The sequence below is a fragment of the Diadema setosum genome, chromosome 17, assembly GCF_964275005.1.
Source record: "Diadema setosum chromosome 17, eeDiaSeto1, whole genome shotgun sequence".
NCBI lineage: Eukaryota > Metazoa > Echinodermata > Echinoidea > Diadematoida > Diadematidae > Diadema > Diadema setosum.
Window position 1 is genome coordinate 35,944,408 of NC_092701.1, and position 288,358 is coordinate 36,232,765.

General features: G+C 37.6%; 6 protein-coding genes across 6 annotated transcripts; 1 reads left to right on the plus strand and 5 right to left on the minus strand.

Moving 5' to 3' along the window:
* Window positions 1–18,744: 18,744 nt before the first annotated feature.
* LOC140240952 (neural proliferation differentiation and control protein 1-like) lies at window positions 18,745–136,760 on the minus strand. The gene is made up of 10 exons (XM_072320724.1): window positions 136,565–136,760; window positions 110,227–110,367; window positions 62,576–62,638; window positions 58,623–58,808; window positions 53,754–53,882; window positions 50,827–50,893; window positions 23,830–23,920; window positions 23,012–23,091; window positions 21,442–21,544; window positions 18,745–20,082 (listed from the first exon to the last, which is right to left on the minus strand). Exons 1-10 carry the CDS (start codon window positions 136,719–136,721, stop codon window positions 19,993–19,995), a joined length of 1,107 nt encoding a protein of 368 aa, XP_072176825.1. The 5' UTR covers window positions 136,722–136,760; the 3' UTR covers window positions 18,745–19,992.
* A 13,590-nt stretch (window positions 136,761–150,350) lies between these two features.
* On the minus strand, window positions 150,351–151,661 carry LOC140240654 (uncharacterized). Its single transcript, XM_072320408.1, has one exon. It carries the CDS (start codon window positions 151,659–151,661, stop codon window positions 150,351–150,353), a length of 1,311 nt encoding a protein of 436 aa, XP_072176509.1.
* An 11,000-nt stretch (window positions 151,662–162,661) lies between these two features.
* Window positions 162,662–205,397, minus strand: LOC140240375 (serine/threonine kinase-like domain-containing protein STKLD1). The gene is made up of 22 exons (XM_072320145.1): window positions 205,358–205,397; window positions 205,114–205,203; window positions 195,816–195,860; window positions 189,513–189,587; window positions 186,845–186,949; window positions 185,228–185,298; window positions 184,860–184,972; window positions 184,039–184,151; window positions 183,070–183,150; window positions 182,391–182,464; window positions 181,920–182,011; window positions 181,146–181,184; window positions 180,306–180,377; window positions 177,909–178,028; window positions 177,266–177,339; window positions 176,497–176,563; window positions 174,658–174,786; window positions 173,861–173,989; window positions 173,247–173,320; window positions 171,968–172,154; window positions 170,613–170,695; window positions 162,662–166,821 (listed from the first exon to the last, which is right to left on the minus strand). The coding sequence occupies exons 1-22, from the start codon at window positions 205,370–205,372 to the stop codon at window positions 166,726–166,728; spliced, it is 1,944 nt and encodes a 647-aa protein (XP_072176246.1). The 5' UTR covers window positions 205,373–205,397; the 3' UTR covers window positions 162,662–166,725.
* A 4,025-nt stretch (window positions 205,398–209,422) lies between these two features.
* LOC140240420 (protein C10-like) lies at window positions 209,423–216,363 on the plus strand. The gene is made up of 3 exons (XM_072320186.1): window positions 209,423–209,622; window positions 214,306–214,482; window positions 215,477–216,363. The coding sequence occupies exons 1-3, from the start codon at window positions 209,577–209,579 to the stop codon at window positions 215,623–215,625; spliced, it is 372 nt and encodes a 123-aa protein (XP_072176287.1). The 5' UTR covers window positions 209,423–209,576; the 3' UTR covers window positions 215,626–216,363.
* A 10,431-nt stretch (window positions 216,364–226,794) lies between these two features.
* LOC140240655 (NXPE family member 3-like) lies at window positions 226,795–233,155 on the minus strand. Its single transcript, XM_072320409.1, has 5 exons — window positions 233,021–233,155; window positions 231,485–232,078; window positions 230,713–230,882; window positions 228,429–228,475; window positions 226,795–227,618 (listed from the first exon to the last, which is right to left on the minus strand). The coding sequence occupies exons 1-5, from the start codon at window positions 233,153–233,155 to the stop codon at window positions 226,795–226,797; spliced, it is 1,770 nt and encodes a 589-aa protein (XP_072176510.1).
* Window positions 233,156–252,984: 19,829 nt separating this feature from the next.
* On the minus strand, window positions 252,985–257,927 carry LOC140240656 (NXPE family member 3-like). Its single transcript, XM_072320410.1, has 5 exons — window positions 257,922–257,927; window positions 255,772–256,353; window positions 254,774–254,940; window positions 254,186–254,241; window positions 252,985–253,796 (listed from the first exon to the last, which is right to left on the minus strand). Exons 1-5 carry the CDS (start codon window positions 257,925–257,927, stop codon window positions 252,985–252,987), a joined length of 1,623 nt encoding a protein of 540 aa, XP_072176511.1.
* Window positions 257,928–288,358: the final 30,431 nt, after the last annotated feature.

Sequence of the window (288,358 nt, forward strand, 5' to 3'; positions counted from 1 at the left end):
TCCCATTATGGATTTCAAACAAATATTTACTTCACTTCCAGTGGTTCCTTTTTTCCCCCGACATGTTTATTAAATTACAGATCAACAGTTGCGATCTTACAAATTTCACCTGTTACAGGGAGACAAATTGAAGAAAATTCCAACCTCAACCTTCACCCCTCTACTTAAAGGACCAGTCCACCTTCATATACATGTGGATTGAATGAATGCAACAATATTAGTAGAACACATCAGTGAAAGTTTGGGGAAAATCCGACAATCCGTTCAAAAGTTATAAATTTTTAAAGTATCTGTGCAATCACTACTGGATGAGAAGACCACTACAGTGTATTATGTCACATGCGTAAAATGATATAAGAAAAATATAAAGAGAATTTCACAAAACTTTACTTTTTGAATAACGTGCACATTTCTTCGACTTGTCACTGACGTACTGTATGTTAAAGGTAATATTCCCCCTACATTCTGAAAGGGAGAAGTCGAGCGTTCTTTAGTTATGCGAGAAAAGGGAAAATATGTTGAATTTTCTTTATACTTTCTTTATATCGTCGTACATATGTGACATCACACGTTATAGTAGTCTTCTCATCCAGCCGTGACTGAGTAGAAACTTTAAGAGTTCATAACTTTTGAACGGATTTTCCGATTTTCCTCAAACTCTCATCGAATAGTTCTACTAATATTGCTGCATTCACTCAACCACATGTCTATGAAGGTGAACTTGTCCTTTCGCTTGCATTTATTAACGCCTTGTCCGATTTTATGAAAAGTGTATTTTTTAGCGAAAAGATCGTGGAAACTGGACGATCCAGCTCATAGACAGAAGACTACAAAAGCGTGACAGGCTGTCATTCAGCGACAAAGACTGTCAGGTTATTATGAATGAAGCAAAACATAAGCGATACACCACGAGGAGTTTTGTTTCCCGAGGCTTCAATTAATTAGGCAGAATGCAAGGTATCTTTTCCATCTACCTCCTTGCACTTATTAGATTCTAGTTGTTGATTAGCCAAATGTTGCAGACATCTAATACTGCGCTTTGTCGTCAATGGCTGATTGGTCGTCGTTACCCCGCACCTAATGATATCATGTCACTTTTCCCTTTTTCGGTATTGATGAAGTTTGTTGGAAATGAAAGATTATTTCCAACAATGTAGACGCTGTATTCCATGAATACAATGGCGAATCACGTGACCTACAGCAGCTACATGTTGATTGGTCTACTCCACTTTTATGCGCATCGGTAGGAACAAGAGTTTCTTTAACGAGAGCAGGGTGAGGGTTTTCCTTGGAGTGGGTTTGTTTCACTTCAGCCGCATCACTTCGGGGACTTGGATGCGAGCTGCTGGTTGTCATCACATGGAGCTAGAGATTACGCATCTCTCACGTATCCACATTCTTGCGAGATGTTCCGCAATCATCATCATCAGCATCATCATCAGCAGCAGCAGCAGCAGCATCGGCAGCATCGGCATCCTCTCGGGAAGATGCGGCCTTCGTTGCTGCGGATTATTGGGTTGTATGGGCTCCTCTGCTCATCGTTACCCTCCGGACTGTCAGACACTACTGGTAAATCCAAATCATTGCATCAATTCGGGAAATCGAAGAAAAAAATGTCAGCTCTTACAGGAGTTTTAAGTCTACCCCTACTTAGGTTTACTGTTCCAGGAACTTGCAAAACTTTTAGTATCACTACAATAAAGATATATTACCGATATGCATACACTCACACTATCGTAAGTTAAGGGTGATATTCATTATTTCGAAGGTTTGTTTAATCGGAATAACGAACTGAAGCCATTAGTTAATCGCACTTTTTGAGCCGTCATAAGCATAATACTTTTCAAAATCTGCATCATCAAGAGCACTGAGAAGAATAGTTCAATATAAGTAGATGCCTCTAAACTTCACGTTGGCTTTGAAATTAAGAAAAAGTTAAAAAATATGTAGATACTTAATATATACTTTATTATAATTAACTACTTTTGGGGTTATTCAACGAACTCAACAAACACTAGTCATGCAACTTGGAAAAGGTCCACGATTCATATACAACTCCTGAGGTAGACATCAATAAAGACAGGCCTGCTAGCCAGATACGATTATAAATTCAAACAGGCCCACGAGCTCTATACTGTGTACCCTGTGATGTCAAGCTCGTGACCATTTTCACTTAGTGTCTAGCTCGTGGGCTGTATGACTCGTGGGCTATATGACTCGTGGGCTATGACTCGTGGGCTATACAAATCGTGGGTATTGGGCTCGTGATGTGCCCCCCCCCCAAAAAAAAAAAAAAAAAAAAAAAATTCAAGTGGGGGCGCTGTGGCATAGTGGATAAGACTCCCGACTCACGATCGGAAGACCCGAGTTCGAATCCCGCCCAGTGCTTACGTCCTTGGACAAGATGTTTTTACTCACTATGTCCCTCTCGACCCAGGAGTATAAATGGGTACCTGGCAATGCTAGGGTAATAATGATAATAGCAGGGCCCTCTGGTAGAGCAGTGGCAACACTGAAGAGGCTACCCTGGGTAAATAAGACCTTATTATTATTATATCATTATTATATCATTTTACTTTCATAAGCTCGGTTTTAAGGGTGCAGCATGGACAGATACCTAGACTGGGAATAGTATTTCTGTTCAAATTATGTGAGCTGTTCACTTTCTCCTGATTTCTTTCTAAAGGCCTCGTCACACTAGAGCGTATCGAGCCAAAAGATACTCAACGAATTCGAATATAATAAACGTTAACTTCGCATCCATTTCTCATACTAGAATAGTTCGTAAAATGTTTAACGTTCGTTGTACGCTGGAGATGATTTTTATTTTCCATTATGAACATTTCAGAACCTCTGCGAAGCCCTGCGAATAGCCGACGAATACAGAGAATGTCAAACATGTTACGAACTATTCTAGCATGTACAGTATAATGTTCCCCCCCCCAAAAAAAAAGAAAATACAATCGGATTTTCGCATTGATAACTTTTAACATGATTTAACCGTCTAAACGATACTTCAGGGTCATATAATATATAACATCTTAACTATATTATGCAGTAAACCTCATTCAATTTGGTTGAGTGGTTACAGAGATATGTGGATCATTGTAACGTATGCCATGCGTCTGATTATTCCAAGTTGGGCACTTGGGTGTTCTTTGAACCGCAGAACGTGTACACAATAGACAGAACTTGGAGGGAAGGGATACCTGACAATGACATGCTCTACAAAACTCCTCATTTCTCTTTGACCACTGAATCAAATCGGATGGGGTTTTCTGTATTATAAGATGTTGGTAATAAGTTATAATTTTATACCCTGAAATTGTATTTGGATTGATTCACTATTTTTAGAGTTATCATTGTGGAGAGTCCCGTTGGACTGTTTTTTTTTTTTTGGGGGGGGGGGGGGGTAGACATAAGATATAGGAAGAGATGCCACGTTTTGTCAATGTTTTTAATTCGTTGGGCGTTCGTTGGCTGGATACGCTCTGGGCATGCTAGGAGTGTGACGCGGCCTTTAAATCAGTTCATTCAGCTTTCATTGTAGGCTCACCATCTCTTTTTAAAATGAAAAACAATGTTTCGGATAAAAAAAATTGTCCAATTACAGATCTTATGAAAACTAAGAGTGGGGATGATGCAATACATAAAAGATGACAGTGATAATGATGTACATAAAACAGCATCGTGACTACATTACCACAACTATTTAATGGAATTCCCTTCGAGTTTAACTGTAAAAGAAAACGTACAATCGACATCAGTCACAAGAGGCTCGTGATTTTGAGAAATAGTTATTTGAAACTTACGCTACAACCTTTAAAGGAAAGATGTGTGATATTCCGGAGGTTAAAAGTGTAATTTACTACATCATGGCTTTCATCCAAAGGTTTCTTGTCTTACCTTCGTACAAGACTCTCTCTTGTTATGTTTACTTCATCTGAAATGTTTTGTCACACTTTCCGTGCAATTTGTCTTTTTACCCATTCTTATTTCGAATTAAACTTTAAAGTCCTGTACTTCGTTGACTTGTTTGTCAGTTCTGCTTAGCAAGACTTTAATCTTTATCCGATCGTGAAAAAAAGACCCAACAACCAGAAATCATCGGTAAATATTCAAACATATCCCCCTCCACGAGCATGCATATTGTATCATAGGATGAGAATATTTCATAACTGTAGGCTGGATGTAGGATCGGGCTTGGCCATTTTCGTAATTGAGTTGTTTAGAAATTATCTTGTCTACAGGGAACATCACTGTCGGTTCTTTTCTACTTTTCAAGCACAATTTCACCGGGTTTTTTTGTTTTTGTTTTTGTTTTGTTTTGTTTTTAGATTGCGTTGACAGCAAAACTAAGTGATAAACGTCCCCCTTAAAAGAAGATTAGCAGAGATCAAACACATAAAGGGATAGCTTGCCTCGAGAGAACTTCATAAATGCCTTTAAATCCACATCGAAACTATGTTCCTATAACAGAGTATGCGGTATATAATTGATAATTTATTGGGTTGATGCTGTTGTTTACACTGTCTAATATCCCATTCTCTTAGTCTTCCGAACTGTGCCCTTGACACTAGAATGAGGTGATGTTTATTATTCCGAAGGTTCGTTAATGCAAAAATGAAAAAAAAAAAATAAAAGGCGAGTACTAACGAACCTTCGCAATGACGAACCATATCCCGTTTTCGCATTAACTAATCGCTGAAATAACGAACCTCGGCATAACAAACTGTAAATGGCAAAACTGGCTGAACGCATGTCTAACAACTCCTATGGCTAAATCATGTAAATAGCCGAGTGAAAACTTTGCATGTCCCACATGATCACCAACAGACGTGCTTCTAAGCTGATACTCATCGATTAAACTGTAATCCTATAGTTTGTGATTGTTTTCTTTTTTATGTGTTTAAATGTTTTTAAAGTCACTTAGGGTATTATGTTGACATCATGTAAAAGGACGGATTTTCGATGTCCGTACATGGTAATTACCTCCCAGTTCTGGATCCTGCAGCAAGAAAAAAATATTAATATTAATTTTTACGTAGGTTCCTTTTAAGTAGGTTCCAGTGCGGTTCTCTCAATTTCGCTTGTTCTTCTCGGGTATTGTCCAACACCCCATTACAGGGGCCGAACGGGCAAGGAGTGCGCTAATGTTGGTGGCTATATAGGAAAGAGAAGTTGAAAGTAAATTAATTTGCTTTGAATGCTGTGAAGATATCCTGTTTTGAAAGTATTTTGTTTTTTATGTCTATGACTGCCGATGGCAATTATTTGTACTCAGTGATGGTCCTTGGTATAAATAAATATTTGTAACACTTTTTTTTTTGGTTAAATTTGCAGCTGTTTTGGATGAAGCTTGGAGAAGATAATTTTTGCGTAGAACTCGGGCAGCGCTTTTCGTACTGGGATGGAAAGGCGATCCGCAAGCGCCCAGCGAAATGCTGATGGATTGACCTGCGTCGCAGTTGCAATGGTTCCAATCCGAGCTCCCGTTTGGTGCTTCTGTGAATAACTTGTCCGTTGTTGTTGAAATATATGGATATAATATATATATATTATATATGTATGATTTATTCATGCGTTCTATTGTTTAAATAATATGATTGTATATTTCTTTCCTATTTAACATAATGTCAAGTTTGATTTTTGTCGTTGATTTCATTTTGAGGATATCATTGAATTTAAAAAAAAAAAAAATCTTAAATTTGATCAACATATTCACCATCTCAATTGCTCTTCGCCATGTTTTTACTATATATTAAATTATCAGAAAATGCAGAAAAAAAAGTCGAAGTCAAAGAAGTCTTTCCTTTTCTTCCAAGATTCGAGAATATTGAACCTAAAGAGAAGTATAACGTGAAAATCTTTGATTTAAAATGGATTGGATTTCTTACTTTTTATCATGTCTTTCATTCAAAGACGGCATATGCCTACCCTCAAAATACTGCATTAATTATTACTATTGCCTTCCGAAGTTAGGTCGTAGACATAAAAAATATCCACCTGGTTGGCTACCTTAAAATAACAGAGGGTTTTAAGCTTTAAAATCTCTAGTAAACTAAGAAATCCCTAACATTGCTATATGTAGGACTACCTTATGCCTCAATACAATATCAAGACAATGGATTTAGTGTTTATACAATAAGTGTGCTGTGAAAAGACAACGATTTTCCCTTCTCGTTTCCTATGGCAGATTTCACTCTCTCCATTGAAGAACTCTTTGATGTCTGCTTTAACGCCTCCACCACGGTCCATTCCTGCCGAGATCGCTGCGGACAGAGCGAGCCTTTCCCCATCATCTGTCAATGTGACAACGTGTGCCTGATCTACGGAGATTGCTGCCTTGACTACGAGTTCATCTGTCTCGACACCTTGTTTCCCGGTCAGTCAGAGTTTGGTGATCCTCTACGCGGAATTGGACCACCTGACGTTATCGAATCAATGCAGGCTCCTCCTCGACCAACGTCGCCCCCGTTGACATCTTCAGCCCGCCCCTCAATTTTATATAATTTTGACGTTAGCAAACGCGAGAGTCTCATCGAATTCACAAAGTGCATTAGGACGTCAGAGGAAGATCATTTTATTCTGATCTCACAGTGCGTTGACCGTTCGTACGTCGGTACCTACGTAGAGCAGCGATGTTCCGACACCAATCCAGCAGATGTTATTTCCGTCTTGCCAGTGGTAGTCCGGAACGGCGCTCACTATCGTAACGTATACTGTGCGTTTTGCAGCGGAGAGACGTACGAGAGCCTTCAGTTTTGGAGTCTGCACCTGTTTTGCGACATCGAGGTTCTACCACATTCTAGAATTAACGTCCAGGGCGACATGTTCTCCCATCTGCGTCATCTCTTATCTATTTGCCAGTATGATTCGAAGCCTCACGATCGTAACAGCACCTACCCTAGGCCGTGCGTCAGCCACGGTCACTATGTCTGCAACTCCTCGGAGAGTGGCAAGGAGGCGTCGCGTCTATGTGGTGCCTACAGCTCCCCGACCAATGTGAGAGGCCGATGGTACAAGAACGCCCACTGCGCTCTCTGCACGGATGGCTTTGTGAACTATTCCAGTGTATCATGCGACGGATACTTCTTGAATTTCGAGAGCAGTTCCCATAAAGGGACCCCTCTCACCATGCTCTTCAATTTCTCCGCTGCCGACGGCGGCAGGATGATCTTCTTTGACCAAAGCCAAGCCATGCAGGCAACACCTAACTGCTCTACAACCCAGTGGTTCGATCCCTTCGCAGGATATTGTCGATCGCTTATCTGTCCAAAGTACTACATAGCAAAGGATGGCGCATGCGTCAGGATGCACAACGACAGCGCAGATGTGATCGATGAATGCACACGTGATCAGATTTGGGACGATTCGAACGCAGGAAGCAGTGGAAACAACGCGTTTGATGTTAGTTTGAAGTCATGGGTGACGGTCAAGGTAGAATCAGCTCTTGAGACGGCCCACGAGGTGATCAAGGGAGCGTTCAGACAGGCATTCTTGGAATTCGATGTTCATATCGTAGATGTGCGTGGGGAACCTATTAAATCTCTGGAAAACATCACGACTTCCAACCCTACAGTTGTCAATATGCGGATAGAGAGTAACATATCAACTCGCTTCAGTTCTATCTTTGTACGTAGAGCTGTTCGCTTGATCCAATATAGGGGAGGTGCCAGCATCAGACTGCAGACGGTAGAATTTAAGAACTACCCTGCTCTGTCATCGCTCAGAGAAGACTGCTCGAGAACCCGAGGGATGCTGTTCTCAAGAGAAGTCTGGTCAGACGATGTGACACGCTACACCGATAAGCAGTTTGAAGATATGGTGCATTTTGACAGAACGTTTGACAGCATTCCGGTAACTTTCGTTCTCTCGTACGACTTGCAGGAATACGGCGAACAAGTTAAGATGTACCTTCAGTGCTGCAGCAAAGTCCTTACGTGCCAGTTTGTGACCCTGAACGTATCAGAATTTGACAGATTAGGTGATGACAATGACTCTCTTGTGCACATAAAAAGTGGCACAGTCGTCCCACCAAAATGGTACACTTTGATTGGTGATGGGATGATTGGCGTTTGCGAATTCCTCTTGCGCGAACACATCTCACATCGAAGGGACTCAAAAGGAGAACTTGACTCACAATCTTTCATCACTCTACTTGGAAGCGTATGCTCTCTCGTGCTCCTGTCTTTTGCAATCATTACCTACCTGATCTACAGAGATCTGTGGACTCTCCCCGGAAAAATATTTATCTGTCTCAACATCTCCATGTTTGTGGCTCACCTGACGCTAATCCTTGACCAAGGACACATTTCCGAGCAGCTCTGCCTCGTTGTTGGCGTATCCCTCCACTTTAGTTGGCTTTCTGTGTTCCTCTGGTCAAACGCTCTCGCCGTTGACCTCACGCGCACGTTCCATGCTAAGTCAGTTCGCATGGTGTATCGCATCAAGGGCAATGTTCAGTTCGTACGTTATTGCGTCTACAGCTGGGGAGTGGCGGCAACCATTGTGGTTGCAAGTATTGCCGCTCATTTCAAACTCGTCGTTGGGGGCGTGTACAGCGTTCAGCGCCCCTGTTGGCTCCACCAAGGTCAAATCGTGATTCTGCTCTTCGCTGTTCCCGTTGGACTCCTCCTGGTCGTCAACACCCTTCTTTTAATCGTCATCATCTGCGGTATCACCAAGACGAAAGAGACGGTGTCTTCGGCTTCAGGCCAGCAAAAATCTGCCTTTCTTTCCATCATCCTTTTCTTTAAGGTCAGTTGAATTGTTTCATTGTGTTACATACAATGCTCTTAAAAGATATGAATTTTATTCAAACTTTTATAACAAAAGACTGTTCCTGATAATAAGAAAGTTTGTGCGAGCATTTGAAAATCAAGTCTTTTACTCTAGTATACTATATGAGTCTATGCAATCATCACGATAAGCATTGTCCCTATCATCATGTTGTTGATTGTTTTCTAACTGTTTACCGCATGTCTTTCCTATGTCATTCTTGTAGCTTTTCTTCGGCCTGGGAATCACTTGGTTCCTTGGGTTCGTAGCGTCCGTGTTGCAGAGCGAACTGGTCTGGTATATCTTTAACGTCGTCAACTCATTTTCCGGCGTAGGGGTGGCATCCTGTCTCCTTGGTAGCAAACAGGTGGGTCAATTAATTAACTCTTCGAGTGCCGATTAGCACAAAAACCTCATAGAACTGTACATACCGTCCAAAGTCCCTGGCAAGGAAGATGAACGGCACTGCATGTTCACGTCGAATATAAACAGTGGATGAAAATCTGACATATGTTTGTTTGTTTGTTTGTTTGTTTGTTTGTTTGTTTGTTCATTTTCCATCTGAGCAGATGGCTGGATAGCCCATATTCACCTACGTTAAGCTGGTCTTCCATGAGGTCCAGTTGGATTTGATTTGAGGTGGGACCACTTCACCGGGTTAAACACCCTGCTCTTTGCGATGAATGAATGAAGCGGGATCTTTTACGTGCATGAGTTGTTACCCTCTCATACACGGGACCTCCATTTTATGTCCTATCCGAGGGACAGAGTGTTTTGCCTCTTGCTAGAGGGGACGGTATGCTTACACACAGCATTGCTCAGTCCAGACTCGGGTTCGAACCCGGGCCGCGTGATCGTGAGGCAGACGCGCTACCGACTGAGCCAACTCACCGCCCTATATGTCACGGAATGGAAGAAGTTTAACCAAAATCAAACGTAAAATTAGAAAAGTAAGAAACCCTCAAGTCACATACTCTCTTCCTAAACGGGGATATTGGCCTCAACCTTATGCAAAATTCGTTTTTATTCCTTTTTCTATTGGCGCTTAATCCGTTTTGTGATTAAACTCTTCATAATCCAGATAGATGTAAGAAATAAATTCATGAGGAGAAAAAAAAATTCGTCACACCTATTACATCTTTCTGCCAATATTTCAGTTGCAACGAACTTGATTGACAATATGCATGGGTTGTATTGATCTGCTGTAATAAATGTCTTCTGGTATTCTGGACTTTCACGAATTTCTTTATCTAATCTAGGAATACCACATTGATAGTCTTCAAAGGATAAGTCGCACAACTTCAAAGTAAATGGCTATCACTGACATGAAATACTATTTGTATCAAAACCAGATCAATGTGAAGCTTTTAAGCATTTCTAACATCTCTATCACCCCTTATTGTCAAATTTTCATCCAGTTACTTTTCTGAACTGACAATTGAGATTAACATTACCTGGTGTGATTAACAAACGGTATTTAAGATATTATTTTGTTTTTCTCACACCCGCTTGAAAAAAAAAATACAGGTTTACCGGTTTTGGATGTCGAAGTTTTCATCCAAGTTGAACAGTGCGCCCGCCGAGGTGGACACACACCGTGCAAGCGAAGAGCAGCGGTAGAGGGCGCTATTGAGGAACTCTCTCTTTTACACTTCGGGTGCATAACAAAAGCCAGTTTACAGTTCCACTTTGCGCATGAGCAGAAAAAGGGTAATTTGACCGTACAACAAATCAGGCACGTTTGTTTTTTGAATTCACTGAGATAAGAATCCCTGATGTAATGATTATTCATGTAACCTTTGTAATTGGTGCTTACTAGCACATCGACCTGACATCAAGCCTGGTATTTAGCAATTTTGGTAGAAAGACTTTGTTTATGCATTCAACACAAAACAATGAAATGAACACTTGCAGAAGTGTCAATTGACAGACCAATCTTGTCATCTGCTCTCGGCAAGTTCATTCTTTGTTTGAAGGGGATTTCCTTAAATTGTGGGCATGCTTATGCATCATGCTGCTTTGAAAACTAGTGAAGTGCCTAACCAACTGAAAAAAAGAAAGGTCATTATTTTGTACCAATGTGTCCACGAGCTAACGGTGAACTGGCTTAATGCAGGAGCATTAGCTCTCTGTATGCGGTCAAAGGATGGCGCGCTGTCGTCAAATTCAGTCAGCCAGTCAGCTACAAAGCTCGAAGCTTCGAAGATGGTAACAGTGTAAAGGTAACGCTGAATACACAAGGACTATCCATACAGACGCAAAGAAAGAGGGTTATCTTATTCTTTGTAGGCATTGAAACTTTATCGCACAATAAGTAGAATTGACAATTCATCCGATGGCAAGCCTATACTGCATAACCACGGACTAATCTCGAACTTTCCTCTGGTAAGTTATAGGTCAAATGTGGATTCTGTCAACACCGTACTACGTCATATAATCAAAAGTGTACTCAGCACTGTAAAAAAGAAACATCGTTTGCCGCCTTTGTTTCGTGACGTGATATTAGATAAAGAATAATTTATTCAGGAGTTTGTCGAAGTTTCATTAACATCTTTCCGATTAAATAAGATGTGTTCGTTCTTTTCAGACTTTCTTTTCCTTATAGACGTTATGAGAAATCATTAAACTGTACGTTATTCAGTTAGTTTAAAAAATCAGACTTGTTCGTAAAGGTTTGTTTGAAGTCTATTAGTCCGAATACTACAATTGTCTTTCCTGACTACACTATCGATATCAAATTATCTTTTATAACCATCGCGGTTTTTCTTTTTTCTTTTACTTTCTATGCTTTTCTCTTTAGAATAACAATGATTTGATCTGCCGTACATCTGTCATTCACATGACTTCCTCTGGTACTCTGTTTAAAAAAAAAAAAAAAAAAAAAAAAAAAAATATATATATATATATATATATATATATATATATATATATATGTATTCATATCCATTTCCACCACTGATCTTGTTCTTCCATAGATATCAGTGAATTCCATCCATATATATGCATGCTGAAAATCGCCCAATTTCCCAACATAGAAGCCTTTTGTTACGCCATCAACTTCCAGCTGCGTTATGGTTTCATCGGCGTTTGTTTGTTTATCCATGTGCCAAAGCAAAAAAAAAAAACTTACAGGAAAGGTTGAGAATGACACAAGAAAAAGATGAATAAATGTTGGGAGTGATGTGGGAACTTTAATGGATTTTTTGAAGGATTTCCGATTTTGGCAAGTAGCGTCTATGACCTTGGAGTTCAATCTGCGCATTTTTGAGGTTTGCATACACGTACTAAAGTGCGTGCTTTGCTCGGGCGAGGCGCCGCGGAACAGGAAGCTGATAACGTAACAAAAGGCTTCTATTTCCGGAAATCGGGCGATTTTCAGCATGTATATCTCGTAAAAGTGGAAATCACTGATCTCATTTGGAGAACAAGATTAATGGTGAAAATGAGCTGCTTATCAGAGGTCTGAGCTCTCAGTGTTTCTCTAGATTATGTTAAAGTATACTTTTTGACTATCATGGATCATTTTATTTCTTGAAAATGTAATTGTATCGTAGTAATCACTTTAATTTGGTTATATTTGTTTCTTATTTTTTTTTTTTAGAATACAAAGTGGAAATGAATTAATACAATCAATCAATCAATCAATCAATCAATCAATCAATCAATCAATCAATCAATCAATATTTTAGAAAATCAATAACTCAGCAACTACAACCTCCATCTCTTAAACATTCACCATTGCTCAGATAGACAACTTGATACTGATTGATGTGAAGCTTACAATATATTATTATCATTTTTATACCTAGACAACGAGTAAGTCTAATGAAGATTTGTGAATGAATTGGCATCGTCTGATGAGCAAAAGCACGTGACCATCATTACAGCGTCACGAATCATTTGTGAAACTATATAACCACTGTTTTTCATAATTATGTTTATCTGGTATTCAGGAGTGTTCCAGTCTCCTGTTTTCATGATTTAACACTTGTTTCATCTCGACAACTTGAACACGGAGTGGAATTTGACTGGAAATAGTGCGAATGGCAGGACATCATTCTTTCACATCATTGCAGGTTGATGGTGTCAGTTGGTATGGGATTCCGCTACTGCCACTACTTTCTAGTACATCCTTTAAAGGTGATATCGAGTTTGATGAAGATGACTTTACAATTTTGTACCACGCTATAGCCACAAGTAATGCTTTTCGTATTATAAGACACCCTATAACTATAAATGTTCGATTAGGCATCTATTCATTAAAAGAATATGTTGTGTTTTTTTTTCAATCCAGCAATTGATTTCAATGAATACTGTTTTTAATGATAATGATGGCAGAATACATTGCAAAATAATGTAACGCAATATAATGATATTTTGATAATAATGATATGTACAACTTTTGTGCTGGTAACTTTTCACGCATCTCTGATTCAAAGTTTATAAGTAACTGTGCTATTAATTCTTACAATACTATAGACAACAAACTCTCTTACCCAAGCACTTTGGGGAATTCTGCCCATGCTCTTTTGCAAAGTGCAATAATTAAAAAATTGAAAAATTTCAGCAATGATATAAAGTGAAGTGGAACATTATCTAAGTAAAAAATGCGAAAGGGACTTTTAAGTAGTTTACTTTAAACTTATGGGAATCTTATATGAGGCATTCCAGGTAAAATTAGTGAAGATTGCCAAGAGAAACGATCTAGCATCTATATTGAGTAATCAGCGTTTGTGTTGTGAGTCTTTTTCAATCTGTGTGAGATTAACTGTATGATAATTTGTATATTGAATTTTGATGGCTCCAATTATAAGCTGTGTTTCTTGGGGTCCATGACCATCATTCATTATTATGTAAAGATGCATGTATTAGAATCTAAATACAAATTATCACATCAAATTCAAAACTGTTTGTAATTGTACTCTGTATGAATCGACAACTGTTTTTTGTCCAGAATTATGTGTAAGTTAAATCTACTGGACATCAAAGTCAAGCTTTTCATAGCTTATGACAATTCACACATGTTTATGACGTATTCCATGTACAAACTATATGTGCACATTTGTGTATAATGTATGTATTTGCATTTTGTGAATAAATTAAGTCAAATCAAATCAAATGATTGGGTGATCATATTGAAATTGAAGAATTGATAGACATAAGATAAAAGAATCAACGAGGTCCAAAATATTCAGCTATTTGCAGTTTTGATAAAGACACACACACAAACACACACAAACTGAAGTTTACTACTATCTAAATGACTTTCACAAAAGACATGCTTGTATAGTTATTGTGTACTACATGTACTGTATGTGCTTCCTCTGCAAATTGTGATCAGCAACATTGATTAATTTATTTATTCATATCAATGTTATAAACATCATCAGCTTACTCCTAACCAGTTTGGTCCAAAAACTGTAATATTTTGCACAAAACACTAATCTGTCGGATACTATTTGTTATGAAGAGGAGATTTTCCATGTTTATATCCTCTAGAAAAAAAAAAAAAACCCAAGCAAACAACTATGACCTAACTCTTTTTTGGCTGAGTGCATGTTTACCTCGATTTGAAACACACATATAACTTGCATTTGTGTCTAAAAATCTGTATAATTGCAGCAACACCACTATCAATGTATGTGTGTGAAAATGTGTATATATATGTGCATATATATATATATATATATATATATATATATATATAAATATATATATATATATATATATATATATATATATATATATATATATATATATATATATATATATATATATATATATATATATATATATATATATATATATGTATATATATGATATATATATATATATATATATATATAATTACATGCATATAAAAATAAATGAACATCTGCACAAATTTGTGCACTCACATACACACAGAAAGCATACAGAAAATGAATATGCACGCACACTTCAATGTAAACAAAAAACAATGGTTAAGTTGACTCTACAATTAGGATCTTTTATTTGGACAAAAATATTCGGACAGTCTACAGTGTGGATGTGTCTCTTGAACAGAAATAGGGGTGTAATAAACACTGGTCTTCAATCGAATTACAATAACTGCAAACATTTTGTGTTGTTCTTTAAATCAGTCACTATGAGTTAATTTTGTCACAGATTAAAGAGAATGGCAAACTGTCCATTTAACTCTTGATATAATGGAATGAAATTACAGATAATCATGATTAGCTTGTCATAGTGTTGGACCAGATGACAAGAGCAGAAAAAACACACCAAAAACCAAAATCAGATAATGAATGGTATGTGTGACTTTCATTGCGATTTCTTCAAGAAACTGCTTGATTTATGTACAGCATCCATCTTCAAAAGATCATTGATTGAATATGTGGACCCGGTTCATCTTTGGATACACCTAAAATCTATTCAAATGCAATTGTTTTTGACATTTCACACAATTGGAGCGGATATTGATAATCAAATTAGGACATGTCAATGACATAGCATACCATTTCCACAGTGTATGACTACAATTTCAATATGACACGTTAATTGGTTTAGTAATGACCCGTATGTATCACTTGTGGCAACACTTTCAAAATCGACACATTTCGTGCGATTTTTTCCAGCTTTACAGCAAACTAATGAAAAAAAGCCACCGAGCACAAGAGAGTGGTTGCCAAGGGAAGCTACTGCGTCCTTGTTTTGGGAGAAAGTTTCGGACGTGTCAGGTGGTATCCGCGACAACAAGACATGATCTTTCTGATGAGGAAATGCATACAATCAGATTGATAGAATGTTGTGAACTCAGCCGTTCACAAGACAATGGCTGTAGATGTTTTGAAATTTAGATTTGACAAAGAGTTTCTTTTTTTAGACAGCAGTGGAATCATATCAACATTCTCTTTTTTATACGGCTCATGACAAAATTAACTGCGGGTAGTCATGATTTATTTCGAGCAATCATCTTTGAACACGAAACACTTCTCTAAACTCAGTGTTCATATATATATATATATATATATATATCTGTACATTTTCTTTTTGACATGTCATAGTACTACGTAGATAAATCACTGCATAATTTAGTGATAAAAGACGACAGAGTTTATTTACAGAAATGATTTGATGACACTTTAAGAGCATTGTCAGAAAACAAGGAAAATGAGTAGACAGCTTAAGGATGGACTAGAATCAGCTATGTTAAAGCAATCGTTTGGAATACAAAATGTACATTATTGTCCCGACAATTTTTATATATGTATATGTCAAAATCAATATGTAATAAGTTTGTAATCATTGTATGGCAATAAAAACCACCTTCATTTCTGTAATGTTTGATAAACACTGCTCATAAATACATAAACATCATGTAACATGCACACTTTCCATTTGTTGTGCAACTGGGAAAAACAGTTTTTCTTCTAGAAAAGTGGAAAATGTTGCCAACCAAGTTGTCTTTTCTTCCCCTTTATAAAAAGCCTGGAAGAATATTAAATCAAAAGAATGTTATTTGCATGCACAAATCACTTGCCATTTTAGTTTTGTAACTTTCCATTTTTTTTTTTTGAGGGGGGGGGGTTAATGAGGAGATAGCACCCTCAGTGTTGACTGCTTCGTGCATTCAAATTGCAATTTTTACTACAAGACAAACATGATTGCAATAAAGATGCACATCACAGTGGGAAACGACACACTTTGTAAGTATAGCTCTAGTTTTCACAAATCCACTTTTTTCACTCACTGCCCAATATATCCTGACTGCCAGCTTCCCAAGCAATACACACTGACAGACACACATCAGGTTTGGACAACAACATACGCCATCTGTTGTCAATAATACACTGTACCAGCAGACAAACTACAATGTAGTCATGTGTAGCATGGTGCACAGCCCCAAGATGCTTAACATGGAAAATTGCCCTCATTGGATTACTGAAAGTAGTGCCAAACTCATACCAGTTTTACCCAAAAAAATTGCATGGGTTGGACATATTGTGAGGTATCCCTGAACAATTTTTTTTAATTGGTTTAAATTTTCCTATTGTAAAATGCATGGTCAGCTTATCCCTTGCAAGGTAAGCATCAATTTTTTTTTGGCTACAAAATGGTCCTCCCAGCAAATTTGCAGCAACACTTTGTTCACAAAGAAATGCTCATCATAAATAAAATTACAATATAACACCACAGGAATGTGTTTGTTCAGTGCACATGACATCAACTGCGTGGACACAAAGTAAAAGTAGCCCCATGTTTAATGTCTTCTTTAGCCATCTATACATACGAGAGTGTGTGTCTGTGTGTGTGTGTGTGTTTTGAGTGTGTGTGTTAATGTCTGTGTTTGAGTATTTTGTGTGCTTGTTTGTGTATCAGAATGACAGAAAAAGAATGTGAAAAAGATATAAAGTTCTAGAAATCAGTGAAGATAATTCTTTGATATTGAATTCAAAATATTCTTATATACATGGCATCTCTCTCTTTTTTTTTTCTTTATTTACTACAATTTTTTCCACTCCAACCCACAGTAATACTACACATAATACATGCATACAAGAACTTCCTGTATCGGCACAATTTTGAATAAATTAAGTACATCATAAGTGAACACAGTAACAAGAGCATGCAGTGGAATTAATGTTACATCTTCCAAAGCCTGAAGGATGAAATATATAATTGTATGCAGACAGCATGTTTGCGACACAAATACCAAAGAATTAAATTTCTTTCTTTTTTTGTAAACTTTCAAACTGCCATAATGATCTCTCTCTATTCAATTTCTTTCTTTTCTTTTTTGTTGTTGAAACTTTGACACTACAATGATGACAATTCAATTCCGTACCTACGTACAGATTTTATCCAACTGATGACTATGCGATTGGTCAGAGAGATTTATCACCGGAAATCACTTTCCGTAGGAGCTTTTACTTGTGACACAACATTTGCTCCTGCGACAATTGCTTTGGTCTTATTTTCTCCAAGGACTTAGGGTTAGGGTTGGGATTATGATAGGGTTTTAGGTTTGGTTTGATGTGAGGATTAGGATTTGGGTTGGGCTTGTGTTTGTGAGTAGAATTTATGCCTGCATGGCTTAGCATGCAGATACTTTATGGGAGTAATTGTTGCAGGAGCAAATGCCATGGAAGCCTATTATCAGCTTGATTATTACTGATTCTGAAAAAAAAAAATCACTTTCTTTGATTTAAACATATATTACACTTTCCCACTCCCTACTTCTGTCTCTCTTTCTACACACACACACAAAAAAAAAACAACAACAGAAAATATAACTTACAAAGTACATTGCACAATGACAGGCAAAATGTGAGAGATACGCAGTGAATGGCAGCTACGGCACCGGGCTACGGAGCCCATGGCATTCTGGATGAAATACTAGTGAGTGACGGTAATATAGTAGTCACAATTACAATACTCCTTACTTTTCATCTCATTATGTGCTATCATAGTGAACAAGAATGTGGAGAAGAGAAGAAGAGGTATTAATAGAAGTAAACATACAGGGGGTGGGAGAGAGAGATAGAGATTGACACAGATACATATAGGTACACAATAAAGGTACATACAATTATTCTCTTTTTTTTTGGATCAATATTCAAACTTTGGAATGCCATTGATGACGATATTGCATTCATCAAAATATGCCTTTAGTCATTTTTTTTTTTTGAACATCCATCTACTACGCACTGATCACTGGAGTGATTTTAAGTTTCCTATTTCATGCCTGTACCAAATCAATACATGCACCTGGTATTGTGGCTCAATCGTCATATTTTCAGAACAGAATAAAAAGCAAGTCCTTGAATGAAGTTCTGTCATAAACAGCAATACTCAGTTGCAGTACAGTAGACTTCTGAACAGTTTATATATTTTATCTGGTCTGTATATGAAAAATAAAAGTTTCCTCAAGATCTTTTTAAAAGCCACAATAGATTCTGTTTTTTTTTTTTTTGCCTCGTCTGTTGGTGATTAATATTTGTCGAATGAGTTTAAACATGGAAGTGATGCCTATCACATATAGATTACTCTCATTTCTATTTTTCCCCCAAAGAAAATCAACTTATGACTTCACAGGATTCATGGGGAACCCCCTTATGAACATAGTGGGGGAAGGGTCAGAGACATGTTGGTCCATTACCCTTCAGTTCAATGACTACTGGATCAGCCACCTGCTTAATCAGACCCAGTTGAATTTAACTTTGCAGCAAAGAACCACACTCACTTCATTGCACTGAGAACAACTAGAAAATGGCAGCATTTCCTACCAAGAAAGAATGTGTCCAGCCAGTTACACAGTTAAACTTGTGACATGGATCACTGGCCAATATAATGCCATATATTGTATGATCAACTATCGTGTACATGGTTTTCTAAAAAAATCATTTAATCATGTTTGGCATTTTCAACAAAATCTACTCCTTGTCATACTTATGTTGTCATTCACTGAAGATTTGTACAAATCATGCTTGTATACGGTAAGTTTTCCTTTTCTAAATCTCAGTAACACATATAATGTGTAAATAAAAATAAACATGCATATAGCAGCATATGATAATGCTTGATCCATAGTTTTGTAATAAACATTGTGCCATAAAACAACTGAAATAAAAATTTTTGCTCCTAATTTCCAAACTAACTTTGATAGGATTAATTGCACCTGTGCTCCCACCAATACAACAGAACCAGTAAATGCTCATACACCAATATATACCCCTGCAAGATTAAGTGTTGGTTAATATATAGCAAACACTTTATATGAATATAGATATACATAAACTGAAATAAATAAAATGAGAATCTGAAAATGCATGGCAAAAAGATATTTCTCATGTGCTTGTTTAATCTAAAACTTTAAATCATATTTGCAGATTAATTAAAAAGATAACTCTTGGAAACATTTCTTTCCATGCTTTCAAAGTTGATGAGCAAGCCAAAAGGAAATTCAATAATAGTAATCCCAAGAGGGAAATTCCACAGATCATTGAATATCTATCTACTTTTGTTGGAATACCCAAATTGCACATGGCCCAAACAGAATATCTTGATCCTGTAACCTGGTTTACTGGTATTTTTGGCATCTTGTGTTTTTCTCCTTGTTATGCAGCAGATGCGGTGAGGAGGGACAGGGGGAGGGCAGGGGGAGGGGCAGTATCCAGAATGGGGGTGGGGCAGGAGGTAGAGGGCACCTCCCAACTATCCTGCCCTGTGTTACTGCTTCTGTTCTCCCTCCTCCTGTCCACCGGGCTTGGGGTAGGATTCCTCGGCAAACAGCGGATTCTTCACTTGCATCTCGCCAGTCTGTGACAATGAAAAACAAAAATAGACAGAACAATGTGTTAATCCTCAAAGTGCTTCCATCGCTAATCTGCTTGAGTGCCTTCTTGAGTGCCGAATGGCTGATGTCTGGAGACTAACTGAGATTGAGGTCAATTAATCCCCCTAATTCTCATTGTGTCACCAGCGCCTTCTGGATGGATTCATTTGTTTGTTTGTTTGTTTGTTTGTTCATTTTCCATCTGAGAAGATGGCTGGATATCCCATATTCAGCTACGTTAAGCTGGTCTTCCATGGAGTCCAGTTGGATGTGAGGTGAGACCACTTCACCGGGTTAAACACCCTGCTCTTTGCGATGAATGAATGAAGCGGGATCTTTTACGTGCATGAGTTGTTACTCTCTCATACACGGGACCTCCATTTTATGTCCTATCCGAGGGACAGAGTGTTTTGCCTCTTGCTAGAGGGGACGGTATGCTTACACACAACATTGCTCAGTCCAGACTCAGGTTCGAACCCGGGCCGCGTGATCGTGAGGCAGACGCGCTACCGACTGAGCCAACTCACCGCCCTGTTATGCTGAAGTGAGCTGTCTAATTATAGCAATATGTTTTATAGCAGAAGGTTAATTAAAATGTCAACATTTGAACAATTCAAATGATATATCATCATACTGAGAAGACAAATGGTAGGTATTTATGTTGGCAGAATCAGAATACAGTTAAAATCAATTTTCCTATTCATGGAAAGATTTATCAAATATTTTTGCTCATCATCTCCACTGGTACAAATTAATGAAAGTAGTTTCTCCTCACCTGTATTCAAAGACCTGTTTATTACATTCTTTCTTTCTAAATGGGAAGGCACGAGTGCTTGATCACAAAGCAGTATCAAATCCTTTTTAGTTTGTTTTTCTCTCTCAAACTCTGTTGTCTATTCCAACAAATATGGACTAGACCTGAAACACCTTTGCCAGAGAGGGCACCATTCTATGAGAACACTCAAAATTATAAACCAATGGGCATCAGGTTTTTTACAGAGATTCTTTCTAAATCATTATAAAGGAACTCTCCATTTCCAAGCTCAATGCTTTTTGCATGATTTCCTCCTTTAACTTACATGTCTCTGTGAATATAATGAATATGATTTTATGAGACAGATAAATTGAACTGATTAGAACCGAATGGAATGGAATGGAATGGAATGGAATGGAATGGAATGGAATGGAATGGAATGGAATGGAATGGAATGGAATGGCACTGAATTGAACTGAACTGAATTGAATTAAATTGAATTGAATTAAATTGAACTGAACTGAACTGAATTGAATTGAATTGAATTGAATTGTATTGAATTGAATGATATAATATCTTGATTCCATACCGGAGCAAGACCAGGGCACTCGTAGACTGTCAAGTCGCCTTCCTCATTCTCCTCCTCAGAGTCGTACTCCGAAGCATCATTTGCTACATCTCCTTTCTCACGTCTGCATCAGATGAAAGGAATATAAGGAAGATAATTGGTCAGATGAAAACCTCTTTCTTCTTGTTCTTTCTACCCATTTCATAGCTATTTCTTTCTTCACCGATTGTCTTCTACCATCCTACAAATTGTCAGGTGCTTTTGCAGGGGCGGATCCAGGGAGGACAGCAACCGGCGCACGCCCTCCCCTTTATTTTTTGTTGAAACAAAAGAAATAAAAAGAAAAAAATGGGGGGAGGGGTGCGTGCGCCCCCCCCTTTATTTTTGTAAACACGCCCCCTCTTTACGGAATTCCTGGATCCGCCCCTGTTTTGGTTTGGCTGCACTTCTCAATGAACTTTTTCAATTGCACTGGTCATTTATTAGTACAATAAAATGGAGGTTTGAATATCAACTAAAATGATATGTATTTTTGGATGTTTTAAATCTGAAAGTAACATAGCATGCACAATACTGAAAATATGCATGAAACCCAAGCAGAATATTGTGGGAATAGGCTAAAGTAGGAAAGGAAACAATAGGAAATGTTTTATGGACAAATTGGTAAGTACTGTAGAATTGTCTTTTCCTATAAAGTTGATACTCAGCCCTTGGAATGTTCATATGCTACAACTTGTAGCTCTATGATTTTTTTTTTTTTTTAAGAACGTGACACACTTAAGTCTATGGTTCAAAATCATGTTTCTTCTATATTCAAGGATCATATTAGGGCAAGGCTTTTATATGAAAATATTTTATGCTATACAAAATATACATCACTACATGTAACTGAACACAGTTAAATATATGTACAGTGCACTCCCGTTATAACGAACACGGTTATAACGAAATTTCGTTATAACGAAGTAAATCTTCTGGTCCCAAAATTATCACCATTAAAGTCTATGGTAAAAAATTCGCTTATAACGAACACGGTTATAGCGAAATTTCCGTTACAACGAAGTCTTTTCCGAGCGCCATAGACAAAGAAAAACAAAAGAAATGTGCTCCGTTATAACGAAATGCGAATTGCTTTCGAAAATTCGTAGCGGAACAAGCATTCAAGCTTCTCTGCATGGGTGAACGCTTCACACCACTGTGTGTTCGCTCTTTGTGTCACGCACAGTTTCTGAGGGGAACTTGCGTTTATTATTGTGATACAATTATCCCATCACATTTCACATAGCTTTCCAGTGTATGATAAATATTCAGCAAACAGAATACAATGTGGTTTTCTTGTTTTCGTTATATATTGTATTTGTTCGGTTATAACGAAATTTCGTTATAACGAAAGAAAACTGCCGGTCCCGAGCATTTCGTTATAACGGGAGTGCACTGTATATATATCTTTTACTCCTCTTTCTATTCATATATTTACTTAGTGTACAAAGATATGCTCAACATAAACATAAATGAGAGAAGAGAAAGAGACAAGATGTGGTATATTGTAAGGTCTGAATAGACTTTATTTGCACTATGATGTTACACTAACTTTTCCATGGCAATCATCTGCTGTTTCTGATGTTGGTAGTGGTACATCTGGGCACTCTGGGCTAACTTCCTGTCTCCATTCTAAAAGTTGAATACAAGGTTGACAAGGTGACAAGATGTGAGAAGGACTACAAACAAAAAATCAAAATCATGTGAACTTCACAGAAAAGAAGAAAAAACTACACCCTGGCACAATTTTGTAAGAAGCTGCATGATATCAACTCTTGCTGGAATGGCACTGTCATAGTAACAACAAGAATACAGCTTCCTAATTGGTTGTTGCTATGGGAATTTGTCATTCCAGTGAGAGTTGCTATCCTAACATCTTTTATAAAATGGGGTCCTGGACATTCAACCCACTTTCAACATGTGTTTACTTTACTGAAATATTACTAAATGAGTTGATTTATTTCACTACCACTGAGCACTACTTTTGTGAGCTTCCATACATGCAAATCTTAAACGGTAGTGAGGAAGAGGTGCTATTCAAAAACTTAAATTACATACACTTCACAGAACTCAGGAAGTATGCACCAGTACACATTAATCCAGCTTCAACATGTGTTTAATATATTAAAATACTTATATATGAAATCATTCTATTTCAGTACCCCTGAGGACTTGTTTTATGGCATGCCATATACAACTTTTAAACTGCAGTGAGGAAAAGGTGCTGCATACCTAAGCCATAATTTTGTAATTCCATTTTTCTTTTAAACCTCCTAGCAGTGGCAAAGAGTGTATCCATTTGATTTGTGATGGTGCAGATTCTGAAAGAACCTATGTCAAATTGAAAAGGAAGCTGCTGGATCTACTTACATTCATGGAAGAGGCAAGTTGGGTTCCTGGGCCGGTCACTCCATACGATGGGTAATCAGCCTCATTCTGGGCCTTGGACGTGGTCTGAATTCTGGACAGACGGAGACACAAAAGAAATAAAACTGGACATGAGGAATTGATCGTAGATATCAGGGTTGTTTAACCCGTTGAGGATGAGTCCCAAACATACTCGGGCAGGGGTCTATGGGAAATGCATGTTGTAGCAAAATCAGCCCGTCCTCATCGGGTTAAATACACATGCAATGTTAGAGTGTGCATTGTGGTTATGCTAATTAACGTATTGCCTCACCATCAACATACTGTATGATAGTACATCATGTTGAAATGCACTATACTGGATTATATGCACAACAGATAAATTCACCAAAGAGCAATATTGTTTCACTGAGGCCAGAGGACATGGGAAAAACAAAATTGCGCAAAGGCTGTATATATAGCCAGAGTGGATAAACTCTAGAATGGTGCATGACACAGCACGCACCATTTGTCAGAATCAATAAAGTATCAGAGACTCCGACCCCAGGCACCTCTTAAATGGGAGATTCACCCCCTCGAGCCCCTCACATTGGAGACTCTGATCACACGATGTGCACAATATCATCTAGCATGAAGCAAGACGTTCCTTGAGGTCCATCACAGAGCCCACTCAATAACCCTGGAACCTCTAGGATTATCGAATATATGCCCTCTGTTGCTATCTCAGCCCAATTTTCAAAATAAATGGCAAAACAAGAATTGGAAGGAAGAACGGTAAATTCTAAGTAAGATAAGATAAATCTTGAGCCGGAAAAAAATTAAACTCAAGCGGGAGAGCAGGAGATTTTGAGAAAAATGGCCACAACGTGGAGAAATATCTCTTGAATTGGCAAAGTGGGAGAGTTCGAATCTCTGAAGTATTCATTTGTAACATTGCTTCCCCGGACGGAAATCCAGTTACACCACGCTATCCTTCACTCTGACCTGAACGCATTGATGGACACAAATGAAAACATCCAACATGGTATACACACACAAATATATCATATATCATATATGAATATATTATAGGGGAATGGGAATAAAGTTTTTATTTGTGACTGATATTTATATCAAGACTGTCATTGGATTGTGAGGAAGGCAATTATAAACCTATCATCAAAAAGAAGAAGATAATTTGTTGCCCTGTGTGAAGTGTCAAGCATCAGATAAAAAGAAATTGCATGAGGTTAGGCAGCTGTATCTGAAGTACTCAATCACTTTGTTAGCGAGGAAATCACAGATATGGCATATTCTGGTTGACATTGACGTGAATAGTAATAATGAAACAAACATCAACTCAGAAGATTGGCAGGATGTTAGTGAAAGTTTCACATGCTCCTCACTGATCTCACCACTCCATCATGTTGAGTGGAAAGAAAATAATCCACTGGAAATATTTCCAGTTGTTGTTGTCCATAAACATCTAAGAATATATACAAATATATGTGTTATCAAGTGAATATGCATACACACATAGTCATATAACACATTTGTATATGTACATATACACATATATGTAAATAAACATATACAAGTTAACACAAGCATATGCATAATATGCATAGCAACTACAATGAAAGAGGCAAAACCATCAGTCTGCGGTAACATTTCGAAATCGAAAATAATGATAATAAGAACAAATTTAATCATGAAAATCGTGACAATCAAAATGATAGTAATGGTACTGCAATAAGGATAAAGCACTTTTCACCATGGGTGTATTAACCTGCTGTATAAAGAAATTGTACTGCCAGGATTTTCAGGACACATGTCTTTCAAGAATATCTGTCACTGTAATATATCAACATAAAATATGCCAATTCATGTCTACTGTGAACATATGTATATAGGGAAAGTTGGGTGGTCGGGGAGAGAAGGAATGTAATATTGACAGTGGAGAGAAGCCAACTATCGGTGGCATATAGATTAAATTTCAAGCTTGATGAGTTTCATGGCCGGCCGGGCAGCCTTGAGAGGGGCTCACGAGTACCCTCGTTACAGCGCGCTGGCATATATACTCTGTTTGAGACATTTCATGCATGGCTGCACCGCGGTCCACTGTGCATCTTCCTCGGCACACACTTCCACCCTGCGCACCGACTTGATACGTGCCAAAAATTTATGCACACCAACCATTACTACGACTCCTATACCTCCCCAACATATTCTCTATCTCTCTCTTTCTCCCTATCTCTCACACTCTATTTCTCTATCTCTTTCCATATCTACTCCATGTATCTCTCTCTTTATATATGATCCATGCATCTCTCTATCTACTCCATATATACTTTCTCTCTATCTCTGACTTATATTTATCACTTTCACCAATTCAAGTGCTGCTGACAAACACACACACACACACACACACATATATATATATATATATATATATATATATATATATATATGATCCATGCATCTCTCTCTACCTACTCCATATATACTTTCTCTCTATCTCTCACACTCTATTTCTCTATCTCTTTCCATATCTACCTCATGTATCTCTCTCTATATATATGATCCATGCATGTCTCTCTACCTACTCCATACATACTTTCTCTCTATCTCTTTCCTGACTTATATCTATCACTTTCATCAGTTCCAGTGCTGCTGACATCCACACATCATAATTAGGCAGGTTCCAATGAGCTATCAAGCTGGTAATTGTCTGTTCATGTGATGATGATGTTTATATAGGCAAACTTTGGTCCAAAAGTGGGGCAGATTTTGTATTCTTTTGTCAGCATGAGACAGAATTGTTCCATTTCCCAAAGAGCCTCCTGCAATAACAGAGTGACTTGGAAGCTCTGAAGATTCCACCAAACAATGATATTATCACATTCATCTGCTTTTAAAGGCTTCTTCCTTAAGGACAGGATGTGAAATGGCAATGATTGGGACATCAAAGATGTTCTGTTTTGGCTGTTTCAATTTCTCTTTAATGAAGAAGGTATGTCATTTACTTCAGCTGTATCCCTTGATATAAATATTAATGATAATAATCATGATGATGATAATAATGATGATGATGATAATAAGAATGATGATGATGATGATAATAATAACAATGATAATTATAACAATATCAGAAAGCAATACTATAAGCAATAACAACAATGATGAAAACAATGATACTGCTTACCTCAAAAGCAACTGCAGGATACATGACGTAAGAAATAATTCCAAATGAAGACTGAACAATACCTTTAACTCTCTCTCTTCCTACATTTCTGTCTTTCTTTCTGTCTCTCTCTCTCTCTCCAGACTGAGTTTCTAAACTGCCATAATTTCTTTGATTTCTATGGTTTCTTCTGCTCTTGGGCATTTCTCGGGAGGTATGCCGTTTTCATGAGATATAAAAGGGATATCTTCTCTTCTTTCTCAGAACAGGCACTTAACTCTCATATTGATCTTCCATTAATGAATTATGTGTGTGGGAGAGGGAGTAGCTCTCCCTGGTACTCAAGAGATAATAACTCCTTGCCCCCCCCCCCCCCCCTTACAGACACATTGTATGAAATGATGCAACATCTGAATAATGACTGAAAGCACAATCACTTGAGGAGAAGCAGAGGAGTGCATTTTGTACATGACAATAGCGGGTGGGTACATGCTAAATGTCAGATTTTTAATGACAACCCAACGTGTGCCTCCTTCATCTTCCTGATTGATCTTCAGACTAGTGACATCAATCCAGGGCATTTACGGGAAAAAGCTCTTACTTGTAGAACAAGTGTTTGACGGCAGAAAGTCTCGACTGAAAAAGAAGAAGATGATGATGATGAGTATTTATAAAGGGAATTAACAACCTTCTGATGCTCACAAATATGACCGCTGACTAAGGACAACTAAAGAACTAAGCTTCCCGGCAAGTTGTCAAATAGCAATTTAATTTGCGGAAGATCCACATGGTATTCAAAGCAACCAGAGACACGACTTCACTTCTCCTCACATGAGGTCAAACCACCTGGTGAAGTGCTCGGTGGAAGGTTTGAAACAGGTGAAAGGTATTGTCCTCTCCCCCCGTCCCCCCCCCCCCACCCTATCTTCCATTCTGGTTGGCTCATTACTCCCATGAAAATGGGAGCAACCAGATGGCACTATAAGAAATATACTAGACAAGAAGACAGAAGACTCTTCAACATGCCCACATCATTATCCTTGTTCCTACAGAACTTCCAGGAATGTTACAGTATCACGCACATGGAAAGAAAGAAATAACAGAAGAAACGGTGAATACTGGAGCAAACATTTACCGCCTACACAGGTACCTTGTGGAAACTTCTTATTTAGGGGATTTCTACAAATAAGTTCTACGTATAAAATATACATTTTATAGAGTGCACAGCTTCTTCATCAGATAAAGAGACATTTACAAATGTGAGAGAGAATATAATACGTTAATAACGTATACACAAGAAGTCGGCTGTAGCACAGTGCCTTATTGCTATTCCGAGTTTCACGTTCCAATTAGGATGCGATCATCAGGCAAGTCATGTGTTTGATTTATAATTATATATGTGTATGTATATATAAACATACGTGTATACATACATATATAAATATATATTTATATATATATATATATATATATATATATATATATATATATATATATATATATATATATATATATATATATATATATACATATATATATATATATACACATATGCATACATACTTACGAATTTCTATCTGTCACTAGTGAGGTAGTGTAATAACAAGATTCACTTGGTCTTTTGAGCAAGCCACATGCGGCTAATATCTGCAGCAGCTAACCTCTTCTTATTTTGAAGAGCATGAACATTCTGTAGTCAGATTGGATTTACATTTCACCCTGCACAACAGTAAAAAAAAAAAGAAGACATTACTGAAATAAAACTGAGCTAGAGATTGCTATCTCATTCTGAAAACTGTTACTTGGGACTCCACACACAGAGCATGTCTTCAATATCCTGTGAAATATGCCATGAAAGGCGAACCGCCGAGGTAAAATGACATCAAACCTCACTGTACCTCCTTCATGTGAAAAGAATGACATCTCTCATGAGAGATATGCATGCTTGCATTGTAGACTTTGCAAAGCAGCTGCATGCTGTCTGCATACATCGCCCTCACAGAGGGGCAAGAAGCATCATTCAGGTTCCAGCGCACACTCATTATCAATGACGAATTACCCATCATGCACTGTACAAAGCAACGATCTAAGCAGATACCCATAACTATTGCTGGCACTAAGACTCTCTGTGTGACAAATGGACTTAAAGAACAGGGAGACTGAGACAAGAGCCTGATTTGTTGGAAAAATCTCTCTGAAGTCTTTCAACCCGTTGAAGACTAGTCCCGAGTATACTCAGGCAGGTGTCTATGGGAATTGCATGTTATAGAAAAATTAGCTCGTCCTCAATGGGTTAAAGGGATGGTACAGTATTGGTGGAGATGAGAATTGGGCTTTTAACTTTTTGCGAGATACCAAGAAAACACTTATGATATAGTAAAGGGCATACCATTTTAAGAGGAATCCAAAGTTTATTTGATGAAAATCGGGTTTGGAATGACTGAAACATCCAAAAACAAAGTAAAACAAAGCGATCGTAACAAAGTGTGGGACCCATACTTTATTAGAATCACTCTGTTTTGGATATCTCAGCCATTTCAAAACCAATTTTCATCAAATAAACATTGAATTCCTCATGGAATTACATGCTCTTTCATATTTCATGTGAGGTTTCTCATTATCTCACCAAAAAATGTTAAAATCCTGAAATTAGGTCTCAACCAAAACTATACAATCCCTTTAAGGTGCAAAGACTTTGCTTATATCCTGTTCATGTTAACAACAGGCCCTATCAATGAAGCCTGTAAAGATTTGAATGTGGTTTCATAAACATGCTTCACTACTCACTTCTGTCACAAATATTCATGAAACTTCTGGAACAGCATAAACTTCCTTTTCCTTTGTCAAATACTTCCTTGACTCAAAGTGATAAATCAAGAGGAAATCCAGTAAGCAGCAACCGCACATTCATTCTAATACTGCATTAGATAGCCTTGGCAAAATGTTCATATCTACTTTTGATATGCTTTACATATGCATATATTTATGCATTTACTGAGGAAGGAGTGGTAATAAGGTGGGGTCTTTTTGTCAAAATCAAGGCAACACACTGGAAAGAGATAAATAAATAGATAGATAAATAGATAGAAAGATAGATAGATAGATAGAAAGATAGATAGATAGATAGATAGATAGATAGATAGATAGATAGATAGATAGATAGATGTATAGATAGAGAAAGAGAAAGAGGGTATGTATTGGATAATGGGGAGGGAGATTTGGAAAGATCTGAGGGCCAAAGGCAGAGACAGAAGGAGGTAAGTTCTGGGTCAGAAAAAGAAAGATTACAAGAAAAAAACAAAAAAACAAAAAACAAAACAAAAAGAAAGACATAAAGATCAACAGAGACACCCATGGATTTGATGAAAAAGGTATCAGGATTGCAAATGGAGCAGCATTAAGAAACCATAACAAAATGTTTTTGGAATTATTTTTGGAATGAGAGAGAAAATTGGATTGAACAGTATTCTTCTTATCTATACTCCCATTTACCTTGTATTTTATTCACTTACATATTATGACTGAAAATATTTGTGATTACGTATGTATTCATCAACCATCTACAAACATATGTCTAAAGTTCAATTTATATTAGCTGATCAAAAATGAAATTAACTTGGCATTTTCATGAGAGGATTACAAAAGTAAATATTTATGTATGACGGTACTGGGAAATATAGTCTGGTGCCCAGGGGAAGGTTAAAACAGATGGCTAAAAAACAGAAACAAACACCCTCACAGCAATTTTCATTCCACAGAAATGTCAACGACACTGGCTCATCATGTATGTATGACACATACTGTGAGAGCTGGGAGCAGCGTGCCCTTTGTGAGGCATGCAGCGCCACGTAACCGGCACCCCACCCCAGAGGCAAGCGGCAAAGATTCAATTACAACGGCAAAAATCAAATCAAGGGATGAATTTCAAGCCTGGTCAAGTGCATGTTCCTCAAAATATGTGTCACAATTTCCAATATGTGCACTGGACATGCCCAACGCCGCATGAATTGGTTTGCAAAAAATGGCCAGCACGCCTAGGCATTACTGAAACGGGATCGAGGCCACAAGGCAGCTACATGTACATGTATGTGGGTGTATTCTGTACACTCTTCTAGCATGCAGAGAAACATTGCACCACTCATATCATACATTAACATGTGAAGTGGTCTTGGAGATGATGCAGGCATCATTCATGCAATAAAAGAGAAGAGACTCCATGGTGACACTGCTTCAGAGCCGAGCCTTGTAATTTTTTTTTTTTCTTCCTAGGAAAGGAAGCAGGGTGGAGGGGTACAATTTCAGGATTCTCAGCAGGCGTTAATGTGACAAATGGCCTTAAGGTTGCCAGCATATATCTCGCTACACTTCATCACTTCATAACTCTATGGCCACATGCACAAATTTATACAGGGAGAAAAATGCCCTTACAAGAAGGAATAGAAGAAGAACAAAGAGATGAAAGAAGAGGGGAGAGGGAAGAAAGACAGGAGTGCAGGACAACAATCACAATAAGACAATGAAGAATAATGGTAATAAATAATAATAATAAATAACACTTACATAGCCCTTAATACTGACATTTTTAAGTGCATTAATACAGAAAAATATCAAAGTAAAATGCACAATTATGTATATATATATATAACAACAATAACAAAAATTAGGACTACGTAAATAGATAAGTTTTCAGCAATGATTTAAACTTATCAACACTTTCAGGATTTCGTATATAAAGAGGGAGTTTGTTCCAAAGAGATGGAGATATAACAGAAAAAGCTGTCACCATAACAGGTATAGGTGACGGACCATGTATGTGATAGTTGCAGAGTGGAGGAAGAACGGAGAGAACGGGTTGAAGTGGAAGAGCGTGAGAAATCAAGTCTTTGAGATAAGATGGTGCAAGATTATCACATATCTTATAGACAATGAGAAGAAGGAAGAGGAAATGAAGAGGAAATGAAGAGGCTTCCACAATGTAGACGAAACTTTAATGCAGTTTCTGGCAGCATTCTACAGTACTAGAATTCTTGTCGGTTTGTTTCTCTTGTTTTGTTTTGAGTCATTAGGCTTTTCAAAATTACGATGAGTTCTAGTCGAATACATAAGAATGTTAGAGCCATTGCCTTTGAGTTGTTGCCAAGATCTGGCGAAGGAATTTTCCTGACCTGGGACAGACTTCTTGGTTAATGAGTGTAACAAATGACTCCGGAGGCAAGCATAATTACAATGTAAACTATGTGTTGATAATCTTTTACCTTTTTGCGCCATGCCATGTCAAAATATACCATGAAATAATACCTACCCAAAGAGTAGATGCTGGTCATATCAGATATCATATTGACGAGTGGTTTGATCATAAACTCTGAGTCCACCACAAGGTTAGCAACACAACAACAATGGCAAGCCTAACCTTTGAGCGAAGTTTTGGGAATTACAGGTTGCTAGCTGTTTTCTAACAGTGCCTTATATATGGTTACTTAATTGGGACTCAATTCTAAGGTAGACAAGCCAACATCCTTTAATAGTAAAGGTATTAACTGTATCTTCAAGAGAGATAGGAAAAGTGATTAATAAACTAATCACAATATATCTAGGCATATCACATCCTATATGAAGCATACACATCCACATCTTAAACTGATAGTGCCAGCATTGAAAAAAAAAACAGATACAAAAATGATAAGAAAACTATAAAAACATGGAGTAAAGTAGCTAAATTGAAGGAGTGATAGCTTTGCCTTGCCTTCTTGTTGACTTCATATTTCCATAAATCACAGGCCTAGCACAAAAAAAAAAGAAAAAAATCTTCCTGCAGAGATATCAAACAATTTTGAATTACATGGAGTTAATCTTCAGATATACACTACTGCTTTATCAACCACAACAACCACACAAACTTCTTTCTTCCTCCTTTTTTTCTGCTTTCTAGATTTGGTTTTTCTTGCCATGAACGCGGACCCATTAATGGTGGGGATTTTAATTTCCTGTGCCTTGAAAGGCTCCCGTGGGTCACATAAAAACTGAGCCCACAAAACACCTAGCTGTGGAGACACCAAGGAGTTGAAAGCACAGATGGCTAGCAACGAGGATGGGAGACGGCCCCTCGATTGATGAACCTTTATGGGAGCCGGTATATGGGCTTCTTGCGTCAAGCGGTCTGCTCGTTTCACACGTTTAATGACTACTGCACACCAGGCGGGGGCAAATAACAATCTATTTCCTGGGTGTTGGCTAATGACCCTGTGGCTTAAACAACAGGCATTTCCTACTTTGATTCTATTTCAATCCCTTTTCACCTTTGTGAAAAATGAAAACATCTAGAAATATCAAACTATTTACATCTTGTGAGAGAGGGAGTTTTGCAGATCTCAAGAAGCAAAAAGGCAAATTGAAGCTCTGAATATTCTCTGCTACATATTGCCACACAGCTCTATGCAGTTATCACATATTCAAGCCTTGTGTTTGAGTAAAGAGAAAAATTTTCTGCAGTACACATTCATTTCTCACTGCCCAGAGCAAGAAAATGGTGTGATATTTACATTTCCCCAGAAACAAGATGGCTCTGCTGTGAGAGGAAGGGCTTGGGGAAAACGCACTTTAGAGGACACTTTGTATAACTGATCCTCTTCCCCTTGAGGCCTGACACCTTGCACAGGGTTGACACACTTTGCCAACAACAAAAGGGGCATACAGAATTTAAGGTGCTTGGGGTGAATATCAGGGGGGGGGGGGGTGAATATGGGGGGGGGGAGGGGGGTGTCGCCAGCACTGTATCCTGTGACTATGCTTGCTTATGTCTGTTTTTCATCCCAGCCAATTGACATAAGATGACATAGGATCCATTACCTGTAAATACACTGTAGCTCCAGCACCTCTTGTACAGAGAGGGAGGTATAGTTATATGTTGCTATATGCTATGATAAATTGCCATGTCAGGCAAGCCTCATACAACTTTGGGCTTGCAAACCTGGATATGATTTAGATTAAGTCTATGACATGCCATACAGGATAATACACACCATGAGGTGATACCATACTGTCTTCCATCCACTGTATAAACATCAATTTCAATCAGTAATGCAATCTACAGTAGATAGAATACAATTACTATGTGACATTGTAGGATGGGTAAACAAGGGCTATGTATACCTTATTTAAACTCAAAAATTAGGGCGTATCAGGTAAGAGTACAAGATTCTAACGGGGCATATGAATTTCTTCCAAAGTTACTGAAGTGGCTTTTTTTTTTCTGCTTTGGTTTTCACAGTTTTCACTGCACTACACTACCAAACTTTCTGAAATGAAAGTCTTAATGTGCTTTCTTCGCCAACTGGTACAGAACTCTGGAAAGTACTTGTCAGCGTATACAGGCATTGAAGGGTTAATAGTCGGGGGGGGGGGGTTGATGTAAAATCCTTCTTTGACTTTTTTTTTTGACGGTTGATAAACTCTCCAAACTGATTAATGTTCTGCCTAAATATGTATTAAACTTGTGGGTTGATAACTGAAATGGAAATTATCTGGTTATCTTGGGTGACCACTGTGGTTCTTTCATGTAAATTGGTAATGCACAGTGTATTTTCAGCGCAGGCACTAGCAGAATGGACACAAAGTGATTCAGAATTGCCATTTCATTCAGATTGCATGAGGAAGTCACAAATTAAGAATACAAAGAAATAGAGAGAAAGTTTCTCATCTGATTGATATTTCCAGCAAGCCGGAATTTATCATTTACATTGTGGTAAGACAAACAAAGCTGTGGAATTCTCTCTCTCTCTCTCATCCCAGTTCCACTCAACCATTAAACCTATACTGCATGGAATACACGAACAGCCCTCATGCAATCTTGTGGCAAACTACTACAAATTGGCCCACACATAATTCATTGAACAGTGAGGATGCAGGTCGTGCACAGCCTTGAATTTCAATTGCTGGAGAACGCCAGACACAGCCAAGACATCGCGTTTCAGTGTGCTTGCACCAACTTACAGTTCATGACATACTGCATTCTAATCTCTCAAGGGATTAGCATAACAGAAAGGCCAAGGGCATGAACTATGGGGGAAATGGAATATCAGAAGTTAGACATGGATTGTTACATGCACCTCTGAAGAAATTTGCAATGATTTCATATTCCAAATTGCAATAAGATAGTGGAAAAATACAAACAAATGTGCAAACACTACTGTCTGATAACACATCACAATCTCAATTAGATCGTTTCCGAAAGCTTATATAGTTTCTTTGTCATCTAAGAGGACGTACATAACACCTGTACTTAACCCTCTACACTGGCTGCCTGTTCATCATTGAATCATATTTAAGTTACTGTTATTGTTTTCCATTCATTACACATGAAATGTTCCTCACTACAACTGTAGCGTGATAATCCCTTATAATACTTCTAGCAGCCTTAGGGTTCTCAAAACTCATCTCTACTCACTGTGCCACAAACTCATAAATCTTTGGGTGATTGATCATTTCTTCATGCTGGTCCATTCCTGAGGAATAGACTCTCACAAGATATTCATAATAATACAATGTATGTCCTCTCTTGTTAACATTAGATTTCCCTCAAAACCTGGTTATTCAGGGACGCATTTTTGTAAATATTTCCCTCACCCCTTTTCTCATATCTCTTTTCACGATTATCTTTTATCTGTCTTTCTCTGCACCAAGAGCATCTGATCATGATGAAAACAGGTGCATTAAAAGCTTCACATTAGCATCATATTTCGGTAAAAAACAAAAACAAAAAGCCCTTAGTTTGTAGAGAAACGTTTATAAACCTTGCAAAATAAAGCTGTCAAAAAGATTGCAATGATTATTTTCCCCCAGCAACACACTCTAGCGAGTACTCTCACCAATATCTGATGAACTTGTGTGCTCATATAATTCAAATTAATGATTGACCTCAAAGCCATTAACTTCCAAGATAACTCTTCCTGAAGCCAATAACAGCCTTCCTTCGTAGCTCAGGGTTTTTAATGTGGCTGACATTTTGATTGTCACAAACAACAATCATCATAAAATCAAAAGTGGGATAAAGAACAGACACACACACACACAGACACACACACACACACAAATGCTGCACATTAACAGCAGTATAGAGATATAAAACCACAGTCTACATTGTCAACTATCTGTAACAATGTGTGAATGACATAACACACATTCTGCCAAAATTGCAATAACAATTTATATTTATCCTTGTCTTGATTGATATCAACATACATTTTTTTTGTTTCTTTTTAAAAATCTGTAGCTAGTGTTATCTTCAGAGTAAATAGAAAGGGAGTTTCTCCAGCACTGTTCAGTTTGTCCTGGTGTTAAATGGTTCCATCAGCACAGGTAGGACAGTGCAGCCAGCATCCCTTACTGAACAGGTTTGTTACATCATGATTACCAGTCTGCACCATTCATCATCCTTTCCCACCCCTTTCACAGTCACCCTCAACATCTAATTGGTCCAGTACAGCAGAGCACACAATGTTGAGAGTATGCTCTCTGCTGACTCAGATTGTTGAAAACCTAACATTGGTTTAATTACACCGGTTCAGAGAGAGTCCTCCGGTGTGTGTGCTTTGCGAGTTTAGAGAAAAATCAATGACCCACCAGCAAAGTGAAAGCGGATATTAGAAATATATGACTGGTCCACATAATGGAGTCATGGCCGGACGCCGCATAGTTAGTCATTCTACTTTAGAATGTACACAAACGACTGCACATTATTGATATACTCTCAGCAGACTACCTGTGAGTGCATTGCCAATTTGAGGATAACTATGCTCTATCAAAAGCACAAAAAATAATTTTGAAGGGAGGGAGAGAGGGGGTAGATTTCTTTTTTGTTATCATAAATGTCATGTCTAGACTAATATGCACACAAATTTGAATTTGCAAATGAGGCTACGATAAGATGAATAGATTTTATGTCGTTAGTAATCTAGACTGATCATACATAATGTCTCAAACTGGCAACATCTTTGCCTATTCTGTATGTGGGGCTGCAGGCTGCATTACATGGAAGATGGCACACTATAACAAGATTTGTTATGTGCTCCCAGGCATGTCTGCTGACTCATACAAAGGTCATGGCCATTCTAACATGATAGCTAATATACCTCAAACCACACTTAACCTTGAGAAATATGTGACTGCACAACCAGGAAGGCAGATTTAACATCTAAATGCTAATAACTGCATTTAGTTGACTATCATGGGATCAGAAGAAATTGTATTCTAAGTTTATTCCTTGACAGCATTGAGAGCAGGGTCAAGAATCATCTCAATGGATGGAAACAGAAATAAATAAATACAAACTTGACAGACTTCCAGAGAGGTCAAAGATACTACCAGCAAGATGGAGTTGATAAATTCTTTCCTCAAAAGAGAGAAGATTTAGAACTTGAGTAAAACAAAGGAAGGCTTGCTCTACTCAACAGAGTATATGTACTCTTCAACAGAGACTAGCTCTGAGGTGAGTGAGCTGTTAACCCATTGAGGATGGACCTGCCTTGACACCTGCCCGAGTATTCACGGAACTCGTCCTCAATGGGTTAATGAGAGTTGCGGGGGGGGGGGGGGGGGAGGGTAGGGGTAGGGGGATTTTCTAAGCAGTGAATAATGTAGATTTGTACTCTGGGTGAGAAAATAAACCTTTCTCAACAGAGAGAGAGGAAAAAAAAACACTCAGTGTTCTGTGCTCTGCTGGAAAGATGTGAGAACTTTGCTAACCAAACATGAGTTGCCTCATTTGAGCTGGACTCTAGGCAGGTGACTACATAAATAGATGTGTAGAAATCTGCTCCATAGGTAAAGAACAGATATACAGACTCTGCTCTAGGGAGGCAAGTCCTCTAGTTTATCAATATGATTACTCTGCTAAACAGAAATGAGTAAACTCATTATACCATTGCTCAAAGAAAGTGAGTGCAGAAATATTGTATTCGACACAGTAAGCCAAAGTATAGAGAAAACCACTCTGCTATCTTGGCATTAGTAGGCCTACTGTGCTCAACAAAATATGAACATAGGGATGGGAGTTACGCTCAAGAGAGGTAAGTGCAGAAACAGGAACTCCACTCAGCTCAACTCAACTCAACTCAACTCAACTCAGTTTGGCTAAGAGATGAGCACATTACTCAAGATTACACTAAACATGTGAAAATGGAAAAACTAACCTTAAATACAGTCCCCTAGAGCTTCTCTCATTCTGAAAATTAGGAATTCTTCCAACTGCACAAAAAACTTTTCTCTCGAGCTGAATTTCCTCATTTCACTTTTAATGGAAACTTTTATAATGCAATACTATTTTGTTTACATACATTCCATGCATTCAGGAAGATCATATGACATAATTGTTAACTGTATTTTTGTACGCCCTTCATTTTTTTTTCTTCCCGTTATGGGTAATGCAGAAAACAGCTCGTCAAATTCAAATATCATAGTTAGAGAGCCTTGTCCTATTCAAACATCATTCGGGTGTCAAAGGTCAAAGGGGTTACCTCATATGACTCACATTGAATCAGTCTGCATGTTTGCATAGAAGTATTCTTTGGCATTGCATATATATTCCTTGGCAGACTCTTTGGCAGTCGTGACGTAATCTTTCGCCCTGCCGAACATATCCGTGATTTCATCCATGCTTTTGCGGCGGTGAGCTGAGCGCGGTTCCGTGCCGAATCTAGGCGGCGGTGGGCGAGCGGGTGACATGCGGGCGATGCTGTGAGCTCAAGGTGGGTGCTGGGCTTGTTGCAGTGCCGAAGCGTTCGGCCATTTCATGGACTGACACAGATTCTGTGCAAACACCATGCAACACTACTGCACGCAATCTGTTTGATATTGCAAAGTCTCAATTAATCTAAAGATTAAAGGCCTCTAGGTGACATATAGTGATGTTTCACAAATCCTAGGTGTGAACTGTTGACTGAAAGAGCTGAATATAGTCTCAGATGTCCTGGTTGCTCACAAACATACAACTAAGGACACATTGGAGTAAGGAGATGGAGCATCGGTAGGTAAAAAAAGACTGTCAAGACTTGAGAGATATTACTGCTTTCTTGTATTGCTTTCAAATTCGACAAGGATGGAATCGATCGGTGTAGAGCAGAGAGCTTTCATGCCTCTGTCCAGGTATCTGCTGTGTCTACATCAGGCTTAGATAGCAGGGATACGGTGGGTGGTCAGGGATGCGAGGTGCGAAGATGCACTTCCTTTCTAGCACAGCGCACTACCAAAGACACTTCCGCTGTGATAGCTTCTCACTATTCACTTCATCAATGGCAAAATCGATGGGTCGACGAGACAACCTTGGTGGTGAATTCCAACCACCTGCCGTTCTGTAGCCTTGCACAAACCGGAAGGAAGACAGCATGAGATGTACTCCATCCAGTAGATGCACTACTCATAACAGGAGTCGATGCAGATGCCCTATTTATTCACCCTTGGATGTTGCATACAGGGTGCTAACATAGCGAGATGTCTGTTCACATGCAACTTTGCGTACGGTCACATTCACACCAGCAGTGGAAGAGATCGAAGCACAAAGTTCTCATGAAGTGCTAGTCCAAAGCACACAAAATCAGCTCCAGGTACTGCACAATTCGTTCTTCCAGTAAATACTTCTCCCTGGCTTTCAAGGCTGCAATTCCACCACCGCCCCAAAAATTTTTGGAGCTGTTTTTGGGTGGAAAAAGCACTCCTTGTGGTGATGGGGAGCAGAGCCGGTGATATCTGGGTGTGCTTCGACGGAAGTAAACGACACACTGCTCTACATTGCCGGTGCAGCCCAATCAATGCACGGTCCAGTGCAGCGAGCTTCGCGATTCCATCAGTGCACTTCGCCCCGGATTCGATCGATGTCATTAAAAATGATCACACGCAGAGACAAAAATAAAAATCCTGGTGTGTGGAGATGGGGGGAGAGAGAGAAAGATAGAGAAAGAGAGAGAGGAGAAGAGAAACCTGCTCCTAATATTGGCCCCAGTGTGTACTCCCGGCATTAATAATGCAAGGCGAGGACACTGTACAATCAATATAGAAGCCAAGTACCAAGCAAAGATGGTTTGCCATCATCATTCTTTGTATGTGCACCTGTGTGTGTGTGTGTGTGTGTGTGTGTGTTTGTGTGTGTGTTTGCTTGTCAGCGCATGTGTGTTTATGCGAGTATGTAGTGTAGGTGCTTCGTCTGTGTTTATGCAGAAGAGTGTGTGTGTGTGTGTCTGTGTGTGCAGGGATGGGAGCGAATTTAGATCAGGGTTCATTCCATTCGGAGACCGGGTTTTGCTCCGATCAGGGTCAAAAAGAGAGGTCAGTCTAAAGACAATCATTGACAAGCACAAACCATTCAATTTCATCTCACAGCATGCCTCTACATTTGTCTGCAAATGTTTGAAAATTTCTGCCACGGGTCAATTAGCCCTCTAAATGTTGCTGCTGGCCGCTAATGGTCTGAATTTAGTAAATGCTCTTCGTTACCCTGCACCCTCGTGATGTATCAGAACCACGCGAGTCTTACGGCGTACAGATAGTTGTCAAAACCCACCTGTCCAGAGTAATCCTACGCTAATGCGGTGATCCGGTTTTCACATCAATTATAAACCACTTAAATCTGACAATCAGAATGGGATATGGGAATAAGGCAGGAGGAGTGAAGAAGAGAGACAGACAGAGAGAGGGAGAGAGACAGAGAGAGGGAGGGATGGAGAAAATAGAAAAGGGTAAAACATGAAGGAAAAGGGGTGGCAGCGGGGAGAGATAGAGAGAGAGAGAGATGAGAGAGAGGGAGAGATGGGGGAGAGGGAGAGAAGAAATATGGGGAAATGCCATCTGCATATATATATCTACTTGTGTGTGTATGTGTGTGTGTGTGTGTGAGAGAGAGAGAGAGAAAGAGAAAGGGAAAGAGAGAGGGAGGGGGAGTAGGCAAGGGGTGGGTATGATTAGAGAGATAGGAAAAAAAAGGATTACAGGATGATAAGAGAAATAGAATGAAAGATACAGGAAATGGAAAAGGGAAAAAACAATGTAGGGGAAAGGCCATGTGAATATGTGGATCTCTTTTTTTTTTTGCATATAGACAGCATACAATTACAACTCTGTGTATGTGTATAAATACACACACACACACACACATATGATATTCATTATATACAGTATATACTGTGTGTAAATATAAATATACAGTACATACTTGTGTATGTGAGTGTGTGTGAGAGAGGGAGGGAGGGGGAGAAAAGGCATGTACATCGACTTGTGTGCGATATAGTATGTGTATGTGTGTGTGTGCGTGTGTGTGTGTATGTGTGTCTGAGAGAGATAACAAAAGAAACTACAGACAGACAGACAGACAGAAAGAAGTCAAGATAAACAAATTGGCATTTCAGAGTAAGAGGGAAGACAAATTGAATGCAAACATCCTCAGAGACCTTTTCAGAGTCACTAATGAGGGAACAGACTAGGATATTTGCAGTTTTGACATGTCATGACGTGTTATATGGCAGATGTGATGGTGCTAATTAGTGCTGTTATGCAGAATCTCCACAGACTTGGTGCTGGTCAAAAAAACATCATAAATTACTTGTTTGTCATTTCCAGAATATATGTGTGGAATTGTTCTCAGAAAGGAATGTTATTGTTATGAGCACGATAAAAATAGTATGCATACTTATAAAAAGTGATACCATCTGTGTATGAGGCTGTAATTAATGAGGTTTGAATTCTTATTTAATGTGATATCATGCACTGAACTGTGAAAACTGGAGATGCTATTTACAAGAGTACCTCTCAGAGAAGTATGAACTTTCCATTAAAGCTGCGACATTTTAAATCTTCCTGTCAGATCAATCTTGGCCAAACATTTTTGGTTTAGAATCCATCTCTGATGATGGCAACATATTGTAGTGTTGATGAATTTTTCTGTATTCCAGTTCTCAAATGGCCATCAGCTATATTTTGCTCAGCCTAATTATAACTAATGCCTTGAAAATTATTTTGGTCGCTATTTGACAAACATGCTATACTTTTACACACACACACAACATAAAAACCATGCGTTTGATCCGGAAACAGTTGTTATAGACTCTCTGGAAACAACAAGCTCTGAATAACCACCTCAGCCTACGCTGTCTTTGCACAGGAGTGCTAATACAAAATGTCCTTGCCTCATCGTTTAATGTTGGTAGGGTCGGGGCACAGCACTTTTTAACCAAATTACGAATCACACACCTGATTTGTCCGAAGATTACACCTGCTTTGCAGAAGTCACTTCCACACTTGCCACACAACACACAGACAGCATGTATGCACTGTACAACATGCATGCCATCTTGTACCTTGGGCACATTTGGTTCAACACACATTTATCCATGGCAACAGAATGAAAACTGATACACACATTATTCAGATTTATGATAAAGTAATGATGATGATTATGATAATGACCACAAGATGCTGATGATGATAATGATAATGATAATGGTGATGATGGTGATGATGATGATGATGATGATGATAATGATGGTGATAATGATGGTGACCATGATGGCCATGATGATGATAATGATGTGGCGATGATGACGACGATGATGATGGTGATGATGATAATGATGATGATAATGATGGTGATGATGACGATTTAATGATGACTTCCAAATATGATACTGCCTTTACATTTTCTAAGGGTAACCTCATAAGTGTTAGCAGGTTTACCAAGAGGACCCTGCCAATATTATCACCAGAGCATTGAAAAAAAAAAGAAAAAAAAAGAGAGAACAAAACAAAAGCAATCCTATTGGAACTACTTGTTTTTGGATATCTCTGCAATTTCAAAACCGATTTTCATCAAGTAACATTTTAATCGCTCTCACAATTGTATGCTCTTAAATGTTGCATATAATTGGTTTCTAATTATCTTGCAAGAAGTTAAAACCTGAACCCCCATCTCAACCAAAACTATACCACTCCTTTAAGGTGAGGATCCCAGTAATGCAAAATATATAAAAGCTGGTGCACTCAAATACAGCACCCAAAATCCTTAGAGTGGAATGCCTCTTTGAGAATATAAGTCATCTTGTCACATCATGGAAGATTGCTTTTCTATCAAAACTTACTTTTTCATGTGTGCTTCATCTTAGGTATTGCTACGTTTTCACAGTGAGCAATACCGGATGTCCTCCGGCTCATGAACTTTACACAATGCAATCACATCAAGCCATAATATTTTCTGCCAGGTGATAAATGAGTTTATAACAATATTCTATGTTATGTCATATTTTCTCACTCTTCTCACAGCCGTGCCAGCATGAACCACATAATGTCCCCGCTTCATCCAAGAAAACCGATCGAAAATTTTAATCAAGGCAAATGACAATGGGGGTGGAGGATGACATAGAAGTTAACAATAGAAGCTAACATGAGAGTTATCTCTTTCTAAATTCCCCTATTCAAGGATGAAAAGCCAATTATTGCTCTTATCACAGCTGCAAATGATGCCAATCTCACAGAGAGAAGAGGCAGAAACACATAAAATTAAAAATCAGAAAGCTGGTCTTTTTACTCCCAGCACAGACCGCGGCTGATGGAGGTCTCATCAGATTATCAAAACGAAAACAATGTTTGCTACTCAAAAGCTGCAATGTGAACCCCTGGAGATGTGGTTTGGTAATATCTGGGTGTTGGTGCATCCCAAACAAAAACCATTGATACATAACATTTCTTTGAGTGCACCATGTTCTGATTAAAAAAACAAACAAACAACAAAACAAACAAACCTAGATATCACACTATTTACAGGGAATTTCACAACATCATAGAATCATGAGTTAACCCTTCAGCAGCTGAAGATTCCATAAATAATGGCCTGTGGTTCCCTAGAAGGTACAGCAATACTACTCTCCTATCGACAACTTTCTAAATTATGGAAAGTAGCTCACTGCACATTTATTTTTGTCTCTTATAAGTTATGTTTATTTGAAAGCCTATCAAGTCTTTGCCAAGAAAATTGTGCATCACAGAAATAATTCTAACATAGTTCTAACTTGGCACAGGTTATGTCTCGAATTATGAAGAGTGCTTACTGTATTCCCCTATTCACTGTAATGTCACCATGGCCATCCTATTGGACTAAGGCATATTGTTACACCTGAAAGGAGAGCTGACTTTATAGCTAGGTCAAAGTTTCGATGGATTTTTTTGTTGGTACTGAATGCTGAAGAAAGACCCTGGCTACGCACATAACGGGTGAACAGCAATAATGCACATTAAATGACAATGCACTCACATAAACCCAGACTTACTGCCCCCCAAAATACAAAAGCAGGCTTTTAAATTACAGAATCTTAGAGGGTAGTGTTTGCATCAGTTAGATCTAAACTGAAGATAGGTCTAGTGTATACAAGAATAGATGACCGAGGGAAGAGCTGCTTCCTAATCAAATCAACATCAACTCACTTTTTAAAATTGATAATAGGTTTTATATTGCTCACTTTTCTTCTTATTGTAATGATGCTTACCACCATTCAAATCAAATCAACCTGTCCTTATTTTTTTTTTTTTAATAATTTCTGATTTGCCCTGTCTGTCCATGCTAAGTTTATCTTCAAATTGTTAAAAAAAAATGTTACCTTACCATATCTTTGTACAGTACTCCTCGCTCTTTCTTCAAAAAGAAAAAGAGAAAGAAAAGGAGTTTGTGGTGTGAGACATTAAGACTCCCGAGCCAGAAGCATCTACTTGTGGCTAAACTCAAAAGGTTAAAGTCATTTACATGAATTACAATCATGATGAAGAAGATTATACTATACGGACATTCACTTTGATACAGAATTTCATTGCATTACAATTCATATTATAATCATGGTATACACTTCAACCCTTGATGTATAGTTTGCACGCATTAATTGCTGCAGTGTACAAAAAGTCCTGAAAAGTCTTGAAATAATCCTGACTTTGAAACTGTGGATAAGATTTGCACGAGTCAAAAGAAACATCTACAAACAAATGCAGTTTATGAATATTGTATTGACATGAAATGACTTCTGTAATATGATGAATAAATCATACTCGGATGGTATTACTCAGGAAGCAAGATCAAGTGAGAATTTGATATACCAATCTTAGTTAGAAGCTCACTACATTCATATGGCAATGACAATCTTAACTTACAGCTCACTCGTTTCATCAACGGCTAAAACTGGAGAAGGCTGAGGTTTGTCGCCCTCTATGGGCGGCTGACAGATACAACAGCATGAGCCCATGTTTGTTGCATCGATCTGTCATCAACAGTATGAGGGGTAAGGTCGACCTGTTCATCTCATTCCATATTTTTCCTCCGGCTATTAATGACAGGAAGAAAAAAAGATATCCTCCAACGGATGATGGCAATCAAAGAGACGAGATGATGATAATCTAGGCCTCTCTGCCACGTCTCATTGGCTGCCAAGAATTGCTTTCCGCGTCATTTCTGTCGAGCCACATGAAAGACGAAGATGATTACTTCTGGAGTCCAACATTCAAGAGCTATTTTTAAGGAGGCCAGCTTGACTTTATCTCTCCGGACAATCTCTCTTCACCCTCAGAGAAATAAAACACAGATACACACTTTCTGTCTATGATTCAGGGACAGACTCCGCTGTGGTGATGGTATACAAAGTAATCACATAGCTCTTGAAAATAAAATAGTTCAAAGCAGCCAAAACAGCTTTCTCTCCAGTTATCATGCAAGAGCATGGTAATAACCACCTCTGCACGATGGACCAAACAACCCAAAAATGCTTTGCTCTATGAACAGAATTTGCCTGCATGAATAAGACCACGATAAGCGCTTTGCACAATCTCTATTTATACCACCACAAAGACACAAAAGTCTTTAAAAAAGACGTTCACTGTATACACACGACTTGAAAAGATGGCCAGATAAACAGATAAAGGAAGAATATAAGTCAGCAAATAAAACCTTTCTCTTTTTTGTTTGGTAGGCAATGAGGCACAGCAAACATGCACTCTTCTCTCCTATCCAGGGACCTAAGTCCCATTTGTTGAAAGGTTTCTCCTTTTACTGCCTTATAACTCACATGCAGTAAAAAGTTTTGCAGGAAGCCACGCACATCATAGTCATAGAAACAGACAGAAAAAAAGACAGAAAGAGAGACAGAGAGAGAGAGACAGACAGACAGACAGAGATCAAAAAGCAAAGGAAAGAAAGAGATAAATCATAATCACACACCATGTATATCTATCTCTCTCCCTTTATCTTTCTGCATACATGTGTATAATACATACACACACCTACATACATTGTACATGCATACATACGTATACAAAGAGAAAGACAGCAGACAGACAGACAGACAGACAGACATAGAAATAAAGAGAGGAAATAGTGACAGAGGGAGAGAATAAAAGAACAGAATGACTGAAAAAAAAATAGGCATAGCAAAGAAAATGCATTAGATTCCTAACCTCGTACCACAGAGGTTATGCAATCACAGTGCTTTCACTTTCGGAAAAAAAAAAAAAAAGGAATGTTCATTGTATCTGATAGAAGGCTACTAATATGACATTTGAAGGAATTTTTTGACACAGAAAAACAACAAAAAAAAAGGACATTCCATGCTAAAATTCTTCAAGGAATTAAGTATCACTCGAGCAAAAACCTTTTATTAAATTAAGTGGTGTTTACGGACCAGGTCAGTCATATCGCTGATATGGTGGAATGAATCAATTTTAGACTCTCTGCCTCCCAAAATCATCTCCCTCAAAAAGCCCAGGAGTAAGAAAACAGCAACACACTTGCTTCAAGAGGATACTGTAAAAGTTTGTAAATTTGTGTGCATTTCGTGCGACAAGAAAATAGTGTGAAAATAAGAGCAAGCAAAAATCTTTGCTTGCTATGTGCACCACTGATTAAATGTCTTGATTCTGTGGAATTAAAAACATGCAAAATTCATTCCTTAATTGATCCCTTAATTCTAATTAAAGAATTAAAAAAAAAGAATCACTTTTACAGTATTTCACAGATATACTTTGCTGTAGAAATCTTCAATGTATTAAAGTAAAGCTGAAAATTATGGTTTATCTATCATACAAGGAACAGTTTATGATGTTTGTTCTTTTAAATAAGAGGAGGGAAGAATGTTGTTACAACTACCACAAAGTTGACAGTGGTTGGGCAAATGAACAAAATATATAAACTTGCAAAAGGCCTAACATAATGATATGCACACACCCTTTGCGACCCAAATACAAAACATAAATAAATGATACAATGGTAGCTACAAGCATGTTTAGTTAACCAACCTTTAATCAGTTAGCAGTGCAATACTACCATCTTTAACATCATTCCACGATGTATGAATTTCTGCTCATTGCAAGACCCGCTCTCACAAAATATTCTGCAACAATACAACAGGCATTTCAGGTCTTTTACCTTGAAGAAACTTCAGAGCCCATATCGCATGAGAATCACTGATTCATAGAAACCGCAAAGTGTCCAAATTCCTTCATTTCAAATATCTGTTCCACATGGATTCTGGATCACAAAAAGTTAAGCTTGCTGTAAAACTCTTTCCGGTTGTTTCATACTGAAAGAAACATGAAGAGAAATCTGCTGACAGCCGGACCAATGCCAGTCAAAGTGACATGAGAGTTGATGGAGCGAAAACACTTGCTTTTTTCAATACACATGAACTATGCAGAGCTGGAATTAACCTCAACAGTTAAATAAAATTTAAGTACCTCTGCTCACATGATTAGACAGGTAACCAAATAGCATAACACCAGGGCATGCACACATGCCTGGTAAGCATCCATTCTGCCCACTTTTTGGTCTATAGGCCCTACAAGAAAACAACAACTATTGAAAGGTGCATAAGGTTTGCAAGTATACGTGTGTATAGTTACGTGTAGCCCCTACAAAGGGATCATATTCCATTCTTTGAGCAATTACAGTTTATGTGCCTTGGCATTGTTTTTGTCACTAAAATGGCATGCAAGCTAACAGAAGGACTAATGCACTAACAGCTTCCGGCAAGCATACACCCAAATGGCATGAAATTTCACATTTTTCTTGGTCTTGGATCATATGTATAATTTTCTGACAAGGAACCATTCTACTAGGAAGGACTGTATGACAATATGATACAGTGAGTCTGTGAGGTTTTACAATGTAAAAAGATAAGTACTACAGGTATGAATAATACTACTACCTTGACTAATAATATAAAGGCTGATGTACAGGAACTACATATGCACCTATAGATATAGTACAGTTATTTTGAAACAGCCCCTGCATCTACTTCTACCACTGCCACTCCTTCTACTAACACAAGTATCATAATGCTGTTGCTAACACCATGATTTCATGTATGGTCACTTGCACAGGCATGTGTCCTTGAGCTTTAGTGTGGGACTGTTACAGAGAAAATCGGGTACAAAGGCAAAAGACAGAGATGTTTACATGAAAAGATACAAGAGAGCTTTACACTGACACTGATCGGGGAAAGGGAGGAGAGGATTATGATTAATGAGGCAGTTTGCGTCATAGCCCACAAAACAGAATGTCAAACAAATTAAATTGGCCCACGGCATGAGACAATACGGGACACAAATTGATAATCACGTGTGCCCTGTAGTCACGCAGGCACAGCCCCCGAGAAACTAATCAGTATTCATTATGGAAACGGACTCCTCTTCGCTGAAATGCAGCGCTGCACATCTGCAAGGCCTTTGCCCGGCAGGACAGGGTAATGAATGAGATCGTTTGCGGAGGACAATGCTTCAATTTCGATCTGATATCAGACGATGAGAACAAGAAGAATGAAACCAGAACAACACCTTAATGAGGGACGGGAAAACAAACTCCTTTATCGCCTTCCCCACACTCCTTACCCCATCCTACCACCAATACCAATACCCCCTACCCTAACCCTCCCATACACCTGCTTCTATATGTGACTTGCTACAACAAAAGAATCCGAAAGTCGGGGAGGTCAATTTTCTGAGAATGTCATCACATTATTCCCTTAGTCTTCCACTTCAATTGCACATATAAGTCTAACACCACTTGTAAAAGTATTCGGTTGCGGATATATCAAATTTATGGGAGTATGTATATAGGTAGAGGAAATCAGCATTTTGAGAAAATCGCCTTCAAAGTTTTCCTAAGCTACAAAATCATTGTGAAATATATGCCAGAAACAGTACTAAATATGTTATATAACATTTTTACAAAGAGGCTTCAGAAATTGGTTAAGTCCACAAAACTTTACTTGTTTGTTTGTTTCCCTGTTTTGGGGATGGGGGGGGGGGGTTGGGGGTAGGTATTTCTCTCAAAAGGAAAAAGGTTCATGGCAAACTTAATTCAAAGATATATCTTCTGGCCACAATGCCAGTAATAATTGATAGAAAGCTTGAATCAAAATGTGGATATATATGTATAAAATGTGTTCTAACTCATTACATGTACAGTATGTATGTATGTTCCATACATTACACCAAACTTTTAACTGAGTGTTATTGAACAGAAATATTACTCTTCATCAATAAGGTCACAGATTTATGTTACTAGGTTACTGCAAGAGTTTGCCAAAAAGTCTGACCCCTCACCTACAATAGCACAAACTGACACCTTCTCACTTGAACACATGACACAAAATAACCGAGATCGATGCTACTAACAGGAAGAATATGACTTACTTTACACACAAACACACTCCACCCCCTCCCCCCCCCAAAAAAAAACAAACAAAAAAAAATGCATTTGCCATCCAAGCCCTCTACAAGAAAATATCAAGTGTGTATGCCACTGAGCCAATCATTTTTTGTAATTATCACTTTCAAGGATTTAAAATCACTGCCCCAAGGTTTGCCTCACACATTTCACGGAGAGTGATTATTATTCTGACACTATGTCTCACAGACAAAAAGGTGTGGCCTCATTCTGCCATCTTTTGTTCTGTACCAGAATCTACTCCAGCCCCATTCAATCTGACCAGAATCCACTGGTCATTCTCTTATTATTCTTTTCTCCCCAGTGATCATCAATTCTGTCAAATCTCCCTCCAAGGCCCTAATCATATCACTTTCTTGTCTGATGTGAAGCACAAGTGACCTTCAGTATGCCCCCAGAGTGAAAAACAGAGAGAGAGATAACAAAGCTTTAATTCACACATTGTATGAAAAACTTGGCATATAAATTATGATGGAATACAGTACATGACAGGTTAAGAGAACACATGACACATAGTCAGCCATGCAGACAGGTTTACACTGTTTAAGTACCAGAGAAAATACAACTGTAGATACAAAGATAGACAGAGATAGATAGATAGATAGGTAAATAGATAGATAGATAGATAGATAGACAGACAGATAGATAGATAGATAGATATATAGATATATAGGTAGGTAGCTATATAGATGAATAGATAGATTGATAGATAAATGGGTAAATAGATAAAACAGATAGACAGATATATTGATAGATAGATAGATAGATAGATAGATAGATAGATAGATAGATAGATAGATAGATAGATAAACTAACAGATAGATATATTGATAGATAGATAGATAAATAAATAAATAAATAGATAAGTAGAGAGATAGATGAATAGATAGATAGATAGATAGATAGATAGATAGATGGATAGATAGATAGATAGACAGATAGATAGATAGGTAGGTAGATGAATAGAGAGAGGGAGATGGAGAGGGAGAAAGAGTGAAATTGATACAAAGGAAAACTGCAAAGAAACAAAATTTTCTCCTGTAGGAACAAATAAAAAAAAAATGTCCTAAACATCATCACAGACCAAATTATAGAATGTACTTACTTATACCAGCAGAAGAAGGCCACTGCCACACAAATGATAGCCACTACGACACAGCCAACCACAATCACTGCAAAGAATAGCAAAAGAAAATCAAAAAGTAGAAAAACATAGTCATAACTTGTATTGTCATCATCATCATCATTGTCATCACTTTGGTAATTTATTTCTTTGTTTTCTCATTCATTCAAGTTTTTCTCCAGCAAAACCCAATTTTGCAATTATTCATGTGAAACAGGGCATCACAGTCAACATATGTTATTTCCAAGCCTTAGAAGCTTGATCACATCCATTTTGAAATTGGACTACTGCCCTCTATGGCTGAATGTATGTAAGGCACACTTCTTGATTTTTATGTAGGTCTACAGTGTACCTGCGCCATTATCTTCTTGCCATATTTTTTTTTTCTTGCTAAGTATAGGAAATGAAATGATATTATGCAAGAGCGGGATGCCTATCTGCTTAATAATAACAGCATGGATACATAAACAGTTTTATAGAGACATACTACTCAAACACAAGAGCAACTTTACAATTAAAGCAGGAGTATTTTCGGTTGCTTTGGTTGTATGCCATCTAGTTGTAGAGATCAGTTAGGTTATATTTTAACAAAGACTGTGGAGTTCTTATTGATTGAAACTCAAATTTCTATGCCTATCAAACAGATTCCATACATCCTAAAGATTTTATCACTCTAATGCTAACTTAATAAAGAGATTTAATGACTTTGACCAATTGTTGGATCATATTTCACAACAAAAAAGATAGATATTAACTGCAAATTCACACTTGCCCACTAAGTTTGTTTTGCTCTGTTTTTCAAAACATTCTTTATTCTATTTCTCCTTCACATACCAGTTCTCACCAATATCTTCAATGTCTATTTGAGTTCAGTTTACTTAGGAATTTTGTTTCTATGCTCATTCCAGCATCATAATGCTTGACATGTCTTTGGGTGGAATTTTCTTCCGAAGTGTAAACAGCCAGTACCAAAAAACAAAAAACAAAAAATAAATAGATAAATAAAAAACAAAACAAAATCATACCTCTTTATCATCATCATATTCTTATTGCAAGCAAATAAGAAAGTGCTGTGTAACATATTTGATGGAGCTAAACAGTCTGGACCAGAGATATGAGATAGACAGACCTCCAATGATAGCATACTTGAAGTGACAGCTATGGTACAAACTGAATGCTGCCCTCTTGTGACCAACGTTGGAAGAGGCAGCTATCTTGCCCATGACACAGCATGTATTCCATTGTACCATTTACCCTGAATTTCATCTGTTGCAAATTTGTCTGCTGATGTTGAAATATCACTTAGAGGTATACATACCCACTATAGTGGAATTCACAAGCTTTATCAAATCCATTTCTGAAATTTGAAATTTACACACTGACTTAAATCTCCAAAAGAATATGTAGATATCACAGGAGAAACAGTATTTTTTGTGCATGCAAAAAAAAAATGAATTTAGATAAGTAAAAATGCACAAATCATCAGAATGAGGAAATGTGGTAATACATAGGGAACTGAATGTCCCTAGCATGACACTTTTGACAATATAAAAAAATTTCTTTCCCATCAACTACAACTACAACTTTTGTTACTGTAAAGTACGCAAGAAGTTTGAAGTTAGAGTCAAAACTTAAAGGACAAGTCCACCTTCATAGACATGTGGATTGAGTGAATGCAACAATATTAGTAGAACACATCAGTGAAAGTTTGGGGAAAATCGGACAATCCGTTCAAAAGTTATGCATTTTTAAAATATCTGCGCATTCACTGCTGGATGAGAAGACTACTACAGTGCATGATGTCATATGCGTACAACGATATAAAGAAAATAAAAAGAGAATTTCACAAATCTTCACTTTTTGAAGAAAGTGCACATTTCTTCGACTTGTTACTGACATATGTTAAGGGTAATATTATTCCCCCTGCCTTCTGAAAGAGAGAAGTCAAGTGTTCTTTTGTTATGCGAGAAAAGTGAAAATATGTTGAATTTTCTTTATTTTTTCTTTATATCGTTGTACACATGTGACATCACAAGCTATAGTAGTCTTCTCATCCAGCCTTGAGTGAGCACAAACTTCAAAAATTCATAACTTTTGAACGGATTGTCCATTTTTCCTTAGACTCTCACTGATGAGTTCTACTAATATTGCTGCATTCACTCAACCCACATGTCTATGAAGGTGAACTTGTCCTTTAACTTAAAACTTAAAAAAAAAAATCCTACCCCACCCAGGTGACATTGCCTGGTGTTGATAACTGCAACGCTGGGAAATTTCCTTCACTACAGCATAAGAAACATGAGCCTCTCTAGCTAGAGAATAGCTGGGTGTGCATGTCACATTTAAAAGAATGGTTCTCTGGATAAAAGGCAATAATGATACATCTTACTCATATTGTCAGCATTTGTTTGTGATATGGTTTTCTGTCAAAGCTGATGATAATCTTGTTCGCAATTCTTTTTTATCAGATTTTTCAAATTCTATGACTTTAAGCCTACATCTAATATTCTATCTCTTGTTTCTAGTGTTGTAATTATGAGTAATAAATCTCTCTGTCATTGCTGATGATAATCTTGTCCCCGATCCTAATCTCTCTCTCTTATTTTTTTTCTCATTTTCTCTCTTATTATACCACCTTATGAGTGTGCATTGCAGCTTGCAATCATATTTTGCAATATATATTGTGTCATCTCAGTTGATTGCTTTCAACATATGTAAAATTAAATCTTCATCAAAATTAAACTGATTATCAAGAGGCCTCTGATTTGATAGTGCTAGACACAATCACTACGAAAAAAAAAACAACACCCAACTATCTATCTTCCCATCTATTACCCCCCCCCCCCCCACACACACACAAGCCTACCGACTGTTTTTTTTTCTTCATATTTGTTACCATTGATACTTACAAATAAACTGCCACTCTTCTAGTAAAATGACGCTTCCGTTGTTGTTCTCCGTCTGTTCCACTTCTACCTGAGCGTTGGAGTCTTGGATGTCACTGGCTAGAGCCTCCTTCTCCGCAAAGTTGGTCAAATCTACGAGGGAAGGATGAAAAAAAAAAATATGAAAGAAGCTTGCATGTCAAAAAGCAAAGAAAAAAATCATCAAGTTTGCAGACAGACCTCAAGTGACATTTTTTTTACATTATTGGTAACAGTGTGTTTCCTTCTATTACACTGTTGTGGGTGATGATTTGGCTCAGTCTGTAGCGCATCTACCTTTAGATCCAAAGTACCCGGGCTTGATTCAAGAGTCTCACTGAGCAATGTTGTGTGTTTCATATTGTCCCCTCTATCAAGAGGCAAAACACTCTGTCGGATAGGACATAAACTGGAGATTCCTTGTGTAAGAGAATCACATCTTAGGCGAGTAAAAGATCCTGTTCCATCCATTCATTGCAAAGATGGTGCATAACCTGGTGAAGTAGTCCCACATCACATCTAAACTGGACCACATGGAAGACCAGCTAGTGCAGCTGAATATGGGCTATCCAGCCATCTTTTCAGATGGAAAAATAAAAGAAACACTCAACACAAATGCAAATTGTCATGAGATAGTTTGCAAAAGCTGGTTATGATTTACAAGACGACATGTCATACCATTGTTGGAAGCGGAATGAACTCTTACTATGCACTCCATGCTCACACACCCAGGACTCACTATTATTAGCGCAGTAACTTCCATCAATTCATTCATATCAAATTTTTGTGCCCAAGCATGAGTGCAATCTGACTGATCACAAGTAAAACGATATGAAAGCAGTGCATGAGCTGAAAGTGTGGTATTTAGTCACATACTTCATAAGCTTGCAGGCTTTTGGTGTATACAGGATTTTTCTTTTCATTTGCAGCAAAATATGCTACAAATCTAATAAAAAAAAAAAAAAAATCAATGCTAGATAATCTTGAAGTGTATTTTTCTTGAAGTTTATGTGACACACAGGTACAAATGTAGTTCTCTTTAACAGCAAAACCGAAAGTTAACATCAATCTTTGCAATCCCACCATTAATATAGATATTCTATTAATGGTATTACACAATGTAGGTCATGAGTGGCAATGGAAGAGTTTACATGTAAGTCACTGCCAGACCACATACAGGGCTGTGAAGTATGTGTTGCACAGTAGTCACCTCCCTCGTGCTGTTAAAGGCATAATTTACCATTTGCAGATGAAAGCATTAGTGCTTTAAAATAGTTCTAAAATGTGAGTTAGGGATAGAAACAACCACTGTCGAAATTTGAATCCGTATAACCGATGTTAAGTGTTGTTAAATACACAAAATGTGAACAATAGTTATAATAAAAATGTTTCCAGACTAAACCGTGTACAGTTATGGTTTATTGAGAAAAACCATGATATCTCCTTATATTTTAGGTTTTATTGCAAATATTTCATATGGTAGGATGTTTTATGATACAACAGACCTACACATATGCATCAAATGTGATAGCTTGAACATTTTTGAAATCACTGCTCCCAAAGGTAAACTGGACCTTTAAAACTGGTGCAGCTTTACTTTGATGTGATCTAGTTTTCATCTCCTGAAAATATGCGCTGCTAAAGCTCATGGTATCAAGATGCTTTCCAAAGGTTTCAGTGTGTTGAGTGATGTCACATAATCCAAACATAAAACATTAGCAGAGACTTTACCCCTGGAAACATCCTGCCTTGGGCCCCCAGCAAATTGAGAACTTTGATTGCACTAACAATATAGTGCATGCATGGTGCATATCGAGAGAGTTTAGTGTGAAGTCCCTTGCGGCCCCGGGTCCACGGTCCGCCAAAGGGCCCTTGAAGCTCTAGGGTTATAAATGCTCTCTGGTACTACTATGCTAGCCTTATTTTTGAAGATATATGCCACATCTGAAGTTTGGCAGATGATTTTTTTTTTCTGTCTCTCTCTCTCTCTTTCGATACTGAAAGCCTTGCTTTGGTGTCTAATTTGCACATTAAGACATCTGCCCTATATGTCTGGTTTACATTCTCTTCCATATCTTTAATCAATCAGCAGTTTCTTGAAATTGATTTAGATATTTTTGTATTATTGCATTCACTTTTAATTGTAAGTATTTTGAAGCAATGCATATTTATTAATTTGAAATTGTTTAAAGAGTTTTCATGTGTGAATTATGTATATCTAATTATAATACATGTATGTGATGGTATGTACAATTTCCCTTCTGTTAATGTAGTTTCTCTGTTGTTAGAATTGGTGTTATTAATTTCTATTATAATTTAATATAGTGTTGCTGTTCTTTTTTGGTTTTTGGGGGTGTTTTTTTTTTTTGGGGGGGGGGGTGGAGGTTAATATGAATCATTTATTGTGTAAAGTGTTAGCTTGATGTATTTCCTTTTCTATGTCTCCCTGCTGTAAAGTTGAATAATTTTGTCATCAAATTTGATGTAAACCAAATACGGTTAGTCTCCAGATTTTATTTGGTGTTTTAACGATAACACCAAAATTGAACTGAATTGAGTTGCAGGAGAAAATACATCAAAAGCAGGAGAAACCAGCTGGAGTGGGAGATAAACAGTAAGTAGGAGAAAAAGCAGCAAGTTCTTTAATAAGAAATAAAGACAGAGGTCGCAACCTACGTCATTATTTTATACAAACATGTATGCAAAATTTCTTTAACTTTGTCATTTCATATTGGATTTCCAAACATGTACACAATCTGCTTGTCTGATTCTTTATGGACATCAAAACCAAATCAACAAAGGAATACCAATTCAGTTCAAATCTTTTCAGGTGAATCCACCTGCCTGCAAATGTGCACATATTGATTATGATAACTTTAATGAAACATGAAGGTTTTGTGCTCTGTGATCTTTTAAAAGTCTGAAAAGGATTACGAGAATTTGATATTTTGTGTTTCCCTCTTATAAATTTTGCTGTGCATCTATATTTCAAAAAATTTGATACTCTTTAAATGCTTTTGTTATTGACTAGAAATTACTTCTCCCGTGAGGTGCACGACTGGATTCACGTCTCACAAACACAGTGAGTCGAATGAAACGTTGGATGAGAAGCAACTCTTGGGATGCGGTTGCCATGGATACAAGCCAAATGTCAAGAGCATTCCCACAATTTGATACTAAGCACACACAGATTGCATTGTTGGCCTGAGGTAGCCAACACCGATCCACGCTGTCACTGCACTATCTCCACGATACCATGATTGGTGAGGACAGACCAACACAGAACACGTCCAATTGGTATACTTTAAAAAAAAAGCTCCCGAGCAGCATGTCTTGCGGGCTGGTGTTGTTTTTTTTTTTTTTTTCTCAATCTGTCTTACATTTTTAAAGCAGGCGGAGCTCCGTTCAAAAGTCATTAATCAATCTCAGCGTGGCAAAAAAAAAAAAATGCAAAAAATACCTTTTCAATCTATTGAAAAGAGAACCTTATTAAAGCTTTGCGATCGCCGTCACGTTTTCCCTAATTTTCCTTCAGTTCAGCAGCCTGTAAATTTCAAAATATAACGAGCAGCTCAAGTACCAGCCAAGGTGGACCATCTGTTCCCCTGAGCAGTAACCGTGGTGACACATCATCTTGGCCGACTGGATCTAGGTCAAATAGCGAGGTAGTCCAATTGCGGGGGGGGGGGGGGGGGGGGGGGGGGAGACACACATGATCTAAATTTCTGCTCATCACTCAAATGTCATACGCACACTGCACTCTGAAAGCTAAATCACAGACAATTGGCCTTAAAAAAAAAAGATAAGAACAATCAAATAGCTCCTATATGCGATGACTGTCGATTCTGATGTATTCATATTTGGCATTTTGCAATGAATCTATTTTGTTTTGGTATTTTTATTTCCTTGTAACACTTAAACTGCAGATTTCACAACAGATCAGGCAGTTATAGTGGTTTTAAAGATCAGTTGTTTAAACAATTATCATCAATGAAGCAAATCAGTTCTCCTAAACATTGCCACACTATCTGAAAGGTGTCAATCATTGAGTTACAACAATATATGCAATTTGTGATAAAATCTTGCAAAATCTAGTAAAATGTGGGTGTGCATTTGATGTCTGTGAAATGAGAAGAAAATGTCACAACTAACAAAAGGTAATGGAAAAATATATGCCAGTTGAATGAATAGAGCATTTTCTTCCTAGAAAACTCAGGAATCAGCCTAACAACTGATGTGTTTCACACTGTGTTACTGGCATACGTATAGCATCAAAGGGGACACCTGATTTGCTGCAATTCTGCTTAACTGGAGCATTTAGCACACCAATTAAGCTCCAAGGATCCATACAGCAGAGCAATTTAGGGGAGCTTGTTCTACTCCCACTTTGTATAATAGCCATTTAGTCTCAACCCACATGGACTAATCCTGTTTCGTCTAAAACCAGTTCGTCTAAAAACCATTCAGTCCAATTGCCACTTTGCCTCATTACCAGCTGGTCTACTCCCAGATGGGCTATGCCTACTTTGTCTAATACTCACAATTTATTAGACAAAATGGGAAAAAGTCCAAGGAGACAAGACTGCAATTAGACCATTTGGTCATTAGACGAAGCGATAAGTAGCCAAACTGGGCATTAGACCAAGTGAGTAGACCAAATGGGCTCACCAAGTGAGTTTAACTGTAGTGGTGTTAGATGAACTGGGAAGTAGACCACCTGATAGTAGACCAAGTGGCAATAAACCATTGAGAGTTGACCACTTTCACTGCTCTTGTATCTTGAATATCTATTCATAGATAGCAGGTGGCGGAAGGCTCAGGGAATGGAAGGAAGACAAGGAAAATGTTACTTACCGCCCTCTATGTTTGGTTGTTCATCAACTCCCTGGTCTGGACCACCACCACCAACCTCTCCTCCAGCGGGATCTGCATCAGCCAGGAGCTCACCGGTATCAGCGTCAGGAGCTGGCTGGACCGGGTCGAGGGAAGGTGGTTTCTCAACCTCTATTGGTGGGTTGGGGGCTTGAGGAAGCCTTAAACCTAACAGAAATTATATAAAAAGCAAACTAATCAACATACAGCATGATGACAAATTTCTCAAACAAACCAAAAAAAAAAAAAAAGATTGTACATGTATGTAAGTAATTCCACTCTTCAAAATAAGGGGTCTAGGACAATTACCCCCTGGGCAATTTATACCCCGGACCCTTCGATTCTCTAACCCTAACCCTAACGTACCCTTATCCTGAACCTAATCCTAAACCTAACCCAAGCTCTAACCCTAACCCTCTAACCCTAACCTTACCAGTAACCAGTACTTGGGGGGGGGGGGGGGGTAATTGCCCTGATATGCAAAATAAGATTATTTACAGCTGAAAACATGAAAATGACAAGAGTTGGGACACTGCAGTTACTTAACTTCAAATAATCTTGCTAGAAAAAAAAAAACTCTTGGGTTGAGCTACGTCCTTCAATGCATGAATTTCATTCAAAATAACTTTCACATTTTGTGTGCATATTCATTTTAGTTCAATGAAAGTTCATATACATCATACAAAGCAAATACGTTTGATGAAGAGAATCATGACTTACAATGTATCTTTCAGAAGTCGATTTCACTTACACTGAGTGTCTCAAAGCAAGTTACTTAGTGAGCAGCTATATATCTTTTGACAATGCATGTAATCACAATCTACATACTCACTATTACAAACACACACAAACAAACAAACAAGGTCGTTTGGAGACAACCCAAATCTAAGGAATCACAGGCAGACATAAACAAAACACAGCAAAGGGATGTGTAAGAATCCTCTGGCCCCAATCTTGGCCGCTTTGCCTCGAAAGCAGAGTGACTGATAAACATCAGAAGAGATCAATTTGGCAATGACAGACCAGCGAAGATATGAGATAATCACATCATCCTCTGCACTGAGTCATACACAGCTCTCCTCACTTTTCCAACCAACACGTACTGCTGCTTGATTCTCTTCTGCTTGGGCAAACTGATAACCTTTCCCATATTGTCTCGGAGCAGGAATAAATTCTCATTATGAGTTTGATTTACTTCTAGCAAGGATAAGCACTCAAACATATGATTCTACTGCGGCAGTCTCACTGACACATTGTCACAAGGTCCAAAATTTAATTACAGCTAAAAAATATATCCTCTACCGACTCATAATTATTTACCTTTCATCCTTCTACAGCTTGTTAACATTTGAAAAGCTTACATGCAAAAACTGATATATCCATTTTTACCAACTTGAAATACGTTAGATTGAAGCTGCTAAAAAGCAAAGAAAATCCTTAAAATTTGCATGATGACTGAATATCTTCAAAAATATATCTTGTTACATAACAAGAGCAGTATCATTGAAAAGATTTATTTTTTAAGACCTTAGTAAAAAAAATATGAAAATGGTGTATTTCTGTCTTTGCATTCAAACTATTCATAAAATATGTATAATGGGGAAGGGGGACTTGTTTAGTTCGATGAATTTATTGATAAAGAAACAAAGATATGATTATTACTGAGACCTTTTAGCCATAACTGTGTCTGAATGTGTTTATCAGTAAACTTTGCCATCCTTGCCATTTGCAATACTCCTATGCTATAAAGTATCCAGTAATTTAAGCAAGAACAAAAACTTTCAATGCACACATAATACATATAATGATATTCATTGATTACGTAAAGATAGATATATAGATAGATAGATAGATAGATCAATAGATAAGATAGATAAGATAGATAGATAGATAGATAGATAGATAGATAGATCAATAGATATATAGATAAGATAGATAGATATACAGATAGATAGATAGATAAGATAGATAGATAGAAGATAGATAGATGATAGATAGATTGATAGATAGATAGATGGAATAAGAGAGAGAAAGAGACAATGTAAGATTAGAAAAGAGCTAACTATGTATAGCATAATATGTGAAGGATATTTGAGGACAACATACGCATGCATTCATGATCCACTCCAAAACATACCTAACCCACAACACATACAAACTACAAACTCACACACAGACAAACACACACACACACACACACACACACACACACACACACACACACACACACACACACACACACACACATGCACTACATCCCCATAACCCTTTTCTCCTTGATTTTGAAAAACCTACTGAATACTTATTCAGTGAGTCTATTTTTTTGTAAATCGATACTTCCGAACAATGTTACGACTGGTTAAATTCTCAACTGTGGAGTACAGATAAATGAATGGAGAAGCGTCTTTATGTACATCAAATTCATAGAGTGATCAGAGTTATTGTGTGTTGGTTAATGTGCGAGAGGCGCCTGTGTCGCAAAATTTGCGAAAACAAAAACCTAGTGAAATATATGCCATACATAGAACACGAAATACAAGTCAACGAAAAATTGCAGTCTCAAATATACATCTGTTTTGAAATAATAAACAGCTAGAAGGTAAATGCATTCTTGGTATATACCGGACTACCATTAGTGTGATTAGCTGGCCTCCAAACGAGGTTTGTCCTTGGCAGATTTCAGAGCAGAGTAGATTAACATGCTACCTTAATAGCATTAACTCCATCATGAATTGATATGGGAAGGATTAATGCTTACACGTTCCCCTCCAAATATGAGCTCATTTCACGTTCAGTTACCGCTAGGGAAAACGTGAGGACAACGATAGTTCATGGTTAAATCAGGAAGAAACCTCCACTGGGACATTGGAATCAGCAAACCAGCTGCAGTGAAGTAGGCTACGTTGTAGCACTGATTCACGCTGGAAGTCATACTCGCGTGTGCACAGTTTGATTGTTGGGGAGTTAAAACACAATGCATACCAGATTCTAAAATCTACACAGACCCCACATAGACCCTATCTGGTTACAGTGGGCTGTAGCTCAGCTCAACCTTTCACGTGTACTGCACATGCATTTGGTGCTCAAAATTGCTTTAATAGAAAGCTGCAGTTTTGCAAGTAGAATGTTTTTTTAGTCTAAAACTACAATATGCAAAAATGTGAAAAGCATAATCCTATAATATCTTTTTTGAATTTTCACTGGGGAACAGTGATAAGTTTGATAAAATTTCAAGAAGTAATCATTATACAAACTGTAGCTCCAATGTTTGACTATTTTGATTTTGCTCTGAATGTGATAAACCCTCAATCGGATTCTTTATGCACTAAACCGTATGTCCCCCAAAAAAATTACAACGGGGACTTCCGCAATGATAACTTTAAAAATACTGAATCAATCCAAATACAATTTCAGGGTATGAAATTATAAATCATTGCCCACGTCTTACAGAAAACCCCACTCGATTTGCTTCAGTGGTCAAAGAGAAATGAGGAATTTTGTAGAGCATGTCAGGAATCTCTTTCCTCCAAGTTCTGTCTATTGTGTCCACATACAAGAGCATCCAAGTGCTAAACTTGGAAGAATCAGAGTCATGACATGCTTTACAACAATCCACATTTCTCTGTGACCGCTTACCCAAATTGAATGGGGTTTTCTGCAAAATAGAGCTAAGATGTTATATTTTAAGACCCTGAAGTAGCATTTAGACAATTTAATCATATTGGGTATTATCAATCTGAAAATCTGATTGTAAATTTTTTGGGGGGACATACTGTAAAGCATTGTTTATCATAATGCTACATGGCATAATTTTCATATCCTCAATATGTTTGATAGATAAATCAAAAAAATCTTGAGGAACTGGCATGGTATTGTAGCATTTAAAGAAACTAGTGATAGAGTGTAGACTGAAGGACTAGGAAAACTGCACTTACCTCCATCTCGTTTGCTGATAAAGTCCAGAATTTTCTCCTGAATCTCATCATTATGTGGAATTTCTGTGATGCACAAAAGTCAAGAAATAAACAAAGGTGATTAGACATGATAAAAGAATACTCACAGATATGTACATATGTTCAAAATCTGAACAACAGTACAATGACAAGCAAGGAAGAAGTATGCCATTAGAGGTTGATGGAGAAAATGATGGCTAAAATTCTTTGAGATAGGGAGCAGTGTAGCCAGGAGACATATTGCAGGATGGCATCAGGAGGAGGACTAGTCTTACATTTCATACCTGCTTAAAGTACAAATTTTGGAAAATCACCTGCACACTGAAATGTCTCAAACTTTTGCTTGTTCTTTCATGCTCATATATATAAAAAGACATAATCCTAGTATGAGTAATTTTTGGCAAAAAGCTAACTATTAGACCAAAATTTTGACCAAGAATCATGAACCATGTCCGCTACCCCTGGTCTTCCAGCTTGCCCTGATCATCCATTTCTCATTTTTTTTTTTTTCAGGATGACGGAAATGTGGTTGGCATCTTCAACAAAGTGCTGATTCTGTAAAATGACACTAAATGGCATGTACATCATTACAATATGAGGGCCTTTCATTGCAATGAAGAAAATCACAATCTGTAGTGTCGACATACATATGGAAACTCCAGCAGAAAAATGCAATACAATAATAACTAGACTCGGAATTTGTCAACATTGACAAATTAGGTGATCCGATCTATTGCGAAATCAATGATTTGAGTCCTGATCCCAATAGGCATGACCATACAGGTTTCATTTGTGTTGAGGGGTCATTGGCCATGTGATGTTTGGAGTCTCATTTAGAAAAGGGAGTCAGACCTGCCATCTTTGGTACCGAATTCCGTATGCACTAACGAAGATACAGAATGAAGTATATTTGACCTTTGACCCCATTTTGCACACCAAAGATGGCATCTGAGCAAAAAGTAGTTATTTTTTTTAAATGATTCTTGTAAAATGGTCTTTGCGTGTGCAAAATATGGGAAAGATAGGACAAGTATTCACCAAGATACAGGATGAAACATTTATGACCTTTGACCCTAATTTACATACCCAAGATGGTGTCCGATCAAGCAGTTGTCATTTTATGAAATAATGTACGTGACATGAACTAAACATGTGCAAAATAATATGGGGGTGATAGAGGCTGTTTTTCTTGAGCTATTACAAAGAAAGTTGCAGAATGAAAGAAATATCTCAACACATCGAAGATAAGCTTTAATTTTAACCAAGTTTTTTTTAGCATGATCCAGACATCGTATGAAAAAGCAAAAGGCACATTTCTGATAGCGCAAAGTCTCAGCTACAACATATTAAAATCTGGGAGAAATTCACCGAAGGGTAAGTGAGCTAGTGCTCGATAAAGACAATCATGTCAACTTTCACGTCTAGAAAAATTCCCTCCCATAGAGATAACACGTCATAAAGAAGGAACAGAAAAAAGTACATATGACCTTTGACCCCACTTTGCACAGAGAAGATGGCATCTGAGCAAAAAGTGGTTATTTTGTGAAATGATTCTTGTAACATGATCTTTACGTGTACAAAATATGGGAAAGATAGGACATGTATTTACCAAGATACAGGATGAAACATTTATGACCTTTGACTCTAATTTACATACCCAAGATGGTGTCTGATCAAATAGTTGTTATTTTATGAAATAATGTACGTGACATGAACTAAATATGTGCAAAATATGGTGGTGATAGGGGCTGTTTTTCTTGAGTTATTGCAAAGAAAGTTGCAGAACGGAAGAAATATTTCAATACATCGAAGATAAGCTTTAATTTCAACCAAATTTTTGGACGTGATGCCGACTCCGTATGAAAAAACGAATGGCACACTTACGATAGCCCAAAGTCTCAGCTACAACATACTAAAATTTGGGAGAAATTCACTGAAGCATAAGTGAGCTAGTGCTCGAGAAAGATAGTCATGTCAATTTTCATTTCCAGAAAAACTGCACTCCCATAGAGATAACACGTAAACTGGTCAAATTTGACAAGATTACTTTCAATCCATTTTTACGAGGTGATGCCGTCATCCAATCAAAATGTTGTTATTATATCAATGAAAGAACATTTAATAAGCTACAACATACTGAAATTTGTGTGAAAATTGGCAAAGGATAAGTGAAATACGCTCGAGTGAACTTGAATTTTGATGACGTCATTTTGAAAATTTACTTTTATTATTTTATTAAGAAATTTGATATCTTTTAATCATTTTTTCAGCATCACCAACCCATGAAATGACATGTACAACTCATCAGCTTTCAGAATATGTAAAGAAAATGGGGGGTCACCGTCCGTCCTGACGAGTAAAATCGGATTTAAAATTGGCGGTTTTTTGGCATAGTTGCACTGTATATCGCCATTGACGCGCGCGCGGAATTTCAACTTTGACGGGCCCGTATGACGTCATATTGAGTCGGATTGACTTGAAACTTGGTAGAAATATTCCTTGACATTTCAGTCATCCGATAAGTGTGAAAAAATTGGAAATTTCTATTGCATATGAGCTGTGCGTGCGTATATCTGCGCGCGCGTACGCGCCCGTCCTATTTTTTCAATTTTTCAAAAAATGCTGCAAATGGTCTGAAACGTGTGCAAAATAAATTTGAGCTCGATTGGAGCATACAAATATTTCAACGCGCGCGTACGCGCGCTTCTTAATAATAAATATGAATTTTGATAATATGAGTAGAATGCACTTGACTTGAAATATATGTGATGTAAATTTCATTGAAAAATTCCATTCCATTAATGAGATATGAATGAAAATGTGTTTTCATATAATGACGTCATAGTGACGTCACGGTTGACTGATCACTATGATTTTATAAAATTTGTCGACTTTGGGACACGATACATATATGGTATAATTTTGAAATTGATACTATGAGAACTTTCTGAGTTAATAGATGCACAAATTTTGTCCAGAAATAAAGAAGAAGAAGAAGAAGAAGAAGAAGAAGAACAAAGAATCAGTACAGATACAGAAGGTGATCCGAGAGGATACTCGGATCACCTAATTACATTTGTATGATTGCGTTTTTACAAATTTTTTAGGTGTTTCCCAGCACTTTACATCACATCATCATCGACAGTGCAACTGCTATACATACTGAACATACAATCAACCAATCTACTTAATTTCTCAGTTGTATATAACAAAAAAAAAACACAAAAAAACTACAAAAGTAGGTTAATGGGCCTGATGTTATGTATTGTGTACACTCTCTTTGGTGTAGAGTCTGCACAATTAGACTATCACCCAGTGGCAACTTGTGTTTTGTACTTGATAGCCTTGTGTTGAGTCCTACTATCTTGTGCAGAGGATAATGGGTAGTTAAGTGTTGCCTGTAGCATGCACTGTCTTTGCATTTGCAATATGCAAGAAATTTTCTATTTGAAAGTTAGGCTTTCCAAACAACCCCCACCCCTCCACCATCCCCCCCCCCCCCCAAAAAAAAAAAAAAAAAAAAAAAATGGGTGCGGGAGAAGGGATAAACAACGCTTCACACAGCATCTTTGGAATACTGAGATCATTTCTCAAAGAGTCTGGGCGTAATCATTATAAATAACTACTGCTGCCCACTAACTGTTTATTAGGCATGTGGGGGTGTGTGGTTTACACAGAAACTTGAATTTCCAGTAGGATTATTCAGGACACTAAATGCCGCCAACCTAAGGAAATTTCAGATTTGAATTTCATCTCTGATCACGTGTGGATGACAAAGACAAGAAACAGCAAGCAAAATTTGCTAAGCATGATTAATATGCTCACACTTGTCTCTATACCTGTGTGGAATTTCAATGAACTGGCTGACAGCTAGTGCCGTATGGAGTTTGGTATGTGGGATGATATGTGTGCATGTGTTTGTGTACAGGAGTATAAGCATGTATTTTAATACGGTCATGAAAATGTCGTATCTTAGCCACTGGATTACCTGAATACTTATTTTGATCTTCATGCATTTCAACAGCCCAAACAGCATGACGAGGGATTTGTAGTATCTATTACATGTAAAATGTGAAGAAATTGTGCAATTTGTTCGTTTGCTTTTTTTCCCCACCCCCCCCCCCCCCATCCCCGTAATAGGTTTCCATATACTGCATGTATACACCTAATTACAATCTTTCACACACACACACACACACACACACACACACACATAGACAGACACAGACAGACACAGACACACACACACACACACACACACACACACACACACACACACACACACACACACACAAACAACTACATCTCAAGGAAGAAAAAAAAAACATATCCCCATACCTTGAGCCTAATCCATCTTTTGAAAACAGTATCACCAATATCAGATGGGACCACCTAAATAACTTCCATCTGTGAAAATAACGCTTTCCCAAAAATATAGTTGTATCTATGGATTTCTACGGTTAATTGTCCTGTGGAAAAACAAACAAACAAACGAACAAACAAGAAGTTCTGCACAGCTGATATGGAATCTATCCAGTATGTCATACTTCTGTAATTACTGCAGATCCCAATCACTACTGGGACAAATATAGATTAATATCTCTATGCTAGATGCCCTACTTTTAGTTGAACACAAGATTTTTAGCATCAACGAAGGCATTACTCCATGGGTAGTTAGCACGGCCCATAAATGACTAACAACGCACAGTGCAATCATCAACAAACTGTTGCCCCATTAATTCTCTTCCTAATAACTAGTCTAAAACTTCCAGACAGCCAAAGTGTTACAGAGAAGAGATTTTATATCGCACAACTGTACGGCCCACAGTTTCAATCAAATGCCATTATTACTGGCTTTTACTTCAAGTATCATTTTTTTTCCTCATTGTCAAAATCCATAATATGACAAGAAAAACCTTAAATATGCAAGGTGTTATGTTGATTGCGGAGAAGATTATCTCAATCACAAGAAAGACAGAAAAAAAAAAGAAAGTTCATATTAAAAGCAAATGGAGAGGAAGTCAAAACATGCAAAATATTTGACTAAACAGCAATCTAGACATACACTGTAGTGAAGATTAAAAAAAAAAATCATACTCCTTGCCCTATTTTGTTGACAAATGTCACTAATTTATTTTGATGTTTCTGAACATCTTGTCATATCATAATGTTAACTGAAACTTTTTTGTTTGTACTTTTTAATTTCTTTTTCATAACTGCTGGAAAGTATCACTGTGGAGACAGAAAAGGTAGTATAGTACATTGAACTTTCTGTAATTCTATGGGTGTTGATCCTCTATTAAAGACATGTCTGCAAAAAGAGACTACACCTTTACATTGTTCCATATGTTCTCATGGACACTTCACCCAGATTCAGACAACATATTTTCAGCACCAGTAAAATGACACTAATGGCTTTGCTAATGAGCCGGTTTTGGTGCTGACGGATAAGTCATGTAGTCTACAGAAACAGACCCACTCTCCTACACGTAACTCTGCTATTTGGGAAGTCTCTCATTTCAACAAAATAGATTCTGTTTTCCAGTCTCATTCCATTTCTTTTTTCATTCCATTCCATCTATGAATAAATCCTGGAGGAAACCTACCCATCAGTGAATGCCACTTGTGTTGCCATGGAAACGAGGCAAGTCTTGTGTATGATAAAGCAGATGAAAAAGAGTGGAAAGTGGAAACTATTTTGATAAGGGGTATCCATTTCTACCTCTCCATTGCAGGTTATATCCACTCTGTGTTTTGTACACTCCAAACAGGCTCTTCAAAAGCCCCTCCCCCTACTAGACTTTCAAGGATTGTGGGTATTAATCATTCAACTTATAATACAGGGATGAGTAAATGATAATATCAGCGACTGAGGAAAGAAAAAGAAATATCAGGATACACTCTGATACTCTGCACATTAAATATAAATGCTTTTGTTATGATTACTCCACAGTTACTTAATCCTTGGAATAGTTTGCTATAAAGTCATTTGGGAAAAAAAAACAGCTACAAAACTTTGCTTTTAATTCCTCATTCATGTTAATGGAAAAGGTTTTATGACAATTAGGCTTTGTCAGGATTTGGATTAGAAAGCAACACAACCAAACTTTTGACAATTGCTGGCCCATATGATAGCAATACCCAAAGATAAGTCCACTGAAGAGAAGGTACATGTAATTGTAATCAGACATTGACCCATGCAATAACATTCATGTTGGCAGGTTTAAAGCATGCAAGGTCTGTTTGTTTGTTTGTTGTTTGATTGCTTTGTCTGTTTCCCTTTGAGATATTTGTGTTTGTTTGTGGATGAATTCTTTCTTATTCTTTTTTCATTTCATTCCACAATGGACTTTGCAAAACCCTTAAACAATATGCACCTAGAAATTTCTTTCAACCTGTCAACATCTACTAATGATATAAGGAAAGTGGTCACTTTAATAAATCATGCTATAATACTTTAGACTGAACAGCAGGGTTTGGTGATGAAATCATGATGAAACAAACAAATACACAGACAGACAGACACACAGACACATCCACACTCATATCTACAATGATACTGTACATGTTTGTTGACTCAATCTGTATAATCCACTGCCACTGGAGATTATACATAAAGGTCAACAATGTCTCCCTAAGGTGCAACTCAAGCCGGCTTTCTCACCTTCTACTGGCACTCTGTCCTATAAATACTATCTTGTAGGGTAGTTTCTGGAACTGATATTTTCTCTTGCCTCCACCTAAGGGAGCTCACCTAGTTCGCTGTGCAGTTTCGGCTAGTTACAATTGGGCTGTGAGGGGTTATAAAGTGATTACAGTCAACTAGCCTACATCGGTGGTGATGTAGCAGTAGGTGCATTCACATCGGACGCAAACACAACGTGAAATACACTGCAAAATAAATTGTGAAAAACCATGGGATTTGAGGTGGTACATTTTATCATGTGTAATTTAAACTTTGCACAAAATACGCAGGCAAGATTATGTATGAATCATGTCACAAAATATGATAGATCATACCGTGGTGTGTTAATTTTCATATGGCCTACCACACTTTCTGTCTTTTTCCTGCTGGAGATACACCCATGCACAATGTTTACCAGAAATACGATGGTATTTTCGTGAAGGAGACCACTACTAAGTAAATTATCGTGGTATCTTATTACCATGGAGTTTGCCCAATGAAAATGGTTCCATCATATTACTGTGGTAATTCAAATATGAACCTAATTTATGATGACTCTGTGTGGTGCACTTGATAAAACATCTGGAAAATGACGGAAAATATTTTTCCATGCTTCAACCAGAAGCTCACCTCACAGCTTCAATTTTACATATTAACCCAAAGTACCCTACAACCCCCCCCCCCCCCCCACTTCCAACCCCCATGCAGTTGGGGCAATAAAAACAAGTTAAGTTCATCAGAATTGTGAATTGTTTATTGATTAGTCTTTGCTGACGTCAACCGATAAACTACTCATTCAATATTAAGGTTGTTAGGCTTCTCAAATCAATATTGCTGATAGCGATATAATGGGACAGATGACTGAAGAACTATGATTACCTGCTAAATACCACTGAATAGCACCATTTGCATAATAATGAGGACAAAATTATTGCCATAGAAAATCAAGGCTGATTGGTTCTTTATCTTGACTCTACTGTCTTTACATTACTGTAAAAGTGGAAATTTTTGCAGTGTTGAAAGTTTTGCGCATTTTGTGCAACCATGAACTAGCGCAAAATAAAAGCACATGCGTAATTTCGCATGCCATGTGCTGCAGTTGATGTCTTGATTCTGTGGAATTAAAACAAGCCAAACTCGTCTTACCCAGCCGAGCATGAAAAATTAATCACGTGAAAATAACCACTTTTACAGTAAACACATTCTAACAGAATATTACCCAAAGAGCAGATATTGGTAACAACCCCCCCCCCAAAAAAAAAAAAAAAAAAAATAATAATAATGAATAAAAAATCAGATATTAATCCATCAAGACATTCATATCACCTAGGGAATTCCACTTGCTTGATGTTAAAAAAGAAGAAGAAAGTGTTGACTGTCACTATTGAGTCCTTACATTTACCATATTTATATAACATTCCTGCACTTTTGTGTTCATATAATCTCATAATCACATCTTTTCCACCTGTAACCTACAGTACTTTTAAAGATAAGATTTGTGCATACAGTATAAAATGGTGGAGTGGGTTAAGGAGAGGAGGAGGAAACCTCTAAATGTGTGCTCATAATTAAAACATCATTTTAAGCTGCAAATAACTGCAGTGTTACTCCTGTGTACAGCTAACAGTGCTACCAAAGAAAACAAATGAGAAGAAAAAAAAATAGAAGGGGAAGGGGAGAGAAGGGGGAGGGGAAGGGGGAGGGGAGGGGGACAGGGTGGGGAAGGGGGGGGGGGGGTGGAGGAGGCAGAAGATGAGGATGAGGAGAAATGACCAAGACTGACCGGTGGTGACATGGACATGAGGAGAGAGAAAGAGGAAAAAAGTGGCGCGGTCAACAAGGATGGATAGCTCCTGAAGCAGCAATCAATCAGGGAACCGTCAGACACTCTTACTCTACGTGAGTGTTTGCCATGTACTAGAGGATCGTGCCGTGCCATCTATCGAGAACCAAAAGGCCATTAATGCAGTGGCAAATCTGACAAGTTAGTGCCCTTCTTACACTGAATAATATTAAAAAGGTGGAGACCTTTAAACTGTGGAGACACGCCTTTTGCGGGGGCGAGTATTTCAATTTCACAGTGCGAGGACTGATGTTTTAGATTTTCTATCATGAATTAAAAGTCAATCTACTTGGTGTTTTTGGCTTTGACTGTGTTTCTCATCAACTCCTACTGTGCCAGGGACTTCAGACAGTGTGTACATTGCTATGGGGTTTTCTGTGCCAATCAGTACTCAAAGCACATAAAGGGCTAACTAGGAAGGTACCCAATGTTAGCAGTTACAAGCTAGAACAATCTCTAATACAAATAGTAAGCTCAACTTCTTTCACAGCCATTAGTTTCCATATACGATGGAAAAGAGCAATAGAGTACAAGTACATAGATGCACACAAGTGAGAATATTTCAAGAATTCACTCGAGAAGGACAGAGTTCAAATCAAAGCAATAAGCTCATTGGGGAATCTAACTCAAAATCACACAAATAAGACAGTAAGATTAGAACTTTGACATTATCTAGCATCAAATCTTATATTAAGGATATTCAGAACAGCTATGATTTTTTGTTGTCAAATTCATTTATGTCAGAAATATGTAATATTCATTATATGCAATGCATCAGTCACAAGCCTGTAGCTTGGGATGTGGCTGTAATGCACACTACATTGTGGAATACCACAATACCGTAAATATCACCAATACATAATGGTGTTGGGAAGAAGACGGAGAAAGAGAAGGGGGGGGGGGGTGGAGAGAGAGAGAGAGAGATGAAGTGGGAGAGATGAAGAGCCTGCATGCATAGTCAATATAATTCTGTCCAAGTATATTTCATGCAGTGTTTACCTACAGGCAAAGCAGGTGTATTCACAAGGTTTTAAAGCACAAGTGACCATTCCATCCTCAATTTCAACACCAATTCTTTGTCCGTGGGGCAAAATTTCAACAATCATCACGAACTCAAACAGACTTGCAGCCAGGGGAGAGAGCTCTCTAAGCATCGTCTCCACATGATGGGCTCCGGCACACAAACATCCATCCTAGTCGCTCGTATTTCGTATGATGGATGATCCACCTGAAGAATTTTGTTGTCTGTTAGATAAAATTCCTCTGAGATGAAAAATGGTGCGTGCGTAGCAAATCGGAGTCTATTTGCAGGATGCTAATCAATAATTAAGAAAATGACAACCGCATCAACAACAACAAACCCCCCCGGTAATTGATGGTGCTTATTTGTAGATATATCAGATATACTCAAGGGGGAGTAGTGTGATTTCTCAAACATCAGCAGAATGTAGTTTTCTTATCAGGGATACTGACAAAGTGCTCTCATTGGCATTTCATTTTCTTGTTTATACTGTTGGTTCAAAATAAGTCCTACAGAAATCAGTGTAGTGCAACTTTCATTTAGCTATTTTCTCTGGATTGTGGATTAATGCACATTCTAACTGAATGCCCTTTCAACAGAGTGTTGTTATTGTTGTTGTTTTGTTTTGTTTTGTTTTGTTTTATGTTGTATATAGCACATGTTACAGGAAAGTGCAGTTACCAGTGTACAAATTCATGATATAATGAGGCAACAAAGTGAGGCACACATGTTACATAATCACATGCATATTCTGTACACAATTTTTTAATTGAATTTTTGGTCTGCTTTCCTATGTCTTCATGACTTTGATCACATGGCTTCCATTCTTATTCATTGTCTTGATTGATGGCTTGAAAGATGTAATGTATTCTTTCATATGGTAGACATGCTAATGTGATTTTAACTGTATGGGGCTGGGCAGGGTTTGGCCTACTTCTCTGTGGCAAGTCTACTTTAAAAAGTCTGTCAGAAACTCTCTTTGCCAAATGATTTCAGTAAAAGAAATCGAAGCCAATAAAGGGGCTTTCAGTTTATAGTATTACATGCGCAAGAAAGCGTTAGCTCCTGAAGACGAGAGAACCAGCAGCACATGACTGGTACTCGACTATTGTCTTCCACAAAATGAATAGACAGGTAATGTATGTATTAAAATGAGCTTGGGTATATGCACATTCACAAACAAACATATACAAATGTATCACCACAGTCCATGTGTACTTAGATGCAAGGCATTTTCCAAATGTCACTTCTCCGCTGAACTTTACCATGCATCTTTGGCCCACTTTTCCACCCTTCATCCAGATCCGATCTGGATATAAAGAGGCCTAAATGTCATAGAATGTCAGCATTATCGTAAGTCACAGCCCTAACCAGTACGCTGGCTCTTTGTCACACGACGACGTACAATAGCGACATATAATGTCGGCATGATGATACACTGTATGAATGGGATTCTACGAAGTTCTTGAGAGTTCATGCCATTTCAGCTGTATACTTTTATGGCTGTATTCTCTGAAAGGGGCATTTGTCATGAACAGCATACAGTGTATCTTCCTATTTTATTTTTCAAAGAAGAGTGGGTGGTGAGCAGTTATTCAGAGAATAATGTGGTGGGTCAGTGTTCTACCTCGCTTCTAACTTTGTACTCCAATTGATGTCTGGTGTATATAGATGTCAAGGACCATTCCTTGGACTCTGTTCATTGTATCATAACATGAAATGTAACTAAACACACTGGGAAACAAAAACAAAATTAAACAAATAATCACCAAAAGAAATGGCATTGTATAGTAGAATAGAAACTTATTATAATGAATGCAGGAATTGATTTATAATATGTATTAATGTTATAGACTGTTTTTGTTTTAGTTGCTGACTTTTGATTGAAACAAGAGATGAACATTACATTTACCGTACAGTGTGATGATAAGTTTACAATTTGAATGTAACATTTTCAATATTAATAGATATCAATTTTATGTTTCAATAATGTTATATTTTTCTAAATTTTGATAACACCAACAATTTCATGACAGTTGTTGATATATCAACCAACATACAAATGCTACTAGCAGGAATTCATATTTTCATCATGGAAATATTTGTTTCAGATATTTTCTTTGGATCAGTAGTTCTCATCATGGTTGGTATACATACCTTCTTTATCTGAGGTACAAATGTATATGCACCTTGGTCATATTTACCAAAAAAAAAAAAGAAAACTGCTCACAAAATAATCTATTCTCCCCCACATAACCACTGCTACATCTTGCATATTAACATTATTTCAAATATAACCACAGCAAGACACACAGTTCAACTTCAAACCTATTTTTAATAATCTGAAGAGAAAAAAAAAAGAATCACGGGATCGTCAGAGTTCATATAATTCATCTTAAATACACAGATAGATCCACGATTTCATATTCCTTTTCAGTTTTAATTTCCCCTGGAGTCTATAGAACCCAATACCACAAGTGTCTGGTATGAGTCATAGCAAAAGGCAGACCTTTTTGGGTCTGACTTGTTCTCTTTCTTATCTCTTTTTCATGTCTGGCGTATGAAAATGTCAATTTCCATGGGGGATCCATGCGTCTTGAGATCCGTTTTGACAGGTGCAATCCTAGTGAATGAGAATGTACCGGCAGACAATGTCAGTTAATTAATCCCTAGATGCCCCTAACTGTGCTCTGCATGTCAAGCGTATGGGTAAACATATCATACTTTGTGTATACTGGCTACTAGCTAGTCTCCGATCAAGTATGCTCATCTCTGCTTCCGGCCTGTTTTTCGTGTTTTTAGTTCGGGGGAAATTTCAACAATATTTGACATTTCTCGCAAACATTTTTAGCATCCATGGTTGTGATTTGCTTGTGATTTCTTCTAAAAAGTATATACTATGAAGGGGTGTGAGATGTTCATAAAGTCTCTATGAAACCCCAAACATATTTTGACAGATATTGGAGAATGTCTCACATGTGTCTCGCAAAAATCAACAAAGTTGGTTCCACTCATTTCTCGACCCATCGACCTGCAAAGTGTTTGCCTACTTTGTGTATATTGTCTGAGACATTCTCACAAACATTTAGGGTATGTTTTGTGGGTAAATCCAAATGTGACGTCTGACCTAATAAAACCCATGGCCAAGATATCTGGACGGTTTAAGGCTCCATTGTTGGACACGTTCAGAGAAAACCCGCCGTGAATGTTGAATTTTGCTATCTTTTATATTTTCATCTTTTGCAAATGATTTGCATGCTGCTGCAAACAGGTCTTCAATCATTCCATGGGGAAAAAAAAAATCGTACCATTTTGTCCTCATTTTCTGATGGGATGAGGAATATTTAGGTTTTAATTTCTGCAGCTTACTGGCATTTGCAACTGGCTAATATTCTCATTCAAAATCTGGCTGTTGACAACCTTTGTTAAGCCAGAAACATTCATCTTTAATCATCAATTTGAATTGCATGCTTCTGATAGTCACTTACACTGTAACTAGACTGATATTGAAAAAGAATTTAGCAAACGTGACCGGTAGTATCAGATCAAAATGAACATAATCAAAAGCAAAATTACACACAAACATTACGGAGGGGCCATAAACTAATTGGTGAAATGGTGGCTGAATTTTTAAAAGTTTTTAAAAGTAAGGAGATTTGAATCCCATTTGTTTCAACAACAACCAAAATAAAAAACTGTTATATGAGAATTGCTCTTATCTTCATATGTACTCCTAGTAATCATTGTCATCACTTATCAACATTTAAGCATCATTAGAAATGAAGGTCAATTCCAGTACTTTAAGAGATTTGAAACCACTTTAATCAATTAGTGTCAGAAAACTCTAGCATCTGTTACTTCTCAAGGCATGACTTTCATTTTGTAACACTTAAATGGGAATTTACCCAAAATAAGTACATGTACTGTAAAAGATATTATTGCAGTGTGGAAATTATTCACGCATGTCACAAGAATACAAACCAGCACTAGATAAAGGCACAGAAATATTTTTGTCAGACATATGTTCCACTATATGCTGTCTTGATTCCATATAATTCAAAATACAGGAATTCATCTTACCAGGCAGAGCATGAAAAATATCCTACATGTATATTACAGTATGTCCTATGTGGATTCAAGGACTGCAGAAAAATTAAACACATCACATAATTTTGAAGAAAATGAAACAATATGTTCAAAAGCTGTAAATTTTCAAAATTTCAGTTAAATCCATGTATTGTCATGGCAGTGTAAGAAAGCTACAACAATTCATGATGTTATAGAAGTTGAGCAAACATAAAGAAAACATGGAGAGAGAGAGAGAATTCCATATTTCACTTTAACAAAAATTACATGTTTTCTCTACCTTTATAGCTACTTCTGAAGAAGAAGAAGAAAAAAACTGGGGTGAGTTTGAAATTCAGACAGATGGGTGGATGATTACACATTTATGCTGGTCAGAATTGTAATGATGCAATGCATTCTGTTTTTCGAAATATTAATTTATATGTATGCTACATGGGTGACCATCCTAAGATAAAACACTGAACTTGACCCGTTGAGGACGAGTCCCGAGTATACTCATGCAAGTGTCTATGGGAAATGCGTGTTGTAGCAAAATTAGCCCGTCCTCAATGGGTTAAGCATAGATAAAGCTAAGGTCTGATAACCTACCATCAAAAGTTTACCCCTTCACAGTCCAATAACAGTTTAATGATACTAATAAGGTAACTTCTGGTGAACACTAATCATGGACTTTTAGTATGCTTCAGGTTTGTATTTTTCTGGCCTTGTAATGCTGAAAGATTCTTGCAGCCAGAGGCGGAATTCCTTGAGAATTTTCCTTTTCCCCACAGCAACCACAAATGACAGATTGCGGAGACACTACGACAGCCGTAATTGAAAAATCCTTAACCAAAATCAAATCGGTCCATCCCATCAAAGACTCCCAACTCCAACCCTGTCCTGCCTGGGCCTTCATCTACATTAGGGGGCAGAGATGGAGTTGGACAGATTGCAACCCTCTTGATTAAATTTCGGGCCAAACTAACAGGTGCACCGGGGGAAAATGATTGGGCACTGAGAGCGGGGAAAGAAAAGTCGAGGACCCGACAAAACACCGAGCGTCAAATTGTGCCTGCTGCGAACTCCATAGCTACAGCAGTGGCGTACACAGAAGGCTTTACAATACGCTCGTATATGGCCGCATTGTGTGTGCACAAAAAGAGTGAGAGAATGGAAAAAAAAAAAATCAATAGTGCAGTTAGGCAATGACAGATGACGTGCTGAAAATACTTTCTGTGGTCTGGGTAAGTTGTCAGAGGACATGTTTACACGTGGCCAGAAGGTCTGCTACATGTAGAGGAATGACCACATGAGTATGGTATGGTACATCCGGTGTGGTTACTGTCACAAGTAGATCATCAATGAGGTGATACATTTATCCTATCTCCTGAAAATACATCTCATTGCTTTTTTTTTAGTCATTCTGCAGCCATTTCGAAGTGGGGTGGCTGCATTAGCAGGGCTACCAACTTTCTGCATATATAAAAAAAAAAAAAAAACACTGAGGAAAAAAAAAAACACCTTAAGAAATGTTTGAAAATAGATTCTACACATGATATAGGCCTACTGAGTATGCTGAGTCAAGTCTAAGACACAGCCATGTATTTTCATTTAGAAAACACATTTTCTCATCTTCTATGAAGAGAAAAATGTCAAATATATAAACAATGGCAAATGTCAGCTCTGCATCAGGCATGATTTATTGTGTAGAGGTCCAATGTAAGACGTTTACAATGAATTACTGCACAACTAAATCCATTACTGTCATGATATATTTAAATATCATATCATACTACTGTTCATATCTTTATTAGATAACTGAACAATGGAAAAATCTACCTGTATGCATCAAAACTTAATGTCATTGAGGCAGCTGTCTTACATTCCTACAGGTATGCATAAATTTGCATGTCTCTTAATAAAATGGAATGGATTTCTCCTTTGGATAATGTGCCATTATAACAATAAAAATATACTTTTGTAAGTATTTAGAATTTGTCATTTAAGAACACATTGACAAACAACATATATTTGACAGAAAATTGATAAGTGAATGAAAAATATATCGATGAATATACAAATAGATACACAAGTAAAATATTTGGGCATAAATATGTCTAATTTTAAAGTGAATGTTACTGGCATTATGAGTAGCTGCCCAAATATAAAAAAAAAAATCTATTAAAAATTCTCTATAAAAGAAGCAATGATCACACACACACACACACACACACACACACACACACACACACACAAGAGGAATGAAGAATAAAGATATATTTCATTGAAGAGTGGAGAGGAGAGGGTAGACAGCACATTTTTATGACAGAATTTATGCCAAAATCAGCAAGGCAGTTAACTCCCTAGAGGTGGCTGAAAATAGAAATGTCTGCTTTGTTGAAAATTAAACACCTCTGCATGAGCATGAATGAGGAGAAATGTGTAAATGTCATGTGGATACAATCAATAAAGCCTTGTGTCTGGACATGTATTCTTTGTCCATTAGAACACAGGTTATGTTGATGAAATCTAATAGATGAAAAAACCCTTTACTTTGTGAAATGTGAATCCCAAAGTAGTAGTAAGTTCATTCCAGTTTATTGTTAGACTCGATAGTATTTATTTGCCATGAAACATTGAGAATTCTAAGGGTCCTATAAGCATTTTTAGTTTGAACAGAAAACACTATATTTTGATCTTGTTGATAATGTTTGTTTGTTTGTTTATTTCCATCTGAGAAGATATGGATGGATAGCCCATATTCAGCTACACTAAGCTGGTCTTCCATGGGGTCCAGTTGGATGTGAGGTGGGACCACTTCATCGGGTTAAACACCCTGCTCTTTGCGATGAATGAATGAAGCGGGATCTTTTACATGCATGAGATGCGACTCTCTCACACACGGGACCTCCATTTTATGTCCTATCTGAGGGACAGAGTGTTTTGCCTCTTGCTAGAGGAGACGGTATGGTTACACACAACATTGCTTAGTCCAGACTCGGGTTCGAACCCGGGCCCTTAGGATCGAGAGGCAGACGCGCTACGGACTGAGCCAACTCACCGCCCTAATGTTGAAATAATACCCATGATGCATCTTATGGTTTTTGAATACATTTGTGTATTATGTGTGTGTGTGTTTGTGTCTGCATGTGTTGTTTTTTAGTAGAAGTAAATCATTTTCAATAATTTCAAGAAATGGAAGGTGACATATTGTAGATATGTATGGAACTCCCTTTGTCAGTGTGCAAAGGTATCCGCTTGTTTGAAAGAACACTTGACTATTGGTCATCCAAAAATAAGACCAAAACGGAGGGGAAAAAAATGATGCGGGGATTCCAAATGAAAGATAAACAGTGGGAAATGGCACAGATGGTGGGCGCTGTTTGCACAACTTGACAATCGGAGGAAGAAGCAGGCGGGTATCTATGATTACATTGTAATCTGTTAGGTAAACCCTCACAGGAATCGAAACAAAACAAGAAAAGAAATTGTCACCTCGGATAACCAGAACTAATCATCACCCCATACCGCCTTGAGAACAAAGTCATTTTGGCCGAAGGATTCGGCTGGCTACGATTTATTTCCTGATGCTTGTTCGTTAAAGGGCCAAGCTTTGGTGCGGGGCCTCACGGTTCGCTGTGTAGAGGTAATTACGTGGCGATAGCAAGAATGCGTATTACTTCACACCCACCTGTCTGGTGGGAAAATGGAAGGGGGGGGGGTAATGATGAAGTGGGCGATTCATTTCAGAGTCAGACCAACTCGGTGAATTATTTAGTGCTGTAGTCACCTCTGAAATCATGTAGCATAGCTGCTGGACCCATTGCGTGCCGTATTGGGGGGGGGGGAGGGGGAGAGGGATTCAAAAAACTTTTAAAAATTCTCTTGTCACAGCACAAAGGCAGAATGATTATCTCATACCACAGAGTGAACATCTGTTTAACACACTATTGATTTTCTGCAGAGAAACTGGTCGTTTACACATGGTAACTTTCAGATCAAAATACCCATAAAAATCAATAAAGAACTTTCAACTCGATGTAACAGGCATTCAAAATTGTGCCAGCCATGTCTGTTTTTGCTATTAAACCTAGAGATGTGTATTTGCATTAATGTGTTCAGACAATGTATGAACAGCAAACACAAGTTACAACCTGTTAACGTTAAACCTTTAATCACAAGCCTTCACTCATAGAGCATAAATTTTTCTATGGCAGGTATCCACAATGTTAAGTTGCATGTATGTAAAGTTCAAAAAGTACCTGGCAGAATATCCATCAGGCTAAACACACCCCATCTCCGTCAAGCAGAGGATAGCCGATTCTGGGTTGATGTGCAAGTACGCACTCTCGAGTATAACATTCTATCTACATCATTGGTCTCTTTAAGCTGCAAGATTGAACTGAAAGCTTTCAGGATCCCAAAGGCTTTTAGACAATCTACCACACATAATACCCTGCTTATACGAACTGGATTCTTGTAGTGGATACTTAAGCTTAATTTGGCATACTGTAATTTACTCCACAAATTCTCTAACATGATTAACTGTCACACCATAATCTATTTTTGGTATACTTTGGCTACGGAGAAATATGCAAAACTACATTAATTAGGTGACACACACATTTGTATGTGTATCGGTATTCGTAAAAGGAACACACACACAAAATAAAAGTGCTGGATAACCCTTAGGATTAGAAATGCTCTTGTATGAACAACTTTTACGAGCACTGCGGTCATTGGCATGGTGAGCAGCTTTCTACAGACAAAATTGAACTTGTCATGCCCTTTTTGTTCAGTCACTTTCCTCTGTTATCTTGGTGACTTTTTCTGCCTTGCAAAAATGGAATGCATTTTATTTCATTACTTTGAACCCCTCCCTAATTTTGTTGCTTATTGAGAAATTGGTATACAGTAGATACAGAGTGGTAAAGGTATATCAGTCTTATACCTAGGGAAATTAACTTGAAATGGTATGAAGATCAAATCCATTGTACAAATTCATAATTACATTAAATTCTATACACATTGTGCATACATTATATACTTACCCATATATTCATAGATTTATTTCTCTTTTATACTTTTTGAATGAGAAAAAAAAGTGTAACAGGGTCCCATTTCATTTTTGAAAGAGCTGTGAATTCAAATGAAAACTGGCATATGATAATAGCAACCTGATCAGAAAAGGACACCAGATGATGAAAAATTCAAAACAAGAATTCAGAAAAGGATTCCTAACCAGAGAAACTAATTTCCTGGCAACTTGACAAGTCATTAAATCTGGGAACGAGTCCAACACAACCGAGCAGAGATAAAGACATCGGACTCAAAAAGTACGAGGATGACAGTAGGCCATATTCTGTCTATGAATAGCTTTAATACTGTAAGCCGAATATTTCGCTAGGTTTTTATTTTTGCGAATTTCGCGAGTCGGGTGCTATTCGCAAAATTAAAGACACAAAAAAATATCAACTCTGATCCCGATGTGAATGTGACGTACGCATATATACATTTGTCCATTCAGTACAGGACATCACGATCACAGATTTAACAACTAACAAAATCATTGGAAGTTCCCGATTCGCGAAAATTTAGACTCGCGAAATATATGGCATATACAGTATGAGAGGCAATCATAAATCTACTGCTTACCTTTTTCTGCTACTGCTATGGCTGCTGCAAAACACAGGCAGAGTGTGGTGACTGATAGTGCACTCTTTATGATACTGCTTGCCATGACTGCTTAAAAAAAAAAAAAGACTCAAAACCAGCTTCCAAATTCGCTGTAAGCTAACTCTCAATAATCCCAGGTATTCCAAGAGATAATCCAATCAGTGTTGAGGCATAGCGGAAAAATGAAAATGAAACAAACTATTCCACAACTCTTGAGAGTGATGATAGCAGAAAGCTGAGAAGTTGCATTTGGAGAATCTTTTGGGGTATTGGAAGAAGCTGTGACTCCGTGGGGATTGAATTAAAGAAGCAGCATATCCCGGCACTGCTAATGTATTTATGCTGATCCGTCAATTACCATACTGATGTATATGCAGATCTCCTGCGTGCCAACTCGCCTTACACTGTCAAAATCGACCCAGTTGAACAATGCAACAGGTTTCTGTGTGTGTGTGTGTGTGTGTGTGTGTGTGTGTGTGTGTGTGTGTATCAGAGGTCATTTATGAACAAACAACTCTGGCTCAATCCCATCTGTGCTGGGACTCTGAATCTAGATCCAGCGCCAATCAATTGCTTGGGTGTGTGTGGGTGTGTGTGTGTGTGTGTGTGTGTGAGAGAGCTACACTCATCTCTCGCCCTCTTGGCAATCAATAATGAGCTGTTAGTGGGTATTGTTTGTTTCATCGACCTTCTTTCCCTTGTTCTCAACTCTCTCTTTCAATACCTCCCATCTCTCTCTCTATTTTCTTCTTTTCTTCTCTATCTCTCCATCTCATTTTCTCTTCTTTCTTATCCCTCCATCTCATACATTCTCTCTCTCTTTCTATCTCTCCTTAATTTACTCCTTGGAATATGTAACAAGTTTCCCTGGAAAAATAGGCAACATTTTTAACTGTGTTTATCACTATAGGCATCTGAGCTAATGGCTTGCATAGTGACCAACCATAAGCTATCTCTCACACATACACACAGTCATGAATGCACACTCACACACTCACACACACTAATGTTGATCCCTTCTCTGATAATGCTAACATATCTATCAGTCAACATACAATCTACATTGTTTACAGCCAAACTATTCAAAAATATGCATCACACATTGCACATCACCGTTTACGTTCATCAGCAGCTAAAAGCATAATTATATCACTTGTTATGAGCTTCTGATACTAGAACCAACAGGGTTTACCTGTTTCTTACTTTACCTTCTGCTTAATTCAATGGAAGCTACTTTACGTTGAAAAAAAACCCACAATATCAACATTAAACAACCCTAGTTACAGTACCCAAATGCTCTTCCTGAAAATACAACAGAGAATGAGGAAAAATGGTCGAAAACTCAAATAAGGCACGAAAATATCAGTCAATATCTATTAAAGTTGCTCATGTTTGTTATCAGAGTTCATAGCAAAAGTGCTTGATTAAAGGGAAAGTGCACCCTGAAAGTCAATTTGTAGAGAAAGATGCAAAAAAATTAGAGGAAAAGGGTAGTAAATGTTTGGGCAAAGTCTAATCAGATAAGAGAAAAATTATGATTTTTTTTTTCTTCTAAATGCAAGAATAATCAAGCACATTTAGCAATTTTGTAATGTCACATGCAAGCTTACCATTTTCTATTTGCTGTACTATAAAATCCAAAATTTTCATTTTCCCTTTAAGTAAATGTCACTTTCAATAGAATTATAGTAAACATTTTATCTATACAACCCCTTCATGCAATGAGATATATATTCCGTCACCAATAACATTAGAAAGAGAGATTTTATGGACTTTTCTTGCACAGGGCAGATGTGAGGTGAGCTCACATGCTACATAACAGAGTTGCCAATTTGTGTTTAATCGATCACATCTTCAAAAAAATCGTAACTTGCCTAGTTTTGAAGAGAATTTGCTCAAACTTTCACTGCCCTGTTCCTCTATTTTGTTCTGCTTCTATTCACACAAGTTTATCAACTATTTTCAGGATAGACTTCCCTATTAACCATCTTCACTTTCATTACTTGAAATAATTTGAGCCACTGGCAACATTACAGCTTAGAAAAGACCTTCATATAATTTGCCATAGTACATTATCATGATTGCTATTCCTTAGATAGAATAAATTCCATAAATTCCTTGTTGTGTGTATATGTGTGTACAATGTAAATGTGTATATACAGGGGATGTGGGAATGAAGGGGTGTTTGTAACAGTTTGAGAATACATTGCACCTGTCAACGTAGTCCTTTTTTTCCTACTTTTCTGATCCCTCGCTAAGCCCTTTAAATATGATTGCCGCAAACAGGATTAATCTGATATGAGATCTCGGTGCTGCTTGTCAAAACCAAACTTCTTGTCGTTCATGATTTCTGTTTTTTTTCTTTCCCATGGCGACAGACATGTGACACTGAAGCACAGCTGCTCATGGTAGCATCGCCATCCCTTTACACTCCGAGACAGTCACATGACCTTTGGATCTTGGCCAATGATTATTCATTAACACACTCCTGAGGTCTACTATTACCATGTTACATACGTATATTGTATGTCAGTAGGATTGTGCTTGGTCAATGTGATTGGGCTAATGTGTGTGGGTTTGTGTGTACGTATGAATGTGTGCATGTGTAGGTATGTGCATATGAATATAGTGTAGGTGTATAACGTCGATGTGTCTAGACATATGGCTTGCTGTATGTTTTTTTTTTTCTTCTTTCAAGTTCATGATCTATACACTGCTACTTGGCAATGTTTCAAATATCAGCACATGGACTAATGCAAAAAGAACAATGTCTTCATTCACACTTATCAGTTAATGGTCTGGCAGTGCAGTGGTAAAAAAAGGTATAAGAATGTTCATACAGCTCAAATATTTCAGAACATTATATTTTTTTTATTTGTCACTTTTCTATGAATTCTATGAATATATGTCTGATAAATAAAAACAAATAAAAGTAAAACTGAATGCATGAATGAATTACATGAACAATAATCATTGAAAATTAGGAAAAAGATGACACACCTTGGAAACTTAGTTTTATGAATTATTTGAAGAGTTTGTTTGCAAAAACCGATGTCCATATTTGCCAAATGGAGATATTTGCGATTAAAGGTCAAGAAAAATAAAGAGAATAATAAGAAAATTTTTGCTTCTTTTGACCATAACTTCAAAAATGTACCTTTATATGTAGTGACCAATATATCATTTAAAAGGTATTATTTTGTACTTTATGACAGAGACCGTGCTTCAAAATCTTCAAAAATGGACTTATCGGTTTTTGCAAACAAACTCTTCATTTGCTAGTTAATGTCCATTCAAAAACAAAAGTTTAGGCTAGGCATATATAAATAATAAATGATACTCAATAAAAGAAGGAAAATAATTTCAGCAGCAATGCAAAAATTTTAGACAATATGCATTACCTGTATGAAAGAAATAAATGGAATATGATGCAGTGTACAAGGGACATTCTTCCCTTTAATGTTAGGTGCAATGAGGCAAGGTACTGGTAAACACATTTAGCAGGTGGCCCCTATGAGGTGCCATGTCATACAGCTTCTTGATAATACAAGTCTCATTATTCATTTCTTTCTCCTGACTCATTAGGGTCCAGGTAAGAAAAATTTACTGTATGAGAGCAACGGCTGAATGTCTCGTCTTCGACACCTCTGGAAAGTATATTAATGTAATACAGTTAGAGAGTAAAGTTTGTGCCACTTATTAACACCAAAGAACAAACAAACAAACAAACAAACAAACTAAACAAGAAAAACAACGCAAAAATCAGGATTGTGGTATGGGGATGACTAAAAGTTGAAAGCAGCTTCCGATGTTAAAGGAAATTTTCCCCCCGAATGAAGTACTGGTATGCACTGTGCTGCTATTAAATGTACTGCTTACATTGTTTGTCAGCAAAAGGCAACACTTACCTACAAGTCTTGTCATTTATGCATTTAAAGCTCTTAAAATGACTCCACATACCTCAGAGTTTGATATTAAGTTAAATCAGTTATTTACATTCATGGGGAAAAAAACTCAACCTATCTCAGATATTGATATGTCAGTTTTAATACCGGTACTTCATTGCATAGCCTTGTTGCCCTAGTAATTTTGCCCTAGTAATTTTGTCCTAGTAATTTTACACATACACAAAAGTCTCTGAAAATAAATGATGATTTTAATCTACAATTTTGTATCATATGTGACATGAAATTGCTTCATCATTTTACCTTTATTTGTTTTGAGGAATCAGAATGGAATGTGGAATGCTGTCACAAAACTGAAGTGTGTATGGACTGCCTAACTACCCACGGTATGCTGCTATCATAAAGTTGTTATTCAAAATTCATTTCATTTGCCACCTCACACTATTTGACATTGTATGAACTTTTTTTTTTTGAGGTTTAATTCTAGGAGTTGTTCTAGGAATAATTCATTTCCCTCTTTTTTAACCTTCGAATTGTATATTCTAAGCACTACTTTAAAAATTGATCTTTGCAGGTTTAGCAGCAGAAATGACAGGCATCTTTAATTCCCAGGATTACACAAAGATGTTGATTATTGATTTGTGGCGACACCATACTTTTACAAGCATCTGATTGCAGCAGTAAATCTTTCTTCAAGTTTATTAAGGAAGAACTACTCAGAAAGGCACATATTTGCAATATTGTCACGTCTGATTTATGAGTCAAAAGGTGAGAATCTCCAAATAAGTTTTTTTTTTTCTGCAGTTTGAAAGTCTGTTGTGACGAGTAGTTACTGACTAACAGAAAAAATTGTTTTTAACCATGTTTCTCACATGCCTTTCTATAAGACATGTGTTATACGAATCATATAAGAATCATAGACTATTCAAATATTGAACTGAGTCTTCTTGCTGACCTTGACCTCTGAACTTGACCTTTGAACTTGAATTTTCATCTGACTAATTTTTTTTGACATTTTTGGAGCTTGAGAAATTTTACAATTTTTTTTAAAAAGTGAAAAACATCATATATGAGCACTAACTCCAAATGACAATCCATGCAATAGTTGCACTAATCTACTTCATGATGTGTCAATCAAACATACACAATGGCAGAAGAGATAACATGGTCAGACCAAACCAAGTTCTAAATTGTGTTGTGCAGGTGAGAGAGAGGAAAGACTCCAAATGAACACCCCATAATCAGGCTACATTCCACAGGAAAATATTTCTGATGTACAACTCGCAAAATATGACTTACAGCAGCAATGGGAAATGTTATTGGGAGCATTGTGATTCTAAGTTGTAGCTTACAGATTTGGAAAGGCAGAAGACTTGTTTGTAAACACGTTGCCAAACAAGTTTGTTTGTCAGTGTGAAAAAGTGCTCTACACGCTTCCATGTGGCTTGGCATGAAGACGTGACAATTCAGGTGTAGCAGGCCTGGAGATGTAAATATCCTGCCCTGTCGAAAGACATCAACACAGTAGAACTAAACTACTCTTCTTGCAGCTGCAGAGTGGTACTCAAAGGGATCGTATAGTTTTGGTTGAGACCAAATTTCAGGTTTCTAACATTTTTTGGTGAGATAATGAGAAACCTCTTATGAAATATGAAAGAGCATGTAATTCCATGAGGAATTCAATGTTTATTTGATGAAAATTGGTGTTGAAATGGCCGAGATATCCAAAACAGAGCGATTCAATGAGGTGTGGGACCCACATTTTATTACGATCGCTTTGTTTTACTTTGTTTTTTGATGTTTCAGTCATTCCAAACCCGATTTTAATCAAATAAAATTTGAATTCCTCTTAAAATGGTATGCTCTGTACTATTATCATAAGTGTTTTCTTGGTATCTCACACAAAGTTAAAAGCCCAATTCTCATCTCCACCAATACTGTACCATCCCTTTAAACAGGTAAACATAGAACACAAGACATGAGAGGCAACACATCACCATAAAGGGGGGGGGGGGGAGATCCATATAGGGTAATGTCAACAATGTAACACATGATCTCTTAGACTGACATGTTAAATGGCTCTCCTGATAGTGTGTGAATTGTGATGATACCACAGAGTCTTTCTGGGGAGATACTGAAGTGTATGATGTCAGACACTCATCTCTCAACGAGTACATCCCATGGTAAATTACCTCTGCAGACAATACTTCAAACAAGTTCCTGTTCTTCTGTCTATCTAGCCAGAGGTACATATCCTACATATCCTGGATGATGTTGTCCAAAGATAAAATATTTGCTTCCCCTCATGGGGGGGGGGGGGGGACAATTCATCAAAAATCTCAAACAATCTAACTGTGGAGAAAAGCATTCACCTTTACCTGAGGGCATTTATTCAAACAAAAGCAATCTGTCACTGTGGGCGAGTAACATGAAACAAAGTATTATGAATACAATGTTTCTTACATTTTGGAAAGAATTTCAGGAAATACTTGATAAACTGCTTTTAATACAATTCTTTCATATTTGACAGATATCTTGGCAAACATCATGAACAGTTTTATAGTTTATATCCCATTTGTCCTCGATCTTGGGTTACTATGATGGTGGCATTTTTCTTTCCTGATCGTTCATCTGTAGTCTTTCCTAAGTTGATAAATAAGTGCTAATCTGAGTCCGCCTTTTTGCAGACCAACAAACAAGCATCTCTAAGCAGATCCCCATGTAACATACATGTAGAATGTGCTGCATGTTGTGTTTTTATTTTTTCAGTAGGTACAAATTCATAGAAAATGTTACAATTCAAAATGAAATGAAATCACTATTTCCGTACATGTAGTCAACACTGTTAGGAATTTTTTTTTTTCATGGAGTGCATTGATATTACTGTAGGCTTATAGTCCCATAAGATAAACACAGCATACATGGAGCTTTCAAGACATGATAAATCTCAATACCCAACCAGAAGGTAGTTTCCCCAACCAGAAGGTAGTTTGGATTGAAACTTGACAAATTATGTCCCCAGTGCCCAGCATACAGTCATTCATCAGTTTAATTTGGTAGAAAATGGGGTTACATGCAAAGAGAGATTCTCTCTTTAAGTGAGCTGGGGAAGAAGAGGGGAAAACTCTCACCTCCGAGGGCGAGAAATTTCACTTCATCGGTGATCACAGAGGATGGTACGTGCTGGTCATGTTCTCGGGAGATTGGTTTTGCTAACCCCTCCATCTTCACCGCGATAAAGAATGATAAACAATGAACCAACCAACGAGGCTCCCTTTCCTCAATAAAAGTCTCTCTCACTCTACACAATTTCCTCTTCCTTCCAACCCCTTCCCCCCATAGAGAGAGAGACATTCAAACTGACAAATGGATATACAGATGGACTCACAGACACACACACCTACAGTACAGATACCCCATAGAAACAGACAAACAAAATAAAAGACTGATATATGCCTACAGATGCATTCACAAACACACACACACATATATGCCCCCATACGAACAAACAAACAAACTGACACAATGTAGGCCTACAGATGCACTCACAAACACACACATACACATACATACATTTTATACATACCGGTACACATTGTACACCCCTCCCACATTGTACAAACTTACATACTTACATACAATGCTGGTACATACAGAGAGAGAGAGAGAGAGAGGCCCACTGATATATATCATCTGTGCAATGGGGCATAGAGTGTTCCCTTGAATGGAGACGGATAGCTTTCATTTTCCGCCTCCTCTCACCCGTCCCCTCCCAGGGGAACCCCCCTCCAATCACCCCCCTGCCATGGCTCTCGGGTATGGGTGACATTCAGGACTACCTGCCTGGGATGGCCGAGTGAGGCGAGCGTTGAATATGAAAACTCGAAGCCTGAACAAATCTCGCCGCCGTCCCTAGCCTCACACGGATGAAGAGTCTGCATCGGACGAGGTCTGTTCATGGAGAGCGGTCTCGGCCTCAGAGGACCGCTACTTAAAAATGCCATCAGTGGTGGCATACCGAACAATGCACATATGTTTCTCAGATGTGAGAGTGTGACCACAAGGATAAGGGTTATAGCGAAAGATATCCACACATCATTTGATCATGAGGCTGCAATAGGTCTATCTACATTTTGTACATATCAACCAAATCTAGTCATTATATCATATTTACAGGGGTGCCATGATAATTCAACACAGATATGCTAATTTGAAATAAATTCTTATTTTGTGTCATATGAAGATATGCAGGTACTTACATAACAGTTAGTCTGCTGACATCTGTATCTGCTGTAAAATTAGAAACATGTGCGGTATGAAACTTTCACGAATTGCCACTGGCATTCAATGTACTGTGTATCATAGACAAAAAACTTTTGCGTCCATTTTACAGTCGCAAAGCTTGCCAGCTCCTTGCAACATTCACAAAAGTTTAATGCACACAAAGATTTATGGTATTACAGTACACACGTATATCATATGAACAAGCCTTTATTTCAATAAGAATTAACCTTTTCACTACCAAATTCTCAAAATGTTATTGAGTTTGCATGCAAGAAGGTTACTAATCATCATTACAGAGTTAACCCAGAAGCTACAACTGTAATTTGACATGGTGTGTTTATAATGCACACCTTTCATGCAGCACAGTTAGAGTGTACTTCTGACTTTCTGAATTTGAGATAGATAGGACTGACACTAAAACACCTGTACCCAATGAATTCTTTTATTGTACCAGCACAAATGCATATGTAGGAGTAAGATTCTTAAATGAAATATGATCTGCTGGTCTCTTCAAAACAGATGAAGGTAAGAAAGAGAAAATGGAAAGAGGGTCCAGTAATTATGCTTCTAATGACTTTAGCTTTTAAATGCACATTTAGGAACATTTCAGACAGGAACAGAATTATCATTCCCAAAGATGCTTGATGAAAAGAAAAAATGTCACTGGTGCAGTAATTCAATGTTTTACTAGCAACAGTGAACAACTGATCTTGTCCGCATCATAATTGCTATCCTTAATAGTGCTGTTGTTATTCTGTTTACTATCATTACAATGATCATCGTAATGATGATTATCAAAAAATAACAATGATAAGAATGATTATTTCATTTTTATCTTTAATTCCTATTGCCATTATCATTATTATCACCAACATCATCATCCATATTCTCTCTTATTTCATATTCCACACACTGGGATGGGGGAATGAGATATGTTTAATGCTTATCATTCTGGATCAGTGCGATTTTACATCCAGGCATGTAAACAATTCTTACACAAGCTTGGCCAAGGCCAGTGAAAACCTATGACTACATCACATCTCTCTGTCCTGGAGCACAGTATTGCTACAACACATACCTATTACTGGAAGGATACCATGGTCCCTGCGTTCACATTGGTTCCCGCAACACGGGGACAGCCACAAGAGATCTTATCTTTTTTACGACTGACCGTTCACATTGGTATCTCATCTGTCCCCGAGCTGTGGGGGCATTTTAGGGCTTGGAGCGAGCTCTGCCACTTGAATCCAGGCATAGCGCATGCGCACATTTGATGACCACAGCTGGACGCTATCAATTGCGCCCCAAGGTCACTCTCCCCTCCAAATCTTGTCCCCGTACCCGACTTGCTTCGCGGGGACGAGGGGACAAGTCCCAGCGAGCGTTCACATTATGGTTTTTGAGGAGAAAGTCCCACAGCTCGGGACTTTCCCCGCGTCGCGGGGACCAATGTGAACGCGGGGACTGTATGGCCATTCTTATTGGGTTTGAAAATCCAGAAAATTAGGAAAATTGCAAAGATCAGGTTGAAAGTTGTCTGGCAGTTGCATCAAATTACACCAGAGGGTAAAAAATTCAGAGTGGATTTTTCTAACTTCCCATGAAACTTCACAAGGTGTTTTGTATTGAGAATGGAGGAAAGCAATGATTTGGATCACTTGAATTCCATATTCACTCTTCTTTCAGCATGAAATAATCGCGGTCATCCCACAAGACCGACACCCATCAGTCATACAGCCCACGAGTCCTACAGCCCACAAGTTTGACACCAGGCAAATAAAGCCCATGAGACCAACACTAGGTAAAAACAGCCCACAAGTTTGACAGATACAACACAGGGTTTAATGTGTTGGTCTCGTGAATCTTGTTTGCTTAGTTTTGAACTCATGGGCTGTATGACTCGTGGGCTGTATAGCTCGAAGGCTATATGACTTGTGGGTGTCAGTCTCGTGATGTGCACCCTAATAATCAAACATGAAGGCAGTCATATCAGAGTTTTCTACCCACATTTGTGCTGGGGGTTTTTTTTATCTCCTTTTGCGCAAACTGAATAGCATGCTAGTACATTGTAACGACTGAAAGAGTTAGCTGGGCATGCACAGTTTTCCCAGAAATCTTCAGATCTTTTTGAATTTTTTATTTTTTATTTTTTTTTTTGCATCAGAGCTAATGTATCAAGTTTTCAGAGTAATGAGGACTCTTAGTATAAAACTTAATGAGTTTTCATGCTGAGAATGACCATTTTTTGGAGGTTTTGTCGAAGAATTTTCAGCTCCTTTAGACTCTGGAGAACACAGGAAGAAAACAGTGGTGATGAAAAGGTCATCAGAAGCAGCACATACTCCAGTACTGTACCAGAGTCATGGTAGAACTTGGTAAAAAAAGCATCACAGTACAACAACAACAACAACACATCTCTCAACATCTTTTGAAAAGGTGAAGTCTTCAATACTTGGAAGAAGATACTCTCAAATGAGGCATTTTGTTATTTAGAAAAGGCAAACACAATGTTAGCAAGAATGTACATGTTTACTGCCAGAACTCCCTCACCGTACCGAACACAGTCATCTCTTTTTACTGAAACATGTTTTGAATCCGTCTTCATTTCTTTATGTGCCTACGGGGACTTGAATGGTGAACTTGGATTCCGGCATTAATTGTTGTCCCCATCAAGTCTTTGTAATAGAATGGGGACACAACTTGGAAGGGGTAAAAATTTTTCAGCACAACACTTTGTACTAACAAATATCATTGCCAGGTAAAATCAAGCATTTTATACACTGCTTATACAACATAAAATACAAAATCCTAACATGAATTGAGTCAACCCACAGATATCATCACCAAATTAAAATCAGTCATTTACACTGTTCATACAATATCAGATATAAAATCCTAACATATGAACTAAGTCAATCCACATATCTGATTTAAGTGATAAAAAGTTTTTGTCATGAGGAGCCCCACAGGTGTGTGTACAGAATGTGTCTGTGTGTGTGTGTGTGTCCCCTGTTTTGATGTATATACACTGTATGTCATTTGTTAAAGATCTACTGGTGCGCGAGTAAAAAAAAAAAAAAAAAAAAAAAAAAAAAAAACTAAAAAAAACACATACACACAACCCAACGGTAACTTTTAACATGCAATTTTCTAGAAAGCTTGTGGATGCTCAATTGTGCATGCCTATTAAAAAACCAGGCAACATTCCACGTTGAAGCATAGCTATGAATCTATGAAATTAGCATGAGAACACAAATCAGTATTTTGAATTCAGCCTCTACAGTGATCATGTGGTAAGACCAAGAATTACAATACTTGAGATCAATACTTGCACTATTTTATTTGCCTAAATCTCAAGTTTCGTCCATTTTTCATCCATGTCTTGAACTGTTATTCAAATGATTCTTTTTACAAGTGGTAGGACCTACCGTTTTGCCAGCCCCCCCCCAAAAAAAAAAAAACAATAACTCTTAAGATGATCACCATCATAACATGCCATTAGTACATTGTCACACTTTGACATTAATTATACAATATTTACTTGCCTTTTTTTGTACTGATCGATATTGCTTGCGTCAGGGCGGGATACGTGAGGATGGCTTGTTTTCAGTGATCTATAGAGTCATTAGGTTGTCCTTCTCTAAGCCCAGGGCAGCCTGGCCTGGCCCACTGCAGATTGAGTCTAATGCTCCTCTCTTTCAATGACATGATTGTAACTTCATCTACTCATGACTATGGATTTTTTTTTCTATTTAATGAATCTGGTGAATAAACTGATACAGATGATGATGATGTTCATGAAGAATATTGTATTCTCAGCTCAAACATACTGCAATTTTGCTGTGTCACATTTTTATACAATCCCAAAAGTACCATCTTGGGTTACAAACATCTATTTCTCCACCCCCCCCCCCCAGTTCAACACTCAGCATGAAACATTCAAACATACATTAAACCAACCATCAACCCTTAAGCTTCAACCAACCAAGCAAACACATGCAATGTCCATGTACATCTATCCACATTACAATCTATCAATGAAAACGTTTCATGTTACAAAACAAAACCCCTGGTGGTCCAGCCTCAAGGAACCCATACATATTGATGCCAAACTGAATCATAGTGAAGCCACACAAAATAATAAGAAGAAAAATTGGAAGTAGTTATTTTCTCATTGTAACTCAAGGTTTTGCCTCCGAGCATTTGATGGAGTTGTCACATCCATCTTGACTGATACTGACATATTCCCACAGCCCAGAACTCATATTCCAAATCAGGAGTTATTGCAGATCCTGCGTCACTCCACATTTGTAAATCTCAATTCAAACCATGGGAAGATTACCCATTACTTGCATGAGCTGTTTTTTTTTTACCTTTATATTCCTTCACAAAAAATTATTGCCTACAGTATGTGCTGTGTGGCCCAGCTGCTCTTTCTTTCCCCTTATAATTTTTCATGTGGAAGGAGAAGGGGATAAGATTGTAGATTCTGTCAACAAGCAAGGGACTGGCATAGGATCTTTACGCAGTCCATTAAGAGAGATCGATACGACATGGTCTAAAAACATCACCAGAGATGACTCCTTGACATTTGGAGGGAGGCCAGCCCAACGTCCACTCCTGCCCTATTTACATGATGGACAATTAGATATGCCAAGGTGGTCCTAATGATTGCCTGCCATACACCAGATAGATGAGAAAATGGGCATAAACCAGCTCTAAGTGTAAGCAGCTAAAAATAGGAATACAGGAATACATAATTGTCAAAGCAAACAATTTACTCCTCTCTATTTTTTTTTTTTTTTAGCTTTTGGTGCTGCTGTGGATGTGGTGTACCTTAGTATATAGTGTTAGTTGGTATAACAACAATCCACTATATATTCCATTATCAACATTCCTCACCCTCACACAATATTGGATTATTCATCATGTTGTGATTATTTTTCTTTGCACTAACATGTTCTTTTGGTACTGCTTAGCATTTGAGAAGATAAAGCCCTACTTTCAACGTTTACTTCTCAAATTCTCTTTGTCAAACAGAAACCAGAACAAAAGTATTGCCTTCTGAAATGAATGTGCGAAAGTTATTAAAGTATTTACAACATTGAATGCTTGTTCCAAATTTACATGTACTTAGTTGTATATTGTGTATTGCTCATTATACATGTATGATCTCCTGTGTATATCCCATTAGCATAAAACCTTTTTCAAAAGCTGTATACTGTGCTATAACAAAACAAACAAGCATATCACAAATATATCACAAGAATATCTTTTTCCATCAATTATTTGGCAATCATCACTGACTGGACATACTGACAAATGTCATATGTAGTTAACATCACCCTACCAAAAGCAATACACAGGCATAGGTTGTGATGAAGTTGTTCTCATGAAACACAATACCCAAGAAAAAAAAAAAGACAAGTAGCTTTACAGCCTCAAGGATGTTCTCAACAAGACGTTACAGCTGGTTAAGGTGACATGGAACTAATTACATGAAGGTCAAAGTTCCACGCAAGCTATCACACATTCTGCAGATGTTGGCTTTCTTTATTTATAAGCAGTTCCCGTCTACTGATTTTGTGTTGTTGACGAACACATACTATGTTTACATCTACATTAGATAGCATCTGCATTTATACCAGAAGACCATTTTATTTACAGCACAATTGCAGTGACAAAATATGATGATCCTGAACCTGCTGATTTTTTTTCCCTGTGGAGAGGGAGAGTAGTTGAAAAGTCCTGCTAATGATGTTTTTTCTTTGCACATTGAATGTTAGTGCAATTCAGGAGTTCTTGAGAAAACAGTCTTTCACATTCTTCAATAACTGTTAAATAATTGCTCCTGTTAACAAATTTTTTAAACCATAAAACAGTCCCTTTTCTTTCCATAAAGCACCTATTTTGGGAGTAGATTGATAGTGTAGAAAGATGTCTCATCATACAAACTGTAATTATCTTTCACAACTTATGATTAAACATCGACTCTCTGGCTGAAATATATGTAGACCCACCTGATAGCGTTGTAAAGGTTAAAATCACTATGATCATTTATAAATCAAAAACAGAAGAAGAAGTGACGAGCTAGCATATTGCAGGTGTATATTAGTCCAGAAGCTTCTTCAAGTGGTTCTTTCTTCTTCCTGTCTTTTCTATTCACATATGAAGTCATCCTGAGTTCTTTCACTGACAGGTGAACTTGGTCATTAGATTTCAAATTGGACTTTCTACATGGATGATTAAAAAAAGCACCACTCCAAGCTTCAGTAGGAAGCCAGCTAGGCCACTACCACTCAAACATACACATCTCGCGCGTGAGAGTTTTGATTGTCGGTGACTACAAATTGACCAGGAATTATTATCAGCTCGTTGAGTGGTGCTGACAGGCACAGATAAAGGGCCCGTGCATACAGCCATCCCAGGCAATTTATTGTTCAGATCCATCCGGATTCAGATAGCAGGAATTTGCACACAGATGGTGACATAATACTTGGCATAACTAGTTATGAGCTCGAAAATAGGGCAGTGGGTTGAGTGTTTGAATTCCAGAATGTGCTCTGGGTTTCTGCACTCAACAGTGTGTAATCTTTCTTGAGAGACAAACACTGAATTGGATTTGAAAGTTTTTTCTCCTTAATAACAACAACAACAATAAAAACATTAGCAGAAAAAAAAATAAAAATGTTAATTCTTATTGCATCATACATAAACCTTGCATTTTATTTTTTGCATTTGTGCACTGATTCATGGTGGTTATTTTCATGCTTGGGAGTCTACATCAGCATTTCATCCAAGGTATTTCTGGAACTTTCTTCTCCTTCTTCTTCTTCTTCTTCTTCTCCTCCCCCTCCTTCTTCTCCTTCTTATTTCTCTTCATCTAATCTGGGCCGTTAGGAGGTTCTGTACACTTTACTGATCATGAACAGTCTGATATTTCACATTTTCACACAACAAAAATATCCCTTTGTCCATTTACATGTTTCTATTACAGTTGGCTGGAGGGTTTTGTCCCCCTGGACAAACACCATGCACGAATGATATTCATACTTTGTAGTTGAATTTTATTAGGTGCAGTTGTCCAAACAATCTATGATCATATCTACTGGAGATATTGAAAAACAAATTGCTTTGAGACATTGTATGTCTCAAGTGTCAGTGCAAACAAGAATATACTCAGCATATGCCAGCATTCAGCAATTATTCACTATGGATAATACAGAGCTGCAATTCAACCTACAGCTGTACATGTACCTCATCTTCAGCATATTTCTATTTCAAAAGCATTCGTCATAAATTTTCTTGCTGTTGAGTAACTTAAGAATATTGCACTGGTGTTTTATTATTTTATATTCGCGAGCACATGAGTTTGTTTGTTGTTTTAATTTTGTGCAAACATCAATCATACCATCTAACCTGCTGCACTGTACTACAGCATGATAGTTCCCCTTAGTCAAGATTCAGCAATTAATAGTTATCGGACAAAAAAAAAAAACTGACAGGATTAAGAGTTGGTGACTGAAAGAAAAATCTGATGTGTTTAGCATGTTTGAAGGTTGTACAAATCCAGAAATTTTTCATGGTTGAAGAATGAAGTCTCTTGGTATTGTGTATGGCATCTTAGGGTAACACATCTCAGAGCATTCAAAAAAGAAATGAAAAAATGACCTTCATGTCACTCAAGAATGTATACTCTTCTTTTTCTACTGAGAATAACAGTGGACTTCCTTTGGGGTCAGAATAAATTCACAGGAAATGTAAATGTTTTCCCTTCCATCATACAGAAAGTTCCAGTTTCATTACTCTGAGGAAAGGTCTGAATTAAGTACCATTTCTTTTTCTTTCTTTCTTTTTGTGGGGAAGGGGGGTTGGTAATGTTTCTCCATTTCATACTAGCCATCAGAATGCAGAAGTATTCAGTTTGGAACTCAATTAGATGTCAGTGATTATGGCCTTAATAAAAAATGAAGTACTGTCAAGAATTACGAGAGCGCTCATACGATGGATGCAATTAAAGTGCATGCTATATTCTAAGTACATCAATGTTTCATATAATCAGAGTCAGAGCACAGGTACAGTATGGATATCGGTACAGCTCTTTTATTTGACACCCAAGGATTCTAGCATATCATACAACAGGTTAGTCACAAATGAGATTTAATCTCAATGTAACTCGAACTATTGATAGAAAATATGACATTCCTGGACACAAAAATGCAGCAAATAGCTCGATACTCTCTGATCAACACTTTGTATATACTACATATTCCACATCTACTGGATGGAGGTAGCACAATTTCTGCAAAGGTCTGCACTACAAAGGGGGAAATGTTGGTGGCGAGCGTACCATATGGTTGTTACATCATCATTCAAGCGCGGGAGAAAATCAAATCATGGCACTCCGAAACCTGGAACGTCACAAAAAAAAACAACCAAAACAACAACCCACAAACACAAACATACCAGTCTGCACGCACTCACAGCACACACAAAAACCAACCAGCGGCCGACAATTTTTGTACTACACTCTTACCAATGCTCTGGCGCACACACACACACACACACACACACACACACATCTAAAGACCCACTTGTCCCCTTGCCATCCCATTATTCTTTGGATGCGGTAAATCTTTTTCAATATCACAATCTCGCTCGTCCTCCGCTCCACACGTCTATTCTTAGCCAGCTCTCGTGATGACGAAGGAGAGAGAGATGGGGAAAAAAAAAAGAAGCTCTCCCATAAGGCAGGGCTATCATTTGGTGTGTGGAGGTGAAAGCATGCTAGTCACAGCAAAAACTGACAGAAAGGTCAAAAGTGTCCTGCCCTGTAGGATGTCATACCATGCTGTATTGTTTTCCTTAGACATGAGTCATTTGGAAAGATGGCAAAGATTGAATTATTGCTTCCCTTATAAGTAGGATGAGTCTTCAACATCCACTACCAAGGTGGACCTTCTCATGAATGTAATGTTTTATTCAAGAACCTTTATGGGGAAAGACAGAAAGGGGCTCATTATGTTATGTGTCACCACCAGAATTCTACATTAATATCAAGCAGATAATTCCAAGAATCAACCACTGACAAAAAAAAAAAAATGGCATTCCTTCTGATTAAAAAACACAGTGATGGTATTCCTCCGAATGTAGGTTCAGTGTATTCCATAATCTTCTACTACTCTGGTTGCAGAATAACGATTTCAAAAAAATGAATCAGGTTACAACTCTACATTTCTCCATTGCTGCTTTCAGCATAAGATATGAACATATGTTTGAAAATATATAAAGTCACAGAATTTGTAGAGTCCATCCCTAACTGGCAGTACTGGTGGTTACTTAGATCACATGATGCATTTATGATTATTATGCACGCATACCTCAGTTCCTTAGTGTGAGTGTTTGTCAGTCAAGTTGGGTGTCTTACATTGTATTCCACACCATCAGTTATTGATTCAGAAATATGCGATGCACAATTTATTTCATGTGACAGCGCACAGGGCTGAACGCAAGGGTGGTAGAGTGGTAATGGGGTGGTGGGGTGGGGTGGGGTGGGGACGGCTGTCGGGGCCCAGAGGGAGGGGGTAGGGTGAAGAGACTTAGGTGGACGATGCTCTCTAGCGTACAGTATGCTGTTTTGAGAGTGACGCAAGTCCGCCCGGCAGAATGCCTGCGTCAGCAAACCCTTGCCTAGAGCGGCGGGGGAAAAAAAAAACATTTCTGTGCGTATGGCCAGTTCTTCCCGTCTCTTGACTTATAAAACAACCTGTACCAAAACCCACCATATGGCACCAACTTGTGAGGGGGAAAAGAGATATGTTCCTCAATTCAGGAAGGAAATGGAAATTTTATTTTCATAGAGAAGAGAGTAATGCAATTCCAGTGTTCAAATTAAACTGAAATGAGAATACTGTGCATATATTGCTTTCTTTTTTATGAAACTGCAGCCACACCAAAATTGAATTCATCAACGTCAGCTGCCAATGGTAAGATACACTGTATATTTGTTTTTTGAAATGCTTTCAACTCACAACTTTTAACAAAATTTGAGTAAACAAAACTCCTTTGTTTCTTTTCATTCCCTAAAAAAGTACCTCATGAGTGTGATTAAAATGGACTGAAGTCAAGCTGCAGTATTGTTGAAAAATGACTTGCAATAACAGAAAGCTTTCTGCTACTGTATCATAATCAAACAATTTCCTTTTCATCTAACTTCGTTTATGATACTTGGGGTGTCACAACGAAATTCTAATAACATGTACATACACAAACACAAACACCATATTATCAACTTCCTTCTCATTTCAATTCCTTCAGAACTACTTGGAGATATCACAACAAAATTCTGCTGACATACACAAACACAAACACCATATCATCTACACATAAACTCTGAGCAATTTACTTTTACCTATAAACATTACCTATCATTTTACCTCTAAACATTACCTATAATTTTGACATGACATGTATTAGTGCTTAGATTCCCAGTTAGGTTGACTTTGTCACTTTCATATTCACAATAAAACATAACATATCCTATGAGAAGAATTAAAACCACCTTGCTACTAACGTCATATATAATCTACACTGAATCTGGTATTTGCAGGTTTTTCCTGGGTTTGCGGGGTGAAGGCAATTTAGAAATTACATCATTAAGGATATTGCTCTGCTTGTACAAAAACCCTGGTGCAGTCATAGCCCCATTCCCACTCCCTCCCCCCTTTTTTTAAAGGCTTCTTGAGAAGTTAGTGTGTGCTTCATAGTGCATATTTCTTTTTATTATGAGGTCTGGGACAATTAACAAAGAATAACCACCATTTCCTATGGATGAATGAAATAGAAATTATTACAACATATTCTTATTAACATCCAAGGGTGCTTTTTTTTTATTGAAATAAAGCATTTTTTTTCTAATCAAAGGGATATTTTTTTGTGTGAGTTACAGCTAGAAAAAAAAAAAAAACAGCAGTAAGCATTTTTCATGACCAAGTCTACACTGCTCACAAGTCACATGACATCTTCTGTCACAGACAATAACAGGACAGTGAAGTACTGACTTTATTTCTATTTCATGATTTTCCATCATCAAGTTCAAGCTTCAAAGGTTTGAGAATGCTAAATTTAGGTATGAGGACACATTATGCTCCCTGAGAGCTACTTGTGATCTTCTAATTGAGTTCGGCAGCCAATTATGGCCGCACAATTAGATCATGGATCGCACTTGTTTCAAGCAGTAAGTGCTCCCGCGCACGTACCGTACGAACCGTGAGGCAGAAGCCAGCCCTACAAAATTCCTGGCAAAGATCACTTTACCCTTACAGATAAATTACATACGTACAATGTACACCTGCGGCCTTCATTTTATATGGTTTGCTTTTGACATCCACATAGTTGGCCCGAGGCTTGCCTGGAATAGCAAAACATATGCAATCATATTCTACGCACTGATATGCATACAATAGGAGTGTGATAACTGGAAAGCTCATCATTTAGTGTAGGTACACGAGTAAAAAGATAAACTATTTCATGTGAATGCATTATAAACTGGTCCATTTAAAAAAAAAAAAACAACCAATCAAACATAACATTGTAATACATCCATTATGAACACCAATATACATATCCATTAAGCTGAGCGGAACTCCAATTCCCTCTCATACACAAATTCTACGACAAATTTTCTTCGCTACCTTAGTCCCAGACATAGATTTTGTACATCTTCTTTACAAAGAGGTACATCATCAATACCTCCCAATCCGCGCTGATCTATGCAAATGGAATTCCCACCTCTGCCATCCTACACCTCACAAAATGATCGCCATGGAGAGGATGCCCTCTTTTTTCCCTCGTCTTGCCCTTTTGTTTCTTTAAATCCTGTGATGCGTGCCACTCTTCTAATCTGGTTACACGCAAGCCATACACCTGTCAGAACTGGTCAAGCAGATGCCATTTTCTCCTCCACAGTGGAAATTGAGGTGAACGTCTTTTTCCTCTTTAATTTCTTTCTTACTCTGTTTTTTCTCTCCTTCTTCCTCCTCCCTTGTTGGGGCTTGGTATATTTACTTGAGGTATCCCACTCAGGTATAGTGAGAACCTCCCATCACCCTCGCCCGCAACGACCCCGCAGTAGCTTGTGTACACTGGCCCTCGACACCTAGGGGGGAGGCTAGATTTGATTACCGCCACCGACTCTCCAAGATGGAGATCTGGTTATGCGTGACATGAATGTGAAAATCCGGTGGAAGGCCGGGGGTGCCATCTTTCAACCTCCAGCCACCGGAGGAGAGGCGCTCCGCCCTCCCAAGCAATGCGCAAATTTTGTTTTAATTCTCTTCTTATTTCTAACAGGGATCAATCTTCAGCACATGCCAGACTACTAGTGAACACTTTTTAAATCAAATATATTATATTTATGTATAGGTTTGTTGCAGTATCTCCTACTAAATTAAAAATGTAGATATGGAAAGGGATTTTATGCCATGTCTTCTGAACCTGATATAAAGATAAGTCACCACAATTTATAGTTATTCCTATCAGAACATTCACCTATGTATAGTACACATGTACATTGTACATGACATGCTACACATGCCCTAATAGGTTAGATACCTAACAATTCCTACTTTAAACAATTCACACATTAAAAAAAAAAGATAATAATTTCTATGGCATTTCATAGTCCCCAGTTGCTCCTTTCCAAAAGAAAAAAAAAAAAAACACAACACTGTAAACTAAGTGACTGTTATGTGCAATGGACAATATGGCCTAAAATTTCAGGAAACAAAGTTCTTTTTTTTAAATATTAAGTTGCTTTTCCCTTGCAGACATTTCTTGATATTCAGGTTCCACATGGCTCTATACTGAATACATGTCATTCGTACATAAAATGTCAGATAAAGGGCAAAACGCCTTGGTAGAATTCTTTGCTCGCTCCGCAGGGAGAAGGAGGGAAAGGGATGGATTTGACGGCTCATAAAAACTTCTTGATGATTTGCATGTTGACATAAATGGTGAGGATGCACTCTCCCACAAATCAGACCAACACTATCTCCAGTCACGCACTGAACAGTGTTGAAAGGCTGGTTACGGAAATGTCAGACGAGGGGAAAAAATGATCAGCTGGGAATGACATCATCATGGCAACATAGGAGGATGCATGGAAATAAAAGACGGAAGGGATGATAATAAAGAGTACATGTACATTGTAGCAAAGATGGGGACCCTTGTGAATATCCTCGAAGTTGTCTCATATATTAATTTAACACTTCATGTGTTGTAATGGTAAACAACTTTAATGATGTGATTTTGTATGTGTGTGTGTGTGTGTTGGGGGGGGGGGGTGGGGGCAGCATTAGTCAACGGTGAGCAAGCGTGTCCGGGTTAAACATTTATGGGTTTCAAGATGTACAATCATGAATGCCTTGGTGAGGCTGCATATATGTGGAAATAGCTACCCGAATTTGGTGATCATCGATGAAAAATAGTGTTAATTAATTTGCACTTGCTATACCATGTAGCTTTGTCTAGTGATTTGTATTTATTAGATTTTAGTGAGAATGGCTTACTGTTGCTCATTCCAAAGGGTCAGTTTGACAGTGTGTAAGTCTAGCTGTAAGAGATTCATATTTTAATTCTCAACATTGCACAGTCTATCTTTCACTTTAATAACTAAGATCTACATGATTGTACTGTATGTCCCAAAAGAAATTGCATCGGGACCCTTTGCAATGGTAACTTTAGAAATAGTGAATCAATGCACATGCAATTTTAGGGTGTGAAACTATAATTTATTACTCACATCTCACTGAAAACCCCTTCTGATATGCTTCAGTGGTCAAAGAGAAATTAGGTGTTTTGTAGAACATGTCCGGAATCCCTTCCCTCCAAGTTCTGTCCATTATGTTCACATTAATGCCATTCCAAGAGCATCCAAGTAATTTGGAAGAATCAGACTCATGACATGCTTTACAAAGATCCACATTTCTCTGTGACCACTTAGCCAAATTGAATGGGGTTTTCTGCGAAATATAGCTATGATGTGGTATTTTAACCCGTATCGGGCCAACGCAAGTGTGTAAACAAACACCCAAGTGGCCCAGCACCATACGCGCAAACACGCCGACAAACAGACAACTCTCCAAACAATCGCTCTTCATTGGCAAGCAATGAAAAAAACATAAACAAGTTACATATCATTTGAAAGAAGAAGAAAAACTCTTTAATATGATAATACATGCTGCCGTTCAATGCATAGTATAGTCCTAGTGCTTAGCGGAAATGAATGACGTCATTCATATGTCATTTTATTCACTACGGGATATTCCGTATGTGGCCCCTGCAGCGTTCGGAAGAACTATGGAATATCCCGTAGATGGCCCGATACGGGTTAAGACTCTGAAGTGGCATTCAGACAGTTTAATCATACTGGAAGTTTTCAGTGCAAAAATCTGGTTGTATCTTCTTCTTTTTTTTTCTTTTTTTTTTTTTGGGGGGGGGGGGGACATACTGTATAGTCACACATACTGTACTTCTGTGTATTGCTGATTGTTTTGTGTGTGACACACTTTCATATAGCATACAGTGGTAAACTGCATGCTGAACTGACATCGTCTGTTACTGTTAAGAAAAAAGAAGAAATGCTGGCATTTGCAGGTTAAAAATGACTGTCAAGCAGTCACAATGACCACTGAAACAAGTGCTGTCGATAAAACATCAGAGATTTCTTGCAAGGTTGACAGGACTCTTGTGTGGGACTAATGGAAGCCATAGAAACAAAACAAAAAGAATCTTTCTCTCTTGTCCACTGAGGGAGTGCTGCACAGCAACTCTTTTTTCTATGCACCTTGTGCGTCCTCAGCAGCTCATTTGAGCTCATTTTTGGCGACTCCCGTTGCCTCGTATGTGCGACTCCTCCAAGATCACTCTTGAGATTGGTAAGGAGCTTGTACTGCCGCTGGCACTGAGTAGAGGAGTTTTGTACAAGCGTTGCACACATGCACATTGTCTGAAACCCCTGCGGAAGTGCATACACATTGTAGTGTGTGCTGATTCTGAGGTGACAGCTTTCTATGTTATGATGGCAGTCTCTCAAGTTACTTCAGGAAATGTCTTTCTTTCCCCAAAAATTATATATGAAGACGGAAATTTTGCACAAAGCAATTCTTCATCATATTTACACTCGGATATCATGTGCAATTCTTTAATGCAATAATAACCAAATTAAGATAAAACCAATTCACATATTCTCATGTGCACTGTCATACATGTAAAATTGCCAATTTAAGGAGCATTCTCTTTACACAAATCATTCCATCATTCCCACCAAAAAAAAAAAAAAAAAAAAAATCACCAGCAACTTCACATCTGAGGCTGTACACTTGCACACAAAGACATTTTTATATGAAGCCAATGATGGTACATGTACGTCTTTCTTTAAACAAGCATGCAACATATATTCTTTAGGAATATGTGTACTTTAAAACAGTTAATTTAAATGCATGTAGGCTTATTGGTGTTTTAATGTAAATAATAGGGCCTCATCCATATCAAGCTCTGCTTTTGATGATGGTCCTATGTATTGACAGTATGCATTACCAGGTTGCTTTAAATCTATATGTATAAGGGAAGATGTTGTTATGAAATTGACAATTCCTGTATTGACCTGCATGTTTTACTTTTTGTTTTGTTTTTTGGCATACCAGGTACTCTGTATCAATTTGTATTGATTTGTCATTGTACTTGGAGAAAGATAATGCAGGAAATACAATTACATGTAAATCAAACCAAACCAACCCAAACGGTGGCTAAATTCTTTACAATCTGACAACTGCACTCAAAAACAAAAATGTGATCTGGCAGGAATTGGCCAACAAGTTACTATCCCCCCTCTACTCCTCATGAATTGATTATGTCCAACCTACAATAGGTGCATTTATTATGTCTAAACTAGTATTCAAAAGGCTACAGGGCGTTCACACAAGTGGCTTCTGTCGGCAATCTGAAAGGTTTCTCATCATCCAACGGGGAGTTTATTAGATGCAGTGACCTCTCCTACTGGCGAGGTATTTATTATTAGCCATGCAAACAGGAAATGCAGCCATTTTGCGGTGGACACGGTGCGACACGAGGTCGGTCGGACGCCTCTCAGCCAGGAGAGTCACGTTCGGGGGAAGAACGGCGTTCTTTTGATGTGAGCGTGAGCCATGCAGAAGGCCATTCATGAATGAAGTAAGACATCATAGGAGGAAAACAGAGGACAGTCTGACACACATTGTTTCCTTCTCTCATCATCAACTGATTTCCTTGACTTGTTTTCTAAAATTTACCTTGTACATCACCATCTACAAGGCTTGGAATTAAGTATGTTCAGGCAATAGATGAATTTCCTTTGCAGCCTATAGGATGTTGTAGGGTTTTTTGTCATACATTGTGACAGATGTTATTGATGATTGATCTAAATGCATGGATATCACATAGATGGGTATAAAAAGACATCAAGAAGTGGAGCTACAGTCTGTAATTGAAAAGGCTCAACACTACATACATATATATATATATATATATATATATATATTTTTTTTTTTTTTTTTTTTTTTGGGGGGGGGACACCATATTCACCTGCATCTTTAATAGAGTACAGCACCTAGACATTAGGAGAGGACTGACTTTGTACCCATAAGGAATACCCTATGCTACATCAGATGAAAACTTTTCAGATGCATCTTCCGGCATGAAGAGGAATGGAGGTTAATGTTTCTGCTTGAACTGAGCAGATTTAACCTCTGTGCATTCATGCATCCACAGCAGATTAGAGGTCAACTTCATTATTCTAGACTCACTTTGTTCGTCCCAAGTGACGGCAATGATCTTCTGATCAGGCCTTCCAAAAATGGTGCGCTACTTTCAGTGTCAAAATATGTGTCACTTAATGGGATCTTTTTAATGAAATGTAACTAAAGTGATGTGGAAGGTAGACACACATTTTTCCCAGTCACTGTCAAGGAGATGTTTTCAAGAGGAAGAAAATCATCAGATGTTTACTACTGTCCCACATTGTGTGTGATTGTACTCTCATTCAAGAACATATTCTGAATCTGCACATTGCTTTCAGCTGCAGACAAAGGCTAGAACTGTGAAATTATCCTCAAAATTGATATTGCAGCAATGGCTTTACGAGTTCCATCATGCTCTCAAGTTCTGTAGTCATACAATCTGCTGCAGCTATATCTAATCATTCTAATATCTATAGTAAATCAGGCAGCTGGCAAATACATTGACAGATTAATAGGTAGATATCAAAGGACTCTATTAAGCATCTGCACTATTTTGCGCAATATTTTTCCATTTGCGCACATCTGTATTCTGACCAACTGTGAAATGAAATTCCGTCTTCAGACATAGATACGCACTTACGTACGTAGTAAAAGTATAACTTTAAGCTCAAGGTTCCTGACTTCCTTTACTCTTACTGAGGTTTATTTGCCTGTTGACAAATCCAACAGCGTGCTTTTTTCAGCGACTAGTACAGGCATCTAGAAACTATATGTAGTTCCCACAAAATAGAGATAACCTAGATCATCTCTTAACCCTAGTGTGTAACCATGACCTTCTTGTTGGAGTGAGGCACAGTTTCACACCTGAATGGGCTGGCTAACTTACAGTGTATCACTGGAGGAATTATTTGTCCCTTTTTCAACAAAGAGATATTATTGTATTCACCAAGTAGCTTGACCGCCAGTGGACCATGTGCATTACATATGGCCAAACTATACAATTCAACTAATGCTTGTCATTTGAAAAAACTAGCCAAATTTGTCAGAATTATTATGTTTCAGTTTTCTTCAATACCAAAGAAGAAAGACAGTATTTTTGTAGAAAGTAAAGTAGATGTGAATGTTTGTACACGTAGTGGTAGAGTAGTTAAACGTCCTTTACATCTTGTTTTGTAAACATATTTATTTATATCTGTTATTTTCACACGTACATGTACATTATCACTTATATTTTTGTATTCATATATTGTAAATATGTTTGTACTCTCATACCCCGAGAGAGGGTCGATAGAGTCAATAAAATCTTACAAATCTTACAAATCTGACCAAAAAATGGCAGTGACAAACTACAGTTTAACAGAAGTGCCTGAGCATAATATAAAGAGTTTTGTAATCACACTTTGATGCACAATCAGAAAAGAATACACTTTACCTCAAAGATTCATTTCTCTGGTTCAGCAGATACAGACTGTATGCTCTGCACTGGCTACAATGTAATACATTCATATCTTCACCAGATAAAATGTTAAGAGAAAAAAAAATTGTGTTTCATTATGTAGTATCCATCAATGCATTATTCACAAGAAGCTGATTTAATAAAAAGCTTCCCTTGTAAATATCAAGCAAGGAATAGTTCATACACATTGCAACAATATTTGGGGGGGGGGGGGGTTTGTGTGTGTGTTATGGATTTGTGGTGTATACACTGAAGTGCGTGATTTCATATAGCTGATGATTGTATGAAAGCAAGTTATTGGAAGCCCAACAAATATTATTCATAGATATTACAATATTCTTAAGACTATGAAATACCAATGACTGTGGCAAACTGACGTCATTGAATGAGCATCTACCTGTACATGTTAAGTCTTGTTTGCTTCTACACTGTTTCCCTTTCAAAGATACAATTTGTAAACATCTTTTCTTCATCGCAGAGAATATTGGTTGTGTCTCCTAGTCCCATCTTGTCTCTCCACTCTCTATTTTGTTTGTCTGTTTGTCTGTCTCTGGATTTCTTTGTCTCTCTAGTGAGAGATGCATCCCAGTGGGTATGTTATCCAAAAAAAAAAGTTATAATATACCAGTGGGAATGTGTCTCAAATACTCACTTAAATCACCTCCATCCAACAAAGATGCATACACATGCCAACACATACACATAAACACACACAAAATGTAGATCAACACAGAAAAGTGAAAACAAAGAGACATTGCCTTGAATAAGTGAATATCAATCCCTACAGTATTTGCTCTTGAGCAAAGGGCAATAAAACACATCTTCAAGAGGTTGACAGTGAGTTGGGCTGTGATGGCCGCTGAATGAAAGCTGATCATTGAAAGTTGTCACATGGTGCGTTGTAATGAAGGTTAATCAAGTTTGATAAAGAAACCACACACCAATCATTTTGAAATATGGATGAAGATGGCAATGATGTCATCGATGACATCATCCTTACCTCACCCACTCTCATCATTTTAAAGCACTGATCCCATCACCTTGCACAATGTTTGCTTCTGGAAAGTCTTTTTTCACAAAGAAAAAAAAAATGTCTTCATTTAACAATTCTGTTTTGGTCTGCACACAGTCAGACGTTCCCTGTGTTCAGCAATATGTGCATATGTATTGCATTGCACGGCTCTCCTGGTTAATTCAATATCTTTTTGTTTGTATGCAATACACATATATATGAATATATCTATAAAATATGTGCCCCTGGCCTAAACCAATACAGATTTGTGTGCCATCGAGATTTGTCTGCCCTAGTCTTGTAAAAAGAGATGTTTGGTGTATGCAATGTCAGGAAACATGACTCGTAACTTTCTCATTTTGTGAAGGTCAGGATTTTCGGTGATGCAGCATCAAATCCAATAAATGGTTCACATTGCAGACAGCAAACTCTACAAACTTTCTACCGGTAGACAACCTTGAGAGCTTTTCCAAACATTTTGCTACATCAACTTCTGGCAAATATAACATGTTCCATTGATGAAGAAAATATCTGGCAGCTTTTAGATTCTAAGCAGATGACTACTGTAAAACAAGAATTTTTTTGCAGCATGAAATTTGTGCAAATTGGAGCAGACAGCCTTTTCGTGCCATAAAATTTTTGTGAATTGCCACTGACATTCATTTCAACTTTGCAAATCTTGGCTCTAGCAAAATTTGTGAAATTAAAACGCACACAAAAATTTCTGGTCTTACAAAGTGCTGGTAATGTTTGGTGTTATGAAACTGTAAGGGTGGATAAATTCTCAAGCTTCTGGATCGGAGAAGGAGAAATGAAATCCTTAGAAATGGTCATATGTGGTAACAATTAATTAAAACATTTCTGATTTGTTATTTGAATTTGTTATGTGCTTGCATGCTGTGTCTCCTTACCTTTGCATTTGCCATCTTGTAAAGTCGTCAAGGGGTATAAACACTCGCCGCATTTAAAAGAATCCTTTTCGCACGGGAATCTTCCCTGCTCCCTTATGCAGCCTTTGTAGCACTGCTCAAACCAGTACTCGTCAACTGCATCTGGATGGAGAAAAATGGGAAAATGAAAGCAAAATCAAAATGTGAATAATATGCCAATCCCATCAGTTACTGATGTCATATTAAAAATATGTAGAAAAGATTTTCTCTCAATTTTTTTTTTTTTTTATATTGAAAGATCGGTTCATTCAAAGGTATGAAAAATTGCACAATGTACATTTAAATGACCTACCCTTTAGATATTACAAAAAATGGATTGGGTTTCTTTTTTTCTCTTTTTTTTTTTGTAATTGTGGAAAATGGAGAGAATTGTATAAATAAAAACAAAAATGATGTGGTTTTAATGTTTATAAAATTTCAGACAAAAGAGGAAATTCAGTCAATATGAAATGGAAAGGGCCCTATTCTGACAGAGAAATCATTATCCTTGAAATGGATACCCATGAAATTGGCTGAATTATTTGCCAATATATCATATTAAGTGATATGAGCATATATCTAGACTGGTTGGTTGTAAGCAGAGGGGGACAACAGTTAACCAGAGTACTGATCACCCAGGAAAAATAACAAGCATCCATCATATCACATCACTATCACTCGAAACAGGATTTCTGCTGTGAGGGGGCAGATATTATTGGTCATCGTAACATGCAAATGGCTTGTGCCCGCTAATTACAGTACGGTCTGCGCGGACATACATGGTTGATAATGCCAGTGGACACTGCAGACCAATTATGACCGGTAGCAGCTCACGAGTCCTTTGGGGATACAATAACGCCCCGGGGCTCATGCAAGCATGCTATGGCTACTAGACAGAACCACTCACAATGTACCATATACTGCCAATACAGTTAACCTAACCATATAGATTACCTGTAAGGTATCTAGGATTTCTTCACGCAGTGCTACAATCTAAGTGTGGAGAGTAATTCAAACTGCTAATTTATGGTTCTAGGTGAGTGAAGGAATTTTTGTGGTTAAATTTCCTCTATATCTGGAATGCATGCATATCATGGGCATACTCATGAACCAAAAGCCTGTCAAGCATACATTGTATATTGTATATTGTATATTTGTTGGGTTGATATCACCTTAACTGCTCTGTGCACAGGACAGAGTATCCTAATAACCACAGTACTGAGTGACATAATTACTCTTCAAAACAACAACAAAACCACACACACATACACACACACACACACACACACAAAAATGAATCTAGACCACATAAAGATTTACATGGATGATTGATATGGCCTGCTACTTTTAAGTCATCAAAACAAAAAACAAAAAAAATTGATGAAACTGGTAGAGCAGACACAGCCATGTCCCACTGGTCTGCCTTGCTGATGGTTTGAGCTCACGTCTTGATATTACTATGTAAATTCTCACTTTCTACAAACTAATAGGAATACAAGATTGTATGTGGCAAGAAGTGGTTATTGTAGCAGGGTTGACACATGGACACCACCTCAGCCATATATACATGACATGTATATCTTGACAACAAACTGTGTGTTTAAAGGCATTATTTACACTTACATACTTTTATGTACCATTTGCTGATAAAACAAAACCCCCAGATTTAGAGCTTTAAAATAGTTCTAAAATGTGAGTTGGGGATAGAAGGCATTACCAGTGTAAAAATGTCGATCAGTATAATCAATGTTAAGTACTAAAGATAGGAACAATAGTTTCAATGAAATTGTTTCTAGATTAAACCGTCTGCAGCTACAGTTTATTGAGAAAAATATTGAAATCACCTTATATTTTAGGCTTTATAGCAAAATGTTTATATAGCAGGATGTTTTGTGATATAGCTGACCTCACACTTCAATGTGTTAATTCAAACATTTTTCAAATCACTGCTCCCAATGGTAAATATACCATTAAAACGTCTGATATATGTTTTATAATTTTTTTCCTCCTGACTAATAGTACATCAGGTGTCCTTCATGTTTGTCAGTCATCCAGGGACCAGGCAGGCATTACCAAAGAGTTCTAAACTGAGACTGGAAACCTTCAAAAAGGTTTCTTTAAACTCTTTGGTCTTTCCCCTTATAAACATAATCTCTCGACAGGAAAAAACTAGAAATGTCGCTACGGCGACTGGTGTATGCCTCCGCCATAATACATGGTTCTCCTAATAGGTCTATAGTACAATGTCTTGACAATGTGTGATGACAGTTTCACACAATTGGCAAAATATTAAAATGACAGGTTTGCAACAAATGTGCTGAATGTTCACTTTCCTAGAACTAGGTTCAATTGGATGAATGATTAAAACGTCAGAGTGCAGGTATTTGGGGGAACTGATGATTTTCACTTGACTTTTGACCCTTTTACAAGTTTATGCATTGAGTAATTTTCAAGGTATTGAGAAAAAGTATATAATTTCAGTATCAAATGGTAAAATAGCATTATCGAAACCTGGCCTTTGACCTTTGAGCCCACAGTTCCAAAGAGAATCACTGTTAGGTAGAACATGCATAAATATGTAAGTTTCATGACAATACCTTGAGTTATTTTTGAGATATGGAGGAAAAAGTACAATTTAGCACTTTCACTTGACCTTTGACCTTTTGGCAAGAAACTTCCCACAGAATATATATTGGGTTATACATGCATATATCAAGTTTTAAAAAAATCCTTCAGGCATTGCATAAATATAAGGAAAGTAGTTATATTTTGAGGAGTTGACCTTGACCTTTGACCCCTGACCTTTGACCCATGACCCCCAACTTCCCTAGATAATCACTGCCCATCGGTACAAGCATATATACTAAGTTCCATGAAGATACCTTGAACCATTTGCGAGATATGGAGAAAAACATGAAATTTCAATTTTTTTTCACAAAATAACCTGTGACCTTTGACCTTTGACCCTGTGACCCTAAAATCCACACAAAGTATCATCCCCCAAGGATATACCCTCATACCAAGTTTGATGCAAAACCACCACACGGTTCTTGAGATATCGACAAAAACAAAACGGGACGGACGGACGTACGTACGGACGTACAGACGTACGGATGGACGGACGGACGTACGGACGGACGGACGGACGTACGGACGGACGGACGGACGGACGACCCGAAAACATAATGCCTCCGGCCACTTCGTTGGCGGAGGCATAAAAAAGAGCTTAGTATTGCAACACAACACAAAAGAAAAGAAAGGACATTCATTGTGATGTACTCAAGGAACATACCCCATGCTTAAATTTGCATCACAGGAAGGGTTGCCTGGAAATTCTTTGAAAGGAATTCCTTTGACCAATTAAGAGTAAACAAATTCATGAAGGGCTGCAACTTCCAGTAGTATTGAAGGGTTTGATAGTTTGGGTTGAGACCTACAAAGCGTAACTTCAAGTTTCTACCATTTTTTTGTGAGATAATGACAAACTTCTTACGAAATGTGAAAGAGCATACAAGTAATTCCAAGAGGAATTCAACATTTCTTTGATGAAAATTGGTTTTGAAATGGCTGAGATATCCAAAACAGAGCAATCCCACTAAAAGGTGGGACCCACCTTTTATCACCATCACTTCATTTTACCTTGTTTTTGGATGTCTCAGCCATTCCAAAACCAATTTTTATCAAATAAACTTTGAATCCCTCTTAGAATGGTATGCTCTGTACTATTTTATAGGTGGTTTCTTGATATCTCACAAAAAGTTAAAAGCAGAGTCTTCATCTCCACCAATACTATACCATCCCTTTAAAGGTAGGGGATACCTTTTACAGAACTCCCAAATTGCAGCAAAACATTAAATATGAACCTAAGGGGACTTGTTTAGGCCACAGCTTAGAAATTTGGAAGTCAACAGTTATCTACAATTTGAATAATGCACAAAACTCAACTACTCAGTAGTTCTGTGTGTCAGCCACACTTAAGCCTTTTTGTCGCAGTCTTCTGCATTTTTTATCTATAAACACAAATCTAAAAGTATAAGAGCTGATGTAATAACATATAGAGTGTGTGGCAAGAATGTATATAGAAATGTTTGTAAGTCTTGATGAACTTTATTCACAAAATATACATGATGGACACACATGCAGTGCATGGGTCTGCAAAGGTAGCCTAGTAATGTACTGGAATTTACGGTGAGCCCCGAAAAGAATTCAATTCAAAATCTAACGGTCAATAAAAATGTACTAAATATTACCTTCCACTTTCAATACTTTATGGGTGTTTCTAAAATGATATTCTCTTCAACATACCACTGTGTTTATACAACTCTTCATTTAAGGCTTATCCCTAGGGCACTTGCCATTGTTATCACCTTGCTATTGTGTGGCACCATTTCTTTCTCTCCCCCCCCCCTTTTTTTTGTGCTTCAGGGTCAAGATGGACACAGTGGGTAAAGACATCTCTGCAGCCAGATTTCATCAAACAGGATTGGAAACCACAGCAGGACCTCTTGTTTAGGATGTCTAGTATAGTGTAATATCCACTGTACCACAACACTCCCACTGTGGCATGCAATGAATAACCTTCAAGAAACCCACACACGTTCAACTTCAATGAATGTACATGTACATGTATGTCAACAAAGAAGAGCCATAATATGTAACTGTTGAAGCATAATCTTTTGTTAAGATACAGACAATACAAATTATACATCATCACATCCTAAACTACACAGTTGTAGTGCATGACCTAAGAGTACACAAAGTTATCACACATATAGCTAGGATACACAGAGAGTATCAACGTGTGAAATATATTCACCACAAGTTCTCCAGGATGCAGTGTAAACTGCCTCTACGGCACAAAAATATGCATAGCTGTGACAAATTTTAAGGAGATATATCCTGGGCCATGTTCGAGTGCTTAAAAGTAAACCAAAACCAAACCAAACCAAACCATACCATATGATACCTGTACCATGCCAGTATGGGAGCGTTTGAGTGCTATGTGGAGAAAGGTACATTTGTATGTACATTTTGTACCTCATCTGAATATCTTCATACTTCAGTCAGAGCCGTCGCATGTTTTGTAGTAACAGGGTCACGCATCTGGCACGTTTACGCTACATACATGTACTGTACAGGTGTCGCTAACAAAGAAATCAAGTCATTGTATTAACCCGTTGAGGACGTGTCCCGAGTATACTCGGGCAGGTGTCTATGGGAACTGCATGTTGTAGCAAAATCAAACCGTCCTCAACGGGTTAAGACATACTGTAGTGCGTGTTACATGCATTTCTCTCATGCCCGTGCGCTTTTGAAGTGCAGCAGGGAGTGGTCCACTTTTGGCTCAGTATGGTATGGGAGCTTTGGAGCACTCCTCTGGTGTGAGTACGGTATCCAGTACACTGTACACTTTAGGATGCTTGAACGCACCCTAATTTTTTTGACCTAAGACAACCTTGACACCCCTTCACTTGATTGTCATTACTGTTGTTTGTTTACTTAAAAGTTTGTTGGTGAAATATCGGTGACAAATATACACATGGCATACATTGTATATTTCATCAAGCTTATGTATGAAAGAGGGTGATCTTTACAGAATTCCAACAAAAATGAAATATAAAGTCATGAAAAACCAGTAACAAAACTTTTCAGCTTGAAGGATTGTACAGTTTGTGACCTGCCAAAACTGAATGGAACTCCTATAAAAAGGAGGGTGAAAACGTCAATTTATGTCAGACTCTGCCAGTCTGATGGAAGCCAGGATGAACATTACAGAGGAATCATTAAATTACTCAATGATTTTTTGAGACAAGCAAACAATACAAAATTATGACAAACAGAAAAACAGACAGAGAGGAAAACAGTCAGACAGACAGAGCTAGATAATGAAGGAGATTACATGTACTGCAAAAATTCTAAGACTACTGTAAAACGAGGAATGTTCACGTGCATTTTAATTTCGCGAATTTCGTGAGTGCCAACATTTGCAAAATTAAAATCCACGTAAAAGTTCTTGTCTACACTATATGCATTGGATGGCAGTGGCAATTCGCGAAAATTTCATGCTGCGAGAAAGGCTGTCAGCTCCAATTCGCGAAATTTTCATGCCGCAAATATATCGTGTTTTACAGTATTATATACAGCAATGCCATCACGTAATATCTTCCCCTCAACTTTTCATTGACATCATAAATTGTATACTTGAACAGGCATCTTCCTTCTCAAAGAAAATCCATACATGTACATATTTTGTTTCTTTATTTCTACAGTATCATTTTTTGAAATCAATCCCACTATTGTTCTTCAGTTTTGTCTAATGAGATGTCTTTCTGTGCAGTAAACAATGGATCTTGCATGCAAAAAAGGGCATGACTGAAATATAGCATCTCGGCAAATTAGAAATAGTGCAATTTCATTCGAGCGTGAAATAGGTCTATAAAAAAGATCGACACAATGCATTTTTTTTCATCTGTTTGTTGTTGTTTTTTTCTCATTCCAGAGCAGCGTCATAGAATATGGGACACTGAGCTGGGGAAACTCAGCGAGGCGACAGTGATGAGGGTTTCAGCCCCATTCGGGCAGTCATGAATTTCACCGCCACCTTACGCTAGAATGGAAGCAGAATGCACTTCAGAGGAATGGAGCTGACATAAGAGAAGGGAAGTGGTATGAGAGAGAGAGAGAGAGAGAGAGAAAAAAAAAAACTTTGCACTAACCCCTTCAAAGAAATATACACCAATACATGGAATGAGGATAGGGAGTATGAGAATAGAAAGAAATGCCTAGGAAAGTTGTATTTCAAACATGGATCTAGCAAGGAATGCCAGCGAAGACAGAAAAAAAAAAAACAAATAAGAGGGAGATAGATAGAGAGAGAGAGCAGGGGAGAGACTGGTTATTTCCCTGGTAATCTAACGCTCGTTTGCGCAAAGACGGGAGGAAACACGAGAAATTTATAACATGAGAACAGGAAGGGAGGAGGGATGGGACTATACAAAAGGCATTCACCTGGCGAGGAATGTGACCCACGAGAGAGGGAGAGAAATAGAGGGAGAGAGAGAGAGATATTCAGCAAATGCAGTGAATACCAATGTGTGTTCGAGAGGAATGTGATTGGCTTTGAGCTAGTAAATAGGCCCGTTCACACACAAGGGAAAAAGTGCGATTTAAAAATCGATTTTCTTATCGCGATCAAAATTTCGAAATTTTTTCCAGTGTGGACAGAAAAATCTCACTAATTACCGCGATCCTTATCGCGATCCAACTCGCACTATTAGTGCGATTTTTCAGAATAATCGCGATTATTTTGCCAAGCGTCGTGTGTGTGAGCGCGATCGAGATTCGGAAATCGGTATTTTTAGTCCCATCGTTCGTAGCGCGTGCGAAACTCTATTGGGACTGCGGGGTCAGTCTTCGGTCATGCAAGATTCGCGCATGCGCAGTTTGGCCACTGATCGTTCTTTCCTTGCTGCGAAGTGCGATTTTTCCCTGTGTATGAACGGTCGAAAAAAAAAATCGAAATTTGGATCGCGATTGAAATTTCGATTTTCGTTATTTGTGAACGGGCCTAATGTGTTGGGAGAACAGAGATATATACAAGTTGTATGAGATGAGAGAAAAAGTGGGAGAGCAAAGGGAATAGAAGTAGGGGGGAGGTGAAAGGAAGGGAAAAAGTCTTTATCATGATATATCCTAGTCACTCCAATTCACACACAGGGAAAAGAGAGAGTGGGAAGCTGTATGGCTGGTTTCACACCGGTCAAGAAACGTATTGCAATGCTGAAAAAAAGAAGAAGTTATGATTACAATTACAATTAAAATTATCTCTGTATGAACGACCAAGGAAGGCTTCGCGAACTCTGCAATGTTGAATTTCAGAGTGAGGAGAGGAGGTGTGGCCTATTTTCAAATTCCCATCAATCACTCTTGAGCGGTAAGCAATGCACACTTTGACTGCATTGCAAACATTTTAAGAGAGCAGTTTTCCTGCGAACATGGTTGAAAGGTCATTGCAGGCTCTGCCCAAAAAACACAATATTTATGGAAGTCAATCTGTTCACAAGACTGCTTCGTTCTGTAATCCTGGAGAATCATAATTGCAAAACACCCCGAGATCGTCATTTTAATCAAAATTGGAATTACGATTCAAATCACCCATCGTGATTCCAGTTTGCATCATACACGGACAAAATGCCTCATTTGAATCAAGATTCTGGTGATTTGTCATTAGAATCGCTATTCAAATTACGCACTCTCGGTACGTGTGAAAACAGCCTAAAAGTGAACACAGGAAGGAAGGCAGAGGAGAGAGTGGACTTCATACAAAAGGCATGAACCAAGCAAGGATAAAATATGTGAATAGAAGAGGTGAGAATGAGAAACAGGGTAGAGAGAGGGTAAGCAAATCCAGCCACTCTAAAATGGAAGTAAATATCAAAAGGGAGAAAGACAAAAATACTGACAGTCACCTGTAGCATATGCAGCAGAAATAAAGGGTGAGTTCAAGAGCAATATTAAAAAGATGTAGAGCATGTGCAAGATAGAGAAAGGTGTTTAAAGAGAGAGAAAAATAAGATAGGAGAAGAAAAAGCAAGAAGAAGTTGACATACATAGCAACAGTTTCAGGGAAATACACACAAGATAGTCATGAAAAGCAAGCAAGCTAAGAATTCATCACTGTGATGCCAGTGGAAATTCCATTGTAATAAGCAATAAAAAAAATTAAACAAGAGAAAATCTCATAAAGGTGCAAGAAGATATACATCAAGACAGAGGAGCAAATGAAAATTTTCAGGGCAGAATATATTGACTGTGACATCAGAAAAAAGAAAGAGAAGAGACACTGAACTGATCGACAAGACAAGAAAGATGCAGAAAAAAATATGAGACAACAGCTTGGAGAAAATTACCTTCACATTAAAGGTCACCTCTTTGCAACTGCCATGAAATTTTGCATGGTTGAAGAATATCTTATAGAAAAAGAACCTTGCTACAGCTGTATCTCAACATCTTAAAGAAAACTAATGCCACTGAGAATATGCTCCCCTTTTGTCCTCAAAATAATGGTTGATTTTTTTTTTCTGGGGGTCAAAATAAATTTACTGGAATTAATACCTATAATACCTATTTTGCTCAATCTAAAGAAGTTTTCAGTTTTAATGCAAAAACAGTATTCTGCTTCACATCCTGGAACATTTGTCGGATTTTTTGTTTTTGTTTTGCTTTTCTGTTTCATGTACATGTAGTACCACTTTATTTCTCTTCTTTCTACTTTGTGGGTGGGGGGGGGGGCAGGCTTTTAACTCTATTTTTCTCATAATATCCACAGTACTTCATTTATCAGTAATTGGCATTTCAGGTCTCATTGTATGGCACCGGCCAACATACACCTGCCTTTCTGATTTGAAATAAAATGGGCAGCTGCTCATATACTATTCCAATGTATGCTGAGAAAAAGTGGAAACAGCAGCAATAACAAACCAAGCAACTTTTGCCCTGTCTACCCTAATCAAACCCTGTGACGTCAAGTTCTGACATATATTCTCCATCATAAATTGCCACAAACCTCTCTAAAGTTAGGCATACTGTATACTGCCAGTTATTACAATGTTCTGAAGTCAGCAAACAGTGTACAGTTGAATGTGTACAATGCCACTGCACATTGTATAATGTATGATTTACCTAGAAACATCACCTCGGAAAAGAGACATTTGGGATCTCTAAAAGATTCACCAAGACAACATAAAGTTATGTTCATATTATTGTATCACAATTTACTCCCTAAAAGGTGCATTTCAGTTTATAAGTGTACCTCTTATGATATATGTTGTACATGTATAGTGCAGGTTTTTCTAGTACACAAATGCTTGCTTTTTAAAATCCTACAGTATTTGCCTCTTAAACTGAAATGCCTTCATGGGCACAAAGCTGTAATCCATAAAGGCCTTCACAGTTTAATAGACTGAGGGCAGTGCGATGATTCTTAAAAAACTGTTTTGAATGCTACACAACAATTGGAAATATTACGATGGCATGGTTTCAGACACACTGTATTTAACAGTACAATATTGTACATTGTAGCAACATTTAAACTTAAAGCATAAGGTGTAAATGAATGTGCGGAATGTACATGTACAAATTTGTATTTGTGAGAAGGTACAGAATAACTCCAAATACTACTCTCTAGAAGTCATACAGCTACATATGTACATGTCATCGGTTGAGAATGATAAGGGCATTAAGTTGTCACGAAACCCATAGTGTTCGAGACAACTGAACGCCCTTCTTATTCTCAACAGACGATGTAATTATGACACACATTAATCAATCATTCCTGAATACTGAATCTGTATTCAACACTCTTTCCCTATACAAGTGTCTGACAGATACAAGTACATAGTGTACAGTTGTAGCACGCAGGTTGGGATTAGAGGTGCCTACATATACCTGAGAGGACCTGAGGGTACCCAGAGAATGTGTTATCAATACGAGAAAGAGATGAACAATACAACCATAGAACAAATAATATAACCAAGTTGCAGGATTATCCAAACATTTACATTGCACATCCTTCACATGTGTACCCCTAATTCATGTCCGTGTGAAAAATACATGCATGTACATGCTGGTAGCTCAGAGGTACAGTATGTACAATGTATGCCATACGAACAGCCCCTAACAAAAAAGTCCTGTGGTACTCCCTGTGGTACTTGTCGGTACCACACAATGTACCACACACTTGTAATGTTACCACAGGAACTGTGTGGTACTGTACCACAGGCTTGTAGGGTACTCCCTGTAGTACTTGTCAGTACCACACAATGTACCACATAAATAAATGTTACCACAGGAACTGTGTGGTACTGTTTTACAGGCTCATGTGGTACTCCCTATGGTACTGGTTGGTACCACACAATGTACCACACAAATATATGTTAACACAGGAACTGTGTGGTACTGTGTCACAGGCTCGTGTGGTACTCTGGGATGTATACCACAGGGCAGTACCACAGGACATTACCACAGGAAAGTACCACAGGACAGTACAACAAGACAGTATACACACAAATTGTCCTGTGGTATTTTGGGACGTATACCACACAACAGTACCACATGAATTGTCCTGTGGTATTTTGGGACATACCACAGGAGAGTTGTGTACAACAGGAAAGTACCACAGGATAGTACCACAGGACAGTACCACACGACTTGTTCTGTGGTATTTTAGGACGTACCACAGGACAGTACAACAGGGCAGTTCCACAGGACAGTACCACAGGAAAGTACCACAGGATAGTACCACAGGAATTGTCCTGTGGTATTTTGGGACATACCACAGGACAGTACCACAGGATAGTACCACAGGACAGTACCTCATGACTTGTCCTGTGGTATTTTGGGACGTACCACAGGACAGTACCACAGGGCAGTACCACAGGACAGTACCACAGGAAAGTACCACAGGATAGTACCACAGGACAGTACCACACGACTTGTCCTGTGGTATTTTGGGACATACCACGGGACAGTACCACAGGATAGTACCACAGGACAGTACCTCACGACTTGTCCTGTGGTATTTTGGGACGTACCACATGACAGTACCACAGGGCAGTACCACAGGACAGTACCACAGGAAAGTACCACAGGATAGTACCACAGGACGGTACCACACGACTTGTCAGTGGTATTTTGGGACGTACCACAGGGCAGTACCACAGGACAGTACCACAGGAAAGTACCACAGGATAGTACCACAGGACAGTACCATAGGACAATACCACAGGGCAGTACCACAGGACAGTACCACAGGACAGTACCACACGACTTGTCCTGTGGTATTTTGGGACGTACAACAGGGCAGTACCACAGGATAGTACCACAGGATAGTACCACAGGACAGTACCACACGACTTGTCCTGTGGTATTTTGGGACATACCACAGGACAGTACCACAGGAATTGTCCTGTGGTATTTTGGGACGTACCACAGGACAGTACCACACGACTTGTCCTGTGGTATTTTGGGACGTACCACAGGACAGTACCACAGGGCAGTACCACAGGGCAGTACCACAGGACAGTACCACAGGAAAGTACCACAGGATAGTACCACAGGACAGTACCACAGGACAGTACCACAGGACTTGTCCTGTGGTATTTTGGGACGTACCACAGGACAGTACCACACAAATTGTCCTGTGGAATTTTGGGATGTACCACAGGACAGTACGACAGGAATTCCTGTGGTAATTTTCGATGTATACCACAGGAGAGTACCACAGGAACTGTCCAAAATCCCACAGGAAAATCATAATATGGTGCTATTCCACACAGAAGTACCACACAGCAAATTAAATTTGTAAGTACCACAGAAAAATGCTACAGGATATTCTTTTTTTTTTCTTAACATTTTATACCAGAGGACTATCACATCAGGAGAAAACAGCAGTACCACACAGGAGTACCACACAGGAAAATTGTAAGGCAGAATCAACTGAAATCTATAACAAAAATACAAACAAAAAAGCACATATTAATATTCCTCAATTAATTGATAGATGACTTATGTTGTGAATTATAACAATTGATTTGCCATTACTTATCCTGTCCTATACTCCTACAGTATTACCTATTTAGTGAAAGTGCTGATGTAAAGCATGAGAAATTTCATAAGGACTTCTGTGGTACTCCTGTGGTACTCCTGTGGTACTCCTGTGGTACAAATTTTTACATAGCTCATGAATATTCATAAAAAGCACTCTAGATTTTAGAAAATACATATATGACTTAAAAAGTCAAAGTATTAATGATGGAACTTACTTTAAACTTTATGAAAGATTGTCTAATTATGTTATGTTATTCCCAATATCATAGATATTGTTATAAAAGTGTAATTTCATATCTTGATAATAAAGTATAATCGAGTTAGTAACCATGCCTTAATGCTTTACGGATAGACGGCCATATATATGTGTACTGATAAGGTCGATGGCTACCTAGGAATATAATATGACTATATAGATCTATTATAGGACTAGATTGGCACTTGGCCATTAGACTCTCGTTTGAGGTTATACGTTAGGAGTAGGACAGGTTATTAAGTAGGGCCATGTATGTCCTGAAATCCATCACTCACCTATCACGAATATTCCTTGATATGTGGCTAAAATTCTCCCAGATTTTTTTTTTTTCGATCTGTCCTGTGTGGTACTCTCCTGTGGTACCATGGAAATACTGTGTGGTACTGCCCTGTGGTAATGCTGTGTGGTAATGATCGACCTGTGGTACTGTCCTGTGGTACTGTCCCAAAATACCACAGGACAGTTCCTGTGGTACTGTTCTGTGGTACTAGTCCTGTGGTACTGCCCTGTGGTACGTCCCAAAATACCACAGGAATTCCTGTGGTACTGCCCTGTGGTACGTCCCAAAATACCACAGGAATTCCTGTGGTACTGTCCTGTGGTACTGTTCTGTGGTACCGGTCCTGTGGTACTTTCCTGTGGTACTGCCCTGTGGTACGTCCCAAAATACCACAGGAATTCCTGTGGTACTGTCCTGTGGTATGTCCCAAAATACCACAGGACAATTCCTGTGGTACTGTCCTGTGGTACTTTCCTGTGGTACTGTCCTGTGGTACCGTCCTGTGGTAATTACCACAGGAGTACCACAGGACTTTTTCGTAAGGGGCACTGGGTGAATTTTTCACGTGACTAAACCTTAAATACAAATTGCCGGGAAAAGTGGGGGGGGGGGGAGGGGGGGATGGAGGGTGAGACACTGTACCAGACACATTAATTTTTTCTGAAGCATTCAAGTTCCATGTTAATGATAACACCTGACACCATGCAAAAACAACACGATTAATTGATGAGGTAACCCTTCTTCTTGGGTCTCAAAATCGACATTTCTCCTCTCTTGACACTGTTTAGTCTTGCTTGCTGTGGCATGCTGTCTGTACCAAGCCACAATAGTATCCATCAACTTCAAGTTGAACAATGTTGGGGCAAGTAGTAGTCTATATTTTGCAATGTACATGCAAATCATTATTGTATCCACCCGAGATGGTCCAAGCATTCAACAAAAACTGCCATGAGTTTTCAACTCTTCATATTCTTGTGAAATAACAAACTGTAATACTCTGTAATCAAGATTCATGGAATCAGCTTGTCAACATCCCTGGCAAGTTGAAGTTTTTGTTGTCATCATTTGTTGTTGTTGTTGATATTTTGTCTTGTCTGTGAGACAATAAAGTTGCCTACACTGTATAAGTTACATTGCTATAGCATCAAAATGCCTCTTTTGTTCAATTCTAGCTTCCTCCCTAATCTTACACCAGACAGCAACCGCTTTATATATTCTTGTGAAGACCTTTTATTTGAAATTGTTTAAAGATTAAAACAGCAGGCAGTGTATGAATACTACTCTTCTCTCTTTGTACTTGTTCAGAGGCATACATAATCCATTGCATGCAATTACTGGCAAAGAATACAGCTAAGCAAGGGACAAATGAATGCCAGTACAAGTATTTCATTCACTATTCAAGCATAGAATGTATTTTTTTTTTGTATCAAAGTGCAGTGTACACTATCTAATGTACAATGTATTTTCATCTATATTCTTTGTTTTCTTTCCTCACTAACTCACTATGTCATCAAATGAATAATTTAAATGATAATGTGGTACATGAAACTTCAAACATGAATTTAAATCATAATATGAAACAATATTGTGCTTCTTCATGAAAATAATAAGAGGGTTGTGAATAATGTTTACTTTACAGTGTATTCTGTCTGTTATGGCAGGTACCAATTATCCAAACTATGCCAGCATGCAACTTATTATTTTTTTATTCAGTTATTTTTTTTTTTTTTTTGGGGGGGGGGGGGAGGAGGGAATAATTCATCATAGGAGTAATACTGTATATAAACTCTAGGTCTACTCAGTATTAAAGTAATGTTTGCAAAAAATATATCATCAACATCAAATTTTGAAGGGTCGCGTATTGAAGATGTAAATGTACGTACATACACTGGTATATACAATGTCAACCACATCTTTGATACCCCCCAAAAGACACACACACATTACACCGGGATGTACACAAATTTGCCACTTGTAAATTTCTAATTGGTACAGTGTACTTCATCCTAAATCTTTGCTGACATTAGGTGTAACACTAACCAGGAAAAATCAGATCTGCATAAAAGTAACTGGTACCATTATACTGGTTAACCACCAACAGTTAAAGTTTATGTTAATACCTTCTTTCTTTCTATTCACATTGCCCCCCCCCCCCCGACAAACTGAAAGCCTGCTTGCCAATTACTAACTTTACACAGTGCCGTCGTGAAGTTGACAAAGCACGGTGTCTGGTTGGGCTATGGAATTACCAGATACAGCCGATGCTAATCCATGAGGTTTTTTGTTTAGTTTAGTTTTGTTTTTGTTTTTTGATAATGCATGGACAAAAGACTTCAAGTATTGAAAAGATTAGGCCTACAGTGGTGGCAGGTTGGTGAAAAACTCATGATCCTGTCTATTCACGTGAAAAAAATATAATGTACTGAATTAAGTACATGGTAAGGTAGGCTATTGTAGTATACGCCCAGCATTTTTACGCATGGTGTGTTATAATGTCACACGCACATACATGTAGACTTGTGATTTTTAATAATCTTAGATTAACAAGAGTAGTTACCATACAAAGAAAGATAAAGGAGTGTATTCAACCATACTTTTTGTGTGTATGTGTGTGTATATAGCTTTTTTTTCGGGGGGGGGGGGTTGAAAGGGATTTACAGTACCATCTTTGAGCTATATACACACCTGTACACTGTGTATGAGAATAGTATGTGTAGAAAAAAAAAAAACAGTAAGAGGATTTTAGCTGAGAAATGTGATCTGATCCAATACATGTATGTCCTGTCACACATATTAGGCATACAACTGTACATGTACAAGTGTATGTAGGTCCTATGCACATGTACATCTCCACATGTATCGTGGAATAAATATCATTAATGTCTTCAAGTAATGTACATGTTGTATTTATTGTACAATTGTACATTGTTGTCCATGTACATATATACATACAGAATCACATACAAGTGTACTATTACACTGAACACATACTGTATATTTTGTAGTGCTCAACATATTTCAGTTGATCACTTTGCTGTATGATGTGTTTACACACATGGAGCTGCATCCTCATAATCCAAACATACTTTCACAAAAATTGTACAATATTGTACATGTACATACTGTACCTTTAATATTAAACCCCTTAAATGTTATGCCCCCCTTTTTTTTTTTTGCAACACTGCATGAATGCAAACCAAGCACTAAATAACTCATACATTGCTACCTGTAGCACTGTATTTGGCCAGAGCAAACATGTGGAATACTGTACAACTAGTATGATACAATAATGTCCAGTTCAACAACTTGGGATGGAGAAATCACTGGTAGCTTCTTGCATATTTGGCATTTGCCAAACAAACTTGTGGGATATTTACACATACACTATCCATACATTTCTAAGTACTGTAGGCCCTACCTACAATTGCATGACATTTAACAAGGCTGGCTAAGCTGCTTACAGCAAGTGATTTCAATTTTTTTTTTTCTTTTTGGTAAACACATAGCAAACTTCACATTATAATCTCATCTTTATATACATGTACACTGTATGTGTAATATGGTGTTGTACTTGAGAATGCAAATGTAATACAACGTACATGTATAATACACACGTGTACATTGTACGTTAACGTGTATAGTGTATATCATGATAATCCCAGCTGCAAGAGCACACAAATGGTACTCAGAAAAGAAAATCGACCTTGTAATAAAAAAAAAAAATATTGTTAAAGATCTAAAGACAGGCCTGAGCACTTTATTATGCATTAAGATGTTAAAAAAAAAAAAAAGCATGAAAATGAGTACAAGGTCCATCTGAATGTTAGTGGCCTCATGAGGGAAAGATTTTGTATTATACTTTTAGACTCAATCACAAAATAGTAGAGAATAGAATGAAAATAACCCAAAATACAAAATGTTACTATCTAAACTAAATTATCAGGAGTGCCTGTCTGTGAGCAACCTCTAATCACCTTTACCTTGGAAAAAAAAAACACACCAATGATAATTGCTGCATGAAATTTGATATACTTTTGTAAGTAAATATTTCTTGTTTGAGATAGAATTGTACAGGCAAATTTCTGTTAGAACTGATTCTGTACATCACAGAATTTGTAGAATTGTAATATTGAGGGCAGCCATGAGGAGAAAAATTACTTTATTACACAGAATTTACAGGATTGTACAGTGTTGTACCAGAAGAGAAATTCTGTGCTTTATGCAATAATTATGCTATTAGGGTTTGCAATCAGAACATTAACCTGTTAAAGACAAGTCCCAAGTTTACTCAGGCAGGGGTCTATGGGAAATGCGTATTGTAGCAAAATCAGCCTGTCCTTAATGGGTTGAGAATTATCATGTACATGTATGTTGTAGGTGATGGTTTTAAAGAGTTATCCATTATTGCCTTGGTATACAAATTGTACATTACTGTACACTGTACTTGTCTGCAAAAGTGAGATACAAATGTGTGACTAATGTACATCTTAGAACAAAAGACTGTACCCAAGTGTATATCGGATATGCTCAAGCAAGACATGTCAATGATCACTCTGTATTGTGAAAGTATTGGAGTAAGACTACAGTACAGACAAGAGAAGAAAAGGCATCTAGAGAACTTTGTGGCAAGTAAAGAAGCTTGAGAAGGGAGCTCAAATGGACTGCACTAGATACGCACGAAGCATCAGACCCTGAATGCATGCAGCCACGGACTCTCCATTACCGATATTGAACTTCTCCAACACATGGGGGAAGAATCTATACTTGGTACATAAAGGAGGAGCTCTGTGGGGAATTGGTTCTTTAGCGAGAAAACACCTGATAGCCCATATCATCGTGGGAGGACGGCATGATGCCTTAAGTTGCCAACTACGTCGCCCGGCTAGCAACAGCCTCGTCACTGTCTTGTGGTTTCATCGCCAGTATCACGCTAGAACCCCGGGAGATTAGGTGTAAAAAGGTACAGCCTTGTTTGAACTGCATTATGGGCCGTAGCACATGCTTGTAGAGTATACCATGTATACGCTAAAGAAGTTGAACATGCTCAAACTCAATCAAGTTTCATCCGTACCTCTACTCACTATTATACACCGTAACACACATACACACATGAAGAGATGTCTAATCTTCTAGTTTGTTTTTTCCCGAGACAATTGTATATAAAAATGAAATATTTCCAACAATTGTGACACTGACATGGAATTCAGCTTCCTTTCTTCTGTGTTTCTAATGTGAGATACATGTAATCTGCTAATAAGCAGTCTTGATGCTGTTTTTTTTTTTCATCTATATGGTCTGCTGTAGACAAATAAACAGTCATTAAAAACAAAGAAGACTTGATAAAAGGGGCTACTGGTGCTACATAAAAGCTAAAGTGATTTAATTATGTACACTATACACTTATGTCAAGTATGCTACTGTATATCAGTGTACAGCACATTACAGTTCCCCCAAAGCAATCACGTTACATTGTAAGCTAATCACGTGATATTCCTCAGTTGTTGGTACACTGTGTAGTATTCTCTATTTGTATTTGTCTCTGACATTTTGTCTGCCTTTCAGTACTCTCTCACTTTGTGCAAGATCTATGTACAGATAGTAGAGTGAATTGTCATTTTCCGTTAGCAAACAAAATACCCCATAATTTGTAATGTATGATCAGTTGAAATATGCAGCGTTTTGTTATTCTCTTTCGGTCACCGTTCTGAGTGAGTGCTCTCTACTGCTACAGATTGTATGAAAATCCATACAGAAATTGCAGTCATGCAATACAGCATAGAGAAAGAGAGGGAAAATACACAATTGTATACATATGTATCTTCAGAAATGGTGGAAATCATCACTGCAGTTTACCAAAAGATGACTGGAAAGCAGTGTCCTGCATTTTATTTCTGTAAAATGCCCCTTGTGCAGGCTACATGCATAAATAAACCTCCCCTGAAACACACAAGTTCATAGTATAAAATATTACATATCTTGTGTACACCGACTTATTGATTGTATACTGTAGTTGTACACTAGCAGTACAGGGTCTATTTGTCAGCACTGCCACAGTTGCCGAGTCAAATTAATATCAACAATTTACATTGTCTGCCAATATGGCACACTTGTCTTGACTCATACGAATACATATGGACAGATGAAAGTCTGAGACAGGACAAAAAAGGCCTAAATATTTTTTTTTCCCAAGTTTCACTTCCATCATCAGTGCAAAAAGCGCTCAGAGATTTATAATATAGTAAGCTATACTGTATGAGCTCTGCCTCTAACTCTTCATTCTGTAGCGCTTCCACCCTGAAGCAAAAAATACCTTAAACAGTATTGATTCTGGGGACACAATAATCAAGAAGCAATAAGCATCGAGTGTTACAGCTGTACATGCATTTGTACACCGTACATGTACAATATACATTGTACACTGTATCATTAAAATAAATAAACAGACAAAAGTGACACAAACTTATATTCTTGCTAGACTCTGTATTAAAAACATCATACAATAATCATTTCTTCTCTGTTTTTTCACAGAAATCAAAGTCATGCTATAGATACTGTAGTTTGCAATATTGGCAAGTGTTTTTAGAGCAAAGCCTGACAAACAAACATCTTCATTCGCCTGGAGGTCTCCTTTTAACTCGGGCCTATTGAATCTTGGATAAAATCACTGACTTCAAAACAAGTCCATGGTTCCTAGGGTTTAAATCACTGAATTCAAATGCAATGGACCAGAAGGCCCCTTGGAATACAATGCGTACTTCAAGGGATGGTTCCGAGTCCATGAGCACTGAGAAGCTTTGTGAAGGGAATAGGAGAAGATTATTGCAGCATTAAATCTAGGAACTCTGGCAACGGCTACAATTGTACATGTACAACTGTACACATGATGAAAAAAAAAAAAAAGGAAATACGGTTAGTATCTGAAAGATGCAAATTCCAAGGTATACTATTGTGTTAACTTTAAAGCTTTGGGGGCTGTTTCACTGAGAGCTAAATACAATCCTACTTGTAAGTTCAAGTCAGTTGATCTTAGGGACAATGGTGAGATCAATCAATCCTCAGGAGTTGGGAACCGTTTCACCAAGCCATTTGGAAACAACATCTTGCACCCACCTTGCCGCATTTTAGAACACATCTTGAATGCCTAGATGTATCTTTTCCAAGAGTAGATCTGATCTGAATCTGTCCAAACATTGGGTTCATTGATTAACTCGATATACAATTTGTAGTTCCCATGATAGTGAAGTACAAGTGTACAAAACTGTAGGGCCCTGATCTCAGTGCAAGTACAGTATACATAGGAGTGTAGATGTACAATGTAGTTGTAATCTATTAGGCTACATGTTTTCACAAACTTTGCATTAATGTTCGTTTCTGTTATCTCAGTTGTATCAGTGTTCTGTGTCGCAAAAGAGAAATATACATGTATTACAACTTGCATTATATACAATGTATCTTGAATGTACACTGTATCTCAAGCTTACAGAGCTGGTATGTTATCACCATTATTATTGCTATCACAACTGCTACAACTATAACTATAATAATTCTTGTTGTTACTATCATTATCATTTTTATCACTAACAGTAATTGCTTTGCTTTGTTTTCTGCTTAAAATAAGAAAAGGGAATAGATTTGTAATGGAGAAATATATACATGTATGACTTAATTCATGTGTATATTTAACAGGCAGTTATAACAAGATGCCTACAACTGTATGTTATGTTCTAATATTCCAGTTCCTTTACTAAATAATTTTCATGTAGATACAAATTTGACTAAATTGGAATGACAGAATTGCCTACTGGAAAACTTAAAAGAGAAAGTGTGATGACAGAGCTGACCTGGTCAACTATTATTGATCAATGCTAAAAGGCACAGCTGGAGTTGAGGAGATTATACAGTGCATTTGGAACGGATAATAGCATGGCTATCACTGCTGTAAAGAAGAAAAACAAAAAAACAATTGAACAATTTCTTGAAATCTAAGAGGCAAACAGCCTGTCACAATCCATGAGGAAGTCTTGGATCAAGAGAGTGCACAAAATGCTGAAAAGAAGGCAATTTTCCATCAGTACAAATGTAGAGGCATGCTGGCTTATAGGATTGCCTTCGTAAATGGTTGGTTGCGGCTCCAAATGGGTCAGAAGGCAGGATCTCTCTGCCTGGGTGCAAGTAACCCCGTAGGGAGCAGTCAAGCCATCACAAGCCATCATCTCCACTGAGCAGGAGACAGATGCCTAATTACTAAATAACTAGGGAGCCTTGGAATGCATTCCATGATGACCATAGACATTTAACCCATGAAATCCTGCAGGGTAATTTTGCTCCAGAATTTTATCATCTACATGTACACATGTAATCATCAAATTGGCAAAGTTCTAAGTACAGGGTACATGTATGTCACAGTATATACAACTGTATTAAAAAGCAAAGATTAGTTGAACTGGTGAGATTTCACTAAAGGCATAATTTACCATTTGCACATGAAAAAAAAAAAAACTGGCAGCATTAGTGCTTTAAAATAGTTCTAAAATATGAGTTAGGGATAGAAACAACCACTGTAAAAATTTGAATCAGTAAATTCAATGTAATTCATATACAAAATGTGAACAATATAATAATAAGAATGTTTCCAGACTAAACCGTCTACAGTTACGTTTTATAAAATTGAGAAAAATACTGATATCTCCTTATACAGTATTTTAGGTTTTACTGTGAAAATGTCAAATGGTGGTACAGTAGGATGTTTTGTGGTACAACCAATACATTGTATGCATATACAATGTATGCATCAAATACATGATATCTTGAACATTTTTAAAATCACTGCTCCCAAATGTAAACAGGACCTTTATATATGTAATACAATAATAACATAATATAATATCAAAAAGATATTTAGAGAAGTTTGCCAGTGTGAGAGACAAATTAATATTTAGAGTGATGCTACTTCAAAAGACAGAACTAATACTACGTAGCTACATCGTAATTCATGGACTGTGATTCTGTGAAAATTCTGCAACTAGGACAAATGAAAGGAATTTTAACCCATTGAGGACGAGTCCAGAGTATACTCGGGCAGGTGTCTATGGGAAATGTGTGTTGAGGCAAAATCAAACCGTCCTCAACGGGTTAACAACAAAAGTGAAAGAGATTTATCAAACTACCTTGTAAAATGCAGGAGATTGATAGAGTACACTAAAAATATGGGGTGCTGTTCGTTATTCCGAAGGTTCGCTATTCCGAAGGTTCGTTGTTCGGAAGGGTCGTTAATCCGAAACACGCAAATTCCCTATACCTAGAGGTTCATTAATCCGAAAATGAAAAGGGGTTCGTTAATCCGAAAATTTGTGGCGTTATTCCGAAGGTTCGTTATTCCGAAGATCGGTTAATCCGAAAATGAAATTCGGAACAATGAACCTTCGGAATAACGAATCTTAGGAATAAAGAGCCTTCGGAATAACGAACCTTCGGAATAATGAGCTGTAACCAAAATATGAGTAGCATATGATTTCCTTAGTTTTATTAGAAAAACAAAACCATTAAAAAATACAATCACATTCAGACATTATTTGTTTGCTGATTTTAACTGCCTTCTTTCTTCATGTCTCAGAATTCGTTACATTAACTTTCTCCTACATATATGATTTAACAGGCAGTTGGACATTAGGCAAAGTGGCTTCCTCAACAATTTTGCATTGCCTGAACTTGTTCTGTTCTTGTATCTCAAGGAAACAATAAAGGCCAATTACAAATGTACCTACTGAACAATAGAAAAAAAAATGTTGACCTTAAAAATAAAATTTAAAAAAAAGTTAAAGCTTACCATGAACTTCATAGACTATATGTACCAGAAACAAAGGTTTGGGTAGCAAGGCTTAATAACAAAGATAAGCAAATAGCTACATATGTAGTTGCTTAAATTCTCTTTTAGTTATTTTTTTTTTTTGAGGGGGGGGGGTCTATTTTGTCAGCTTACTGTAGGTGCACACTAGCAAAGCAAAAAAAAAAAATGATAATATTGGAGAGTTCTATTCTTATCAATCTCTAATTTAAAAAAAAAATAATATCTTCACCACAGGCTTATGTACATACTGTATACTGCAGAATTCAAGGAATCAACAACTTTCTTGTGAGTCACTAATATTAGTAATAACAATATACTGTACAGTACATGTACACTGTACTAGGAAACAACAACTTTATTGCTTATCAAACATGATGAAGCATACATACATGTACATGTATGTATGGTAAACTGGAATCACAGAAAACAAAGAGTGATAAAGAAGAAAGAGCAGAATAAGAGATGTAGGCAGTGAGTACCTCATCCAATACAACAGGTCTTGCATAGAATGTTGCATTCTTTCTGCTTATTAATTCATTCAATTCAAGTTTTAGTTCACATTTTTTGTTTGAAAATGTATACAGTTGGATGTTAATTGTCATGACAAAAAAAAAGCCAACAGTCAAGAGACAGGGAGAGGGAAAAGGAAGGGAGAGATTACTATTGCTTTCTGGGGAAGATAAGGAGCAAAATAATTACATGAATAATTACATAAATTGTAAATAAAGTTATAAACATAAAGCAGCAATTGTGGCAATACAATTTGTACGTATTGGGCTCCGATTTTTAATCCCCCACAGAAGAGCAATGATGTCGATATCAGTACGAATTATACATTATACATTATACATTATATTATGTACATGTATGTACAGTTGTACTTGTCAGACTTTTACAGCTACAGTGTAGTTGTTACACATTCATTCATTATGAACTTTTCTCTGTAGTCCATTTTTTTTTTTTACATTGGCAAGATATTTCATCTTCAATTCTTGCTCCTCCAGAATAATAATATCAGCTTAAGGAGGTACACAATGTAAGACAATCTACACATATGTGGCAAAATGTATCATGTACACATAATATACAGCTGTACATTTGTACATTAGTAACAGACTAATTTGTAAATGAATGTGTATAATGCTATATGAACAGCATGGAAATTCTAAATAAATCATCCTGATGCATTAGGAAAGGGAGACACAAATGGCTCCAACAAAACTTTGAAAAATCAACATCACCTGATACCTGTACATTGTACAGTAACTTGAATGTCGTGAATGCTATATTATTTCCTACATTCCCCTTTATGGTATGGCTTGGCAACATTTGACCTTTTTTAAACACTTTGCTTCAATTGTAGAACCAAAAGACAGCAAACAGAATATCTCAAACTAATACCATCACTGCTGCATTTGAATAGACAGCATCATCTGGATCATTCACCAGATTTTAAACATATATGTTGTATCTATTATTGATTTATGCATTCAATCTTGATTATTCATACATTGAGTGTATTCTACTTTTGTATATACACTGTACATTGTACATTTATCTTTCATGTGTGTGTACATGTATATGTGTGTATACAGCAAGTGTACATCACATACAGTATACACTTTGTATGATGTATTGCAGTTGTGTACTTTGTGATACATTTTACTGTTCTATCACAAAATATAACTGGTAATCAAGAGAAAGACATACATTGTACATATTGTACCCTAGTCTGAAACACTGAGTAGGCTGTAGATTCCATTTCCATAATTTCCATAGCAATTTCCCTTGGCTTTGCTTGTATAATCATGAAATCTGTCATTAGTTTCTTTTTTGTGTCTTTCCACCATGCATACTTGTACACTGTACATCATACAGGACGTAAAGTGTATGCCTACATTTCTACACTCTATGTATGTGGCCGTGGATGTCACCATTAATCATACACACTGCATTCACTGCTGAAATGAATGGCAGTGAGTGGAATGGTAACATACATCTAAACCAAGTATGCAATATATGACATACTGTATTTATTCAGTGAAAATGATCTGAAATGCCCACTTACAAGTGTAAGGTTATCTTGCCTGTTTGCCTTGCCTTGCCTTTTTTGAACTGGACAAGAAACCACCCACCAATAAGTGGGCTGATGATAGAGATTAATTAGAAGAGGAAAGACCTGAAAGCCCTATTGCTGCTACACAGCAATCTTCCAGTATGTTCAGTAAAGATAAACAATAAATTACTATTGCTATTATATTACAACAGTAGGGGCCTACTGGTACATGGATCATGGAATGTTTTACACTTGTGACTCTCATGAAAAATAGTAGGCCTAAATTTAATGTAAAGTTTACTATTTCTATGTAGTACTAGTAATGTACATGTACAATGTAAACTACCATCACTATCATCACAACATAACATTATTTATAACATAACATTATAACATTATCATTTATAACTGAAAGTGGTTACCGAATTGAAAAGTTGAATTGTTTTGAAATTTTGTTTATATGAAAATGTTTAAGAATGTCCAGTTATATCTATTTGTTCTTGATTTTTTTCTAATGAAGCTCAAAAAGTAAAGTATATGTATATTATGTACGTACGTGTAATAATTGGTGTGAATTGTTTGTTTTTATATGATGCTGTATATTTGTTATGTTAATATAATTGATATTTGGGTATAATCGTGATATAGTCCCCACCGTAGGCCCCACCGCAGTGCGCGTGCACCCGCGGACTAGGGTTAGGGTATAGGGTTAGGTAGGGTTGTATTTAGTACGGACACGCAGCGGTGGGGACTATATCACGATTATGCCAATATTTGTTATTGTTAAATGTCATACAATGTACATGTATGCTGTTTGATGTAATTGATATGTTTTTCAATGTGATGCATTATAATTTAGCCTTCCGCCCCCGGCTACTACTTTGCATGTTTATAAACCATATTATCAATCAATCAATATCAGAACTATACAGTGTCTATCTCATCTTTGGAGAAATGAAAGCATGCATACATTGAAGGGGAATGAGACATACAACCTCACCCAGCAATTCAATATATTAATCCAAATAACTATAATTATGTGAACATCAATGCACACATCACATTCATAGCGAGTGAATACAACGAAAAGTACACACGGGACTAACTGTCCACACCCAGCTGTTATTATTGCAGAGTGCCATACGTGCTGTGTTCATAGGAGGCGATTTCCACCAGACATACTGCACGGCGGCGTACTGGCGTACTCTGTATACCAGCTGACGGTAGAAAACCACCTGTGAATGCAATGTATGACAAATCGACTTCCTCACTCACCTTTCAGTTTTTCGGATTTAATAGCGATAAGAGGGCAAGGTAGGTAAAGCACAATCAGCGCCGAGAGCAAGGTTATGTAGACAGTGTAAGTAGCCATATTTCGTCCAATTATAAACTCAAAATTGACAGTCGACAGGCGAAATTCCAGGTTAAGCATCCATGACCGAGTCGAAATGTTCACGAGCGTAAGCGGTGATTGAACCAGCTGCTTGCACTCGCTGTGTATGCCCAGCTCAGTATGGTCCCGTATGCATTCGGATGTAAGCGCCGCTACGACTCCAGCGGTAGCAGAAGGGAGGAGCACAGGGGTACGGGTACTAGTAAATGCCGTGCGTTTTGCTCTCGTAGCATACGCCACTCCACAGTATGATATGCACAAGTTAACACAGCTACACACACGCACACACACTCAGTACGCCACGCTCTTTCCCACATACAGTGCAGGGTATTGAGTCATACAACGTATTGGAGGCGCCGCAAAATATTGCTGGTAATAAAGCGCCAGTGGCGCCAGAATGGAATAAGCTCGTACGAATTCAAGATCGTAGCCAGAGCGTACCACAGACAAAGCTTTACAAATTCTTGTCTTTCGCGCTCATGGGACGAAAACAATATCGCAAAAGCATGAAATTGATTTGACATTGAAATTAGATACCGCCACGAATGGGATCATCAATGTGAGATCGATCTGACAACATGAGGTCAAATTCATGTTACTGACATCAATTTATGAACTCAATTTCTGGGCTAAGGCAAGAAATGAAACAAAATGAATCGCGCAGGCCCAGGTACAGTACTTCTTGTGTTGCAAGAGAGTATAGGTAACCCTGTAATGACGTCAATATATCATCTACTAGTATATCAATTTCAGATAAACTCACGCACATTCGCAAATAGGACTACATATAGATTCCATGTTACATTGTTTAATATGGTAAAGAATGTTGGACAAAAAGTAATTGTCTTTTTTTCCTTTGCATTTTCCCTTTTCTGGAGCGAAAAGGTTGCAAAGACTGCCGGGTGTTAGTATATCATTGGGTTAATTTTGTGTAAGGCTGTACTTTTCAATAGGTTCAACATGAAATATTCACAAAATCTAGGTTAAGGACTGTACTATTCAGATTAAATCTATCCAAAATTGTATCTAGCTTTCTGTTTATTTATCTGGTCAATCCCCCCCCCCCCCATCTTAAGTGTTTCCGTATTTAAACGTTATTTGTATATTCTATCATCTAGTAATAGAGAGAGCAATTGATACGGATAACAACAACCTTGTAGGGCATAAGGGGATTATACCGTTACGATTTCGAAGATAGCTTGATGATTTTTTTTTTATCACTGCAGAGTTCGTTTCACTCGTCATTGATTCTGAGATGCAGAGAAATAGACTAATCTTTCGTTTTTAATTCTAATTTTTCATTTCAAAATTGCAGTCTTAACTGCACTTTGTAACAGCAGCCAAACTCCTGATAGAGAAATGTTAGAGATTGCTGAACGTGTGTGAATGAGTGTGTGTATGTTGTATGTGTGTGTGTGTATGTGTGTGTGTGTGTGCAAGTTGTGTATGTGTGTGACATATGTAGAGTGTTGCCCCATTATATCACTACGATGTGTGAACGAAATGTGAACAATGTGCTATACTAGCTTGTTATACTTTCTGCATGCTTTATATGTCTGCCTTACTATCTATTTGATCTAACTATCTACCTTATTGATCAGTTTAATGCGATAATTTCCATTGACTACAGAGTGGTTCTTCACGTCAGAACCGACCCTGGTCTAAACACTAATAGCACTAAACGCTACATTGCGCCCCTGTGATGCATCACTTTATCTCTCTTTGAGTTTGACGATAACGATGCAGCTAGGCCCCTAACCTCAATTACACCATGATTTTTTCTCTGACTTTCGTGCTAATATTGCTCAAAACGCGCAAAACGCTCTCCTTCCAATCTTGTGCCAGATAACAAATTACTCGCTGCGGTGAACTTTTGAAATATATATATTGCTGGACTTTTTGTCCATTATTTTTCTTTGTTCCCTGTTCCAGGACGTATTGCCATAGAAACCCTCCAGCAAACACACAATTAATACACCCACACAAACACACAATAGACAGCATACCCTTTGAGTTCAACCTCGACAAAACAAACATCGTCTTGAAAAGGCTCACATCTCGTTAGCCATTATGTTTACGTTTAGATATACAACGACATTTCAGTATTCATACACTATAGTTGTAATATAACCTTGACATGCCGAGCAACAACTACAAACGTAGGACCCTATATCCGAAACCCAGTCTCGGTGTCACATTAAACACCGATTACGTTCATTTCCCATTTCGTGATCATGGTAAGATTCAATGTAAAATTTCTGGGAACATCAAATTCATATCTATTCCGGCTGTCATAAACGTTTTCTATGCTCATCTGAGTTTAATACGAGGCCATACTTCCGGGAAGTCGACCAATAATTAAAGCCAAGTGAATTTGTACATTGGGGGGGGGGGGGGGTGGATAAAGACAAACGTCACGGCTTTGAACTTTTCCTTTTAAACCTGTGCCTTCTATAGTTTTATTTAATTGTTATAGTTGTTTGTATGTGATTCATGCAGTGATTTTTATTTCACTTCCCTTCAAATCATGCAATAACACAACAATGAAATTAAATGATTTGAATAACACAACAAATTCTGTAGCTTACACAATTATTGATTAAAGCCTTACACTTTATTTTCTTGTGTTTTGTTTGTTTATTCTGTTTCTTTGTTATCATTTGTATTGTTTTGCAAATGTCGAATAAATAATAATAACAATAATAATAATAATAATAATAAACAAATAGTTAATGTGGAATCCGTCTAGAGTATTTTTAAGGGAAAATATTCATTCAAATCATCTTTCTTACCAACTAATTGCCAAAATGAGTACATTGCTGTAGTTACATTCTTTGACTGACGTAATGTTAATGAAACTCTCATTCAAAGCGCCGCATTTTTCTTTTGTGTAACACTCAGCGTTTAATCTCCCAAATCTTAATCAGTCCCCCCACAGTAACTTGCTTCCTTCTCCCACTACCCTCTTTCATATCAAACAAGTTCACTCAGACTAACTCGTCATTTCTATACCTTATACACAAATTTTAATATGAAAGCATACATACAGAGACGTACAAACAATAACCCCGCAATTTCATGTAAACTCACGCATAGCAACTCACAAACATAATGTCTAGCATAATGTAAAATGTATATGCAATATGTGTCTATGAATCATAATATAATGATATGATTATGTATGATAGATAGATGAATATGTATACATATGTATAGAAAGATAGATAGATGGAGAGAGATTGAGATAGATATATATTTATAGATAGATACATATATAAAGGCCCATATATAGATAGATAGATAGATAGATAGATAGATAGATAGATAGATTGATTGATTGATTGATTGATTGATTGATGTAGACAGATATCTTTTTTAAGACAGAGGGAAGGATATCCTGAAAGTATACAAATCTAAAGTTGCACAGATGAGATGCATTCAGTCATATTTGATACATGTTGATACATGAGCAGACGTGTCTTCAATTAAGGTCACACATATAAATACCATAAATGAACGTGAAATTCCCATGCAGTCGGTATATCATTTGACAGTGATTCATACAGTGTACATGTATATCAATGATTTATTACGACTGTATGCAGCAAAGTTACTGCACGGATGAGACAATAAGTGCAGCTTTGAAACACCAAAAATCCATTCAATTTTCTCTTTTTTCGCTGTCATTCTAGAAAAGTCACGGCTATTCTCTCTGCAGCCCATTATGCGTCATTAGCCCACGTCATATCCCATTGAAGAATGTCAAACATAATGCGTGCCGTTAGAGTGTGAGGGTAGTCAGGGTGCACCTGTCTGAAAGAACTTCCTAATGAGTCGTCCACCCACTTGCATGTAGCCCACTATTCATAAAGAATTCATGATGTATTGCTAAATAGCGGAGTGGGGGAACTTTAACACAAATCTACCAGATTCTGCTTAAAGTCATGCATCTTACTCAACAACAATCCTTTTGATGTAGACGTAAATTATTTTTGCATGGCAGTAACTTTAACGTATTTTCCACACCACGCTTAAATCGATACAACTACATTCATACCACATGATACTTTTTTTTCTATTGTTACTGATACTTGTGACGTACAGAAATGCTTCTTTGTAATCGGCATCCAAGACGAAACCGTGTAATTTGTGATAGATGCGTATCTAGGCAACAAAAGGCTTAATGTTGTTTCAGAGTGTGGGTTTTAGTAGATGGTGGTGCGCAGAGCTCGTTTGCCGGGGGAGTAAATACGCAAATGACGTTTATCGTGCTTGTTGGAGATACAGAATCGCGTTTCTTGCTTCGCGCGATGTTTGCACTGACTATCTCGAGTTGCATCGTATTATCTACTTCTTTTATTTACCATCCTGTCAGCGATGTTCAACAGAACTGCAAGGCTAGCATAGCTGTGTCGTCGTTTACAGACGAACGATGAAATTCATCAAAGAATGAATGCACTTTGTTAAAATAAAAATAAGAACGAATAAAGCAAAGGTACAAATTTATCATCAAATTATGTGATATCCCCTTGGTCATCGAGAGCTCAACAAGTTGAAACGTGTTCCCTCAATATTGAGAATATGGATTTTTATTTCCTATACCTTTCATAAGCCTAGTCAACATAGTCCTAAACACCTCTAACGTATCTCTTTCTCACTACTCCCCCCCCCCCCCCACATCTTATTGTCCTTATTACCCTTTTCACCCATCGGTATATAAGAATGTTTGTCAATCGACTATAGCAAGAAAGTTTTGAAACGTGCATCATCTGTATTCACTGTCCACCGTCATAATTCTCATTTGAAAAATCATGATATCATCTTAAAGGTAGGGAATCCCATTTGCATGCCTTAACTCCCATAAAGTATTGAAAGTGGAAGGTAACATTTAGTACATTTTTATTGACCGTTAGATTTTGAATTGAATTTTTTTCGGGGCTCACCGTAAATTCCAGTACATTACTAGGCTACCTTTGCAGACCCATGCACTGCATGTGTGTCCATCATGTATATTTTGTGAAGAAAGTTCATCAAAACTTACAAACATTTCTATATACATTCTTGCCACACACTCTATATGTTATTACATCAGCTCTTATACTTTTAGATTTGTGTTTATAGATAAAAAAAAGATACAGAAGACTGCAACAAAAAGGCTTAAGTGTGGCTGACCCACAGAACTATTGAGTAGTTGAGTTTTGTGCATTATTCAAATTGTAGATAACTGTTGACTTCCAAATTTCTCAGCAGTGGCCTAAACAAGTCCCCTGATTTGATGAGATTCATATTTAATGTTTTGCTGCATTTTGGGAGGTCTGTAAAAGGTATCCCCTACCTTTAATGTAGAACTTTGTTATTACATACGAATGTCTCTTCCACAAGCAAGTGATAAACAGTATTCCTTGGTAAAATAAGGTTTTCATGAGTATATTCAACACAGAATAAGTGTGTGTGTTTTCAATCTTACATCTCAGTAACAGGATCAATATAAGACAGAAAGTATATAGAAATGTCATTGTTTAATATCATAATGAGCAAGGGCTTGTTAGGTTTTAAAAAAAGTTATGAAATGTAGGTCGTATCTTTAGTCTAGTCTAGTTACAAGAGTTTGTTCGATGCATATAGAATTACGATCTGTATGTAGGCAGTAAACCCTCTGCCCTCGCCATAGCACACACACACACACACACACACACACACACACACACACACACACACACACACACACTTTAAAATCCACGTTGAATGCATGTTGTTATAAATTCTCAACATATTTTTTAAAGATGACTACGATATATATAGTAACATTTTGACTATACATTTTACAGAATATTTAGAAAAGAATAGCGTTTTGCGAGGGGTGGAGAGAGCCCTGGTTTTTAATTTTCATATTGGTCCCTATCCCCATGATAATGTAATCCATTACATGAAAACATCACAAATTGATGATCACGAAAAATAGTATTAATACTCCGCAGCGTATGTGACTTGTTTAATCACTGCACGGACATTGCCATGCGGAGTTGGATATCCCTTCGCCGAATAGGGACAAGCATTTTGGAAAATAAAAACAGTACCGAGAGAAAGAGAGAGAGAGAGGGATAGAGAGAGAGGGGAGGTGCAGAAAAAGAGAGAGGTGAGACAAGAGACAGATCACTGTCATCACGGCAACGGGAAACGAAAACGAAACTTCTCTGCGCCGACTCTCAAAAACAAGGGTAACATGCGCGTATGCGAGTGTATCCTCAAATATGCCCTAAATGTCAATATAGTAACAATGCCTTTAGACGTAAAAGTACTAACTGCTTGTAAAAAAAAAAAACAAACAAACAGCTGAGATGTTCCATAAATTCTTTGAAAGCGCCATAAAGGCTTACCAACTACTTCAGAAGGTGGTGAATCTTATGAAGTATGTAAGCATGAATTGATATAAAGGACATTGTCCCTATTCCCGGAAACACTACGCTTCCGTTTATGTTTTCGCAGCACGTAAGATATCTGAAACTCATTTTCAGATTATGAGGTAAAAGCCAAAGTGAAAATAAATTTATGACACTATGTAAGATTCTTATCTTACTTTGGATGATATTTTGCTATCATGCTCTTCTTGAAATTTCTCTGTTTCAAAGGTCTTTAACGATATAGGTTGAAATTGCTTTGATAATTACCGTAGAAACGCCAATACTAATATATTTTTCCCCTTATATAAAGTGGTCGTGAAGCAAGCAACATCCAACTTAAAGATTTTCCTATTACATAACGTCAAAACATTTTGAATTGCAAGTGTAGGTGCAAAGATAATTGTTTAGAAAAGAACAAGATCTCATGCAAACATTTTGTAATGTCGCTTTCGTAGTTTATCAGTGAGGTATTATAGGTTGTATCAAAATGAGCCTTAATCAGAGCTTTATTTGGTGGACATCCTGTCAGTCAGAATCATTTCCATACAACACATACAGGCTGTCTCGAATTATGTGCGTGTTAGCCATGTCACAACATGACCTTATCTGAGTCACAGTTCGCATCACTCCATCCATTTGCATTAGATCATTGTCAAGTGGGTTCGCTTTCTAACCATGACGGTGTCGTATGGTGATGTGTAGAATGTCTGGCTCTGCCAAAGAGAAAATAGACCCCGTGCGTTCATTAGTAAGTAAGTGTTGAAGACAGAGGGAACAGAATATGACGATAAAGTTAAGTCTTCATCAGCCGAGCACGCCAAGCGTGATAAAAACAATAGAAACAAATCAAGGGCGCCACAACCAACCAGTCCCCTCCCGCTTCGCAATCACTATCACCTTCTCCCCGCGTAAACGCTGTTGACAGCTGATAAGGTTATCGGGCGCTGTCGCTGACTGCAGCTTTTCATTCGATGTTGTCCGGGTGGATAATGAAATCAGACTACCCAGACTACCTCGAGAATGTCGAAACAAACACAAACAATCAGCGTTCGAAATTGATCGTCTCTTGATACGACCTTAAATACATTCCTTACTTCACATGGGTCCAGAGAAAGATGTTGACTAAAGAGCATGACATAATTGTGCTACCCAAGCCTGCTTCTGTTTTTGTAAGGAATGCCTGACCTTGGTCGTTTCTGACGGTTGAAGGCGCAGTTGGTTCATAAAAATGATATGTCGCTTCAAAGTGATTTCCACAGGCTGTTCTACTTTCCTCGTTTTCAAACTGATTAACAATCATTGTCTTCTTTTGTGCGTGTCCTAGATTTCAAAATGGAGCCACGGTCATGGACCAATTAGCTTCCAGACTCACACGTTTAATTTTCCAGAAGATACAGTAAAAAGTACTATCCATATTGCAATCATATAAAATCATATCATGTCATCATAATACTATTCACCAGGCCTTTTACAATACAGGTATAAACCCAAAAATTGCGGCTTCAGTAAATCAAATGTGTGCAAAAGTAGAACACAGAAAAGAGGAAGCAAGGCGAAGACGATAGAAATGACTGAATTTAACTAAACATAAGACGTCTGTTTCTGAAAGGTATGTTCATTTCATTCAAAATTGTTTTTCGTCAAGTTGACATATTTCATTTATCAAGTTTTCCAAACAAATTACATTTGTAACACATACATCTACAGATCAACAAACAGTAAAACATTTTTCTGAAAACTCATAGTGTACAGACTTAACTTTAGAAGATACGGAAGGGATTCAAATCATCATTCTACAGTGTGTCACATTCAAATGGGAAAATTAAAAAATGTGCAGGGCAATCTACAGAAAAAGGAGAGAAAACCCGTATATAAAGCATATGCATAGATGCATACATACATTTATCATGTTTATATAGATACAACTAGTTACACATGTTTGTACTCATTCTCCTATACTCATTATTTTACTTTTAAAAGTGATTTTATTTCATTCGCTGTTATACATGTCATGAAAGCATAATTTTGTGAAATATTTTGGTACATCTTCACGAAAGCTGATACTGTTCGTTTCTGTGCCTCCTAATTTTGTCAAATACGAATAACCCTAATAGATTTGCATGTGAATGTAGAATATATATATATATATATATATATATAGTTGAAAGAAATTGGACTGAGGCGGGACGTTGCTCTCGATCTTAGTCTCCCTTTTATTTGTCGAGAGCAACGTCCCGCCTCAGTCCAATTTCTTTCAACTATATGCATCCAACAATGCGGCACCGCGTACGTTCGGGACCCAGGGAACTATTTCTCACATTATATATATATATATATATATATATATATATATATATATATATATATATATATATATAATGCATTTAATACATATATGCACATAATTATATTCATATGATTGTATGCAATAGCTACAAGGAACAGAGTGTTCGCCACTTCGTTTTTATCACTCAGATCTTTTGACAAAGGTCAAGTGGACCAACATCTAAAGAAAAATATCATAAGACCTACATTGTATATAACTTAAATGGTATTACATATTTATAAAAAAAAAAAATATATATATATATACATATATATATATATACATGATATATGTATGTATATGTATATATATATACATGATATATGTATGTATATATATGTATATATATATATATATATAGAGAGAGAGAGAGAGAGAGAGAGAAGAAATAATGTGAGACAGAAAAAATTCAGTTCAGTTTAGTTCAATTGATGTTTATTTTCATTCGTCCACAAAACCGTAAAAAAAATATAAAGTATATACATTACACAATTTATTATCATTCGATCATTTTGTAGAAAATACATAATGAAAGTATCATCATAAACTATAACATGAAGTGTAATAAAAGAAACAGAGGGAAAGAGAGAGGACGTCATTTACCCAAATGATTATCCACATAATATGCATAGAATGTCTGTTTGGTCACGTTATGTGTTTCCAATCTCCCTCAATGTCTACATGGTTATGAGGTTTATTCTCTCTCTTTTTCAAAATCAATTTGGATGATTTTCCATTAATTTCTTATTCATTCTGGCGTGCGTACGCGATGAGACACACAAACACACACTGCAATGAAGAGTGTGTTTAAAGATGTTGATGAAGTGACGATCTGTCACGCCGCTTCTCTGGAGACGAATACTTATTCGGTCACATGTCATTCTCGATTTAGAGCATCGAATCTTTTGTGATTGCAATTTCCCTCAGATATCTTGTGCTTCGGAAGCATCAAAGAGTTACCTTATAGCAGCTGCAGATTTATTTCCCTTCTATCATCAACGGGTCGACGGAGAAAACACTCAACTTGATATGCGGCCACAGAACAATTCGATTTCTTTGTTTAAAAAGATAAAACTTGTATCGCGATACTGATGACTAGAACAAGATATGTTTAAGAATACGAGCACCTACTCAAAACAGGATATTAGGGCTTAAATTATGTTGCATAGTTTGCCTGTGTTGCATTTGTTGATCCACCTACTCGTCTCGTACCACGAGAGATATTGTGCAAACGTTTTCTCGAGATTGGTCTGGTACAATGGTTACAGTTTTACATGCTTTTTGTCCATAATGATTGTCATGGCAATGAAATCTTCGTTCTTGATCATTAGTCATAAATATGAAATGACCAAAATGATTCGCTTGACTATTTGTCACCGTGTGACAAGGAGAAAAACAATGAAAAAATGTTAATCTATTATTTATTTTGAAAAAAAAAGGTCTTCTGAGCAGACGGTTACTTGCAATTCAGAACGCTTCTGCAACCACTATTCGAGAAGAGAGAGAGGTACTTCAAAACTTATCTCCCGTGGTTTGTAGCGGGGTAGGCCACTGATGTCGTTGCCGCTGTCAGGTGTTAGCACCTACCGTGGGAGAGATTGATGGCTCACCTTTAATCAGGCGCAGATTAAAAGAGAAGAAAGGACATCTGTCAATCCCACACGCTGATTAGGTGGAGCATAAAACATAACAAAATGAAACCAAAAAGGACATTAAAAACCCCGACACTACTCCAAGGCGAGAAAAACTCGACACGTAAAGTTTCTAGATTCAAGATTCAAATTTATTTTCATTTCCATCAAATAACCAAAGAAGTAATATACAATGTACACATGCACAGGATATCTATAATAATTGCAGAATGTGATTTACGAAAATGCATATGAAAATGAGTAACAGATGAAAAAGAACAAACAAATACATCTTTTTTAATGTATACATAAAGCATGTAATACAAGTTAACCAAGGATGGGGATGAAAATGGAGGGTCCCACATAGAAGCAAAGCTTATACGATATGGGACCCTCAGAAAATGCACATGAGTCGTCCACAGACTTAACAATGAAGTGAGAGATTGGACAGTAAGTCTTAACCCGATCCATGAAAATATCCAGAAAGCTGAAAAGTTGATGCTGCGTTGAAAGTTTCATTTTGTTAGCTTTTTACTATAGGCTAAATTGAGATCAATATGAATGCGTACGGCATCTTATAGCTCATTCCAGGTGGAACACAATATTTCCTTCAGAGGGTACTCTTAAACGATATCTTAGAACAAATTCCAGGATAAATGAACCTAAGTTCATCGTAATCTGGTTTAAATTGATAAAGATATAACCGTTTTTCACATGGCCTTTAATCATTATTTTGTTGCCAAGAAATGGCCAACAGTTGGTATATTTGTGGTTCGTTGATTTATTCGTCGAGGAAAAACGCCTCGTGGGGAGAGTCGGCGAGCTAACTAATTAAGTCCTTGATCATCCGCCTCTAAGATGCTGAGATTTTAGCATCTCATTCAATGCAATATAGTGTTGTAAGCTCTTATTGCGTGTGTGTGTGTGTGGGGGGAGGAGGGGAGGGGGTGTTTGAGAAATAATATGAGATAACCAATGTGAGTTTTACCAGAACTGACAGTTTCAGCGGTGGATCTAGATATTAGAAGTGATCTATGCAGCGGCATTTGGCGGGATTACATTCCACTGCTTTCTGGGCTCTTTCTAATCTGTGTCTCTTGATTTCTTTATGAACAGTGAGTTGATGAAAATGTTGCTTGATTCACAATGACCAATGTTATATACACATTCACACTTAAACCAAGTGCACAGCACACACACACACACACACACACACACGCACATACACATACACACACATACGCACACGCACACACACACTCACCTACACGCACGCACACACACACACACTCACACACACAGCTGAAACACAGGAGCAATGGCAAAATTGTTCAGATCATTAAAGTTCATCTTTATATACACAGGAAAGATTCCATAACACCCACTTTGTTCAGCATTATCATTATCTTTCCACTTAACTGCTTCTCGGTATGATAAATATGCATATTTTATAGATTTATATAGGGCATGATGGGTATATATGATTAAATCTTGCATAATATTACGCATTATCATTGCATGGTTAATTTTTAAGACAGCGCACACTCTTCTCCGACACACAGAAATACACTACGTCTTGGGATTAGTCTGTTGAAATAATACACGCACGTACACACACAGACAGACAGACGCACACACACACACACACACACAGTCAGCTCTTCCACGGGCAATACCCACTGTGTCGCTGTCTTCACTCGCCCCAGAAGTAGGGCCTACGAATAGAATTATGGAAAATTGATTATGTTTGACGAGTGGGTATTTAGGGATCTTGTTATGAGTATTCAAGGACTTTCGAAATGATTTCGACTTTTTTATATAACAACTCAACTATATGATGTATACAACTTTCAAACACAGCACGCACACACACAGACACTGCGTGACAAAACAACAGGACTAAATATTTGTCCTCTATATCGTTATTATTACATGTAATACTAATGTAATGATTATTATATGTGTGATAATTCTATTAGTAGTAACAATGATGATAATGGTAATAATCATTATAACAGTCATAAGTGATGATGATGACGATAATGGTGATTGTTATTACTATTACTATTGTTATCATCATCATTGTCGTTGTCTTCTTCTTCGTCGTCGTCATCATTACTATTACTGTTAATTCTACTGTTATTATTATCATGTTATCAATAGCATTACATTAAAGTTTGTAATTATTACACAAACGGCAACACAATAGTTCTCATTGAATAAGACGCCAACTTTTGATAACCCACAACAACCGATATCGCTTGATTTCTGGGCTGCGTCATCAGGAAGAGTTATGATTTGTATGATAAAAATCACTTTGGAGAAATCTTTGAGATTTGAGCAAATTTCTATAATGACGGGGTCTTCTTTGAGACATTGCGATGCACTATTAAGAAAAAATGTGACATCAGTCAATACCAATTTCAAAAAGGTAGAGTAATAACCACTCAATAATGACTGCATATTCTTCTCTTTGTGTAAAAATATCGTTTAATCTCTTTTACAACAAAAAGAAAAACCAGAACAAACGAAATACAGGTTAAGTATACAATATAGAATATGGCGCTGACCGAAGACTTTTCAAAGATTGAACGATCAAGAAAAGATTATTGTCATTCAACTCTCTTTTCCTGAAGCATTGTCCAACATTGTGTTTACAAAACAAACTCATCGTAAGCTTGAATATTTCTTAGGCTATCCAGGGCAGTATACGCCCACTTCGTATTTTCTGATCAGCATATTCGACGACCTATAGCAAACTACAAGTGTCGGATGGATTCGTGGAAAAATCAGTTTTGTTTCATTAAATTGCCGAACAAAACGTAGATTCCTCGTCTATACCTCAGGGTGAAGCAGGACACGCAAGTTTCCTGACTAACTTATTGCGACCTACCATCGATTTTACTGAATAATGGACTATAAGACAGAGTATGCCTCATGGGCCAAATGACTTTAAAATCCATCATTGGACTCCATGTACTAAAATTATTCATGCCGTTTAAAGTGAACATAATTATCTAGATATGGATAGGATCGGTTGATGTTATTTCTCGTTCAGACATCATGACTTATCAAACATAATATTTAAAGGATATTTAGAAGTTATCGGATTCTGAAATACGATTCGAATAATGACCGCTCATAATTCTAGAACTGCACATTAATGATACGTCATTCCAACAATAAGGTGCATATCAATTTCAACTATTAAAAACAGTAGAAGAATGATTATAGAATTCGATAGCCGATCCCTCGTTCAGCATATCGAAGAAAGACGTACATTGGGTCCACATCCATCTCAGCGTGAATTCTACCTGGGCTCGTTACTGCCCCTGAGGTCATCAAAAGCTTGTTCTAGTTTCTGGCGATCGGTCTTGCGATAGAAGATCGTCTCCAGCTCGTGAATCTTCTCGTTAATGATGGAGATCTCTTTGGACAGCTCCGATCGCTCAAAAGCCAGCTGGTTTGATCGGCTGATCGATTGTCGCATGTCCTCATAATCCCGCTCCAGCTCAGCCTTTTCCTTTTCGCGGGCAATCAAGTCGTGCTCGTTCAACTTGAGACTTTTGTTTAATGACTTCAGCTTCTTGTGGAGAATTTCAACGTCCTTGCGCACCCCTAGAATGTTATCAAGGTCCTTAGAGAGGTCTGTCACGTTTTTGTTGGCAAAGAGAACACGTTTTCGCTCGAGAACCTCCTGCTCGCTGTGGACTTTCTCTTGACTGATACCGCGGTGGAGGCTTGTGAGTTTATGTATTTCTTGATCAAGCTGTTTCATGCGTTCGCGGATCTCTCGCGTGCGCACTCGTAGTCGCTTCTCAACAATAGTACTCAGAATGTTCCCGTGCTCAAGCTCGATTGTATTGTACTCTTCCTGTTTGAGTCTCTGCAAACGTTTTGTTTTGATCAGTCTAAATTGAATATCCTCCAGATAGATCTGGTCATTGGCACGCCATCGTCCTAGAAGATGGAAGACGAAGTAGAACTTTTGGAAAAGATCTGGGAATAATCTTAGCACCGGGAATCGCTTAGAGTCCAGCGTCTCTGCCACTTCCAGAGAAAATTTGTCCGTGCTGAACAACTTGATGTTGACACCAGGGTGAGCGTCCGCCAGCAATTGGTCGATAGCGTCGAGAGTCGACTTCAGTTCAATATTGGTGGTGCGGGCCCACTTGAGGTCGAACTCGCCCTCCAATGACTGGTAGTTCCTGCAAAACGTTTGGACCACGCTATACAAGTCACGTACTTCATCTAGGAGTTCTCCAAGTGACTTGACGCTCCTGGTGAAGGCAGTGGCAAATGTTTGGATGTCTTTGGTGAAACCTGCGTCGCGGACGCCCCCGGGTCGTCGCACCTCCATGCAGGTCCTGATGAAGAGATCCAGTTCCTGCATGCCGGCGATCCTGGGGATCATACTCTTGATCCGTTTTACTCTCTGCTTGCTCTTAAAGATCTCCTCGAGGTGAATGAGGAATTGGATCGGGTCGATGCCACCGTAGAAGAACTTCTCGATCTTCGTGGCCAGCTTTGTCTTCACCATCTTCAGCTCGCGGTCGACGTAATCGTAGACGTCCTGGATAGTCAGCGGGGGATCGTCCCCCGTCCAACCGTGGGCCGGCATGGTGGTCAGCTAGGGAAATGCTTGGTCTCCTCTCGTTAATAATCTCATTGGATCCTCCACGTAAACAGGGAAGTCTGCCAGGCGCGGTAAAGTCACTTCAAAAGCCTACTGCTGCAATGAAATAAAGAAGGAAAATGTTTAATAAAAGTACGGTTTCTTGAATTGTTTTTCTAATAAATAAAGTTTACATAGGCCTACTACATACGGGCGTTTCAAGTACATATATAATACAGAACTAAGATGTTCAATTAAGATAGAGAATATAATGAATAATAACATCCTGATATTCATATAGCAAAGAAAACAAAATGTTGTGTTCTAATAACATCTAGCTTGACTAATTTCACTAATGCAAGTATAACGTACGTTTATTTCTTTCAGTTGTAGTATATGAGAGGGTTATGATGTCAGCTATGTCCCTACTACTGAATACAACTAATATTACCATATACTCTCCCTCTCTCCACACTTCATATAATATTCTATTAAATTCTATGAGGAATCATATTTCATTTAATGAAGATCGGTTTTGAAATAACTGAGATATCTAAAAACAAAGTAAATCAAGGCGATCCTATTAAAAGATAACGGGACCCACCTTTTATTAGGATCGTTCTGTTTAGGGTATCTCAGCCTTTTCAAAACCAATTTTCGTCAGAAAAGCATTGAATCTCCCTGAGAATCAAAATATTCTTTCGTATTTCATAAGTGATTTCTCATTATCTCAACAGAAAAACAAAAAAAGTCGTCAAAAAAGTAGAAACCTAAAGTCCCATCACATCCAAAAGTATACCAGCCCTTATTTTTTTTTTCTAGTTGGCATTTTTTCCTGATATCAAATTTGTTTTTATTTTTTGTTATCCAAAGCGTGTATGTGTGTATGTGTGTGTGTATATACACTGCTTGTGTGTTTGTGGAATTAGGGGGGAGGGGGATAATACAAACAGAATACATGAAGGGACAAATAAAGAGAGGTGACATGTTTTGGTATTCCTAGGTGATGGTGGTTCTCTGAGTTTCATCCATCCCCTACAAAACTGCACTACTCTTGCCTTTATTCTACCATTACGTATTCTCATCGCTGTCACTGTCTTTACCATTGACAGCTTCTTCTTTGATCATCAAGAGTTATACCAGATGATGTGATAAGTGGTACTGTTACTATATCAATGTAATGTCAAGTAAAGTTCAATACTAACAGGAATAATCTACATAATGATTCAACCCTAAATCGTTACTCAGCTCTTTTCATACATCTGTTTCTACTGATATTTTTGTTTTGTTTAGCACGTCAAGGAAATACTCAATCTATGTCTATATCGATGTATGGATTTTATTTGAATATCAAATACTGGGTCATTTCCATCAATGTTGATTCGTTATGATCACAAAAGTCGCAGAATTTATACTTCAGTTCACGATACTTTCCTTTGTTACAATATTGTGCTGATTTTTTTGTTTTTATGGCCCTTGAAAATAGTAAATGCAGCAAATATATTCCCTGGCTATATGCTGTTATGGATTATTACTTCTTAATCCCTAACAAGAATATCATTCGGTAACTATAGTCGACTTAACGCTATGCTCATCATTCTATTGCAATGATATATCCAAACTCTGCAGCAAGAGCAATAAATATTCAGATGCTATATGATTTCTTTTTTATCATTCTAGTTGTATTGTTGATTGAATGTATCTGAAAGACAAGTGACACAGTTCGGTTTGTTTGTTTGTTTGTTTGTTTGTTTGTTTGTTTGTTTGTTTGTTTTAATTAGAATGAGGTTTGTAGCTTTGACCATCCCTCTAACATTTGCTTTAGCTTGCATGTAAGTAACTTTGTCGTAAATCCACTTCAGTAGAAGAGAGAAAGAATACACGGTTACAAAATATATTTCTAATTTACTATCACTTACACTACTCACCTCATATAGTAGGCTGCCTTCTCATCAGCTCCTTCTTCAGCGTTGCAAGTTCCAGTGAAGTCAAGAAAACACGAGTTTTATCCTTCCTGTGAGGTTGCACTTAATTCATCTCTACCATAAAAGGGAAAACCATGGCATCAGTGTAGAATTTATGGCTTAGTATATCAAGTTTAATTTCTTATCACGCAGTCATGACATTACACAAATGATAAGCGGGATCTGGCTGTACCACAACCTTGTGGTAAATTGCCATTCAAAACTGAAACGTCTATTGTTGGTTTTTTGTTGTGGATACGCAATACACATTTGGGACCCTTGCGCTCATGCTATACCGCTATAATAAAATTAGGTCCAGGTCCATACTCAATGACTATTTCTTCCGCCATATCTGGAGAGTTTGGGTCAATCCATTATCAAAAAAGGGGTCTCAATAATTATGATATCAATGATAATCAATCACAAGATGATGATAACGACGTCACAAAAACTTAACTTGTGCTCTTATGGCAAAGTTATAGAAACATCATCTTTTCTTTTTTTTTCTTTTTTTTTTTTAGCTAATCCAATGAAATCTTAGCCTTTTTTCAGGTAGAAACCCCAATGCTTCTCAACCAGTGACCCCCGTTTTAAATGAATTTGTCCACAGTTCTTACCAATCGATCACCTCGAGAAAGGGGGCCGGTGAAGATCGATATTTGGGAAGTCTTGCCCCCTAAAGTATTTTACAGCACGCATTACATCTCTGTAAGCCCCCGGTCCGTGACTGGGACATATTGATCCATCCACTCCGGGTGAGAAAATAGCCACAAAGCGATGTTAAAGCCTGGGTTTGTAGGCCCACTTGGAGATGACACTTCATGTTGATGCAGCTTTCACCGCACCAGGATCTGTGTTTTCGTATCAGCGTACACTTTTAAACATAACATTGTTGGCCTTTATGATTAGTGGAGCTGATTTAGTTTATAGGCGGGATTTACGGCAAGACATTGAACAGGCAAATTCTCTTTCTAATAGAGCAAGGAATTTCTTGATATCACATTTTTCTTCATATCACATTTTCTTGATAGTGACGTGAAATGAATAAATCGAGCATTGAATTAAATTGAACTGAATTGAACTGAATTGAATTGAATTAAACTGAAATGAATCGAATTGAATTGAATTGAATTAGATTTAATTGAATTGCATTGAACTGAGCTGTACTGGATTATATATGATTGAATTTAACTAAATTGAATTGAATTGTTTACATCGAAAACATATCGCATCACCCGCGAATGAAATCTGTATAATTAGAAGCACAGAAAGAATTTATTTTGAATTCATACCATCTATAGAATTAAACATTTAAAGACCAAAGAGCAACCAGGTTTAACACTCTGCTAAGTACTTGAAATGTTTTTGAGCAGACATTAATTTTGTTCAATTATGGCTTGCTTTCCTCTGTCAGAATTTGTGATGCTTCACGACAAAAACTTTGAAGAAGTGAGTACAGCTTTTCAGACTGTTCGGCAATATGGACATCTATTCTTTCATCTAATATACTATTTCATTTGTTTGTTTGTACGTTCATCTACATAGTGTTTTTCATATCATGGTTTTTTTCTGTTCTTCATTATTAATCTATTTATCCATATTCTTTTGTTCTTAATTGACTAATTATTCACCGCATCTATAATCTAAATCTGATTAAATTTAAATCTAAATCATTTAAATTTGATAACTTTCTGTAGAACCGTCTTTATGGTGCTAACTTTGAACATCTCTTTACGACATGTACGAAAAGTGAACACAAATACATTCGAAGACACGGACATGAACACACTGAAAATACGCATGTCATAATAAAAAGTGACCCACTTAGTTTTGAGAACCGCAAATATATCGAACTCTTTGTCTCATGACTTGTCATAGGCATCACAATAAATCAAGACATATCGTTAACATCACCATGTGTATAATATATTTCTATAATGTGTTTCCTTCTAATCCAAATGTAAAGAAAGAGAACAAAATAGAAACAACGAGCAAACGTACTCTGTTCGCAATCAACCTGATTGTTGTTCAAAAACTTGTCTCGATGGCACCACAATGTCAATTAAGGAAGCGGCGAGAAGAGACTTTAAATATGACATGAAAATTATATGAAAACATCAGTGAAACGCAGTTTGCATGGTTTGAGGAGAAAGAAGACAAAAAGAAGAAGAAGAAGAAGAAGAAGAAGAAGAAGAAGAAGAAGAAGAAGAGAAAGATATAATTTATCTTCGTTATCCTCGTATAACCTCTGGAAGATAATTGGTGACACAGATTATACGATCCAATGGTGTGTATACCATGTATACGGTATCCAATTCGTGAATTCTCGGAAAATAACCGTTACAAACAGATTCAATGAAACAATATTGTATGACTCCATATCATAATATATATATATATATATATATATATATATATATATATATATATATATATATATAAAACGAAGAATCAAGAAATAAACTAGTAATGCATTTCCCCGTCGAGACTCCTGAAGAAGGTGGAGGCCACCGAAAATTTGAGTTGTTCAATAAACTCATTCTTATTGGCGAAATAATGCATTACTAGTTTATTTCTTGATTCTTCATTATATTGGAGCCAATACGTGAATTCGCAACATGTCTATACACACATATATATATATATATATATATATATATATATATATCTTTTCATTTTGCTAGAGCTGCATGTGCCGTTTCTGTTGAGCTCTAAATGTGATTGAATAACTATGTGTTATATATCACACCATAGGTGTTGTGTGGGTGTGTTTAATGTGTGCTTGCGCGTCTGTGTGTCTGTATGTGTGTAGACCTACGCACGTAATGCTTATGTAGTTACCCTTGTCTGAGTAGGTCATTCGATTTCAGAAACATCTCGTCCTTTCTAGAGTCATTGGAATTGCCGTAGTCTGTTTCCAACGTTCATCACTGAAGATTACAAAGAATCGCCGTTACATTGTCTCGTTGTTGCCATGACAACTGATATGAAATGTACGTGAGTGGCTGTGGAGGAGGCACTTCGCGGGAAGTAGCTAGTCTCATTTCAGATCGACTCCTCCAGAATGAATACAAAAAGAGAGGTAAATGTCTCAAGAAAGCTATGTCATTGATTCTCAAGAGTGTAAAAATGATTCCCTGACGCCAGTTCTGCAAAAGGAGAACTGTCTCCAGTCTGCGAGCGAGTGCAATGAGATGCGATTAGCTGGTATCTCACTGAGTGGCGAACGTTTGCGAACGGAGCGAATTTGAGATTCGTCAACTTTTCTGACGACTGTTAGCGAAAAATCAAGGTTCGCTTCTGCCATTAGCGACAGTTAGCGACTCTAAGCGGTGTTTAGCGACAGTTAGCAACACTTGAGCGAATGTTTGCGAAAGTGTTTGCGAAACACAGGTGGCGACTATTAGCGACTGTTAGCAAATGTTAGCGACAGTTTTGCAACTATATATTAGCAACTGTTTGCAAATCCCTTTCGACAATTTGCGAATGTTTTGGGACTTGGAAAAGTATCAGGCGAGTATGTATGGTCAGACCCATAAAACGAACGTACAACCTTCCACTGCATTCAGATCTCTCACGTGACCACCGTTCAAGATGGATTTCCAGAATATGGAAAGGAATTTCTGCCAAGAAGAGGCTCAACGTGCTGCTAGCCTTGAAGAGCTGCTTTTTCTGGCTGCTATACAGCTATCTTGCAGCTTAACAGAAAGAAGATGAAGAAAAACAAGAGGGGAAGAAGAAAAGAAAGACTGTTTGGGTCAGAGAGTGGTTGTTGCAGAGGACAGACTTTGGTCAATATGAAAAGCTTTTGCAGCAATTACATTATGGAGATGTCAAGAGCTTCATGAACTTTCTTAGAGTGGAACCTTGCCTGTTTCAGGAGCTTTTATATAGGATTATTATGGTTACTTGTTCGCTAGCAGTGGCGAATCAAATAAAAATGTTAGCGACACCGTATTACGACCGTTTGCGAATTCTTACGAGTGTTTTGCGAATGTTTGCAACTGTTAGTGAAAATACAAATTCGCGAAGAAATTTTGAACATGTTCAAAATTTCTTTGCGACAAGAAAAACTGTTTGCGACAATAAAAACCGTTTGCGAGCTTTCTTGCAACTGTTAACGAACCTTCTGCAACCCTTTACGAACCCTGGCGAAATCCCAAATTCGCTACGTTCGCAAACGTTCGCGGCTCAGTGAAATACCCCCTAACCATCGAAGTGTTGAATGCGATCTTATAAAGATGTATCCCTCACCATTTTTCTTTCTCTCTCTCCCTCTTTTTATCTGTATTTCTCTTCCATGTCCCTCAATTCTCTTTATATCTCCATCTCTCTCTGTGCGTCTTTTCATCTTGATGTTTCATTGCCTCTCCTTCTTATGAAATGACACATTAGAACTGAATCGAAGGTGCAATATTGCTTTCATAATCACCGGCATTCGTTCAACGTCGTGCAGTTCAGTTCGTGTGTCGGCATGGCAGCTGACAGCCCTCACCTGCGAAACAACGTCCACACCCATCATATAAGGGTAAAATATAATATACATATATTATGCGTATGCATACATATAAATAGATAAATAGATAGATTGATAGATGGATAGATAGATAGATAGATAGATAGATAGATAGATAGATAGATAGATAGATAAATGGATAGATAGATAAATAGATAAATAGACAGATAGATAGGTAGGTAGGTAGATAGATACTTAGATACGGTAATAGATACACATACATACGTGTATACATATATATATACATACTGTACATACTGTACATACTGTACATACATACATACATACATACATACATACATACATTATACATGATTATAAATCATCATCATTACTCAGCAGCATAGGCCTATTCGTGTGGTTGATGATAATCATGGAGTGATATTGCCGTGCCACACCCTCATTTTCAAAGACCTCCTAATAGCAGCTGAAATTCGCCTCCAGCAATCAGAAAAAAGTAAAAACAGAAATCAATTAATCTTCGTCATGGGCACTGGACATTTTCATGAACATGCCGGTCTACGGGCGAAATCAGACCTAATTACGAAACCGTGTTAAAAATAAAAACAACAAATAATGGGAGGGGGTGCTCCCATGAAACAGAGGGTTAATTTTCCATCTGCTATTGTTTTTCCGAAAGGCTAAGATTCTTGACTGTAGAACATGGCTGGGTTCCAACTTTAGGCATGGGTATCTTTTTCTTCTACTTTTTTTTTTTTGAAAATCTATATTCTGAAGAAAAAGGATTCACGAAACTTAAAACAGAGCAAAAAACTATCAGATTTTATTAACCGGTAGTTACCCTATAATGTTCTCACTCAAGATTCCTTCAGTCAACAGTGATGAGGTGTTTGTCGATTTAAAGAAAAAAATAAAGAAATCAAGAAATCAAGAATGGAAAAAAAGCTGTACATTCATTTACAGTTTAAATTACTTCCTACTCATTGGCAAGATTATCAGTATAAGGACTAAATGAGAGAAAGAGAAATATAAGGGAGAAAGGAAATTAAAAGTATTTCATAATCTTCCATTTTCGCAGTGGTGTCAATAATATTTGCTTGACATAATCTCACGCATCAATCACACAACGGAAACGGGTAACAGGCATTTTTTGGGGATAAACGTAAATGACTCAAATTTCACTGGCAAATTAACGCCGTGGAATACGAATATGGCATGCAAGGACGTTCACCGCAATTCGCAGCCGCTTATTTCCTTACTAAGTTACTGGTTATCGAAATACATGGATTAGGCTACTTTGGACAGTGCAACAGTATATCCTGAGGTCAAACCCTGTCCGGGTGCGTACTTCGCTCGGACGAAATCTCTGTCCAGAAGATACTGGAGACCTCACAGCTTTTACCCACAACGTTCCTCATTTTGACCTAGGTGTGAAAATGGTTATAATGATATAAAACCCACTTGGCAATGCTGCGGTTGGCATAATTATAATGGTAGTAAAGTCAACGTCAACACAGAGAAAATTTCAAAAGGGAAATTACAATATGCCGTCAGTATATGGTTATGATTATGTTTAAAAACTTATTATGTTTCTGATTATTACCATTCTCGTCATTACTACTAGTATAATAATAATCATCATCATCGCCATTATCATAGATTTAATCAAAACAACAACAACAACAAACCTTTAATGCTATAAGCTACTTCTACTGTCATTTTTAGTCTACAAGATTGTGTAGATCTGTCTTGGGGGAAAGAATAAGGACAAAATGTAGTTCTTTCTGAGAGAAGCATCTGTAGACTGAATCTAAATCTATAATGTCGACACCATCTTCCCTACTCTTCGTCTTTCATCGTTAAAGATATGAATCCCGTCCCCACGAGGGACAGGGTTGATATTCCATATCGCGTGAAAAATGAGCCCCTTGGAGTTTTTTCCTTTGTCTTCCCCTGTTAGTCTATGTTGGTTTACTAAACGCCGCTGTCCTCTCTTCTTGAGGTCACGCAAGTCGTGACGTAATGAGATGACGTCGCTCACGCGTTGCCCTGGAAACTGAGCACGGCTTCATTATATTCACTGTCCATCGGCGAGTAGTCTGCGTTTCGGGGCAATTCATCGAAAACGAATGTCGAACGATAAATGACCATATACTCAATTGAGCAAACGTTTTGCATCGACTGGAACGCCTTTGGCAAGTTAATAGAGGCAAGGGATTTGAAAGAAAGAAAATAAAGGTAAACAACAACAAAACCCTTGAAAACAATTTTCCAAGGGCCCTCAAGACATGTAAGGTTATACCCCACTTAAATTTGTAAACAGGTCCACTTCGCCATACTTCACTTAGATTGATAATATTTTGCTCTTGAGGGATAAGCACCACGTTCTGCAATGTGTTATCTTTGTTCATTTGTTTTGTTTTGTTTTTTGTTCCTTGAGCGAGCTCTTTCTATGAAACTATTAGCGTAATGAAATAAGAGATCGGCTTAACTCTGGGAGGAAACAAGATAAAGGATTCTGAATGTATGGCTGTTGCAGCGTTGGGACTGTCAGAATTCTCGACTGTCTACTGGCGTCTGTTCCAAGAACACATTCGAGATCAGACCCCGGGTCATATAACTCCACATCGTCTGACTGTCCTCTTTTCATTTGAACAGAAGTAGGAAACCTTAGAAATTGATGATACCGAGTAAGTTAGTTTAAGTAAGAGTGTAGATATATAATAAGGTTAAAATCTCATAGACTACATTTCGTGGGTCATTAAACACATTGAGCAAAGAAAGAGTTGAAAACACATAGCTTCTCAACTGCTTTTAGATTTCATTTCGTTTCGTTTCGTTTCATTTCATTTCATTTCATTTCATTTCATTTCATTTCATTTCATTTCATTTCATTTCATTTCATTTCATTTCATTTCATTTCATTTCATTTCATTTCATTTCATTTCATTTCATTTCATTTCATTTCATTTCATTTCATTTCATTTCATTTCATTTCATTTCATTTCATTTCATTTGTCTATTAGCAGCTTCGGCCAAGTGCATTTTAAAGCTTATAAACGTTGGTTTTTGTTTCAGTTCAAATGGTACATGTAACTTATTCCAATGTATTGATCCAGAATATGTAAAACTTTTATGTTTAAAACAAGTTTTAATCGGAGGTAACACAAAATTCAACGATGAATTCCTTACATTATATCTGAAAATCTTGAATTGAAACATATTTATTTTTCGGACAAAGTTTGTGTGCAATTCTATATATAATATGTAAAGTATGTTTATTTCGTCTCTCATCCAGTTTATCAATGGGTATAAGTGCTGTATATGAAAGTTTAGTAGGGAACCTAGCTTTAAGCAGGTAATTTCCTCTCACCTCCTTGCTTTAACAATAAAGATTACGTGGAAGCACACAGAATTCAAATGAAACTACAGATACGAGCTTCCTTTTGCAATCGAAAACTATGGTCGTTTACTTGATGTACAATATGGCCGGATAGTCTGAAAATTAGGTAATGATTGTATATCGTATATTGTGTGGAAATAAGTATTTCTTGGTACGCGATGGATTGCAACTGAAATCACAGTGATCATCAGGGGAAAAAAGAATCCTGAAAGTCACGTGACAAGTGGTAAATGATGCTCCCATTGATAAATGCACTCCTTCTTGGCTGTTTATATGCAGAAGTTTAATAAGTCTTACGTCATTCATCGTGATCTTCAAGATTAATATCACTTGAACTAATACGCCATTACTAATCGTTACGTGTGGCTAAACTTCAGTTCCAACAGGTGTCAATAGGGAGCTTTAGATTTGCGGAGCGGACGTTTGAGACGACGCTTGAGCTGGACGTTCTCCTCTTCCTTGCGTCGTGTTGAGAAGTAGCTTTAGATTACGCTGGGACGCAACCTATAAAAAATAAAATGGCGCCCCCATTATGATCGGTGCATGATGTAACTGCTCCCTACGTCGTGAATTGAGGGGACGTAAAAATAGCACGGACGTAAAAATAGCACATAATTAACGCGTAGTGAAACGCAAGCTATAAATAAATCGACCTTGATACGCGATTTTGAGCATGCTCAAAATAGTTTTTTTTTTTTTTTTTTCCCCTGTGAACGTCCCCGTCGCGAAAATCTAAGGCTCCCTATAAACAGGCAAACACGTTCGACATTGTACAGAGTGTATTCAGAAAATGATCCAAGTTTTGATTCATTTGTATGGATGGGTAAGCACCCTCGTGTGTTAACGCTAGCAACTCTGTAATGAGAAACGGAATTTATCTTTTGATAAATGCAATGAATCTATATCGAGTCTGATATACCGTCATGACATGGCGGATCCAGGTGGGGGTGCACTGTGCGTCCCCCTTATTTTTAGGTAAAACAAAAGAAATAAAAAGAGAAATGGAGGGGGCGTGTGTGCTCCCCTTTAATTTTGTAAAGGTGCACCCCCCCCCCCCCCCTTTACGGAATTCCTGGACTCATCCCTGTACTGCTCACTTTGCTCATAGTGAACATTACATTGACAACAACAACAACAATAAGCACAAAGAACCACAGCTGTGTTGGTATACAGGTGGAATGATGCTGTTTATTGTTGGGTATCGCCCCAAGAATGATACTGACATGCACAAGAGTCAAGATTTATTCACCATATTTTGCTCGAAATGCTACTCCAAAGAAAACAACCAAACACACAAACAAGATATCTGCCTTTTAAACAGTACACGTCTTTGCAAAATCCACGTGCCTGACACATATGATACATTACACTTCATTGTTCTGTACTAAACTATTCATTACAGCATTAAAATGTGGTCATTATTTGTTTGCTGGCTCCTGTAATGTTTCTTGCAATATCACCATTTTGTTTGTAGGCTATACTTTGATGAACATTTAACACCAAAACAATGAATATACTGCTTCACTTGACATTCAAAAAATGTAATGAATACAAAATCTGGGAATTTCAAAAGGCACAGATGATTATTTCAATAGTTCTCATCATTTCTGAGTGTTGCAATGCATGAAGTAATTTGAAGGTAAGATTTACAATTGACATAGACTAAATCAAAGAGGTACAGCAGACGAATTCACCTACATGTATATCTACAAAATCATGATGCATCATTTCATGGCAGACTGGTACTGAGGCGAAAGACACTTGGCTGCACTTTAAAGACAAATAATGCCAGAAAAAAGACAGAAGATTAGGTACGATACAAACCAAAGGATATGTCTGAAAATGTGATTTGTTTTGTACAGTACTGCTCAAATCTGTAATTTGCTCCTGGACAGTTGATTTGAAGGCACCTTGGAAGAGACATCACTGCCCATGGGTCAAAAGGGTCATAAAATCTGGCCCGCAAAATTCCATGGCAAAATGCTTCCCCTCTTATAAAATGCTCTTATGCTGTCAACATGCTTACATTATGGAAATACATTTCTTGAAATGACATAGCATCAGCTGTGAGATGCAAACAGCTCTGAACAAAATTACATTAAATCTCACATTTCTCATCACAGTTTATTTTCCTTTTCACATATCTATATTAAGACATCAAAATTCATGTTGAGAAAAATACATAAGCTATAATTCTTCCCATCAAATGGACATTTGTAATACTTGTGATGCGTCAGTTGTTACTTATTCAATATTACTACAAAATTTGGTTACAACAGTATCATACAAATGAATACATCATATTATGGTAGTACACAATTTTGCATTCTGCACAGTTGGACGGCAAAGTGGACGGTTAATAGCAGACTAGATCACATCAAGGTGACCGCTGTAAATTTTTTGCATAAAATCAAGGTGTGGTACAATGGACGGTCGTCACATCAAGGGAACCATAAATCCCAAGAGAATTGGCCTATATACTTCAAGTGCATACTGCATGCATTTTACACTTTTCATCTTAAGGCACTCCACTAATATTTGTTTCATTGATGCTCTTAGCAATTTTTGGAAGTGGAAGCAGAAGGGGGAAAAGGCTCATAGTGGTTTTATCACATTCTCTATCTTACATCTGGTAATGGTAATAGGCATCCACTGAATTGATCAAATGCTTGTATGCCCAATAGTGTGGGCATCCCTTTGTGCATGCAGAACAGTGAATATCAAAAATTACTATATGCCAGGATGTATGGGTATACAAGACAGCGCCCAAATGCACATTTGTTAAACAAAGATAACATAGAAGATCGATGACAGATTTGCAGCAATACATGCATATATATGTGTACATCATAACTACAAACGAATATAGATATGAAATAGAATAGACATAATCGCCAAGATATACATATTTCTCCAATTATAATAGACTCTGGTATCTGAGTAAAAATCAAAAAGTGCAATATATCTACATGCAATTTCCACAAGAACCCATTGAGACAACAATAAAGAACAAAGGAATCATGTGCCAATAGATTAATCAGAATGGATGGAAATTAGATGAAGCACACATACCAGTAATATCCATCAAAATAATCACATACACACACATACACACACAAAACAGAGCAATGATAATCAGTCAGAATCAACAGAATGAAAATACTTTGCGGCATCTTCTGAAAACTGTGTGTAACCTTCACAACTACTACAGACATCACTGAAACCAATATATCTATTTGAGCTTCAAAAAAAAAAAAAGACATAGACTCGCATCAAGACTCAGGTATGTACGACAGCTTCAGGTGAGAATGAGATAAAAAGATAATAGATATCATTTTGGCATATCGTCATTGGGAACGACAAGACCTTGTATCTAAAATTTTGGTGAGAATGACTTTTTGGGATTTATGGCCAGATAATCAGTTAAGTGATATTCTGTCCAAATCCTAGCTGTCTTACCCCAGAAATGCCACTACGGCATGCCAAAAGAAAGGCTATCCAATTTTATATACAGCTTCAGCTGCCATAATCTTTTTTTTTTTTCTTGCTCTCCTGAACACTTGACATTTCGTAGATATGAGGTCTTGTTGCCCAAGTGACAATATTTGAGGAGATCAGAAATCAAAGTATGACCCCAAACTTTACCCATCAAATTTATATAAATGCATACAGAATACCCTAAGGCTCCTGCATTTTGTAACTTCATTTGAAACCTCCACCTGATTGCAGTCAGTGACATACACAGGAACTGCCCTTGCACCCATACAAATTTCCTACAGTAGTATTATACCCTGCAGGTATGAAGGATACCAATTTTGTACCAAAAGTGAGTCACCTAGGTTGTAGACAAGAGATCAGTGATGGTGGAGCCTTGTGGAATACAGCCTTCTCCGTGTCCCAGTCCCCCCACCCCTCAAATCTCTTTCAACTGCTTCCAGGATCCTAAATCATGGATTGATGTGCTAATTGAGCAAATTTCACATCCTGTAGACAAGCGGTTCATGTGCCTACACATTTCCTACTCATGATTGTAAATGTGCAGAAAAATTAGGTAAATACTATTTCTGTGAATAATGACTGCACTTTTCTCCAATAAAACTGACAGAAAATTTGAATGTTAATCACTGGGAAGTACTGGGAATAAGGAGTGAAGGGATTAATTGAATGCTCTTCAAATTACAATTTAAAAGCCACAAAAGCAATGAATCTTATCACAACTTGAAAGCTGAACAGGCCTATTGCTCCAATTGAACAATTGTAAGTATCAGTGTAAGGAAATTGGACATTCACTGACCATTATCTTGTTTGAGAGTGAAAAAAATGTGATGATCACAGGTATGTGCACAGTCTAATCATGCACACACACACTGCATCCCCGCCCTTTACATACATGTTTGGATGCAAAAAGAAAAATTAGTTCTGATACAAGCTTTGTCTAGTCAGTCCTATATCTACATTACACAGACAGTCATTGTGTAGGTCAAGAATCAGGTGCATCTATATCCTCTTTTAGAACTTGTATATATTCTACTTCTTTACTCTCTAGACTTCATATATCTCTCACACAGAGAGAACATGTAATTCAATTTCAATTTTTGTTCTTGTAAGGAACATTAATACCTCGTATTTAGGCTAACTTAAAAATATTACAGTGATTTTGTTCCAGTGCTAAGCAAATTGCACCAGGTCAACACATACACAATAAAGAAAACAGGATGAGCAAAGTACCAACATGTAGATCCAGGTGAGTTCAAATATATAGAATTCGAATTTGTCATCCAACACCAGTTAGATTGAGAATCATGCTTAAACATGGCTCTAGTAGACATGTTATGCCAGGAGAAATATATTACGTTAATACCACTTCTTTAAGACATAGCAGCAAAATGCACATATGGCTTGCAGACATTGTATTGCCAACTAATGAAAAGACAGGACAAGCAGACAGCACAAATCTGATGAAAATTGGTCTCGATTTTTTTGTTCTCACTCGCCGATCTCCTCCTCATCCAAGGCTCTTCAATCCAGGAGTAGACTCTCTCTGTCTCCAATCGCCATGACAACAGAAAGGGCAGGTTAGCACACTGCTGGTATCAGGTCACTACTCAAGCTGTCTTCTCCTAGCATGGAGCTCTTGTGGCAGCCTGACGTCTGAAATGCACCACCTGTCGATGATTGGGGTGAAGTAGTGATGGCTCGGAGACGGTGCTAGCTGATCTCCTCCTCCTACTTGCCCTTGGGCCTGGCTGAGCTGGGTCTGTTCGGGGGAGGTTTACCGCCCGTTATCTTGGCCTCCACCACCTCTATGGGGCCCATGATGTCCTGTAAAAAGGGAAGGCAACATTGTCAAAGAGTTGGAAATAAGCACAGAAACTCACTTCCCGCACAGGGAATAATTTTCCTGGCATCGCATCGCAATTTGATATGCATTTTTACACCACTGCTACACAAGCTAACTTTAGTGTAGCTGTTTATTTCCATAGATATATACAGCATACCATTTGAAATATTTTTCATCAGCTGAAATTGCAAATCAAATTTGAGTTGGAAAATTATTCCCTGCGTGGTGCACCATATACAGTTAAACTCGCCTAAGTCGACATCGCATATGTCGAATAATCGCGCAAGTCGATAATTTTAAAAAGTCCCGATTTTTCCCCATTGACTTACGTGTATTAATTCATTCATAAGTCGAATTTTTTAAGTCGAATACTCGCTTAAGTCGATGAAATTCCAAGAACACTTTCACGGAAAAACCATTGAATTCACTGTGCCTAAGTCGAATAAGATTTTATTGTGTAATAAATCACTGTCAAAATCACGAGATGCCAGTTTTTGTTTACATACAGTATATACCAAAAGAAACTGCGTAAATAAACATTAACGTTTCATTAACGCAAGCGGTTTCACCTGAATCGTTAGTAACGCAAACTAACGATCGGGAAAATTAACGTTTGTAGCAACGATGAGTAACGATCCCTAGCGCAAATTAACGATAGGTAACGCAAGAACTCACGCGAGATTTTGGTTTTGTAACGATACCTGGTGAAAGGATGACGTAGCCCCTGCCGAGTGTAGCGATCTATGCCTTATATTTAGCGGAGTCTTTTCGCGAATCGAATCACGATTTCGCGAATGGTTAATTTGCGACCGGGGTCACCAAAAACGCACGCCGGGTCACCAAAAAAGCCGAATGTTTGCCTTCAGTTTTGGAAATGAAGCGGTAACAATCGGTTCCATAAGATGCTGAATAAATGTCAGATGTTTGCTCTTTTAATTTTGGAAATGAATAGCGGTAATATTCGATTCCGTATAATACTAAAATAAATGTCGGATGTTTGCTTATACTTTTGGAATGTCAGAGATTTGACTTTGCGTTCGGAAATGAATAAGGATAAAAAAAGTATCCAGAAGACGCTGAAATAAATGTCAAATGTTTGCCTTGACGTTCGGATATGAAAAATAATGATATTCAACTCCATACGATGATAAAATAAATGCCGGATGTTTACTTTTACGTTCGAAAGTAAATAACAATTACATTCAGCTCCGGAAGATGCTAAAGTAAATGTCGAATTATCCCTTTGACGTTCGGAAATGAATAACAATAATAATCAACTTCGTACGATGATGAAATAAATGTCGGATGTTTACTTTTACGTTCGAAAGTAAATAACATTAACATTCAGCTCCGGAAGATGCTAAAGTAAATGTCGAATTATCCCTTTGACGTTCGGAAATGAATAACAATAATAATCAACTTCGTACGACGATGAGATAAATGTCGGGTGTTTGCTTTTACTTTCGAAAGTAAATAGCAATAACATTCGGCTCCAGAAGATGCTCAAATAAATGTCAGATGATTGTTTTTTACGTTCGGAAGTGAATAGCAGTAATATTCTTCTCCATACGATGCTAAATAACTGTCGGATGTTTGCTTTTAAATTTCGAAATGAATAACAGTAACATTTAGCTGCGTTTGATGGTAACGTTAATGTTTGATATTTGCTTTAACGTTCGGAAATGAATAACAATAGTATTCAACTCCGTCCGATGATAAAATGAATGTCTTATGTTTGCTTTTATGTTCGAAAGTAAATAGCAATAACATTCAGCTCCGGAAGATGCTAAAATAAATGTTGAATGTTTGCTTTGGCGTTCGGAAATTAATAACTATGGTATTCAACTCAGTACGATGATGAAATAATTGCCGAAAGTTCGCTTTTACGTTCGAAAGTAAATAGCATGTAACATTCGACTCCTGAAGATGCCAAAATAAATGTCAGATGATTCATTTCACTTTCGGAAGTGGACAGCAGTAACATTCGGCTCCTTACGATCATAAAATAAATGTCGGGTGTTTGCTTTTGAATTTGGAGATCGAATAATGGTAATATTCTGCTCCGTACGATGCTAAAATAAGTAACAGATTGTTTTTTTACATTTGGAAATGATTAACAGTATCAATCGGCTCATTTAGATGATGAAATAAAAAGCGGATGTTTGCTTTCACGTTCGGAAATGAATAAGGATGATATTCAGCTCCGTAAGATCCTAGAATGAATGTCGGTTGCTTGTTTTTACATTTGAAAATGATTAACGGCAACATTCGGCTCCGGAAGGTGTTAAAATACTTGTAAATGGTGGATGATTGCTTTTACAATCAGAAATAAATAACGGTAACTTTCGCACCGAACGTAGGACCGATTTAGTTTTGCTTGTTTTTTTTTTGTTTTTTTTTTGTTCGGGCCACCAAAAAATAAAAATCAATCATTTTGGGGCCACCAAAATAAAAGTTAGTGTGGAGCCCTAGCCTGCATCAATGTGGATAAAGTGTCTTGCTGAAGGGCAAATATCGGGCACACCGCCCCAGCTCTCGGCTCCAGAGTAGACAACATACATGTACACTGTACGTGTGGTGTAACTTTAAGTCGATTTTTTTCGACTTACGTACAAGTCGAAACTCGCCTAAGTCGATGTGTTTTGCTCAGTCCCGAGAAGATCGACTTATGCGAGTTTAACTGTACAATGATCTATGACCAGAATTCAGACTTGTCTGATACACAATAATTGAATGTGGGTTTATGGTTAACGTGATGAACTAGGACATTGTGGATGTTACTGTCCAATGATCACATGTGTGTTCTGGGTCAGTTTCTCTAGTATTCCCATTGAAAACTACACTGCATAACACTGTAACAGTATTCTGAAGTTGTGGTCCAAAGCAAGCTGAAAATCACATATATGAGAACTAAAATTTCCAACACAGAAAATGTACAGCATTGGTAATTTATTCTCCAGGTACTATTATTTCGTTCAAGTCCTAAGTCCCTTAGTAGCATTTTCCAAAAAGTCTACCGAGGTATGCTGTACAATGTATTCAGTTTCTGATAGCATAGCAGTCCCATCATTCTGTTGAAGCAGCACACTGACATGTAATTGAACACAAAGATTCTATGCACTGGAGACATTTCTTTTAAAAATGTTTGTTGTTGTTGTTGTTGTTGTTTTTTTAATATAAATATTCTATAAAAATGATATAAGAACAGTGGGGCACTTGATTCAAAAGCACAGCAATGTTGTGGTCTGCATCCAATGCAAACTGTTTTTCAACTCCACAGGGGCAAAGGTGCATCCAGTTGTAATAGAGAGAAGGAAGTGAAAATAATGTGAGATCAAAGAAATAAGCAACAAAAGAAAGAGAATGAAGAGGATAGAGTAAGATCGACAGAAGGATGAGAAAAATGTGTATTGCAGAAAATGGAATAATACCTACTGAATACGCCAGGACACCAGAGACACAATGTGTTCTGTTTGCCGCCATTATGAATTCATGTTTCCCATGATAATCTCATAGCTTCTAAACTAAATGCATCCAGTAGACTTGCCTATTGCAGCAACAAGTGATAAATACACTCAGCATTCTAGCCATGAAAATGCAATTATCGCAAGTCAATGCTGATTGGAATGCTGTGATGCTATGTGGTCGGATTAACAAAAAAAAGAAGAAGAAGAAAAAAAGAAGAAGATCTAAATACATCACAATATTCATGCTCTCAGTGTCCTACATCATTACCAACTACAATTGATAACTGTATGCACCCTCCTCCTACCTCATTAGATGCATATTTGACCTTGACCTCCTTGATAATGTCCTTGATCTTAGCACTGGCCTTCATGTCCTCCAAGATTTCCTCTGTATCAGACAGACAAAAGAGAAATTAGATGAACACCAGTGTCAATGACATTGCTGTCACATGTATGATGCAAGTTGTATAAATGCATGAAATGTGCACATGCATTCATGCATGTACTTATGCTTGTTTTCCTGCACCATAAGAATTTTTCGTTTCCAAGAGTACACAGTAATTGTATGGGCTGTATTGTGTTACAATGAATATGTGAAGTTGCTCGCAGAGAGGAACTGGGGAAGTTTCCGCCTTGGGCTCTTAATCATTAGTAACAAAAAGGAAAAATCAAAAAAAAAAAAAAAATCAAAAAAATCCCAAAGTTTGACATTGCCACACCAAAACATCAGTTTTTGCCTTTGTCTGATCTCTTCATTACTGCACTTTGCCATTATAAACCTCATCCATCATTTAACAATTTTAAGGACAATGAAAGAAGAAATAGCATCAGGATGCAAAACCTCTGCAGATCTAAAGATATACTGATGCATAGTGAAGACAAGTTTTGAAGTCAAAAACTGTAATTCTGTTTTAAAAAAATAAATAATGCCTCCGGCACCACTTTGTGGCACAGGCATAAAAAAATTGTTCACAACATATACCATACATCACATGAGAGAAAAATCTGTTTTTCATGAAAAAAAAAAAAAAATCTTAGTTTTGACAAAGGAAAAACTTCTACATTCTCTAAGAACATACAAGTTAGCAGCTCTTTAGCATAAATCAAACATCATCTATTCAATAGCTTCAGTTTCACACAATCATCCTGAAACCAAGGCTAACTTGGGGTCCACCCTTGGCAAGGAGACGATACAATCTCGCTGAAAAGATTCATCTGACTGGAATATCAACTGGGTGAAAGTTCATTTTGTCACAATCAGTGGCAAATTACCTGTTCTTTGATGAGACTTTCGTCTACTGGATCTGTAGGCTTTTTCAGATCGACTGGAGGAAGTGTTCCATCCTAGCCAGAGACTCTGTAAAGACCTCACGTTGGATAAGGGAAGCCATCCACATTTGAAAACAACAAGGGAAAACCTTCAACTGAGATCTGGCACAATACTCACTTTCCTCAATATATGATCCCATTCTCTCAAATCGGCGTGCACCAGCTACGTCGGCTGGTGGGAAGACTCTCTCACAGCTTTCGATCTGAAGAAGCCTACAGATCTAGTAGGTGAAAGTCTCATCACGAATAGGTACTTTGTAACTGATTGTGACAAAATGAACTTTCACCCAACGATACAATCTGTGTTTGTCCCAAACTAGTCTATGCTCACCAGTCTCTGAAAGGTCCATGAAGAAGGAGCACACATACTCCACCACGTCAGGATTGCCCTTGTGGACCTCGTAGCCACTGGCCACGATGTTGATGCCATCCGAGTTGTGTGCCAGGTACGCACTCTCCTCAGACTCGGCCACCAGACTGGACAGTGCCATGCAGGCATTCTTGACCACGTCAGCATGCTGGGTGGGGAGCAAAGGGTGATGTGGCAATGGGTGTAATAATGCTTGTTTGTACCTTACTCTTCAATTCCATGGAAGTCTAATGCTTCTTTTTTTCTATGAAAACACAAAACACAATATCAAAACTGATCATCTTTTCATGACTGGTTGCAGAGAACTCTAATACAACAGTCATACCTGTACATGTAAAGAGAGCATGAATATACTAAAAACAAAATACATATTGGTATACAGTGGGCAATGAATAGCAAAAGTTTAAAAATTAGTAACTGCAACATATGATGCCTCAGGATCTTCTTGAAAAGACTTAATTTATTTGCATGAAATAGCTTTGAAGGAGACAATTTCTCGTCACCAGAGTTTGGGGTGTGCAGGAGAGGCCAGTCTCCTATTTCAATGGCAGAGTAGAAGAAAATGCCTTCATTCTTGGGTGTGTGTCTCATCATGTTCATGACCATGGTGATGATTTGGCCCATTCTGTAGCGCGTCTGCCTCCCAATCCGTATGACCCGGGTTTGATGCCCGAGTCTCACTGAGCAATGTTGTGTGTAATCATACTGTCCCCTCTAGTAATAGAGGCAAAACACTCTGTCCCTCGGATAGGTCATAAAATGGAGGTCTCACATGTGAGAGAGTCAAATCTCATGCATGTAAAAGATCCCGCTTCATTCACTCATCGCAAATAGCAGGGTGCATAATGGAGTTAAATTGGTCCTCTCACACCCAACTGGACCCCATGGAAGACCAGCTAGCACTGCTGAATATGGGCTACTGCAAATGCAGATATTTTTGCAGTACATTACTTTTTTTGCATATTACGCACTACTTTTGGTTGGCCCAAATTCTGAAACCCACAAAAACATCTTCATAATTTTTTTCTGCACTTTGTGAAGTGGTTGACAATTGCCCAGTGGAAATTCAAGAACCCATAAGTGTGTTTTTTTTTTTGAGCCACTCAGCATGAAATATCAATTGTATGAAAATATTGATGTTTACAGTTTCTAGCCATCTTCTTAAATGGGAAATTAAACAAACCATGGTAAGTTCTCTTACAGTAAGCTCCCTGTCACTGAGGTCCATAGCTCAACTCACCTTTTTGTGATCTGTGATTGCCTTGAGGAGAAGCTTGGCCAGACTCCTGGCTGCCATCATCTCTACATTCTCATCTACAGGGAGTTTAAAAATATCAAAAGAGAGCTCAGTACAGTGCATCGTCTGTTGCATCCTTTCATACACTCACTACATCATCATTTACACCACCTTACTTCTACATGCAACATATACCCCATCAATAAATGGTAATTCCGAATAAGGCAAAAGCGCATGCATATATTATATGATTTAATTTTCGACGTTATTTCATATCGACAGCTGGGGTTATCTATGAGGCACGGTATGCCATTTTTCTTACTGTGCAAACCACGATCTATGAAACCCAAGGGAGTGATGATCACTTGCATCTATTTAAGGCACTACAGACTAAAGTTGTAGACTAAACAACCATGGAGCATGAATAACCATGCTATGATCCAATAAACTTTTATACCCATTTTATGTTTCATAACTCATACTATTAGATGAATTCCAATATGTCTACTAGTAGTTCTAACATGTCATGGAGCACTTCATGGGGGATTTTTCTTTTATTTTTTCTTTGTAGAAATCTGACCGTAGACCTCTTATATGTTGCCCAGCATAGGTCTTACCTTCCAATGATAGGCCCCAGAGTGCTGAACAGGTGAAGTCCATGACAGAAGGATTCGTCTCGTGCGTTTCCATGGCATTGATGAGGTCTACCACGCCTTTCTCCTCTCGCATGATGTCAAGGTTCTTATCTGTGGGAAAAAAATAGATGTCTGTCAATGAAACTGACTCAAGAATGGACTCAAAACTGTATATGCCAAATATTTTGTGAGGTTTTTATTTTCACAAATCTCACAAGTCGGGTGCTATTCGCGAATTTAAAACACATGAAAAATATACACTCTGATCCAGACATTAATGTACATGAATGCATACATTTCTCCGTCTAGTAATGTACTTGACAATAGCGAATTTAACTAATAGTGAAATTATCTGGAAGTCCTGATTTGCGAAAAATTAGACTCGCTAAATATATGGCTTATACAGTAGTCTTCTACCCAGTATATGCATGACACAGATACAAAGCTCAGTTCAGTTCTTTAGGAATGTATGCAGATTTAACATCCCATTCTTGTGACAGTCAAAGGATAAAGGGCAAATCACCTCCTGTTCTTTTTGCAGGAACATGCTAATGGCTGTTTGTATGCACTTGTAGGTGGACAACAGGCCCGAGCCTAAATCTGTGACTGTCTCCACAGCTCTGGACAGTAGTGTGGACAAACAATTGTACACAGATACACTTTCTTCTGACTGTTCTCGAGACACAGGACCTAGTGTAAATACAGGGACAGTTGCAGATTCCAAGTTTGGTCCAACCTCTGCCTTAGTAAGATGCATCTGAATGGCAGTCGCTGCTTACCGTTGATGGTGAGGTAGGAGAGAGCGCTGCAACAGTTGGCACAGACTTCAGCGTCGGATGGATGGGTTCGAAGAGCGGAGAGGATATCCTGTATTCCACCCAGCTTGCCAATCAGTCCTGCAGCATGCTCTGAGAATGATGCAGGAGGGAAAGTTATCTTTAGACCCTGGGTACATGGTACTGTAAAAGTGGATATTTTCGTGCGACTAATTTTTCGCGCCTGGCCGGGCAAAAGGAGTTTGGCGTGATTTTAATTCCAAGCAATCAAGACATCAACTACTGGAACATATGGCAAGCAAAAATATTTGTGCTTTTATTTTTGTGCTAGTTTCTGGTGGCGTGAAATGCACGAAAATTTCAACACTGCGAAAATATCCACTTTTACAGCATACTATCAATCTTACCTCGATATACGCCCCCAGATAGTAATGTGTACTTGAATCAAGTATCAAACTCATTCTATGACACTGATACTGTACAAAATATCTTAAATGGGACCTTGCATTCAGTGACATAACAAAGATGGTTTCCAGCCAATACACAAGTTCTAAAAACAAATGTTTACACTCAAACAGCAAAAATTTGTACCATTCTTTAGTACTTGAGTTTTGATTGAAAATGTTGATACAGTAGTTCTTCTATTGAGTCCATTGCTAAGAAGCCAATGGATGCATCACACAGATGAGTAATGAAGACACTAAGGCATAAATCTCTAGTACTAGTACAGTATTCATCGCATAATCGGGACAGGTTGGGAGTAGCAAACACGGCCCCTTTAAGCGGGGTGCCCGATTTCGCGATGAGCACTCACCATACACTAACGGCATACGACATGTACATTATGTAGTGCACACACACACACACACACACACACACATGCATACTGACGTACTGTACTTGTACATGAATACACAACCACGCTACCCCTCGGCGCGACCCTCTAGCTGTCCCTGCATTCTCGCAATGATGTAGAGTAATCGCAACCGGGTTCTTCTTCTGTCGCCTCTCTTCGAACACAAAATATGTGGATTAAAAGCTAGCACTTTCTTAAACATTCATAGAATTCTTGGACACATAGGGTGTTCTGTATAAATACATATCCACAACCATGGGAAATGATTACCCAGAACTGATGTGGGAACGTCAATGAAAAGTCCTTCAATCATTCAATCATCACGGCTTGATTGTTTACTTGCCGCGATCACTGCACTGTACATGTGTTGTAGCGATCTGGCTCGCCATAATACACATGTACAGAAAAGCGAAGGCGGGCAGCGAGCTGAAATGTACGTGTACTGGATGGACGGAGGTCAAAACACACCAGTCCGAAGCTTGCTTTGTAAGTTTGATGTAAACGACAACTGATAGGGAATCTTTGAAATATTGTTGTGGTATTTTGGTAGATTTTTTGTGTAAAATATCAACAAAATCAAAGATCGCTTGAAGAAAAATTGTCCCGTTTATCAGAGGTCCCCGCCCGATTATCCAGTGAAAATAACGTGCACTGGAAATGTTTCTGGGAAGCGTATGTCATTTAAGCGAGGTTCCCGATTATCAGATGCCCGATTATGCGATGAATACTGTATAGTATAGCACCAAGAACAGCGTGAAAAAAAGGTAAATCATACAATAAATTCTTTGCATGTGATTTTCCACATTCTTTCATTCCACATTTCACATTCTTTGATCGTACATAAATGACTGCAGGATATGGAAATTGCACATAGGTGACAACAGTTGACCTAAAACACCTTTTTTTAGAGTCCCACAAGGCTTGCTTGAACTACAATGTATGATTCTGGCTTATTTAGTGCCACTATGAGTGCTTCATCATCTTACCACTTAGAGCAATGGTCTTGAGCAGAGAGCAGGCTATATTCTGGAAATCCCTCGAAGATGGATGTGCCTGTAACAAAGGACAAATCATGTTTCACCCATTGAAGCCCATTTGCCTTCAAGACCAGACATCAAATGTTAGCTAAATGCATACTTGACTAATTTGATCATTATGATTACAAAAAAAGGAAAAACATAAATCATACAATTCACTGCAGAGTGTTGCAAAAAAAAAAAAAAAAAAAAGATTGAGGCTTTGATAATAATACAAAGATACTTGTACCTCTTCACTTTGATATGGAAGGAGGAATTACAAAAATGATTGCTATCTCAAGTAAAATGATAACCCACATTTACTCAGAGTTATTTCAAAATAGCTCAATGCAGAATTATGATTATCCAAGTGTTTGGGACTTAAGTTAGTTTTCCATATACAGTTATATCGCCAAATCATTAGCAGGGCTGCACACTAACCCATTTTTTTCTACTGGTCCAACCTGTCCCTGTCGGGCTAGTAGGTACCAAGTTTTTTTTTTTTCCACTTTTTACTGGTCCATTCCTGAAAAAGTTACTGGTCCGACAGTGATCTTTACTAGTCTAGACTGTTGGCTCAGTGCCAGTGTGCAGCATTGTCATCAGGCATAACAGATTGACTTGCAGCATTGCTCTTTGAAATTGGTTGATCTACAATAACAGAAGTCTCTGAGACTTTGGCAGCAATAGTGCCTGTTAGTGGTACCATTTTCTCCTCACTGTTTCAGTCCCAACTTACCTTCATAGCAAGTGTGACAGCACGAATCACCTCTTCTGAGAAGAGGTAGTCATCGGCATCCGATTCAGCATCAGCTGTGCCAAAAGAGGGAAAAAAGATACAATAATACAATAATAAGGGGGATATTTTGCAAATCTACCAATATTTTCAAAATGTAACAATTTGCAAAGATATTGTCTCCCGTAACACAAACATATCGCATATTGAACCTAGGGTTGGAAATCACTGTCTTTTTCTCTCGAAATGGTATAATACTAATGATAAAGTGGTTCTCGATCATGATTTCAATTTCTTGTAAAATTGTCTCATAAGTCCCAATTTACAAAATATTACATTCACAAATTATGTGGCATGTACAGTAACTTCTGTCAACAAAAAAAGGGAAAAATAAAAATTAATCATTCACATCTTTATAATGTGTTCATGAGTGGACAAGTGAAGAGATAATCTAACATCCGATTCCAGAAGGTTGAAGCATTATCCTGTATCTTGGTATCACTACAGGAGATGATAATGCATTCAAATCAACTTGTGGACTGGAAGAGGAAGACGAAAGAGCATAAAGAGGATAGAAGGGCTACATGAGGAAAGATGAGAAAGAATAGAAGATGGTACAGTAAAATAACCAGGAGAATGTTCTCACCCGCAGCTGTAAGGGTAAGCAGTAGTCGACAAGCCTCCATTTGTAAGGCGAGCTCAGAAACATTTGTCTTCATGCAGCCAATGACAATGACCTTCTTACCAGCCTCATCAATCTGTGGAGCTACACGAAATAAAATGAAGTGATATAAGATAAAAACAGTATGATATATCGTCGCCGGTGACACGAACCGACGAATCACTCGATTTTGGGTCAAATTTTCGATTTTGAGATTTTCAATCATTCGATAGTAGACATTCCATACTACATATTCTGAAATTCTCAGTGTGTAATTCGGTGTAATTTTTACGTAGTTATCACTTTTGTAGAAGTATGTAATTCCATTTGTGAAAATTATTTGTTTTCCCCATAGACTCGTGTGTTAAACAATCAGGTGATTCGACGGTTCGGTGACCGCGCGAATCAGTGCGCATTGACTTGCGTGTAGTTTTTGAGATTCAACAGTTCATTGACCACGCGCACAGTGCGCGTACTATGTAATACATGCGTTGACAATGACAACGCTCAATGTACATGTACATATGGACACACATGGAAAATTACAACGTTCTTTGCAGACCGAAAATACATGCATGCAGCTCTTTGACGATTTCCCGCTTATTTGTTAACAATACAATTCGATAAAAACTTCACAAGTTAGAGCAAGAATTGAAGTCTGATGTACTACAAAAATAATTGGAAATTATAGACATGAAAGTTAAAAATGGGTTAACTTCAAACGCGATTTTCTCGAATTGTCATTCTTATGCAAACCTGAGGGATTCGTCGGTTCGTGTGACCGGCGACGATATAATAAATGGATATGAAACAAGTACATAAAAATTTGGCATGGTGTAAGATCACCAACTGTATGTAACAACCACAATTACTTATTTGGTAGCTGATGATGAAAATAAAGAGAGTTGTCACTTGATTGCAGAATGTAGCATTGTCTGAAAGATTAATTGACTGGATGTTATAAAGTTGCTCGATTTTGAAGTCCCATACGTTTCATGGTTATGTATGTTTGTTAAGCAGATAGTTCACTGGATTGGACAGATCATGAATTGGTTGTGGTTGCATATCGCCTGTACCCCCAATTTGGGACTTGTTTGCTGTTAGAAATGTGTAACCTTGTCACATACAAATATGGTAATAGGAAGGAATGTAACTGAATTAAATAAAACTTAAAGGGACTGTACAGTACTGGTTGAGGTGGGGATTCACGTTTTGAACATTCCTAAGTAAGATAATGAAAAGCCTCTTATGAAATATGAAAGAGCATGTAATTTTAAGAAGGATTCAACCTTTATTTGATGAAAATTGGTTTTCAAATGGCTGAGATATCCAAAAAAGTGCTAATAATAAAAGGCGACATGCCACAACTTTATTAGGATCTCTTTGTTTCACCTTGTTTTTGAATATCTCAGCCATTTCAAAACCGATTTTCATCGAATAAACTTTTGATACCCCTTAGAACTGCATGCTCTTTGACATCTCATAGAGTGGTTTCTGAATATCTCGCAAAACGTTAAAAGCTAAATCCTCACCTCGACCAGAACTGTACACACCCTTTAATACTGATTGGGGGCATAATTCTACATGGACAGAGAGTGAAAAACAGAAACTGCATCTTTTTTTTTTCTACAGATCATGTCTAAATTGTAACTTAAACGGACTGCCTTCTGAGATGAGAATGTAATGCAGGGGAACTGTAAGAGTAATGAAGCTGTCAGGGGCCCCGGTCAGTTCGGTCATTAAATCCAGTTTATCATTGTGTATACACACCCATCAATACCAGGTCAAATCCTGATGACACCAACACAGTTGTTAATTCTGAACTGACCTCATAAAATGGTTAACTACATAAAAATACCCAGGATGGTTTGCAAAGGACCAACTGTACATAAATATGAAGCAAAGACCTGCATATCATTTAGCGTGTGTGGCTTGGCTTCACAAACTAAGACTTGTGGTGGGGGTACACTCGTCGACATCTGCTGAAAACTTGGTGGTAACTGACATCATATATCAGTTGTTTGATATGACTGTCACTGACTCTGACACTGACCATGGGATTGGAACAACACAAAATCCTTTTTTTTTATTTAAAAAAAATAATAAATTTACTAATTTAAAAAGAGGGGAAAAAAAAAGAATCATGCAGCAAGCTAGCCATGTACCACCACTGACTGCTTGGTAAGAACAAAATGTTACCAAAAAAGAAATGAAGACTTTTACACTTGCAAGGTTTGTATAAAAGTCAGTGATAGTTGAAGCACATGTCTCTGTCTAGCACACACTAGCCACGAATTTCAAAGCATCAAGTACATGCCAAGTTGTGATGTCTCTGAAGTTGTTTCTTGCTTTGGAATATGATCACACCTGCCCTTCACTTACCTGACAATGTGTTGAGGTACTTCAGGGCCCTAGTAACAGAAATCTCATTATCCTTGTTCTCATTGATGAATGCTGGAAAGCAACGAAAACAAGCAAATGATACGCTATGATATAGTGAATATAAACCAAATCGCACATGTATCATTTCAATATCGTTACTGGGATGACAAGACCTTGTATCTCTAATTTTGGTGAAAATGACTTCTTTGGATTAATGGTCAGATAATCAGTGTTATCCTGTTCAAATCCTGGCTGCCTTACCCCAGAAATGATGCCACCAAGGCATGTCATAGGAAAGGCTACCCCATATGTTATAGTGCTTTGGCTGCCATGTGTTTTTGCTCTCATGAACATTTGACATTTTGTAGATATGAGGGCTTGTTACCCCAGTGATGATATGATATTTACAAAAAAACAACAACAAACAAACGAAACATATTATAGTCTACAGTGCTTTGACACTATAATATTAATAAAATCAGCATACTTTGAACATTCCAGCTCTTTATCAAACCTATTTCACTCTTAGTGTATGCATGAGAAACAATGTATACTTAAACACAGCTGGGTAACATTGCAGCTAGAGAACCTGGTTAAAGGATTGACAAAAGATTACTAAAAAAAAAAGAAAGAATATTGATATTTACATACAGAGAAACATGCATATAAATACAATTGCGCACATGCATATACACTTACATGATGTAAACAACACAGACACCTATATGGGACCTACCTAGATACACAGACATACACAGATGTACAATTCATAAATATATACATACTCACATGCATATGTTACATACATGTACAGGGTATACCTGGAAGCATTTTACTCACCTATGACACCTGGAACACCTTTATCAGTTGGGCAGTCCTCTGAAAACAATGAACACACAGATGCATTTAATACTATATTGATCTTTTGCAGTGACACCTCAAGGCTTGTTTTGGCTGTATGCAAGACATGTACATACCATGAACTGCAGGGATTTCCCCTACAAAGGCACACATAATAACTGGGTGTGAGTGCTTTAGGCTCTGGCTGTTTTGAGAAGGGAGACTAACCTTGGATAAATCAATAGCGACTGGGGGAAAATTACTTGTCTGCCAGTAATTATTTCACACTGCAGCTTTTGGGTACATTTCATGGAGAGGTGTGAAGTCATTGCAAGTTGCATAGTGTAGTCTCTCATAGCTAACAGACACAAGGCAAGGTCAATCAGATGTGATTGTTAAGTTGATATCACAGTATCTGTGGTTACTGCAACTTACAAATATTGGGAAAACTCTTTTAACCCGTTGAGGACGGATTGATTTTGCTACAACACGCATTTCCCGTAGACACCTGCCCGAGTACACTCGGGACTATCTTCAACAGGTTTAAATCAAATGGGTCCCCCTGGAATGAGCTTCAATCAAACTTTTGGAACCAGCCCCAAGATGCTTTACTGTCAAAAGGCAGTATGTCTATTAAAGCAGTGACATCAAAGCCTTTGCTATGTATGTCCAAACTGAAGTTACTGAGGTAGCAAGAATCACATTTGCATACACTAGAGACTATTCATAGAGATCATGACTGCTGATGAGTTAATTCTTATAACAAATTCATACTTGCAGCCTTCTGCTTCTCCTTCTTCTTCCCTGATAATGCTGAGTTGCTAAGAGCAAGACAGGCCTTGATGTATGGCAGTTCCACCAGTTCTCTGTCAGCAAAAGGGAAAATTTGCAGTAATAACACTATCAGCACACAGCAGTAATCATACTTGCATGGATGTCAGTTTCTTGAACAAGCATCACTCTTGACAGATAACTGGCTACTCGATATTGAAGTTGTTCAGCAGCAAATTGTTCACATACTTATTTAAGTTTTCAAATTGGTTAATTCTTGTGTCGAGTTGTTTTATTGCAACTGACATTTTTGTTATCATGGCTACTGCTAAACAGTGAAATAATCAGTGCTTACTTACACTGGTGCAAGGCAATTTGTCAATCATTTGCACCAGATCAAATTCATATTGCATTTCATATACAGCATCTTTGAGTCAATGAAATAGTCTGGCAGCCCCACCCTGGGATACTCACATGGCTGTGGGTCGCTGCTGGAAGTTCCTTCTCAGCATTGTCCGTATAACTTGGCTAAGGTCTGGTGAGTATGTCTAGTGGAAAGGGTGGAGACAATGAGATATAGGGAACAAATAACATGAACATAGTTACATATAAATATGATATAAAGGTTGCATTTCACTGAAGGTACAGCCATGTAGTTGTCATTCTAAGAAGCAAGCAACGGTGTCTGACAAAATTACAGGTTAGACAATATAACAATATCACTGTACCATTATTGTCTGCATTAAACATACAAGTAGAACACAAACTACATTTTGTGCTTAATACCATAGATTATATGCTATGTACACAAAAATCCATTTCTTAGGTCATCAAAATTTATCCTTGCATGCTTCGTACACAAAAATGAAGTGTAACCTTGGCTTCTAACAAATGGATATATATAAAAAAAAAAAGATTTAGGGGAAGAAATTGCTTCTACAATACCAAAAGAGATGATAGGCATTGAAATGCTAATAATTGTGAAAAAATCTTATACCACACCCTGTGGCAAGGGCACCTTAGAAGTAAGACTGCAAAAATTGAAAGAAGGTTCAATTGTCAGCACATGGACAGTCAGCGATATTTATGTCATAATGCTACACGTCAACCAGCAGCACAAACGTGAGAAGCCAAGCACGAGATTCGATCCTACCTTTGAGACTGTTTCCAAGACTTCCTCCAGTCTGGCTGGGTCTTGTTTGATCTCCATCAGGACCTGAGTCACAGACTGGGTCTGCAAAGTCAATGACAGACAATGATCACAATGAGTTTTTTTTTTTTGTGTGTGTGTGTGTGTTTTTGTTTTGTTTTTGTTTGTTTGTTTGTTTGTTTTTTGGGGCGGGGGGCGATCATGAAAGCATAATTTTTCTTCAGGGGCCCCCATGAGGGCCTACCCTGAACCTGCCACTCAACAACAATGACATTTCACCTTTGTAGGTATCTAAAATGTACACTATATACAAGGCACTGCTAAAATGAATATCAGGAGGTCCATCAAATGTAGTAAGTTATATCATGAGTGCATACAACTGTGGGAGCAGCTCACTCCACAAGACATTTTTCATCTCTTTCTGAAATTAAATTCATTATGGCAATGTGAATCCTGTAAAGAAAAAACAAACAAACAACAACATGCTTTCATGATTAAACATGCAGGGTGGTCACAATGTACAATAGAAATCACTTCAGTTACTTGAAATCCAAGTAGCTCCCTCCTAAAAGGTTTGGGATGTATCAATAAAGCATCTAAACTAGCAACATGCTGCCTTACCAACCAACTACATGCTGACTACAAGTTAACTACCCATCTTGGGGTATGATAATAACACAGAGACTGTAAAACCAGGAATATTTACAACATAAAACTCTTGCAAACTGGAGCCAATTACTTTTTTCTCAGCCAAAACTTCCGCTAATTGCCGACTATAAATAAATTATGAGTATACTACATGCACTGAATTCTGCAGACAAAAACTTTTGTATGCATTTTTATTTCAGTTTTGCGAATCATGGCTCTTCATAAACCTCCGCAAAAGTTTCATGAATGTAAAAACTTCTGGTTTTACAGTAGCTTTCAAAGTAAGATCAAAGTGGTTTGGGGTGAAGATGGTTAAATACTCACATCCAGGAAACCACAGGTAGCCATCTCTAGTATGATACAGCCCAGGGACCAGACATCACTACGTTCATCGTATGGCTTTTCCAGCACCTCTGGGGCCATCCAGTTGATGGAGCCTGGGTGAATGAGGAGGAAGGCAATGTCAAATTCATTAAGCTTGATTACTCTTGAAGAAGTGAATTTTCCTGCCTCAGCCTGGCAGCTTAATTTATTGACCAGGTTTAGAATTTTCATCTCTTCAAAATTGGGTAATACTATTTCTAAGAATAATCCCCTGTGTAGGAAACTTCAATGTCCATACAGGACTTCAATGTAAAAGAACAACCCCCAATCACATATGAATGCAAGATCCAGAGCAAGGTCAAAAGTCAACTCTACCTGCAGAGGCTAGTCTTATAGGACCCACATCCTCTTCTTGGTAATGTTGCTTCACTTCCTATATCTCTTCACTTTAGATGCAATTTCCCAGTTTCTCTTGAGAAAGCACAACATGGATTACACAGCTTAGATAATCATTGTTGTTACTATCAAAATATCAGCATACGTAGTTTGACTGGTTATGCAAACACTGTTCGGGGGGGGGGGGGGGAGGGGGGTGTATGTAAGTTATAGTAAATCAAGGCTCTTACAGATTTTGCATTTTCTTACTGCACGTAACAACACTTTTAAACTACTTTTTTGTTTCTTTTTACTTTTCATAGCTTTACTTTTCTTACACGATATCAAAACATTAGTACCATATAGGACCATTCAGCTTGGATATTGAAATTGCAAACATTGACGAACATGGCCTTTAATGCTAGCTCTTCAAAAGCTGTACTTACCAACAGTGGTCCTAGCTTTGGTACGGGCATCATCCATAATGGTGGCCACACCAAAGTCACCCAGAGACAGTGTCAGGTCGTCTGTCAGAAAGATGTTACTTGGCTTCAGGTCCCTGCGCAGAAATAAGATTGGAGTTTCATCACACAATGTTCATTCTGCCTCTTAAACAATTATCTACAACATGTATTACTGAACAACATAAAGTTTCTTTCATTTCAATGCAATAAAATAATGAAAAATCTATTCACAGTCTGAAATCTGTGATATAAACAAGCAGGCTTGTTTTGTAAGCAAGAATCTCTAGGAATAAGTTAAGAGTTTAATATGGAAATGTAACATTCCGTAGTGAGATGTTGGAACACATTACCTGTGAATGACTTTTCTGTTGTGTACAAATGCCAGGGCCTCAATCATCTGCCCACACCACTTCTTTAGGATCTGAGAAAAAGAGAAAGAATTTTACAATATAAACTACTGTATACGCTATAATTTTCGTGTACATAAATTTTCGCGAACTGCCGCTGTCACACATTTTTGCGAGTGGTTAAATTCGCGATTGGGGGACCAGAGAAAATATGAAGTGTCAAAGAAAGTGTGAATTTTCAACTTACTAGCAAATAAGAGTGATACTAGTTATACACTGCATGAAAAAAACTTACCAAACTCTGCGAACTAGTAAGTTAGAATTCAAAATTTTTGAAGTGGTTAAGTCCATCGCGCTAGATTTCTGACGAGTGGTACGAGGGGTTGTGATAATGGATTGCCTCTACAGTATTCGTAAGTAGACATGGACTAGCCCGACCACCCCCAGACGCCGCTGTGCTGTGCGAATGCTACTTACAGCGACTGGGCTGTGTATCTCTAGTAATTAGACGTGGACGTGCTATGTACGTAAACAAGCTTAGCCAGTCATGGTCTGTTCGGTAAGCCGTGACATGGTATACTAGTACTGAAACGTTCGTATCATCAAGGCAAGGGATTCATTTTGGAAAGTAATATTTTCGCGTGTTGTTAATTTCGCGAATAGCTCCCGACTCGCGAAATTCGCGAAAATAAAACCCACGCGAACTATATAGCGTATACAGTAACCATTTGTGGAGATTGGGAGTTTGCAACGCCACTGCAGATTCATAGCACTTCATACTGAACACATTTGCTCTCATAAAATATCTGCATGCCAAGCCAAACATAAATGCTACCCACAAACGTAACCCTACCCCTAATCCTAATCTTCACATCAAACTAAATCTACAACCCTATAACAACATTAGCCCTAAGTCCTTGGGGAAAATAAGACAGGTCCTGGAGTGATTGTCACTGCCGTAAATATTATGTCACCATAGATGACAGGGAGACTATTGAATCATGTCTATCACAGACCTACACAGTCTCAAACCCCAGCGACCCAACTCAAATTCATTCCCCCAGCTATCATTTTCTCACATCTCCCAAGAGGTTGGCTAAAGGATACATTACATGGTTGTTTCTTTACAAATTAAAGCCGCACTTGCTATTCTAGATAGTCTAGATATCAAGAGGTCTCTAAAACATCATCTACTAAAAGTCATGAGTACAGTAATTACAAATTTAACAAAGACCACTCACTCTTCAAGAAAATTTGGGAAAATTGCTCAAAATTATGTTTTTCACAATTATCTTCCACACATTGTATCACAAACAAATGAGAATTATGCAAGTTAAATTGCAGTATAGGTATGCACCAAACTAATTCCAAAGTGAAAATGCTCCCTCCCATGGAAGGGAGATACTCTCTCTGGAACAACATCCCCCCCCCCCCCCACGTCGTTTCGTACTCTCGCACTTATTCTCTCTCTTTCTCTCAACCAATCAAAGAAACTTGGCATCTCTGCCATCGAGGGATCTCAGATCAGCTCCTTTTAAATTTGGCTTCAACATTTCTAAGGGCAGTAATGTATTAGCCTAGGGAGATCATGGCAGATTAGAGCAGAATGAAAAATCTCACCAGTTCCTCGATGGCTTCGTTCTTCTTGCGCTTCTTCTTCAGCAGTCTGTCCAGGTCTCCCATCTTGTAGTATTCCATGACAATACACACAATGATGGCGGCTTCCTGAACATTCATCAGAAAGACAAGAAAGAACAAAACAAAACAGTTAATATGAACATGGCATCAGCTAAACTTGGTTCCTGGGGAAAATGAAAATGATGGTTGCAAGATAATGTGCTGTTTACCATGAATCTGGTATTTAAACCAAATGGGTCTCTAGGCTACATGTAATTTACAACTTCAAAGATGATCTTTCTCTTTCAAGAAACAAACAAACAAACAAACAAACAAACAAACAAACAAACAACCCCCCCCAAAAAAAAAAAAAACAAAACAAAACAAAACACACACACACACACAACAACGAAGACTGCACTCAAATCCTCATTAAATCTTGACAGAATTTCTGCAGTAAATGGTGAACTCATTCATATCAGAACAAAATTGTACAGTACATAAATATAATTCATACCTCCTTGCCATAGATCTCCGTCATATATGCTATCCCCATCCCCACCATCTAATGTAGACAAATACACACAAACAAATTTTGCCTACTGAACTATTAAAGAATTTTCTAATTTGATTCTCTCAGGAGCAACTTATGTTTTTTATTTGTTTGTTTGTTTGTTTTTTGCATACTAGTATATGATTAAGGAAGGGCATATGTGACCCTGCACCTCAAAACAAACAAAAACTCACCAGACATGAATTTTTAGTCAAGACCATATTCTGAAAGAGCAGATTTTAAGCTTTAAAATGATGTATAACTCATATCAAATGGACTCTCCTAACCTATCTAAACATTGGAAAGAAAGCACAAACTCAGGAAAAGTGTGAACTGAGAAATGAGGCTCTGAAGTACAGTGTCTATTCAAGCGCTTACTTTACCAAACTGTGCTGGCTGTGCGATGAATGGGACAAAAAGAGGAAGTAAACCACCAGAGTAACAACAATGAAAGGATTATCACATTAAACTGAAATTAAGCATGCCTCATTAACACATTCTGTCCATAATCAATGCCAACTTTCAAAGCAGTAGCACTATCCTTTCAAAAGTTATTAGAGTTGAAAGTGAAGAGTGTGGAAGATTTTTCAGAAATGAAAAAGGGATTCTAAAGACACACCTAATCACACTATTCTACCTGGAAATGTTCGAGATAAACTGCCAAAAAAAAACACACTTTTCTGCCCATTTTATGATACCAAATTTTAGCATAATGTAAAAGAAGACCCGCTCTTTCAGAAAATATGAAAAAGTCAAGTTCGGCTAGGTTGACCCGTGTCACTTATTTTCAGTCCTCACGCAAAATCAGTGTGTGCGACTTTATGTTCGTTTTGAGGTGCACGGCCACATATAAGAGTACATGATTACACTCTATATATCAACTTAAAGTCCTTGCCAGAACTTAGTTAATGTTAACCGCTCCTGATACCACTTTTCTTTTCTCCCAGAATTGAGGAGAAGAAGAAGAAAAAAAAGTTATGAAGTGTAGATTTGGGAATTCCCCCACAGTGCACCTATGTTTGTTCTTCACTGTGAAATCCACACTAATAGCACTGCGCAAAGACTGGATCGATACGAGGTCAGCAGTGAATTAGAAAAAGCAGCCCGTCTTGGTCCAACAGAGCCTTTTGCTATCAGCTCAATTTCTTTGAGCAGCCACCTTGGTAGTCACAAAAGAGTGCTTTTAGAATCATTTAGAAAACACTTTTCCTGGTATTTAAAACCAAAGGGTTCCTTTGTTCTGGGGACACAAGAATAGGCACGTCTTTGATGCCAAGTATTGTCAGCTTCAGCCCTGGAGGCAAAGAGGGGGCCATGACACTCAGTATTTTAAAAGGCTTTGTCTGCATTGACAATGGCTGCAGAGGATGGTTCCACAACTTATCATGATAATCACTTCAGTGTGGTGGAAGATTAGGAAGAGTAAGATGTGGTCTATTCTTTCCCATCAGACAAACTTGAAGTGACTAATTTTCCCCTTTCCTAGGCAGGGTTCTATAAACTCGTACTTCAAATTACCTGCACGGTTTGTCGAGCGAGATTCATAATTCGATCGGTGGTTTCTAGGTCTAACTGTATGCTCACTCGAAAAATTTATGAGAAAAGTTGCTCTTGAGCTGAGTTGGTTAATCAATTTACTGTGAGTACATCTTTGCCAATAAGTTTTATACTTAAAGAATAGGAATACTCCAAGAAGGAATTGGAATACAAATTGTGGTCAATGCAGTATTGCATCATCTCCGTGTGGCAGGCAAAAATTAAGTAATCACAAAAACTTATTTTGTCTATAATAATCTTCACAATATTTTAAAGTACATTATTTGTGGGTAACCAAAACACAAGTCACAATCAATTGAAAGTACATTATACAATACTAATACATGTATTCACTTGTGCAAAAAATTGATCCTGAAACTAATCATTAAAGTAAATGCAGAAGAAACTGCTTCCTCTTGGGAATATCAGCTTATTCAGTAGAAAATCGCGGCTTGCTTTTTGAAGGTCATTTGAGATTCACATCTGTGTGATGTCATGTGTCATTTGAGAGAGCAAGAGTGAGAAACAGAGTGTGTGAAAGAGTGGAAAAAGGCACCGATGTTTGTTTTTCCCACCACTTACCTCCTTGTCCCAGGTGACAAAGAAATCCTTGTAGCCACAGATGTATTCATGGCGTAGGTCCTGGAGGGCCATGGCCTAACATGGATAAAATAGAAAAGAGCCCCAGAAGCCAAATATAAAAGTCATGATAAAATGATATGCACATATTGATATGAATTAGCAAATCTTGAGATTTGTATCGTGGACATACAATGTACTATTTTTACATCATGTAAAAATCTCACTGCAATCCAAATCAAAATATATCTTGCAATTATTTTGGAATTATCATGATTATTTCGGTATCACGATGATTTGAGAAATAGCACCACACTTTTCAACATGGTGAGTGCATGAACAAGTAAAAAAAAAAAGAAAGAAATTTGTTATCCCATCATTCAAAACACACAACACACTAGCACACAAATACAGGGTTAAGGGTCACCATTTCGACAGATTTGCTCTGCAGTAGCGTGTGAAGTTTGGTTGGTAAGTTATTGCAAACAATTGGCATTTAGTGGGATATTTCTGTCCATCTGAATGGCTGAAAAAAAAAAATATTGGTCTTAAGTTCACCATAGATATCCTGGACTACTTTATCTACGTGACACTATTGTTTAGTGTTGCATATTTTTTTTTTAATGATTTATCTGTCAATGATTGTTGGGTATTCATTTGAGATTCAGAAGCATAGTTGGGTGACCCGCACCTCACCATAGTTGTTTATGCATATTTGAATTACATTTCGTCACTGAAATTCTATGAAATCCCACTCAAATACAGGAAAAATGCTTAACATTCCAATAGAACCACTAGTTCACTGATCGATACCGGAAGTTTGCTGCTATTGTCCTCAAACACGAACGATGCAGAATAGTTGTACGCTAAGGGGCCCGCAACTCGTCACTCGTGCTCCCATAGACAAAGCATGTAAAAGATGCATGTGGGTGACCGTGATGATACTTGTAAACATGTATTCCTAATATAAATTTACGATTTTTGCGAAAAACTGTTCAGTTTTCACCACAGTTTGCTTGGTTGTGGTAACCCTGCCAAGTTTCAAGCGTACTGAACACAGTCACAGGCAAAAAATGTGGATTCAGTGCGCTTGTAACAATTTTAAACAGGGTGGCGGTATTCGGGCCCCTGGCGAGGTGTGGGCACCTCACTATACACTGATGAGAATGTAATAATTTCTGGAGCAGAACAACCTGGAGACTTGATGGGTAAAAGAACACAAACATCACAAGTCTATTAAAAAATCAATACACACAAGTAAAACTTTTCATTGTCTTTTACAAAGAAGTTACAACCTATCAGGATGTTTAGAAGACAAAAAACATAGTTGGTAAAGTGCTAGTGTGCATGCATTTGACTAATGAAATCTCAGAGTAGACTGTATTTACACAGCCCCATGTAGTGTATAACCCTACAAAAGTTGCACTGGCTGATTTTACATTATGCAAACCTGAAAATCTGTTCTGATTTTGGGAATATTCTGACAAAAAAATTCAAGTGAAAGCAGTCCTTTTGCAGACCAACGTCACTTTGGACAGACATTTTTTTTTTTTTTTTTCAATATTCAGCATACACAAGTTGTATGACATGTACATCAAAGTCTAGAAGAAGAACCAACGATAAAAAGGGAACACTTGAGTTCAGGAAAAGATATGGGTGTAGCCACAATAAATAGACTCCATTGTTACGTCAAAAAGCATAAAGTGTGTGTTTAGAATGTCTGGAAGTGTGCAATAATTTTTGGTTTATGTTTTGTACACATGTTTTCACCATACCATGCAGCTTTAACAAGAGGTTGGTAATTGACACTGTAAAAGTCCTCACGAAAATAAGTTTTAAAGACATGATACAGACCTGTTTGTAGAAATGCATCATGAGTTTATGTGTGGAAGTAACTGACATGAACACCTAGATACAAAGTTGTATAAATTAGCATTTAAACTATTTAAAAGTCTTCTCCCCTTTATTTTGTTTCCCTATAATATTCAATTTTCCTCCATTTGAAATTTTCTGTAGTGTAAAAATACAGAGTACAAATCGGTACAGGAAATTACCTGTCTCAAACCAAAATCTAGCCATCTGACAGTGCCTTGTGGCTAACGAATGAGACTGACTCATCACAACGAGCAAGCTGCGAGAAACGGGTGAACGCAAGACCGAGTGGTGCAGGACGGAGGTGCTTCCCGACTCCCTGGGCGCAGCAATGAGGCCTTTTAAAACCTTTTTTTTTTTTTTTTTCCCCTGCTCTCTCATGATGTAGGTGAGTATGAATTACAATATTCATGGTTCATGAGTCAAACCACAGTTGGTATGCTAATGTGGCTTGTCCGGAAACAAATGATAGTTTGGTCACAACAATGGTTCACATTTCAGTATAGTTTCTTTTTTTTTTTCTTCTTCTTCTTCTTTTTCTTAAATCACACAGGCATATCCCTGCTTTTCAATAGTTGGTACCCACCATTAACTCGCCTGGTCTTACACGTGTATCTTCCATCAGTTTTTCGTTTCTTTTTCACAAACACTGATTACTCGAGGCTTACAGCCAAACAAGCTTGCTTTCATGTAGGGCCCGTCATACTTCTTTGTTCAACCCCATTTGATTTCGACCAGTTATCATTACAAGTGATGTGTTATTACCATGTATATTGTTTGTTCTTGCACATTGTTGACAAGGTAAAAGAACTTGTATTATTATTTCTGATGTAATATTCATATACGAGAAGTATGAAAATAAATGAATCGAACTGAAAAAAAAAAATTGAACCCTGGCAATGCAGGCAGGCAGCACAGGCTGGATACGGATGAGCAAGCTGCAGACATACTTTGTACATATTATGCATATTCATCAGATGTGAGATTATTGCGAGCACTACAGTCGCTGATTGGCTGCTACCTTTTTGGTAGCAGAATCGACCAGAAACAAGGTTCAATATATAAGAAATTCATGTCAGGTTTCAAAAGGCTTCGTGGCTGCGCCTCTCGGTCTTGCATTCACCTGGTTCTCTCGCAGTTAGTCTCTTTTCAGCCATGAGGCTTTGCCAAAAAGCTAACCAAAATCAGGATAAGTCCTGTTTTATACATGCATACCATTGATATTAATAGCAAACTATTTGAAAAGTAAGCAAAATCTCCAATATGCATTTCAGAGATACAGCTTTGTATTAAGAGTTGGAGAGTCTTAAATCAAAGTCTAGTCAGGAGGTACTGTACACTCTGCACTACATACACACATAACTTTTTTGACCTACAATTGTAGGCTTTAGAAGTAAGCAGTTACAGTATGTGCAAACTCTAAAAATTCATTGCAATCATGAATGGCAAATACTCAATCACTAACAAGCCTTGCAGTGTAAACAAACTTATCACTCCAGCATACTGGTATACTTCTTTATATGCACAAGAGCAAAAGCTGGATGTGGTTCACATTAACATTCAAACATAACAGAGCTACAAGATGAACCAACCCTTTAATACAAAATGCAATTCAGAACATTAGAAGTAGGATATTGTGTGTGTGTGTGTGTGTGCGCGCATTCTCCTAAAAGGCAAGCATGCTTGGTTCAAAAACAGAATGCACAAGCAATAAATTGCTTTTTAAAAGTGTCAATAACTTGAAACCATCTCATCAATCAATCATTATGGTTTGAGGAGTAGAATGCAAAATATATATATATATATATATATATATATATATTTTTTTTTTTTTTTTTTTTTTGGGGGGGGGGGGGTGGCGTTCAAAGGATTTGTACACTTGTAATTATAGCCCAACAGGAATGTTGTACACTGTACAATGTAGATTACATTGAGTTGGAGCCCTGATAAACAAATGCAGGGAGGTGGCATAGCTTTGTGTCATTGCATTTCAACCCACATTCAAAACGAACGATCAGCTTCAATAGAACGATGAGAAAAGAACATTGTCCTAGACAACAATGTTGTTATATTTGCACCTGGTCTGGTGGGGGCTGTGTCAACACAATTAATATCACACCAGTTGAAGTGAGGATGCCATAAATGGTCTGAAAGCAGGAGAGGAAAGAATGAACTAAGGTGGGCTCAAAGACTGGCTTCAAATACAGACAATGCACACATGGACCCCTGGTAAGCTTTATATGAACACTGGGATCATTTCCTGCCTACAAAGGTCCACTGTGGTTTATCACTTCAGATGATTTCAGTCACAGCCTAAGCTCATCAGAAACGGAACCTTAAAACTGCATACAATTAGAGGGTACATAAGTACTTCTTTGTTAAGTTACATGAAGCGTTTTCTATGTTTTGTTTTTATTTGTTCTCTCTAGACATGTGCTACACTATATCTTCCATCTATAAACCATCATGTCTGTTACCAAAAAAAAAAGACACAATGTCGCAACAAAATGACAAATACAGAAAGCATATGAATGTACCCCATTTATACAATTTTCTGACTTGTACGTTAATGCAGTATAGACAAAAAGATAGAGATAGCTCGACAGATCTATAGATAGAGGGATATTAAATGCATAGAAATGCATTGCATAGAAATACAATAGATACAGTAGATCAGATAGATGAATGGACAGATATGAGAAATCAATAACAAAAGTACAAAGTTTAATATTTTCCTTGTGATTTTTTTTTTCTTTCCCTTTCCCATTCCAGTTATGTCAAGTACAATTTGTACTCCAAAGTTTGAATGCATATAAAACAGCAACATATGTTATACATCTGACGGCACAGAACCTTCACATCATATCAAAACCATCGGCTGCATAATGGAACGTGCCTGGCACATCCTCCGCGATCAGGGAGAGCAGACATCATTACTGGTTGCTGGGGAGAGATATGGGGGCTGCCTTGGCAACTGCAGAATGCTCAATGTGATAATTCAAATATGCGGCGCAAAATTTAACCAGGATTCGCCTGCCTGTGCTCTTTCTCTGCCAATTGTCTGCACACTGAATGCCTGTTTATCTGTGAATGCCTAGCTACAATGTATTTGTCACAATACAATTCTGCCCCCTTGTTTACTTACTTAGCAATAAAATGACAATGTGCTATTTAGAAGAGATCACATAATGACCATCACTTTTCTTATGACAGAGCAGCAACAATTTGACATAAATTACCTCGCATAGATTAGATGGTATCATCATGAACACTGACTTTGAACATACTGTACATGTATGCACCACAGGTAATGAAAAGTGTGTGTTTGTTTGTATTGGAAAGCAAAAGCATTGAGATTGTATTTGTTTGAGATGTATTTATGAATTCAGATCTTTCCAATTTAAGTTAAACTGGTGCTTTTTCCGTTTAGCGTCAGTGTAATACACTTTGTCTTATTGTCATAATTTGTCTTCAATGATTACGACCGAAACTGATCTAAAATTAATGTCTCTAGACTTTTAAAAGCCATTTTGAAAATTTGATTTTCACAAACTTGACAAACAGTCTTAATGATACAATGCTCAACATTGTGACCAGAACCATTCATTTTCTATTCACTCAAGGTACACTATAAAAATGTTTCATATCCCAGAGACTGTACTTTTATTTGTATGATAGGCAAGCAAATACTGTATTGACATGGATACTCTATCCTACAGTATGATATCTGTAACTAAAAATGTAACAAGTATCATCCTTTTGAATCCAGAAACTTCTGAAGAGGATTTTTTTTTTTTTTTCAAAATGAGTCTATCTTCTCTTATCCTGTGCATTATAGAGCATAGCACCTACAATGATTTGGAATTTAAACACTCATCAGGATTAATATGTTTTGTAATCTATTATGCAATAGCCGCAACCTGTTTCCCAACAATGAAACCCAATGGAAATAATTTTTGTAGTTCCCTCGCATCAAAGTCCCTACATGTCATGTACATGTACACTGTATTTCAAAATCCAAACAGCTGAGACCAGCCCTGCGGTGATGCTGAATTAATGATACATGTATAAATGACTGAGCATGAATTGTGGTATCATGAACAAAAATAATCCACGAAATTTCCCTGCAAAATCTATCCCCCCCCCCCCTTTTATCACATTTTTAACCTTTTCTTTTATGAGTTTCAGAGGATGGATTTAAGCCTTACATGTCTTGTGTGAGACACATGAAAAATAAAAGGTTGACCCAAAATTATCCATAACTTGTGTTTGTTTTAGAAAAATCCTTCCCCCTTTGAAAATATCATTGCCAGGAATCACAAACGTATTCATTGGTGTAATGTCTGAAAAAAAGTTGTAAACAATATTCTCCGCTTCTAAAATATATCACAAAGAGACACAAATACACACAAAAAAGTCCAGCGTAATTCTTACCTCCTTAAATGCCTTGGTGGCCTCTGTCTCATCTGTGCATTCAACCTAGTGGAGGAATCAATCAATTATGCAAATTACATGAAATATTCAATGAAAATTACAATGAACAAAGTAATTACAGGTTCAGAAAGAAGTTTCATTCCTTCACACAAATACAACACCATCTATTATTTCTCACAGCATATCTTTAGCAATGCTGCACACTGGCACTAGTCTGACAGTCCCTGACCAGTAAAAATTACTGTCTGACCAATAACTTTTTCAGGATTGGACCAGTAAAAAATGGAAAAAACTGAATACCTGCTGGTCTGAAAGACAGGCCAAACCAGTTGGGGAAAAAAAAATGGGTTAGTGTGCAGCCCTGTCTTTAGCATGTTCAAGGTGACTAATAAACAAAGTCAAATCAGGAAAACAAAGTGGTTGACATCTTTGTAGAATCATACTTGCACATGAAAAAAGATTATGGAATTGAAAATGAAAATAACAAAATTAATGGAATTAGCAATGGATCTATGATTTCATCTAAAAGCAAGTACATACCCTAACTGTGGCTTCATCATCTCACAGCTCTTCTACTGGTTTATTCCATCAAATATTTTTACAATTCATGTTTACTGGCTGATCATGATGATTCAGCAGCTAACACCTAGACATATTAACCCTCATAAGTCACTGTTCTGTTTGTTACAAATCTTATGCCTAGTGGTTATGATGTGGAGGATACCACCTATTCCTATTGCTTCAGTGTCAATATCAAAAAGAAGCTCATTGAGGATGTAGCCTGTACATATCAATGGGAAACTTGTGAAGTAATGACATCATTTCCACCATGGCTGTGGTTATTGTTACTGCTAAAATGATGTTTTTAACCATGAATTCTCTTTACCTGATATTTAAATCTAGAAACAGTGAAAATGCCCGCTCTATATTGATTTACTTTATAATACCCTGACCATCATTTGTGTGGCCAGAGGAATAGATTTACATTATCAATATATGCAATACATTTCATAAAGACATTTCTATTATTTTTCTTCAGATTACTTGGATACGCCCGCACAAAAACTTTCCAAACCTTTGCCATTGACATCATCTGTCAATCATTGCTAAAGTACTAATATGATTTTAAAACAAAATATATTGGCATGCACCTTCCTCTAGGCCAAGCCGAACTTGCATGTTTTCCTGCAATATCTAATGTTAATAATTAACCTGTTGAAAACTAGTCCCAAGTATATTCGGGCAGGTGTCAATGGGAAATGGCAGGTTATAGCAATATCAGCCCATCCTCAATGGTTTGATAACATGGAAACATGTGGGTGCGTGGCATTTGCGTGTTATATGTGACCGTGCATCACAAAACGAACAAAATGTCGCACACACTGATTTTGTGCGAGGACTGAAAATAGGTGAAATGGGTCAACCTAACCAATCTTGACTTTTTCATATTTTCTGAAAGACAAAGCCTTCTTCTACGTTATGCTAAAAAGGGCAGGAAAGTGTGCATTTTAGCAGTTTATCTCGAACATTTTTTGGTAGAATAGTGTGATTAGGTGTGTCTTTAGAGTCCCCTTTTCATTTCTTAACTAGAAATGTCGCTACGGCGACTGATGCCTCCGCCATAATGCATGATTCTCCCAATAGGTGTATAGTACAATGTCTTGACAATGTGTGATGACAGTTTCACATAACTGGCAAAATATCGAAATAACAGGTTTGTCAGAAATATCTTGAATGTTCACTTTCCACGAACTGGGTTTGCTATAATTGTCTATTAAAGAGTGCAGGTACACATATTTGGGGAATTGAAAATTTTTACTTGACTTCTGACCGACCTTATTATAAGTTTATAATGCATTGAGTATAATTTTCAAGGTATGAAGAAAGAGTGTAATTACAGTACAAAATATTTTTTTTCATTTAAACCTGACCTTTGACCTTCTGGCTGGAAATTTCCAAGAGAATCTCCATCAAGTAATACATGTACATATATTAAACACTTTTAAAACTAATAGTGCAATCATTGCATATACTAGTATACATGTACGAGGGAAATACAGTAGTAACATTTTGAGGAGTTGACCTTGACCTTTGAACCCCTGACTATTGACCCATGACCCCTAAATTCCCTAGATAATCCCTGCCAGTCAGTACATGCATATGTACCATGTTCCATGAAGATACATTGAACCATTTGTGAGAAAAGTGATATTGCAACATTTTCACCTAACCTTTGACCTTTTGACCTTTGACCTTATGACATGAAACTCTCTCTGGAGAATCCTTATGCAGTAGTACATGTCTACACTAAGTTTCAAGAAAATAACTGCGGGCATTGCATAGATATGGGGGAAATAGCAACATTTTTAGCATTTGACCTTGACCTTTTGACCTTTGACCTCTTGTCAATGTCACTAGAATCTACTCAACTAATTGTCCCATCATACATCATCCTTGGACCAAGTTTGGTGAAAGCTGCTTCATCCAGTTTTGAGTTATCACATAAACAGATAAATTTTAGGATTTGACCTTGATCTTTGACCTTTGACCTCTGTCCGATTTCACTGAAAAACTAATCAAGTAATTGTCCCATCATACATCATCCTCCAACAAAGTTTGGTGAAATTTGCTCCATACAGTCTTGAGTTATCGCGTAAACGGATACAATTTCATGATTTGACCTTGACCTTTGACCTTTGACCTTTAGCCGATTTCACCCAAAATCTTATCAAATCGTTGCCCCATCATACTTCATACTTGGACCAAGTTTGGTAAAATTCCAGTAAATATTACTCAAGTTATCGCGTAAACGAAAGCGGACGGACGTACGGACGTACGGACGTACAGACGTACGGACGTACGGACGGACGGACAACCCGAAAACATAATGCCTCCGGCACCACTTCGTGGCGGAGGCATAAAAACCTTGTACACACTCTTCACTTTCAACTAGACTAGTAACTTTTGAAATGATAATGGTACTGCTTTGAAAGTTGGCATTGATTATGGGCAGAATGTATTGATAAAGCATGCTCAATTTCAATTTAATCTAATAATCCCTTCATTGTTGTTACTCCGGTGGTTTACATCATGTTTTTTATCTCATTCATTGCACAGCAAGCACGGCTTGGTGAAGACTAAGCGCATGAATAGACACTGTACTTCAAAGCCTCTTCTCTCAGTTCACACTTTTCCCGAGTGTGTGCTTTATACTATTCTTTCCAATATTTAGATAGGTTAGGAGAGTCCACTCTACTTGAGTTATACATCATTTTAAAGCTTAAAGTCAGCGCTTTCAGAGTATGCTCTTAAATAAAATTCCATGTCTGGCAACTTTCTGTTGGTTTTGTGATGCAGGGTCACATATGCAGTGTAGTCATTTCTTAGCAAGATTACTCCTAAAAGTAAAGCATCTTGTTCATTTTTTTCCCCACTATGAACTTCTGTAAATTCTGCTTTCCCTTAGAACCCTAAAGACACCCCACCACTGTATTCCTGACATTTTTTCCATCATTGCTGATGACGAAAACAAGTCAAAGATACAATTACTCATAGGAAAGATGATGACAGCCATACGTAATGGACTACAGCTGTATGCAACATCATTGCCATGGATACATGTGGTCGCCTTGCAAAAATAGTCCAGGCTAGGCTCCATAGAAAGTGCACCTAACCTTGTTTTTTGATATATACAATGTTTTTTGATGGTTTCTTGTCAATTCGAGGGTGCTGATTCCAAATCCGATTGATGCCACTCGCGTAACCTTGAGCATTTTCGGCAAAACGCAAAAATCCAAAATGGCCGCCAGATATGCTAATTTGGCCATGATAATCCCAGTTATGTCAATTTTATGACAAATTAATCCGTCAAAATTTTTTTAATTTATGTTCCTTGAGTAATTGTACTTGCACATGCAAGAAATTTTTCATTTGAAGAGGTACATTTAGTATTTTAAGCTTATTTTCAATTCAAAATGGCCGCCACTCCTATACTCATGTACTATATGAATGGCAAAAAATATGCATAGAAATAGCAGACGAATTTTCAGTCACATACCTACGCTTTTATCAAGTTTTGAATGTGCAATGCAAATCTCATGAGTGCCACTAGCAAAACAAGCAAAAAAAAAAAAAAAAAACAAACCCAGAAAGTGTATTGTTTTTAGGCTTATTATATTCTTCTTAATACAAAACTTCAAAATGGATGCCACTCATATACCCCTGCACAATATGAACGGCAGAGCGTGTGATATAAACAAATTTTCTCCTTTTTTTGTCACTCAGGTACACTGTTTACCAATTTGTGTGCTGATTATAAATCAGAAGGTTGTTACTAACAAAGGCTGTTTTATTTTTTGATGCAAACATCCAAATTTGCTTCCTCAATCTGAATTTTTCCCTAGGTATTTGGAAAAATCCACCAAAACTTGAATTGACGCCAACATCAAGATGGTTTATCAGGAATTATTAGATATGAACATTTGATACTTACTTGCCTTGAAATGTTCAACATCAAAATATTCATTCTGATTTACTGAATTAAAAGGCTGAATCCTAGATGATGACACAAATGAAATTTCCAATTAACTGTCCTGTTCTACATTATCTAAAAGCGATATTATACAAACTTTTCAGTCCCCTCATCCGAGAAAGAACATGAGGCAGGGGAAAGTGGAAAAAGGGACCACCTCACTTCTTGTTGTCAAATCTCTGAAATGAAAACAATGCCCCAAAGTTTTTAATGTTAACCCAAATGAATATGGTAGATGAATTTTACCACCGTTTTTTCGGAGTGAATGTGTTTGAGTATAGGCCTATGAGACTCTGAGATCTGTACAGTGCTGCCTCATTCTGAAAGCAGTGTTATAACAACTTCACACTGCTTGTCTTTAATCTTTAATCAGCATTTGCAGATTCAGGATTGCTCTCGGTAACCAGACCAGCTGTGTTAGCACTCTAAATGATGGCCACCTTAATGGTGGCTGTAAACTAACTCCACTAGAGGTCTTTTTAACATGTGGTGACATTACATTCACTTCACGTAGGAAGTTTGCAGATGATCTTGCCTTTACGTCATAGAAAGTCCTTGGATGACATGAGCCGAGTACTGACCCATCTCAAGACAATAGTGCAGTACTTCATCTTCTAGAGACTTTGCCCCAACCTTTATTAGATTATTATCACACCCATGCCTTCCATCTTAGTAACCATCTTGCCAACGCTATGTTCAAGGTAGCCCTCTGTGGCAAGCCTTCCAAGCATATAGGCTAAGGAAGTCCACCCTCCTTCACTGGCACTCGATCGCTCTCCCTCACACTGGAAGGAAAGGATGGCAAGTGTCACCAGTATACCGTCAACGCATACCCTGACCTTCCAAACACGATAGCATGGGGGGGGGGGGGCATTTCATGAAGCGTTTTGTCTGACAAATTTGTCTGACAAATTTGCTCTCAGCCAATCAGATGCAAGGATTTAATGGCTTATAACAGTTTGTCAAAAAGAAAAGATCTGACAAAACACTTCATGAAATGCCCCCTTGAACAACCTGCCATCAATGCGCCTGAAATCCCACAAGCCTAGATTTCCCTACTGTAACTTGAAAGCTTTGACCCCAAAACAGGTTGGTGCAGATGCTGGTCTGATGTCATCTCTGATACCACCTAAGTTACCTACAACACTGTCTCTGGCCTGGCAACAAAGCCGCTGGGCTTCAACGGGTGGTGATCAAGCAAGTCTTCATGTCTTCATCCTGTTTCTATGGCAAATAATCGCCCTCTGACCCCTGAGGAAGTGCTGAACATCACCAGATGTGGTTGCAATTAAAACAATTGCAGGACTAATATGCATCTTTAGCCTGAGAGTTCTGCAAATTTGGGGCTGATGTCGCCTGCTGCTAAACATACAATTAAAGGGTTCTTTAAAGACAATAAAAATGACAGTTTTAGTTTTAAGACAAGACTGAATGAGATCATGATGTCAAAGTATATATTATCAACACCTGGGAACTGTGAGAGAACTGAAAGAGGTATCTCACATTGCTCCTTGGTTGATGTTTAATGAACAGTTTGTACGGTATTGCATTAGGACAGTTTCGTTTATGCCTTCAACAGTTTTTGTTGTTGTTTTAATTCAAGAAGAAAATCAGGTTTGCTCGATAAATCAAGGCGGCACTTCTAAATTAAATCATATCAAAGTGATGGAGGTTATGATCCATTTCGAACTAGCCTCATGAGGTTACAGACTGGTTGCAGACAAAAACACATCGGACATTAATGACACAACTAAAAACCCTTTACATTGTACAAAATCTACAATGTAAAGGGTTTTTAGTTGTGTCATTAATGTCCGATGTGTTTTTGTCTGCAACCATGTATCTCTGCACTTACTGTATAGGATTTTTCTGTACTTTGTTAATATGGTTTTAGGGGAATGCATATTACAAGCTTTGCTTTCTAGCTTCCCCTCCATTTTCAATATTATTTGATAAATACCATGTATCTAGGCTCCTTAATATATTGTGTTAGTATTACATTTTTATATTCAACCGGCATGTAGAATATGATGGTATATTGATTCCTTGCGAGACGTTTAGTGAACTTATATTGTTGAGACTTTTGTTGAGACAAAATGAAATATATAAGAAATTGTGTTCAGCATCGTTAGGTTTATGAACATTAAATGCTCATATATGTAGGCCCCCTATATATCGTAAGTGACACCCAACATATTGCACATGCAACACTTTATGATAGCGCAGGTACGGGACTGGAAATACAATGAATTTGTTCTATATTTCCATGCATATGTTTCGCCATTCATATAGTACATAAGCATAGGAATGGCGGCCATTTTGAATAAAAAATGAGCTTTAAATGCTAAATGAACCTATATGAAATGAAAATTCGCTTGCAAATGCAGATGGAGTAACTCTAGGAACAGAAATGTACAAAGTTTGGTGGAATAATTGGTTATATAATGCACATTATTGTGTTTATCACGGCCGAATTAGCATATCTGGCGGCCATTTTGGATTTTTGCATTTTGCCGAAAATGCTCAAGGTTACGCGAGTGGCATCAATCGGATTTGGAATCAGCACCCTCGAATTGACAAGAAACCATCAAAAAACATTGTATATATCAAAAAACAAGGTTGGGTGCCTTCTAGCCTGGACTAAAACATGTGACTTGAATTATGTAGCACTGTGATCACCACACTGCAAACACATAAATGTGACAAGAATTATGCAGCCCTCTCCTGCTCTACAATGTAGGGAAACAGTCCAGGGGGGTGTTTCATCAATTTAGTCAGCACTGACAAGTTGTCAGTCTCTGACAATTTCAGCAAAATCCTTGGTTTTGATTGGCTGAGATGCTCTGGTCACTGATTGTTACCATGGTGATTGTCAGAGACTGACAACTTGTCAGCGCTGACAACTTTCATGAAATGGTACCCAGGTTTCTGGATATTATCTTGTGATACCACTTTACACCATCCTACACTTTTAACTCACGGATACACGCTGTCCCCAAAGTACACTTGCCAAATGTGCGTGTGTGCAAACATTCGTGAGCGTTTAAATGCTAACAAGGGCAGACTGGTAGTGAAGAGCGGTAGGCAAATTTAGGGAGGGTGGTGGGAGCACATACATTAAGAAGTCTTTTCTATCTGTTTCATACACTTGTATTCCGGATTAAATCTGTATTCAATTTACCAATCAGAAATACATAGGCAGTGCTGTGAAAACAAAATGAAACCTTTCTTTTAACAATCTGCAAATGATGACATAAATGATATCCCGAGGTACCAAACAAAAATCAGCCATTTTATTGAATTATCTATTTTTTTAAAAAGGTTGTACCCTGGGTGCTAAAAAGAGGAAATCATTTTGGTGCTGGAGCTAGCGCGCGCTAGCCACTGCACTGCACTGCACTAAAGCACACGCTAGTGGTATTGCAGCTCTTCCATGCACGCATAGTATAACATGTAGTGGCATGGGAATGACTATATGTACAAGCACACACAGTGCATGCATTTTTCTCTGGCTGTCCTCGCTCTGGTGATACACAATGCGGTTACCCGGGGGTACTACGGTACCCCGAGGTAACGCGTAATGCATCAAATTGTCCATATGGCAGGTCAGAGACAAATCTACATGTAGATTTAAGTTTAGGGCCATGTTAAATTTGCATGATTCACAATGTATTAATCAATGAATATAACTGTTGTTAAAATCAGTATAATTCTAACTTCTTCTTTTGTGGTAGGCTACCGCCAAATGTTCCAAATGGAACCAAACAGGCTGATGTGTTAGTGCACAGAGCAGATGCCTGTTTGGTGCAGGAGAGAAGAACTTACACATGTGTATCATTTTATCAATCTTTCGGACTGCAAAGGCTAGATTCTAACCGTTAGTTACTTTGCTCAGCAATAGTACTGTCTCAGTCTGTAGACATTATGCATGTGAATGTATGGTGACTTTGTCTTTGATAAATAGATCTAACGGTTAACGTTAGTTTGTTCAGGATTAGCCCTACCAAACCCTGTCAGAGTGTCGCTATTTATACAGTGACTGGGTCGTGTATAGAGCGCTAGTCTAGTTAGTTCAGGATTGATGTTACACTGAGCATCGCTGAGTTAGGCAACATACACAATGAATCTCCGTCACGGCTATCCTGGGTTTTAGGGGTCTAAATTATTTTGGGCTGCTAACTTCAGCACAGGCATAGATACGGACTATGGAAAGCCAAAATGGTTTCACCGTAACCCTAACCCTAACCTAAACCCTAACCCTAAACCCTAACCCTAACCCTATAACCCTAACCCTAAACCCTAACCCTATAACCCTAACCCTAATCCTATTTGGCTTTCCATAGTCCGTATATCTATGCCTGTGCTGAAGTTAGAAGCCCAAAATAATTTAGACCCCTAAAATCCAGGATAGCCCTCAGTCACACTGTAATCTGGGTTCTAAAGAGATATTTTCTTTGCATATTCTAAAAGTTCATGATGATGGTTAGCTCAAAACACAACATGACAATAAATTGGATTAACATAGCCTTGCTGAACATCAACAGATTACAATTAATTTACTGAAGTAAAAAAGGAACGTAATGTTCGGTTCGGAAGTCATGTTACGATGATCTTCAGCACTAAAACAGAAGGTCAAAACACGCAATAATACAAGCTGTCGTCCTGTCGAAGAGGCTAGCGCCGCTGTGCTGCCAAGAGCTAAAGATTGGACTGCATTTGACAGTGCAGTGCATGACATTAGGCCTGGGCCTAGGCCCTACCCCTTACCTTTTTCAGCACATACGTCTTTCCATCATCCTTGTTCTTCGCCAGGAATACCTGCCCCTGGGCACCTTTGCCCAGTCGGCTGTTTTCGAGCTGTACAAGAAATGACAGGATTAAATAACATTGAGAAGCAAAATGTACGACTCTGTATGACAGAATTCTACCAATATTAAAACATAATTTCGTTTGGTACTGCAGAACACACGATTTCAAAGTAAGTTTCCTATCCCGGATCTACAGAACTCACCACATAGTTCTCCATCTTTCTTAGCTGTGCTTTTCCAGTGGCAACGCCAAACTACTTGCCGTGCGCATGCGTCAAATTGTGGGGACGGGAACAGCGAGATTTCATTTTGTACAACACTATGACTAACCGATTCATATCAATCTTGTTTCGATGGTAATATTGTGAGAGTTTCGTGAATTGACTGAAATTCTTCTTTCCCCATTTCCCGAATGCATTTAATTCATCTACGTCTTTATCATATGATTAAAATGTATTCATCGCACTTCACTGTAGCCTACTCTTATACTGTCACTTATCAGTTGGTTTGGATGTGTAGAGTGATATAGGCCCTATCAAAAACACTGTCCAGGCTTCATCAATATCAGACATATAATTTAAAAAACAAACAAAATGAATTTCACTTTACTGTAAATGGTATCCAGAAACCACTTTCCTATGTCATGGCCTCAAAAGTTTCCCGCCACCGAACTGCATCCTTCCTTAATTTCCTCTTATAAAAAGAATCGAAGTAAAGAAGTAAAATCTTTTTTTTTTCTCTCATCAATTTTTTTCTCTTTTGTGTGTGTGTGTGTGTGTGTGTGTGGGGGGGGGGTTCAATTAAAGTGGAAATCAGGAGAGTATTTTAGGGGGCCATATAAGGCCTATAGATCAAGTATCGATAAAAAAGGCAACAACAATTTTATGATATTTCTGTGCATAATTGTCTTGGACAGTTGTATTTGGCATCTATAGCCTATATAAACCACAATCAAGAGGAGAATTTGAATGGAATAGTGTTAAATGTTTACTTCTACATCTTTCTCATTTCATATCCGACTTGGACGAAATTCCTATACCTCTGTTTACGTCTGATTCTACTTTTTTGTTCATCCAAATTCAACTTTATTGGACATGTGCATGGCATCGCATCTGGAAGTGACTTTTACTCTCTAAAACTCGAGTGAAAATATTCACTCTTGAATGAGTGAATACAAAAAAAAAAAATGAATTTAGAGTGAAAAGGTTCATTTTCACTCGTTTTAGAGTGACGTCAGGGATCACTCCAAAATCTTCGAGTGAACCCTGAGGTCACTCCAAAATGAGTGAAATGAACATTTTCACTCTAAATCCACTCCAATTTCACTCTAAATTCACTCTTTTTTGTATTTACTCCTTCAAGAGTGAATATTTTCACTCGGTTTTTTTTTTTTTTTTTTTTTTTTTTTTTTTAGAGAGTAGATACATGATAGGACAAACTATACACTAAATGAACAAAATGATAATTGCAAACTGTATTCAAACTGTATTCAATTACACACTCTAGAATCGAAGGTGTAAAGAAAGTTATGCGATTTTGATGCTCTATCACAAAGCAATTGTTTTGGTCAAATTATGACTCTCTATCTATATCTAGAGTGATTTCACTGGCTTAAAAGTTTCTGACCTGCTCATAAACATTATACATTTGCTGTTTTGAAACGAATTTAAGAACCCTTGATCCTGCATCTTGCTTATCATATTGTGGTGATGGCTATATGAATGCATGGACGGTGACTTTGTTGTATCATTTAAATAACTGGATTTAAAATCATCTTTGCATTTACAAAAAAAAAAAAAAAGAGGACACAAGCTATTCAGTTATTCCTCATAGATAACCTTCCTGGTCAAATAAAAAAATATATTCAGTCAAACACTCATTAATCGTGTACACTCAACGAACATTTTTAAGGCTTTTTATTGATGACCAATTAAATTGGAATATACTCATCTCATTTAAATGGATTAACTTATTTCAAGACGTGCAGGAGCAATCATTTACAAACTAAAACTTTTTTCTCCGATTAGAATATCATTGATGTTTTTATATTCAACTATAACATTACAATTTTTGTATTATTTAGATTACAAAATACTTACGTGGGGAATCTCAGCCAGGATACATGATGAATTAATATTGATAACCGAAAAAGTGAGTTTCAAGACGTATACATAATCATGATCCGTTGAGAATTTAGACCCTAATTTTCTATTTAAAAAAAAAGATATTTGTGTTTGTGAACTTAGCACTTTGATGCACAAATAAGTGATATCATAATTGTGAAATATATACCTAAAGTTTGATAGAGTCTTTATTTCATAAAAAATAATAACATATATCCGTAAATATAACAACCAGACAAAGTCACATGCATCATATATCATATACCAATAAACAAGACGACGAATGTGTTTGTAGTACAATACTTTTATTTATAATGGCCCCAAAATTTGGCATTCCTATACTGAAATAAACGAACTCGCGCTGATTATATACATTAACAACGTACGCTCAAAAGCCTACATGTTCGACATGGTTGTTGAACAGGTCCATACGGGCTCGTCTCCAATTTCTTATTTTTCAGTGGATTATTTTCATTTCTCTCGCAGCTGCATGCACCCACATTATTTTCTACTTTATGCTGCCCCTATATACACACCATGCCCTATGACGGTCTTGTTGGTATTCTCTATCTCTTTCTTCTTTCTCTTTGTTGATTTTACATTCGTGTGTGTGGATATGTGTGTGTGTGTGTGTGTGTGTGTGTGTGTGTGTGTGTGTGTGTGCTCTCATGGCTTGTATACGGGTCTACAGTGCGTGTAAGCGTATTCAATTTCTTTTCCGGGGACAGTGTACCCCCATACAACGTGCTTTTCTGTAGGTACCCCCCCCCCCCCCACATTATCTTAAAGGTCCTGTTTACCTTTGGGAACAGTGATTTGAAAAATTTTCAAGATATGACATTTAATGCATATGTGTAGGTCTGTTGTACCACAAAACATCCTATCATATAAACTTTTCGCGATAAAGCATAAAATATAAGGAGATATCTGTATTTTTCTCAATAAACCGTAACTGTTTAGTCTGTAAACATTTTTATTATAACTATTGTTCACATTTTGTATACTTAATAATACTTAACATCAATTTTACCGATTAAAACTTTTACAGTGGTTGTTTCTATACCTAACTCACATTTCAGAATTATTTTAAAGCAACAATGCTGGGTTTTTGTTTCATCTGCAAATGGTAAATTATGCCTTTAATTTCCCATTATGAATATCAAATATACTCTGCGCTGAATTAAATCTCCGTATCATGGAGTGTAAAAAGTTCAGGTCTGTATGTTACACTGAATTTTCAAATATTTGTTACTATTCATTGATCTGTAGAGTGTATGTTACCTAATGTAATTTGTGTGGCAATTTTATAAATGAAATGAAATTAAATTCATCATCAAATGCTGTCGTTGTTATGATGATTCAAATGGTACTCAGTAGATAACGTCCTTTCTTTTCAAAAATTAATGACAGACTGAAGAGTGTAGGTTTCCTAACGATTCAACTCGTAACAACAAGTAAAACAACGAAATAAAATAAAACAAGGAAATACCCTCTCTTACTTTTCACGCCAGAAGATTGCGCGAGATATGAAGAAAATAGTCATCTACGTGTGTTTTAATGATATAGGATGTAAGTGTGATCACTAATTCCATTTACTTTTGGGGAGTTCTATGCAGGATTATTTATTGAAGCCACATAAAAGACTGCTTTTGTTGTTGTTGTCGTTATTATTATTTCTTTGTATCAACGCGCGTCTCAGTGCTCTATAGCATCATGCAAAATGAAGAGACAATAAATGTCACAAGGAATTTACTCACACTCGAAGATTCCGAGCCCAGTTGTACTGTTGTTTCTCCAGGAATCCAGTGAGGAACTAATTATAACTAACATGAATAAGACAATTCGCTGTCCTAAGAGTTTATCATTATACGCCTAAAGCGCTGTGCACACAGGTGATTAGTCTTATTCTGTTCTTATGTAGTGCGTGTTGATATAGAGAGATAATAGCGGAGAGAAAACAGACCCATTAAAGTATGAACTCAAAACAAAACTGAAAAAACACCTATCCCTGCAATGTGCCGCACCCGTCTGGAGCAGGTTTGACTGTGGATATGGTGGGATACAAAATGTTGTATATCATAGTCTTCCTGAACAGAAGGTTAGTACTGCCAAAGGTGAATCGTCACTTCAGTCTGTCCATAAACTCTGTACTAGCGGCAGATCATTCACTCCCTTTAACAGCTGTTTTAGAGTCTACTCGTGGCAATGATCTACTAGAGAGCTAACAAAACAACAAAAATTACCAGGTAGAGAATGCACAGCCGAGCTTCTTTTGTTTTCCTCGATCTGTCATCAAAATATGGCCCACATGAACCAACCGTCCTTGTCCCTTGAACGGACTAAAGGTAATGTATCAATGCCGTCTTTTGTTTGCGTACTACTTGAGACTGTGTAGCCTAAGTTGGATATGGGTTTAGTACATACAGTGTACGAGTTACAGCGTAGTGTTTAGTCCCACGCGTTTGTTGTTGAGTGGTGTAGTGAAAGTATCGAGCAAGTTACATTATAAAGTCTTACTTTACTGTAGTTACGGCAAAATCGTGAAATAGGCCCCACCGCAGTGCGCGTGCACCCGTGCGTTAGCAAGCAAGGTTAGGTTAGGGTTAGGGTTTAGGGTTAGGTAGGATTGTATTTATGGTTAAATTGGCCATTAAATTAGTCAAGGGACATTAGGGAGTCCTTCCGAGAATAAAAAGTAGAAGACCAAAGAAAAAAACGGGAGAAAGGGAGGACGAACGATGCTATGCTGTGGAAATCGGCCCCACCGCCGTATGCATCTCGCGTAAACGCCGTTTGGTGGGGCCGCATTCACGAGTATTATACTGTGGAAGAAAGCCCCACCGCCGTGCTTATGTACCGATGAACGCCACACGGTGGGGCTGAATTCACGAGTATAAACAGGCGAGCCGCCGTAGTATTTGTACGCGCGCACACGCAGTGGTGGGGCCTATTTCACGAGTATGCCGTAGTTACTAATTAACGTTAGCTAAAGAGCGAAGTTACTACAGACAACTGGTTTTAGAGTTGTGCAGTAGATTAAGGTTAACAGTCCAAGGTCTTGTTCATCAAAGAGCCACAGCCGGCAGCCGTTCGTGATCGTGGTCAGGCTATCTATTTACAATGAAGGAATGTGAACATATAGAACCCTAACTGTTAGTGGGATTTGGTTTTGGGGGATGGTCGGCTTTGACTTCCCCTCCTATTTACTGTACCTCACGACCTTAACCAGACCCGGACTGTGACTTTAACCTGACCAGGGGGTCACCTGACTGACACATCCAACTCTATCAGGTGACAATTGACCCCCATGACCTAACTGCGACGTGTTGGGGCTGCGCATTGTAGCAGACATGATCATGACAGGCGAAGTGTAGCGCCTAAATATCAATATGAAATCGCAAAAATTCTGTAATATGAAGACTTACAGGTGAAGTTATAATGTTGAAGACTGACTGCGTTCAACTTTTGGTTCTGTCAATATTCCATTTCTGCTCGAATTGATGAGTTAAATACGACTCGGTCGAGAGGAACTTGGGAGAACGACATCTTATACAGTCAATGGATTTGAAATTTGTGCGCATGCGCTGGCCGTCAATTCATCTGTACAGCTGTAGCTTTATGGCAAGGCCGTATCATACTGTTGTGGCAAACCCTCTCGCTGTATATTGCGTTGCTTTCTGGGTGGGTGTGCGTGCGCAGGCCTTGACAGAAGGCTAAAAGCATCGGACTCTGCCAGTACATGAATATTTACGTGCGCAGTGTACTGCATACTGATTTCGAAAATGGTGAATGGGATTGGGAGCTAGGAGATGGACCTGTAAAAAAGACGTTTTTTCAAGATCATTGGACCAGTGTGAACAAGAACAAGGTGTACGGATGGTACGAATTAGATAAGAATCTTATGTATACTATAAAAGTAAGTTTTTTTCTAGTGAAATTTGAAACTTACGGAGGCGCGAAAATCTGTGACAGACTGTGTATGTTTTTCAAGCTTACCGATATAGCACTCTATTGACTCCGGATGCTCCCACAGTATAACTGTGTACACGGAGCGTCCCGGGGTTACCCATGACCTTGACTGTAAGTGATAGCTTGATGACTTGGACTGGAACTCCATGGATGGGAACTACACAAACCTCATGAAATATCCCGTGAAATCAAGCGCATCGGGCCGATGGCGTAGTCAGTAAGTATTTTACGCTGTGAAGTGGACACAACTCCCACTTTAATATTGTGCAAGCAAACAGCGCGTGTTTATACGGGAAGATGGACAGTCAACTTGTCCGAAACATTGAGACTCCTCTCGTGTGCTGTACGCTTCCTCTCTTCCACCACAGTTCTTCCTTGTGATCTTCTTAGAGAAGAAAAACCTTGAGTCTTCACTGACTACTTGAAGTACCTCTTCTCCTGAATCTTCTCCTCTTGTCTCACTCATCCTACTCTGCCTTTCTCCAGAGTCCTATGTCATTACTATATAGGGTCAGAGACTCCAACCCAAAGCACCTTCTGATCTGGAGATTCTCCCGCCTGAAACCCCTAGCAAACGGGAGACTCCGACTTGATGTGTGCGAAGCGCGAAGTTCCTAGGGTTCTAGATGCTCTCTTGTGCTATCTAAGGCTTATTTTTTCAACACACGATAGAAATAAGTAAGAAATCCTTTCTAACGGGAGACAAAGAGCCAGGGCGGGAGAAATTAAATCTCAAACGGGAGAATGGGAGATTTTGAAAAAATGGGTTTTCGGCGGGAGATCTCCCGTCAAAAACGGGAGAGTTGGAGTCTCTGTAGGGTTGGTATAGTTTTGGTTGAGACAGGGCTTCATGTTTCCACCATTTCTTGATGATCATTTTTTGAGATAATAAAAAACCTCTGAAGGAATTCAAAGTTTATTTGATGAAAGTTGGTTTCGAAATGGCTGAGATATCCAAAACAAACCAAACCTAAATAAAAGGTGGGACCCACCTTTTATTAGGATTGCTTTTACCTTGTTTTTGGATATCTCGGCCATTTTGAAACATATTTTATCAAATAAACTTTCAATTTCTCTTAGAATTGTATGCTCTTTAACATTTCATAGAGTCATGGTTTCTAAATATTTGACAAAAAGTTAAAAGCTGAATCCTCACCTCAACTATACCATCCCTTTATATTATACTACACGCTTGTAGCTTAAGTATCAGATCTTCCTACAATTCCTTAATTTGATGATTGTCCAAGAAAGAATACCTCAATAACTTGTTCTCTTCCTCTTCCCTCTACTCTTCTTTCACTTTCTTCTTGTTTTATTCTCATTTTCTCTTTTCTTTCTAACCTAAGTTCTACGCCTCTTCTCAAACAGACCATTTTAGATGTATACAGATGATGAACTGTAGACTTGTTCCTTTATTTACACAAATCTGTTGCAAGTGGCAAAATACTAATTTAAAGATAATAAAAAGTTTTGGTAGCTCAAAAGTTTCCCTGAATTTCCGTGTTTCAGGTTAAAGTATCTATCATATAACTAACACTGTGAGACTTACTCGCCCCAAAGTGCTCTCATTTCTTAGTAATCATGCAATTAACTGCGACCAGCAGCCCCATACGCATAGCGTAATGGGGCTTCGCATTGTAGCATTCAGGATCATGATAGATTTAGTATCGCGGGTAAATATCAACTTAAAATCCACAAAGTTCTTCAATTTGAAGACTTACCAATTAAGTTGAAGTCTTGAAAACAGGCTTTGGGCAACGTTTGGTTCTGCCAATAGTCTCTTTCTGTTCGAATTGATGACTGAATGTGACTCTGTCGAGAGGACCTTGGGAGAGCTACATACACTGATTACTACGGCCAGCGCATACGCACACATCACATGCGAACAAATTTCAAATCCATGAACGGATAAGATGTTTGTGTGCGCATGCGCTGGCCGTCAATTCAGTGTAGCTCTCCCAAGGTCCTCTCGACCGAGTCACATTCAGTCATCAATTCGAACAGAAAGGGACTATTGGCAAAACCAAACATTGCCCAAAGCCTGTTTTCAATACTTCAACTTAACTGGTAAGTCTTCAAATTGAAGAAATTTTTGGATTTTAAGTTGATATTTACCTGCGATACTAAATCTGTCATGATCCTGTAAGCTACAATGCGAAGCCCCATTTAGCTATGCGTATGGGGCTGCTGGTCGCAGTTAGCTACACAGTATGCGTATGGGGCTGCACGCTGCTGGTCGCAGTTTTAATGGTTTCGCACAATACGTGTACTACCTCGCCGCCGCCGTACGGCGGCGGCTCTGGTACGTAACCATTATTGCATGATTACTAAGACATGAGAGCACTTTGGGGCGAGTAAGTCTCACAGTGTTAGTTATATGAAAGGTACTTTAACCTGAAACACAAACTAAGACAAGGAAATTCAGGGAAACTTTTGAGGTAATACCAAAACTTTATATTATTTTTAATGTCTGTTAAAACCTCTCAATCATGTGACTCTCAAGTAATTGGCTTTTTCAAAATCCTGCACCTGTCTTGACTAACAATTCCTACATGATTTTGCCATTTACATCTTTGGATTTTTCTTGCACTTTATTTGAGAGTCATTTCCTATCTTGGTCACAAAATGTACAAACTGACTAAGAGCCCATTTACCTACCTGCAAGGTATGATTATGTACGTATATATGTACATGGTATGTATGTGTATTTACATTGCATGTACGTATAATAGACAAATATAGCGTATTGGAGGCTGCAGAACATTTTTCTAGTATGTGTGTTTGGGGATGTACTTGTGGTTGGTTGGGTCAAGGGTCAATACAATGCTCCCCACTGGAAGAATCTAGGGGCAGAAACCTCAAAAGTCACATTTTTTCTTGTGATTTTGTTTTTATTTTTGCATACATTTAAAACTTCCCATCATTGACTCTTTAACCGTTCAGTGCATTTCAGATTTCAAAGTGTTTTTTCTATGATCTATTTATTGTAAATCCATGTTCCATAATCATAGAGTAACCTCCCTGACTCTCCTTACAATACATCTGTGTTTCCCTCACAGCTGCCTTGAAGGATGTTCTGGAGGCCTTCGCTGCTCCCGAGAACAAGGCCCTGATGGACAAACAGAAAGAGACAGCAGGCAATGACATGATGCACATGATGCACTTAGTCTTCCCTGTCTCCACTCAGATCCAGATGGAGGCAATCCAGAAGTACGGCTTCAGTCCGGACGGGGAAGGTATGGACACACTTAGTCCTTTCTCATACGCTATGCAGTTTAAGTTGACCTCATTTTAGATGTATACAGATGATGAACTGTAGACTTGTTCCTTTATTTACACAAATCTGTTGCAAGAGCCAAATTACTAATTTAATGTCTGTAAGTTGAATAATCGCCTAAGTCGTAGGTCTTTTGGAGTCCTACTCTCTGTATATAATCCGTCATAAGTCAAATTTTTTTAAAGTCGAGGCTATTTCTTCAGTCCAAATAGATTCAACTTATTCAAAGCAAGGTTGACTGTACTGTATCTGTGCTGTCTTGACTATATTTGGCAGCTTCTTGTCTTCAACATTTCTGCAGCCTTGCTACATTTTTGATTGGATAAGAGTGGTGCTTTGGTTCACATTTACCATGGCAGAAACATTGCCTTGCTACTCAATTGTGTACATGTATGTATATAATTTGGATAGAAAAATTATGGTTTACTAGTTGTTCCTCTTTAGTCCATAGGCAATTCCTGTTCTGATAATGAAGTCCCTGGGACCAGCAGTTTCTTTTTTCTTGCAATATATCAAAATGTTGTTATACAGCTGTAGCTGAATAATAAAGCGTATAAAGATAATATAGACAGTCATTTTAGGACCTCAATTTTTACTACATTGTAACAAGTGTTTTGTCATAACCTTGTTCGTTGTAACGGGAGTGCGCTGTACCATTACATTAAATGAATGTGGGACCTTGCTCGAATATTGTCAGTTCCTCCATACAGTGAGGGATGAATAGACTAAGCAAAGAACCTGAGATCATTTTGTCAGAACAAGAGGGTTTTAGTGGTAATGCAGTCATTGTTTCATTGTTTACTTTGTCCACGTTAGTGAGATTTTGTTATAACAAGAAAATCTTTGTGGTCCCGATCATCTTGTTGTCATGGGTTCACCTGTACTTGCAATATTGTCCAGACTGAAAGGTAAAAGCAGTGTTTTTTCTTTGTTTTTTGTTTTATTTTGTGCAGGTGCGATCAAATTTGCCCAGACGGTGCGACAGTATGAGGCAGCAGATAATGAGATAGCAGAAATGGCCTCCAGACTCAAGTCCATGTTCTTGCCACCTCTACCAGCCATGGCCCCGCCCCAGTCACAGGGTCCCATGGGGGCGTCATGACACCCTCTATCAACCCTTGTCCAGTCAGTGTCCATCATATGCCCAAACTTCAATCATTACCTGTAATAGGAACTGTGAACTGAATGAGGGGCATGGTGCACAGTCACCTCCACCTGCTAACACCCTCTCCAAGTTGAGAAGAACTGGCATTGATGCATGTAATTAGTTGGTCCACAAGGAATCTTTAGCATGTCCTTGTATTATGCCAAAACTTTTATGTGACATCCTAAAAAAAAGAGAAACATTTTTAATGCCATGCCAAAAGGAAAAAAAAAAAGATTGCAATATACTGAAATAATAAACATACAAATGAAGATCAAATGTCTCCACAAACTTAGTAAAATTATGGTGAAAGATTTGATATGTAGATTACAGCTCCTTTACCATCATCAAATGTTTTGCATTTTGTGCACAATATCAAAGATTTGTTTGCAAACAACATGTTAGAAATCAATGTTGTGGAGCACTGTGTGTGCAATTATGTTGTTGTTGTTTTGTTTTGTTTTGTTTTGTTTTGTTTTTTTTTGGGGGGGGGAGGGGTCATTGAGTTTCCACTTCTTTATGCAGCTATATTTGTGAACTGCTGTTCATGATTTTAACATGCACTGCTTCTCAATGGGTGGATGATAAAGCTCTTTTAATTTAAAAAAAATAAAAAAAAATGTTTGTATTCTATCTCACTTGGCCTCAAAAAAAAAAAAAAAAAAAAAAAAAAAAAAAAAAAAAAAATCATAGAAGCCAAAGTGGGCTGCAAGTTAAAGAAGGGTGAGAAACGTTGCATTAAAGTTTAAAAGTGAGCAGTGCAGACAATGTAATTGTACAAAGAAATGCTGGCAGTGAATATTTCAAACAAGGCACTGATAACAAAAAGCATATCTAGCAGAGATGAAGAGCAGTCACTTTTTAGATGGATTGATTTCAGCTCTTCTGAAAGCAATTAGCTGTTCATTTAAAGCGGTGAAGAAGGTACAATGTAGGTAAATGTCTGTTTGATTATGTTTTTGGTTAAAATCAGTTTGTTTTACTGGATCCCCTCCTTTCCCTGCATTATGCAATACTTCCGGTATGATACTTCTGTAAAGCTCATATTCCACTAGTGTTAACATGAGAATCTATTTGTAGTAACATACTGTACTTCTTTGTCAAAAGTCAAATCTCGGGTAAAGGTTTGAAAAGGCAAATTTGCTCTGTGAAGATGAAAGAACAAATCTGAATATGCCATGCAGAGAGAGCTTATGTGAAGACCTCTTCTGGATTGTGTATAATTTTGATGTAGACAAAACTGATATGAATTCCAAATAAGGTCATCCCATGGTCTTTATCTGGTCAAAAGAATAATTATAATAATGATAATAAAATGTTTAAAACAATATGAATAAACATCTCCGAAAGTCATATCACTGGAAAGATCAGATCATGCTCTGCAACAACTTTCCTACGAACATTTTTTCGAAGAATAGATTAAAAAAAAAAAGTAGCCGCCATCTTCATGGTGTTTCTGCACACTGCTCATTTGGTGTCCACAGGACTCTACAACTTCACTGCACACACATGAATGGGTTAATGTGAGAGTGATTAGGATGGGTGGATCTACTAAGATTTCAAAAATTGTAACACTGAATCTTTGTCACTAGTATTAGTTGGGAGTATATGGACTGAAAATCTATGGCCAGACATGTCAAAAGTCTGATAGATGATGATATATTTGTTTACTAAGCTGTCACACTTTAAATTGATTTCAATGTATTCAGAATACACTGTTCATTCCTTGAAATCATTTTGTATTTTGAGCACATTATTTTAAGTGAATGAAAGTGAGTGAAGACATGCTCCTGTATTCAGTAACTACGCTCAGTGATGAAAATGGCAATGTACGTGCATTTTTTTATTGGTCTTCCCCCCCCCCCCCCCCCCCAACTGTGTGATGAGCAGTATGTCTTATTCCTGTTGGGGTCCTTCCTGTTTTGTACATATACATTGTATTTAACTGTGATGGCTGTACATGAGGCACATAAGAGGCAATTAATGTTGATAATCAGGGAAACCCTGATATGACGAGGTCGGCCGATTTTGCGTCCTTATAGCGGTACCTTGTTATATCCGGTAACTTGTTATAGCTTATCTGGTACCTTGGTATACTGGTACCTCGTTCTAAACGTACTGAAATAGAGACCAGCTCAATACAGCACCGATAATGGAAAATCGGAACTGTCGAATCCGCCTTGTTAAAGGCGGTAGGCATAATCTTGTAAGCGAGCTCATTATAACGGAGTTGCCTGTATACGAGCCAGTGAAGCTCTTTCCAGTTAGTGTTCATGATTAATGGGACGTCATTCTTTGCAGAGCCATTAGTTGCAATGACTGCTACTCACTTTACCTCTTTCTCTTTACTTCTTTCTCACTCGTAATCAGTGCTCAAGGGCTACCTGTATCAACTTTAAAAGAACTTAAACTTTCCCATTAAACTTTTGCATGTCCCACATTGATGTGATATTTATAAGAAACTGTTACATTAATAAAAAGCAGTCTCCAGAGAATGGCCTGATGTGTCTTTTCTTTCATTGTGCCTCCTGAGTATTTTTTTTTTCTTTCTTGTTTTCACAGTGTTATCCAGGATAGGATGGGGGAATGCTGTAGTGTCCCATACAGTATGATATTGATATCCTTGCTATTTGATGCTGAGTTAGGCCATATATGTATATATATTTATAAGAAACTATTTCAGAGTGAAAAAAAAAGAAACTTTTTTTTCAGAGTGTTATCCAGGATAGGATGGGGGAATGCTGTAGCGTCTTAACTGTATGATATTGATATCCTTGCTATTTGACGCATGCAAGCACACTTTACTTTCTCACTTTACACCGCGTCGCTTTGTGTGTGCTAGATGATGGTCCTCGATGCTTGTCAGTTTTCTTCAAAAGCTGCTCTCAATAATACTTTGTTGTTGACATGTCAAGCTGCATATACATCATTTTTTATCATCTCTAGTTGGGGCTGCGGGTGCTTTGCGTGTCACGCTCCTGTTGGTGTTCTTCGGGGTTGTTGTGGTTGCAGGTGGTTGCTGGGCATGGGTGTTGATGTTGGTGATGGTTGTGGACCCAGGTGCAAGCGCGCTTACACTGCGGTTTTGCTGCCATCGGTGTTGGTGGTGGTTGTGTGCGTGTGTTGTTGTGGCTGTGTGTCCGCGATCTTGTGCGGCGCGTCCGCTCATGGCGACCACCAGGGAAAATTCCGCCCGACCATCCGGGGGTTGCATCTCTTTTATTGACTTCTGGGCGTTCTGCATGAATGATCCGCGAGTAGCCTAGTCTTTTCTTGCCAGTCGCTTTCTCTAAAATCTGGAGAGGGCGGTGAAGGGGGGAAGTGAAGTGAAGTTTATTAACTCAACGACCCTCATGGGGTACTAAGTATATGGGAGTCTAACAGCCCCGAGTAGCCTAGTCTTTTCTTCCCAGCTGCTTTCTCTAAAAATAGACAGGGCAGTGTCCAAGAGCACAATAACATTGTATAGGGTGATGTGAAGAAAACTGGCATGTGAGGACCAGACCCTTGTTGTCCGGATCAAGTGACCACAATGTAGCCACAAAATAAAGGATTATCCTCCGCGAAACCGCAATCCCAGAGTTCCAGTGATTCTGTACACAACATGTTGTGAATAGTGATGACAGTTTCAATACACCTGTTGGTTAAACCTTATCCGTCGCTGAAAAGAAACTTTGACACCAATTCGTATTCTTCCGGTATGATCGAGGATTGAAGTTCAAAAGACCGGAGTTGACAATGGATGATGAAAGCCGCGGATGTTTTCTATAGAGCGTACGTATTGCGTAAGAGTGCCGCGGTTTAGTGTCGGGGCTTTCTGCCAGTACAGTGTATCTGTTCACGCAAAAAAGAAAATACAAAAGTCACGCCCTATCATTCCACAAAGCACACACAAAGCACACACAAAGCAAGGCTAAAAAAAAACAAACAACAAAACAAACAAAAACAAAACAAAACAAACAACAAAACAAATTTCGCCTCTCTTTAAATTCAGTACAGTACTTGCATTTTTTAGATCCAATGCATACCTCACACAAACACTGCTGGTTGACAAGATGAACTCACTGTTATCTGTTCATGCCTGAATAGGACACTATTTTCTTTTTCTCACAGTACTGGCCATTCTCACACGAACGCTCTGACACATTTTTGCTCAAAAAATCACATTACTAGAAGAAGCAAAATAATGGTTAAATGTAACTTACTTCCATTTATTCAAGCATTAGCAAAAAGATATGTAGATACCAGCACAGTATTGATAAGGGTTAGTTTTTTTTTTTTGTGTGTGTGTTTTTTAAGTGGTTTGGGCATTAACTGTAGCACACTGTAGGTATGTTTTATCATCACAGTTTAACGAGAATGTGTAATATGAACATAGGGTATTGGGAGATAGGGTCTACATAAGTTACTCAACTGAAATATATATAAAACTATATACGAATTATTGCTCTTCACCTTAGGTCTAATTTCCTGAATCACTCCAGAGTGTAATGTTTCACGACTAATAAAAAGACATAGAAAATATCAGATTAAATGATTTAGATTCTCTTAAAATCATCAAGGATTCAAGAGCTGAATCTTCCAAATTCGGATTCACCTGGGAATAGGATAAAACCTTGGAGTAGATCCATGGGAAAACTTTTTTCCCCCGGTTTTCGTCATTATGGTATAATGAAATGCACATAAACTTGACAAACTGCCCTGCATTGAGGTGAATATCTCAACGGAAGAATTTCGTAAATTTGAATGCACATATAGGAATTTCAGATTTTGGTGGGATTTGGCAGTAATTTTGGCGTCCATCTTGTACTAGATGTCAAATTCTTCCAGGTTACAAACGTTGCATCACTCAGATTTGGATTCAGCAGTCTCGAAATTTACACCATCATTTTTTTTTTAATTTTCAGTATTCATAAGGAAATATAGGAATGTCAGACTTTGGCAGGTATATCTTGTATATTTCAAAATCCTCAAGAAAGCAAGGGCTGCATCATCAAGATTCTAATTCTGCGCCCTCAAAATAGGGTATAACTAATCCAAAATCAATTGATAAATGAATGGATGAATAAACAAACAAACAAACAAACAAACAAATAAATAAATAAATAAATAAATAAATAAATAAATAAATAAATAAATAAATAAATAAATAAATAAATAAATAAATAAATGGAAAGACGCTGCAACACGGTTAGGCTCCAAATCTGACTTTGACACCCAGGCCATATCCGTCTTGTACGTCACTTCTGTGAATATTTCTTTAACTTTATTTTGCAAGCATATTTTATGTCGATTTTTATCTGCAAATCAAAGCAGGTAATGTTGATTTAACATTTTCCAAATATGTCACCGTAAGTATGTGCACAAGATCGTTCAATTTTTATTCTAAAATGCAAATAATGTTCCCTCCTATAGTAGGCGATACCTCTTTCACACCCCCATCTCCACAAACACTATACACGGTGAAGACGTGCGCGCGTAGCAACGGTGACAGACTCAACGATTTACATCCACGTTATCACTATATTTATTTTTCTTACTTTTTTGACTGAACATTACTTTATCACATTTTCCATCAAACAGTGTGCACTATAAAGACTGTTGAATTTCACTTTTAAAAATACAAAAGCTCCTTCGTGTGGTACGGGATACCGCGTCCCACAATTTCCTCACATTTGTCAAATATACCATCAAGTGTTCACCAGATCGTTGAATTGTAATTCTGACAAGACAATAACATTATCAAGTATTGCATGCAGAAAGTTCAGAAATAAAGCCCTTCCGTTATAAGAAAACAAACACACACACACACACACACACACACACACACACACACACACACACACACAGGGTTGCATCATAACAACCTAGAATGAATACAACAGATCAGGACGAGTCTGTCAGCACTCCCACCGTAGGCACTGTCACCAATTAAGCCAGCCTTCTTCAGCCTTGATCAATACTTGTGTAATTCATCAAACAATGTTTTTTTTATAACTATCCCAGCAAGAAGGTTCGAGAGATGGAGTTACAACTGACTATAATCATTCAATCAGCTGTCAGTTTTCTAAGGATGGACAAAAGAATTACACAGGTGCATTTGTGCCTTTGATGTTCGATGCTTGAAGCCGCCATCTTTCTGAGCAATCTGAATATTCATTTTTAACGCTAACATATATCGGGTATATGCTGCTCGTTTATATATCAAATGCAATGAAATTTCACCTAATGATAAAGCATATAAAACAAAAGTCAATTCCGTTCGAAAATATGTGCAAAAGTGTAAATCTTAGCGGTATTTTGTGAAAGTGTTTGAAATTTTACCCTCATGGAAAGCCGGTTCTATCACTTTTCTCCTTATAGTATAAATCCGCCAAATGAAACTAATATGGTAATAACCATCATCTTCAAGTATAGTTCTTTAGAAATTAAAGGCCCGGTCCCACTGGCCGACGGACACAAAGCGTATGCAGAAAGGACACAGCGGACGAGCAAAATTTCGAGGATGGCTTCATCCGCTTTCATCCGCTCCAAAAATTGACAAAATTGGCGAAAATTGGCGGTAACAGAACGGAAATAGAACGGACGTGGGTAGTATGTAGCGAGGATGTTAAACGTATGTTCATCGGAAGCCTAGCGGATGAAAGCGGATGGAAGGGGGTGACAGCTCCGAAGGGGTTACCGGAGATAATTGCGAAACGGACGCATAGCAGAAAAAGCGGATGCAGAGTGGATGCAGAGTGGATGCAGAGCGGATGCAGGGGGGATGCTTTCGAAATGCTTTATATACGAGATGCATACGCTTACATCCTTTCTATTAACGTGCTATTGACGATGTAAAGACGTTCCACGTACCATATCTTTCCTCCCTCTTTCCGTTTTTAGCTGCAGCGGATGTGAGTTGCGAGGATGCCCAGAGGATGCAGAGAGGATGCAGCGGACGTTTAAGGGATGCCGCACGGACATACAACGTTTGTTGCTCGTATGTCGCGGATTTACATCGTACACAGCGGAAAGTTCATCCGTTCTAAAAGTTTTAAGCAGCTTAAAACTTTTTGCGCGGATGAAATCACAGTGGACGGATGCTCGATGGATAGAGCGGATGAAACACGTATGCGATGGGTACACAGCGGATTCGTAGCGTTTTCCAACGGATGGCAAGATTTTTTGTACGCTTTACATCCTCTTTGCATCCGTAAGTGCAGTGGGACCGGGCCTTAACATGTCAGATTAGCGTACAGACACGTACAGTCGAGTAATTTTGATATCTATTTCAGCAATATTTGAGCAACTTCTATTCGCGCACCCACCCCTGTGCCTTTACCATTGTCTACCGCCCATCGTTTGTAAGTAGGGAAAGCGAAAAGTAATTACCATCACAAAGACATATCTTCCTTTGAAAGTGGCTGGTGACTATGCAATGAGACACGAGTCAATATTTGTCTTCGCATCTGAGCGGCAGATCAGCAGTTTGACACATACTTCAAATATTTTTGAGTGGTGGCTTCGAGCATGGGATCAAAGCGAATAAGACTGTTGTGACTCCATTTCTCGAACCTCCTTGATCCCAGTCAAACCTGTCTTAAGTAACCATCCAACAGTGGCAGAAAGTGACCTTCATAGACAGGTGGCGGCTATAGACTGGTTGATGGTCATTTTGTTTCTGCAGTACATGTATGTAGGACATGTAAACGTGCATTGAGGTACACTATGGATGTACATGTGTCTATGTAGGATATGTACGGATTAATATCAACAGTTGCATTTAACAAATCAGGTGATTGTGAAATCATGCATTTCTGTTGTTAATGCGTTGTTTTATTTTTTTTTAATCTTTTGTTTTCTAACTGGCCATGAAATGCCGCTATCCGCAATTAAATAGCGGTCACAAGAAATAACTTGCAACTGATTGACAAATTGCCCTACATCGACGTAAATAAGCACTGAATTGATCAGTGTTTTAGTAGTAGCCATGATAAAAAAATCATGGCTACTACTAAAACACTGATCAATTCAGTGCTTATTTACGTCGATGTAGGGCAATTTGTCAATCAGTTGCAATGAAAAAAACATCTCGACGGAAGAAAATGATGAATTTGAAGAAATAACTTGTATGGCTACTGACCGTGTTCGACAGGAAGCCGCCATTGACATTACATAGAGTCGTTAAACGATAGTTTCGGGGGGGGGGGGGTTAAGTGACTGCATGCCTAAAGCAGGTTGCCTCTACAGACAGGTGGCCGCTAAGACGGGTTTGGTGCCTGTGTATCTCACACACACATCTTGTGTGTGTGTGTGTGTGTTTTTTTTTTGTGTGTGTGTGTGTGTATGTATAGGTGGGAAGAGAACCACCTCCCTGGTGTGGTAAAGGTGTTTGTGCGTGTATCTTGATTGTTGAAAATTATTATTATTTTTTTTTTATAGTTGTGCACTTACATAATGAAATCTTGAAGCACAGATGTAAAAACAAAACAAAACAAAACTACTCTTGTGCAGAGTGAAGGAGAAGTATGATAAATCAGATTTATATTTGGCACGTCTCAGATACAATAATAGCGAGCATTAGGTCTGCGACGCGAACGCTAAGACAATGCCGACCCCCGGCTTGGGCAATAGAATAAGGAAACATGGAAGCAACAAAAACCACCATTTATTCAGCCCCCATACTCTCTATGAACTGCGCAGAACACCATTTTTAATCTTTTTATACTTCGCGAATGTGCAGAACACCATTTTTTTTTTGCGTATATAGCGTCGTCGTGGCGTTCGCGTGGCAGACTTGTAGCTCGCTAGTGTCGTGTTTTGAACTGAAGTACTGAAACCTTGAAGCACCAGTTAAAAAAAAAAAAAAAAAACCGAATCAAAACAAAACCACTCTTGTGCACAGAGTGGACGCGAATATGATGAATCAGATATTTTGGTGTTTTTTCCCCCATCTGAGAAGATGGTTTGTCTTGCATGTCGTCCAGTTGGATGTAAAGCGGGACCACTTCACCGAGTTAAGCACCCTGTTCTTTGGGGTGAATAAATAAAGCGGGATCTTTTACGTGCTTGAGTTAAGACTCTCTCAAACACGGAACCTCTATTTTATGTCCTATCCGAGGGACATAGTATTTACCTCTTACTAGAAGGGACGGTATTTTAGGCAAATCCCAGATACATGCTTCCTGCGGTTGTGCAGTGGATTCAAGACTCGGGTAATTTGCAATATTTGACATAATATGCAGATCACAGAATCATGCAAATGAACTCACCCTATTCTGTTGTGCAATATCCATGAGAAAAGTCTCACTCATATCAACCATCAGGAGCCAGATCCATGGAAGTGTCTTAGAAATTCGTACCCTTTAAAATGATATGATTATTATATGGCAAGCACTTTTTGGCAAACTTACACTAAAATATAATCTGGAATCCTGTGTTGATAGAAAGACGAATGATCAGCTCTGGTTCAACTGAGCTGTGATGTGTTAACCTTCTGCATGCCACATTATATCACCTGCTCATAGGTTTGGGTGTAAAATTTGTGCGCATTGGACTCTTTGGCACAAAAAAAAAAAGTTATAGGGAAATTAATCCTAAATATACACTCAGCAGAAAATAAGAAAATAAACACTTTTTCGAGTTCATCTTCCTCATAGACTATTTGGCTAATAATGGTGTTTTATATATCATATTAAAGGTACTTTGATTGGCTGTAAACCCAGTAGGTCAATAAAAAGAGAAACTTTACGCATGAGTAAACAAATCCGTTTTTCCCTTCCAAGACACAAAAGCAAGAATTGCAAATATGGACAAGTTGTTATTCAAGCATGTATGCTGTTCCATATAACAATGAGAACAAAAGACAAATTCAACACAACAAAAATACAAATCAATTTGCAAAACTCAATCTATGATCTCTATAATGTCTCTGTAACCCTCCAAAGATAAAGAAAGACAAAAAGTGATGGAAGAAATTGAAGAATCTTCTGTCAAATCCAAAGTCAAAAAAAAGTTATGGTAACAAAGAATGTTAAATTTGAAGCGTTATTCCAAATTAAGAAAATTTGAAATGATATTTGATTCCTAAATTTGTTTCATGCATTCTTAAATTCCTTAAGTGAAAGGTGAAATGAAGAAATTCCGTCGATTTTATCACCTTTGCGGCTTACTCCCTATATCATTTAAAGTTTGAATTGATAGAAAATTCTTATGTTCCACTTTTTGTTTCCCCACTATGCTTTTGTTTTAGAATAAAGAGAAACGAGTGAATGGAAACTTATTTCTGCTGTTTCATGCATGTCTCTCATTGCGTGAAATTGGTATTTTGTTATTTTTCCTATATCTTGAAGGGCATTTGCAAATGAATTTCAATATGTCAATTTTTGCAATTTTTACTTTTCTGCCTTGGAGGACAAAAATGAATGTGTTCACTCATGCGTGATGTTTCCCTTTGTATAGACTTACCAGGTTGATAGCTAATTAAATAATCTTTAATATGGTATTAACACAATGATTTTCATCAAAATTTTCTATAAAAATATTAATTGGAAAAAGTGTTTACTTTCGTTTTTGCTGAGTATAAATGTCATGTGGCGATTGAGTGCATGCAGCAATATTAGTAGAACACATCAGTGAAAGTTTGAGGAAAATTGGACAATCCGTTCAAAAGTCATGAATTTTCTAAATTTGATGACGAGACAGGGGCTGGATCAGAAGACTACTACAGATATATTATAATTATAAAGAAAATGTAAAGAAAATTCCACAAAATATAATTTCATATGAAAAGTGCGCATTCCCTGGACTTGTTACTGAGATTATGTTAAGGGCAATATTAACCTCCTGCAGCTTTCTGCAAGAGGTAAGTGTAGAGATCTTTTACTATGCTACAAAAGTGAAAAAAAAAATTGAATTTTCTTTATATTTGTTATTTTATGGCAGTGCATGTGTAAAGTTATGGATCCGTAGTAGTCTTATGATACAACGGTCTCATCACCAAAATGATAAAAATTCATAAGTATTACTTGAACAAATTGTCCGGTTTTCCTCAAACTTTCACTGGTGTATTCTACTAATATTGATTTATTCACTCAATCAACATGTGTTTTTTGGGTTTCATTCTCCTTGAATAACGAATAAGGCTTATTGTGATTTGCATATCAAGGTGAGCAGCTGGTCACTAAGATTCTTCACGTGCGATCCCCCAGGATGAACGTTGTCCGGTATAAGTTGGGCGCTGGACATGTCCCAAGCGTCAATGAAAGCAACATTCGGCTTTCTCAACGCGTGCTGTCTTAATATCTGGTCTAGATCTCTCGCGAGCCAATCTGAATGGTAAATGAGTTGATTGACATTAACATGCTCTCGCGTGTTGGCGCTCTTCAGAATTACGAAAGTGGACGGACTTCGTTCGAGCAGACGATCGATCGCCGACGTGATTGCGCGGACGCGGTGTTCATAGAACCACCTCGGTTGTTGAGTAAAATGCGCCCAGACTGAGATGACAACAACAGTTCGGTTGTCAGCCACAATGTCGTCCAATTCGTTAGCTATGTAGTGAATATCCTTCACAATCGCCCAAGCATTCCTGCCGATAGGAAACCCGTGGAAGCGAAAGACCATGCTGGTGTTGAACTGCGCGTCTCGTGCCCGCGTGGGACCGACATGCCAGACGGGCTCTGGTTTGTTGGAGGTCTTCTGCATGGTTGGGGCCAGCTTAGCCAGGTAGTACTCGAAGAGCTGTCGAATGGTCGAATCACCGAGGAAGTGTAGTGTCCTCCCTGCTAAACAAGCCCTCGTCTCAGTCACAGACAGACGATTTATCGTGCAGCGAGGGTTATTCCACAGGTCGTTCAGATAATAGCCGGCTTCGAGTGCTGCGTCGGTGTAGCTGCTGATAGTACATGTCGGAAGCATAGCCTCTTTCGTTCCCGAAAGCTGGTCTGGTTCATGTGGAACATCAATATCTGCACAACGGCAAAGAAAATGCGTTATAGTGCTGCTTTTGTTTCTTTTCTTCTTTTTTTGTTAAGCTACACTTGAAGACAGTGTGCAATTTAACAAGCTGTAACACATACAAACTGTGATTTAAGTACTTTTAAACGTCATGAACGTACTTCGTAAGAAAAACAGTAAATGTTTGATCTATTTTGTTCGAATTATGGCTGATGTGCGATAAGAATGGTATTCAACATGATAGATATGTTCATATAATCACTAAAATTCAATTGTATTTCACAGAGTTTGTCTAAAAAAAAAAAAACAGATGCTTTGGCAGAGCAAAATAACATGAATAAGGTAGACCTATCATAAAACGCTCAACTTTTGCTGAGCTTGTGATACTATAGTTTCTTTACGTGTTGTTCTGTTGTTTCTTGAAGACGGAGAAATGCTATTGAGTTTAACAATCAAATAGGTCTCAAAAAATTAAGTTTCTAAAGTTTCTTTTTTTTTTTTTTTTTTTTTTGTCGTTCCCAGAGCGAATATACATTTTGATTACTGGACAATGACCTCTTATGATATCGTGTCCATGCTTCTATTTATAATCAGATGTTATGTGTGCATTATATGAATGAGCTTTCAATGAAGCGCTTCAACCCCCTCAACTCGTCCAAATCAAATTATGTACAAAGAAACATAAAAAAGAAAACACTCATAATTCAATCATCAGTTCTATACATTCTTCCAGAAACGATACGATGATTAGAAGAAGAAAAGAAACCTCTTTGAACAACAAATTTTCTCATCGGCATGTGCTGGGTTTTGAGTTTCTTTACCTTTCACTTGAACAAGCTGTACATCTCCTGAAATGCGTTGCTTGGGGCTGCATGTGAAAAAGTGTGACCGTATGTTCATAGATTAATATTACTTGTAAACTTTCACTGACATATCATATGAAGAAAAAAAAAAAGAATCATGAATCAAACACCGAGCTTCGAGAAAGACCGGAAGACTATCTTTCCATGTTCTTCAGTTCTTTCTTTTTTTTTCTTCCATTCTTTCTTTATGAAAAGCATGAACGTTCAAGGAAATGGTCTGGGGTTTGAAACGTTTCTCAAATTCCATGACCTGTTATCTAAAGAAGATTGGTGAAGTATTTTGGAAATGACACTCGTTAGATTTCATCTGAGGTTAACAACAGGTACAGCGGAGAAATATAATACGACAGTACACACAGTAACTTGCTCGCCGTGCTTCAGTGTTGGTTGCTTGGTGTAATATAACGTTCAGAATATGTGTTTGTGTGCTGGTGTGTCTAACATCGCAATAACTTTATATCTCGGGGCACCAGTTGAAACATGAACATGTAATTTATCCATCTAATAAGCTATGTGTTATCTTTTCCTCCAAGTCTGTAGGTCTTTACAGTTATCAGGCTTTGGGCATTGCTTTATGCTGCGTGTCGAGAAAGAGAATATAATTATGTATAAATTATAAACATACATAATTATAATATACATGAAAACTTAGGGGTAAGTTTTGTCAGCTGGTTGAAAATAGGATATCGGGGTAGCGATGTCAAAAGTAAATTTCAGAGATGGGCAAAATGGGGGAAATTCCCATCAGAAGCAATGACAGTCTTTGGATTAAGCATTATCAGTCTATGTGAAAATTTATCATTTCATTTTGAAATACAATTGTGGAATTTTAACTATATCGGGGGTTAGTGTATCGTGTGAATTCAGAGATCTTCTGTTCCCTGCAGCCATATCTATTGTTTTTATACATTAAGACTGATGATCACACTTTTTCCCTTTATTGTCACGCATTGGAACATTTTATATTGCAACCTTTGAGAAACTTTCAGTTTCAAAGTGGACTTCATTAAATCTTTCTTTTAAAGCGATCATGAAAGAATTCGAATTGATGAATGGGATGTTGGAAGAAGAGGAAGAATGTTGAGTTGGCAAAAGAATTTTAGTTGAATGGATAGAATACGTGCAATAGACCTCAAGTGCGTGACATCAATGAACAAAAGCAGTGATGGATAAAGGCCACACGCCTCTTATTGAAATATTTTACGCCTCATACACCGGTGTAGATCTTTAATCAATGGCTGTGCCTGACATTCAGAAAACCCACCCACGCAACGTAAGAATATAACAATGTAAGGAAACTGGATTCAAGTACTATAGTATTGAAGGGCATTTAAAAGAAACGCGTAATTGAATGACCTCTGAAGTTCCATCCACACGCACAATTGAGTTATGCTTGTCAGCTCTGTGATAGATTATTAACTGTAATGCCTACTTTCTCATAACCATGTAAGCATACAGTTTAACTAAGTTATGGAATTGTTCACTTATGTAGAAGAATAGAGTCGACAGTGATTGCATCCGCCAAAAATGTATTCAAACTCGTCAACTTTGACGCAACAATCAAGTTACATGGCTGATATGTATTACTTTTGTCAATCATAAACATGATATATGCCTACATCGTGTTTGATGGAACTAGAGTATGACTGATTGAAATTGAATTGAAACTGAATTGAGCATTGAAATGATTCACCGTTTGGATGTATACGGTATACTGTTTGTTTGATGAAACTTTAGTATAATTGAATTGGAATTGAATCGAAAAATGAAACGATTCATCGTTTAAATGCATATGCCTACTGTTTTGTTTGATGAAACTAAAGTATGATTGAATTGAAATTGAATTAAAAATTGAAACACTTCACCGTTTGAATGTATGTGCCTACTGTTTGTTTGATGGAATTTAAGTATAATTGAATTGAAATTGAATTGAAAATTGGAACAATTCACCGTTTGAATGCGTATGCCTTCTGTTTGTTCGATGGAACTTTTGAATTGAAATTGAATCGGAGATTGAAACGATTGATCGTTTGAATGATATGCCTACTGTTTGATGGAATCTAAGTATAATTGAATTGAAATTGAATCGGAAATTGAAACGATTGATCGTTTGAATGTATATGCTTACTGTTTGATGGCATTTAAGTACAATTTAATTGGAATTGAATTGAAAATTGAAACGATTCACTGTTTGACACGCTAATGCACCACCTATACTTTTCTCTTCAGGAAACGTTCTTACATGATGGTCAGTTTCTCTATTGGCGGCATCGTTGGGATTTCTGTGCGGTATGCTGCGCCGGTGTCACACCGACTCTGCCGCCAGTCCGAGCAGCTCAGGTGCGGCGAGGACGGTCTTTGGCAGAACCACGGGGATCCTGATCGAGAATCAGTCAAGTTGCAGACAGCTTTCTATGGTGAAAAAAACAACAACAAAAAAAGCAAAAAAAAAAACAAAAAAAAACATTGATTCTGTGCTATTTGGTGCTTTCCTTTTGCTCTGTGCATGAGACACCCGCACTTTTGTGTACAGTGGGGCAAACAGAAGTAAGATACGATGCTGATCGGATATACTCATTAGCTGCCTATACTTGGGGTATTAAAGTCCGAAGTTATGTGTGTTTAAAGAGAGGGGTTTTTTTTTGCCAACTGTTATATTTTGTAAACTTCAATTTAAATTCTCCTTTTCATAACTGTTATCATAATAGCAAAATTTAACACAACGGCAGTGCTGTTATAGGAAATGCTGGTCTGGAGATATCTAGAGATTTGACTTTTGGCCTGTGTTTTTTAAAGGAAAATATTTAATATGTTGGCATCTTCTCATGGATATGAATACTTTAACAAGAACATAATGTTTAGTAAAAATGTGTTGATTTACACAAAATGAAGACAGATACATTATTGTCTACCCAATGTCTATTATCGTCACGCTTTTTGTAAAGGGTGTCGGTGATGTAGGCCTATGCAGATGCAGAACATCCAGCATTGCACTAATTGGTGAACGCTTTTACCTCTTGATTCGGGAGGACCAAGTTACAAAATGTTTCCTCTCGCTGAGACCCGTCCGACGATACAAAGTTACCGCGGTAAACGTAGCGAGCCGGTACCGCATCCCGGAACCGTCGAATGGAGCTGACCGCCTCACTTGAGTGAATCAGCGTCACCGTGACGTTCATCGTTCCCGCCCACTTGAGTGTGAAAAAGGCGCTGTACGTTCCGTTCCCGTAATCTATCACTTCCCCGTCCGTCGACGAGCCTGCGTTAAACTGAGCTGATTTCGTGAAAACCTTGGCCCGGAAGTAGTCCCCACCGTACGATTTATCCTCCGCCCGACCGTTACGCGCCTGTATTCGCAACTCGAGTTGGTCACACACGCGGTAAGACGGACGCAGGTTCACTACAGTAAAATAACTGTGCACGTGACTAGTGATGTCTGCAACGCGAGTCCATGTCGGGTTTTGCGGCTGACCCAGGGGTGGGAGATTCTCCAGTGACCATCCTGCTCGCATTTCTGGCTTACGGGGACAGAAGGAAGGAGGCATGGGTTCAGGTTCGACTTTCATGGGATGTTCAGTTTCCATGCCGCGAGGAGCGTTTCCTGCAATCTGAAATGGAACATATTATGACGTGAAACTGGGATGGGTCATTAGGGGAATGTTCACAATGTTCAAAGTAGTCATGGCTGAAGTCTTGGTAACCCTTACGAACAACTCATATATTGGGGTAGGCGAAACACGATGCAAGTGTGCTCAAGAAGTCAGCCAGTAGTGACAGGCAGACTAAAAAGGGTAAGAAGAGGGCGCTGTCGCATTTCCCTTTATACGGCACTGCCGCAGTGTTCACTATAATACAGTCTATTATCATCTGCGCATGCGGAATATCAGTAGGCCCTACCCAACGTCACGAGAAGGACATCCACTTACTAGTACATCACACAGGGGCACACTATAAGTGAAGAATTGATACCATGATTCATTTATTTTGGTTTACTTTGATTCATTTCATTCATATTATGTAACTTTATTTCACCATTAAGGGAGGGCATAACAATTATAAAGTGCCATGCGTTATCCATTCCTGCATAAGCCGGTTCAGGGCAACAGCATTAGTGTTGTGATCTGTTGTGGTAATCACTGTCTGAACTGCTTTCATTGTCACGGCACTTTCACGTGGACTCAAAATCACAACTTTGACATAGTGCAATGAGATCGTTCATTGTTTAGGTCGACACACACATACACACACACACACACAGACCAACACACACACACACATACACAAAACATGATTTCAAAATGCAGAGGAAGAAGAGGAAAAGAAAGGACTAGTTAAAGAAGGAGGAAAATAAAAAGCATGGTGAATAGGGATTAACCCCAAAAAGAAAATCGAAGAACGAGAAGGAGACAGGAAGATGGTATATCGAACGTGACGGAGAGAAGGGAGTGGGCGTAGGATGGGCAAGAAGGAGCTAGTGATTGTTTAATTCCATCAACTTTTTTTTTCCTTCCGATATTGAACTTCGATTTCAATGTCAGTTTTGTACTTACTTTGAGCATCTGAGGGGCATTAATCAGTGCTGAAATTCCGGTCGGGGTCCAGCTTACCCACAATGCACCGGTGATCAGCACGAGTACCAGGAGCAGGTTGAAGACGAGAACAGCCCTTTTCGTACCAGGTGTCATGATGACTGAATAAAAGGGGAAAGAAAAATCAGTGAGATATGTTGAAAGTCACCTGCAGCCATCCTACAGGGGGTTGAGTATGTCGCACTATTACGCTTTTCATGTTTATTGCCGCAAAATCGCTGATATAGGCCTATAGAGTAAAATTACAGCTTCATTCATAAATCATTGCACTTTTAAATTAAAGTTGGTTGGTAAATTAAACCAAAACACAAAGAATAACATTTGCTGAAGTGTTAAAGGGAACTGACAGACAATTCCGAAGCTAAAATTCTACGACCCGTGAGATGATTCGGTAATAATAGAACAAAGAACCTCTTTTTTGTGTGCTTTATACCTATTCTATCATAAAAAGGTCAGTTATGGGAAATCAGCATGGCCTATTAACTTCCGTGAGCGCTGGTGGTTATCATAGTCTCTAATTACTGAATCACACGGATATTTATTCCAAAGTGTCTGACAATGCCAAAATTCCACACGTGAGCATGTGTCATTACTTGGCTGTCGTATCTCTTTCTAAAAATGGAGAGCTTTGATACTTTTTTTTAGTATAGTGTAAATTGACAAGATTGCATAAAATTATAACATCCAGGTTGTTTGTATTGCCAACAAGCATACGGTGTTATTCACAAAAACTATATACAGCAACAGCTTGTAAATGAAAAGCCGCAAAAACATAGCCTATAAGAAAACCCAGAAATCTCTGAAATACAGACAGAAACACATCCAATGAATTATGAAATACAATGATGATTATATCAACTTGATTGCACGCAATACAAACCGCCATGAAAGCACAGAACAAGAAGCTCACATTATCACCATTAATTTGCTGTATAAAAAGTTACTCAACGAACAGAATCCTTCTCTTGCGTCTCACGATAGTCAATCGTGGTGCTTTTGACAAGCAACGAGTTCCACTCAAATTTCACTCGAACTTTATTATGTATTAACCATCGATTCCCCAGACGAAACATTAATTCAATACTCACACCGTCACAACTTAACTAAACTAGGAAATACGAGTATTGAAAAGGCTTTCGTTTGAAAGTAAAGGGCGTGTCACACCTTTCCGGGCAAGCCTTGTTTGCGACTTGCGAAGAACAATTTTAACTATACCCGGAGGTCCCCGCTGATGACCCGCACATGACAGTACCTAGCACGTATCTCACCCGTAGTCGCCCGGAAGTACGCACGCAAATCTTTTTTTACCCGCAACCATGTATAGGCCCTGTCACACCTTTCCGGGCAAGCTACGCGGGCTTGTTGCGTGTGGGGATTTTCCAGCATACCGGACAATATCTGAGGGCGGACAAGGATTTGGGCGAGTCTTACTTGCTGGATGTGTTCTTTAAGTTCTACTTGCGGGTATTCTGTGTGACCTGCGTGCCAGGCGCGTGGGGGCTGACAACTCAGTGAAGAAATTCCCTTGAAGAAATGGCAGAAGTCCCACAGAATGTCATTACCTTGGTCGCATCATACAGGGACTGCAAAGTACCTGTCTGGGAGTTGCCTGCGAGGTGCTGCTGCTAAGGGCCTCCTACTGGCGTTCTGCGTGGACCTCTGCGGGTAATCCCCGCGACTCACTCGGAAAAAGTTTCGGTCATGCTCAAAATTTGGTTGCGGGTAAATCGGACTTGCGTGCTGACCTCCGGGCAACTACGGGGCGAGATACGCGCTAGGTACTGTCAGATGCGGACCAAATGCGGCGAGCTACGGGTAGCAAATAATTTTTTGTTCCCCCGCAAGTCAATTCACAAAATTTCCCCTGATACAGTATGACAAGGCCTTGAGCATGCTCAAAACTTGTTCCGAGTGAGTAACGGAGGATTGCCCGCAGAGGTACACGCAGAACACCAGTAGGAGACTCTTACCGGCAGCACCTCGCAGGCAACTCCAACGCAGGTACTTCGCAGTACCAGTAAGTCGCTCGTAACAGAAAGCAGATCGGTTTCAAAGCTCTCACGCAGGTCACACGGAATACACGCAAGTAGAAGGTAAATAGCACTCGTCTAGCAGGTAAGGCACAAGTGCGAAACTCGCAAACATTCTTGTCCGCCCGCAGAAAATTCTCCTGCGTGCTGGAAAATCCCTACTCGTAATAAGCCCGCGTAGTTTATTCAATCATTCATTCATACATTCATTTATCCCTTTATTCCTTCCTTCCTTCCTTCATTCATTATGTTTATTCACGAAACTAACATCAGCCAGAGGCTTCAGCAAGTCCGTGCCATAGAAACTCATCATCATCACATATACAAGATATGAAATGATGCCACAAAATTACTAATATCTTCAAGTTCACAAAATATTCCTAAAAATACATAATCAGAATTACTAATAAATTATAAACAAAGGTAATTATCATAAGTACTATTGCATATAACTGATGGTCAAGAAATAAGATGAGTTCATATTCATCCCTTAGAAGTGAGAATACATGAAATAATTAAGTTGGGATTATTATACAAAAACATATCTTAGCCGTTACAATTATACACTGTATTTTCAGTAAGGTACTGTATATTGCACAAAATCCACCTTGGGGGAAACTAACCGCTGGCTAGAAGAAATAGAAATTAAGAAGAAAATGGACAATCAGAAAAAAAAAGTTGAGAACATCTGGATTATAAGAGACACGGTGACCTCGTGATGCCAGCTACGAGCTACGAGGGGCGACTAACCTCCCTGATGCCTCCTGGACAGCTGGCGTTTCTCTTTCATTTATCTATTGATTGATTGATTAATTGATTGATTGATCTATTTCTTTATTTCTTTATTAATCAATTCATGAATTTATTTATCTATTGATTTATGTATTAATTTGTTTATTTATTCGTTCATTCATTCATATTATAACTGTTCATATATATATTTACTGATTTATTCATTCATTCATTCATTCATTCATTTATTTATTCATCCATGTATTTATTATTTCATTCATTCATTCAGCTAGTGGCACAGCATTGTTGTCAGTTTGGGTTTGTTTTAGAGATTCATTGGCAGAGACATCATCAGAATCAGTAAAATGCTCCTCATCTCCGTCGGTCCACTAGCACCTTGTAGTGGCGCCGCGGCCCGGCGGCCACATTACCGCTACCACCGTGCCTGTTCTAAAGTCCTTATACAAGCGGGCTGTCTATACCAATGAGCCATCATGCGATCATACCCGCCTGCTGGGCTCTTTCACTTGCACCAGCACTCACCTCACTCACCTCATTCTCTGTACATATAGTGTCTATACAATTTTGGTTGTCGCAATGTGATGCCAGAATGACTCTTTCTTTTGTTTTCGATAAGTATACATAATGTATGTTTTGCTCATTTTCTTTTGTTCTTCTCTTTCAAGGCTGTCGTATCTTCAAGCTATATGCTCATTTGACGATAGTCTTCTGCATTCACACTCCCATTACATGCGCCATAATACTTTCAATGAATTATAAATTGTACAGTGATGATCGTATCAACTTGCACACAATATAACCCTCCACGAAAGCATCAGCAAATACCTATAGCACAATTTAATTGCACTAAAATGTTACTAAGAAACAAAATGATCGTATTCTCTCATGGTAATTGATCACAGTGCTCATAACAAAAAGACGCTGCGATCCTACTCGAAGTCTATATGAATCATAGATTCCCTGACAAAACATACAACTAAACTAGGAAATACGAGAAGACAAAAACAAACAAACAAACAAACAAACAAACAAACATTCGTCTGAAGTAAAACTCCTTAAAGAGACAATGCAACATGATTCATGATTATGAATACCCCAATCATCGTTTATGTGGCCGAAAGAAAATCTAACTACGTGCATAATATTTGAATACTTTTTTATCACTTTTCTTCAGATTACTTGGAAACAAAACCAAATTATTATTGTGGTGGGCAAAACAAATGTTTAGTCGCGTGTATACGCTCTCAACCAGTCGTTAATTATAAGGATCTGCTTCATTAAATATATATATATATATATATATATATATATATATATATATTTATTTATTTATATATATAGTTCGATCTACAAAGTCTAACCTTTTGCTCTTTTTTCTTTATTCACTCTCCGTTTTTCAGTCTCAACCGCTTTTTATTCGGGGCTTACACACAGCCACACAAGCTTGCTTTTATGTAGGTCCTGTCATAGTTGTCTGATAATATTATACAACCTGAACCATAATTTCAATATTGACCAATCATCGTTAAAATATTGTGTGTAAAGATATAAAGTCGACAAAGTACAATAAGACAAAGTATAATTCGTGCTTATATTATTTACAATGTACAGACGGACATAAGTAGGTCTATTATGTAAGACATTGAATTGAATTGAACTGAATTGAATTGAATTGAATTGAATCAAATTGAACTTCACTAAATAATTACCAACACTCGTTACCTTCGAAACAGTCCAAACATCCTCACCCTTCGGGCGTGTATCTTGAGTTGGTATGAATTCTTATTATTGAAAAACCTCGTAGATGTGTATTTTTTATCACTCCTTACAACACGTCCCTGCATGGTCAGAGACCGCATTCACTTCCCGGAGTGAAGAGAACCAAGCAAGTGCGTTCCAGGGCCAAACTGTATCCAAACTGTATCAAGTTTGAACGGTTTCGCGTTAGAGAAATTATCGTTTACTGTCTGAAAGATGCCATGGCGAATGCCTCCAAGGATATCAAGGGGAACCTTTCCCTATGCTTACGAAATCTTTTGAAAGCTTGTTCAACTTACACAAAAAAATATCATTATCACTTACAATGATAGGGTATATGATGTGGTGTTCCATTAATGACTTTTTATTCGTTAAATCATAGGTCTTCAGATAAGATATGATTTTCTTTTTCGATTAAAGTGGTCATAAATCATAGATTTCCGTAGTTTATAGACAATCTTCTATTACTTTCTCAATGTGAAAGAAGACATTTTTGCCCATAGCACATTACGTCATTTTAACATTAATACGGTGATAGATTGTGACATAATAGGCCTATAACCTAAATACAGTGAATATTGATTTCTCATTAGACACGATGAAAACAGGTCAAGCTTGTAACACTACATTCATTTTGTAAATGATATGTTTTTTTATATGTGGCAGACATGGCGCATTAAAAGACTCTATTGTTATTTTTTAAATTATTATTATTATTATTATTATTATTATTATTATTATTATTATTATTATTATTATTATTATTATTATTATCATTATCATCATCATCATCATCATCATCGTCATCATCATTATTATCGTTATCTTTATTATCATCATCATCATCATCATCGTCATTATAATTTCACCGTACATCAATGTTAATAGCATGCAAAGTCAATGCGCGCCACGATTCGCTCTTACATGCTGCGTTCAGTATTGTACAGCATGTCCAAAAAAAATTACAATCAGATTTTCACATTGATTGATAACACCCAATATGATTAAACTGTCTGAATGTTACTTCAAGGTCTTGAAATATAACATCTCAGCTCTATTTTGCAGAAGACCCCATTCAATTTGGTTAAGTGGTCACAGAGAAATGTGGATTGTTGTAAAGCATGTCATGAGTCTGATTCTTCAAAGTTTAGCACTTCGATGCTCTTGTGTGTGAATACAATGCAATCCGCCAACGGTAACTTTCTTTCCCAACTTCAGAAGATGCAAAATAGAGCCGGGAGATTAATTTTGAAAGTTAACTCTTACTCCCATATTACTACCAGTGATGTTCATTGTAAGAGATCATTTTCATACAGAGTTGCAGCAGCGTATAATAACATACCTAATGATTTACGTCAACTTTCCTCTTTACCCGTTTTTAAGTTCAATTTAGACAAAACCGAAATCCTTTCCACTTGATTTTTATTATGCTCCAAACCTTTGAACAATATGTAATAATATGGTATGTAGCCACAATGTAGTAATGTATGTACCGTTCTATTTGTCTTTGTGTTATATTTTATTCTATTATCAGTCCATGAAGACCAGAAGTGACTACTGAAAATGGGCTACCCTCCGTATGTATGTTTTTTTTTTTCTGGACCTTTATGTATGAAATATGTTGATTTTTAGTACGGAAATAAAACAAACAAACAAACAAAACAATAGACAAAACTTGGAGGGAAGAGATTCCTGGCATCCTCTACAAAATTCCTCATTTCTCTTTGACCACTGAAGCAAATTGAATGGGGTTTTCTGTAAGATGAGTTATAGTTTCATACCTTGAATTTGTAATTAGATTGATTCACTATCTTTAAAGATATTGCGGAGCTCGCGCTGTATTTTTTTTTTTTTTTTTTGGGGGGGGGGGGGACATACGGTAGCGCGATATCCGGTTCGCCTGGCATGCTCTTGAACTACGTCGCGAGGGTCGCGTGTGACTGGACTCATCCGTAGGCTAGTGTTACACGTGTATAGGGACTATAGGATAGTAATCGTACAAGAGTTGTGATTGTCATTGTCGCATGATACACCCATGACCCAGATTCTGCGTCATAAAGTTGTTTGCAATCACTTAATCTGCAATAAATGCAGATATAGCAGAACCAACACAAAAATAACAACAAAGTATAATGAGAAGGTGTTTAATGGCCAAAAGTATAGGTCCTATATATAGCTGTAACTCGCTACTTCTGCTTACAAACGCGGCAAATCTCTATGAAATGGGCCCAAAATAAATTCAGTGAATCAGAGGTAGTCAGGCATTATGCACAAGCAATGAGAAATATATACTTTTAAGATAGTTTCAATAATCTCGATGATTCTTCCTATAATCATTTTATACAACGTTTGACACTGGTCCTGGCCTTTAAATGGGCCATACATAATCCCGGCTTCCTCATCTTAATCTTTAACACCAGCTAAAGTTTTGTAATCAACATAATATTGTATAACGAACATGACCAATAACTAATAATAGATAGGGTGGCAATTAATTGTGCTACTGATAAATCATTTCGGAAGTGGACTAAATAGAAATTATTCTGAAATTGTCTGGCCCATTTTGAGAATCTTGATAACTATAGGAAGCTTACAATGTAGGATAGACAAGATGGCATATTTCATTTCTGCTGAAGATAGTTAAGGCTATATCTAAGCATCCCCTGTAGTTATTTGTGTGTGTTTTTCAATCTACACAAAAAAAAAAAGATGTTTGGATTTCATTTCCCTTTTAATCAGTGCCTCCAATATCTGTGTAATTTCTTTTGAATCAACTAACGTTAATAGTTGTTTGACCTCCACGACAACGGCAATGAATGTTACGATAGTACATTATTATCTGAAGTTGAATTCGATTGAAAAATCAGGGGTTTTCAGAGCCATTGCATGGCCCATATTAGGCCAGTTTGCCACAGATTCGTGTACGCAAAACATTGTACATACTTTACTGACTAACAAAATAGCCTACATCGACGCAAATGTAAGCACTGATTAATATTGATCAGTGTTTTAGTAGTCATACATACTCAGGCGGGATACTGCTGTCGAGATAAACTAGAACAATACGACCGAACCTTGCCCGGTTAGCAACTTTACTCCAGTTCGCATGATAATTATATAATGATACAGCTGTATCACTTTTACACATTTCTTTTTTTTTTCTTTTTTACCGTGAGGACATGTATGATATGGTTGTATTCATGCTTTTGTTATTTGTCTACCTCCTCAATGGAAAACGAATTCATATTATTCCGGATGTGTGGAAAGCATTAGTCATGGTAGGTGGAATATTTGTGTTAAATGATTTACTGAACAGGATTTCTTCTCCATCTCCGATGTCTAATCTATAAATTCTATTTTGTGAAAATATCATCCAATACATTATTGAAGTTAATAATGATAATGATAATAGTTCACATTAATAAAGCGCATAATAATTAACGAAATTCTCAATGCGCTTGACACAACATAAGATACAATCGATCATAATTATACAATCCTCAATACTAAGTTTTTTTGAACAGATAAATTTTCAATGCCTTTTGAAAGATTCAAAGGAAGATATGCTTCTGTATGAAAGAGGTAATGAGTTCCAAAGAGTGGGAGCTGATGATGTAAAGGATCGGTTACCATATCTTTGTGTGATTAGTAGACTGACAAAAGATGTTTATCGCAGGATTTTGCGGTTCTTCTAGCATAGATTATACTCTAAATGGACGATGTTTGACTATACCAGGGTATACACTATAACACTATACCTCTTAAAGGTCCAGTTTACCTTTGGGAGCAGTGATATCATAAATGTTTAAGATATCACATTTGATGCATATGTGTAGGTCTGTTGTATCATAAAACATCCTACCATATGAAATATTTGCAATAAAACCTAAAATATAAGGAGATATCAGGGTTTTTTTCAATAAACCATAACTGTATACGGTTTAGTCTGGAAACATTTTTATTACAACTATTGTTCACATTTTGTGTATTTAACAACACTTAACATCGATTATACGGATTCAAATTTTGACAGTGGTTGTTTCTATCCCTAACTCACATTTTAGAACTATTTTATAGCACTAATGCTTTCATCTGCAAATGGTAAATTATGCCTTTAACACGTCCAACCAAACCGATTTCAAGTGTAAAAAAAAAAAAGACCAACATTTAAACATCCACACAAAACTGAGCCTTCTCGAATATTTTAACTTAGTTTTCAGTATCAATGTATTTCATTAAGTTCACTTTCGCTTAATTACATATTCAACAGAACATGAAATAAGTACATTTGTGTATGTATTAGTGTGAACATGGAATGTGTTCGAATTTTGCTATCTTATGATCCAGAGGGAAAATTATAATTTGTGAATACATACTTATGATGCATGTGCATACTAAATATAACACGACATTAAAGATACCCTTATCTTATATCATATCATAAGGATAGAACGTTAAGGGAAATTAAGAAAAGAATAGGCGCACGAAATCTATCAATATATATATATATATATATATAAAATCAACCAACTTCTAATCTTATTCTGATCAGTAATAAGAGTATATTTACAAACGAGAGACTGCATCCTCATTTTGTGCTATATGATAATAAACATTGACTAATAATGACTTAATTATTAAGTCATCTCGTTTCAAATTAGGACCTGCTTGAAACCCATACAGTGATGTCAGATAAGAAGGCAAGATAGATCGAACAATGTTCACAGGAGAGGACAAGAAAGAATGAATATCCAACTAAAAATAGTCTAACGTCTGGAACGTGGGGTCCACAAAAAATCCCCCCTTTATGTCATAAAAACAAGAAAAAATGAACACGTGATGTGAACTTTTAGCAGTGTCAAGGTATGACCGAGTGCGCTTCACAGTTTGAGACAATTATATCAAGGTAGAATGACAGTCTGTACAATCAGTGCAAACAGACTTTCGGCATAGTTAATGTAATAAGACGCAAGCTATTCGCAGTGGTATTGGGAATTATTCGTTTCGATGAAATATTTGATTTTTAAAAAAGCCTTACACATTTATTTTTTTTTTAAATCCAACAAATGCACATGAATTGACCAAGCTGAAAAAACAAAACAAAAACAACATCTTATATGTCATTCACTTTTCGGTAATCGATTGTCAGATAATTGGATTGACTTTAATAGCAATTAATCTGAGGTTTTTATTTGATTGATATTTTCGTATGAAATCGACTAATGTATATTGTGCTATGTAATAATTCCATAGGGTCACATGCTATGTATTATTCTCTGAATTGATATGAATAATTTGTCCTCCGCTGTATTTAGTAGGCCTTCATATAATATCAATTTGACTTGTAGACCAACCATGATTGAGGAATGCTCTGTCTTTGTAACCCCCGTCCGTAAAGCGACATTGCGATACACGTATCATATACGTGTATTATTGTAAGTAGGCCTACACAAATTTTCATAAATTTAGTACTTGGACATGAATAGTTTATTGTAGGTCTATATTGCTCTGATATCAATTTAAACTATCACTGAACTGACTTGGCTTTGATTCGCGATTTGATGACCTAGTTTGAATGTCAATATTGCGATAATCTTTGGCAGTTGCAACATGCAAAAAGAGACTAAACTTGCCAAAAGAGACGCAGAGCCAAAATGAGATCACTCGCTCTTTAGGAGCGTAAAGCTGATGTACAGACATGTGTACACATGTGTGAAGGGGGTGCAGACATGTGTGAGGGGAATGAGAGTAAGAATATGCTATTAACAGCATGCATCTAGTGGCAATATGTTATAGTCTTACCTTTGGAAAGCAAGAATCCGATGTGAGCAAAAAAAAAAAATCGCGGGATCTCCTTGCAAACGAGTTTTTGAGGCCTACAAGGAGCAAACTCTGTGCCAACAATATCTATTCCATTAAAAAATAGCAATAATTAACCCAGACGCGTTACCGCAGAGTTTCGTATAGGCTGTAACAACATTGACGTCCGTAATTCCGTTACTTTGCTCTGTATGGAATAATGATAGAGTTAACGTCTGATCGTGGTTCATCTTGTGTTCGCCAACGTTTTATAAATATTACTTTTAGCGTTTATACGTACTTCCTCTCGCTACGCTTCAAGCTCCCTCCGACGTTTGAGTCAGGAAACTGTTCATATGAGTCATTACGAATTTCCGCGCAGTCCTCCTCCTCCCCCCCCCCCCCCCACCGCGCTGGGAAGGGTCTCCTTCAAACCTATCGGTATCATAAGTACCGGGTATTGTACTACAAACCATGCAACATCAGGGCGCATTTCATAAAATATGTTAGGATGGCAACTCTTGCTGGAATGACAACTTCCAACAGCAACAGCCAATCAGGAAGCCGGATTCTTGTCGTTACTATGACAATTGCCATTCCAGCAAGAGTTGCTATCATATCAACTTTTTTTTTTTTATGAAATGGGGCCCTTGACCTTACACGTATACAGGCGAGAAATACCATTCATAAATTGATTTTTGATTGCTGCTTTTTTTTTCCATAGTTCTGTATCACAAGAATTTCATTTTCACAATTCACTCTCAGTGGTCATGTTTCATATACACTACAAGATCAATATACTCTTCTCTACGCAGTACAGAAATTACGTTTAAGCTGACGTCCATGCTATATTTAGTGCTAATGTTCATTTTTTTTTAACTGTAACGAACTGAATGAAGCAAAGTCTACATAAGAAATTTGCTAAACTTCCACTTGCTTAACCTATTTTTTCCAAAAGGTTTCATATTCACCCTGCAAAAGGCCAGTCACAACATTCGTATTAAATGGCTTGACTGACAAGTGACGAGCGTATCGATATCCGAAAAAAAAAAATAGTGGTGGAAACGAATGCTCCTTGTAAAGTTAAAATTATCTCTGACGAATTACATAGTTTCGGGCACGGATTCCAAGAAGTCGTTAAATCGTTGTTGACCCTGTGATGGGAGAATTTAGGTACAAGGTGTTTCAAAAAACATTTCCCACTTTTGATCATTAATAGTTCAAAAACTATTCATCCGATAAAACTGTCATTGATATGAGTAATGGCTGCATAGTGTACAATTTTGCTGGAGGTGATTTGAATGTGAAAGCATAATTCAGTTTCATTAAATCTAAGATTGATTTTGAAGTAAGGTCTCAGATTTTGGTCAAATTTTAACCCTCTGTATAAAAATTGAACTTTGCACAGGAACCAATGATGTGTATGTGAGTGTGTGCTGACAATGGCCCTGAACAATGGACATGCCTGAACCACCTGTTGACTAGGCGTCAGTCTCGCGCTCCCAGGCACTTGAATGCTTAATCAATAATTCATGTGGATTGCCCTGGGCACTACTAGTCTGAATTCATGCACGGTAAGGGGTAAAATGCATGCACATGGAAAAAGTAAGCACATGTTTCCAAGTGCTTGCAAACACCAAATTTCATTCCAGCTGGCAATGATTTTCAAATTTTACTTCACATATCACTAAATTTGGGATATGAATAAGCATAAGTGATCTAAAGTTCTTCATGTTAAGTGCCAACTGTCTACTAATAGTCTACTTTTTCGATAAAAAGAGATCATGTTTGGTAAAGAGCTCAGCAGCATTTTTCATTGGGGCGATTTGTTTCAGAGTAGATTTATTTAAGGCTCCATATACACAAGTGTATACTCTAATTGATTTTCTTTGCTTCCTGTCACCATGTTTACGACAGAACAGAAGGTATTCATTGTAACTTCGTTTTTCAGAAGTAGGGAGAGCACTGTCACGACTCAACAACAGTTTCGGCAGCAGCAGCATTATCATCACCGTCATTATTTCTCATCATCAACATCATTGTTATAATTATCATTATTATTGTTATCATCATAATCATCAGTATCATTTACATCATCATTATCACTATCATTGTCATTATCATCATCATCAAGTACAACATCAATATTCCTATCCCTTGAATGACTTAAATCACTTCGCGATACTTTGATTGCTTCAAAATCCATTAGAGTGACATCTCAGTGAAGTAACTTTACACAGATACTGCCAGAGGCTGAATAAAGACTAGCTGTGATAGTGGAATTTCTCATGAATAAATAATGAAGCATTCAAACCCTGGCCATTGTTCAGGACCATTGTCAGGGTGTTAACCACACACTCCCATACACACCCACTGACCCCTGTGCAAAGTGAAGGGTTGAAAATAGAGCAAAATCTGGAACCTAACTGTGAAATTATTCATGGATTTCATGGAACTGATCTATGCTTTCATATTTAAACCACCTCTAACAAAATTGTACACTATTCAGCTATTACTCATATCAATGACAATTTTATTGGATAAATAGTTTTCGAACTATTAATGATCAAAAAAAGGAAATGTTTTTTGAAACACCTAGTATAACGGAAGAAAGATTCAACTAAAGTAGAATTAAAAGGAGGAAAACAAGGCATAATGCAAAATGGCAGACCTCGATAACGCTTGATGATGATATACTTGCATTCACTCCAAAACTTTCACAGTTTAACTTTATATAATACAATGTATGATCAACCTTTATTATTCTAATTATACAATTTTCTAGAAGGGCCGTTTGATATGTGACATTTTTACCTCTGACATTTTTACCTCTAAAATTTTTACCTCGGACATTTTTACCTCAAACATTTTAACCCCTGACATTATTGCCTCTAATTTTTTTTTACGTCTGACACTTTTACATCTGACATTTTTACCTCAAACATTTTAACCCCTGACATTATTGCCTCCAATTTTTTTTCTTTTACGTCTGACACTTTTACATCTGACATTTTAACTTCTGAAATTTTTACCTCTGACATTCTAATCTCTGAAATTTTTACCTCTGACATTTTACTTCTCATATTTTCACATCTGACATTTTTTTTACATCTGAATTTTTTACCTCTGACATTTTACTTCTGACATTTTCACATCTGACATTTATACATCAGAAATTTTTACCTGCATGGCACCGCTCCTCGAATATAGATCTGGAAAATGCAGACTGGTTGTATTTAAGATGTTTCATGAGTCTCATTAATGCCGACAGAGCTTAAAGGGATAGTATGGTATTCGTGGAGATGAGAATTGGGCTTTTAACTTTTTGTTAGATACCAAGAAACGACTTATGAATTTATAATACAGAGCATACCATTCTAAGAGGAAATTCAAACCTTTATGATGAAAATCGGTTTTAGTATGGTTGAGACATAAAAAAGAGTAAAACAAAGAGATTGTAACAAAAGGTGGGTCCCACCTTTTGTTAGAATTGCTCTGGTTACGGCAGGGAGGTGAGTTTCTCACTTCCCTGGTTACGGATATCTCCACCATTTGAAAACCAATTCTTATCAAATAAACGTTGAATCTCTCTTGAAATTACATGCTCTTTCATATTCATTTCATGTCATTGATGTGAGTAATAGCTGAATACTGTACAGTTTAGTTGGAGTTGATTTGAAAATGAAAACCTCGATCAGTTTCATGAGATCCATGATTGATTTCAAAGTTAGGTTTCAGATTTTGGTCAAATGACACGGATGGAAATCACTGATCTCTGTGGAAGAACAAGATCAGTGCGGGTGGATATGGGCTGCATGCTTAGCGGAGGTCTGCGCTCTCAGAGTGCTTCTCTAGTTCATGATGGATTGCCCTGAGTACTGCCAGTCTGAATTCCTAGCAAAGGGTGAAATGCATGCACATGAAAAAAGTAAGCACATGTTTCCACGTGCTTGCATACACCACATTTCAGAATGAATAAAGACTAGCTGTGATAGTGGAATTTCTCATGAATGAATAATGGAGCATTCAAATCTTGGTCATTGTCCAGGACCATTGTCTGGGTGTCAACTACACACTCCCATACGCATCAACTGACTTCTGTGCAAAGTTAAAGTTTTGTACAGAGGGTTGAAAATAGAGCAAAATCTGAAACCTATCTGAAAAATTAATGTTTAATTCAATGAAGCTGAATAATGTTGTCGTTTTGAAATTGCCTCCAACAAAATTGTGCACTATTCAGCTATCGCTCATATCAATGTCAGTGTTATCTGATATATAGTTGTTGTTTTTTTTTTTGAAATATTAAGGATCAAAAGTGGGAAATGTTTTTGTAACACCTAGTACAATAGATTATTATTTTATTGTTCAAAATGGGAAAAAAATACGGGATTCAAGGCCAACTTCTAAACTCTTTCAGAGAATAATAATTATCTACTAAACAGAAAGCAAAATTTCATCAATTAACTGAATCCACTATATAGATTCTCTTTGACAAGAAAGGATTGGTTACAGGACCTCTGTTATTTTTAAATATATATCGATAATCTATTCATCTCCGTTACTCATTGTTATTCTGTTTGCAGAGGATGATAGGAACATCTTTCTTTTTCTAAAACAAACAAACAAACATATACTTACATTGACGGCATTTATTAGCCTCAGATTATTCAAAGTTTCCATGTGGTTCAAGTGTGATCCACTGTCCCTAAATACTGATAAAAACATGCATATCTTGCATTAAATAATCGTACAAGAATACAATCATTATTCAAGTAAATAGTAATCAATTGGATCTTGTCTTTAATTTGGGAGTAACCATTGAATCACTCTAAACATGCATAGTCCAATTATACACCGGGTTTATTCGACAATATATCAAGAAAACAAATATCGAAGAAAGTTCGAGAATATCTGTCTGAAACACATAGGCACACTGCAAATTCTTTATAATGCACGCACATGCCTATCACCTACTCTGACATTGCACGAGAAAAATGTTTGACATACATGTATAAGCAAAATAAATTCTATATTATAAGGAGGGACAATCCTTATAATAAGACTTATCAATGGATGTCACTCAGCACACACTGAATGAGTGTTTCAGGACTGAAAGACTATGAATCACTGATATACACACATGTCAAACTGCAAAGTACGTGTACAAATAATATATTATATACAAACAATCACCTCCCTGTAATATTCAAAGATAATTATACATTCATTTCAAATTTCAGCATCGAAATTATCATATCCTGCCCATTATGCAAAAGATTATCATGTAGAAAATTCTAAACTTAACATTGCACGAAAATCAATGAGACACCACGGACATGATGTATGGAACTCGTTGTCTGACGATCTCAGACGCAGCCCCCTCTTCAATGTTGTAAAATATCATCCTATACAAACATTTTTTATCCCATTGTATCACATGAATCAGCCATCTTTCTCACTGATTTACTCTCATATCACACAAGTCCAAACATGTGCCTATCCCAGATCTATAATTTTTCCCTTCTCTAAGCTTGAAGTGCAAATCCCTATGTTAAGTCATTTTGTTAATGTGATAGATATAGCTTCATATCCCTTCACTTCTCTCATCTTCCTATTCATCCTCTACTATGTCCCTCATATTCGTTTCTGTCTTATTACATTCCCTTTGTGTTGTCCTCGGCTAAATGCTATTGAAAATGCACTCGGTGATGTACTTCCTCTTTTTCGTTCTCTTCCTTTTGTTAGAAATATGAGAGAATTCTACAAGGTACATAAAAAAAAAAACCAAGTGTTAATCCAGCCAAGCAAACTGCTTGTTGATTACGGTTTCCTACATCACTGGTACTTGATTTTATTGGTCTATGAAAGTGGAGACATCAAATAAACCGGAGACTGAACTGAATCTGAAGCAAAGTATCAGTGTATCAACATAGGAACAACCGCATAAGTATAAGATCAGCGTGCATACATTGAATAATGAATATTCGAAGGTCTAAAGGTATATATGTACAGATTTCTGCAAAGTCATTCACAGCACCGATTATTATTATTATTATTATTATTATTATGCCAATTTCTCGGTAAATTATAGATTTGTGATTTCACTCAGCCAACAGTTTGATACTGTACATTATCACACTGGAAATCATTATATTTTAAGTTTCATCTTATTTGCATAACAAAAAAAAAGTGAGGGTATCTATTTGCAAGGCTTTCCAGATGTTATTGATTGATTGAACTTACAAGAGCACACTGTGGGGAAACAATCCAAGGTGCGCGCGCAGTGAAGTGAACGGGAACATTCTTAAAGGCATAATTTACCATTTGCAGATGAAACAAAACCCCAACATTAAGGCTTTAAAATAGTTCTAAAATGTGAGTTAGGGATAGAAACAACCACTGTAAAAATTTGAATCCGTATAATCGATGTCAAGTATTGTTGAATACACAAAATGTAAACAATAGTTATAATAAGAATGCTTTCAAGCGAAACCGTATACAGTTATGGTTTATTGAGAAAAATGCTGACATCTCTTCATATTTTGGGCTTTATTGCAAAAATTTTATATGGTAGGATGTTTTGTGATACAACAGACCTACACATATGCATCAAATGTGATATCTTGAACATTTTTGAAATCACTGCTCCCAAAGGTAAACTGGACCTTTAGCCACTATGAAAATTGATCCTGAGCCATCTGTTTGTAATAACAGCATTGTTTGAAGACCGTTCTCATATAACGATGTAAGGATGTCTGTAAAAAGAGACATGAATGCCATCGACATCATTACTAGCTGCTGGGAGGGAAGCGGTTAGCATCATCTGTGTAGATTGGCGACGCACCATTGAGGAGAAATCACAAAGGAGTGACAGAAAGAGAGAGAAGAAGTGGAAAGACAAGAAAAGACGACAATATGAAACAATATGACATTCATTTACATCCAGTCAGGCAAAATCTTCCCTACGTCTGAGTCAACTGCCAGAGTTATATATTTGTCCGAGATAGGACTACATAGCAACAGCAACAGATGTAAATGACGGGTGCTGTTCGTTATTCCGAAGGTTCGTTAATCCGAAAATGAAATAGGGTTTGTTATTCCGAAGGTTCGTTCATTCAAAAATGAAATAGGGTCCGTAACGAACCTTTGGAAAAAACGAGCCTCATTTCATTGTTGGATTAACGAACCTTCGGAATAACGAACCATATTTCATTTTCGGATTAACGAACCTTCGGAATAACAAATCTTCGGATTAAAGATCCTTCGGAATTACGAATCTTCGGAATAACGAACTGTAACCGTAAATGACAAACAATGTAAAAACCAAACTGGACTTTTTATGCGCAATGTTATTGTCTCCCGAGACAAATTAAAGGATATCAACAACATGACTATATACAGCTGTTTTTTTTTTCCCTTCTTCTTCTCACGACCCAATAAGCAAGTTCACAGTTAGCCTATGTGCGCATTGGTACAAAATGATGTATTTTTCTCTCTCAGTTGCTTTTTATTGAAATAGGCACTTCATTCATTTCAAAGCGATATAATATATTAGCTTGCCCGTCGTGACAGTCTATGGAATTCATGTTCAAACAAAGAATGAATTTGCGTTAACCGGATGACAGAACAGTCTGTCAATATACACTCGAGAAAACGTGTAATTTAATTGTTTTGCATTGAGTGTATTAAACTTTCTACTAAAACTGCCAAATATCAGTTTCCCATAGGGTGGATGTATTGGCAAGCACTATTTAGAAGGATCAAGATAATTATCATTTCATCACATATGCCTATCTCAGTACATTTAAAACCAACATGTCTGCAAGTGCAATGCCGTTCTATGTTCATGCTCAAACTGGAACTCAGAACTGGCTTATAACCTACCCCTAACAATAATCATAAGATGTTATAGTGCCTACCGAGTAATTTTTCTCGTTATTTGTAGATTTTCCGGATTGTTTTCTTTGTGTTATGTTATGTATTTCTATTTCTATTTCTTTATACACTGTTATATATATATATATATATATATATATATATATATATATATATATATATATATATATATATACAGTGTGACGATGCTGATATTCCTACCGCATGCCTCTGTCATCTTAAGTGAAATTATAGTTGAGACAATGTAGATAACAGAAGATGTCGCATGAAACCGGCAGAGTTGTGAAGCTTTCGACCGTGGTCTTCCTCAGCTTTAATGTCTGTTTGTGAAACGAAATATATGTTTTTGAGCATAACAAATCTGAAGTCATATACACAATATATTAAATATAAGTTGAGCATGAGTTAATAGTTACATGACATACTTGGCAATATTTTTTGGCACTTTGCAACACATTCAACAATGTATAACTGGAAATGAGTGTATAGTGAGTATATATAGCATACAAACATATCATACAATAAAAAATATCAAACATATATCATAAATAAACTAAATAATATGATTACCTGCTAAGCAGACGTTTGCGTAGCCTGGATGTCTTGTGGCTGTCTTGTGGTGGGATGTGAGTGATCATGTTATATTATGTGGCAAGAGTATGAAGATTGTTTCAGCAATAATTTTGGTATATAAAATAATGTGTATATTGTATATTTCTCTGTTATGTACCTAGAGACAAGTGGCAACACACTATCCACTCTCTATCCACACTCTATCTGTACCCGGGTTCCATGCCTGCTACTTTGATTGTTGGTAAATCAGCTGTAGGGGTTAATGACCACGAGAATGTTCATTGTATCGTAATTGTTAACAATTCTTTATCTGCGCTGACACGACTGACACACTTGTAACACTGAACCTAATTCTTTACACTACCCCACTCCTGCCTGACATGCACCACCGCACACAAACCTTCCCCCAATATCACATGATCACTCACATCCCGCCACAAGACAGCCACAAGACATCCAGGCTACGCAAACGTCTGCTTAGCAGGTAATCATATTATTTAGTTTATTTATGATATATGTTTGATATTTTTTATTGTATGATATGTTTGTATGCTATATATACTCACTATACACTCATTTCCAGTTATACATTGTTGAATGTGTTGCAAAGTGCCAAAAAATATTGCCAAGTATGTCATGTAACTATTAACTCATGCTCAACTTATATTTAATATATTGTGTATATGACTTCAGATTTGTTATGCTCAAAAACATATATTTCGTTTCACAAACAGACATTAAAGCTGAGGAAGACCACGGTCGAAAGCTTCACAACTCTGCCGGTTTCATGCGACATCTTCTGTTATCTACATTGTCTCAACTATATATATATATATATATATATATATATATATATATATATATATATATATATATATATATACTGTATATGACAAATATGTTCTAGACACGACTTGTGATTGGTTAAATTGGCATGATTATGGCAGTATATTATGCTTATATTAGAGTGCGATGAAAGACCACGCACTACGTGTACTTAAAAAAACGCACTTGGAAAAAAAAAAGAATAAAAGAAAGATATGAATGAACATTGTTGAGATAAAGAGTTTACAAATTATTTAAAAGCAACATTTCCTGGCGTTATTTGCCTGGCCCCTATTTCACCTCTGGACAAATGTAAGACAGCATTTGATTGCTGAGATTCAGCACGTGTGGCCCGAGAGGATGCACGGCATGTTTATCAAATTGAGCATTTGTCATATCCCAAGCGTCGATGAAACCCACGTTATTTTCCTCTGAGATGATTCTTCTCAGTCTCCAGTCGAGGTCCCTCGCAAGCCAGTCGCTATTCATCAGGTAGTGCTGCACAAGTTTGTGCTCTCTCGTGTTCGCACTCTTGAAGAGTACAATAGTCTGAGGACTTCTCTCGTGCAGACGATGGATGGCGCCAACTACAGATTGAATGCGAGCCTCGAAAATTGGCGGACGGTGTTTGGTGAAGTGCACCCCCAACGACAATACTACTACAGTGACATTTTCGTCATCGCGGATACTATCCAAGACATTGACTACGTAATCAATATATGCTGTTATCTCCCAGTGCGTGGCACGAGCGATCGGATAGCCATGAAACCGAAAAGTTATGTTTATATCATGTTTATTTTCTAACATCTTCATTGGTCCAATGTACCAACTCGGCAACTTCTTTGTAATACTGGTCTTTAGTTTAAATGTCTTGGCGTAGTATTCAAAGAGTTGTCGGATAGTCGAATCGCCGAGCAGACGAACCTTTTTGCCCTGTAGACATGACATAGCTTCTTCTTTGGAGAAATGACGAATCTTACAGGTGCTGGAGTACCAATGCTGTCCCAAGTAGAAGCCAGAGACATCGGCTTGGCTACCCAGAGCAGCAGGATGGCAAGAAGGCAGCCGAGCTAGTGCGCTGCTGTGAACCACCGAAGAAGCACCTTACAAAGGAAGGGATCGAACAAAAAAAGCAAAAAAAAAAAAAAAAAAAAATCATATCTATGTAGAAACACTCTGGAAAGAGCTAAATGCAGATTTTGTATGATAGTAAACGTCTATTTGCAGCTACATGTATATCATTCACACTTTGACACTTTTACACATGAGGCGTAAACCGTTCCGTCAACATGTCTAGTGTACCGTGCCTGTACACGTTGTAGGCTGACAGCGATGGAATACACCCCTCAAAACAAATGAATAAGCTAAAGAACGAACACTACACACACGATGAAAATAAAGAAAAAGCAAAGCAAAACGAAAAAGTAAAGAAGATAAAGCATGGAGACTTTGAGAATACAAATTGTTTTAAATCACAGAAGTTTCACTCTACCTTGTTGTGACTGCACTACTATTGAGTCCTTGTCTCCAGAAATCCGCATGTTTGCCCTGCGAATACAGAATACAACATCACCACTGGAGAGCATATTGAACATGAAATGTTGTCAGTCTTACACTACCAACGATAAAAGTAGTAATTTTACATTTAAATAGAACAATTCGACTAACGCGCAGTCGAATATGTTATTCCCACGTCTTTCACGGTCACTGTTATTCAGAGGAGACTTATAACCGTGTTTTGTTTTGTGGTTTTTTTTTCTTTTGCTTTTTTTTTGGGGGGGGGGGGATAACAACGTACGTTTCTGTGTTGCTCAACGTAGGCAATCCACCGCAAACTTTAATAAAGGCATTTTTAATTCTAGAACGTTGTGTGAGAGTAGACTTAATACCATATACATATTTTACCAAAAACTTGAGAAACTGAAAACTTGAAACTCGATTGAGTGAGAGAAAACTTGATTAAGAGAGAGAAAAAAGAGGTTGCATTCATTATGCTTTCAAAATAAATGTAGATTTTTCATTGCATTGTATCGTTCTCAATTGCTGGATCTTTTGAACTACATAAAATATTACTTCTTACTTCAAGAAAGGAAGTGTACTGTGTTTGTCATTGAAACGCGTTTCATTCCACACTTGAGAAGCCGGTCTGAGGCGATGTCCAAACCAATATTTGCAGGACATTTCTTGTGGCTTCTGGCAGAACCATGGGGACCCCGATCTCTCATCAGTGAAATTACACAGTCGACCCTATTAAAATGGAGAAAACAAATATATATATATATACATTGTATGACTTTAGTCTATAGTTCTATGTTTATTTATGATGTTCATCCTGTCCACCGTTATTTATATCTATTTATTTATTTTTTCTTTACAAAAAAAGTCAATCTATGTCGAAATGGTGGTTTGTCTCACCGTCCATGGTACCAGAGAGACTTTGGTCATTTAAAAGTGCACAGACCTGTTAATATTTCGAAATTCGATCGTTATAATTATATTACATTTCATTATATCTTATAATACATAAATAATTCGATGTGGTAAAGTGGATAAGACTCACGACTCCCAATCGTGGGACCCGAGTTCGATCGATTCCCACCCAATTTAATACTGGCTTACGTCCTTGGACAAGACGTTTTTATTCACTTTGTTCCTCTTGACCCAAGTGTATAAATGGGTACCTGGCAACGCTAGGGTAATAATAATGGCAGCGCCCTCTGGTAGAGCAGTGGCAACACTGAAGAGGCTTCCTTAGATGAATAAGATCTCATTATTAGTATATAATAAAAATATATTACACGCGTATTATCATTTATCATTATTATCATTACTATTGTCATTATTATTATTATTATTATTATTATTATTATTATTATTATTATCATCATCATCAACATCAGCATAGTATGTATGTTATCATGATGGTTTGTGAGTGCAAAGACAAAAGGTATATATATCATATAACAGTCATAACACAGGCGCAACCATGGTCTTTGGTTAGTGCAAATAGTATATAGAATTATGACGATTATAATCACACATCACTATTATTGTGTGTTTGTCTCGTCTCAGACTTACGTAATTTCTGGGAAGAGCAGTATCGCACAAAGTAGCTTCCACTTTTGAGGATTTCTTCCCCCGAAAGCCTCCAAGATATTGTGCGTCAACGAGGCCCTCACTCTGTATTTGGCGGAGAAGGTAAATGGCTTCGCTGGGGTGAACGAGCGTGACCTCGATGTTGATGATGCCGGCCCATTTGAGAGTAAAAACAGCAGAGTACGTTCCATTACCGTGGTCGAACACCTCTCCGTCTGTCGACGAACTGGCCGCAAAGGTCTGATTTTTGGTGAACATTTTGGCACGGAAGTAGTCCCCACCGTACGATTTCGTCTGGTTCAGACCGTTCCTTGCTTGGATGACGAGTTCCAGTTGGTCGCAGACCCGGAACTCACCGTGCTTTCCCCTCACCTCAAAGAACGAGAGTGTGCCATTAGTAAAGGTGGTGGTGTTTTGCCAGAAAAGCTTCTGGGGGAGGCCATACCCTTTGAAGTGCATTCCCTTGGTTTTGACGTTTCGACTTGGGCAGAACGGATGACGCACCGTCCGAACGCTTTCGGCGTCGGCTTCTTCTGGTTGCCGCTCTGCACTTTCCGAAGAAAGCTGGTAAAAGTCAAGAGAAAAATTCAAGGCAACGAACTCATCATTATTAAGCTTGCAAGTCACGCGTGTCTTTTATTTCGGAAGTTATCATCCTTTTATCAAATAAGCAATCCTGAGTTGTGCTTTTTACCATTTGCAGATGAAACAAAAATCCAGCTTTAGTGCTTCAAAATAGTTACTAAAATATGTATTGGGAAGTCGGGAGAGGGGAGGGGGGGGGGGGTCGGCTAAGACACCGCAGTAATGGCGCTGCCCATGCCAAAAATACACATATAATAGCGCGTCACAGAATCGGTCTATAGTAGGACAAACATGACTAAAGTCGCCCGATTTCCAAATATAGAAGCCTTTGTTACGTCATAAACCCTCAGCTGCACGACGTGCCTAATGACAGTAATGACAGTAGTGACAGTAATGACAGTAATTACTGTCATTACTGTCATTACTGTCATTGACCCTACCTGCCAAAACATCAAAAATCCTTCATAAATTCCCCCAAAATTCTCGGATCACTACCAAAAGTTAATCATTTGTTACTTGCGTCATTCTCAACCTTTCCTGCAAGTTTAATCCCAATCTGTTGGCTACTTTTTGAGTTATTTTGCACACGGACAAACAAACAAACAAACGAACGAACGAACAAACCAACGGTAACGAAAACATAACCTCCTCCCTTGGCGGAGGTATATAGTAAGAGTCTTATAAAGCGCTCATTTCTACCTAAAACGGATACTCAAGGCGCGATACATAGAACAGAGTACATATTGTGTCACGTTACAACAGTATCACAGAAAATGATAAGACAATAAACCAACAAACAATATATACGTACACATATACATACAGGTATGGTCAATTTAAATTGAAAATGTAGGTCTTGAGATTCTTTTTGAAACCATCAATGGAAGATGCTTCTCTAAGAGATTTTGGTAGGCCATATAGTTTTGGGCCCATATATGAAAAAGCCCTATCCCCCAATTATGCTTGAATCGAGGTACCTGTAATTTTAGCAAGTTTGATGAAGTTTGACGGAGATTACGTGGTGGTTGGTGAAGATGAAGAGTATTTTGAAAGTAGACAGGGGCAAATTCGTGCAATGTACGGTAAACAAGAAGAAGAATCTTGAAGTTAATACGTTTTTCTACAGGAAGCCAGTGTAGGGACCGAAGTATTGGGGTAGTATGCACAGTTTTCTTCGTGAAAGTAAGTAATCTAGCGGCACAATTCTGAAGACGTTGCAGTTTACTGAGTTCTTTTTGTGGAAGGCTGCAAAACAGAGAATTGCAGAAAGCTAGACGAGACGAAATAAGAGCATATATCAGTTTTTCTGCTGCTGATCTAGTTACATATCTCCGAATTGAGCCCAGGTTACGCAAATTAAATCTTACAGATTGGGATACATATGAAATGTGGTCTTTGGATGTCAGATTTGCATCATAAACAACACCAAGATTACGAACTTTGTTCGAAGGCTTGATATTACTATTGCCAGTTGTAACATAACATGTATCAGAATTCACATTAGACAACATCCTGTTTGGATCCTATCAGAATAAATTCTGACTTACTGTCATTCTGACATACTGTCAATTTGAGACAATTTCTTTCCATCCATGCCTTAACATCATCAATACATAATTCTAATCGTTTTACAGCTTCAAAGAGTTCAGTTGTGGTTGGTGAAAAAGATACAAATATTCGAATATCATCTGCATAACAGTGATACTGAATGTCGTGTCTTTCAAAAATGTGTCTAATCCTTGAAAGATAGAGAGAATAGAAGTGGTCCACCTCTAGACCCTTGCGGGACACCGCAAGTAAGTGCAGCCGGATCAGAGTTACTATCATTAATCTTAACATATTGTGAACGGCTGGTAAGGTAAGATTGAAACCACTCTAACGCAAGTCCTGTGACACCAACAGATCTGAGAGTCTGGGTGAGAATGGAATGGTCCACAGTATCAAAAGCTGCCGACATATCAAGTAAAACAACTGCAGTGATATTTCCAGCATCCATCTGTCTCAAACATTGATCAGTTAGGTCAGTAAGTAATGTCTCTACACTATGATCAGGACGATACGCTGATTGGTGGCTATCAAGAAAATCATTCTCCTGCAAGTAATCTCGTAGGCTTGAAAAGGAAACACGTTCCATAACTTTGCTAACAAATGGCAGGTTTGAAATTGGTCGATAGAATTGTTTAACATGTTCTTGTCTAAACGAGGTCTTTTGAGGGTTGAAAATATCACCGCTGTTTTCAATTCATTTGGCACAACACCTGCTGCAAAACTGCCATTTATTATGCTCGTAATGGCAGGGGCAGTCACTGATACACATTTTTTTTTTTTTTATCAGATCCGTACAAAAGGGTCTAATTCACATGACTTATTTGGAGACGTCATAATCATATTCTTAACCTCAGTTACAGTGGTTGGATTTGTGAGTCTAATTTTGAAGTAGTTGCAACTTTAGCTTCATTTTTAACGACACGGACACATGGCAAGGACAAGCGTTTATTCGCTATCTTATCTACGAAAAACCGATTAAACTGGTTAGCCATTAAATTTCGGAACCATGCTCAGGTAGAGGGATTTCTGTTTTCTGCCAAGAAGCTTATTTACAACCTGAAAGAGTTTCTTTGTGTCTCTCCCACAGTCATTAACTTGTTTAGAGTGATATTCAGTTTTCGCTTTCCTGGGTAGTGAACAGACATACTGACGTTGTTTACAATACAACTGCCTATCAGTCTCCAACAACGATTTCCTCCATTTTCTTTCTAATTGCCTATACGACGCAGTTTCTCACTAGCAATTTCTTCATTGTACCATTGAGTGTTTGGGCGAAGAGTAATACAGCGCTTCTGGATAGGGGCGTACTTGTCCAGAACCGTCGACAAAGTAGAGTTATAATTGCTGATAGCTTTTTCAACGTTTTCAGCACTTGAGCAAATAAAAGGAAGAGATTCCATCATCGGATCTTCACGTAGCATACCAATGTTGATTGATCGCACTTTCCGGGTTGATATCATTTTCTTGTAGGAGATTTTGACAGGAGTGTTGATTTCACACATTATGGCAGCGTGGTCAGAGATGCCCTCACAGACCCTGATATTTTGGACAGTTGTCACATCATCTTGCCTTGTCATGAGCAAATCAAGTATGTGCCCTCGGGAATGGGTGGCTTCTTGTATATGCTGCTGAAGATTATGACTAGCCATCATTTGCTAATGTATTATGTAAGGAGGGGGTGGGGAGTGGGGGAGGGGTAGGCGTGAACACCGCAGTAATGGCGCTGCTCATCATGCCGATAGAGGGCCATGATACACAAATCGCCTCTTAGACTCGGTCTATAAGTATATACGTATGGGTGCCGGCTGGAAATCACTGATATCTCTAATGGAAGAACAAGATCAAATGCTTCTCTAGTTATATAGAGAAGAGAGTCACCTTGTTTACTTTCAGAATTTTCATTGTCGACCCTGAGGAAGACGAAAAGTATTCGTAGCAAATTTGGTCTGAATAAATAGCACTGTTGGACTGTCAAAATGCATTACCACTCTACTTACACTCTATATATGTATATATATATATATATATATATATATATATATATATATATATATATATATATATTATGTCTATAATTATGTTCTTGTCAAAAATGAAATTTCTTGTCGAAATTGAAAATATATAGAGGTTTATGATATTATTGTGAGACTGAAATAAGCGATACCATATTATGTCCAAAATAGAGCTCGAAAGAAAACAGGTAACATGTAAAAATCATGGTGAGAATATACCACAGATCTTAATGGATAAAATCAATCCTATTTAATCTGAATTGCTACCTTCATGATGTGCGTGACAAACAAGAAATCGTGTAAATGTAAAGATATCTTTGCCTGAATGTAAGACGTTTCAAATCTATAGTGCTCCTCATACAGATACATGAAGCATTAACAATTTATGTGTGTTGAACGCATGTTGGTAAAGCGCATACCGAGTTGTTCATGCCACAGTAATGCCACACAATTACTGTGCGAGACAACACCGCTATTAACACAGGTCAAACTGAGTTCAATTTCGAAATTTCTCGATGGAGCCTGTGCTCATTCACCTCCTTTTCCTGTCTCAATTTTCGTGCATGGTCATTTATTCTCGCATGTGCATGCCATACAATTTAGTCTTTCAATGTTGTTGCCCGACTTTACGGACATTCTATTTTCGAAACAATTTCATTTTGCAACATTCAAATTAAGGAGATGTGCATTTAAATCAATTCAACTAAGATAAAGTACTTTCGTTTTTGTTAAACAGGTCAGATGATTTTGAGTTGCTTATTTCTTATGATTAGCCATTGATGCTTTATAAAGATACATAAATGATAATTTTAATTGCGTGTTTTGTTGTTTACCACTTTGTTATGTCTATAACCCGTGTTGTGTTGCTGTGTTTTAGCCACACACCTTGATATACCAACTTGCAATCCAATTTAAAATCATGAGTTATCACCATCTATAACTGAGACGGCTCATGTCTAAAATTCAAAACATGAGTTCAGATGTTTATCTATGTATACACACAGAAACTCTTGCAAACGAGATAACCCTATACAAACTACAAGCTATGTACACAAAGACATCTGAGCAATAATATTTACTCATCTCTATAAACAGTATGGAGCAGACCTTTGTAATACATCTAGGACCTACAAATTACGTGCTTTATTAAAACACACACACACACACACAGACACATAATAAAAAAAACTGACGTCATGGGGATTCAGAATGAACATTCACCAGTTGCTAATGAATATATATATATAAAAAACGAAAAGTAAGCTCTTTTAATACATACATTTATGATATTAATGTAAATGAATTTCTGCTTGAGAACCTGGACTACTTGACGAATTCGAGTAAACAATTCTTGAAATTCTTCGAACGATAACGAAAGGCGACACTTGGCGCCCCATACAATCATGTCGTCGTATTCGCAAAGAGGCGACTCCCTGGGTTGATGAATTCTTCTGCGTGTCATATATTCTGTGCAGAATGTTCCGTGACACCCTCTACACCAACAGACGTATTATAGGATCCGTCGGTAATAGAAACATTCCGTCAAATACTGACAAATGCAGCGGCTATAAACCCAAAACTAACATCAGACTGGAAATATTTTTTACTTGCACCGTATGAAAATAGGGCACTCAGCACTTCACTTTCCTTGTGACACACACACACACACACACCGTCATCTGCAAGAATCTTCAACTGCGTGAAGGAGGGCTTAAGAAGAAGAAGAAGAAGAAGAAGAAGAAGAAGAAGAAGAAGGCTCATCTCTTGATCAGTGTTACGTCATCTTCCAAATCATATCTCTCACAAATGTACACACTAGTAGTTATGTACATGTATGTATGATGTACTGCATGGATGGTTGTTTCAATGTGCATGTACACAGGTGGATCAGATTAATGGAGAACATTCTATATGATATAGATATAGTACATACAGGTTGACCAGATCAGTGGAGAATTTTCTAGGTGGTATACAATGTAACTACAGTACATGCATGTGACAGGAAATAACATTATAGCTCACTCAACCTAGAATGTTCTGGGAAGTGCTTACATATTTGGCTGAGTGAAGCACTGTCCCTGTACCCCAATGTGATTGGTAGTTATTTTTGGTAGGCTGTTATGCACATAGTTAGGCAGTGAGTCATCTAGGATTTCTGGAACAGTCTTGGACTTGCTAGTATACAAGTATGTGGCCCCAGATTGGAGAAAATTACAGAATGTTCAAGAAAGGGGTGAATGGATAGTATATATGCCAGAGAAATTCTGAGGTAGGCAGAGTACCGAACACCATTGCTCTGAGAGTTACGTCACTTCTGGCTCTGAAGCGACTTGTTATAGTCAGTCCTGTGTTACCTGCTAACCTGTTATGTTTGTGGAGATAAAGCCTGGGAGACATTTTGCCTGCAGAGAATTAATTTGCCTACATTGGAGATAGACTCCATGTTTTAATGTCAACGGACATTGTTACGGCAAAGCTGTGACGGGCTGAATTCCTTACTGGACATTATAAAGTGAATCATCATTCAACGCATCGACTGGACGTGGTCGTCATAACGTTGGATTCTGCACATTTCGCTGTGGACCTATACCCTGGATCTATAACGTGGATTATTGCAACCAGTGTCTCTGGATTTACGTTGGAGGAATCATTCATCGGTGCATCAAGGATCGTTCATTTGTGCATCGAACATCGTAGCTTACACCATTGGTTCTCTTGCTGATGATGGTTATACTGTAACGCTTAACACATGTAAGTTTGAAAACAGTATGACTATATACACTGTATAGTAAAAAAAGACACAAAAACATAGTTATTGAGCAAGATAACGAGCTTTTGTGCTGCTATTGCGATTTTTTTTTAGGGGGCGCAGTCTCAATGCGGCGTTCTATTATTGATAAAATAATTTCGGAAAACTGTCGACTTTGGTACATAGTAGTCGCTCCAGTTTTTGAAAATTATTTGCAGTATTCTTTAATTATGATGATAGTAGCGTGGAATTGTTGAATTTCTCCTTCCTATCTTTATTGTCGTAAATCTCCTGCGCACGTGCTACAAGCTCGCACTCAAGTTTGCATTAAACCCAGGTGGTTGGGGAAAACACTTGACGTTTGATTACCCAGGCAAATGTCACACACGACTTTGAGTCAGCCAAAAGACGTTATATCTTATTACATAAGTTGCATTCAATTTGTCCAAGTCAATAATTGCGTTCCGACAGTGATCCTTAACTTCGATGATATATTAAAGCTCGTAGATAAGTACCTGTAGACGCATTAAGTTACTTGAAGTTTACTCGATGATAAGCACCACAAGATTCTTCGGAGTTAACGCTCTATCCAAAAGCCATGGGGGGGGGGGGGGGGGCTGCACTCGTAGTTAAGTAAGCGTGTAGGCACAACTGGAAGGTAAGCGTGACCTCTCCTTGAAACCCCATTCCCTTTTACTTTTTTTTTAAATTCAATTCAATCTTAATTCCCGATTCAATATATAGATATAAAATGCATGTAAATATGAGCACATTGTACAAAAGTGTAGATATAAAAACAATGAAAACATTGACAAAACAGGAAAGTATTGTGAAAAAGAGAAAAAATAGGGAAAACAGATAGCATATACCAGGTACATAAAAACACAAGCTCATTAACATTGTGTGTGAAGTTAATCAGAAAATGGTATGTGCGTACTCTCTAAAAAAAAAAAAAGTCAAGAGTGAATATTTCCACTCGATTTTTTTTTTATTTTTTTTTTAGAGAGAGTAGAAAGCCAGAATAGGCTTGTTATACATGATGCACATACCCCGCGATATAATAATTATAGAAAATAACTCAAATGATTATGATATGTACCAAATTAATCACAATAAAGAATATACTTTAAACAACATACAAATAAAAAGAAGACCTATTATGGATCATGCGCAAAATGCCAGCATGATGGCAATTGAATATTGACTTCCAGGTCAACCTCCCGAATAAAAGTATGCAGTGCCTCTCGTACTGTGGTCATCGCGAAATTTCGATTCTGTGGTTTTATCATATCAGGGGACTCGTTCGTATAGTTACGGGGGAAATGATGGATGATAAGCTACCTTTCGAGGATAGGCTTCATGTGGACGCGCTTCGTGGGTAAAGGGGGTATCTCACCGGGCTTGAAACTAGACTCTAGATTTTGCTAGTCGCAGAGACGTCTCCGTGACGTCTCCGAGACGTCTCCTGAAAATTACAGAGTCTCCGATTAGTCGCCAGTTAGTCGCAAGAAATTTGAACATGTTCGATTTTCGCGTAGTCTCCGCGACGTCTCCGAGACGTCTCCATCAGTCGCGGAGACGTCGCGGAGACTAATCATATCCGCGACTGCTGAGACGTCTCCGCGATGTCTCAGAGACGTCTCATAGACGTCGCCGAGACCTGTAGGTAGCCGGAGACCAGAAAAACTGGTGAGAAGTCAAGGAGACGTGTCCGCGACGTCTCCGCGACGTCTCCGTGACTCTATTTGACACTGTTTGACCTACTTAAGAACCACGTGACCTATCTGCGTGCTGACATCCTGCCTAGATCAAGTCAGGTGATCCTGCAACGGCTCCCTCATGTTTGAAATTTTTTGCCACTTGCCATAACTCGTCTCAGAGACGTCTCCTTGGTGAGACCGCAAGACATTTTTATGTTGGAGACGTCTCCGCGACTGCTGCGACTGATAAGTTGGAGACGTCGCGGAGACGTCTCCGTTGGTGAGGTACTAGCTTAGGGGACAAGAGTTATATCCTTGAAGTTAGCTTAACTTTTAAGGTTAAAGATCACCGGCTGAACGCAACTTGTATCATAACTGCCCACACTGTAACACAAATGGTATAATCACCATCATTATGCTGGCATTTTGCGCAAGATCCATAATAAGACAAATTCCTTGGAGTTCAGATGAAAAAATTATCAAAAACCATATACCTTAAACAACGACATGATTGATTTGACTGCGAATAACACAGTTTATATCAAATTGTGATGGTTGCGTATTTCAGAGCAAACATACATTGATATTGTATGAATTATAGGCAGAGATCGTGCAAACCGTGACAATTTACTTTTTATTCAAATAAAGTCAGAATTGATTTGATTTGATTTGATTTGATTTATTCACAAAATGCATATACATACATTATTCACAAATATGCACATAGTTGATTTGATTTGATTTGATTTGATTTGATTTATTCACAAAATGCATATACATACATTATTCACAAATATGCACATAGTTTGTACATGAAACATATTACACATTTTGTCTGGATCGTCATAAGCTATGAAAAGCTTGACTGGGACGTCCAGTATGGATAACGTACACATTATGTACATAAACATCATAAAAAAAAAAAAAACGTATTATACGCGTTCAATTTGTTCATAGATAGGAAGATGAGAGAAGGAGAGAAAAAGAAAGAAAAGTGAGAGGAAGAGATAAGGAGAGGGATACTCTACATCATGGTAGTTAAAGGTATACAAGATTGACAATTCTGGTAACAACTAACATAGAAAGAGTCGCTGCTATTATATATGTACGTAGTGTACGTATGACAAAATAAACCTGTGAACCTGGAGCAAGACAGCAGGCAAGGACCATGCAAATAGTATTGTTTAAACATATTTGCAAAGAAGGGTATTTTTTACTAGTCTTCTAAAAGTATGCTTTGATTGGCACCGTCGCACTCATGAGAAAGACAATTCCAGATGTCATTACCGGCATGTCGTATGGATCGATGAGCAAGGGCAGTTTTTGGATTTTCTAGGTGCACGTTTGTCGAGGTTCTGGTTGAATAACTATGAATAGCCGAATGAAAACAAAACATGTTTAACAGGATGGTGGGGAGTTCTTGGGAATGGAATTTATACATAAAGACAGCACTTTGGAAGTAATGAATGTCGTAAATGGAGAGTGTACGCAATTGAAAAAAAAAAAACAATGGGTTTGCATGAGACCTGTAGTCCGAGTTCGTGCAAATACGAACAGCTTTTTTTCTGAAGGAGAAGCAGTGAGTTGAGTTTAGTCTTCTGACAAGCCCAAACGATATTGCAGTAAGAAATATAAGGTAAGATAATGGAATTATAAATGGTGAACAACGTAGAGCTTGATATGTATGGTCTGTGTTTGTACAATATTCCAACTCCGCGTGCTACAGAAGTCACAACATTGGCAATATGCAGATTCCAGTTCAACTTGTCATCTATAATAACGCCTAAAAACTTCGTACTTTCTTTCCGTTCAATTTTCATGTCATCTATAATAATATCAAAATGAATGCCACAGTTTAGTGATCGTTGACTTTTGAACTTTATATAATTTGTCTTTTCTACATTTAATGATAACTTATTGCTTCTGTACCATTCGGAGACTTTGGGTAATTCTGTATTCATAGTGTCAATGAGACGTTCAAGATTATGATCAGAAAGAAATACATTGGTGGTATCATCTGCAAATAAAATGAAATGAAGTAAAGAGGATGAATTACAGATATCATTGATGTATATTAGAAATAACAAAGGCCCCAGGATTGAACCTTGGGGAACCCCACATTTGATTGGTAATACATCAGAGTGAAGGTTATTATAGCTAGTATATTGTTTTCGGTCACAAAGATAGTTCTTAAACCACATAAGAGGAGTTCCTCGTATACCACAAACATTCATCTTTTCTAACAATATACTATGATCAATGGTATCAAAAGCTTTACTAAGGTCCATAAATACTCCAAGTACATTCTTAGACAATGAGATGGAAATCTTATCACAGAGTTCAATAAGAGCTATGTCTGTTGAGTTGCGTAAATCAATAGATATAGCAAATGTTTTTCATTCATATTTTGTAAATATTGGACCTAATCAAGCTTCAAAGGTGCCAAGCACAAAGGTAGATTTTAGGTATTATTTGGAAGCCCCATGTGAGTTTTCTATATTTTTTGTTCCAGCAACACATAATGAAATCATTCAAGTTGTTAATTCGCTCAATAAATGTAGTGATTCATTAAGTCATGATGATATAAGTAATAATCTTTTAAAGAAAGTAGTTTTGAATGTTGTTACTCCACTTACCCATAGTATTATTGTCAACTTATCACTAAGTGCTGTTGGTGTTATTCCAAGTAAAATGAAACTTGCCAAAGTTATACCCATTCACAAGAAAGAAGATGCTTCCTTTATAAGCAGTTACCGTCCTATATCTATTCTCTGTAGTTTGTCAAAAGTTCTGGAAAGAATTATATATCACAGACTCTACGGTTTTCTGATACAAGATAACTTACTCACGTCTTGTCAATATGGTTTTAGGAAACACAAATAAAGTCAGATTGTTGTGATAGTTACGCATTTCCAATGTTTATGAATTATATAAAAAAAATAGAGTTTGGTAGTGGTAGTGGTAGGTGTGTGAATACGCACTGCTTAATTTCACCTCCAAATTCTCAGAAATTTGCGGAACGGATTTGTCAAAGTGAACTCTGCGTTTCTACTACCACTTGACTGACATCAGACTCATATCTCATCAGAACTGGCAAGTATTTCAGCAGATATTTGAGCAAGGATGGTGCGCACCAGGAATAAACCAGGTACATCGGAAGACACCCAAAAATCTTCATGGGACGGGACAGGGGACCATCAACTCTGATGTACCGTCAGAAGAAAATGATGGTCTCCCAAGTGAATCATCAGTCCCAGGCAAAGGAGGTTCAATGTCCCCAGATCTTCTTCAAAAGTCTATTGTACAAGCTCTCTGCGCTGAAGCCACACACACACACACACACACAAAGGCTGGTTGACGCTATTGTTGAAGTCATCGTGGAAAGTGTTACGCAATCGGTGTTCGAAGCAGTACAGCTTGATCTTGACCAACAAAAGGATGAAATTACGTCACTCACAAGGAAGGTAAACAATCTCAACAAAGAAATCGAGCGGATGAAGAGTACATGTGAAACGCAGGAGCAACACAGCCGGAGAAATTGTCTCCGAATCCATGGAATCCCAGAGCAGGCGAACGAAAACACAGATGACGTCGTTCGAAAGGTCGTCCAGGAGAAGCTTGACATTAACCTTGCGGGGACCGACATCGATCGCAGTCATCGAGTTACCACAAGATCAGGATCGAGAGCAGATGGAAAGCCACGAGCCATCGTCATGAAATTTGCTCGCTACAGTGTTCGACAGTTGATATATATATAGCAACAGAGCTAAATTGAAAGGGACTCGGATCTACATCCATGAAGATCTCACAAGCCACAGACAGTCAATTCTTTGTATACAATGTTCGAAATGGTCACACGTTAAATGTGGAAATGTCACAGACGATACATCATCCGAAGACTGGATATGCAATGTTTGCTGTATGAATGAACTTCCAGGTTATATAGAAAATTCACCAGGGAAAGAAATACATTCATCTATTAAATATGATGAGTTTTTTGAATGTACACCTTATCATCCTCAGGGAAAAGGTATTAAAATCGCACATTCAAATGTTCGTATAGTTTACGGAATAAGAAAGATTATATTCAATTGTTCTTAGAGTCAAACCCGCATGATGAATTTGCTATAACTGAGACGTGGCTTGATAACAACTTTCCCACCGGTTGTCTACATATAAATGGATATGTTTTTGAGGGAAAAGATAGAGTTAATGGAGGAGATGGTGGTGTCGGATGCTATATCAAAATTAATATCATGTATAAGAAAAGAGAACACTTAGAAGAAAAATCCTTAGAAGTAATGTGGATTGAAATTCAAATGAAAAATCACAAACCATATCTTCTTGGTAAAGTGTATCGACCACCAAAGGCCACAACAGATGAGTTTGAAACCATGGAGTGTAATTTTGGAAATGTTTGTACTGTAACCGATAATGTATTATCACATAAAGTAACACGCATGTGTGAGGTTTTACAGTTTAACCAGCTGATTTCAAAACCAACTCGCACTACTCCGTTCAGTAAAACATTGATTGATTTGGGTTTTTTTTTTTTTTTATCTCAGTCTCTCGGCTCATTAACATCTGGTGTTCAATCTGTGGGTATAAGTGACCACTTTTATATGCAATCCTTTCAGAAAAACATGATAAATCTCATCCTAAAATTTCGAATATGAGATCTTTTCGCAATTTTGACTCTGAAAAGTTCATGAATGATTTATCTTCTGTAAACTGGGACTATGTAGCTAGAGTTCAAAGCAAAGTTTGTTGAATTGTGCGATAAACACGCTCCCTACGTCATCATAAGAAAGAAACCACGGATAACCAATGAATATCTGATACTTTCAAGGGACAGAGATTATTACAAATCAAAATTTGATCATTGTAAGTCTGTTTCCGATACACGATCTATGCAGCATTTTTGGATAGAATATAAACGCATCCGCAATAAGATAAACAATATGAATAAGAAATTGAAACGGGAGTATTATGAATAAGGATTTAAAACAGAAGTGGAAGGTTATTAATGAACTTTTGTCAAAAACAAAAAGTGAAACAGAATATAGTTAGAATATGAAGGAAAAGTTATAGAAAACAAATATGAAATCGGTAACGTTTTTAATCAGATATTCAATACTGTATCGGATAGAATAAATAGATCAACCACGCGAAACCGAAATCAATGTGACGAGGACAGCTGTCTCCAAGATGTACCTGTAACTGACAGCATATTATCTTTCACGGATATCACAGAAGAATTTGTAATAAAAGAATTGAAGAGTATTGATGTGGTATATATCGTGTATACACATCTGACTACATAACTCAGGGGTCTTCAAATAAAGTGAGATTGCGTTGAACAACAGTTCCTGCAGTTAAGCATGCAATATTCCCAAAGTTTCAAGTCATCTGCTGATTACTTAGCAGCTGCATCATCATATACCATACGATCAAAGTCTGAAATTGGGTGATAAGTTCCTCCGATCACGTTTTGTCTAACCATCTGCGATTATACGTGACCGAATTTTACTTCAGACAGAGTCACAATTGTAGCAATTTAATGCCTTAAACGGATCACTTATAGGAAACGCATCTGACTGTCTGAAATAACCTTTAAATACATGTGAATTTAAAGTATCTCAATTTACTTGGTATATTAAATTTTCTTAAAAATTGAACGTCCGGTATTTTATAATTGCATGATTATTATTTGTACTATGTCACTATTATGGGGATTGGTGTTTCTTGGTCTTTTTTTTGGGGGGGGGAGGGGGGGGTGCAATAACGAGCATTCGATGTTTTTTTTATTCAAGGTGTTGACCAATTGTTGACATACTGACATACATCTATACTCAGTGAATAGTTTCATGTACCATCCACCGGCAAATTGTAGATTTGAAAGTTCAACTGAAGCTTGGAAGGCCGTGACTTTCAATGGAAGAGGTTCAATTATAACAATCCAATCAGAAGGCTGATCAGAACATTCTCATGCCATCACCATATCACCGTTATTCCCACTTACTTTGAATAGATGACAATTACTGTGTACACAACCACTTAATTTATCTTCTTCTTTTTTGAAAACCATGATGTATTCTCCAAACGACTATATTAGAATGGAAAAAATCGTGAAATTGCTGTACCTTTCTTGAAGTGAAACGCAACTCAGCGGTCCACATAATTTATAGAAATTCTCCAAGACACGTACTGGTCGACAACATAGCAACTTCAACCTTTCTCCCTTAAAATATTCGTGTTAAGTCATTTCAACTCTTCAGTACTTTCAATGGAAGGATGTAAGAATGATTAATGTAGTGCATTTTATTTTGAATTAGCAATGACATCATGTCGACGTCATCACAATAAAATGCTATCTCAACGGTTAAATCCTCTGATTCCATGCATGTCCCTTCCATTGATTGCTGACGATACTAATTTGTTGTATACACACGAAAATCCTCTTCCCTCCGACCCCCCCCCCCCGATGTTACAGTGGATCATAGTAAATTAATCATGACTTAACCTTGAAAAAAAAAAGTACTAAATTAAACACGTGGTCTAAATTGATAGATGCACATCATTGTCAATAGTTTTCATTGGGAAGAGTATCAAATATATAGATATAGATTACCAGGTAATGTTATATTTGACACTACTCCCCTAGAAGAGGTTTCGTCTATTAAATTTTTAGGTGTTTGTGTTGATAATAAGCTATCACGGAAGTGTCATGTAAATAATATTTGTAATGTAATTGCACGTAACATAGGCATAATGAACAGATTGAAATAATACCTTCCTTCTTCTGCCTTGATGACGCTTTACTCAAGTTTGGTATTGCCGTATTTGAATTACGGAATTCTTGCTTAGGGGAATACATATTCGACATTGTTAGACAAACTTTTTCTTTTTGCAAAAGATGGCGCTCAATTGTTTTTTAACCTTCATATCCGAGCATGTGCACATACGCAGAGAATAAACTATGATAAGTTGTTCCCTGAACACAAAATCCTGAAAATATAAGGGTTGTATTCATTTCAACTTAGTCAATTTATGTCTAATTACAACTGCAACCCCCTACCCAAAATATTTCATTCTTTATTTCAGGGTAATAGCCACGTACATAACCATCCCACGAGACAATCTAAAGAATTTCATCTTCCCTTAGTGAGAACTGTACACACTCAAAATACATTTGTTTATACCGGACCCACATTTTGGAATAGCTTAGATAATGATTTAAAAGAATCTGTGAAGTTATTTACATTTAAGTATAAACTTATATTTGCTTTCCATATATACCAGTTAATTCCGTTTAATGAAAAAAACCCGCTATATTTCACTTGTCCTTGAGATTTTGTAGCGTGTCCACAGACCTTTTCCATCCCTCTCCTTCTCCTTTTCCTTCTCCACTCTTCCCTGCTCCTCTTTCCTCGTTCTTCGTTGTCCAGTAGCTGTCTGAGTTCATTTTCTCCATTTCTGTTATTTCTGTGTTTTGTGTTGTTGTTGTAGTTGTTGTTGTTGTCGTTATGTTTTGTGTGGCCGATTGTATATCTTCCTTTCTGGTCAATTTTCCTGGCATGTAGCCTTATAGTGTCTGTGCCATAAATGTGATATGTTATATAGTTTTTATGTTTTGCATTCTAAAATCATAGTAAGTATCATTTATAGTATCAGCATCATATATCAATGAGTAAATGTACAATAGCATATAGGAGAATATGATATAATAATACGAATATGTTTTATTGGTATAACAAATTGATGCTGTTGTTGTTTTGTTCAAGTGTTCCACGTCTTACAAGCTTGGCTTTTTAGTGGAACACCGTTTTTCATCGTTATGATTATTTACTATTTTTGTTGCTATGGCAAAGTGTATTGTTTCTTTTTTATGACATCATTCGTGCATATACTTTATATTGTACTTGAAACAAATGCCTTTATCAGACGAATGAAAGACAAATTGAAAACTTGTACCACTTTGGATCATGTTCCCTTTTTCTTTTCTTTTTTCGATGATGGAAATAGATAAACTATTGAAAATGAATTGAATTGAAAATTGAAATATAGAGCTCCTAATGATAACTACTGTTCGTAAACTTTAAATAGGAAACATCATGGTAATTTTTCTTTCGCAACATTGGACTAAAGTTTCATTTCTCCCGAAGTATTTCACTTTTGTCGTTTTCTTCCTTCCGAGTTGTACATTGTGTTGTAAATTGTGGTAGACTATTATACTCCGAAAGTACCGCAGTGTGGTGTTTTAGGTCTTTAAAAAAAGTGTGGTAGATTGTGGAGTATTAATACATGTACCACTGTGTGCTATATAGATAATGTGGAGTGTATTGCGAATAAATAGTAGAAAATGTGGAGTGTAACCACAGGTAGCAACAAAAAGTGTACCACGGTGTAGTAGACAATGCGGAATAATGTTCCTTAGTGTGGTTGCCTATAATTTATGCGGTGTACGATCATGACGATAGTGTGGTAGACTGTTTAGAGTGTACAACAGTATGGTAGAATATGTGAAATGTTTCATAGCGATAGACAATGTTGAGTAAGCCAGAGTGTGGTTGAGTATGTTGAGGTCACCAGTGTAGTTATAACTCTGAAATGTAAAACTAGTAGAGTGTGTTAATCAATCATATTGAGGTCACCTGTGTTTAGTTATGAAATGAAATATATCAAAGTATGATTCAAAATGTGGTGTTAATCACGACAGTGTGGCTGATGGTGTGTTATCTTTATCCAAATGTTGACGGAACGTGACAAACTGTCTGGCACTCTGTGTATCATGAAATTGGGACATTTGTCCCAATTTCAGGATACCATATGGTACATCTGTCTTCTTACAGCACAGTGATTACCACACCGTTGAATCAACACAGTATTGGTTCTCTGGAAACATTACAGTCTGGTGAAAACACATACAGTACTTAAAACGTTTGGAGAGAATGTGGTGTTGCCAAAGTAGGTTACAATTCTGTGGTAAAATTTTGATCGTTCCTTGGTGAAAGTGTTCATAACTAACGACAACCTAAAAGATAAAACTACACTGCCTTTCCCGTGTTAGATCTGTTCTTTAGATATCAGTTTCTTCACAAAATGTCCAACAAGACGATAAAGCGAGTTTCATTTGCCGCGTTTGCGAACACTCATTGCACCAAGTATACATTCATTTATGATGGCGCTCACCGTAATATCATTTGTGTCAAATCTTGACTATCCAACTTTTTTTATCTTTTTATTTTTTTTCACCAAATATTCGCATTGTACCAGCTCTTTAGTGTATCACGCTATTTCCAACAGTTTTGTAATCTAAATGTATGATTTCTAGCATCACGAGTCGTCTTCCTTTCTTCCTAGCTGTTTGTGATTTTGTAATTTTGGAAATGGGAATGAATATCAAATCAAACCAAATGAAATCAAATCATTACCTTAATGATCGTGACGAATATCCTACTGTGAAACACATGAACCTTTTGTTTAACGATCGTCGCATAACACTGTCTTGTTTTCCCTTCCTATAATATGTATAATTGCGCTGGTGATTGATGTCACTTCAAGCGCTGATAAGTATACACGTACTGTATGCTGGGACGGAAGTTGTATGCTAAACATTAGTGCACTGAATAGAGACTAATGAACACTACTGATCCTGTTTCAGCGGAGTTTAGAAGGTCATGTTGGCAAATAATACCGACGGGGCCTGCAAAGAGAAATAAATCTGTACATTTTCATGTGAAACACGTAGGCCTCTTGCAATTTACCATGTTCATTGTGCTTTTGTATCTGACGTATACACAATGGATGTTTTCTTTCAGTCTCCTTAATATCATGGGGTTAAGGACCAGAAATGAAAGAAGTGGTATTAGATCATAATCACTTATGTTGTGACGTGTAGAGGTGGGTTGTCAAGGAGAGCAAGCTGCAAGCAGCAGAATTATCTCCGATTCACAAACAACGCAAGGGAAATCCCGTTATAGCAAGGTACTAGTAGGTCGGACAAAATGAGGTTCCGCCTCTAACAAGGTATCGCCTATATACTATTCGTCTACTCCAACTATCATACCCTTTACGTGTTAAAGATCCTGTTTACTATTGGGAGCAGCTGTTTAAAAAAATCAATATAATCGACAATTGATTCATATGTGTAGGTCTGTTGTATCACAAAACATCCTACCATATAAAATTTTTGCAATAAAGCCTTAAATATAAAGAGATAACAGTATTTTCTCATTAAACCGTAACTGTAGACGGTTTAGTCTGGAAACAGTTTTATTATAACTATTGTTTACATTTTGTGTATTCAACAATACTTAACACCGATTATATGAATTCAAATTTTTACAGTGGTTGTTTCTATCCCCAATTCACATTTTAGAACTATTTTAAATCACTAATGCTGGGCTTTTGTTTCTTCTGCAAATGGTAAATAACATGCCTTCAACCTGTAGGAATGGGGTCAAAAGCTACAGATCTCAATATGCGCATGTCAGTGGTTTTGACTTCTATCAGAAAGCAATTGAATGTAGTGTCAAACAAGGAAGCTTGTTAGGCCCATTGCTATTCATAATCAAGCATTAATGATTTTCATAGCTCCTCGGACAAATTGTAGTTTATATTATTTGCAGATGACTCTAATCTTTTTTAATCTCACCCTGACTGATATTTTGGTAAGAACAGTAAATAATTACTTAAAGTTATTACACAATGTATTTTTGCGAATAACTCATCATTGAATATAACGAAGACAAAGTGTTGGTTGTTTTTTTTAGTAACTCATTAGATAACCCACCAGGTAATATTATATTTGATAATGCTCCTCTAGAAGTAGTTTCTCCCATTAATTTTTAGGTGTTTGTGCTGATAATAAACGTTCATGGAAATGTCACATTAATGATATTTGTAAAAACTGTCTCGCGCAATGATAGGTGTAATAAATAGGTTAAGATACTCGCTTTCCTCATCTGCATGAATGATTTTATATTCAAGTTCGATAGTAACGTATCTGAATCGGCTTGGGGGCAATACTTACCAGCGTATCAGGGCAACTACCCCCGGCTACATACTGGTCAGTGATAAGGTCAGAGTAAAGTTTAGGATTAATGTTAGTTTTAGGGTTAGAGTTTGGGTTAGGGTTAGGATTAGGTTCAGGCTTAGGATTAGGGTTATATTATTTATAGGGTCAGAGGAAGGGTCGGGGTAAATGCCCAGGGGGTGATTGACCCAGACCCCCTACCAGACATTACTAGATAAACTTTTATTATTGCAAAAGAAGACCCTCAGAATTGCTTTTAACCTTCACACACAAAGACACACTGATGCTTTGTTGTCTGGTCATAAAATTTAGAAAAGAAAAGATTTGCATTTGTCTCAGCTTAGTCATTTTCTTTTTATTAGAACAGTAATCATCACCCCAAAATATTTCAATTTTTTTTTATAGTCATGAATATAGTCATGTCCATAAATATCCATGTATATATCCATGAATATATATGTGAACCTCTCACTTATGTTTCTAAACTGTCGATGCACCAAAACAAGGTTCCGTTGGCATGGAAACGGTCTCGCGTCACGCCCAAAGGTACAGGTCAAAGATCACTGGTGAACAATTACAGACCAATATCTATTTTACCAGTAATAGCAAACGTTATGGAAAATTTATATTTGATCAATTGTGCAAATATCTGTAAGAGAAAGGACTTCTGACTGTGCATCAATCAGGATTTAGACCCAAACACTCAACAACGAACGGCCGTAATTAATGTAACTGAATACTGACTCAGCAAACTTGACCAATGAATGTTTGTAGGTGTAGTAGCATTAAATTTAAAGAAGGCATTCGACATAGTGCACCATGCTACTATTTTACGTAAGATGCGTCTGTATGGCCTGTCTGATTCAGTGGTTGAATGGTTCTGGAGTTGCCTGACAGATCGCACTCAGTGTCTATTTGTCAATAAGATCCAATCTAGACCACAGGCAATAAAGTGTGGAGTCCCCAAGGGTTGAACTTAGATTCCTTACTATTCATTTTGTATATAAATGACTTACATTAACATTTTGTGCGTAAAGAATATGGTATCTCTCTGCACAGATGAATTGGGGCCAGTCTTCACATTTTTGTCACCAGTGTAACAGAATATATGGACACAATGCCTCCTGGAAAAGTTACGTCTATTGCGTTTTAAGCCTTTGTAAGGCATGTAAGGGCACTATTCATGTACCCAGATATGGCATGAAATCTCGAAGGACTCGAACTCTTAACTAACTATACACTGTGATCAGTGACATCCTGTGCTATTAGGCAATCTAAATGATTATCTTGAGAGAAAAAAAAAAACCCAGAGAAATCTGTTTTGAGAATGATTGATATTTGGATATTTAAGCCCTAATTTTCCTTATTAATGGTCACTAACAGGGGCGGATCCAGGAATTCTGTGAAGGGGGGGGGGGGCGTGACTAATATTTCTGGTGCCACTTCCGGGTTTTATTTCATTTTTTTCTTTTTATCTCTTTTGTTTTTAACGACAGATAAAGGGGGGGGGGCGTGCGCCGGTTGCGCCCCCCTCTGGATCCGCCACTGACTAAGGACATCCTTTGTGTACCTTTGAAAAGATGCGTACTGGGGACGGGTTGTAGTCGTTAGGAGCACGAACAACACCTGTAGAATCCCCTTGTCTAACTGCTATGTAGGCCGCTGACAGTAAGATGGTCCCACCAGTCAAAGCCAGTAAGGATACGAACGCAGTTGACATACACTTTTTCATTTTCGCTCCTCCACCCTACGACGACCTTTATCTGTATAGACGAGAATATCGAGAAGAACCAAGAATAAAGATATTGAGAATAATGTCACATATTAAATGCCACTTCTAAAAAGCTATCTAAACATTAATCATTCCCCCCAAAAAAAATAACGAAAAAAAAATATGTAAACTCAGACTTTGCAACTTTATGCAGCACAGATGATATTGCTTACTCCACGTGACACTCGCATGACCCTCAAAATAGATTTGACTCCTATACGTAAAATATCTCATTTTTTTTTCTAACAGGTTGTTGTATGCCTTTACCTGTAAATGTATGTACATACGGTAAAGTTTGCCTGTATAGACCACGAGATAGAGATGATAATTGAAACATCTGGAAATCTATCTCTTATACAGTATAATGTATTTATTGTGTCGAAGGTTCAGGGCCCACCCCTGGGCCGTAGTGAGTTACCCTTTTAAAGCTTTATCAATATTTATTTTGTGTTCCCCGCTTCGTGATATGCTTTTTGTAAGATGTTACAACTAATGGTTCCAAAGAACATGAAATTGTTCATAGTTTGGATGATCACTTTAGCTTGTTGGTTTGGTATAGACCCTTTTGATATTGTAAGCAAAGTCCTAATGGTGGAGGATGAATTTTGAACCCTTCTAAGAACTATGTTTTGGCCTTTAAAAGAAAAATAAAACGCAAATAACATGAGACGACTGCATTATTTTGTGACGACATGTATAGTGCAACGATAGAAATAAAAATACAAAGAAAATTCAACATATTTTCACTTTTCCATGGCGCTATGAAATAAGAGGAATTGACTTATATAAAAAGATTATCCTCATATAATAAATTACCTTCACATAATACTTGCGCCAGTAAAAACTAAAGGGAATGTGGTCTTTTCATAAAAATGAAATTTTGTGTGATTCTCTCAACATTTTCTGTGTACATAGGCCTACATGACGACACGAATTATTGTTGTATCACCCCTAAATGTAATAACAACGCCAAATGTAATATCGACCCTAAATGCAATACACCTTAATCATTGATATAATAACAACCCTAAACGTAATACATCTCAACACTAAATGTATGATAATCAAGTCAACCCTAAATGTACTATATTTTAACCCTAAATGTAAGAACCGGAGACAATCCTATAATGTAATACATGTCAACCCTAAATGTAATAACAATCCTAAATGTAACATATTATGTCAACCCTAAATGTAGCATTCACCCTAACTGTCATATATCTTTATACCCTAAAATGTAATATCCACCCTAAATGTAATACATTTTAACCCCAAATGTAAATGATGCCATACGGAGAATAAATAAATCAAATCAAATCAAATCAAATAAATGTAATAACGATCCTAAATGTAATACATTTTAACGCTAAATGTAATAAAGGCCCTCGATGTAAAACTGTAAACATATGATAAGATAACTGTAAACAATCATGAACACAGAACGACTGGAATGCAAGCTGTTTGTGTGATAGTATGATAAAGGTAATATAATTAAAAACTATGTCACATGGACATAATTAACTTTGAGTAAACAAACGAAAATGTAAGACTTTGTGTGATTCTACCTGGGTAAACAACAAAAGCAAATCTAAGCAACTATTGCTGCTCTTAAAAGATGCACACTGGATATGCAACATACATGAGATCAAGGGGGGGGGGCGGGTAAAGAAGAAGGAAACTTAGCAGACAGTATTACAGCGGAAAACAATATACATGTATTACACAAGTTTAAAACAGAAATAGTGGGGCATAAGTCGCGGAAAATGCTAGGGGCCTGTCACGAAGAGGCAATTTGCGTATGAGTGGATCAACTTATGATACAATGATGAGAGTCAGATGATATTTGGCGATGACTTATTAAAGGAATGTTTCAATTGTCTGTCATTTTTTATGTTGATATCCGGGAAATTACAGAGCCACTATAGAAAGAAAAATTGGTTTTGTGTACAAACTGCACGTATTCAAGGTAATTAACTGTAAGTTGGTGGATTGATGGTTTATATTGAGTTTGCAGATGGTTTGAATTTGATATCAAAAAGCTTTGGTAAAACCTAAATGTTCTATTTATGTAGGCCTATACGCTGACACAGTTGTAATTATAACTCATTTTCAGTGAGTCTTCTTTTTTTTTTCACAAAATAATACATCAGTGTGTGATCTCGAAGAAATCTGTATAATTATCTGTATTATATAATCTGTATAATTATCTGTATAATTTCTTCTTCTTCTTCTTCTTAATCAGAAGGAGAAGAAGAAGACGAAATTATACAGATAATACTTTTTTTAACTTTGTAAAAGTAGAATTTGATCTAAATACGATGAATGCGTGTTTCCAACGGACGTATCCCACTCCGTTTTTGTACACTCACGTATATAGAAGTAAAGTCTAAAAATGGTGTATGTTTAGGTAAACAAGTTTTAATTTCATTGATGATATTCGAACAAAAAGTACAAGATACTATCTTGAATGCGCTTTGCATGAGAGTTAATTGTCTGTAAAACTAAACTGCGAGGTTTACTTTCCCATTTTCTTTGCTCAATTTTCCAGTAATAAATTATATTCATTTCTGGTCAGTTTTCCTCTGTTTACGTTTGTTACATACTCAAAAAAGCTGCATCACTTCGGTGATCCCTCGCATTTATCCCCAAGTTGAATTATCCTTCGGGTTTATGCCAGGTTTAAGTGCGTGCGTGTGTGTCACACACAAAGCGCGTAGCTTCTGACCATCCGAGCATTGAGAATTTAGGGTTTCTGGGACGAACACTGAATTAGGGCTTTCTATAGCTCAGTCGGTAGAGCACCGGGCCGCGAAATTATTTTTCCCGCATAAGTTCCGGACCCCAAGTCTAAAAACTTCAATTTATTGACGGAATAAACGGCAATATAATGTGAGATACTATTTGTATTACATGCAATACTTTCGGTGTGTTGAAAACTTTAAAAGTTCAATAATTTAATTAAGAAATGTAGTACCTCCCCCCCCCCCCAAAAAAAAAAAAAAGCAAAAAGTGGGATTTGAAGCAAAAAGTGGGACTCGAACCTGGGACCTCGAGTGTATGAGTCTGAACGTATATCATTTGCCACACGAGATATCGCTGCAAGCAAATGTTCTTTTTCCCTTCTTAGAGCGTCTTGTTAATGATTACGTCATACGGTCTAATGAATATTCATACATTCTCTCACGGGGTCCGGAACTTATGTGGGAAAGATGATTTAGCCACCGGGCCAGCAATCACGAGGTCTCGGGTTCAAATCCCGATGGAATCCCATTTTCTTTGCTCAATTTTCCAATAATAGGTTTACTTTTTGTATAAGTTGTTAAGGAAAATGTTACCAGACAAATCATGTTACATTATGACTGAGAAACATTTAGGGTTAAGATGTATTATATCTAGGATGGATACATTTAGGGTTAAAAATTATTAAATTTAGGGTCGATATTACATTAAGGGTCGTTATTACATTTAGGATTGTTATTACATTTAGAGATGACATGTATTAAACCATAGGGTTGTCTCCGGTTATAAGGTTAAAATGTATTACATAGAGTTGACTCGATTATTACATTTAGCGTTAAAATGTATGACATTTAGGGTTTTTGTTACATTTAGGGTTAAGATGTATTACATTTAGGGTCGATATTACATTTAGCGTTGTTATTACATTTAGGGGTGATACAAATCGTAACTTAGACCTATAGTTGTCAACGGATTGTGCGATTTTCCTCAAACTTCGCTAATAAGCTATACATTGCTGCATTCACTCAATGCACACGCCCTTGTGTTTCACTCCCTTTTAAAGGAAAGTGACACCCAAATGTTTGTATATGTGGATTTTAAAGTTTCTGTACCACGATCGCTGGATGAGTATACCACTATAATTAACGAAGTCATGCATGTACGATATATAAAGAAAATTGAAGATATCATTTTAACTTTTGGGCATGGAAATCCAGAGCACTTGTCTTATTATTACCGCTTTCAGAAAATAGGGGGAATATTGCCCTTATTACCTCTGTCAACAACACGTTGAGAGAATGCGTACTTTTCGTTAAAAATGATGTAAAAAATAAACTTCTCTGTAGATTTTCTTTACATCGTTGTATCTCACATGCATAATCTGTAGTAGTTTTAAACTTATCCATCATGGTGGCACCAAAACCTAAAAATCCATAACTTCTTTAACGGATTGCAATCGGATGGACAGTGCCCCCCCCCCCTTGAACTAACGGCCTTGTTCCAAAATCGATAGTTTGAATCTTGAAGACATGAATTCGCGTGCGCTCACCATGCAACTTACTATCCACTTATTATGACAAACCGTTAGACTTTGTGATGTCACGGACTCGTGATCATGTCGATAAGAAAGCAAACATACATGCTTCCACTCAGTCAGGATGATATATCATAGACCTACGGGTACACCTCGCAATGACAAACTGTACTGTTATATCAAATGGGTTAGTCAAATACCCGTTAGTGGTTGGCTGAACAAAGTCACGTGATGGAGGAACATTGGTTATGTTCGCCCATGCGAGAACATTTTTGTAATGTTCTTCCATGGGAAAACATTTTCACGTAACATAATCGTATGACAGATGGACCCGCGCACAGTGAATTTGGCTCTGCGCGAGCGATCGAGTGCGTTGTGCTCAGTGGCGTTTCTAGGGAAAACGGCGCCCGGGGCAAGCACGAAAATTGCGCCCCTAATTTCTGAAAAAGTCTTCAACCCCAATCCCATCCCGGTCAAAACAAGGTCCACATGATGCTTTTTCAAGCACTTAAAAGGGATCTTTTGAGGGTGATTTAAATGTAATGAATTTTGATAGATTTTGGCGAGCGAGCGCAGCGAGCGAGCCGAAAATTTTTGTATTTCAGCTTACAAAACATGGAATTCTTGTCATATTTTGCTTACCAAATCTTACAATTCTAAACAAGATATAGTGACGGCCTTATAGATGACGAATTATACCAAAAAACTGAGGACCATACTCTACATTAGTACGCGCGAGTGAGCTGAAATTTGTATAATATCCTCGTCATCATCACGTATTGTTCTTATCTTTCTTAGTATAAATTTTGGCGGTCGAGCGCAGCGAGCGAGCCGAAAATTTTTGTATTTCAGCTTACAAAACATGGAATTCTTGTCATTTTTTGCTTATTAAATCTCACAATTATAGTGACGACCTTATAGATAACGATTTATATCAACAAAGTGAGGACTTGAAAAAATACTCTAAATTAGTACGAGCGAGTGAGCCGAAATTTTTATATTTCTGCGTTATCATTACGTTTTTTTTTCTTATCTTTTTTTATTTTTTTGCGCCCCCCTCCCCCGTATGTTCGAAACCGTTGACGTCCTCTTTTGATAAAATCGGCGATCGCTTCAGAACGAATGAAATTGCAGACACTGCTCCGTGTAACATTTTTCCTGCTAGATATAAAATGACATGGGTGAACACAATAGACATTGTCATTTTGTCCGCGTCATCGTCACGTTTTGTTCTTATCTTCTTCTCTTTTTTTATACAAATTTTGGCGAGCGAGCGCAGCGAGCGAGCCGAAAATTTTTGTATTTCAGCTTACAAATCATGAAGCTCTTGTCATTTTTTGCTTATTAAATCTTACAATTCTAATCAAGATAATAGTGACGGCCTTATAGATAACGATTTATACCAACAAACCGAGGACTTGAAAAAATAATCTAAATTAGTACGAGCGAGTGAGCCGAAATTTGTATATTTCCGCGTCATCATTACGTTTTGTTATTATCTTGTTTGATTCGGGTTTTTTTTTGCCCCCCTCCCCCTCCCCCCGTATGTTCGAAACCGTTGGCGCCTTCTTTTGATCCAATTGGCGATCGCTTCAGAACGAAAGAAATTGCAGCCGCTGCTCCGTGAAACATTTTGCCGAAAATTTTTGTATTTCAGCTCACAGAACATGGAATTTTTGTGTGAACACAATAAACATTGTCATTTTGTCCGCGTCATCATCATGTTTAGTTTTTATCTTGTTTGATTTGGTTTTCTGCCCCCCCCCCCCCCACCATTCTCCCTCCCCCCTTCCGGGCGAGTTTTTTTTTTTTTCCTTCTTCTTCTTCTTTTCTTTTTTTCTTCTTCTTCTTCCTTTTTTTTTCTTCTTCTTCTTCGTTTTTTTTTTCGTTTTTTTGCGCCCCCAAGGAGTGGCGCCCGGGGCACGTGCCCCCCTTGCCCCCCCCCCCCCCCTAGATACGCCACTGGTTGTGCTGGTGGTTGACGTTGACGTATTTGACGTTACTAACCCATATAACAGATGACTTTTGTTGTCGGGAACATGTACCGAACGTTCCACCCTCAGGGTTTGAAATGCTATTTCGGGAGGCTATAAGTCCCTCGACTTCGTCTTGGGACTTATAACCTCCCTCAATAGCATTTCAAACCCTTCGGGTGGAACATTCGGTATGTTCCCTCCCCCGCCAGCCATCATCTATATAAAGTTTGACGTGATTGACGTGAGATCACGTAGGAAACCACCCTCAGTGCTTAGCGTGGGTAATCCTCCAAAGGCGTAACCAAGCATTGACTCGCGCACGAATATCACATGCATCACACACAATAGAATCCAGCAAATCCCTTCGTCGCTTTCCTATTCTGTCAAAATAGTAATATACCTGTATAATGCTGGACTCTCCATACTGATTTTCTGGTTTATGTATCCAAAGCGTCTACTAATGCCCCCACCCCCCCCCCCCCCCCAAAAAAAAAAATACAAAGCGTCCATGTCTGCTGACGAAAACATCTGCTGGGTCTGGACCTGGTTTCATAAAGAGTCGTGCGCAGGCAGTAGTGCGTGTAAAGCGATGATATAGCATTGGCCGAGGTGGGAACTTAGCTTTTAACTTCTTGCAAGATGCTTAGAAACCACTTTATGAAATGTTATGGAGCACACAATTCCAGAGGAATTCAAAGTTTACTTGATGACAATCGGCTTTACAATGGCTGAAATATTCAACAACAAAGTAAAACAAAGCGAATGTAATAAAAGGTTCAAGTTCAAGTTGATTTATTTCATCTTCAACAAATAATAGGGATACAATGAAAATGTTCGCGTATACAAATAATGTCACGAAATCAGTACAACAATGTGATGAACATGATAACAGGTCATAATACACAGGTAAAATTATTAACAGAGATACAAATAAATGCTATCTCATTATGGTAAACTCAGTAACAAAATTGTCAGAGCTTGTAGTATACAGTCCCCTCATACAAGGGGGAAAAAGTAATAACAAAGTAGAGTATAACATAAAAAGAACATTTTTGGGAATGTACAAAATTTAACTTTGTTTGTAACACCTATATTCTTTGAAAAAAAAAACGCGACATATACAATCAATATGTACATCCCAGGGGAATTTATTGTCCAGAATCAAGCCTAGAAATTTGAGGGAAGAGACTCTTTCTATAATCGTGTTTTCAAGGAAAATATTTCTCGGTAAATTTTTCAGAGAATTACTGAAAAACATATACATTTGGTTTCTTGCAGATTAATTGATAGTTTGTTCGCTCTTATACACTGCAGTAATTTCATTAATTCGATGTTTAAAGTATCAATATATCGATCAGGATCAGTATCAGAAACACATTACTGTCATCCGCAAAATAAAATGATAAAGACAGGATGCTTGAAGAATTTGACATATCATTGACATAAAGAACCTAGGAAGCTTCCTTGAGGAACATCACAGTTAACGTTTTGCATATATTAATCGATGTGTGACCGTTGAATACTAATTATTTCGATTAGTATAAGGTAAGTTCTGAACCACTCCAAGGCCTTTCCTCGGATATCTCATAATGTGATCATTTATTTATCTATTTAAGGTGGGTCCCACTTTTATTAGGCTCGCTCTTATTTGGATATCTCAGCCATTTCAAAAAGAATTTTCATCAAATAAACTTTGAATTCTTCTTAGAATTAACTATGCTCTTTCACAATTATATTCTTTTTCATATTTCATAAGAGGTTCTCCTTACCTAAAAAAAAAAACCAAAACCTCATAACAAAAAAAGTTGGAAACATGAATCCCAAGCCACAGCTCAACCGAAACTATATCCCTTTAAACCAAAGCGATTGTACTCTAATGGAGCTATTTAGCGCGCTAGCATAATAAAGAGGGGGCTATAGTAACGACTCGCCCAATTAATTTTTGTGCATAGCAAAGCGGTCAAAAAACTAAAACCAGAATAAAACCTCACTCGAACGTTTGGTAAAGCCACAATGTGTTAAACTGTATACTACAGTATAATTTTGCTTGTAAAATGTTACTTTTCGAATCAATAATAAATATGAATGTTTCATTTATGTCTGTTGCATTTTCATAGAAATTACCTGTTATCGCCTTCATTATTTTTAGCAGAATCTGAAAAAAAAAACCGGAATCTAACCTTGCTATCTGTCATTCTGCGTGCACATAATTTATAAATTCTTTCAAAAAATCGTTTCAATTTTAACCCAGCCACTTGACGCAATTGAGATTTTACAATCTTCTAAAGATTGTCTGCTTCAGTCATGCATGCAAACATCCAAATGAAAAGAGTACCAAAATGTTGGGGCGGGGGGGGGGGGATAACTCTAGCTATTAAAGACACGTGATGAAAACCATGATTAAAATGTTCTTACTTCAAACAAGAAAACTTCAAAATGATGGGACATTTTTTTTTTTCTGACTCTCTTTGTAGATTTGTTAATACAGCGCTGAGAAATATTTTGGCCTAGCAGTAGATATACATTTGTCTCATTATTACGTTGTGTATTTCTATAATTATCAAATCATTTGTCACATAACAGACTAAAACATGGCGAAAATCAATTACAATGTACATTAAGAGTGGGCCAGGATAGGGGCATGTGTATAAAACTAGAATAATTGTGACCATTGTCATGGAACATCATTTGCATATAGCGTCGCCATGCTTGATGGACTCTTGCACCTTGATGTAGCTATAATATTCCATGCCATTAAGCTTTGTTTGCAATCATTGTAGCATATCAAAGAAGATCCGCATTCCTTTTGATTTACGCTATCTTGCCCTTGCCATTCACCCATTTCAGCGATAATAATACACTTCCTTATACATCCACATGACGACAACAAACATTAACAATTGTGCAAATATTAGATCTTTAAGGGTACACTGCGTCCTTGTTTAAATGATGTGTTTTCATTTTATATCAACGTTTACAGGCAGTGAATACGACAAAATAATTAAACTTGAATTAAACTTAAACCCAGCAGGGCTTTATTGATTACACTCTTGTGACATTCTCCGAGGCATTAGCTGAGTACCTTCAAAAACCTCGTTGCAATCTTATAATCCAATTTTATTGGAGCAGTATCCAATAAATAATGGATCTACATGTACACGCACACACACAAATGCGTATGTAAATAATACATAAACACGATGTATAATGAAGTGACAATCGGCAGATGTGACATCAATGGACGTCCATAATGTTTCCATTTAGTCTGGATGCCAGGGGCTGAACCCTGTTTTACGATCCGCCCATAAGGATGGGAATTTGCCCTTCATCGTGAAACCTCTCCGCGAGAAACTCTCATTTCTTGGTGTGTATATTATGTAAACCCGAAGAAGGATGATACCCACTAATGACGCCCGCTGGAAGCTGGTGGTTTGTGCATGTGTTTACATGTAAAGTTAATGGCGAAACCCGGAAGAAGGATGATACCCACTAATATTGCCCGCTGGAAACTGGTGGTTTCCCGGCCATTCAAAATACCAATTAAAATTCCCCGGCAAAACTACCCCATATGGATAATAATTCGTTATATAGTCTAGCGGATATAGAGCACATATAGGGTGAATCATGCACATTGTGGTAAAAGCACCATACTTGGTACACATGTACATGATGCCAATACAAGTCATTTCTGATATGGAAGCCACTCTGATTCTGCCTGTGGCGGCCGTGGCGGCCATTTTTCAAAATGACCACCATGTGATATAGCAATGTTGTGTATTTTGCAAACTATAAGTCCGATTGTCGTGATTCTTGTACCAAAGTATAGGTTTTGAGGGTCAAGGATTCCAATAAAATGATTTTTTAGAGGATAAAACCATGGCAACCTACTTGTTAGCGGCCATTTTGAAAAAACAAAAACAAAAACAAGGCTGCCGCTCTACATTATATCTTTAAAACCAATGGATGCATCTTTATGATTCTGGTGCAAAAATATGTTTTTGAGGTTCAATTATTAAAATGGATACATCTTTTCGTGTATACAACCATGGCATCCTATGTTTTGGCTGCCATTTTAAAACATGGCCACCGCAATATATACTATAATGTACGTCTTTGAAACTAATTGGGGTCTATGAATTTAAACAAGCATTTGTTGATGAATAGAACTAACACATTTCGTTTTCATGTCCATTTTGATAAATATGACTGCTGCACTACATAGAGTATGCACACACACACACACACACACACACACACACATCATATACAGTGTGGCCTAGAATTAACGGCCACATTTGCATTACTTTGATACCAAAAATGAATGACATAGAGTTATAGAGAATTTATCTAGAAGAAGAATGACACCAAAATCATCCGATTTGGTTGAGTAGTTTTCATTCTACAGATGTGTTTGTAAAGACGGGTCGAGCGTAAATTTCTTAGCTCAATTCAACAAGTTTCAGCATCGAACAAAAGCCACTGCCTTTGGAGACTAACTAAGAATTGAGGCCGCACATCACAATGTGGAATGCTTAAATAGGATTATTGTCGAAAATTGACCTTCACATTGTTGGGTAGTCTCTGTTGCTGAGCTTTGATAAAATAAAGTCAGAAATTAATGATCAACAAAAACATGTCCAGAAAGAAAATTACTCAACCAAATTGGACAATTTCGTTTTGGTTTTGAAAAAAAAAATCGTTCCCGTTTTCTGAGGGGCCACCCTGTGTATATATATATATATATATATACACCCTCACTTGCCATATTATGTATTGTCCCATTGACAAGAATCGTTCACCTATAATTGGTAAATGAACCTCCTTTGTTGTTGCGCCGTTTAGTTCTTTATTGTTCATTGATTGTTGTTAACCATACCTCTATCACATTCACTATTCAAGTAGGTATTGAACACCACA

Excerpts from the sequence above, each read along its gene's own strand:
- LOC140240952 (XM_072320724.1), bottom strand. The coding sequence starts at position 136,721 with ATGCTTAACCTGGAATTTCGCCTGTCGACTGTCAATTTTGAGTTTATA. Across the intron at positions 58,809-62,575 it reads TATCAGCAAACGAGATGGAG|GTTTAAGGCTTCCTCAAGCC; the intron begins GTAAGTGCAGTT and ends AATTTCTGTTAG. Across the intron at positions 53,883-58,622 it reads ACAACCAAACATAGAGGGCG|ATTTGACCAACTTTGCGGAG; the intron begins GTAAGTAACATT and ends CTTCCCTCGTAG.
- LOC140240654 (XM_072320408.1), bottom strand. The coding sequence starts at position 151,661 with ATGCCGGCCCACGGTTGGACGGGGGACGATCCCCCGCTGACTATCCAG.
- LOC140240655 (XM_072320409.1), bottom strand. The coding sequence starts at position 233,155 with ATGACACCTGGTACGAAAAGGGCTGTTCTCGTCTTCAACCTGCTCCTG. Across the intron at positions 230,883-231,484 it reads TGGTCCTCCCGAATCAAGAG|AAAGCTGTCTGCAACTTGAC; the intron begins GTAAAAGCGTTC and ends TTTTCACCATAG. Across the intron at positions 227,619-228,428 it reads ACAGCTTGTTCAAGTGAAAG|ATATTGATGTTCCACATGAA; the intron begins GTAAAGAAACTC and ends GCCGTTGTGCAG.
- LOC140240420 (XM_072320186.1), top strand. The coding sequence starts at position 209,577 with ATGGCCCACATGAACCAACCGTCCTTGTCCCTTGAACGGACTAAAG. Across the intron at positions 209,623-214,305 it reads GTCCCTTGAACGGACTAAAG|CTGCCTTGAAGGATGTTCTG; the intron begins GTAATGTATCAA and ends TTTCCCTCACAG. Across the intron at positions 214,483-215,476 it reads CTTCAGTCCGGACGGGGAAG|GTGCGATCAAATTTGCCCAG; the intron begins GTATGGACACAC and ends TATTTTGTGCAG.
- LOC140240375 (XM_072320145.1), bottom strand. Across the intron at positions 182,465-183,069 it reads TCTTGGAAACAGTCTCAAAG|ACATACTCACCAGACCTTAG; the intron begins GTAGGATCGAAT and ends CCTTTCCACTAG. Across the intron at positions 180,378-181,145 it reads AGGTGTTCCAGGTGTCATAG|CATTCATCAATGAGAACAAG; the intron begins GTGAGTAAAATG and ends GTTGCTTTCCAG.
- LOC140240656 (XM_072320410.1), bottom strand. Across the intron at positions 254,941-255,771 it reads CTGCTCTTCCCAGAAATTAC|GGTCGACTGTGTAATTTCAC; the intron begins GTAAGTCTGAGA and ends CCATTTTAATAG. Across the intron at positions 253,797-254,185 it reads AGTAGTGCAGTCACAACAAG|GTGCTTCTTCGGTGGTTCAC; the intron begins GTAGAGTGAAAC and ends TTCCTTTGTAAG.